Consider the following 243,793-nt stretch of genomic DNA (forward strand, 5'->3'; position numbering starts at 1 on the left):
ATAAATATTAAAGAAGGAAATCAAGACTACATAGTATCATGTGAAAGTGAAAAGTGGTCATCTTTGTTCTACATAGGTTTCAGTTCAGTTCAGTTCAGTCGCTCAGTCATGTCCGACTCTCTGCGACCCTATGAATCGCAGCACGCCAGGCCTCCCTGTCCATCACCAACTCCCGGAGTTCACTCAGACTCACGTCCATCGAGTCAGTGATGCCATCCAGCCATCTCACCCTCTGTTGTCCCCTTCTCCTCCTGCCCCCAATCCCTCCCAGCATCAGAGTCTTTTCCAATGAGTCAACTCTTCGCATGAGGTGGCCAAAGTACTGGAGTTTCAGCTTTAGCATCATTCCTTCCAAAGAACACCCAGGGCTGATCTCCTTCAGAATGGATTGGTTGGATCTCCTTGCAGTCCAAGGGACTCTCAAGAGTCTTCTCCAACACCACAGTTCAAAAGCATCAATTCTTCGGCACTCAGCTTTCTCCACAGTCCAACTCTCACATCCATACCTGACCACTGGAAAAACCATTGCCTTGACTAGATGGACCTTTGTTGGCAAAGTAATGTCTCTGCTTTTCAATATGCTATCTAGGTTGGTCATAACTTTTCTTCCAAGGATTAAGCATCTTTTAATTTCATGGCTGCAGTCACCATCTGCAGTGATTTTGGAGCCCAGAAAAATAAAGTCTGACACTGTTTCCACTGTTTCCCCATCTATTTCCCATGAAGTTTAAGAGTACCTTTATAAGATATTTGAGAATAACAGAAATATCTGTTCTGGGAATTAAACTAAACTATTACTATTGTAATAGTCTATGGTAGTAGACTCATTGACTCATTGGAAAAGACTCTGATGCTGGGAAAGATTGAAGGCAGGAGGAAAAGTGGATGGCAGAAGATGAGATGGTTGGATGGCATCACCGACTTGATGTACGTGAGTTTGAGTAAGCTCCAGGAGTTGGTGATGGACAGGGAGGCCTGGTGTGCTGCAGTCCATGGGGTTGCAAAGAGTCAGACATGACTGAGCAACTGAACAGATGGTAGTAGTAGGGCTTCCCTGGTAGCTCAGCTGGTAAAGAATCCTCCTGAAATGCAGGAGATCTCAGTTTGATCCCTGGGTTGGAAAGATCCCCTGGAGAAGAGACATGCTACCCATCCCAGTATTCTTGGGCCTCCCTGGTGGCTCAGATGAAAAAGAATCTGCCTACAAAGCAGGAGACCTGGGTTAGATCCCTGGGTTGGGAAGATTCCCCTGGAGGAGGGCATGGCAACACACTCCAGTATTCTTGTCTGGAGAATCCCCATGGAGAGAGGAGCCTGATGGGCTACAGTCCATGGGGTCACAAGGAGTCGGACACGACTAAGCGACTAAGCACACACATGGTAGTACTGTCTATAGTAGTACCTCTGGTACTGGGATTATTCTGAAAGAAGGAACAGAGGTTCACTCCAGTGACTGAAGCAAAAGGGTGTGTATAAAAACATCCATGCACTAGAGCAAAACCCATCAGAAAATAAGATGTTGTTTATGACTGGCTTCAATTTTCTAGTGTCCACGTTCTCTCTTAAGTCTCGCTTCTTGTTTTCTTGATTCTGTGCACGTGGGCTCAGTTCCCCTCTAGGTCCTAATTGATCATTCTTTTGTGTATTCTCAGATTCTGGACAGACCCAGTCTTCTTTGCTTAGTTCATTACTATAGTAACTTTGGGCAGAGTCCTTTGTATGAAGAAATCACAGGTTATTGGACAGGCTGCCCAGGACCATTTCACAGGGCCCTGCAGGTCTCTGACTCTATAGCAACAGAGACTCTGGGGCTGCCTGTGGGCCACATCACTGGTCCAGTCAGAGCCCAGGCTTCCAGAAGGAGTAACTGGAGGGCCTGTGACCATGACATTCACTTGAATCTCAGTTGCCATCTAAGTTCTGCTTTAAGGCTCACAGTCTGAAATGGTATAGTAGAGCTTGGCCCTAAAAGCTTAATATAACAATGATGATCTCTTTATTGGTTATTTTTATATCTACTAATTGTATTTCATTTATTTGCAAATTATATTTTCTCTGCCCATGAGCTAGTATATGTAAAACCCAAGCTTGTTAAAAAAAAAACTTCAGATGTACCTTGAGTGCAATTATCTTGACAGCAATTTCTCAATATTTATCTTAACTTGTAAACAGAAAGCCTGATAACAAATATAAAATATGACAGCAAATAGATGGTTAAAAATTGTCAAGTAAATGAGATTTTAAGATGCTGACATTGAAAACTGATGTCTCAGGGTGGGAAGGAGGCACAAGAGGGAGGGGATATATGGATACATAAAATGATTCACTTTGTTATACAGCAGAAACTAACACAACACTGTAAAGCAATGATACTCCAATTAAAAAAAAAAAAACAGAAAGAATTTTGGTCTAGATGAAAATTTCCTATTTCCCTTGCTACGTGGGTGAGACCATGAAGTTGGGTCACGTGATCTGAGGAAAATGAAAAGTTTCCAGCAACAGTATGTGTAACTCTCTGCCCTCCCAGCCCTTTTGACTGAAGAAGGACACATTTATTACTACACCTCAGACAAACGTCCTCCTCACAGCTTCCTGGCTTCATCTGAAGGTAGACAAAGAGTAAAGAGTCTGTCTCCTCAAAAACAAATTCTGAAGGTTCTAATGGTCATCTCAAAAAACTTAATTTATTTTCTAGCAACTTCTTAAAAATCCAAGGGCTATGTGGACCTCAGTGGAAAAAAAAAAAAAAGATGTACAAGCCAAAGCATGGGGATAAAAAATGACAAGAACATTTAGCCATTTAAAAAACCCATACACGATAGTGCTTCTTAGATGTACAAACATCTTACATAAAATCTTCTTGCTTATTGGAAAAGAAAGAGGTGCCAAACCTGAGAAATGGCAGCTTCCCCCAAAATGCGTGAACAGGGAGGAAAGTCGGTTTATTTCTCACTGTCTTTGGGAATCCTGTTTTCACTGGGAAAAGACTGCCCCGTTTTTCTTTTCACTACATACTTAGCAGCTCTGCAGCCAGATTTCTTTCTGAGGAAGGAGGAAGGCTGGTGAGAAGCACTGAACGAGTTTTCCAGCCACTTGGCTGGCACGATGCATTTTAAAATGGGTCATATCACTTTGCATTTCCTAAGAACCCCAAATCATTCCAAAAGGAAGATCAAGGTAGAGCTAACGTGTTTTTTTTTCCTCCCCAAAGGATAACAAGTAGTTGTTTTACATTTTAATCTTGTTCTTTGATAGCTGAACTTTGATCTTAGATGTCCACCTTAAAATTTTTTAAAAACACATGATATAAACTAGGAGTCACATTTTTGTCTCCTTTTCTGCTGGCAAGCATTTTTCTATTTCCCTTAGTTTGGGTGACAGCATATGCCAACTACTAGGCTTCCTTCCTATTTCCTGGTTTTCAGAAGCCTTGTTGATGGACTGCATCTTTAAGCTTCAGTATTGTCTTAAGGGATATAGGGTTGTTGACTGGCAAAAAAAAAGAGAAGCGCCCTCTGCTGGCTGTGTGCTCTCTCTGCAGAAATAAACATCTCAATATCCATTTAGAGGCTGGATTGATTCTTTCATGTCCCAGCCCTGCCAGGAAAGTCTCTCTTACAATGGAGGTAAGGAGGGTCCATGAACCTGAGACCTCGGACAGCTCAACAGGCAAATCATCGACCTGATTTCTCTGAGGATGCTCCATGAAGTTTTACATGCAAAACCTGAGATTCTGGACAGAGTTAAATTTCAACATTTATAACTCTGGAAGGGACAGATGGCAGACCTACCCTGAAATAGCTTTTCTGGAAGAGTAACACATGGTAAATTGCATTAATTGTAATAATTGCTTTTTATGCCTTGATAAAAACTGGCAAAGACCTTCAAAGATCTTTTAATTGTGGCAAATTAATACAGCTCCCCTTAGCAGTGACAGGGCTACAGTGCTCTGGCTTTGGCTTTTGTTTAGAACCTACAGGATTAAAAAGAGCATAGGAACCACTGACTCCGGAAATAGCCACAGCTGAAGTCCTGGATATGCACAAGCTAGAGAAGTAGCTAGTCCCATTGGGAGCTAGACAGTAGGTATTTCTTACAGGTACATATTTGGTTAATTTCATAGTGACGGCACATAAGGATTTAGAAAAGCACCTCCCTCACCACATACTGTGGGTGAAGGTTATGTGTGTATCAGAGCTTCCTTCCTTTCAAACAGAACAGAATAGATGAGGGCAAGCTCTCCTACAACGTTTCTATATTTTTCTTCTATTAACGAACCATGTAACTCAAGAAGAGCTTCTATTACTTAACAAAAGCTTTGCATTTTTTCCTTTTCTCTTTCTTCTATGAAGATTTTATGTCTTTACTTCATTGTCCCTCCTTTAAGTACTCTAAGTCAAACTTTGGCTTTGTGTGTGGAATTTGTCTACAACTGTGGGTTTTTCCTCTTAGTTTAAGCCTCTAGGAATATTTATGTTTTTTTAATCTTCATTCACTCAGTGAGTGCAAGAAATCTTTATGGAAAAAGGACCACATTTCAGGCATCTAACAATGTGGGGCATTTGAATGGCATGTGAGAGACAAAGATGACTTATAGGTGAATGAGCCCTTTTGCAATATCTCATTTAATCCTCATGGCAAGCCTGTGAGATTATATGAACAATAACAATAATATAAACAGTATTCTTCCCATGAGAAACCAGGGAATCTAGACAAATGAAGTAATTTTCTCAAGGTCACACATTTCTTAAGTGGCAGAGCTAAAACCTGATACTAGGCAGTCCACCTCCAGAGCCCAAAGGACTAAGACAAAGATGATGTAGGTGAGCAAATTGGTTAAAAAAGCACACAATTTCAGTTCAAGATGGTAAGAGCCCTGCTATATACATGCAGATGTTTTAGGGCAGGGGTCAGCATACTTTTCCTGCCAAGTGCCAGAGAGTGATTACTTAGGCTTTGCGGGCCATACAGTCCCTGTTGCAATGACTCAATTTTACCATCACAACAAGAAAGCGGCCACTGACAATATGCAAACAAAGGCTGTATTCTAAAAAAACTTTATTTATAAAAAACAGGTGACAGGCTGGATTTGACCCACAGGACTATAGTTTGCCATGTCTGTGCTCTGTATGAGGGGATTATGAAAAATCAGGCATCAACTCTGTCTACAAGAGGTAGACATCTCAAGTAAGTCTTGGCTATTGGGCAACAAAGAAAAATGGCATGTGAAGCAGACAAAAACATGTTTGACAATGAGGAAGATCTGATAGAAAGTGAATACTTGGGAAAGATGTGACATTGTGTCAAGACGTATAAGACGGTGGCAGAAAAGAAGCCTGGAAAGAAGGATTTGTATCTGTGTTAATGAAGAGTTTACTGTGAAATAACTGCTTTCTAAATGTGGTTTATTTATTTCTTGGTGGGTTTTTGCTTTCCTGTGTGAAGAACTTGTTTCTCTCCCCCTGATACAACTTTGATATTTTCCATCTTAATTTGTAGCATGGAACATCTTCATTTGCAATTTTCTCAGCAAAACAGGAAAAAGAAAAATCATAGAGGGTCTACTGTCTACATGGAGATAAACATCGTCAAAGAAACATGGTGTTCTAGAGATGCTGGGCTTAGACATTCTAGGAGAATACTCAGAAGATGAGGACAAATTTTTGTCTTTTGTAAAACCCCGTGGGTGTAATTTTGCCATTAGTCAAGATGGATGTTTCGATGTTGAGACATGAGAAATCGTTGAAACACCAACGGCATAACAAGAAAGCTGCTGGGAAACGAAGTGGATTCCATTCCTTTTCTTGGGCTGTAAGTCAACAAAAGTTGCTTATGACAGCTTGCTGATGAAACATGATTTATAATGTTCACAGACACTTGTCCAAGTTATTAAGTTTATTAGAATTACTGCATAGGTCTGAAAGCTGTTGAGGATGAAGTTGGATTCTCAGCTCTAAAAATCAAATGATCTTCCCAGAAGTGTATCTTGGATAGTTTCTCATGATAGTTGAGTCCCTTTCTGGGAGAGAAAAGGGGGGCTGGAAGATAGATCAGTTTCCCTTGAAGCATGGGTATGTCCTCTCTATGCAGTCAGGGAATTCCCTTGATTTTAAGATTCCCCATCTGGGGGAAAAAAAGTTTCAAATGAATCACTGAGTTAATTAGATAATATTCCTAAGTCAGGTGCTTGGTCAAGATGCAAGTTTTCTCAAAAGAGGAAAAGAAAAAGAGTTACATTTACCTTAAGTTCCTACCCACATCTAAGGAATAAAAGGGGACAAAAGAGAGTGATTATTGTGTTTTAAGCTCCACTTCACCACACTCACCTAAGAGTAGGGTGGCGAGACTATGCCCTGCACTTAAGCCCAGAGGTGCTTCACCTGAAACCCCATGATTAGAATGACGTGGTGGGGCTCAGTGGACGTGTATCTGGTTCCTACCCCTGAAGGGTGGAAAGCAGGATGGTTAGCTGAAGAAAGGATGGCTGAGCTGGGGATCACCCTGCCTAGGAGTATCTGCAAGAGCAAAGGATCCCACGAGGGTCTCCTGGAATTGGAGAAGGATCATGTGGGAGAAAGCCAACAAGTGATGGTCTTAGTCTAGTCTAAGATTGCTACGTGGCCAGTGAAGGGACGTCAGCACAGAGAGGCTGGAGGTGAATGCAGACTCACAGAGGTGGAGGAAGGTGCCATTAGGGACCAGTGGGAAGAGGGGTTCATCTTCCCTCATTAAAGAAACGTAGATAGGGTAGCTCCGAAGATGTCTCCGTAGAAGCAGCTACAAGAAGGAGAAAGTGTTCGACCCTTGCCAGACCCAGAAAGCCTGAAGCCAACACTGAGAGCCCCAGACATGGAAGGATATCCATGCCCACCTTCCACTTTCAATCTGTAGGCTTCTCTCCCCTCTGCTCCAATGGCGGCAGTGTCAGAACCTGCCTTTGGCAACGTGTGGAGGAGGAGATGGCAGAGTAAGGAAACACGTTTACATACGAAACTTTTTCAGTAAAACCATGAGCCAGTGGAGGTCCAATGGATGACTACTGTTTCCAGAATGCTTTCACACTGCTTAATAAACTTTCAAAAAGAAATACATTTGCTGGCACTTAGTAAAATGACAGATTGAGAGCTTTCACAGACAGATCTTTATTATAATCGGGATTCCCCAGTCTAGCCTCGCTATCTAATCTGTTATGTCACACATCTTTGGGTGTCCTTACTCTAGGGCTTCCCGGGTGGCTCAGTAAGTAAAAGAATCCGCCCACCAATGCAGGAGATGCAGGTTTGATCCCTACATATGGAAGATCCCCTGGAGGAGGAAATGGCAACCTACTGCAGTATTCTTACCTGGGAAATCCCATGGACAGAGGAACCTGGTGGGCTACAGTCCGTGGGGTCACAAAGAGTTGGACATGGCTGAGTACACACAGCCATGTCTTCTGTACTAGAAGCTGAGTCGGTTAGGAGGACTCTGAAGAAAAATTCTACCTCCTCCCCTTCCCCTATGATCTTCTCATAGTTTCAATATAAGGTTACTTCACTGGCGTAAATCCACAAAGCCCAGAATTAGCAAGTGCTGGAAGCAAGGTGTTGTCCCCACAGCGTCCTAGTCGTTCAACAATATATTTCATCCATAATAAGACAAGACATTTCAGCAACCCACTCATTTTTGGTCATGCTCATTTTGGCAAATTCTGCTATAAAGTGAAGATACTCTGCCAAAGAGGTAACTTCCTAGACCGTCAAAAAATTTCAACCCTCTTACTCCTTTTACGGCACACTATTTATGGCTTAAATTCCCCCACACATAAAAATATTAAAAGGAAGAGACACTCATGTAGAAAACAAACATATGGTTATCAAGGGGCAAAGGAGGTGAGGGATAAATTGGGAGACTGGAACTGATATATACATACTATTAATACTATATATAAAATGGATAAATAGTAAGGACCTGCTGTATAGCACATGGAGCTCCATTCGATCCTCTGTAATGACCAATATGGGAAAAGAATCTAAAAAAGAGTGGATTCGTGTATGTGTATAACTGATGCATTTTGCTGTACTGCGGAAATGAACACAACATCATATATCAACTATACTCCAATAATTTTTTTTTTAAAGAGAAAGAGACACTCAGGTGCAGGCTCAATAACCCAACAAAAGTGAAGCTGCTGTACCATCTCTTTATTTAACACCCACGTGTGTATTAAAGAGGCAGTCAGTGCCTGGACGGTGGATTAGGGCTCCATATGAGTTCTCGACCTTTCGTAGAGATAAAGCTATCATATAAATGCTGACTCAATCGCTGGACTTAACCAGATGTATCATCCACCAGCGGCCAACGTTAGCATTAGGCAGAGAAGAGGAGAACAATTCAATGCGATCTAATGTCATCTAATTCATAATAGAGGATCAGGACACGCACCTCCTGATGTGCAAACTTTATTTTACCCCGGCTGGCTACGCAGTGCCGCTATGAAGACTCACCCCACCTTCCGCCATTATGGAGATGCCCACAGAGAAGGTGTGTGGTTACATGCCAACAGGCAAGGCAGAGCATTTACCTTTCTGGTTTGTGAAATTCACAATGATGCTGTGTATGGAAACAACAGCAGCAATGGGTTCCAAAGTGAGTCGAATGTACAGAATGCTTCTGTTGACTTCTGACGAATTCTGTGTCTGTAGACAAGCTAAGGCCACCAATGACAAATGAGCAGAGTTCTGAGGTGAACGCGGGTTGATATTTTCGTTTACGTTAATGAGTAGGAAAAAGGTGAAACAACAAAGAAGACATCTGTTGGGATTTCACTCATTTGTCAGTGACATGAACGACTTCCTTGCGGAGTCAGGTAATAATTTTTGAATATGAGAATACTGTCTCCACTTTTTGTGGTATTCTTGGTATAGTAGCTACAAATATAACCAACTTTTAAAGTCCATCTGCATGGTTAACATTTTCTCCTTCATTTAATCTTAAGTGTAGAAAACTAAGAAAACAATAAATCAAGCTCAGACTGGCTGTATTTGTCAGTTTCTGTGGTGCAAACCTTAGCATGTAATCCTCAAATGTTAATCACTAAACTGGGAACTTCCTTGGTGGCCCAGTGCCTAAGACTCTGTGCTCCCAATGAAGAGAGCCTGGGTTCAATCCCTGTTCAGGGAATTAGACCTCACAGGCCACAACTAGGAGTTCACATGCTACAGCTAAGACCCGGCATAGCCAAATAAATAAACATTAAAAAAAAATTCACTAAGCTGGAAGCTTGAGGGCAAATCTTATATGTTTTGCTAAATGCTGTGCCCCCAAGACTTGTATGATTCATGATGCCTGGTAGATGCTCAGGAGATACTTAAAGAATGAGTAAGTCTCTCTACCTGATTGTGAAATAAATAGAAAATAAATCTGTTCACCTTTTGGGAGTTACCTCATAAAAATCCCTTGTTTCACAGAGTTTCTTGTTACTGTTTATTCCAAATTTATGACTGTATACATTACAATACAGTATATAATATATATATATTTATGTATTATATATTGTAAAATACACAATGCATATTATATATAAATTATATATGAACAAATATTATATATAACATATATTATATATATTTATATCACATGATTAGATACATAATCATTATATCGATATCATAATTATATCATATATTATAACATACAATTATACTATATATTATAATACTGTGATATAATTATTAAAGCTATATGTATTTGTACATATGTGTATATGATTTATATTTATAATTAATAATATATTCTATAATACATATTATACATATGTATTACATTATATATGATACATATATTATAACAAATAATTATATATTATAGCATGCCTATTATATACATGTATGTGGAAGTGAGAAATAGATTTAAGGGACTAGATCTGATAGAGTGCCTGATGAACTATGGACAGAGGGTCGTGACATTGTACAAGAGACAGGGATCAAAACCATCCCCATGGAAAAGAAATGCAAAAAAGCAAAATGGCTGTCTGAAGAGGCCTTACAAATAGCTGTGAAAAGAAGAGAAGTGAAAAGCAAAGGAGAAAAGGAAAGATATAAGCATCTGAATGCAGAGTTCCAAAGGATAGCAAGGAGAGAAAAGAAAGCCTTCCTCAGTGATCAATGCAAAGAAATAGAGGAAAACAACAGAATGGGAAAGATTAGAGATGTCTTCAAGAAAATTAGAGATACCAAGGGAACATTTCATGCAAAGATGGGCTCGATGAAAGACAGAAATGGCATGGACCTAACAGAAGCAGAAGATATTAAGAAGAGGTGGCAAGAATACACAGAAGCACTGTACAAAAAACATCTTCATGACCCAGATAATAACCATGGTGTGATCACTCACCTAGAGCCAGACATCCTGGAATGTGAAGTCAAGTGGGCCTTAGAAAGCATCACTATGAACAAAACTAGTGGAGGTGATGGAATTCCAGTTGAGCTATTTCAAATCCTGAAAGATGATGCTGTGAAAGTGCTGCACTCAATATGCCAGCAAATTTGGGAAACTCAGCAGTGGCCAGAGGACTGGAAAAGGTCAGTTTCCATTCCAATCCCAAAGAAAGGCAATGCCAAAAAAGGCTCAAACTACCACACAATTGCACTCATCTCACATGCTAGTAAAGTAATGCTCAAAATTCTCCAAGCCAGGCTTCAGCAAAACATGAACAATGAACTTCCAGATGTTCAAGCTGGTTTTAGAAAAGGCAGAAGAACCAGAGATCAAATTGCCAACATCTTCTGGATCATCGAAAAAGCAAGAGAGTTCCAGAAAAACATCTATTTCTGCTTTATTGACTATGCCAAAGCCTTTGACTGTGTGGATCACAATAAACTGTGGAAAATTCTGAAAGAGATGGGAATACAAGACCACCTGACCTGCCTCTTGAGAAACCTGTATGCAGGTCAGGAAGCAACAGTTAGAACTGGACATGGAACAACAGACTGGTTCCAATTAGGAAAAGGGGTACGTCAAGCCTGTATATTGTCACCCTGCTTATTTAACTTACATGCAGAGTACATCATGAGAAACGCTGGGCTAGATGAAGCACAAGCTGGAATCAAGATTGCCGGGAGAAATATCAATAACCTCAGATATGCAGATAACACCACCCTTATGGCAGAAAGTGAAGAGGAACTAAAAAGCCTCTTGATGAAAGTGAAAGTGGAGAGTGAAAAAGTTGGCTTAAAGCTCAACATTCAGAAAATGAAGATCATGGCATCTGGTCCCATCACTTCATGGGAAATAGATGGGTAAACAGTGGAAACAGTGGCAGACTTTATTTTGGGGGGCTCCAAAATCACTGCAGATGGTGATTGCAGCCATGAAATTAAAAGACGCTTACTCCTTGGAAGAAAAGTTATGACCAACCTAGATAGCATATTGAAAAGCAGAGATACTACCTTCCCAACACAGGTCCGTCTAGTCAAGGCTATGGTTTTTCCTGTGGTCATGTATGGATGTGAGAGTTGGAATGTGAAGAAAGCTGAGCACTGAAGAATTGATGCTTTTGAACTGTGATGTTGGAAAAGACTCTTGAGAGTCCCTTGGACTGCAAGGAGATCCAACCAGTCCACCCTAAAGGAGATCAGTCCTGGGTGTTCATTGGAAGGACTGATGCTAAAGCTGAAACTCCAATACTTTGGCCACCTCATGCAAAGAGTTGACTCACTGGAAAAGACCCTGATGCTGGGAGGGATTGGGGGCAGGAGGAGAAGGGGACAACAGAGGATGAGATGGCTGGATGGCATCACCGATTCGATAGACATGAGTCTGAGTGAACTCCGGGAGCTGGTGATGGACAGGGAGGCCTGGCGTGCTGGGATTCATGGAGTCGCAAAGAGTTGGACACGACTGAGTGATTGAACTGAACTGATGTATATATATATGAATATATACAGACATATAAAATACATATTTGTCTATATGTGCGTATACATATAAACAAGGTTTTAAATAATGTTGAAAGTGAGGAAGTTATTTCTTAGTGGTCGGTTAATTTTTTAAAAATTAGATTTTGAACTTCTCTGTATTGCTTGAGTTTATTTCCATTTTATACACTTTTTTATAGAGAAACATAGTTGTTATGAAGATGAAGGAAGGTGAGGAGAAGAGTAGGAGGAGGGTCAATTGGAAGGGAGGAAGAAAGTCTGACCCAGGGTGGATTACTCCAGGGAATAGCCTGCAGTAAGAGGGTCTTAGCCCGAAAAGAAAGGAAGAAACAGAAAGGGGGGTGCATGAGGGAGTAGCTAGAGATGAGCTGAGGACCAGAGATCCTAGTTACACAGACCTTGCAGGCTGCTTCAGGGACTGAGCCCTTTATCCAACTTTGAAGCAGAGAAATACAATAGAATTTCTATAATAAAAAGACCACTCCTTGAAAAATAAAAATAAAGGACAGAGTAAAAAGAAAAAAAAAAGATCACTTCTTTAAAAATTTACCCAGGTGACTGCTGTTAGTTACTGACGCTTAGTGATAGGAATATAATCACTGTGAGTAAACTTAATTTAAAACGCAACAAAAACAAAAAGACTACTCCATATAAAACAGATAACTAATTGGAACCTACTGTATAGCCAGGGAACTCAGCACTCTGTAATGAGCTCTACGGGAACAGAATCTAAAAAAGGGTAGATATATGCATATGTATAACTGATTCCCTTTACTGTACAGCAGAAAGTAACACAACATATATTCCAATTAAAATTATTACTCCAATAAAAATAACAGAAGATTAAAACAAAAACAAAAACAAACCCTGCCCCCCTCCACCGCCAAGAAGAACACATCAGAGTTTTCACCTGAAACAAGGTGAATTTCTTCTCTCTTACTCAACTCATCTATATAGTCAGCATTTCCACCCCAGCTGGCATCTGGGGCCCCAAAATGCATTCTGGGTTTTGCTTTTAGCTCTATCCCAATCAGGAGATTCTACAGACATAATCAATTGTACGTTTTCCTGCACAACATGAAAATCGGGCTTTGATTAGTTATAAAAGTTGAGTTCGTCCTTTAAGACAGGCAGAGAGAGAGGCGGGGAGAGAAGGAGGGAGGGAGAGAGGAGTGGAAAGAAGACAGAATTGCAAAACAAAGCAGAGCTGAATGAAGCACAAATGGAGCTGAAGGCAGGAAAAAAGAAAGAGGAAAAGAAAAAAAAAAAGGACAGAGGGACGGGCAGGAGGGTGGAGGAAGAAAAGAAACAAAATAAGATTTAAAGAATCAATACCAGCCGAGAAGGGTGGATCCCTTCAGGCCCTTGCCTGCTGTAATTACTTAGCTCAATGGGCTGGGGCACCAGGCCTAGACCCCTGAAGGGCTTGGATCAGACCCAGCACTGTGACCAATTAGCTTCACCCCATTCCCTGCTCTGCCTCAGACACTTTTCACCACCTCAGGTCTTGTACTTCAGTTTTTCAGCTTTTCACACCTCAGATTATTTCTCTATAAAACGGGAGCAGCAATATTTTTTTGATATTTTTTTTTTCTGGCTCACAGATTGCTTTAAAAAATCTGCATAACTTACTTGACGGAAGCCACAGTGTCAATACTGAAAACAGAATTCTCACTTCAGAGCTCACGTTTTTGCTTAGGCCCAGTCTGTCACTAAACAAAGGTTCCCTAAGGGTCAACTTGTGTGTTCAAAACTCTATTCAAAGCGGTGAAGGAGAACAAGCAGGTATTAAAAAGAATCCCTTCTCATCAAAATTCACAACTTCTGGTCTTCGAATGACAGTGTTAAGAAAATGAAAAGGCAAGCCACAGACTGGAGAAAATATCTATATCTAAAAATATAAGGAATAAAAATATAAAATATAAAAAAAATCTTTTACAAGATGAACAACCCCATTTTAAAAAAGGAGCTAAAGATATCAACAGACACTTCACAAGCAGAGATATATGCATGGCCAGTAAGCATATGAAATGATGCTCAACATCATTAGTCATCATCCACAATGAGATTTCACTACACACCCATTAGAATGACCAAAATTAAACAGACTTGACAATACCAAGTGTTGGCAAATATACAGAACAACTGGTGGTGGGAGGATAAAATTGTCCAACCCCTCTTGAAAACAGTTTGACAGTTTCTTATAAAGTTAAATATACACCTAACTACTGCATATTTACCAAGAGAAATAAAAACATATGTTCACACAAAGACTTATTCATGAACGTATAAAGCAACTTCATTTATCATAGCCAAAAAGTGGAAACAAACTGTCCATCATCGAGTGTATGGAGAACGAATACACACATACGCTATCTTCATAGACTAGAATAATAACAAGGCCAAAAAAAAAAAAAAAAGAATGAATTACTGGTATACGCAACAATGTGGGTGAATTTCAAAAGCAGTATGCTGAAAGAAGTCAGACTCAGAATACCACTCTCTGTAAGATTTGATTTATATAAAATTCTAGAAAAGACAAAACCAATCTATAGTGACAGAAAATAGTTTAGCAGTTGCCTAGGGCACGGGAGGAGGGGTAGTTACCTAGAAGAGACAGAAAAGAAGTTTTAGGGTGATGGAAACGTCTCAAACCTTGAGGAGACTGTATACATTTGTCAAAACTTATTGAAATGTGTTCTTAAAATGGGTGCATCTTACTATATATAAAGTATACTTCTAAACATTGATTTACCTTTCTGAAAAATAAAGGAAGAATCTCTGTATCAGAGGACTTTCTGTCTAAGAAGCGTTGTATCCTTGGGGCACGTTATTCCAAATTATATCAATTTGAGGAGGGGGAGAATTTTATAGTAGGGGGATCCTAAAGCCTGTTCTAATATTAACATACTTTCTATATTAATGTGACCATCAATCATATCTCAATCTATAAAGTGACAAAGATGCTAAGTAAATCAAATAGCATACCAACTCCCTCTACTGACATCTTGACTATCCTTTATAATGTCATCTGCCTTCAAACAAATCAAATTTTGTCCTAAGAGGTACTATTCATAATATTTGTGTCATCAGTTTTACATTTACTGTGCTTACTGGTTAATAGCAAGGTTTTTTAAGCTTCAGAGACTTAAGTGACATTTGAAAAATATCCAAGATGAAAAATACAGTAGATGAATAATTTCCTTAATCAGTATAATCTCCAAGAAATTGATTATCACAGTTTATAACTGGTTCATGGGAATAGCTTTAAAGGCTTAGACTACTGTCAAAATAAATGTGTTACAAATGATCATTTATATTATAAAAAGAGAATTAATAATAAAAAGCTACTTTTTCATCTCCCTTCTACTCAAATTATTTCCAATTACTGTCACTCATTCTTTTGTGGAATTTCTTTCCATTACCTTTTCATGACAAGTTTGAGCTCTGGTGTATCCACAGGGAACAAGAATTGTTTCATGACTGCAGAGAGCGCTGGTTACAGTGAAATAACAGACTTCAGTTAGCCAAGAATGACGGCATTCCCCGGCTGCCTTAATCCTTGTGAATGTTCCTAGTCTGGTTCATCCTAAAGTTATTGATTATAAATAACCCTGTCAACCAACATGGAGTGGAAAGATCCCCTTTGGACCCAAGACACAACAGGTTGCAGTCCTGAGACCTTCTTTTCTTTTTCTTTTTCTTTGTAGCTATTAGGGAAATGGATTCACTACAGCAGAGACTCCACCTGATGTGGAAACTACAATTTGGGGTCTGGCATTTCTTCTTGGAACATATTCAGTTATAAGCTTCATTCTTGCTTGATCCACATCTATCCCTTCTTTAAAAAAGAACCAGCAAGTATAAGGTAAATACTGAAGGCAGATACTTTAGAACACTTCAGTGACAAAAGATTTGGTCTATTAAAGAATCTGCGCAATAGCTAAACACTTCCGACCACGAAGTTAATACAGGTACCTACACCTAGTACCAGGCACCATAGAAAGAGTTTTAATTTAATCCTCTGAATCTCTCTACAAAGTAGTCTTTATTGCTACTTTTCCATTTTGCAGAAAAGAAAACTGAGACAGACAGTTATGTAAGTTGCCCAAGGACACACAGTTCACAATCAGAAGAGGTAGGAGTCAAGTGTAATCTGTCTGACTCCAAAGTCACCAAGGCATTCAGCTTTTCTTACTGGGAAACTCAGTGCTTACTTACTGAGACATCAAGGATAATCTCACCACATTTAACAGGAGAGAGATTCTGTAGAGAATAAGCAATAGACTCATACTAAATCTAAAAGTCAACCTGAAATATAATTTTGACCTTGCAATACACTGCAAATATTAAAATAAGAATACTGGTATACATTCACCTTCTCCTAACACTCTACCAATTTTCAACATGGTCGATCCAAATAAATTCATTTAAAAAGGTAATTAGCAAATGCTTTGGAGGAAAGATTGGCATAAATAAAGTTTAGATTATGCATTGTTTGGACTAAGCATTTCCACTTCCAGGATCTGTCCTGCAGGAAATTTGCACAAGTATCCAAACACATATGTCCAAAAACATTCTTTGCAAACATTCTTACACTGGCAAAAACTGAAACAACCCAAGGAGCATCACTGGAGAATGATTTTAAAAGTTTTGCTACATTAAAAAAATAACATTACTATGCAGATTTCCCTGGTGGCTCAGATGGTAAAGCGTCTGTCTACAATGCGGGAGACCCAGGTTCGATCCCTTGGTTGGGAAGATCCCCTGGAGAAGGAAATGGCAACCCACTCCAGTACTATTGCCTGGAAAATCCCATGGACAGAGGAGCCTGGTAGGCTACAGTCCATGGGGTCGCAGAGTCGGACACGACTGAGCAACTTCACTCACTCATGCAGATTTCAAAGAAAGAGATAGATTTACATGATGTGGGAAGTTATCCAAAATGTATTTGGTGGAAACACAGGTTGCACAACAATATGTGTATTATTTTTGTAAGAATAAAAAGATGTATGAAGAAAAAAATCTGAAAGGATACGTGTTAATTGTTTTCTCTTTTTCTGTTTTTGATGTGGCCCATTTTTAAAGTATTTATTGAATTTGTTACAATATTGCTTCTGTGTTATTGTTTTGGCTTTTTTTGGCCACAGGCACGTGGGGTCTTAGCTCTCCAACCAGGGATTGAATCCGCAACCCCTGCCTTGGAAGGCGAAATCTTAACCACTGGATGGCCAGGGAAGTACCTACATTCTAATTGTTCAGTTCAGTTCAGTTGTTCAGTCGTGTCCGACTCTTTGCAACCCCATGAATCGCAGCACGCCAGGCCTCCCTGTCCATCACCAACTCCCGGAGTTCACTCAGACTCACGTCCATCGAGTCAGTGATGACATCCAGCCATCTCATCCTCTGTCGTCCCCTTCTCCTCCTGTCCCCAATCCCTCCCAGCATCAGAGTCTTTTCCAATGAGTCAACTCTTCGCATGAGGTGGCCAAAGTACTGGAGTTTCAGCTTTAGCATCATTCCTTCCAAAGAACACCCAGGGGTGATCTCCTTCAGAATGGATTGGTTGGATCTCCTTGCAGTTCAAGGGACTCTCAAGAGTCTTCTCCAACACCACAGTTCAAAAGCATCAGTTCTTCAGCACTCAGCCTTCTTCACAATCCAACTCTCACATCCATACATGACCACAGGAAAAACCAGAGCCTTGACTAGATGAAACTTTGTTGGCAAAGTAACGTCTCTGCTTTTGAATATCCTGTCTAGGTTGCTCATAACTTTCCGTCCAAGGAGTAAGCGTCTTTTAATTTCATGGCTGCAGTCACATCTGCAGTGATTTTGGAGCCCCCCCCAAAAGTAATGGTAGCTATTAAATTGGTAAAGTATTGTAGTGAAGTATTGATGAGATGAGGAGGGGAAACTTTAGTCATCTTAGGTCTTCATAGACGTTTGCAATGAGAATGTGTCTGTGTGTTTAAATAAAAGCAAAGTATTTGAATTTACATTGCTCTTTACTTTTCACAATATATTCATATATATATATACATACATTGAAATATGAAATATACATGTGAATAGATCAAAATGTAACAATGATTATCTCTGGATGGTGGGACTAAGATTTCCTCTGAATTCTGTGTTGCATAGATCTTTATATTTTATAACTTTCCTTAATGAATATGCATTACTTTTATAATCATCCTAAATTATGTGAATCCCTGGAGAAACATCCTTCTCTCTGGAATTTGGCTCTCTCAGCCATCCCAAATGGGACAGACTGAAGGAATAGGATGTTCTTTTACCTCCTTAGGCAAAACAACACATTCCCAACCTAAAACATTTGGCTTGACCATACACATTGGAGTGTTTGGTTTTGTGAATACACAGAGGCACATTCTTACGTCTCAGATGGCTTGGGCATATTTGTTGGGGAACGTGCTCATCCAATCAAGCAACACAGACTTCTTAGGCTTTTGTTTTGCTCAAGAGGTAAGGTGCTGTGGAGGAATACAGGAACAAGACCTGGCCTTGTCCTTCAGGCCTGGGAAGGCCAGGATCTCACTGAGCGGAGGGATACACATACACGGAATGGGAGACAACACCCAACACAACATCTGAAGAGTCAAAGCGTCTAGTACCGACGCATGAACATTACAGTAGAGTCAGAAGAGGGAAAAGGGCTGGAAAGGGTTCAGGGCATCCTGGCCCACTTGCCTCATTTGACAACGGAAATGCCATCAAGCTTTAGGGAGCACTTTGAAGTTATTCAGCAGTGCTGTTTCTTGTTCCCATTGCTTTTTGTATTGGGTTTGCCATATCAGGTTATGGAAGAATCTGAACGAACTTTTTGGCCAACCCAGTATCTATTCTGCTAGGCTAGATTGGCTTAATCGAGGCACATTTTGTTGTGAAAGGCTGTCCTGCACATGGCAGAATTAGTCTACCAGCATCCCTGGCCTCTCTACATGCAGGTAACATTCTCTGGCCCAGTTGTAACTATCAAAAATGTCATGTCTGATCCTGAGTGACCACAATGATGGGGTAAAAGTAACAGGAATGGGAATGTCAAGGAAGGAAGCCAAGGGACTTCGCTGGTGGTCCAGTGGTTAAGAATCTGCCTGCCAATGCAGGGGACACGGGTTTGATCCCTGGCCTGGGAAGACTCCACATGCCATGGGGCAGCTGAGCCAGTGTACCACAACTATTGAGCTCGTACTCTAGAGCCTGTGAGCCACAACTACTGAAGCCCACATGCTCCCTAAAGAGAAGCCACCACAATGAGAAGCCCACACACCACAAGGAGAGAAAGCAAGTGTGCAATAAGGAAGGCCCAGTGCAGCCAAATATAAGTAAATAAATAAAGGAACGAATAAGAGTATTTGTAAAAAGGAAGCCAATTTTCTTTCATAGATGATTATGAGTTTCTTCATCAACATGTTGAATTTGAGGTCACAATGAGATACCCAAAGAGTAATGACCACCAGGCAATTAGGGCTAAAGACCAGAGTGGTTTAAGATAATCATTCCATATTTACTAGTCCCAGGAGTGGAGATATGACCTCAAAATGGTGAGGCTGAGCTTGTGGTTGGCTGTGCAAAGAACCTGAACTCACAAACTTAAAAACAAAAGCAAAACGTCTATGTGACCCAGACTACAAGGTACAAAGTGTCTCCAATCCTATTAGTTTCTTATTTAGCCATTCCCTGCTGAAGAGTATATAAGATACAGGCTGAGAAGATTATTTCTCTGAGGAGTTCATTTTATGTTTTCAGATATCATCAACATCCAGAGGAATTTATTTATTGCCAAATTAAATTCACGCTATATCAGGTACTGCACAAAGATAACAGCAGAGATGTGGTCCCTGATTCTAGACTCTTACTGATACAAATAGGTAAAGCACTTACAGATAGAATAAAACATTCTAAACAATAAGAAGAGGATAAAGAGAATAAATAAAACATTCTAAATAATAAAACATTCTAACAATACGCTCATCACGTATAAGTTGAAAGTACGGGGGAAGAGAGTCATACTGGGGAGACAATTTCAGGAGTCACAGAAAATGGCACTGAAGATAGAGCAATGTGAAAATGAGGTGGTCAGGGCAATCTCCCTCCCCCTCATGGAATCACTGAACAGTTTTCAGCAACATGGTTCAATTCATGGAGTTTGTATCTCTCCAGCTGTTAAATGCCACGGACATTATCTGTTTGAGGATACATTCATCTATCTACTTATTCAACAAATATTGGATTTTACCTCCATATGCTGTTCCTGGCGTAGATCGAGAAATTCAAAACTGAAAGCAACATAACCCTACCTTTGGATGAGGCTGATGAGCAAACAAACTTTACTGGAGGGCACTGTACCTGTTAGGATGCTCTGGACTATAGGTAACAAAAGATATAAGAGAATGTGGCTTAAATTATGAAAACTAATTTTGATATGAAATTATTATTTCACATCAAAAACTATCTCAAGACAGAGAGTTCCAAAGCTGACTAACTCAGTGTCCCTGTGTCATCACGAAGGACCCAGGTATTTTCTGTCTTTCTACTGACATCTTCAGTGTGCTGGCTTCACGAGTCAAGACAGCTGCTGTAACTCCAGACATCACATCCTGAAGCCACCACAGGTGAGACTGTGAGGCTTACGAGAAATAATGCATATACAAAGCATAGGTCCTAGCACATAGAAATGGCTCAAGGGATGTTAGCTTTTATTCTTTTGTGATATTACGCTAGAACTGCCATAACAAAGTATCACATGCTGGGTGACTCAAACAACAGAAATGTACTGTATCACAGGCGTGATGGCCAGCAGTCCAGGATCAAGGTGTCAGCAGGACCGGTCCCTTCTGAGGGCTGTGAAGGAAGGATCTGTTCTAACTTCTCTTCCCAGCATATAGATGGCCATCTTTTCTCAAAGTCATCAGCCATAGTGGGTTAGGGGTTCATTCTATTGCAGTATGACCTCTTTTCAACTAATTATATCTGTAATGACCCTATTTCCAAAGAAATCCATATTCTGAGGTGTTGAAGATAAGGATTTCAACCTATGAATGTTGGAGTGGGAAAAAATTCAACCTGTTTTAACATTGTTAAGCAATGTGCTTCAATGCAAGTATCTTTATTTTATCAAGACTTCTAAAAGGACCTTTCCAGAGATAGAAAATAGGTGGAAAAGACTTTGGTCAAGTGTTCAGCACACTATAATCTCCCTTATAGGTGACAAGTCCCCTTTATCTGACTATGGGTGGATTTGTGATGCATTTGGATGTGAAAGCCATTATGGGAAATTCTTTATATATCGAGCTCTTTTGGTAAAGGATGATGTTTTCTTCTCCTGGCCTTATTTCCTTTATTCTCTCCCCTCCAATTTCATCGCATCTACTTCCTTGTCCTCTTTAAGAAAAGACCAAAAATACCCTCTTGTATTTGTTTGCATTTCTTCCCTATATGGAGGAGAAAAACAATAGTGAAGAGTCTGGAGTACATTCTTATTTGCTGCTCTCCTTTTCTTCTGGTAGAGACTGTCTGGAACTGGGCCCTGGCTTTTATGTGGCCACAGGAGTAGGGGGCAACAGAGCACGAGATGGTTGGATGGCATCATCAACTCAATGGACATCAGTTAGAGCAAACTCTGGGAGATACAGAAGGACAGGGAAGCCTGGCATGCTGCAGTCCAGTTGCAAAGAGTCAGACATGACTGAGTCGCTGAACAACAGAGTAAAACAAAGCATAATACTTTCCACCAAGTTGCACCGTTCTCCTGGGTGCAGGAAGAGTTTGTAAGTTATTAAAAGTTGAGTGAGTGCTCTGGGCTGCTCAAGACAAACACCAAGACCATCTGGACCGTCAGTCCATCTTTTTCCTGGGGCCACAGTCACTCTGTCCTGGGCCTGGAGGGAAGTCGGATGGAAGAGAGGACTAGGTTTCATTTCTGGAAAGAGAGGGAAGTGCAGAGGGGGCCTGATAGGGATTCTCCTTCCTGTTCCCCAGCAGGACTGCTGGCTTCTTGGTTATTCAAGCTGAGAAGCAGTCTGCTCTCTGCTCCCTCACTTTACCAGCTCCTGTCTCCCCCCACCCTCTTCCCGCAGATTCTCTTTCCACAGGATCCACAAGTGCTGGGGAACTGGAGCTTTTTAACTTTGTAAACCTGGACCTGCCATCCCAGAGCTGCCGCCACTGGCGCACCCTGGCATACTGCCTGTGCCCAGCTGGTGAGATGGAGAACCCAGCACTGCCCTTCCATTCAATTAAGACAATCAGATTTGTTCACTGTGATGACTCGCAGGTTGTATGCACAATTTTTAATTTCAAGCTAAGCTTCCAAAAAAAAAAAAAAACAAATTAAAGACTCTTCTTTTCTCTTTTAATGCTTTACCATTAATATTTTCTAAGGAGAAATGAAAAAAGTTTCAGCATCTCCAACAGTGTGTTCCATGAGTTTCCTGGTGGGAGGTGATAAAGGCATTTTTTTTAACTGACTAAAAATGGTTAGCCACAACACCATGAAAATATCTCAGAATGTTTTAAAATGAAAAAAAAATTTTTCTGTGACATGGAAATAGCCATTTAGAGGGGGGGTCCAGGGGCTGCCGGCAGCTTTGAATGGTTGATTTTAGCCCTCTCTGGACCTCCCTCATGATTTCCACACCAATTTTCATCAACTTCAAAAAAGCAAGCTACCTGAAGTACAGAGAAGGGGAAAAGTATGGGACCATTTGTTATTTTGGACACAGATGATTCCAACTGAGGGAGGACATTAAAATGTTTCAAGAAACAGCCTTTGAAATACAGCAATAGACTCACATCTATAACAGACTCTTCGTAATACAACCCCCCTCCATCAAGCACAGAACCCTTTTGTGCCTCTGTAGGCTTCAGATCCGACCCCTGGGAACCTTTTTAAGTAGTGGAATGTAGCCATAGCTTCTACTGATGCTTAACAACTGCTTGCACCATATACAGATCTAAGCATAAAATTATGGTAGACAACACCATCCTAAAACCTTCCACCATTTTAAACTTTGCTGTCAAAAAGAGAATAGACATGCACTGCTTTGCTACATATTTCTGGAGAAGAATTAATATCATGATATAAAGTGCTGTGTGTCCCTTAAGAGGAGGATTTCGGTTGATATGGCTGCAAAACAAAATTAATTTTACCTAATTTGCATGTCTAAAGTGAAGGTGTACTGAAGACCTAATGATTATCTACTGCTACTGCAAATAGTATTGAATGAAAGTATGAATCCCATCATCCCAGTAGTTAATTACCTCAATTATTCATTGATATGCAGGCCTTTTCCTGACCACCTTTCTGCTAAACTTCCCCACCTTTTCAACCTTATTCTAGTAGTTCTAAGGCTTTTAATGTTCAAGAACTAGCCTACTCAAGGGCCCTCATTTAAACATTTTCTAGATGCTTATTTATTCTGATCACTCCTTATGTTTCGTTTACTCAGCCTCCCTCTTACTTAGGGTGAGCTGCTTAGGAATTGTAACTCTTAAAGGAGATGGAGGATTCTGAGGCCTGGAAGAGAGAGCAGGGGAGGCGAAGTTATGCTTCTTCGCATTTCAATCAGGCTTAATACTTAAGCCATCTAGAGACTGTCATACTGAGTGAAGTAAGTCAGACAGAGAAAGACAAATATCAGATGCTATCACTTATACATGGAATCTAAAAAAATGGTACGAATCAACTTACAAGTCAGAGTTACAAATGTAGAAAACAACCTTACGGTTACTAGGGGGGATGGGGGGAAGGATAATTAGGGAGGTTGAGATTGACACATACATACTACTATATATAAAATAGATAACTAACAAGGACCTACTGTAACACAGGGAAATCTACTGAATACTCTGTAATGACCTACATGGGAAAAGAATCTAAAAAAGGATATATATGCACACACACGTGCATGCGCGCACACACACACACACACGCGTGCACACACACACACACACACACACACACATATATATATATACACTTCCCTCATAGCTTAGTTGGTAAAGAATCTGTTTGCAATGCAGGAGACCCAGGTTTGATTCCTGGGTCAGGAAGATTCCCTGGAGAAGGAAATGGCAACCCACTCCAGTATTCTTGCCTGGAGAATCCCATGACAGAGGAGCCTAGCAGGCTACAGTCCATGGGATCACAAGAGTCGTACATGAGTTAGTGACTAAATCTCTCCACCATATATATGTATATACATATATATACACACACATATATATATGCATATATACATATATATACAAATATATTGCAAAAACCATAGTGCAAAACCCTCAGCCCCACCACCCAATTTGGAGCCAAACACCCAAATCAAGTTTTAGCTGGCTCAAAGGCCACACGGCAGAAGCTCCCACCCACATCTGAAATGGGAGGTAAGAGGATATTTATGTGGATAACCCCAGAGCTTTATCTGTGACCAGGGGAAACACAACCCCAAGCAGCAAAAACAAATACCTTCCGCTAGTTATTTGGGAAAAACAGAGCAAAAATACTTCCAAAGATGAGCATCATTGGAAAAACCTAGAGAAAGATAAAGTACGATCAAAGGCTGGTGAAATGGAATTGGGGGTTTCATCTGCATTTTGAAGAACTACATTTGAGTAAAAAAAATCCTTCTAACCCAATTTAACAGAGACATGGGCTGTCAGTGGGTTTCTCTGGGCCAATCTCTTAGTGTCAGGACTAGATATCCCTCCCAAAGGAACAACGAAGTAAAATGTAAAGGAAAGGAACCATCTCTCATTTTAACTGGCCTCAGAAATGTGCCTGGATTTTGGTGTGTGTTTCACCTACATTTAAATAACCCCAGCATAACATGGTAAGGCTAAACAATAGGTGTGCATATCTCAGTTCACTGCTCTGCTTTCCTGTTCCAAAATGGCTTAAAAAAATTTTTTTTATTGGAGTGTAATCGATTTACAATGCTGTGTTAGTATCTGCTGTACAACAAAGTGAATCAGCTATGTGTGTGTGTGTGTGTATGTGTGTGTGTGTGTGTTTTGTTTCTTATTTGCTAAATACAGGGGTTGGAAGAGATGGTTTCCAAAAACCTTGCCTGAATAAAAGCTCCAGGGTTCCCTGGCATCTTGTTTTCATACCTCAATCTTTAAGGGGAGGGGGAATGTGGATAAAACAGCAATATTTTATTTCCCGAAGCTTTGATTACACAAAATTGGCTGAGTAGGGAACTTACATCTCTCTACTCTCGTCTCCATATATAACGGCGTAAGTTGCTAACTATATGCAAGGAAGCATTCCTTGGGAAAATGTGAAAAATGTAAATGTGGTTAGAACACTTTTATAATGCACACATATGATCACTACTTTATAAAGTTGGTGGGGGACTTCCCTGGCAGTCCAGGGGTTAAGACTGCACTTCCACTGCAGGGGACACGAGTTTGATCCCTGGTCAGGGAACTAAGATCACACATGCCACACAGTGAGACCCAAAACAGAAAGTAGGTGACCTCTGTTCTCTTGCAATCACAAACCATACTGAAAAAAAAACTAAAGAACTGCTGGGAGAGCTGTGTTAGTGGTCTTAAAGAGTAAAACGGTAAATAAAATTATGACCGAAATATTAATTGATTCAGCATGACAATTTGGTGCCATCTTAGTGGCTCAGAGGTTAAAGCGTCTGCCTCAATGTGGGAGACCCGGGTTCAATCCCTGGGTTGGGAAGATCCCCTGGAGAAGGAAATGGTAACCCACTCCAGTATTCTTGTCGCAAAGAGTTGGACACGACTGAGTGACTTCACTCACTTATTCTGATGCCCTTACATGGCAGCCTAAGTTATGACAATCGGCTAAATGATGGTGCAGGGGGGAACTTCATTTGTGCCCATTGCTCTTCATGTGCAAATGAAGCTTATACCTTCTTAAGAAAGTTAGTGGTCAAAATAAATAACCAGATTAAATACCACCTTCTCGGTTTTGGGTGTCCTTCAAAGACTTTTTCAGAATGGACATGCCATTGCCATGGAAGTGAATGGCTACCATTTTGCTATCAGAGGTCAGTGAACTAAATATTATATGGCTAACCTTGGTATCCAAACAGCCAGGCAGCCCGACAAAGGTCATCACCTGGGTGTTACTGCACCCAGGGAGTCTGATACCTGTGTTCTGCAGTTTTCCAAAGTGGTCTTCACCTTAGATGACATGAATTCTCTTCTTCAAATACTTCAGTGGATTCCCTCTGGGCTCACGAGGAAACACAAACTCCATAGATGGCTGAGAAAGCCCTGTGTTTATTGATGTGTTTCTACTGCTGGGACAGTACCAGGCCTGAAGCGGGCACTTGAACACTTGCTAAATGAATGAAAACTCTGTGTGATCTGGGTCCCTGCTCACTTTGCCTTCCTCTTCATTTTCCCCAGCCATTCTGGCCTTTTACAAGTTCAAAAAACACGTCAAGCTTGTGCTCTGGTCAATGTTATGTGGCAGCCTGGATGGGAGGGGAGTTTGGGGGAGAATGGATACATCTGTATGGATGGCTGAGTCCCTTCACTGCTCACCTGAAACCATGACAACATTGTTAACTGGCTATACCCCAATACAAAATAAAAAGTTCAAAAGAAAAATAAATAAAAACTAAAAAAGAATTATATAAAGTAAGCCTGACCTCAGCAACAAAGGCAAAAATAATATAATTTAGCCATCTCAGAAAAAAAAAAATGTTCACATTGCTTCTGTCTTTGTATGTGGCTCTGGATCATAAAATAAACATGAATACAGAATGCTATACAACATCTATAGAGACCAGATTTCTTGAAAGAGGGCACCAAGAAGTTTTTTTCCCTTGAGAGACCATTCCATTTTTTTCCTGCAATGATAGAAGACACCTGATGAAACAGGAATCATTCAGGCTCTTAACTGGAGAATCTGATGCACAGCCAGGGAGGAGGAGAGGCATCTCCCTTAGCCATTCCTGGGACTCACAGCCCAGGCTGATCCACTGGCTCCTACGATGCTGGCCACACAGATTTCTGGGCCCGCCAACAATGGAACAGAAACCACAGACGGTGCTGCTCTGCCATGGCTCTTCTGTTCTGATCAGTGGGGCAGGCACTGATGGCCATGTATTATGTTCTGTGGGCCTCGCTGGCCTGTTCCAGGAGCTGCCGGGGTTTATTCTGAGCTGATTCCAGAGGCTGTATTCATTTCCCAGGGTTGCTGAAGCACAGTCCCACCAACTTAAAACCAAGAGAAATATATTTCTCACAGTTCTGGACGTGAGAAGTTTAAATTCAAGGGGTCAGCTGGGCTCTGCTCTCTCTGAGGGCTCCAGGGAAGGCTCCTTCCTTTCCTTTTCCAGCTTTTGATGTTGCCCAGCAATGCTTGGCACCCCTTAGCTTGGAGCTGCCTTACTCCCATCTCTGCTTCCATTGTCATGTGGCCTCCCCCTGTGTGTGTTCCTCTCATATCACATGGCTTTCTTATAAAGTCACCAGTCCTTGGATTTCAGTTCAGTTGCTCACTTGTGTCCGACTCTTTGCGACCCCATGAACCACAGCATGCCAGGCCTCCCTGTCCATTACCAACTCCCGGAGTCCACCCAAACCCATGTCCATCGAGTTGATGATGCCATCCAACCATCTCATCCTCTGTCGTCCCTTCCTCCTCCTGCCCTAAATCTTTCCCAGCATCAGGGTCTTTTCCAATGAGTAAGCTCTTCGCATCAGGTGGCCAAAGTATTGGAGTTTCAGCTTCAGCATCAGTCCTTCCAATGAACACCCAGGACTTATCTCCCTTAGGATGGACTGGTTGGATCTCCTTGCAGTCCAAGGGACTCTCAAGAGTCTTCTCCAACACCACAGTTCAAAAGCAACAATTCTTCGGTGCTCAGCTTTCTTTATAGTCCAACTCTCACATCCATACATGACTACTGGAAAAACAATAGCCTTGACTAGATGGACATTTGTTGGCAAAGTAATGTCTCCGCTTTTTAATATCCTGTCTAGGTTGGTCATAACTTTCTTTCCAAGGAGTAAGCATCTTTTAATTTCATTGCTGCAATCACCATCTGCAGTGATTTTGGAGCCCGGAAAAATAAAGTCAGCCACTGTTTCCAGTTTCCCCATCTATCTGCCATGAAGTGATGGGACTGGATGCCATGATCTTAGTTTTCTGAATGTTGAGCTTTAAGCCAACTTTTTCACTCTCCTCTTTCACTTTCATCAAGAGGCTCTTTAGTTCTTCACTTTCTGCCATAAGGGTGGTGTCATCTGCATATCTGAGGTTATTGATATTTCTCCCGGCAATCTTGATTCCAGCTTGTGCTTCCTCCAGCCCAGTGTTTCTCATGATGTACTCTGCATATAAGTTAAATAAGCAGGGTGACAATATACAGCCTTGACGTACTCCTTTCCCTATTTGGAACCAGTCTGTTGTTCCATGTCCAGTTCTAACATGTCCTTGGAGTTAAGGCACACCAAATTGAGATCAAACCAATCAATCCTAAAGGAAATCAATCCTGAATATTCATTGGAAGAATTTATGCTAACACTGAAGCTCCAATACTCTGGCCATCTGATGCGAAGACCCGACTGATTGGAAAAGACTCTGATGCTAGGAAAGACTGAAGGCAGGATGAGAAGGAGATGACAGAGGATGATAGTTGGATGGCATCATAGACTCAATAGATATGAGTTTGAGTAAACCCTGGGAGACACTGGAGGACAGAGGAGTGTGGTGAGCTACAGTTCATGGGGTCACAGAGTCAGACATGACTTAACGATTAAACAACAATGAATCCAATATGACTTAATTTTTCTTTAAATAATTACATCTGCAAAGCCTCTATTTCCAAATAAGGTCACATTCCAAAGTCTCAAGGTGGCCATGAACCTTGCAGAGGACACTATTCAACCCAGCCTGGTACCCAAGGAGGACGGATGACCTGTGTCCAAGAACAGCCAAAAGCTGTGTCCATCTGCCCCTCCATCAACAAGGACAGTTCCCTCTGACTGCGGCTTTTTCCTGCATTGTGGAACTTGGGCCTCTTCACACGTGTACTCCACACACCTGCAATTTAGACCATCACTCTCTCATATCATTTGTTTTTAGATCTGGGGTGATTTTTATTGCATTCCATTCAAATCCTTTCCAGCGTGCAGATCCTGATAAACCAGCAACAACAAAGCTCCAGCTCACACTGGAGCTGCTCAATGGTGAGACAATCTCAGAGCTTGGAGCTTGTGTTCAAACAGGGTCTTCCCTCATGGAGACATCAGTCTTGCAGCTGTGTTAAGAAGCAATGCTTTGTTAAAATCCTGGTTGCACGGTGAGAAATGGAGCAGCCCACGAGAGCAGCCAGACCATCCGCCTGGAGCGGCAGGGATATTTTGGGTGGCACATCGGGGGAGTTATGAATGGATCCGCTTCTCTCCCTACTCTCAGCTGTCAAGCCAGCAGTCAGGGCAAGCTGCTTCCTCCTGGGGCAGGAACAAGCTGGTTTTGCTGACAACATCTGTACACAGAAAATGCCAATTTCAGAGCGGGCTGGGTAGCAAAAGTATCAGGAGAACCGTGCCTCCAGAGACCAACTTGATCCTGTGAATATGCAAACTAGAATGCTTTCCAGGGTGTGAGAGATTTTTTTTTTTTTTTTTTGGCTGTGCCTGATCTTATCAGCAGCATGAAGGATCCTTAGTTGTAGTATGTGGAGTCTTTCAGTTGCACCATGTGGAATCTTTAGTTGCAGCATGCAAACTCTTACTTGCAACATGTGAGATCTAGTTCCCTAATCTGGGCCCTCTGCATTGGGGGCGCAGACTCTTAGCCTCTGGACCACCAGGGAAGTCCCACTGGAACAGAATTCTTGACCTCAGGGAGCTGAGTGTACCGTCACCTGTGCGAAAATGGCTTTTTTACTTCTTATGTGAGGGGCTGACACATCCCAGAAGAAGCTGGAGATGGCCGATTTTTCCTAATTAGAGGAAACACTAACGTTTCTGATAACACTGCCTTCTCACCCACTTCTGTTTACTTAGTTCCCAATTCCCAAACCTGCAAACTTTTAGAGGTATTGCCTGATTTTTCAGAAAGTCTCTAAATACCCCATTTGGAGACCTGGCCTCTTCATTAATAAAGTGAGTATAAATACTTAGGTACAATAGCAACAAGACATTAGAAATACACAGTGGAAAGTATTTATTCATCCAACAAGATTTGAATGTCAATATATTCTAGGTACTCTGCCCAGGAGGAGACCAGGGTGCCAGGGTGAATGAGATGGGCTTTCTCTTCGGTCTGTGATCTACTCAAACCAAAATCAGGTGGTCTGCTCCTGCCTGGCCAAAAGTGTTTGAAAATGAAACCCCAAACCACCTGCTGCCTATTTCACAGGGGATTGCTCTTTGCTGGGCAGGTCATGGGAAAGAATACCCTTTGGAGAAAAATATTCCTTTGATAGGACCATCAGGAAAAGGGCAGAGCTGTTCTCAGGAGTTGGGCCCGCTTGCTTCAGTCAGTGCCTCGCTGGCCATCAGAGAGATGCCGTCACCATATCCAACTTGGGGAACAGAGACAGATAGTCAACACCAAGGGCCCAGCACAGACAGAAATGGGATGATGCCTCACTAACCAGGCTGCCATCATGCACCAGCCTTAATGCATTAATAAACTGACCATTTCAAGAGATCATAAACAGAAACTCCAATTTCAGAGATGGAGGGAAGGGAAGGCCCTTTTGGAGAGATTAAGCGAATGATGCTTGACAGCACAGTGGCCATGTGCTACTGAGGAAATGGCTTGAGCTCTAGAACCAAAAGAACCTTCTTTACCATCTCTTCTCTGCCACTCAAAAGCTCTGGGTCCTTAAGAAAGCTCCTTAATCTGAGGTCAAGTTTCCTACAAAATGAAGATAAGCACGGAGTAAGAGCAAAAGAAAACATAACTAAAGGGTCTGAGATATGGAAGTATTTTTTTATTTTATATATATATATTTTTTATTTTATATATTTTCCTTGATAAAAGTATTGCTGTTAGTAATACACAGTGTATTCAGGACAAAGTTAGGCAATGTTAAGCGACTAAATTCTATGATGTGTAAAGCAGCATGAGGTAAGAGGTAATATCACAACATATTTATATGCAGTGTTAATATTAGAGAACCCTGGGTTATTTCTAAAATGCATAGGGATCTTCTCAGGTTATTGATGGAAGGATCAATGACATATATATATATATATATTCATGTATGTGTATATGTACATATATGCATATAGATATGTGATTATACGATTAATACCATACACACAGTAAACGCAGGATGAGATTACAATCATATTCCAGATGGAGACATATACCCAGCAATGATTAATGCCTGATTTGAGGTCACAGAATGTCCAGGTAGAACAGAAACCAATAGTATTAATACTTCAGTTGTTGGTCCTGGCATCTTCATTTTTAAAATATTTATCTGTCTGGCCTTGTCAGGTCTCAGTTGCAGCATGTGGAATCTTTGGTTGCAACACGTGAACTCTTAGCTGTGACACTTGGGATCCAGTTCCCCGACCAGGGACTGAAGCCAGACTCCTGCACTGGAAGCACAGTCTTGGCCATTGGACCACCAGGGAAGTCCCAGTCCTGCCATCTTTACACATCGGTTCTCAGAGAATTATAGTTTGGTAAAGATCCTTTTGAAATTGACTCACACTAACCGGAGCACTTTTGGATCTTTATCTTGGTGGGGGAGCGCCTTCCTATGGAACTTGCAACAGGGAAACTGAGGTGCAGGGCCCTTCAAGTTCAAGCTGCTACAGGAGAAATCCATGCCCCATTCAAAGTCCAGGAGATATAAGAGTTGATGGAAAATAAGCCTAGCCAGCTATTTCTCTTAAGGGCCAGACAGTAGCTGCGTTCAGCTTCGTGGGCCAAAATATGCGACAGTCTCCGTCACAACTAGCCAGCTTGGCTGTGACAGCACAAAAGCAGCCAGACACGCTCTGTAATTGAGCGGGAGTGGCCGTGTTCCAGTGACTTTATTTGCAAAAACAGGCACAGGCTGCGCTTGGCCTGTGGCCCATACTTTGCTGATTCTTATCCTCATGGACCCTACATCCTGGGGGTAGGACAGAGGCAATAAACAAACTACAATTGAAAACAGATTAATCAAGGCAGGCCTGATTGTGAGAGTGATTTTTTTTTTCCTTAACAAAGATTTGAAGTTGGTGAGGGAGTTCTATTTGGGAGAACATTCTAGAAAGGGGACAGAAGGCACAAAAGCTCTCAAGTGGGGAGAATCTGAGGGTTGGAGTGGATCAAGTGGGAAAACCTGGAGGAGGAGGAGGAGGAGGAAGACAGGGGACTTACCTGGTGGCCCAGTGGCTGGGACTCCATGCCCCCCATGCAGGGGCCCCGGGTCCGATCCCTGGTCAGGGAACTAGATCCCACATGCTGCAATTAAGAGTTTGCATAACACTGCTAAAGATCCTGCATGCCATAACTAAGACCCAGTGCAGCCAAATAAATATTTCAAAAATTGATTAAAGAAAAAAAAAGGAAGGCAGAGTACAGGTGACCGTGCAGACCATGGTAACTGGGGCTTTTATCCTGAGCAAAAGCAAAGGTCGGTGAAGATGCCAGAAGTAGGTCCTGATGTCTGTGTTACAAAGATCATTGTTGGACACAGACTATAAGAAAGCTAGAGGGACCACAGGCAGGCCAACTGGAAGAAGCTGCAGTACCCAGGTGAGAAGCAAGGGTGGCTGGAAGATGCTATGAAGTCTGAAATTCTGATTACATTCTGAAGGTAAAGCCTAGAAAATCTTCTCAAGGGTCCAGGTGGGATATCATGACCAGGAAGCTTTGTTAGAAACTTAACTTTGCAACGAACACATAGTTAATACACAGTGTGCGAGAGTAAATAAAAGCAAGAATGTAGGGTCAACTTTGGATGTATACTTCTGGCAACTGATATGTGACACTATGATTTTCAGTTCCTCCCAGATTCACGTGATTTTCGTTCTCTATTTCAAGCGACTGATCTGATCTAAGAGTCGGACACGACTGAGCGACTGATCTGATCTGATTCCAGCTTAACATAGTGAAGATTCACCTACACTAAGTGGTTTCTGAGCAGTTTCTATTCTATAGAATGAATCTGCTGTGACTCTAGGCTACTCTTGATCCTATGGAGAATGTATCTCCATGTGTTTCACAGACTACGAGTGTGGTGTGGTGTACAGGTAACACTGGTTAGTGAAAAAGGGATTCTGTGGTCAGATGGCCCTGCATAATATAGTACCTTTCCCGAGATTTCAAAGGCACATAAAAATGGTAAAGTGTCTGCAGTCTTGAAGAAAAAAAAAAAAACAAACAAAAAACAAAACCCTCCAAACCCACGAAACAAAACAAAAAACGTCCAGGGACCTCCCTAGTGGTCCAGTGGTTAGGACTCTACACTTACACTTCAGGAGGCCTGAGTTCAATCCCTGATTGGGGAACTAAGATCCTGCAAGCTGCGAGGTGCAGTCACACAAAAAAGTACACAAGTCATTTGCATTTTAAACAAAAACCAACCAACCAACAAAATCCAAAAGAACAACTCTTTAACCTGAACCTCTCTCCCCAACCCTAACTTTTACCACTGGCTTCCCCTTGCCTGCTTGCATCTACCTTAACTGGAAAGAAAATCAATACACTCATTAACAGAACACTGAACTTCTAGTAAAGAAGAGAAGCACGCTCCTTAGAGATCTGAGAACTATTAGACAATGTGTGCAATCCTGCCTTGCCAATCTCACAAGGTAGGGCAATGATGGAATGCATTTATCTACACAAGACTAGACTGCCGTAGTCAGCACATGGGCAAGACCAGTCTCCTACAAAAAGTGAAGTCCAAGGAAAGATGTCTCAAACAAGGAATAAAAAGATCATGGGTTCCCACACAGGCTTAGAGCCTTGGAGCAGAGGCTCTCTTGAGAGGCTGCAAGGCAACCCCAGCAACAACCAAACTTTATTTTTGCCATAAAGCTGCGTTTTGGAGAGTGATGTCACAAGATGGTGACACAGGTCTTTCCCAGCTTCATTCCCCTCACGAGAACAACTGAAAGCTCTTCAGGGATGAGAAGCCGCTGAGAAAAATCTAGGAAACAGGGGTAAGGCTGAAGCACCCTCATCATCACAGAGGCCCTGACAGACCACATTAGAAGGACAAGAGGGGCAGCTACACGCTGACCACGTGTCCCTTCCCCAGGTCAGCAAAGCACCGCATTCTGCCCTGAGTCTATGGTTCTCCAACGGGGAAAGGAGAGCTGGGGGGATGTCCACTCTCCCTGCACTGTAGGTGGTTTCCTGGGGATTCCCACTGTGCTCTAACCTCACAGATAACCCAGGGATCTGTGAGGCTCAACCCCTGGGCATGTGAGATCTAATCAAGGAGTTCTGTAAAGCTGCAGGATACAAAACTGACATGCAAAAATCAGAAGCGTTTCTATATAATAATAATAATGAATTATCTGAATAACAAATAAAGAAAATGATCCCATCAATAAAATACATAGACATAAATTTCAGTAAGTGAAAGATCTCTACAATTTAAAAAGATATTAAAAAAAACTGAGGAAGACAAAAATAAATGGAAAGATATCCCATGTTAATGGACTAGAAGGATTAATATTAGTTAGTGTTAGCTGCTCAGTCCTGCCCGACTCTTTGTGACTCCATGGACTGCAGCCCACCAGGCTCTTCTGTCCGTGGGATTTTAATATTAAAGTGTCCATATTAATGAAAGCCATACATAGACTGAAAGCCATCTATATCAAGATTCCAAAGGCATTTTTTTAAACAGACATAGAAAAATAATCATAAAGTTGACATAGAACCACAGAAGACTCCAAACTGCCAAAGCAATCCTGAGAAAGAAGTACAAAGCAGGAGGCATCACGTTTTCTGATTTCAACTTTTATTGTAAAGCTAGAGTAATTAAAGGGCTTCCCTGCTGGCTCAGTGGTATAGAATCTGCCTGCCAGTGTAGGAGACGTGGGTTTGATCACTGGGTCAAGAAGATCCCATGGAGAAGGAAATGGCAACCCACTGTAATATTCTTGCCTGGGAAATCCTATGGACAGAGAAGTCTGGCGGGCTACAGTCCATAGGGTCGCAAAGAGTTGGACACGACTTAGTGACTAAACAACAACATAGTAATTAAGAGTACGGTACTAGCATGAAAACAGACACACGGAACAATGGGACTGAATCAGGAGTTCAGAAATAAACCCACGCATACACAGTCAATTGAAGTTTGACAAGAGGGCCAAGAATACTCAGTGAAGAAAAGACAGGCTCTTCAATGAATGGTGCTGGGAAAACTGATATTCACATGTAAATGAAGCTAGATTCCTAACTTATAACACCCACAAAATTTAACTCAAAATGTATAAACTTATATAAGACCAGAAACTGTAAAACTTCTAGAAAAAAACCACTGAAAAATAGCTCTATGATATAGATCTTCACAATAATTTTTAAGATGATAACAACTAAAGCACAAGCAACAAAAAACAAGTGTCACTACCTCAAACCGAAAAGCTTCTGCACAGCAAAGGAAACCACCCACAAAGCAGAAAGGCAACCTGTGTGTGAAATGGGGAAAAAATGCAAACCATTTGCACGATAAGGGGTTAATATCCAAAAGACAGAATCACACAACTCAATAGCAATCAATCAAATAATTCAATTAAACAACTGACAAAACATCTGAATGGACATTTTTTCAAAGAAGATAGATGAATGACCACAGGTACATGAAAACGTACTCAATATTTTGCTCAGGGAAATGCAAATCAAAATCGAGATCAGCTCACACTGGTTAGAAAGCCTATCATCAAAAAGATAAGGGAAAAGTGCTGGAGAGGATATGGAGAAAAGGGAACCCTGGTGTACTGTTTGTGGGACTCTAATTGGTGCAGCTACTATGGGTAACACTAAAGAAGTTTCACAAAAATTAAAGATAGAACTACCATATGATCCAGCAATTCCACTTCTGGGAATATATCCAAAAGATGAAAATACTATGTCAAAGAGATATTTGCACCCCCACGTCCATAGCAGCATTACTCATAATACCTAAGACATGGAAACGACGTCAGTGTCCATCGATGGATGACTGGATATAGAAACTGCGTGATAGAAATGGAATGTGGTTGGCCATAAAAAGAAGGAAATCCTGCCACTTGTGGCAACATGGATGGACCTGGAGGATATTATGCAAAGTGAGTTAAGTCAGACAAATACTATATGATCTCACTTGTGGATTCGAAAAATTAAAACCAAATCAAAATGATAGGAAAAGAGATCAGGTTTGCAGTTACCAGAGGTGGGGAGAGAGGGTGGAAGAATTAGATGACAATGGTCAAAAGGTATAAAGTGCCAGGTATAAATAAGGACTATGGATATCACGTTAACACTGCTGGATTGCATATTTAAAACTTGTCAAGAGAGCAGAGTTCTCAAAACAAAGAAATAAACTATTTTTCTTTGGGGAGGGCCGTATTAATACGAGATGATAAATGTTAACTAAAATGACTGTACTCATCATTTCACCATATACATAAGTCAATTCATTTATAATGTAAACCTTAAAGTTACACAGTGTTTGGCAAATGTATCACAATAAAACTGGGAGAATGAAGTGCAACCTTTTGAACTGTATTTCGTTAATCCACTTATTGAGTAACCAAAAAAACTGCAGAAGAAGATGTGAAAATGCACTTTGATGATAATAAAAAGAAGAAACAGAAAGCCAATTTGAGATTTTATAGTACGCTTTGTACTTAAATATATGATCACATTTTCTGGGTTGCATAATATACCAGTTCTATTTTGAAAAGATACTCATTTAATATTTTCTGATTATGAAGATACACAGGATTATTACAGAGTATTTAAAGTACAGAATAAATATAAAAAAGATTTAAAACATTTTAATCTACCAAGGAAATAATTTATCAGTCATAAAATTCCAGTCCATTTCCATTTAATTTTTATGTACATACATATTATAAACACATTTCCTTTTTTTCCACAATTGGAACCACACTTCCATAGTTTTTTAAGTCTTTTTTTGTTTTTGTTTCTTAATTAACTGGATAATATAATTATCTCCCTTTGCCCCTAGATATTGTTCAATGATGTTTAATATCTTCATAAAAGTTCATCATGTGGATACACAATTAACTCTCCTTCCATATGTGGGCATTTAGCTTTCACCACATTTCCATTGTGTCTATAAACCTATAGAAGCATTTTTCAAACAGAGCTCTGTGTGTGCATCTCTGACCATTTCCTCAGGATAAATTCCTAGAAATCAAAGTACAGCATCAGAGGACACAATTTGCAAGTTCTGCTACTTATTTTCAGATTTCTACCACTTTCTGGAGAGAAATTTATATTCCCAAGAGCAGTGTATAAAGAATGTTTATCTCCTACTGCTCCTCCAGCACTTAATATTACCTTTAAAAATATATGCACATTTCTCATTGCTACGCGTGTCTTATTTTTGCTTTGATTTGTATTTTTTGGATTACTCTTGAGTCTAGATGTTTTTCCCCCATGTTTCTTGAAGATGATTTTCTCTTTGTGAATTTATGTGTATTGCTCATATTTCTATCTAGAGTGTTTATCTTAAAAAAAAAATTATTCAAGACTATACTGTGATAGTTTTTACTAAGGCTTTGTTGCTAGTTTAATTTTAGATAAAGTCTTTCCAATCAACCATAGTAGAGGTATTGTTCTTCCTGTAATTTCAAGAGCTAAAAAAAAAAAAAAATCAATTAGAAAATTCAGACTGAGGCAAAGATGGTACCTAGAAAAATTATATCAACCAAATTTCCAAACAGGTGATGGCAGCTGAGGATTCCTCTTCCCATGGTCAATGTTTTCTCAGGAAGTTATCCTGAAGCAAGAAGTATACAGACCTTCGGTAGTGACCTCTCTGACTCAAATGCAAAGTCCATCTCAGGATTTTTAGTTGGGTTTTTGTGGGTTCCAGGGGTCCTGGTCTCAGGGTTTCAACTGTAAGATGGAGAGAAGAGGATGCAGGGGTAGAGACAGACAATGCACCTGAGTATGTTACGTCTTCACACACCTTTTGAGACATTTCAGGGTTGGCAGTCTTTTTAGCACAAACGTTCTCCTTGGATCTGTTTCCACTGACATACATATCAACTGTAGGTAAAAACAAAGCTGCCTATCACAGATGTTAAACAATGATTTGTTGAATGATTTTGCCGCTGCAGTTTCTACTCTGGGAGTGGTATTGAGTGTGCACATTTACATGACTCCTTTGGCATCATCAAAGTCACTTAGAAGGATGCTTTCATATGAGCAGATTTTCTGCAGTGACAAGAAACAGACGAGTATTTTTCTCTCTCCGTTTCACAGCTCTCGTCGACCAGCCACTGGCAGAAGTCACCATTCCTTCAGCTAAGAAATGCTGCTTTCCAAAATCCTTTGGCAAAATCTTCCAGAGATTTGTTTTTCTGCTTCTTCCTAATTTAGAAACAGTCTTCAAAGAGAGAAGAAAAAAAAAAACTGACATATCAATGTGAGAAGAAACCAACTCATTTAATTCTGCATTTCTTTCACAGAAAGTTTCAGAATTTATCATCGACGACCAATAAATTGGACGAGATAGATCATTGTGGGGTAAAAGTCAACAAGAAAAGGTATACGCCAAGATTCAATTTTTTTTTAAACTGAAGAAACAACATGCGACACAAATTTAAGATTTTATTAAAATCATTTGTAAACTGACATAATATCTCAGCGGTGAAGGAAAACTTTGAACAAAGCAAAAATAATGAGTTGTGTGAATTAACAGAAGGGTGAACAGTGTTAAGTGTGGCATTTAAATGATTACATGATTTTAATTACTCTTTTCATAATAAGCAACTCTGTGAACATCTATTCAAGAAGTTGAAAGCTCTGCCTTCTATGGAACTTGCAGCTGAATTAAGGCTTTGTTCCTGCCTTGGGTAATTTTAAGAAAACAAATGGAAATGGTTCGAAGAACTTATAAAAAATCCACCACCTACTGAAAGAACTTAAGGTAAGGTGGTAAGCATTAGAAAGAGAAAAATAAAACAAACACATACACACAGAGTATTCATTTGTGAGACAGAAAAGAGAGAACAGAAGTAATGATGAGAGCAGTGACCGGAAGTCCAGTTCAGGCCGACCCCTTATTTATTCTTGGCTGCCAGGGGTTTCCGGCTGATCTTTTTCGATTTGTCATTATTTTTCTTCGGCGGTTCTGGGTTTGCCTGCATGTGTCTGCCGTAGAGGCTGAAAAGAAAGAGAAGGGAAACTGTGAGATCCACCTTGTGAACACAAGATATGCTTCTACTGGCAGATTTTCATCAACAGATTCATCTCCAGGCATATCGAGGGAGGCTACAAACACCACAAGGGCATTTTTGTTTCCTCTGGGTCATATGCTGGATTTACATATGTGCATACACACACACATGCACTCTCTCTCTCTCTCACTCACTCCATCATGCCATGAAGTCCAATTCCGGACCAGTCTCTTGGAATCATACACTCTGTGGGCTAAGGAAGAGAGACCAGGACTAGGAAAAACGTGAGGCTCAGCTTGGCCGCTCCAGACTGAAGCTCCACAGTTCGTGAGTGTTGGAATCAACAGTGACCAAAACTTGGCTGAATTGAAAAGACAGAGTGTCCCCTTAGTGCAAAGTGAGCAGCACACCGGCCCAAGAGCCCTGGGGCTGGGTGATGCGACAGAGAGTGATGGTGTCCGAGCCTGCGCTGGCTGCTCACCCGTGATGGATGGCACTGGGGTGGCGACCACCCATCAATGCCACATTAATAAGCACCGCTGATTAAATGTTGACGAAGTGCCCTATAATCACAGCCACGGCATCCATCGCGGAGCAGAGCTGGCTGTGGCTGAGGGGACTGAACCTGATAGCAGACAGTAATTAATCGGTAATTTATGAATCATTCTGGTTAAACTAAATTAAAAGCCACCCGAAAGTGAAAACAGCTCAACCTTAACTTCCCTTGTTGCTGTAACTGTGTCCCCAAGAGAGGCCAGCGGGTGTGTCAGTGCTTCCCTAAGAGAGGCAATACCTGACCCCACACTGAACAGGGTGGACACAAACACTGACCTTCCTGTACAAGGCGCCCCGTCTTCCAGGACCCACGTGGGTAACTGACACCCTCTCCTGAACTTGGCGTACACTCATGCTCCCGATGACACTGATGCTGCGGTTGATGAGCTGAGGGACAGACCTGGTGCCTGGAGTTGTCCAGTTGGCGGGGCGCTTAGGCAAAGCTGGACTCTGAGTTTTGACAGGTCATACTGCAGTCTGCTTCTCCAGAGGCTTCCGAGCATCTCCTCGGAAGCAGGATCTACCACCAGTGGTCATGAACTTGGGTCTCTGTTCGCAAGAAGTCTAGAATATGGAGTGTGGCAGCAGACAGACTTACAAGCTGAAGAATGTTGAGTCCAGCCAGGTGCTGGGAACATTCTCCAGATAAAGGGGAGCATCAAGGAGGAACTACATGTCCTCAACACATCACATCAGAGCCTGTAAGTTAGCATTTAACTCCTGTAGAAGTTCCCTTAGAGCAGGGGTCCCCAACCTCTCAGACCTCATATCTGATGATCTGAGATGGAGCGGATAGAGTAATAATAATGTGTACCATAAATGTAACATGTTTGACTCATCTGCCAACCACCATTCCCCTTACCCCACCGTCCGTGCAAAAACTGTCTTCCGTGAAACCAATCCCTGGTGCCAAAAAGGTTGGAGACTGCTGATAGAAGACTTCTGAATGGAGTCTAACTGAATGGAGAGGCAGGCCCAGTCCTGCCCAGCATCCACAGCAGAAACACCCCCAAGAGAACTTGCCATCCAGGAAAATGGATCTTTAAACCTACACATGGCCCCTCCCTACACTTTTTAAGAAAACTGGAGTGCCATTGCTTTACATACTGTATTAGTTTCTGCTGTGCAGCAAAGTGAATCAGCTCCATATACATATGTCCCCTCTCTTGGATTTCTTTCCAAAGGTCACCACAGAGCACTGAGTAGAGTTCCCTGTGTTATATAGCAGGTTCCCACTAGCTATCTATTTTACACATGGTAGTGTATGTCAATCCTCATCTCCCAACTCATCCCACCCTCCCTTCCCCGTGTGGTGTCCATTTGTTTGCTCACTCTGTGTCTCTATTTCTGCTTTGCAAATAGGTTCATTTGTACTATTTTTTTAGATTCCACATACATGCATTACCCCTACACTTTAAAAGGAGAAGTTGGTTCCCCTCAAAGTCTATGTTGTAGACATCTGGTAGTCCTGGATCCAGGCAAAGAAATATTGGCTTAGGCAGAAAGGAAGGTTCAGCCAATCCGGCTTTACCACTGTTACCAGTCGCACTCCCAGTGATGCTGCTGCAGCTGCTGCTAAGTCACTTCAGTCGTGTCCGACTTTGTGCAATCCCATAGACGGCAGCCCACCAGGCTCCCCCGTCCCTGGGATTCTCAAGGCAAGAACACTGGAGTGGGTTGCCCTTTCCTTCTCCAATGCATGAAAGTGAAGTCGCTCAGTCGTGTCTGACTCTTAGCGACCCCATGGACTGTAGCCTACCAGGCTCCTCCGTCCGTGGGATTTTCCAGGCAAGAGTACTGGAGTGGGTGCCATTGCCTTCTCTGACTCCCAGTGATGTCCCTGTCCTAATTCCCCAGAACTTGCTGTTGTCACCTTACATGACCAAAGGGACTCTGCAGAGGAAATGGGGTTAAGGACCTTGAGGTGGAAAGATGGTTTTGCATTTTCTAGGGGGTTCCAACTTGTGCACCCCTTCCCCCACCCGATGCACCAGAATAGGGAGAGCAAACTGAGCCAAAGGAGAGCTGTGTGTTACATTCTTCACCTACATCAGACAAGCTGATCCTCCCATAGCGTCTGCCCCTCTCCTCCTCCTCCAGGATGCTGCTTCCTAAAGATTAGCAGCTTAGAGCTACAGCCGGAAGTGCACAAGGGGACCTGGGGGTGGGGGTGGGGCTCTGGTCTCCCAAGCTCCTCCCACCTGGCACGAAGCCAAGGTCTAACTGTTCTGAGCACCCACAAAGGCATCTATGGTCTCAGCATCTTCCACTGTAATCACTTTCTCACAGCTTCAGGGTCTCTCCTTTACTTTCCAAACTCATCACTATATTCATTCTTGCTCGCAGATAACATTCAACTTTAAGGATCACAAAAATCTGTAGATACACAGCTCCCTCGTTTGTGAACCTGGAAACCTGGTAAAGACTCAGGGGCTGGGAAAGTGGTATCAACAGAAATAAAGAGTTCAGAGGAGAGAGAAGAGATGAAAGACTCAATGAGGGCCTGCTACGCACCACATCCTGAACACGCAGGCACGGAAGGCTTCTTGGAAGGAGTGGCGGTGTTGCCAGGCCCTGACAATGGTCACGAAGCAAAGTCATTTCAGCAGGTGTGCCAAAGCTGCCTGGGGCTCAACGAGGCGCCTCTATTCAGGAAGGAACTAGAATGTTCCAACCTTTCATCGCCTGCCTTTTTAGACTCAGACCCCACTGTGTGCCTGGCCTTCCTGGGGCTACACAGCAAGCCACTCACTACAAAGGGTCGAGAGGGAGGCTGAAAAGTCTCAGTCTGCCACTTATGAGCTGTCAGTTTTAGGTACCTGATTAGCAAGCCTCATCCCCACCGTTTCTTCATCTGTTAAAGAAAAAATGATGTTGTTTTCTCATAGGGCGGCTGTAATGCTGAGGTAAGCTGGGCACCAGGGCATGACATGGGGTTAGAGTGATTAAATAAAGATAATTATGTGATTATTTCTCTAGGGCTTTTTCCTCCGAAAAATAACATGGAATTTTCTACAGACACCAAATCTCCAAGCATATATGGAAGAAAGGTTTGGGTCCTCTTTGAAGAAAGCGACTCAGGCTAAAGGCACTGTCCCACTTCCTCCATGAGTCACCAGCGGATGACTCTGCCCTGTGGATCCTCTCCCTGCTCCAGCTGTGTGCCAGATGACAGCGCGTTTCACTCTCATCTGTAGACTGGATCCATCAGAGCAATCATTCCCACCTGCAGACGTGGCTCTGGCCGGGCAGGAAGGACGAGCATCTCGGGGTCCCAAGTCTTGGATTCCCTCAGCTATTCATATTAGCCCTGGGGCCTCTGTTCAGTAAGTGTAGGGGGGCAGAATAATGGCCCCTCAAAATGTCCACATCCTGATCCCAGAGACCTTGGGATCTGTAACCTTATATTGCTAAAGGGACAGTGCAGAGCTGATTAAGGGCTTGAAAACAATTTTTCTTGGAGCTGCTTTAGACTGTTGCGTTAGTTTCTGCCGTACAGCAAAGCTAGTCAGTTACAGGTATTCATATATCCCTCCTTTTTTTGGATTTCCTTCCCATTTAGGTCACCACAGAGCACTGAGTAGAGTTCCTGAGCTCTACAGTAGGTTCTCATTAGCTGTCCATTTTATATGTAGTATCAATAGTGTGTATGTGTCATCCCAATCTCCCAATTCATCCCATCTTTTCTTCCCCCTTTGGTATCCATCTTTGTTCTCTACATCTTTGTCTCTATTTTTGCTTTGCAAACAGGTTCATAGATGGAGAGATGATCCTGGGTTATCTGGGTGGGGCCAACATAATCCCAGGCATCCTCTTAAGAGGGGAGGTGGGGGTACTGGAGGGGCAGTCAGGGATGTGCAGATGCTGGCTTTGATGAAGGAGGAAGGGACTGCCAGTTGAGAACTACAGGCAGGCTCTAGACCCCAGAAAGGCAAGGAAACACATTCTTGCCTAGAGCCTCCAAAAGACGAAACCCTGCTGACACCTAAATTTCAGACTTCTGACTCCCAGAACTGTGACAGAATATATTTGTTCTGTTTTTGGCTGCTAGGTTGGTGTTGATGTTTAGTGGCTGAGTCATGTCTGACTCTTCTGCAACCCCATGTACTACAGCCTGCCAGGCTTCTCTGCCCATGAAATTTCCCCGGCAAGAACGCTGGAGTAGGTTGTCATTTCCTTCTCCAGGGGATCTTCCCGACCCAGGGATCCAACCCGAGCCTCCTGTGTTGGCAGGTGGATTCTTTACCACTGAGTCACCAGGGAAGCCCTTTTTGGCCACTAAGATCATCTTAATTTGTTATCAGCAGCAACAGGGAACCAATACAGTAACTGAATCTCTCTGGGGCTGTCTGTGAGGGATTTTACGTAGTTTTAGCAGGAGAAATTTTCTTCTGGGTTAGCAACTCGCTGACAAGAAAGAAAAGTTAAAAACTAAGTTGCAGAAAGGCCACAGAAGGAGAGTCTCCAAGGAAAAATGGGTGCTGTCTACCAGAAGAGGAGGAGGTGGGCAGGCCAACTATCCCCTCTCTGCTACAGTGAGACAGGATGGGCCCAGCTCCCTCTATGCGCTGAAGCTGATAGTCATGGTCCATGTTTGAAATGCATCTAGAATTTAATTTACGGAGGTGACAGTGACAAGATGGATAGCTCCATGCCTCTGAAAGGAGCTGTATCACGTGCAGTTATGCGCAGGGCCACATGGGGAGGCACCAGGTTGACTGGGAGGCAGAGGAGCCCAGGGGAGAGCAACGCCCAGAGTCTTTACAGGTGCTTTCACAGGAAGGAATGGGTCAAACAGGGTAGGTGAATAATTTGATTAAAATCTCAGAGCCTAGAGCTAAAGAAGTGATCTCCAGTTGCCCAGTGCCTGGATCAGGGGGAATATTGGCTTGGTGCATCAGAGTTAGAGAAAAGAGGTGGTTAAGATTGGGGCTTGGGGTTGGTTGGCTTGGATATGAAAGGCATGCTAAAGGATGAACTGTTCGCTCCTCTGGGAATGAGGAGCATTCTCCCTCGCCAGCATCATTAAATACAGGAAGTGAAAAACAGGACTGATCTATGCAACCTGCAGCCTTCAGGATGGCTTTCTGTCCTCCTGACCTTTCCATACTCTCCTCTTATTATGTAACTTCCACCTCCTTGATCTTCGAAGATTTCAACTAACCTTGGATCCTGGCACAAGATGTTTCTTGATGAGCACATCCCCTCAGCGACCTGTTCAGGTGGTACCCATCATCTGGCCCTATAAGAACCCTGGCTCACCGCATGGGGGATTATGGAGGACAGTCCTGCGGCTTCAAGCATCTGCATTCCTGAACCCTGTTTGCTCCAAAGGACGTGTGACATTAAGCAGGTGACTAACTTGCCACAGTCTGATGTCTTCATCTGCAAAATGATGAAAACTGCTACCTTGAAGGGCTTGTGGGGGGAGATTAAATCAGACACGGACAGGGTCTTGTGTGCAGGCACAGAACAGCTGTTCCAGAGCAACAGCCATCACCTTTAACCTCTCGTGAAGGCCTAGGACCCAGGCTAAGCTGGCCAATTCCTCCTGCTTCCCAGACACGGCCTCTGAGCACAGCCAGGAGTCCAGCTTTGCCATCTTGAGCTCGGGAAGGCTTCTGGGTGCACTGAAATCTGGTCATGCTAGTGGGAGAGCGCTGACAAGGAAGACTGGCTCCCCATCACGGATGGGGCTGCAGCATCGGTCACCAGTGGGTGAGGTGATCAATTCAGAATACGGAGTGAACCTGTGGCACAGAGTCTTGGAAAATCTTCTCTCCTCTGAAAGCTGAGGTCTACAGAGGATGACGGGGAGATGTTCGTGGAAGGAAAAAAACCAACAGAGAACCAGTTAAAGTGACAGGAAAGGATGAATTGTGCTCTGGAGTCTGATGAACAGACTTCTGACGGTGAAGAGAATCCTCAAAGGCGAGATGCCTATGGATGACCTGTGCTGTGGGTGACGAACGAGGCAGCATCACTTAGCTCCTCAGGGCTCGTCTGGTCCCTGTGGGAGCGGACCCTGACCAGAGCAGCTGTCTGTAGAATCCCAGCTGAAGATCGGCTCTGGAGGATTCATCATGAAATGATGCCGTGAACAGTAGAGGTCACCACCCTGGTCACTTGAGAGGCATCGTGTTAAAGCTGTCTGCACACTGGCTGCCGACACTCCGCACAACTCAACACCCCTGCCTGGTGACATCTAAGATGGCACAGCAAACAATTCCAGCCCACGAGAATGAGAATACATTTCTTTCTCAGCAAACATTATACTGAGTAGTAGTATGATATGCATGCTCTTCTATTATTCGTGGGTATATTTATTTAACATGGGCATAGTCATTTTGCGGGAAGAAAATCATTTGAGTTTTACTGTTTCTGTTCAATCCAAGGGTCTCGTGCAGACCCTCACACCCCTTCATGACTGCAGCAATGAACACCACTGGGGACCGCATTTTTCCTTCTTGAAAATTTACCCCCCACTCCCCCGGATCCAATGCACTATCCTTGTTCTTATTTTTTACCTGGACAATTCTATGGTCCTTGTGTTTTTGCTTTTAGCTCATTGTATTCTCTTCCTTAAACTGATCATCTGATTTTGTAGCTTCAATGAGTATCTCTGAGTATGAGCCCTCCGAGTCACTGCCATCTTCAACCCCTGTTACACCAAAACTCCCACTTGTACACTGAACCATTAAACCCAACCAAATGCACACAACAGTTCCCTACCCCAATTCCTCAATGTCCCTCTAATGTCTCCAGACCTCCAGGATCAAAATGATGAAGTCATTCTGGCACCTGCCTCTTTTTTCAGTCACCCTATTAATCAAGTTTGATTACATCCTCCTCTATCTTAGAAATTCTGTCTGTGGCAAGGGAGGATCTGAAGCTCCAAGCAAAGCTATATGCACCTTTTTTTCAGCTGAAAAGTGAACACAGCTTTCATCAGCTTCTCAAAAGGTTCACGACTCAATGGATTAATAAGATGCTTTATGGTACTTATTCTTATACCATCCTATGATTTTATTCATTCTCATTTCCTTCTACCCTAAAATATGGCCATTAGATTAGTGTTAACAGGTTCCTTCTCGGTCTCCATTTTTTGGGCCATGCTGTGCAACTTACAGGATCTCAGATCCCCAACCTGAGATCAAACCCAGGTCCCCGCAGTGAAAACACCAAGTCCCAATCACTGGACCACCAGAGAATTCCCCCTTCCTGATCTCCTTGATAACAATTCCTTCCTTCCTTCAATGTGTCCTACACACATCGGACAGAATTCTCTTTCCTTGGTTTATGCGTGGCAAGCAGCATCCGCTACCCGCAGGGTCAAGTACCCAGCCTGGTATGTGACAGAGTATCCACTGAACATGCCACGTAATGCCTACCCAGCCAGATTTCATCTCTCTCTGTTCACTAGCAGACCAAATGCAGAAACCTGGTCTGGAGGAAGGCAGTGTAGAGTGCAGGAAAGGTAGGCTGAGTGTTAGCTTTGACACCTATCAGCTCAGTAACCTTAGAGTCTGGTATCATTCTGGAATCTCTGTTTATTGAAAACTGGGAATATCTGCATACTGCCTACACCTTGCAGGTGATTTGAAAAAACTTTTGAGTGCTAAACCCATCTAAGGCCTTTGTCAGCCAGGATTCCTTCTGGTCTCAGTTTTTGGCTGATTTGTGTAACTATTGCCTGGAATGCCCACCCTCCTCCTTTCTACAACTCAGATCTCATCCACATATTCAGGCTTTTCACAGCTTTCTCTGCTCTGCCCCCTGTTCAATTTCTGCCTTCACAAAATACTGTGGTGTTTATTGAGATTTCATCGTTAAGTCCTTCAGAATAGACAAAGTAATTTCTGCTCTTGGCTGTTATTTCCAAGGACTAGTAGAGTGCCTTGATCAGGACACATGGTAAATATGGTCACCATGCAGTCAGCATTCACTACCACAACTAGCCAAGAAAGAAGGGCTTTCATTATGTTCATTTTCCAAACGAGGAAACTCAGGATTAGAAAAAGGTTCAGATCACCCCCAGGTAATGACCCCAAAGTTCAAATTCTCTAGGCATTAAGTATATGGGCTTCCCTGGTGGCTCAGTGTAAAGGCTCTGTCTGCAATGCAAGAGACATGGGCTTGCTCCCTGGGTCAGAAAGAGTCCCTGAAGAAGGGAATGGCAACCCACTCCAGTATTCTTGCCTGGGAAATCTCATGGACAAAGGAGCCTGGTGGACTGCAGTCAGTGGGGTTGCCAGAGCTGGACAAGACTTAGCAACTAAACCACCAACCATCACCACCAGCACCATCTTTCTGGATTTCTCAGTTTTGTCCTCTTCATCAGCCTACCATTTCCTCAAGGGTGGGGACAGCAGACTTCACTTCTTTTGTATTCTACATGCGCAAGGCACTGCTGGAAGCACATTGTGTGCTATGTAAATATTATGTTTCAGAATGCCAGGTATATGAGAGGTACAATATGCTGTGCTGAAGTCATTTGCTCCTGTCATATGCCTCCCTCCTGTTGTTTTGGGTGTTTCCATGGAAAGTCCTTATACAGACCAAGAAAAGAACCAATTTGAAAAATCTCAGTATATGGCCAGTGACAATAATGGAGAGAAATCATTTTGTGTCTAATCTGTAATCTTATGGTAGGATGCTAAATTTAAAATCTCTGCAAATAAATCTGTGGACAAAGTGTGAAGCCCAGATTATTAATAAGCATTTGCCATATCTTTATTTATCCTATCTAGCAGCTTCTGAGGGGTTGGTGACAGAACCTTAGCACTTAAACTGCTGAGTCTTAAAGAAAAAAAGGGAACAGTTACCATATTCCCATGAGAAGTCTCATTAATTCAAAAGGCAATGATTTTTTTGAGATCAAACCTCCAAGAGATGGTTCCATGAAATCCACTAGCACCAGGAGGTGTCTTTCACATTCTCCATTAGAACCCTCACTGCTCTCTGCCCCCAACATATAGTGTAAAAAGAAATTATCAACACACATGTGTGCAAACAGCATCTGTATAAATAGCCAAGAAGAATCTGTAGCTGGCTTAGGACAGATATTAAACTCACAAAAAAATACAAAATGTGAGGCAGATTTTAAAAATACCCCATACATTCTAGACTAACTATCTGCCCCACTGGAGGAGAGAAATGAGGATTCTGGCAGAACAAAACTAACAATCTCATGCACAAAAGATGCTCATTAAACTTCATCATCCTGTCTACTCTAATGATGCTTTTACTTAATAAAAATTCCCCAAGCAGTTGCAAGGATATTAGGCAGGGTCTTTGGTTATGTATCAGAGGTCTGAGCTGTCACCAGCAAGCATGCAGTTCGGGGGGTAAGGCTCCCTGGGGAAGGAGCAAATACAGCTTTCACAGAATACATGCAGAGAAAAATCAATAACTGCAACTTGCTTCCCTGCTTAAGCATTTAAGAGAATAGGTAATCCTTTTAAATTAAACTGCAAAGTGCTAAATGTTGCAATTTCCAGAATAAACTAAAAAACAAAGGAAAACAGGAGGAAGAGCATTCTTGTAAGTTTTCTAAGCAAGCTACTTCCTTAATAGACTCCAGACCTGGAGTACTGGAGAATATTTTTTATGAAAAGAATTATTTTGAGATATTATTACGTTGAGGCTGCATAGGTGTCTATGTGTTGGTAATACACAAACCTATTTATAGATACAAGGAAGGAAGTGACAAGCATTTCTTTATTTTGTTGTTGTTTTCTATTTTTTGACTGTGCCACGTGGCATAGCATGTAGGACCTTAGTTCCCTGACCAGTGATCAAACCTCTGAGCCCTGCAATATAAGTCCATTAATCAATGGACTGCCAGGAAGTCCCAAGAAATTATTTCTATTACATGCATGTAATACCACCAAAAATTATTCCTAAGAAAACATTACTATTAAAATTCACAATCTTGATATGCATATGTGTAACTGATTTACCACCTGAAACAGCACTATAAATCAACTACAGTCCAACACAAATTAAAAAAAAATTCACTAACTAGAATCTGGTTCTCAAAAGCTAAACAGTAATTATCTAATAGATCCCTTAACATGGGCAGCTAGATGATAATTCTATATAATCACAAATTATTGCCTCTGTCCACATTATACAACCCATTTTAAATTTCATGTCCAGTCAATACAGAGTTGGCTGGAGAGAGATGAGAGTCGGTGCAAGAATGAGGTATGACCCCAAAACTTAAAGGCAGAAAGGCTGCCCTCTGTGTGTTAAATGATCACGTCAACACAAATGAACCAAAGCAGAACTCAGAAAGTCTTCCCAAGAAACATCAGCACAACTCAGGCCAGCAAGATTTGATTAGAAGCCAGCCAAAGGAATGAACAAAGCTGGAGAGACCCTGTGCATCAGAAGAGCGGTGGTGTCCTTCAGCAACTCCAGCAGTGGAGTAGATGCAGGCAGTGGGCGTCTGTGGGACCCCGCTGGGAGTTCTGTGGGCACCTTGATAATGTCTGTAAGTACAGGAAGAGGAAATAAATATGGTGCCACTGTAACCCTTCCAAGGCTTCAGGGTACAGCTGGGGCCACCTCCCTGCCTTCTGCCATGACCCTCCATGTTCCCAATCTCCAGCACACGGGCAAACAAATTAGGCCTCTGCCCATTTCTGAGGTCCGTACTTCTATTCCCTTTGTTCAGAATGCTTCTCTATCCCTGTTGTAGAGGTTACGGAAAGGACGCAGAGAACTTCAATAACTTTGGTTTCAAAACAATTCAGTCTCAACCCTCTCCCTTTACTCTGGGTGTAGACACTGGTTCGCACATGAGCCTGTGGCCAACCTGGGCCAACCACAGAAAGACCCAAGATCTTACCTCAAGCTATTGGGAAGAAGAGCCCTTTCTTTTGAGTTGAACTAGGAGCCTAGATCTGCTGCTGGCCATGGTGGCATCTGAGAAGAGAGCTTGCCTGGCAAAGAAACCAGCAGGCAAAGCAGAACTGCAAGATGGAGGGAAATGGAGTCCAGAGACATTGAGCCCATGCTCATGCCATGCCTTAAAAAACCTATTTACTGTACTGCTGGATTATTAGTAATATAAATTTCTTCTAACGCTTTGTGTTTGTTGCATTCCAAGAACACTGAGCCCTGAATGACACATCACTCTGATCTACTTCAAATGTGAGACTTTTTTTGCCCGCATTCTCTCTCTTTAACCACATTCGTTTCCTTCATACCACAGTCACAATATAATGATTTTGATTATTATTAATTGTTTGCCACCTCCTTTAATGGAAGATGAACTCCAAGGACAGGCATCCTATCTTCACTAGTATCCCCTCTGACCGGTGCACCACAGGCACATGACGATTGTTTGCCGACTGACTGAAGCACCCATCACTGCACTTAGTAGGGTGCACTGCAACATCCAGCTCCCCGAGTCTCCTACCAGCCGGGTCATTAGTGCCTCTGAGGCAGGAGCTGTCTTAATCCTTTTGTTTCTCCAGTGCTGGCCACACACTAGCCACCAAATAAAAATCTACGAGTGGACTGAAAGAATATATTTTAAAAAAATATTCTCAATTGTAGGATAATTACTTTATAGTGCTGTGATGGTTTCTGCCATACGGCAATATGAACTGCCACAGATGCATGTATGTCCCCTCCCTCTTAAAGCCCCCCTCCCTCCCCATCCCTCCTCTAGGGTTGTCACAGAGCACCAGCGTTGAGCTCCCTGCATCACACAGCAGACTCCCACTGGCTCTCTGTTTTACATATGGCAATGTGTATGTTCCAATGCTAATCTCTCAAATCGTCCCGCCCTCTCCTTCCCCTGCTGTGTCCAAAAATGTGTCGTTTATGTGTGTGTCTCCTTTGCTGCCGTGCAGGCAGGATCATCAGTACTGCCCCGAAAGAGTATCTTAGCTGAGGAACATTTCCTGATTCATCCCTTAATTCCACACTCATCAAGTGACGATAGACATGCTTCCCATGCAGAGGTGTTCACTGTGAAAACAAGTGCTGTGTACGCCAAGGCAAGTCTTTTAGTCTTCAGGGGCAGTTTTCCTCTGTTAACAAAATTCCGGGCCCCCACATAAACTTCTTCTGCTGTTTTCGCAGGTCTCTGAGGCTTGGAGAGCTGAGAGTGGAGGTGCAGTAAATGCATCATGGTGCCATTTTGTGACGCTGCTTGGGAGCCGTCCATTCTTCTCTTGTGGAGATTCTCGTCTTAAAAAAATGTTTAAAAGTTTTTTTTTGCTGTGGACCATTTTTTAAAGCCTTTATTGAATTGTTGTAACACAGCTTCTGTTGTTTATGTTCTGTTTTCTTGGCCATGAGGCATATGGGATCTTAGCTACCCAACCAGGGATTGAACCTGCAGCCCCTGCATTGGAAGGCAAAGTCTTAACCACTGGACCACAAGGGAAGTGCTGGAGGGTCCCTCTCAAAATACTGTGTGACCAGGGGTTTTCATTCAATTTCTTTCCAGCACAGTAGGTTTTATTGAATATTAACCATCATTTGATATTAGCAAGAACTAGCCAAGTACAGGAATAGCTTAACACAGAGGATTAAGTCAAAATGAACAGTATAAAAACGCTGGGGATTTCTTCCTTTCCTTTGGACAAATTAAACATCAGAATAAATTTTTATTATCCTGGAAAGATGGGAGTTTTTTGAGCCACACGTGGTTCCTTCAGGAAAGGCTTGGTGTTCACGAACTTTTAAGTTATTAAGCTAGTGACTGTACCAGCCAAACGCAGCCAGCACACGCTATACACCAGCATTTCCACAGGAAGCTTCTGCGGCATTTTCTGTATTAACTCATTTAAGCCTGAACAAAAGACATCACGGAGGGCTGCACAGCTGTCCTGTGGGTCTAGATATAAATGACGCGCAACTGGAACACCTGTGTCCAAACGGCGAAGCTTCAGCTTTGTCTTTGTTTTTCAGACACAGACCAATGGTGAAGCGTATCTACAGGTATTGTTACTCATCCTCCTCTTCCTCTCGGTGGCTGTTAATGCGGACTCCCTGCTTCCAGGGCCCTCCTCCCCTCTCAGCCCAGGTGATCGGATGATGCGACACTGGCAGGAGACTCAAGGCCAAGTCAACGGAGAGCGAGCCATCTCTAAGTGCTAGTCTATACAGGTTTCAGGGTGCATGGCAGACAATACTGACTCAGGAGGCAGAAGGCTTTGGAATTAATCCACGGACTAAGGTAATTTGTGCTTTCCTAGATAGGAAATGGGGCATTTGGACTTAAACAGGGGTGGGAGTCATCTGGTATATGCACTGCCACCCTCCCGCCCCTCGCCTTGTACACCGACTGGGCATTCACTCAGAATGCACCCAGAACCTACTTAGATCACACCCTATGGGCAATGCCTGGTCACGGTTGGGCATCTGAATGGAACCTGCACGTTGTATGTATGAAACATGTATAGGACTTTGCTTACATTAAAACTCATTTACTCTTAGGAAAAACCACATTCAGTGAAACCTATCTCCAAGGTTCCTCTTATGTTCAGGTTAGATTACAGCATGATGCCTGAGATTTTAAGCAGCCCTGTATTATCTGCCTCTCCTCCATGTCCACTAGATAGTCTGTGAGGTTATGTTCCACTTACACAGCGAAGAGAATAAAAAAAATAATAATAATAACCTTAGAAGTCAAAACCAGAAAGCAAGCATCTACCTACAGATGGATGTAGCCATGAGGCTCTTGCCAGGTGGACTTCAGGAAGCAGCAGCTAAAGTCAATTCTAGTCATTGTCTCTTGTCGCTTCTTCCCTCATCTAAGCTGGGCTCTCTCTGAAGCGCCAAACCCTGCCATCCCTGGAACATGGCATGTCAAGATGACTGTGCTTTCCTTCCATTCCTGATTGCAATATTTTATACTAGTGGCCAGAGGTTGGCAGTAGAGGAGAAGCCAGGCTTTTGCAGCAAAGAAACAAAACAAATTACACGTATTCACACACATATGTGGAATCTAGAAAAATGGTACAGGTGATCTTACTTGCAAAGCAGAAGAAGAGACAGATGTAGGGAACAAACCTATGGATACCAAGGGGAAATGGTGGGTAGGATAAACTGGTAGACTGGAACTGACATATATACACTATGGATATACCATGTATAAAATAGATAACTAGTGAGAACCTACTGCATAGCACAGGGAAGGCTCCTCAATTCTCTGTGGGGACCTAAATGGGAAGGAAATCCAAAACAGAGGGGATATATGTAAACGTAGAGCTGATTCACTTTGCTGTACAGTAGAAACTAACACAACATTGTAAAGCAACCACACTCCAATGAAAACATATCAAAAACTAGACTGGATGTATGTTTATGTATAACTCATTCATTTTGCTGTACACCTAAAACTAATACATCACTATAAATCAACTACATTCCAATAAAATCTTTTTTAAGATATAGAAAATCAACATAACCCCCAAAATGGTGCCTGGGAATTAGCCCAACAACTGGGGAAGAGAATAATGGAGAAAAACATCTATGAGAGCTCAATAATAGAAGAGCCTTTGGATCCCCATCTTCCTTGAGCTTTGAGTTCTACAGCAAAAACATACTCCAAAAAGGAATGGAGGATTAAAAAAGGTAATTGTAGCTTTGACATACTCAGCAGATTTAATACATGTCATCCCGTTCCTCCTGGTTTTGTTTTTTTTTTTTAATCAGATTTTTAAGAGTTTCAGAGAAATTTATAGTCATCAAGTGCAAAAAGGTTAAAAATTAAGATGTCTGTGGCTTCCGCTGGATGTTAAAAATGGTCCACTGGAGAATTCCGTGCACCAGCCATGAATCTGGGTGGGGGTCCTGGGAATGTGGGGGGAGGCGAGGACTCTCCCCATGGGGCTCCAGCTTTAGTTGCCTGATGGCCTTGTTGGGCCCTCAAGTCTCAGAGCAAAACCGTGGCTGTGGGTGGAGAGAGAAGAGCTTGTCACAACAGACCTTTTCATCCAAGAATCGCAAGTGTTTCATCTAGGAATCGCACCCACCAAACACTCCTGGAAGGTGTTAGTGCTAAGCACAGACGGTGGAAGTGAGGCAGAAGTAGAAGCGTGAGGTGGAGGTGCCAGAGGCCGGGGGTTTCTGCAAAACCGGCCTGGTGCTGCTCTTTTGTCACAGCTTCTGGCTCAGGCAGACCCTGCTGTACTGGGCTTCAGAGAAACTGCCTTTTCTATAAACTGAAGATTTGCAGCAACCCCACATACAGCAAGTCTATTAGTGCCCTTTTCCTAATAGCGTTATTTTTTAATTTTTAGTTTTTTTGGCCATGCTGTGTGGCATGTGAGATCTTAGTTCCCCAACCAGGGATTGAACCTACATTGGAAGTGCAGAGACCTAACCTCTGGACTGCCTGGGAAAAGTGAAAGTATTAGTTATGGACTGTAGACCCACCAGGCTCCTTTGTCCATGGGATTCTCCAGCCAAGAATACTGGAGTGGGTTGCCATTCCCTTATCCAAGGGGATCTTCCTGACTCAGGGATCGAACCCAGGTCTCCTGCACTACAGGCGGATTCTTTACTGTCTGAGCCACCAGGGAAGCCTGGACTGCCAGGGAAGTCTCCCCAGATTTAAATAAAGGGGTGCTTGTGTGTGTGTGTGTATACATTTTTTTTTTTAAACCATAATGCTATCACACTCTTTACAATGTCAACATGACTTTTATATGCACTGGGAAACCAAACATCAAGGGACTCACTTTATTCAGATATTTGCTTTATTGTGGGGTGCAGTATGGTCATGATATGGCCACGTGATGATACTTGGGATCACAAAGGGAACATGTACTCAACAGTTATTTCAAATATTAGAAAACAACGTTCTGTTACAAATGACTCGAACTGACCTATCTTCGCATGGAAAAATACTCCCCCCTGAATAGCTGTTAATCAAGAAGATTTCTGCCTGACATGTATTGCCTGGAATGGTAAAAACAAGCCCCTCTTAGTCAGCCTACTGAATACCTACAGTGAGTTCATTTTTCCTCTCATAAATATTTCAGAAAGCTATTTTTAAAGTCTTATTTTTAAACACATATTAGTCCTTCCAATTTGTGGAGACATATTCTCTACTTTCACGTATGTAGAGCATAGCTCGGTACAAAATAGGAGATTCACAAAGGTTAACTTTAAATTTTCTAGGAGCCACATTAAAAAAGGAAAAAGAAATGGATGAAATCAAGTTTAGGAATATATTTAATTTAACCCAATAGATCCAAAATATGATCATTTCAATGGGTAATCTGTATCAACATGGTAAATGATCTATTTTATTCCTAATCTAAGGATAAATGATTTAGTAAGTATACCATATAAATTTAATGATTTCTTTTTTGGTTCTAAGTGTCTTTGAAATCTGGTGAGTATTTGAAAACCCTGATAGCATATCCCAACCAGACAAGCTGTAGTTCAAGGGCTCAAGAGTCACATGTTATTAGCAGCTACCATGCTGCAGAACACAGATAGAGACCATTTGAAAATGGTGCAATCGAGCCAGCTTTGTACTTAGATGAAAGACATTGTGAAAGCTGATGGACCCTTTCTTGACACATGGTTACTTTTAATGTTTTAAGAAAAGTAAGGATGGAAATATGTATATATGTTTTATAAATATACATAAAAGTGTATATATATGTATTTTTAAGAGTTATTCCATTTACCTAGAGGGTGTTCCAATACGTTTGTAGTAGTTGTGGTGAGTATGAGCCTGGAAAGGTCATCAGGCCGACAAATAGAACTCCTAAAGCCTGTGGTCAGTCCGCTTCTTCCCCAATGCAAGAAAACATAAAAACAACTGTAAGGGCCAAAGAAACTCAGCAAGCAGCTGGGGACAGGGCACCAAGTAGACCTTCACTAAAAGGGGCTCAAGCAGCAGCAACAGCTCTAGACCATGTGGGTTCAGGAGTTTTGCTGCATCCCAGGCAAGCCTGACTTCCTCACTGAGCTGTGTTCCATTCACTCATTTATTTGCCACACCACACGGCATGCATGCAGGATCTTAGTTCTCCAACCAGGGATCGAACCTGTTGCCCTGTAGTGGAAGCACAAAGTCCTACCCACTGGTCCACCAGGGAAGTTCAGCTGTGCTCTTTTAACATTTTTTTTCTGCATTAGGGTAAAGCCAATTAACAATGTTGTGACAGTTTCAGGTGAACAGTGAAGGGACTCAGCCATACACATACAAGTATCCATCCTTCCCCAAACTCCTCTCCCATTCAGGCTGCCACTGAACCTTGAGCAGCATTCCCTATGCTACACAGTAGGTCCTTTAACCAGTTAAAATTTTGTTATTCATTTTAAACATAGCTGTGTGTACACGTCTGTCCCTTCACCCCTCACCCTCGCTGCTTTCCCCTCATGACCCCCGGTGGCGAGCTTCTCTAGACCGAGCAGCCCACCCCCGACCCCTTGGCCCACAGGTCGGGGTGGGGCCCAGGAGACAGAGCAGGGTGAAGGGCCAGAGTCTGAATTCAGTATTTGCCCCTGAAAAAAAAAGCGTACCGAGTGGAATAAGTCAGAGAAGGAGAAATATCTTTTGACATCCCTTATATGTGGAATCTAAAAAGAAATGATACATATGAACTTACTTACAAAACAGAAAGAGACTCACAGACTTAGAGAAACAACTTATGGTTGCTGGGGGGAAGGCACAGGGAGTTTGGGATGGACATGTACATGCTGCTATATTTAAAATGGATAACCAAGAGGTTGAGAGAGTCATTTCCTAGGCAGGTTGATAAGGAGTCTAGGGGTCCCCAAAGAGAGAGGGGTCTGGAATTCTCAAGGAGGAAGAAAGGACAAACTTTTTTTCTTTCTCCACATTCCTTAGGATTATATACCAATGATGTATCCTGCCTAAGGACAGTCTTTGGATTCAACCTTCTGTTATCTTAAAATGTTAATTATGGGAGTAGACCTGGTCTTTACAAGGATGTATCTTGCCTGAGGACAGTGTTATCTTAAAATGTAAATTATGGGAGTAGGTCTGATGAGGTCTTTACAACCTCCAGACATTCTTTGGATTCACTGGAGAGTATATAACTTCATTGTTAACACTAGCAAGCGGGTACTCTTTCTGCCCCCTTCTGATGCCTATGTCAGAAGCTTTCTCTATCTCCTTTATACTTTAATAAAACTTTATTACACAAAAGCTCTGAGCGATCAAGCCTCGTCTCTGGCCCCGGATTGAATGCTTCTCCTCCGGGGGCCAAAAATCCCGGTGTATTCACATGATTCAACAACAACCTTTCAAGGTCCTACTGCATACAGCACATGGTGATCAATGTTATCCGACAGCTTGGATGAGAGGGGAGTTTGGGGGAAAATCAATACATGTATACGGATGGCTGAGTCCCACAGCTGTTCACCTGAAACTACCAGAACATTGTTAATCAGCTATACCCCAACACAAACTAAAAATTTTAAAATAGTAAAAAAAAAAAAGAAGGTTAAAAAAATAACTGGTGGCTGGGTAACCTTGGAGAACTTAACTTCTCTGAGCATGCTTTCTTATATAGAAAATGGGATGGATGATAATAAGAGTACATAGCTCACAGGGTCGTTAGGAGGATGAAATAACCCAAAGTGCTTAGCAGGTACCCAACAGGTACTTAATCAATAAGACTTTTACATACAATGTGCTCTGAACTGGGCTTGTCCATTCCAAACTCGGCTGGAGCCACAAAGTTAGAAAATGCCTCATGGCTGCGTGCCCAAGTTTTGCACAAGATGCAATCTCTGTCCAAAGAGATATTTTCTTAAATGTTACAATTTGTATCCCTGAGAAAAAAAAAAAACAAATGGCAGAGAACATAAGCTAGGGGCCTTGGATATAAAACTACCAAAAAAGTTAGTCACTTTCTGAGCCTGGTCCTCATTGAACATTAACACATACCCATGTTATTCAATGACAAAGATGATCATGGAGGCTCTTCCTGGAGAAAGGTGCCATCTCTTTCGTTCTGTCCAGGGTTCTGAATAGGCGGCTCCCCAGCACCAATGGGAAAAATGAACAGGGGTATTGAATACACTTTCAGTCCTCCTCTTGCATCAGCCCTCCCATTCACAGGCTAAGCTGTTCTGGAATCTATTCAGAGGGGAACCACATTACATAAGACTCAATAATCTTAATGGTAACTCTGCAGTGAAAGTGTCATTTGTGGTAATGAACACTGATCATAAGTTAAGCCCTGAGCTACTCTCTCTGTTATTTTTCATTATACTGTTCCTTGCTCTGTTATATTTCAGGAGCACTGAGGGAATTGACTCAACTGTGTGCGCCAGTCAGCGTTTCATTTCTCAGATTAGATTCTGCTAAGAGGCAATGGACCAATGTGCAAACTGATTCTTAAGGAAACACATCAGACGCTGGTTATAGGTTCTCTGCTGGTACCCAGGGGCACCTCCCCTTCCTCTTGGTTATGTATCTCTTTAGTTTACCATTTTTTCTATCTTCCACTCAATCCACAGCATCGTTCTCCAGGCCCCAATCTGAGAGAGGATTAACAATGTGTCTCTGGATACTTGTCCTATAGGAATGACTGTTCAATTCGACCACCAGAATACTGTTTCCAAAATCATCATCATCTCTCATTGAGCTCTTACTTGCAAACACCACTCTGCTTACATGACAATCACTGCCCTACCCGCCTCCCAACCCCCCTGTTGCTTTAAAGGACACTAACTCCAAAAGACACACCAGTGAGGGGAAGCTGGGATTTGTCCAAGTTTTAAAAACCCAATGTGAAAAATTCATCTTGCGTGTTGTATATGAAGCTTGGGCGTATGTGCCTCCATGGGCGTCTGTGCTCTTGGAATTGCTTATAAGTAGGTTGTGAGTCCTTGGAGAGGCCACATCACCACCATACCTCAAAGGTCAACAGCACAAACACTTGGAGACTGCGTGGGTTGGCCCCTGGTCAAGAACACTCGCAGGCTTTACCACTCTTACTGAGTGCATCTCCATCTGACACTGGGCACTATTACTATTCCTCAGACCACAGGTCCCCAACCTCTGGGATCCAGTGCCTCATGATCTGAGGGGAGCTGATCAGTGATAATAGAAAGAAAGTGAACAATAGATGTAATGCACTTGAACGTGCTTGAAAACAGAGGAAGCAGCCCCACTGCCTGCTTTAGTACCCATTATTTTGGCCAGATGCCCCAAGGAAGTAGCTGTGTATTTACTTCCTCTAACACGAGGTGCCAGGCCAGCCTTCTGCCCAGTGAGAGTTGCTCAGTCATGTCCAACTCTTTGCAACCCCATGGACTATACAGTCCATGGAATTCTCCAGGCCAGAATACTGGAGTGGGTAGCCTTTCCCTTCTACAGGGGATCTTCCCAACCCAGGGATCAAACCCAGGTCTCATGCATTGCAGGTGGATTCTTTACCAGCTAAGCCACAAGGGAAGCCCAAGAAAACTGGAGTGCGTAGCCTATCCCTTCTCCAGGGGATCTTTCCGACCCAGGAACTGAACCAGGGTCTCCTGCATTGCAGGCAGATTCTTTACCAACTGAGTTATCGCGGAAGCCCTGGCCTTCTGCCCAAAGACACAGCAAATCCACTCTGAAAGACTGCTGTTCCCAGACATATGGACACTTACACTTGGACATGTGCAGAATATGAACTGTCAACTACAAATTGACATTTGCCATCTACCTTTACAAGATTAATTCATGTGCTGCTGCAACTGCTGATTTTCAACACCCTCAAAGGAGTTCAGGGTGGAGAGCAAAAATGACCCACTCGGTGCTCAGGGAAAAACTGTCAGAACAAATCTTCAGATAGTTATTAGTAAATATGTTCAGGAGCTGATTTTATGAGCCCAATTCTGTATCCTCTTATATCTAGAAAAGCACTAAAATCCTTCAGAGTGATGATTGCTCCCCAGGACTAACAGAAACCTTCTGTAAAAAAAAAAAAAGCAGTACTTGATTGCATGTACTCCCCCTCCACCAAAATCACATATATACCGACCTCCTTTGTCTCTTTGGAGCAACTTCTCAGAGTTATCTAAAATTCTGTCTCCCGGGCTATAGTCCTCATTTGCCTCATATAAAACTTAACTCACAACTCCCACATTGCACTTTTTTAAAGTCGATTGACAATTTCTTAAAATTGTAGAGAAAAAGGAGAAACTCTGGCAGAAATCCAAACTATGTCTTCCTTCATTTTTAGACTTCTACATTTCACTTTTTAAAGAAATAGAAATATATTACAAGCCATTGAGAAATTCAAAAGAGGGTTGAAAAGAAAACTGCCAAGGGTCTCCTACTTAAACACAGTTTCTATTAGTATTTGGGTAAATTTCTCTCAAGTCTTCATCTGAAGTATTTTTAAAATATCAATAATCATAGTATATAATTTTAAAATTAGGTTTAGAATTTTATTTAAAAGTTAAGGCATCAGTATTTGCAACATAATTGCCATATATTAACACGTTATCTTTTAATCCATATAATCGCCATATATTGACATGTAATCTATGAATCCACATAATTGCCATATATCGACAGGTTATCTATGAATTGCAATTCATGTGAACATTTCTTTGCTTGAAGACAGCAGTGTGGCTTTGGGGAAGTCACTTAACCTCTCTAATATTCAGTTTTTCTCATTGGAAAAAAACCATAAAAACCGATGTGATATTAACCAGCATCATTAGACCTTCATGAAAGTTAAGAGATAGTAGACTGAACGGAAGTAGATCTTACAAAAATGAAAGCCTCCACTGATGTGAACAATGGATAACACAGAAAATCATTTCCCACTGGATTGTCTTAAAACAAAGCATATCTGCACATAAGCTGGAAACCCACGAGAAGGGCAGGCAAGATCCAGTCTTTCATTTGAGAACTGATCAACAAGTCTCAGAGAAGGGACTCAGTATACCCTAACCAGGCATCAGGAATGGCCACAGCCACTTCCATTTTGGAAGTAGAGGGGTTTCAGGCATAGGCACAAAAATGCTAAAACAAGATCTCAAACACTGCAGCACCAGGACTTCCCTGGTGGTTCAGAGGTTAGGAGTCTGCCTTCCAGTGCAGGGGACACAGATGTGATCCCTGACCAGGGAACTAAGATTCCACATGCCACGGTCAACTAAGCCTACGCACTGCAACTACTGAGCCTGTGTTCTAGCGGCTGTGCTCCACAGCTAGAGAAGCCCTCACACGCCACAGTGAAGACTCGGCACAGTCAAAAATAAATAAAACAAAATGGACCCCCAAGATAACAAACAACAAAACTGAAGCATATTTTAAATACACACAGTTACTAACCATTTAAGACAGTGACGACAATGGCAGTGAAAGCAAAACAATGACCCACATATAACACAGTGGTCCTTGACCAGGCACCATCCTGCCCTCCCCACGGGGCCCTTGGCAATATCTAGACACAACGTCTTGTCACACCTGGGGTGTGCTACTGGCCTCTAGTGGTTAGAGACCAGGACGGTCTCCAACTACATTGTCATCTGGACCCAAAGGTATCAATTGTATTCAAGTTGAAAAATCATGGTGTAAACAACTCACAAGTAAAATTAAACCTTACTTAATATTAAAGCCAGGGAGATATGGGTCTGTTTCCCTCAATTCCACCTCAGTATCCCCTGCCCCCACACCCCACTCAACCAATATCACATCTCCCCCACGTGACATCTTCCAAAGCTGTGAAATGACTACAGGTGCAGACTTTAGATTTTAATTATTATGCATGTTCTTTCATTGGTTATGATGCCAATCTATTGTTTAAAATATGCTAGGCAGGATCTTTAAAAAGAAATGTAAGAATGTGAATTGATTTAAAGAAAAATATTAAATCTTATAATAACTCCTATCTGGATATGGCAAAATCACTCTTCCAGAAGAGTGTTCTGTGTTTATTTTGATTTTTGTAGGGATACCACTAATATGAAGCCACTGAACAGATTCAGTTTGAAGCTAAGGATGACACGCTGCTGCTGCTAAGTCGCTTCAGTCGTGTCCGACTCTGTGCAACCCCAGAGACAGCAGCCCACCAGGCTCCCCTGTCCCTGGGATTCTCCAGGCAAGAACACTGGAGTGGGTTGCCATTTCCTTCTCCAATGCAGGAAAGTGAAAAGTGAAAGTGAAGTCGCTCAGTCGTGTCAAGGAAGACATGAGGTTAGTAAAATTCTCCAAGTTAACAAAATGTAAAGAAAAAACCCAGATCCACCCAGTCCAAGACTTCTTTTTTTTCAGAAAGAACTCTGCTTGTAGTAATACTCAGGGATTTCAGAACCACAGCATTCCAAAGATGGAAACTGATCAGGACTTTATCAGTAATAGGCAGGGCTCTAGAAAATAGTGAAAAGTTTCTTAGTTGTCTAGGTTTACTGAAAAAGGCTTTTTATAAACTAAGGCTAGAGAGAGTTTACACATATACACACACGTGCAACATGAAGAAAAATTAGCATTCCATTGGAACAGATGTGTAAAGACAGAGTTCAGTGGCTGAGTTTGAGCAAGAAAAGCACATCAAACAGCTCCCTAGGATGAGTCTATATCTAAGAGAATAAGCTCTTATGAATGACCTTGACTCCACTCAAACCTAAGTATTCTTGATCCAGAGCTCTTCTGGGATCATTTGAAGGAAATACTATTCAAGAAAGTCTGACAGTCAAGGCATGGAAGCAATCTAAATGTCCATCAACAGATGAATAGAAAAAGATGTTATATATATACAATGGAATACTACTCAGTCATAAAAATAATGAAATAATGCAACTTGCAGCATCACAGATGGACCCAGAAATTATAATACTGAGTGAGGTAAGTCAAACAAGACAAATGTCATATGACATCGCTTGTATATGGGATCTAAAAAAAAAAAAAACGGTACAAATGAACTTCTTTATAAAGCAGAAACAGATCCACAACACAGAAAACAAATTTATGGCTACCAAAGGGGAAAGGAGGAGAGGGATAAATAAGGAGTCTGGGATTAACTTATACACAGTACCTAATACAAAAGAGATACCAACACAGACCTACTGTATAGCACGGGAACTCTACTCAGTATTTCTGTAATAACCTATACAGGAAAAAAATCTGAAATACATATATATATATACATATATATAAAACTGAATCACTTTGCTGTACACTTGAAATTAACACACTGTAAATCAACTATGTTTCAATTATCAACAATAAAAAAATACAGTCCATGAAGAAGCACAGTGGGCTTCAGACTTCTGGACTCTAGGCTCCTGCATGAGAAGAAGCACAGCCCTCTTTTAGGTGATTTAACACAACTTTCCAATTGCAGATACAACTCAGCAATCTGAGTTTCTGAGTGTGAAATTAAAAGAAGATTGCAAATTGGACTACAATTCGAGATTGGGTTTAAAAAAAAAAAACTGGAAAATTAACAGACTAATCAGGCAAAGTCAAAAGTACATTACAACTTTATCTTCATTTAATCCATTTGTAACTGCTAGTGATTCAAGGAACTAGAATTCAACAGTTAGTAACACCTCAGTGGTGAGACTTAAGAGTGTGAAAACCTGGTTGGAGGTCTTGAGGTGCTTCATCCTAAGCCCCTTGTTCTAAGCCTAACTCATGCTGGAACATACAGCACATTCAGCTTCTTCAAGCAGCACCCCCACCTCCAGCTCAGGGAACCAGGTCCCTGAAGGAAGCCACCTTTGTGTGTTCGAGGAGATGTCAGCAGCGCCAACAGAGGGACACTATGGACACTGTTATCATTGTGCAGCTGGAACCTTTTTGATGGTCCAGTGGTTAGGACTCAGTGCTTTCACAGCTGGGGCCCAGGTTCGATCCCTGGTGGGGGAACTAAGGTCCCGCATGCCACACAGCTCAGATAATAAATAAATAAATAATTGTGCAGCAGCTGGTGGGAGACAGAGCACTGGAGAGCTGAAGTGTCATGCCAGCAAGATGCCCGTTACTTCCTTTTCCTCTGTCTCCGTAGGCTGCCCACAGCCCATCTCCCATTGGAAAGTAGGTCCCTTCTCTTTAGAGCCCAGCTGTAGTCATCCTAACTCTTTCTGCCCATGATGGTCATTTCTTCCTCTGAACTCCCAAACTTCCCAGTCTGTGAAGTGGTCCTCAATCTCCTGTCCACCCCACCATAGCTGGGGACACAATATTCCTCCATCATTCACCCTGGCTGGCTCCCAAGACCCAGCAGATGGGGGGCACCTGGTAAGTCCCCTACATATGAATTTTCAACTTGCAAACTTTCAAAGATGCGAACATGCATTCCATCGACGTCAGGTGTGAGTGAAAGTGCAGCTTGCCCTCCATCTCCTGTTGTTGCCAACCCTTCACTTCTACCATCTCCCACCTCTTCTCCCCCTTCCAGTCAGTAACTCTTCTTGCCTGTTCACTCGATGTCAGCCCCCGTGTGCCAGCTGTTGTGCTGTTCAAGGTACTATACTATAAGATTAAAAATGTTTTATTTTCTGTGTTTTAATGTATCCTTTGTGTGAAAAGTATTATAAACCATTATAGTTCGGTACAATATAGCCAATTGTATTAGCTGGGTACCTAGGCTAACTTTGTTGGACTTACAAACAAATTAGACTTAACGAATGTGCTTTCAGAATGGAACTCGTTCCTATGCAGGGAACTTACTCTTAGTTACAAAGAGCTCCCTTCCCCCTACGCTGCCATCCTCCTCTTAAGCCACCAGTAACTCCCCAGAGCCTGCCTTTATGTCACTGTCCTGAAATCCTGGTTCTCTGGGTCAGTGTGAACACCTCAATTAGGTGGAGGTCCTGAAGGCAAAAAAGAACATCTTATAAATCTCTGTCCACACACCTGGGTCCCAAACACACGAAGTATACTTAGTACCTAATTGCTCATGGGCCGATTGATTAAATCGGCTCAGACTTAACTCCCTTCACAGGTTCGTACGAAGAAATATACCAGGAAACTGAAGGATACAGCTGGCTTCCTAATTAATATTAGTCACTTGGCAGTTCTTAATTAAGAACTCTAAAATAAAGACCCACCTTTCTACTGTGCCAAGTAGGTACCACCTTCATTAGTATGGAAGGGCTGTAACCACAACTTCATTTTTATGTTCTTTTCTCTGCCCCGCCAGATGGGAACACTGGCTGCATAGTATTTATTAATATAATAAACAAAGACAATTGTGGTGGCATGGGGGAAATTCGGGCAGAATTAGTCAACTGCACTTCTTTTGGACCAGCTTTATGTAGAAGATGGAGGAAGCCTTCTCTTGTTCTGAGATAAAGTGGACTGGATTTGACGTAGGAGGTGAGCTGTCCCTCTCAGTCACCATCTGTGGAGGGCTTCTTGACTTGGGACAAAGGGATAAAAACAACTACGTAGCAGGGCTGTTGTGGACCTCAGATAATGTCAGCAAAGCACCTGGACACAGAAGACAGCAAGCGATGGGTTTCCAACTCGCCTCAATAAGCCCTTTTCCTTTTGACATCATACTCCTAAGGGCGGGCCCATAAACCTCACACATGCTCGCATGTGGCAATGCTGGCCCGTATCCATGTGCTGGGGAAGATGGAGCCAGAGGGTTAAATGTAGGATTTTGGAGTTGGATAGCACAGTCTGAATCTCAACTCCACTATCTGGCCACATACGTGACTTTGGGAAAACTACTGATGCTTTCAGTTGGCACATGTGCAAGACAGGGATGAAACACAGTCCCCTTGCCTTGTGGGGTGACAACGACCCTCTGTGGACTTTCTGAAAATCCGTTAGGGTGTCTGTGGTTGTCTTAATGATTGAGGACTCGACTGGTATTTGGTGGCTCAGGGTTCCCTGGTGGCTCAGAGGTTAAAGCGTCTCCCTGAAATGCAGAAGACCCAGGTTCGATCCCTGGGTCGGGAAGATCCCCCGAGAAGGAAATGGCAACTCACTTCAGTACTCTTGCCTGGAAAATCCCATGGAGGGAGGGAGGAGCCTGGTAGGCTACAGTCCATGGGGTTGCAAAGAGTCGGACACGACTGAGCGACTTCACTTACTGGTATTTACTGGATGAAAGTTTTGGAAGACAGGTGTCTTTGGAGAAGCAGGCTAGACCTGCAACATCATGGTCTCCCAGGCTTCATGACCTCCTGGTGTCCACTGGACCTTCATGTAGATGAGACACCCTTTACGTATGAACACAAAGTATACATTTTCTGCCCAGCATCAATGTACACCAGACAGTCCAGCAATGCAATTTTTGTACAAATCAAGGTGGGAATATATCTTTTGTATGTGTTTTGGAGCTTTACCAAGAACTGTGCGCCATCTCGGATAACCCTAATCCCATTTCCCACATGGAGGTGATTTACAGTATGTGAGTAAGCTAGCATGTCACATCTCTATAGGTCTGGAGATTCAGAGAGAATTTCCAGGTAGAGATGCAGACATCTGACTACTGCTTCCTCACCCCCAGTACTCAGGAGCACGTGGTTATACATGGAAGTACTCAATAGTAAGCAATAATAAGATGTATTCCTTGTATTTCTCTATCCTGTTACAGTTGGGGAATTACAATGACTTAACTGCACTACACATGGAACAGGTTATGTTACTAACTAAATCCGGTTCAGGATTTCAGCAGCACTGACAAAGACACTGGTTACAGCAAGGTTCTGAGCAGGTGGAGAAACAGTGTCCATTCTCAGAGCGTCCCAGGGACGATTAAAGGAGGTAACTGGAAAGAGTACTGGGCTCAGAACTCAGCCTATAGTAACTGCTCAGGAAACATTAGTTACTATCAGTCGCATTAACAGTACCACTGCTCATGGCTTAAGTAACTGCTGTTATACACTGTAATTTAATTTCTTGTCTGGTTCTCCAGGTACTTCATCCAGAGGTGAGACAGGCAACAGTGAAGGGCATTCTTCTCTGCATCAGAGGGAGACTAATCAAGTGTGGCAAGATGCCCAGAAGGGAGAGAGATTTTTCCCAATAGCTCTGACACGCACAGAGTACACTTCATTAGCCTGTCTATTACAAAGCACTTAAGACACATATTTATTGACAGCAATCTGCCAATTGATTAAACATCTCAATATATGAAGCTGACTCCACATTAATTAGCAGTTGGGAGAACACGGTCCTCGAAGTTAGTATGGATAGTTTTGGAAATCCTTGCCACACTTCCACTTGCTTTAACCTTCTGTGAAATAGCAACACAGGATCCAAGAGTGAATTGTCGTCCATGTCAGAGCCCAAAGATGTGCCCACACGTGTTAACACGCTCACATCCTAACATTTCACAGATCTGAATCTCATTGTAGTCCATTTATGTTCTGTACATATGCTAATTTTTTTTCAATAGGAAATCTTAAAGACTCCACTGAACACACAATTTCACTCCCTCTTTGCAAGCTAAGATTTGATTTTTACTTGTTAGAACAAACTGAGGGCAAAGAAAAGTTACATTTTTTACTCTATGTTCTACAATATTTTGTGCATTTAAGGAACAGCCGCAGGAGACAGAAAAGGCATTCATTCTGGCATACTGTGTTTTGTTCTTAACAACAATTCTGAGTAATTATTTTATACAACACACATGATTTTTCACTGTGGAGCTGTTTGATAAGAAATGTGAACTTTCAGGTGAAAAAGAGCCCAAGAGCCCTGCAGTTAGCTCAAAAGAAGAACCTTGAGAAGTTCGGTGTTTAAGCTTTTACTTTCTCTCTTTTTATTAATTCTTACTCTTCACTAATTGGACTTGCTTGTTTGCACATCAAAACAATCTGGAATGATTTTTTTCTCAAAGGAAAAGGTCTAGGTCTTCCTCAACTGTATAAAAAGCAAGATCCATGGAAAAAGCTTTTTAACTTTTCAGCTTCTTTTTGTGTTCAGGTCATTTTAGTTTCTTCCGAGTGTCACATTCTTCAGTATCTTATATGTGCGCGTTTCTCCAACACTTCACTCTCGCCCACAGCACCATGAAGGTGGCTATCAGGACTCAACATGTTAGTGTTTTCTTTGCCTAGCAACCCCAGCAATCTGGGAGGCCCACTAACCATGCAAAGCTCCTAAACATCAGCGCACACAGGAGTCACCCAGTAACCTGCTCACGTGCAGAACCTCATTCAGTGGGCTCGGAGTACAGCCCAAGATTATGCATTTCTGACCAGCTACCGTACGACACCGGTGCCCCTGGCTAGGAGGAGATACCCGAGTATCACACAGCCAGAGGATCATTTTAATTAATTATTTTTCTGGCCACACGGTGCAGCATGTGGGATCTTAGTTCCTAGACCAGGGATTGAACTTGCACCCTCTGCAGGGAAAGCATGGAGTCTTAACCACTGGACAACCAGGCAAGTCCCAGGATCATGTTATTTTAATTAGTGAAGCTTTATGAGTAGACCCATCAGCATGAAGATGATCTGGGAACACTGCAGCTCCTGTCCATAGTTAAACAAAGTACTAAATAATGGGAAATAAAAAGAAGGCTCCAAGAGTACATATCTTCAAAGGGATCCCATGAAGAGTTTCAAACTTATCCCGCCCACTATGCACTCAGTGATTATTGAACCTTCCCTGTGGGACATGCCTTGTGGCTATAAATGTAATAAGAACATTAGTCGAGTGGTTCTTTGAACCATATAAAAGACCCAATTCAATCAAATTCCATTTTAATGTTTAGGAGGTGTGAACTTGAAGAGTTACTTAATCTCTGAGTTCTGACGCCCTGATCTGCACAAGGGGTACAGTGTGTACAAGGGTAACAACAGAACCTGCCTCCTAAGTTTATGGTGAAGGTCAAATGGAATCACGTCCATTAATCTGGACATGTCATTACTCAATAAATGGCAGTTGTAATTACTGAAACACTGCAGCTGCACCTTAGGCAGCTCAGATGATATTTCTGAAACTCATCTTGTACAAAACGGATTAAAAAGTTCAGTTGGGTTTTTCTTCTCTATCTTGGTAACAAACATCTACTTCTGCTTTCACTGACTATGCTAAAGCCTTTGACTGTGTTCAGTTCAGTTCAGTTGCTCAGTCGTGTCCGACTCTTTGTGACCCCATGGATTGCAGCACGCCAGGCCTCCCTGCCCATCACCGTCTCCTGGAGTTCACTCAAACTCACGTCCATGGAGTCGTTGACTGTGTGGATCACAACAAACTGTGGAAAATTCTTAAAGAGATGGGAATACCAGACCACCTGACCTGCCTCCTGAGAAATCTGTATGCAGGTCAAAAAGCAATAGTTAGAACAGGACATGGAACAATGGACTGGTTCCAAATTGGGAAGGTAGTACATCAAGGCTGTCTACTGTCACCCTGCTTATTTAAATTTATGCAAAGTACCTCATGCGAAATGCTGGGCTAGATGAAGCACAAGCTGGAATCAAGATTGCCAGGAGAAGTATCAATAACCTCAGATATGTGGATGACACCATCCTTATGGCAGAAAGTGAAGAGGAACTAAAGAGCCTCTTGATGAAAGTGAAAGAGGGGAGTGAAAAAGCTGGCTTAAAACTCATCATTCAAAAAAATAAGATCATGGCATCTGGTCCCATCACTTCATGGCAAATAGATGAGGAAACAATGGAAACAGTGACAGACTTTATTTTCTTAGCCTTCAAAAATCACTGCGGATGGCGACTGCAGCCATGAAATTAAAAGACACTTGCTCCTTTGAAGAAAAGCTATGACCAACTTAGACAGCATATTAAAAAGCAGAGACATCACTTTGCTGACAAAGGTCATAGTCAAAGCTATGATTTTTCCAGGAGTCATGTATGGATGTGAGGGTTTGACCATAAAGAAAACTGAGCACCAAAGAATTGATGCTTTTGAACTGTGATGTTGGAGAAGACTCTTGAGAGTCCCTTGGACTACAAGATCAAACTAGTCAATCCTAAAGGAAACCAGTCCTGAATATTCACTGGAAGGACTGAGGCTGAAACTGAAGCTCCAACACTTTGGCCACCTGATGCAAAGAACTGACTCATTGGAAAAGACCCTGATGCTGGGAAAGATTGAAGGCAGGAGAAGGGGATGACAGAGGATGAGATGGTTGGATGGTATCGCTGACTTGATGGACATGAATTTGAGCAAGCTCTGGGAGTTGGTAATGGACAGGGAAGCCTGGCATGCTGCAGTCCATGGGATTGCAAACATTCAGACACGACTGAACTGAACTGACTTGGTAACAAAATCATTGATTTAAACCTTAAAATGGTTGGGTTGTTACCATTCAAGTAGAAAAGCACAGATTTTCAAAGTGACCTAAACTCACTTTGTTTAAGCATCCTGTTTCTTTTTTTAATCTTAAAAAATCATATGAACACAATACATCTGCACTCAGGAAAACATATAATCACGAATTAAGAAGTTTTCAATAGCCTACAGTCATCCTTATGGAGGCGGAAGGGTCCTATTTAAAATTAGTTAGAAATATTCATTTAATACATTTAACAAACATTTATCTTTGTGCCCCAGATCTAGTTTTTATATAGAAGATCATTGGCTTTAAAAACCTCGCAGTAGAAAGGGAACTTAAAATTCCTAATAGGTCATTAAAAAACTGTATCACAGAGAAAATTCAATTCTGATGTAGTCACAGGCAAATACTTCATGATCCACTACAGTAAAAGCAACTGGTTTCACAGATGAGAAACTGGGACTTGGTTGGGGCAGATGAGTTGGCCACAGCGCCCAGAGATGATCGGCAGCAGAAATGCACTCAAAACTGACTTGAAGCTCCGATCCAGGCTCTCTCCAGATTGACTGCATCACTCCCTGCAGAGTCACCCAGAAGGTGTCAAACCGAACTGACAGAACCCAGAGATGCCTCCCTGATGAAACTGCTGGTGTCAGGATGTGGGGTTTTCTTTTTTTTTTAATATTCAACAAACGAGGAGGGGCGAAGTCCTCATTCTTGTGTCCACTGGAAAAAAAGGACATGTCCTTCCAGCTGGTAAAAAATAACATCCCTTGGGCTGTATGAACTCGGCTCCTATATGCTTTACCTCCGTGGAAACTGCTGGTGTGAGAGGGCATAATGCCATCCAGTTGCTGGAATACACTGCTGGCAAGGGAACCCCTAAGGGCGGGGCCCGTGCTTTCTTCACAGTGATGATGGGATTGTATCTCTATATCCTCTAATACTCAGCAAGTTTCTGTGAACCAGTTAGTGAGTGAAAGAGTGTGCAAAGAAAGAAACACAGAAACTCCTGAACAAATCCTGGTGTTCGTGCTATGGGCTTGGTACCTGCCTTCCTTACTTCTCACAACTGAGCCAAACTGAGCCAGTCTCTCCGTCTGCCAGGCTGAGCTCTGCTCTGCACAGCTTCTGGTGAGCAGAACTAGGACAGACTGGAGACTCTGAGTCTCTTTAAACACTGGGGGCTTTCCTCCCTGGCTCATGAGAGGGAGAAAGAAGATCTCTGAACTGCTGCATGGTGAGAACTAAAATTATGAAGAAGACATAGGAAAAGGCACAGACAAATGAGATTTATTAAGTACAATTCCTTTAAACGTCCTATTCGTCTTAGTTTGCATTTGTACCTTGGAAGCAGGAAAATACATCAGGAAATCCAACCCAAGGTGCAACTGGAGAAAAATGGCAGGGACTTTAAAATTGTCTTCATCACAGACCTGGGTTCTGAACTACACCCTGTTCTTCCATGGAACAAGGCAGTTTCATGCCTCTGTCTCTGCAACCGTGTCAATTTCCCCCTGAGAAATGAAGCCCTGGGAAGAGTAGTTCATGAGGAGGGGCTCGCTGCACTGCTGTAAGCTCAGGTGAAACTGAAAAAGAAGTTTCTATTTCTGCCAGATAATCTTATCTGATGATTAAGGGCTAAGATGTGAAGTGTTTGAAAATTGTTATTTTATATCAGCCATCTAATTTAACAAGAAATTATGAACCATTGAACTTTCCTGGAGGGGAAAAAAATGTATTGAAACTATCTCTGCAATTTCCCAAAAGTATTTATGGGTGTCCACCCCTGTGGTGCTACTGGTAAAGTACCTGTCTGCCAATGCCAGAGATTTAAGAGATGCAGGTTCGATCGCCATGTCAGTAAGATCCCCTGGAGAAGGGCATGGTAACACATATTCTTGCCTGGAGAATCCCATGGACAGAGGAGCTTGGTGTGCTAGAGTCTACAGGGTTGCACAGAGTAGGACATGACTGAAGTGACTAAGCATGCACACATGCACTGTTTACTTATTAAAAATTATTCTAGAGATGTCCCTGGTGGCCCAGTGGTAAGAATCCACACTCCCAATGCAGGGAGCCTGGGGTTTGATCCTTGGTCAGGGAGCTAGATCTCACATGTGGTGGTTCAGTCGGTAAGTCAAGTCCGACTCTTGCAAGCACATGAACTGTAGCCTGCTAGGCTCCTCTGTCCATGGGATTCTCCAGGCAAGAATACTAGAGTGGGTTGCAATTTCCTTCTCCAAGGGATCTTCCTGACCCAGGGATCGAAGCCAGGTCTCCTATACTGCAGGCAGATGTTTTACCAACTGAGCTACGAGGGAAGCCCCAGATCCCACATGTTGCAACTCAGAGTTCGCATTCTACAACTAAAAGATCCTGTGTGCCACAGCTAAGACTTGGCACAGGCAAATAAGTAAAAATAAATTAGTATCTTAAAAAAGATTATTCTAGAATGTGTGCTGGAACACTGCTGGTTATCATATCATAAGCCTTGCTAACAAAAACCAGATCATTCATATACCTATATGAAATTAGTTCTCTATTCTCACTTCTTCTGCTTTTCTGCTTTCCCATTAATACTGGATCCCCTTCCTACCGTTTGGACAATCTTCCAGTAGATTATCACCCTTTCCAAGGATCAAGGGTCTGCTGGCCTCCTTCCTGCTTGTCTCAATGAGAGTCAGAGACAGCAACCACTTCCTTGCATCACACAGCTCCAGGTAGCACCCACCTGCCTTCATCTTGACACCTCATTAAGGTAACCACTGATGGGACAGCAAAATGCTACCCAGAGCGAGTATGAGACAGGCTGACACCCAAGCCGTTCCTTTGTGAGCTGGGCGACTTTGTTCACAACATGACCCCACACCGCAGGGGCCTTTCATGATCTTTTCTCCAATGGTCAGATCTATTTAATTGAAAATGATTCCTCCCAGGTGGAACCCGCTAGAAAGATTTCACAAACCTGGGACACAGCGTGAGGTCAAATTGGATACTCAGATCTCGACCTTCTGGGAACACCTCACCCAATGTCCCTCAGATCTAATCAATGCCAGTTTTTGAAATTGAAATATCCCAACTCAAACCCCTCTCAACCAGAAAGTAACAATTCATTAACCATTTCTTCAATCTCTTTCTGCATAACCAGACTGAGTAGTTTTAGCTCAGATCACAGAGAACTCCATCAAAGTTTTCTGGCCTCATCTGCATCGCATACATTTGTTTCAAAAAAGAAAAAAATTCATATTTTATGGTTTTTCATTTTTACCACCACCAACAAACATCAACAAATTTGGGTCTAAGGCCTGTGAAGGCACCTATCATAATTAGCATCCAACTGTCTGCCAGCAAATGGTTTCTGATAATTAATTCGGCCGTCACAGAGAAAACTGTCATGTTTCATGGGAGAAGATCAGAAGACGAGCCTTTTGCATGAAGCCGCGGTGCCATACTCGGGGGAGATGGTTCAGAGCTCGTCTCCAAGTGGGAGAATTCAGAGCACTGAGGTGATTTAAGCCACGAACAAGCCCAGGGTGCAGCGGTGCTGGGTCCCTCGGGCACCCAGGGAGCACTGTCACCCTTCAAAGAGCCCACTTGCCCAGTGCTCTCCACCATCAGGACCTCAGCCCTGTGTTCCCAGGAGCCTCACAATGAAAGGAAAGTAGGAAAGTGATTTTTTTTTTTTTAAATAAAAGCATGAATAAATAGCACCACCAAAGGAAGATTTCTAAAACACATCAAATTCCACTTGGTCCACCATGACCTAAGCAACAGCTCACTAATTTTAATTTGGCCATTTTCATTCTTTTTAAAGTCTTTATTGAGTTTTGCTACAATATTATTTCTGTTTTATGTTTGGGTGTTTTTGGCCATGTGGCATGTGGAATCTTAGCTCCCTGACCAGGGACTGAACCCATGCCTCCTGCATGGGAAACATGGAATCTTAACCACTGGACTGACAGGGATGTTTCTAGCCATTTTCATTTAAAAAGTCATGCAATGATGGGAGTTCCCCGAGGGCCAGTGGTTAAGACTTCAAGCATCCAGTGCAGGGGATTCACGGCTCAGTCCCTGGTCAGGGAACAAATATTCCACATGTCCCATGGCCAAAAAATAGTAATAACAGTAAACAGTCATGCAATGATCATGCTTACACAAGCCAGAAAAGAGGAGAAAATCATCTGGTGGGGTTTTCCTGAATCCCACAGACCTCCGTTTATACAACTGGTATAAGACACTGTATTATGCCACTGAGTTACAGTCATCATGGGCCTGGGACCCCCTTTTGGTCCCCACTTTCATGCCCCTAAGGAATGAGCACTCTCTGTTTCCATTCTGATACCCCAGATCTGGCATAGACAGTCTCAGCTCTGAGTGGGCACCCCAGAAATATTTACTCCCTCCCTTTCCAAGTGTGGACCGCCTTGAGTCAAAGGACTTAGGGGGGAGTAGGGGGAGCCTGCACTGACACCCCTGGCAGATGTGACAGGGCGTGTGCATCTGGAAGGGATCCAGGAGCACTGGAGCTCATCTAATTAGCTGCTGCCTTGATTGACAAGCATCTTCCCTCAGCATGGGGTCCACCCCACAAAGGATGGAGGAAAATGATGCAGTGCTTATGTCTGTTACACGAACATTACATATCAAAACCTGCGTTGATATGGCTTTCGGCTTCTCCAGACAATGTGAAAAAGAAAACTCACTTGATTTCCTCTCAAAAATGTTTCCCCCTACTACACAAACCAAACCAATGAAACAAACCCCTATCAGACAATAAACAACACACCAGACTTAGAATTCTATGTCAATGACCGAAAACAAATTGCATACTAAAACCGTATGAATAAACTAATGAAAAACCAAAACAAAACAAAGAGCCTTTTAAAACTCTTTATCCTGACTGCTCACTCTTCTCTCTTAATTGGAGGTAACCTATACCTCCCTGCTGCTGCTGCTAAGTTGCTTCAGTCGTGTCTGACTCTGTGCAGCCCCACAGACGAAAGCCTACCATGCTCGCCCGCCCATCCCTGGGATTCTCTAGGCAAGAACACTGGAGTGGGTTGCCATTTCCTTCTCCAATGCACGAAAGGGAAAAGTGAAAGGGAAGTCGCTCAGTTGTGTCCAACTCTTCGCGACCCCATGGACTGCAGCCTACCCGGCTCCTCCGTCTATGGGGTTTTCCAGGCAAGAGTACTGGAGTGGGGTGCCAATACCTCCCTAGGGTATGACAAATAAGTTGGATGTATCTTTAAAAGACCGGGAGGCTTTTAGAAAAATAAGTCCCTACTTAGGATTCTAAGATATCTACCACTGCGTGCAGGAAGTTATAGATTAAAGCAAGCAAACTGCACCACCACCAGCATCACGTGACAACCACATGCCTGACGACTGATTCTCAATAAATTTTCTAAGGTACATTGCTTGGTTGGTTTTACTCTAACTTGCCTGAAAGAACCCTGAAGACAGAAATAAATGCGGAAGCTCTTATACTTATGAAACTGAAAATCTTGAATCTTCTAAATACAAATAAAGCTGTGTGCTAGAGCAAAACATGTCCACTGTGCTGGCCACTGCTGGATGGTGGTACCAATGGTTGGTTGAAACTACTGTTTCCTCTAGACCAGGTTTTTTTGTTTTTTTAATCCCAGGGCAAAGACAGCTAGATCAGATAATGCTTTGTAGTGGGGGGCTGTCCTGAGGACTGTGGGATGTTTAGCAGCATCCCTGGCCTCTACCCATCAGATAACATGTTAAGAAGTTAAAATGGAGATGGTCTTGTTCAGGTTTCAGAAGTAGGGGAGCAGGTCTGTGGGCAACTTCTGACCCTGCCTGGATGACATGCCTGCCTGTGAGCATACCAATGGTTACTAGCAAGTCAAGCAGCACTTTAGATAAGAAAGGGAGTAGATCTTGGAATTTTTTAAGCCCTGGCGACCTGGCCAATGCCCAGGTGGGGCGGAGTGGGGTGATGTCTAAGGAATCTTATGACTCTTTAAAAGGTGAAACAAGCAGCATTGTAGAAGTTGAAAGAAAATCATAGCTGCAGTTGTGCACATAAACTGATGATGATATAAGCTTGTGGCCTAGGATTAAAAGTGGGAGCCCGCAAAGCTGCATCTGAAGTCCACCATGGGGTGGATGCACTGTTCAGGACCCTTTCCCAACTCTTTTCCCAACTGGACTCCAGACTGTGCTGTTCAAGTCGGGATGCAGGTTTCGCCCAAGTTGGTTATATATACACTACATATGATATATACACTATATATGTATATATATAGATATATATGTAAGATATATATGGTGATATATACACTATATATGACTTCTCTCATTTGTTTCTACTTCTTTTCTTTCAATGATTATATGTTGAAATTAAGTTAAATAATCTTCTATTAAAAATTGAAACTGTTTATCTGTGTGCAAGACGTGGTTTCTTTTTGTTATCAAATCTTTAGAACCTAAAACGAAAGTAAAACTTTCGGCAAAACATATCAGCAGCACCCTGACCCTGTATGTGGCAACCACAAGGTCTCTGGACACTGCCAAGTGTCCCCCTGCTGATCAAGACTGTCCTGCTAGAGAATCACCGCTTTAGCATGACAAATAATGGACTTCTGAACAGCTATAAAGACTATAAACCCAATGTGACAAAGAAATCATCTCTATCGATCAGTATCAAGATCCATCAAGGCCACTTAGGACACAACGGTCTCCAGCTAAGGAAAAAATTGCTTATTTGTGTTCCTACAGATCACCAAGAAAGGACAGAAATAAAATACATATGGTGCCTGTGACCCATCCACTCCTGGGGAGAGAAATAAAGCAACCAGAGAGAGGCACCACCCCACGCTGGCTGGGAGTTTACTTCTGTTTTTAGATTTTCTCCTTGAGTGGTGGAGGTCACTGGCTGACTTGGTGAAGTTTTACCAGAGGGAATGGTCTGAAAACACGTGTGTTTTACACTGAATGTGCCGAGGAGGTGAGTCCCAGGTCACTGCAGGTGACCGAGGCAGAGGGCAAGTGACCACAGACCAGGGTCTGACCAGGAATGCTGCAGAAGGAACTCCACATGGGATAAGCATCTGGACTAACTGACCTCTAACATTCAGCTCCAATGTGCCATGAGCCTATGAGCCTTTCAGTGATCAGCTCCTCACAGTCCCTTCTGAGAAAGCTGTGAGAAGCAAAGGCATTTGTCCTGCCCTGAGTGGGTCAGAATCTCACAACCCTGGGACCCTAAGCAGGGTCCAGGGTGATGCTGGGCACCAACTGGACATCTCTCTACCTTCCCCACTGATCACAGATGAGTCAAGGATCCCCACCTGGTTCCGAGCTACCTCCAACTGGTTTTCTCCTCCCCGCTCCTAAATCTCATTAACCCAGAAGACAAATTATACAAATATGTGATCTCACACTGATGTTCAATCTGTCTTTTCTAGCATCCTCTATTTATCAGACGGCTTCAACCTGGTGGACCGTGACTCCTCAGTCATTGCCAAAGTCTACCCTTCCTCATGCATTGCTGAAGTATGGGGACAGGCGGCCAGGAAGTCACAGACGGAGATTAGCATCAACACACATTTCAGTTCACTGACAGATGACATCTACCGCAAGATGGCAGTGGGGCTCCCAGGGTCTGAAGGAAACAAATTTTCTCTGGTCTCGGCTGGAGGGAGCTCAGGTGAATAGAACACTCACTCAGTAGTTTTGCCAAGTAACAGAAGCCAGTGTTTTGCTGTTCTAGCTTCAAAGCAAGCCACAGCCATCCACACAGTGGATTTCTAAGCAGTTTTTTTGGTTTGTTTGCATCTCCCAGAATTTGTTCTGATTCAAACAGAACAGGCGACGTCCCTGGTGGTCCAGTGGCTGGGTCTCTGTACTTCCAGTGTAGGGGACACAGGTTCAATCTTTGGTTGGGGAACTAAGATCCCACAAGCCACACAGTGCAGCCAGTAAATAAAATAAATTACTTTAAAAAAACAGCAATGGGAGCTATTCATAGGTATACAATTTTCTACATTAAAGTCTGAGTGGAAGCCTACATCACCTTACGTTTTCCCTTAAAGAGCAGGTGATTTTCCCACCCATCTATGTGCCTCACAAAAGACGCATCCGTTTGCCTCTGCACACCTTATGTTCTAGGTTTTCTTCCCATGTCCAGTACATTAAATACTGCTCTGCTCCCACAGAATAAAAATTTGCAGTGATGTGGCTTTCTGTCTATTACCATGGAGTTGAATTTCACCAAAATTCACAGAATGTGGGATCTGGAAGGGGCCTTGTAGATTACCTAGTTTATTTCCCCCATGTAGCTTCTGGGGAAATTGGGTCCACAGAAGTTCAGGAATGTTCCTGAAATTAACTAATAACTAAGCCTATCACCTTGCACTTTCCATTAATTACAGCTTCTTTTCTACCAAAAGGTGAAGCATTTGCCTGGTTACTTTAGCAGAACCACTTAGAAAACTGGCAGTTTCTTACAGAATTAAATATATATATATTCTACGACCCAGTGATTCTGCTTCTAGGAATTTACCCATGGGAAATGAAAACATATGTCTTTAAAGTGACTTGAAAAAGAATGTTCACAGCAGTTATATTCACAATAGCCCCAAAGTGGAGATGACATTAATGTCCCATAGCATATTAATGAATAAATAAATGGTAGTATATTTCTACAGTGGAACAGTGGTTATTTCTGCAGATACCCTGAGCAAATTCTCCTGGTATAAGAAGAAGGAAAAAGAGAAAGTTCTGGGACTTCCCTGGTGATCCAGTGGTTAGGATGCCACACTTCTGCTACAAGGGGAACAGGTTCAACCCCTGGTTGGGGAACTGAGATCCTGTATATCAAGGGGGTGATCAAAAAAATTTTTTAAATGTAAAAGAAATAAACATGAAAAAAAAACACCACACAGGAAAAAGCTGAATTCTCTTGGATTAGCACTAGGAGCCGTCTGTACTCCTGACTATCCTAGTTCATTTTTTTCTTTCTCCTAGACAACTACTTTAGACCTTTTTTCCTCTCTCAAACCTCTAATACTGTAATATTTCCTCCTTCAGCCCCCCTCCTGGCTGATAACCTTGCTCCCTATTTAGCTGAGAAAATGCAAACACTCTAAAGAGAAGCTCCATCCAGTCCCAACACGGGTTTACCAACCTACCCACTGCTTGTACCAAATGCTCTGCCTTTCCTCTGGCCACTGTGGAGGAACTGCCCCAGACCCCTACCCAAGGCTGACCCCGCCCCACCCCGGATCCCTGTCCCCTGTTGTAATAAACAAGGACATTACTGGCAGCTGACCCCTCTTCTACCTCATCTCTTCCCCTCACCCTGCTAGTCATTCCCATCATCATAAAACATGCTGCATATCTTAAAACACCAGCTCTTTTCATAATGAATTATAGCTGATTTACAATGTTGTGCTAATTTCTGCTGTACAGCAAAGTGACTCAGTTATACACACATATACATTCTTTTTAATATTCTTTTCCATTACGATTTATCCCAGGAGATTGAATACAGTTCCCCATGCTAAACAGTGGGACCTTGTTTACCCATCCTATATATAATATTTTACATCTGCCAACCCCAAACCCCCAGTCAATCCTTCCCCCTCCCCCTTGGCAACCACCAATCTTTTCTCTCCGTCTGGGAGTCTGTTTCTGTTTCACAGACAGGTTCATCTGTATTGTACTTTAGATTCCACATATAAGTGATAAGTATGGTATTTAAGATCTCCACCATGTTAAGCAAAGAGATGCAGTTATATAAATACATATATTCATTCTTCAGATTCTTTTCTCATCTAGGTTATCCCAGAATGTTGAGTAGCGTTCTCTGTGCTGCATAGTAAGTAGTCCTTCCTGGTTATCTATCTTATATATAGTAGAGTGTATATGTTCATCCCAAGCTCCGATTCATCCCTCCCTCCCTACTTTTCCCCTTTGATAACCATAAGTTTGTCCCTCCCCTCAGGTTTTTTTTTTTTTAAAGCTTAGACCAAGCTGGAAAAGTTGAAAGTGGAAAACAGAGGGATCATACAGATAATTATCAATCTGCATTAATATAAAGAAAAGTGATTCTAGGTGTAATTAATAAGCGACAGTGAACATTTGTAAAACAGTACAAACACAATTGGTAAAACCACTTGAATGAACACTCGGATCAGCCACAGATTAACGATTCCCTTTCTCTCTTTTTCAATATTTACTTATTTAGTTGGCTGTGTTGGGTCTCATTTGCGGCTCACGCAGTCTTAGTTGCGAGGCCCAGATTCTCTAGCTGTGGAAAGCGGGCTCAGTAGCTGTGGCACTTAGGCCTAGCTGCCCCAGGCGTGTGGCATCTTAGTTCCTTGCCCAGGAATAGAACCTGAGTGCCCTGCACAGCAAGGTGGTTAAGGAGTCTTAACCACTGGACCACCCGGAAAGTCCCTAATGATTCATTTTCTGTAACTTGTAATATGGGCCCTCAAACAAAGAAGAGATTTTCCCAGCACAAAGGAAAGTGGAGTAGGAAGAAAAAAGGATTCAGAGAGATCACCAGAATCCAAACAATGAAAGATTCAATCATGTCATGTCTCTGAGCCCTCTACTTACAGTAAGATCAAAGGAGAAAAATAATCATAATCTGTTACATGTTTCTGGTCCTTTATGGCTTGAAATGCATAGGAACATGCATTATTTCTTCTACATTGAGAAAATTTGTGTCATGGCCAGAACAGTGTAACTGTACACTTTGAATAGGTTTTATGTATTTTTATTTGTCTATTTTATAGAGAAAGAACATGGAGGGAAAACACGCTTCCAAAGAGGGTCCTCTGGTCAACAAAGTTTGAGAAATGCTACACTATGTCTGGCCTGGCAGGACACCAGAGATCAATATGTGCATATCAGAGAACAGTTTTCCCAAGGTTCTCAAGTTTGTCTGAACATAAAACATTCTTTTTTGGCTTACAGGCTATTAATATCTTTGCATCTTAGACAGATCCCTCTAGTCTGAAGCTTCTTCAGCATCACTTCCTGGCCTCAAAAGACTTTCCAGAACTGAAGCCCCGGGTGGGTTTATGCTTTGACATGAAATCTTCATGAAAATGACAAGTCTAAACTAGCCCCGTGCCTGCTGTCCAGTCAGTGAGCCTGAGCTTCCTGGCTTCTGTGAAAGGACAAGGGCCCGGGGTGTTCTCACGGGAACCCTGGGCAAGGTTAGTTACGGATGCTGTCTCTGAAATAGCCATGGACGCCCAGAGGTGAGAATGCCCAGGAGCTTGGCAAAACCTGAGCTGCAGTGTGATGCACATGCCATTAAAATACACACAGCTCAATCAAGTCCAGATAACAGCTTGCGACATGCCCTGAGGTCTGGCGGGATAGGTGGGGGTGCCTGTGGAGGGGGGCTGAGCAGAAAATGCTACAGCAGAGCATGAATTCAGATTTCACAACTGGAAGAATAGATGCAGACACCTTGCTGGTTGATTCATGCTTATTTTAAACATGTGTGAAGTTATTGTGATTCATAAATGACTCGGCGAAACCCAGATGTGGGCTCCACTGACACAACACGATGCGGTGTAAAATGATCTCATTATTAAAAGCATCCTTTGATGCAAAAGGATCTTGGACAGATAGTTGGATGTGACCCTGAAGGGTTCTGTTCCTCTTGATGAGCGCTAATGTACGGGTAAATTTATTTCTTTGGTGTTGGGTGAATGGACGTTCTGAACTCATTATGAATAAATTATTAAGTTATAAAACACCACTGCTAATAAAACTGGGGCTATAGTAAGAAATGTGATTAAAAATCACACGTGGCTGTGACCTATTTAACAATAATGCATTAATTCATAAAGCTTACCCAGTTACTATAATTAAAATATGCTTCATCACTAATTGCCTCACCAATCCTTAAATTTCCCCAAAACTGTTATGCGATTGATGGCCAAACAGTGGCTCTGGCGATGCTAAGTCTTCTGATCCTGGTCACTACGACAAAAACCTTTGTAATTAAAAAAACACTTTATCACTGTCCTAATGCAATCCTGTGGATGAGACACAGATTTTCAGCTGGCAAATATTTTGGTAAAGTTAATGTCTAAAGGCAGAAAAAAAATCCATGTGCAGAAATTGAAGGGAATAACAATGTTTCCCATATTTCTGCCAACATATTAACAAATACGGCAAAAAAGAGCCTTGATATGTCATTTGCTGACGGATGAGAGTGGGGTGAAGACTCAAGCACGGGAATTTTATTGCTGGAGACATTTTCATCTGCAGCCAAATCACCAGGGAAACACTTTGTCAAACAACTTCATTCTGCAGGGGGACATGGTGACAATATTGGCATCCTAAGAATTTGTTCAGGTTTTTCCGATTGCATCTACCTGTCTGTGCCCGGAAATATTTACAGCAACACCGCAATTCATGCAGACATGCGGCTTAGTGCCTGGAAGCCACCTAGCCGGCTCGTGTTTCATCTCACCAGCGAGTTCAAAATAAGTGCTCTCGAGTCGTATGCTTTTCATATAAATGAGACAATATATTTTAGGAAGGGTTCGTATCAACCCCTTGTTTCATATTAATCGGAACTGATGTAGCATCTGGTACCTACAAAGTTATGGATTGAAGTATCTTCACAAGCACCCAAGCTTTCTGCCTGAGTTCCACCAGCAAGTTAGGAAAATTATGAGAGAAGAAGAGAGAAAGAGAGGGGGGTGGGAAGAGGCAGGGAAGGAGGACAGGAGTGAAAAAGAGAGGTGTGGGGGAGAGAGGAGGAAGGGGAGGGCAGAACACAGGGCCTGTTGGATTCTGGTTATAAATGGCAACCCACTCCAGTACTATTGCCTAGAAAATCCCATGGACAGAGGAGCCTGGCAGGCTACAGTCCATGGGGTCGTAAAGAGTCGGACATGACTGAGCGACTTCACTTATCTATTTTTGACTTAACTTTTTATTTTATACTGGAGTATATAGTTTACAATAATGTGTTTCAAAAAAAAAATAATGTGTTTCAGGTGTACAGCAAAGTGATTCAGTTATACATATACAGCTACTTTCAATTTTTATTTTTTTAAGAGTTTTTTTTTTTTTAATTTAAAAAAAATTAAATGGATCAATTTTAAAGACTTTATTGAATTTGTTACAATATTCCTTCTGTTTTACGTTGTGGTTTTCTGGCCATGAGGCATGTGGGATCTTAGTTACTCAACCAGGAATCAAACCCACATCCCCTGCATTGGAAGACAAAGTCTTAACCACTGAACCGCCACAGAAGGCCTTCAATTTTAGATCCTGTATTTATTTTGCCTGCTGTGGGAGCGTATCCCCCAAATAACCCTTGACACTTCACTTGCCCTCCTGTCAAACTTTCACAGAAGCACTGCCAAGTTCTCAGCCCTGAGTCACTTTCTCAACCTCTCCATCACTTCCCTGGTTCAGGCTACGTACCCGGGCCCCCAAGACAGCCCAGCTATGGGTCTCTCCACTTCCACTGGCTCCTCTCCTCTGTTCTATACATGGAATCTAAAGTGATCTTTTTCCAACATGATTCTAATCACACCATTGGCCTTTCACACTTGGCATTTCCCTTTGCTCTGGCATAAAAATCCTCAAAGTGGGCTAGCAGGTGGCATGAGGTGGTCCCCCCGTTTAGCATTCTGACTTCACCTGGGACTCCTCTCCCTGCTCCAAGCACAGTCAACTTCTTCAATGGGCCATGCTCTCTGTGGCCAAAAGACCTTTGCATGTGTGGCCTTCAGACACATCTTTCCAGGCGCCCCCTGGACACCCTTCACCCTTCTCATTCATCCCTTCACATGGTTAGCGCTGTGGTTCAGCCATCGGGGAGTCCTGTACAAGCCCACCCAGCATGGTGTGCTCTTCCTTCCCCACACTCACTGAGGTGTATGATACACGTCTGCTGATGACCCCATGTGCTCCAGGTGTGGTTCCCTTACTGCACTGTGCAGGTCACGTGGGCAGGGGACACAGCTAACTTTAGGCACCTCTGAATCCCTTGGCTGATGGCTGTCATGAACATAAAACAGGGGCTCCAGCAATACAGGCGCAGGAATGGACCTCAACAACGGGTCCTCTCACTGTGTTAACACTAGGCGAGAAGACGTCATCAGCATCTGTACCACGAAGTCTAGGCTCTGCAGGGCCACGTGAGGAAGCACTTCACAGGACGACCTGCTATAGCTGATGGTTTATGTTATCAGGTTTTAATCCCCTCTCAAAACAGAGAGTAGAATCTAAAAAGGAATTTTAAAAGGTCACGCATAAACAGATACTCCTAAACAAGGTAGTGCTTGTTGTAATCACATCTTTAAAAAAAAATTATTTTTTTTGATGTGGATCATTTTTAAAGTCTTTATTGATTTTGTTACAATATTGCTTCTGCTTTATGTTTTGGCTGTTTGACTCTGAGGAGTATGAGACCTTAGTTCTCCGACCAGGGCTCAAACCCATACCGTCTGCGTTGGAAGGTGAAGTCTTAACCACTGGGCCACCAGGGAAGTCCCAGTAACCACAACTTTATTAGAATAATCACAGAGTGAGAACTTGGGTCTGCCTGTGAGTAGACCTGGCTTTTACGGGAGAGACCACAAACCTGCTCCGACGGCAAAGGGCCAGATGGTCTCCAGCCCAGCAGAGATGGCTTCCTGTAAGGTTCACAAGAGTCCTGGGTAATTTCTTTCATCTCTAACAGTCTAAGACACAGCTCACTTTTGCAAACTTGGCATTCTGTGTTTATCAGAATGGAGCAATAACATCCTGCTCTGGAGTTCTCATGGACATGGAAGAGGGATGGATGTCAGACTGACTGGAGTCTCATTTTGACTTCCTCTGTCACCTAACACATGACCTGATGATAGAGAAGAACACTAACGTATTCACTTTCTCTAATATCATTACTGGGACCCAATTAGATGGGATGGGCAAAGGCAGGGAGGTAGGAGATGTGGGGAAGAAGCAAGGGACAAGATCATATGTGGTCTGGAAAACCCAAGCCTGAATAATCCAGAAAAGCTGTAAAATAACAAAGCACTGGGACGTCCCTGGTGGCCCAGTGGCTAAGACTCCACGCTCCCAGTGCAGGGGGTCCCAGTCTGATCCCTGGTGAGGAAACTAGATCCTGTATGCCACAACCAAGGCCTGGGGCCGCCAAAATAAATAAAGTAATTAATTAAAAAGAAAACAAACAAAACCACAAAGCACTGCTCTGGGGAGAGGCACAGAGGGCATCTTACAGGTAAACCTGCACCAAAGCCAGCCTTTGACTCTGGGCTCCGGTAAGCAACAGAAACCTACCACCAGCTGTAAAATCTGGGATTCTAACTTTTTTCCAACAAGGATTTTTCACAGAGTATCTGCTGCATGCTGACAGTGAGCCACTTTCCTTTGTCTTAAATTTTCTGGCCATTAATTACATCCAGGATGGCATGTTTTCATATGGTGAGTAAACAAAGAGACATCATTCTTGGCTTTGGAGGAATATCAGTGTTATGTAAAATCAGACCATTATTCTTGAAATCTATAACATTCTTTTCTCTTCATACAAATATTCTCTAAAAGGATCCTGAAATAATTTATTATGTAAAAGCCGTCATCTTAAACCTATTTCCAAAAGACTTGTCGTTTAGAACAAAATCCTTGTGGATTCTCTATTTCGAATTTATATATGATTCTTTGCTAGCCTCCAGATTTCAAATATTTATGCTTTTCTGTGCTTGTTAAAAGTCAGGTTTACCAGGATATAATTTACACAATGGAAAATTTCATGCTCGCTCTGCAAACAATAAGCCCAAATAAAAATGTATCAATGCTTTAAAATCAAAACACTAATCCTAAGAGGTAAAATCATAAAAAGAACTTTTGATCAGTGCATGTGCTTACTGCTTAATTAACTCAGGAGACAAAAACCAGTGATTAGTATTTTCATTACGAAGGGATTTAAAAACAGGATGGCTATTCAAAGGTACAACCATGGAGGACAGTTAAGGATCGAGATACAGCATGAGAAGTGAGTCCAATAATGCCTGACCATGTGTCCAGATTTGTCTGGACAATGTCAAATGCGTAATGATGATTTACAGAAAACAATAACAGGTGTGATCTGTTACTGAGAACAGAAATACCATGAGTGCCTTAAAAATGATGGCTACCTTTTACTTCAGAGCGGTTTTCTAGTGGACACTTGAAGGTATGAAGATTATTTTCAGTATGTGAATAAAGCTCATTTATGAAGGAATTCATTCAATAAGCTAGTTCAGCATTTTATGGACCAATGCTACACGCATGATAATAAAAGAACAACTTAAAATATACAAGTTTTATATCTATATAAAAATATTAGGCTTAGTCACAAGTATATGGTGAATTCTTGTTACCTTATTCCATCTCCTTCCAAGAATTATAACAAACTTCTTTATCTAAATTCATTCCCATCCAAATAATATAAAAGTGTGCGTGCGTGCTCAGTCACTAAGTCATGTTTGACTCTTTGCAACCCCATGGACTGTAGCCCACCAGGTTCCTCTGTCCACAGGATTTCCCAGGCAAGAATACTGGAGTGGGTTGCCATTTCCTACTCCAGGGGATCGTCCCGACCCAGGAATTGAACTTGTGTCTCCTGTGTCAGCAGGCGGATTATTTACCATTGAGCCATTAGTTCAGTTCAGTTGCTCAGTTGTGTCCGACTCTTTGTACCCCATGAACAAGCCACTAGGGAAGCCAATATAAACGTGATCAATATATTAATATAAATTGACCTATAGTTATTTTTTTTTGACCCATAGTTACTGATCCTTGGGCCAGATGTATTAACTGTGTGACTTTGGAAAACTTCCCTAACGTCTCTGTGTCTCAGTTTCTAAACCTAGTCACAGGGATAATAAGAGCAACTGCCTTCCATAGCTGTCCACCAGCTAAGCTAGAAAATACAAACCCAGTTCTCTCCTTCTGCCCCCATCTGAGCCTGGCACAGCCCAGCCTTCAATAAACACAAGCTGCAGGGATTATTACCAATAACTTACCCACTACACACTCAAATGCGGATGACTGACAAATCATATAGGAAGTTCATGCTTTCAGAGTGAGTTATCACCACAATCAAAATGTTCCCTGATAGGCTGAGGGATCTGAATTTAAACACACTTCCTTCCCACTAAGAAGATTGAACCACAAAGACAGTAACTGTAGGCACCAGGACTGGTGTGTCCCACGTGTCAGGGGCTCTGCTCTGTGCGTTTCACATGCTCTCTTCTCTATCCTCACAGCAGCCCTGGAATGCATGGAGATGTACGGATTTTACATGCTACCAAAAAGATAAAAGAGAAGTTAAAGAACAACTCAAGGTCATACACCTAAAAAATGGTGATGCTAGAATCAAAACCAGACTCTATGTCTCCGAGCAGAATGAGCTGCCACGCAGAGTGTAAAGTTGCCATTTTTGCATGCTAAGTGGGTCTGTCAAAAAAAGAAAAGGAATATTTATGGTGAACTGCAGAGTAATATCCAAAGTACTAGGAATGAAATTTTTCCCAATGTTATTAATAAAAGTGACTTTTAAAGCCAAGAATACATATTGTGATAGGTTAAATTCATTTAAGAAAACATGGGTGCAAATAACTGAGCTTTAATTATTTCATGGCATCCTTGCAACAGCCTTTTTTTTTTTTTTTTATGAAAGCCTTTCAGAAAACCCTTTGTTCCTGATCTAGTCTTACCTAGACGAAAAGAAAATCAAAACAATTTTAATAGCTCTGATTTCTTAGGACCCTCTTTTTTGAGGGGAAAAAACCCCAAATCAGTGATGTTGGAAAGGCTCCAGAAGTTTCAAGGTACAAATCTCTTTTTCCTTAAGCCATCAGGTGTCATAACTAATGAGCAAAATCAGTTTATATGGTTTTTGAGAATAACCTGTCCAAGTTGCAAATTCACTACAGGCAGACCTCATTTCAGTGTACTCTCCTGTACTGCATGTGGCAGATATTGCATTTTTTACAAATAGAAAGTTTGTGGTAACCCTGCATTGTCAGATGATGCTCAACATTTCTTAACAATAAAGGATTTTTAAATGAAGTTATATACTTTCTTTTAGACAAAATGCTACTGCACATTTACTAGACTACGTATAGTGTAAACGTTAACTTTTATTTGCACTGGGAAACCAAAAAACTCGTGGGGCTTGCTTTATTGTGGTATTTGCTTTACTGCGGTTGTCTGGAACTGAACCTGCACTACTCCAAGGTGTGCCTGTAAACATGAAGGATTTGAGCCAATCAAGGATGCAGTAAGTCACTTACATTGTACAGTGTTTAAGGACAATCTGAGAAAGTCTTTAAGAGGCAGCCTTTTTCTAAGTGAGGTAGGTATAGTACGGAGAGTGGTTCTACTTGCATGCTTCACAGAAGTGATCTTTTTACCAAAATCATCATAAAAGCTATCAGAAAAAGAAAGAACACTGAAAGCAAATAAACAAACGAAACCATCTGAAAGTTCAAACACTGAATCACAGACAAAAGGTACTGTATTTCTGAAAGGTACTGTCCTTCATCTTTGCTAAGGACCAAGAGAAGTCATTTCATATGTGGTAAAGTGAAGATGACAAATCACATTCTTTTTCCAAAGGGAATTTTTTCCCCCCAGATATCAACTTGGCACTAAAAGGGATTCTCATGTGCACTCCACAATAACAACAATAACAACAAAAGCACTCCTTGGACCAAATGGGCACAGCTCTTGTTCAGCTGCTTTGTGGCATCTGGCCCTGTCTTATTTGTTATGAGAAAGTCCTTTCCCCAATAAGGAGGGTGGTCATAAGGAACAAGATGCCACAAGGAGTGTTGTGTTGAACCTTGGCCTAAAACACCTAAAATGTCAAGAATAAAGGCCCACACTGGACAATGACTGCTCTTAGCATATTCAGGAACCAAGTCTCTCCATCCTTACTCCCCACTTTTGGTTCAATGCCTAAAACCTAATTGTTCACCAGAAATCAACACCATCTCTATGACTTTTTTTTCTGGGATCAATAGCAGAATTGAACCCTTCCTCCCAAGTATCCCTGCTCTCTGTCCACACTTCCTTCCAACATATTTCCCCAAAGACTGATGTTTTTTCCTTCCTTCTACCCTGTATGGCAGGAGGCAGGTCTCCAGGCTATTTCCAGCTTCAGGGCTCAGTACAGACACGACACATGTTAGTAAATGGGTAGCAATCATCAGTTTGTAAGATGATGTAACCAATATTAAAGCCAGAGAATAAGCACATAAAAGGACGCTCGGTGTCACAGCCATTAGGGAAATGCAAATTAAAGCCACAATGAGCTGATACTTCATACACACCAGGACAGCTAGGATGGGTATCATCAGATAGATAACAACATGTGTTGACCAGGATATGGCAACACTGACATCCTCAGACATCACTGGTGGGAATAAAATAGGGTGCAGCAGCTTGGAGGACAGTCTTGTGGTTAAAAGCAATTCCATTCCCAGGTATACACCCAAGAGAACTGAAAATACGTCTGCACAGAAACATGTACACAAGTGTTCACAGCAGTAAAATTCACAGCCAAAAAGTGAAAACAACATAAACACCTACCCACTGATGGATGGTTCAACAAAACGGGGCTGAACCACACAAGGGGATATTATTTAGCCATAAAAAGGGAATGATCCCCCAATAACACAACAGGGAGCATGAATCATGAAAACATTATGTTGAAGTGAAAGAAGCTAATCACGAAGGATAAATGACTCCATTTTTATCAAATGTCCAGAGTGGGGAAATGTCTAGAGATAGATTAGTGGCTGCCAAAGCTGAAGACAGGAGTGAGTGTGATGCTAAGATGTGTGACTTTTGTTTTCTTTTTCTTTCTTAATTTTTACTGGAGTATAGTTGCTTTACAATATTGTGTTAAGTTTCTGCTGTACAGGAACACGTATCTGCTGTACAGATACAAAGTAAATCAGCTATACATATACTTACATTCCCTCTTGCTTAGACTTCCTTCCCATTTAGGTCACCATAGAGCATTGAGTAGAGTTCGCTGTGTTATATATAGAAAAGTGAAGTGAAGGTTCTAGTTGTTTATTTTATACATAGTATCAATAGTGTATATATGTCAATCCCAATCTTCCAATTCCTCCCTCTCCTTCCTCCCCCTTGGTACCCATACATTTGTTCTCTACACAAGAGGTGTGAGTCTTGAGGTGATAAAAATATTATTCTTGTGATGATGGATGCAATCTCTGCGAATATATTACAAGTCACTGAATTATACAGTCTGAACGGGTGAATTGTATGGCAGGTGAATTTTATCTCAATTAAAACCAATTTAAAAAAACCAATAATACGTAGGGTCATTGGACTATTCTTTAGGGCTGGACTAGTCACTAAACTATGTAGTGATATCAGAATGAAGTCTCTCTGAATCACTTTTTTCTTTAGTCTCCCAAGACTGATCATTTTGGGGAATCTAAAGAAAGCTGAGCACCGAAGAACTGATGCTTTTGAACTGGTGTTGGAGAAGACTCTTGAGAGTCCCTCGGACTGCAAGGAGATCCAACCAGTCAATCCTAAAGGAAATGAATCCTGAATATTCATTGGAAGGACTGATGCTGAAGCTGAAACTCCAATACTTTGGCCACCTGATGCGAAGAACTGACTCATTGGAAAAGACCCTGATGCTGGGAAATATTGAGGGCAAGAGGAGAAGGGGATGACAGACGATGAGATGGTTGGATGGCATCACCAACTCAATGGACATGAATTTGAGTAAACTCCGGGAGTTGGTGATGGACAGGGAGGCCTGGTGTGCTGCAGGCCATGGGGTTGCAAAGAGTTGGACATGACTGAGCGACTGAACTGAAGGCAGTTCAAAGACTATCAAGTCAATCAAGGTCAGCTACTCTGACATCTCAGAAGCTCACTGATTTGATGACTTTCTGGATAGACTGCTTATTACTCTTCTTTTTCCTGTTGCCGCTAAAGATATGTCAAACCTTGTTACAAGCCTCCAAATTAGAGACACCCACAGGAGTCAAAGATGACCAATTAGTTAAATTTATAATTTGTGTGAAGAAGCAAGAAAGAAACAATACCAAGGGGGAAAGTTATCCAGATGGCTAAAACAAACAAAAAAATTTTTTTGTGTGTGTGTGAAATGAAGTAGGAAATTCAATGATTGGCTCTCATATCTCAAAGTAATGACTTACAAAGAATTAAATATATTTGGAATATATACAGACGATTCAGAACAAGTTTCCATAATTCACACTCTACTGCTGAAAAGCAAGATACTGTTTTTTAATTGCAAACTTCACTTAACTATTTAAAAACTATTTAAATTTGCCCAAGTCACAAAGTATGAAAGCATTAGTTATAGCAGATGATATTTAGATTTATTTACAAAGAAAGACTTTCCTGTTGTATATTCATTTTCCACTTTCCACTAAGAATCCTATAAAATGAGATTCTGTTCTGAGACTTTTCAAATAGTTAACGGAAATCCATTTAAACATTTCTCCAAAAAATACCGTGAGAACCTGATGAACTTGCTTCATCAAAGATTTAAACAATCTCATCTTTATTTATATTTTTGAGCCATCCATGTAGCTTTAACTTAAAAAGGTTTTCATCAAATTTATTCATAAGACAAATATCCTAACAAAATGCAGATTATAACCGGCCCCTGTGAATCACAAAGACACAGTTTTCAGCATGTGTAAAAACTGGGAATTAAATTACTCTCCTTCTAGGAGATATCCATCTTCTTTTTTCAATATCCAAACAAATGGGATAACTGATTTATCCAAATCAATTAACAAAATTAAAAAGGATGAAAACATTCAAAGGAGAGAATCTTATCAGTATTTAAAAAGAAATATTGAACCTGAAAGAATCTCAACATAGCTCTGCAAATCTTAAGAGCGACTTAAAATCAGAGCCAATAAAAGAAGAAAAAATAAATTAAAAAATTTTAACTTTCTTATGTGGGAGAGGCACAAAAAGAAAGAAAATGGAATCAAAGGCTTTGTAACCGCTATTGTGCAGATCAAGACAGGGGAAAATGCCAAAAAGAATGATCACCTTCTGTCTTCCTTATGAAGTTCTTTATAGGCAAGCTAGGGCAGTTGAACAAACTAAATTCTCTGCTGAATTCAGTATGAGAATCCTCTGCAGAAAAGGAATGCAACTACTATCTTCAAAAATCATTAACATTTGACTGACATCTCAAGTTCACTGGCTATCACTCCTTACTCTTGATTGAGATGAAATTTTAAGACACATAAGCACATTTACTGGAAACAAACAAACCCATTTTAATACAGTATAAAGTAAATTCTCAACTCCCCACCATCATCACTTTTATAGTATATAACACTATTTTCGGACTTCCGTTGAAAAAAACAAACGAAACGGATCTTTGCCATTGAAAACTTCAAATTCCACTCTCTCCAAAGGATGAATTAGGACCAGGCACCTCTCATTACAGAATAACATACTTGTAGACGGTTTTTCAAAATTATACATATGCAATTATCTCATTAATTTTAACAATAATTAATTTTCTCCTTCCCTCAGGCTCAATCCATAATAATGGAGTAACGCTAATACAAAACTAAATTAAAACATCCAGGCATGTCCAGTCTGCAAAAGCAGAGACTGTCTCTTTAGCTCATTGTGGTTATTTTTAAAATTCCCTATATTTGCAGACACATCACAAGACTGACAGGGAACTAAATAAGCTCATAGTTTCATTAATCATCTTTCTGTTACAGTAGAGGTTTAAATGAAGATGACACAGGAGCACCACTAAGCAGGACTGTAACACTTTTCTTCCTACACAAAATACTACTGACCTACTGTCAATGTTTACCAAACGTGGCACACAGCTGGTGCTTCTGAAGTATTTATTACTGTTACTGATAAAGACAATGATAAAGGTATCTTTTGAGAAGAGACTCATAGGTAGAAAGATACATATAAGAAAGAGGCACAATGGTTAAGAACTGAGTTTAAATTATCAATAAGGAGTCCTGAAAAACTTTTTATGGTTTTATCTGAAAAGAGAGCACAGTGAATTTTTCATAACATATATTTCATTCATGTGTTTAATATTTACAACCGACACATACAATTTACTAACAAAAATGTGGACTCTGGAATTTATTTAGATTTGATTTACTCTAACCATCTTTATTAGATAAATTAATTTTTTATTGTCCCATATTCAAGATGATCTTCTCCACATGAATTTTTACTACAAACAGTTTAAAAATTTAAATGTTATATGCATCAAAGTTTTTACTACTGAGCTATCATGTTTCCTTTTATGTACTTATAAAACTTATTTTTCAAGTTTATGTCAAACAAGGCCTATATGATTGAATCCATGATCTGAAATAATCTCTTCTTCTCTTTCTAGATTAAAAGATGCTCTGTGTTTAATGATGAAATGTTCATTTATTTGGCCAACTTTTCATCCAAAATTTATCGAGGAAAAGCCAGCTCAAATTTACATTATTTGAAGGGAAAATGCCAAATGCTCACCCTTCAATATTATTTTTTTTTACCTTCCTTTAGCATAAGCACATAAATTCTCAGTGTCACTGCTGCTGAGTTTCCCTGCTATTTTTATTTTCTACTGACAGAATATTCAAAGCTGACAAATGCTGGAGAACAGACATAGTTATTAAAAGCTTCAATTTACAGCAAATAGTGACAGTTTGCTTTTGCTGCTCATAAAGTAAAATCAAAGAGGTGTAAATACACAAGGAAGGTGGAACAGACATACTTCAGATACTTTTTTTTAAAAACAGTTCCGATAAGCAATGCTCATTTGAAATACTATTCAAAAGATACTAGTTCAGGTATGAACTCACAGAGTAAAATCAGAATGATGGCTGGCAACTTTCAACAGTACTTTAAAAACTTCCCTTATGAGTATCTCTTATATCTAAGGAAGGCTTTAAAAAAAAAATGACAAAGAGTTGACTTAAAATAGAAGATGGAGAGTTTCAAACTAACCAAGAACCATTTATTTGCAAGAAAAAAAGAAAAAAGAATAAAATAAACAAGATATGTCCACTGCACAAGAATGGTTGGCATGGCAATGAGATGGATTTCCTCCCACTGACAATAACCCAGACTTTTACTACATCTGACTCAATTTTTTGAGGAGGAGAAAGCATTTATGTACACAAACACTACATAAATTCTGAGTGATGTCCAGGGTCAGATAACAGTAAGATAAATTTCAGAGGCAACACTAAAACACTTCTGATGTGGAACCCTTCATAACCTTTAAATGACCTTTTTTGTGAGGTTGACTCACAGTGCTGCTAAACCATAAAATATATCGCCAGAATCCATTAGAAATGGGAAGAGAGACATTAAAAAAAAAAAAAAAGAAAAGAAACAAAGGAAAATTCATACCAAAAAAGCAAGCGAACTTTCTCCTGCTCAAAAACCTTGTCATCAGCAAAAAGGGCTAATTCAGAAATTCTGCCCTGAAGCCATGGGAGGACCTCTGACAACATGAAGAGGTGATTCACACACCTTCAGGCAAGAAAACCTAGTAAGAAATCTGGAGAAGTGCACCACATCCAAAAGTAGATAAATTTTTGCCAAACTTTTCAGGGGGACGGGAATTTTCTATATCTTGACTGGGGAGCTGATTACAGGAATAGATTCATTTGTCAAAACTCAAGGAACTACAGGGACTTCCCTGGTGGTCCAGTGGTTAAGAATTTGCTTTGCAATGCAGAAGATGTGGGTTCAGTACCTGGTTGGGAAACTAAGATCCCACATGCCACGGAGCAACTAAGCCCACATGCCACAACTAGAGCCCATACATCACACGACTGAATCCACGTGCTACAGCTAGAGTGCATGTGCCAAAACAAAAGATCTGAGGGACCTAACAAAGATCATGCCGCAAGTAAGACCCACTGCAGCCAAATAAATAAAACACAGAACACCCAAACACAAAGCAATTCGAGAATACAAATTTCCTAATCAAAAAGAAAAAACAAAACTCAGGGAACTATGAACCCCCACTCAGGGTCTGTGCAGTATATGTTCGTAAATTACACCACAACTAAAAAAAAACCACAGATGTGTGCTAAGCATAATGCTTATTTAAATGCATTAGATAAAAAATTAAGTCTTTTGTTAATAATTTTTTAGAAAATTTGGGGAGTTCATGATGGGAAACACATGTATACCCATGGCGGATGCATGTTGATGTATGGCAAAACCAGTACAATATTGTAAAGTAAAAAAAAAAAAAAAAAAAAATTAAAAATAAATAAATAAATAAAAAGAAAAAAATCTTAAAAAAATAAAAAGAAAAAGAAAAAAAAGGGGAGAGCTAAGGAAATCAGGGGAAAAAATAAGAGCGGAGCAGAGAAACAAAACACTGAACTTAGTCACCAACAGGAAAAAAAAAATCTTTTCAAAGTCTCAAGTAGTGTTCCTGGAAGAAGTGAAAACAGGAAGGAATAAAGCCGTATATTTGCATAACAATATATTACGTACATTTAAGAGACAAGTTATGTTATAGTAGGCTTATAACAATACCCCATTTTATTTATTTAAAACATTAAATAACATTATTAAACATTAAATAACATTATTATTAAATAACATTATTATTTATTTTATTTATTTAAAACATTTTTAACACATATCAAAATTCACTTATTTTTTTTGGAGGATAACTGCTTTACAATGTTGTGTTAGTTTCTGCTGTGCAGCAAAGTGAATCAGCTACACATATACATATATCCCCTCCTTCTGGAGCCTCCTGCCCTGATGCCACCGCTCTAGGTCATCACAGAGCACCGAGCTGAGCTCCCTGTGCTATGCAGCAGCTTCCCACTAGCTCTCTGTTCTACACATGGTAGTGCAATACCCTCATTCTCAAGTTGATGAAATATACAAATTAGTTCAGTGATGTGCCCAAGGATACACAATTAGAAAAGAGCCAGGATACAAATAGATCTCTCAGACTCCTACACACAATTCATCTCACAAAACAATACTCTGTGTGCATAGTGTGTGTGTGGTATATAAAACATAAAAAGAAAAGCCACTGTTAGCTTCATATAGTTAGTGATGAGGCTGCCCGCATCGCCTCCACACAGCATGGATGAGTACAAATGTGCTGGAAACCAACTAAACTCATGAACTAAAACAACCAAGAATTTTTCTCTCTTAAATATTCATCCATTCATAGGTTTAAAAATCTGCAACAAGGTACTCTTGGGTATGCTACATTCTTACAACCGACAGGGCTCTCTGACTAGAAAGAAACATTAAGTATAATTTTAATATTTTAGTACAATTTTCATTATGATTTGGTTGAAGTTAGTTGTACTTGATATCATAAGTGAAGTGAAGTCGCTCAGTCGTGTCCGACTGTTTGCGACCCCCTGGACTGTAGCCTACCAGCCTCCTCTCTCCATGGGATTCTACAGCCAAGAGCACTGGAGTGGGCTGCCTTCTCCAGGGGATCTTCCCACTTGAAAGATAATGCCACGAGGTTGAATTATCTGTGCATTAACTACTGCAATGTGCTTTTCAAAAATCTTATAAAAAGTGAGGGAGAATGGTAATCTCAAAGGGGTTTCAAAGAAGTTCACAGAGGCCCAAATGTGACTCCAGAGTTAATGGAAGCTTTGGCTGGTCCTGGAAGCGGTATTCTCTATTCTCACTTACAGCCCTAAATGTGTTAGTAAGATTCTACATCAAAAGTGCTTTTCATCCCCCCCAGAAACACTTCAGTCACTCCAGCTGTCTAGCCTTAGAGGCTCAGCATGACCTCGAAGCACAAATCACCATCTTGGGCTCACTGGACTTACTCCCAAGTTAAAACACACACCCTCCTCCACGCACAAATCAAGGAAATGAGTTAGTGTGTATGTCAAAAATCACAAATCACTGTAGCAACCCAAATATACCTTTTGCTTTCCTAAACAGAAAAATTCATTTTACATTATTTAATAAGATATGCAAAATGCAATCAAATGCTAAGTCAGTGGACATTTAGGGATGTAATACAGCTGTGAACCACCTGTTTCAATTCAATTGTGACAATCCTTCAAATTTTCTCTCAATCGAAATTTTATCTTCTTCCACAATGAGAAATACAGAGCAGAAATAGGGCAATAAATGCAAAACCAGAGAGAATATATAACCACCAAAAAAGTACAGTAAAGTGTAGGGTATGGGCTCAAAAATCACAGACAATCCAACCATGTGAGAAAATTATATTCATATTTGAGGTGTATCTTTTAAAGCTTTGTGGACCACAGGTATATAGTTTGCTTTTTAAATGTGTAACATATTACAAAAATTCTCCAAAGTCATTAATCTTCTACAACACAACTTTCAATGGTTGCCTAGCATTTGGCTGTATGGCTCCATGATTATTTACTGATCATGTGTCATATACTTCTTATTTCCAATCATTACTATTATAAATGAAGTTAAGTTTTTGTTTCCTTGTTTATTTGTTAAGAGGATTATTAGTTCATGTACAACATAAAATGAACACTAGCTCAAGAATGCCATTTTCTTTAAGGTTTTAATCAGGGGGTTGTAAGGTGGGGTCTTTATGAAATCAATGGATTTAAACAAGTGATTTCATGATAACTTCACAATTCCTTTCCATCACGAATCCATGAGCAACCAAGTATACAAAAGATATACTCAATCATACTTGAATTAACAGAGTTTAAAACTGGAATGACTTATTTCACCTACAAAACTGCCTTACTGTGGACTTCATCAATAGTTTATGTAAAATACAAAAAAAAGAAAAGTAGCTTTAACCAAAGGCAGAAATTTCACTCTGGGTTTTAAATAAAAATTTTGCAAATACGTTGGTGAATACAAGGAAAAATTTCCTTATTTCTTGTACTACTGAATCAACAAAATGAGCAATCAGCAGAAACACAATGAGAGACAGACATCTTAGGAGCTGTCAATAATGTTTCCCCATATCATAGAAACAGGAAAAAAAAAACCCAACAAATAAATAACATTTCAAGGAAAAGCACCCTTTGCTTTAAATCCTGAAAATATGCAAATACAAGAGAGCTTCGTAGGCTCGGAAAACTGGTTCTTTATTCTGCAGAGATTTTTCTGTCAGTGTAACAAGCTGAAAACAAAATATGAGTGACAAGTGCACATACTTAGCTGACGAGGAACACAGAACCCAGCAGTAACCACATTAATCTCTCGTCGAGGTTATGTGACTTCCAGGCAGAAATATTGATTCAGACCTGGTCTCCTGCCACAAAGCTGGACACAGATTCAAATCTGAGCTGGGAAACTTCTACAAAAGTTAACTCCTAACACTTCTTTCAGCTTATCTTGCAAATCAAGGAACTGACTTAACTGGATTAATTCAAACATTAGAAATTTTTAATAAACAGGCTGCTGAACAATAACAGTATGGATGTACACCTCAACAGATACTGAAAAAACTAGTCCAAATCATCCACATAATTATTCTAGGTTAGATTTTTAGCTTTGTGGGGTTTGCATGCCATCTTAAAATATCACCATAAATCTTTATCATATGCAACAGAAAGAACAATCCTAGGTTAGATTTTTATTCTTCTTAGACGTCTATGTTTGCTTGCATCAAAGGGGAGTTTAGAAAATGCTCTGTATTTTCCCATTCCCACAATTTTCTTCAACTGCTCCTGAAGTTACCCCTACAGACAGTCTTGTATCACGGTCATCAGGTTCTGCATTTCTTCGCCACGCACTGCTCTATGACAAGGTGTGACCTGATCTTCTAAGATAATTTGGTGCTTAATTACAACAGGGAAGCCTGGCCTGCTGCAATCCATGGGGTCGCTAAGAGTTGGACGCAACTGAGCAACTGAACTGAACTGACTGAAGAAAAACACACAGTAATGTTTTTGTTAATTTTTTTTTCCCCTTGTGTTTGATACAATGGAAGAAAAATTAAACCCAACTAGTCTGCCTGGGTCTTTGAGTGAAATGAGATTCTATAGATCCCCCATGGTATCTAAATATGTATTTATTTATGTTGCTTGGAAATCAGTGCTTTCTCTCTAGTAGACGATTCCAATTTTGCAACATTCTGGGAAAATTCTGTCTTTATACCTTAAACAAAGTGCCCCTCTACTGTTGGGAAATAACTCCCCATAGGATGCTGACTGCTTCCACATGTTTTGTGAGCAGAGGCACTGGCAGCTTTGGTTCTGGGATAACTTTTCCAGGTATCAGCATAGTGAACAACCTTAAAACATAAAGTTGTCCCCTAGAGCAGAAGGTAGCTTTGTTTATTGGCCTGGGAGACTACAGATGTTGTCTTTCTCCTTGGCAAACTGATGGTGGGCTTCTAGTCCATTTTAAAAGAGGAGAGTGCCTAAGCTCAAGTGTCTTTGTGTGTAATTCACCCAGGGTCCAGTGAGGCATCACCCCCATGCGACTTGAAGAGTTTCACTATTTTAGTATTCTGGATCCAGATTGACATATATGAGAGCTTTACATTCTCAGAATCACTCCTACTTCTTGACTCTCATCACTATTTTTCCACTTCCTCTGTTTCACGTTAGGTAATTTCTTCATGATCTTCCTGTCAATTATCTCATCAAATGTGTATAATCCTCCTTTCACCTATCTACCGGGTTTTTAACTGCAATGATTATATATTTTTCTCTCGTGTAATTCTACTTGGTTCCTTTCCAAATCTTGCTGATCATTTTTGATGGCATCTTATTTCTTGCTCAATGTTTTTTCTTTATATACTTCACATGCATTTGTTTTAGATGCAGTTTTGAGCTCCCTGGTATCATGAGACACAGGGAAATCTAAACCTGTTTGTTTACTATCTCAGATGACTCCGGTGTTTTGTTATTTCCTGTTGGGTAATGTTTGGATTGCTTTGTTGAGTGTTGGGTATGTTTTATGGTATCTTCATATAAGCTGCATCTGTAGAAATTCTGAGGGCGATAGATTGCTACCTCTTTCTGCTAGAGACAGTTCATGCTTATATCTAACAAGGGCTGCAGGGATCCTCCAATTTGGAAATACATTGCTTTTCTAGGTTAAGGTTTCCATGACCCTGTAAAAACTATAAATCTATAACTTAAATTCATCTGAAAATAAGCTTAAAAAACTAAAACTAGAAACTCCCCCCAAATAAGCTTATAGCAGCAAATTCTTAGGGGAGATGATGATTTCAATGATCACTGGTTTTCCTCCACTTAGAGTAACAGTAGAAATGGAGAGATTTCCTTACCTGTTCCCTTTCCTGGTGAGCTAATTTGTTTTTCGGCTCTGACTTTCAGTAAAGGCGTAGCCTAGCTTTAAGAAAGTGTTTCACATTTGGCCCTCCAGCTTTACTCAGACCCCAGGTCCAATCACTTCCTTTCCATCCATGGTCTCTAAGTTGTTGAATTCCTTACCCTGGCACTGCCACGGGGGCAGTCTTGGTCTCCTTTCCACACCCCTCTGGTTTCAAATTACTTTTTGTAATTGGAAAATTCAGACTTTTTGTCCCTTGGAGAATCTCCCTGATTCTCTTACAAGTTCAATAGTACATCTAAGAAATACGTTTCTCTGATTTATGTTGCATCCAGTCTTTCCTGGTGAGAAGGCTTTCAGGAAACCTGGTTCCTCCCATAAATTACCATTTCTACATTTTTCCCCTTGTATTACACCCCCTGCCAAATGGGTATCTTTTCCTTTTTTGTAAGTGTCTTTTAGAGATGGTTAAAATTAGTTGACCCTACAAGTAAGCAGGAGAAATTTTTGAAATAACAGCTTTGCTGTATATTATAAAATTTAGACCAAAAGCAGTCTGCAATACTGATACAGCTGGTATCATTCAACATATTTCTCAGACTGACATTCTCATTTTCACAAGTGTAAGAAAAAGCATTTTGCTGACCACTGCATATTACACTCCCATGGGGTCTACAGGTAGCAAACATTTCTCTTTGTGAAACATGGGAGAGTTCTTTGAATGCATATCTGATAAAAGAAAAGACTAGAAATCCTTGTGAACCAATATTTATTTACGAGGCATCATACAATTACTACTACAGGTACTTCCCTTGGTGGTCCAGTGGCTAAGACTCGGTGCTCCCAATGCAGGGGTCCAGTTTCAATCCCTGGTCAGGGAACTAGATCCCACAGCAGGCAACTAAGAGTTTCCATGCACAACTAAAGACCCCACACACTGCAACTAAGACCCAGCACAGATAAACAAATAAATGCTTTTAAAAATTACTACTACATGCTTCTAAGAGAAGTTTCCTTTTATTTTTTTATTTTCAATATGATCACATTTGTATCTCTTTTTTAAAGTTTTATTTTATTTTATTGGCCATGCCACACAGCATGTGGGACCCAAGCTCCCTGACTAAGGATCGAACCCACTTCCTACAGTGGAAGTATGGAATCTTAACCACTGGATCACCAGGGAAGTCTTTCTCCTTTTATTTTTGTTAAATATACAATGTAGCTTCTCACTGATCCCAAGAAGATTTCTCTCTGCTCAGTTTCCTAAGAAAATGACTCCATCCTTTGTGTATTCATTCTAGCCTGTGTTAACTCTTAATAGACTCTTATGCATCCTAATTTTGGCAAGTTTTGATCAAAGCTTTAGAAGTATATTTTTGATGACTTGAAACACATTTCAAAAATAATCTCAGAATACAGGAAAGACAAATTCAGAAATGAAAACACTGTTGAAATTCTGTGTGTCTTTAAACCAGGGCAGCTCCCAGACTCCCAATCAATTAAACATTCTCTGATAGTTCATACATTAATACAGATTTATTCTGATTTAAAAAAAAATGAAAACAATTTTTTTCTGCCATTGAAAAATAAAAGACAAAATTATCAAAGAAATCAGGCAAAAGATGACTATTCTATGAAATTAAAGATTAAATTTGACTATAATCTGTGACTATGACTTCAGCTGTGGTGATGGTAATAATTTGGGGGTCATCCCTTAGCAATCCTTAACAAAAGCCTCTAAGTTTCAAAGAATGAAAGTGTACTTGTTCAAGTATAAAGGAGCCAGAAATCACAATGGAGAGAAAAGTCCATTCATGCTCCTCAGTCTGCTGCTCTCATGTCACATGGCCTGCTGCTGCTGCTGCTAAGTCCCTTCAGTCGTGTCCAACTCTGTGTGACCCCAGAGACGGCAGCCCACCAGGCTCCCCCATCCCTGGGATTCTCCAGGCAAGAACATTGGAGTGGGTCCACATGGCCTACATACCTTTAAATCTTCAGGCAGATTTTGTATGTGCCTGGCCAGTCTGGCAGACACATTCAATCTCAGGCTGAAAAACTTATCCAGGATGGTCCACTCAAAGCCACCTTGTTCTAAGACTCACGGACACAGAGATCAGACTCTGTAGTTGCCAAGAGGGTAAGGGAAAGGAGAGGGATGGACTGGGAGTCTGAGGTTGGCAGCGGCAAACTATTACATATAGGATGGACAAATAACAAGGTCCTACTGTATAGCACAGGGAACCATATCAAACCTCCTGGGATAAATCACAATGGAAAAGAATGTTAGAAAAGAATGTTAAAAAAAATGTGTATACATATAAAACTGAGTCACTTCGCTATACAACAGAGAGACTGGCACAACATTATAAATCAACTATACTTCCATAAAAACAAACAAAAATCAACACGCTTCAACAAAGTCATCCTGCTCTACATAAGGCATGCTCCATGTTCACGGACACCAGAAGAAGAATCATTTCTGTAAGACTCGCTAGCTGGTTCTGCCCTTTTTCATACTCTGAGACAGAGGAGTCCTTATCCTGGAAATTAAAGGAATGGAAAATAAAGACGGATTACTATTTAAGGCCGTGATTGGCTTATTTGGGTATCCTGGTTCTTTAATGGCAAGAGTTGCACCCATACTCTTTGAACATTTCCTCTGGATGCTTTTGATAATGGGATAAAAATACTCTTCAATCAAGGCTCAGTGCTGCTCTGCGGAACAAGGCCGGAACCAATGGCTCCCCCAGGTGCAGGAGGCTAGCTGGATGGGAGGTGACAACCAGAAAGGTCCCCAAAACTGCCACTCACAAAGCAGGACGAGTCCGTGCATCATGAGTGGGTCAAGGTCACCCATTGGTCTTTCTTAGTCTCACACGTGGTCTCCACAGAAACAAAGAAGGACTCCCCTTGGCACATGCCCTGGACTAGTGTTATGACAGTCTCTTCACTTTAACCTCAAATACAAAACTGTAGCCAAACCCACAGGGAAAACTCCTAAGCCCATGCTATGTAACAGAGGTGAAATCACTTCTTTTTCCTCTTTTTTAAACAGCTCATGCATCTCAATATAAAAAACAAACAATTCAAAAAAAAAAAAAAAAATAGGCAGAAGACATAAACAGACATTTCTCCAAAGAAGACAGAGGCCCAAGTGGCACAGGAAGGGATGCTCAACATCACTAATTGTTAGAGAAATGCAAATCAAAACTACACTGAGATATCACCTGACAACAGTCAGAATGGCCATCATCAAAAAATCTAAAAACGATAAATGCTGGAGAGGGTGTGAAATCACTTCTTTCCATTCTCTTCTTTGGTGAAAGAATGGCCCCACAACTCAGGTAGTTAGTACCTCTATAGAACAGAATGCTCAGGTGGTTGTGGTGGCAGTGGGGGGGGGGGGTTCTTTTTGGGGAGGTGACAGGTAACGGGGCACTATCCAAGGAAAGCAGCCCAATTATAATATACTCTGGGAATCACAAGAGGGCCTGGGTTTAAATACACCTAGGAGAACACTGTTTATGGTGCAAACACTGACCTTTCCTTTACTGAGAATTTTATGGAACTCACTAAAATCTACGGCTCAGAAGCATCTAATGCATCCCCTTTCACTCTTGACTCTCTTTTGTAAGAAAGAAAGGCTTCTTTTAATATTAGAAGCTTATGAGATCTCAGGGGCAATTCTAGACAACTCAGTGGGCAATCTCTTTTCTGTATCCCCAGCATGGTCACAGTGACCACCCCACGGAGGCTGGCACAGACAGCTGCTCACATTCACTGAGACTGGAGATGCTCTAGTACAGTCGGTCATTTTCTGCATGACTCTTGGGGATATGAAAAAATACTTACAGGCGCTACCCTGGTGGCTCTGTGGCGAAGAATCCACCTGCCAATGCAGAAGAAACAGGTTCGATCCCTGATCCGGGAAGATCCCATATGCTGCGGAACAACTAAGCCCATGACCACAACTACTGAGCCTGTGCTCTAGGGCCCACGAGCCACAACTACTGACACCTGCATGCCCAAGAGCCCATGCTCTGCGATAAAAGAAGCCACTGCAACGAAAAGTATGGGCTCCGCAACTACAGAGTAGCTTCCCCTCACTGCAACTAGAGAAAAGCCCGAGCAGCAACGGAGACCCAGCACAGCCAAAAATAAATAAATAATTCATTTTTTAAAAGGGAAAAGATACTCTTAGAGGATAAATAATCAGGAGGATAACAAACCAAGAGGAGCAGGAAGTGTTATATACTAGGTATCACACACTTCTTAGGTCCTATAAATGACCACATCTAGGAGAGATTCAGTGACTATTTCCTTTTGATTAAACCAGATGAATCTCTGGGGCATCCTTCACCATTTGGGGGGCATTTTCCACCCACCCTTAAAGATAGCACATTAAACTAGATTATCTGGGGTTTCTTTGAACTATAGTATATGATCATTAGGGCTTCCTGATGGCTTAGACAGTAAAGAATCTGCCTGCAATTCAGGAGACTGGGTTTGATCCCTGGGTTGGAGGGGTCCCCTGATATGACCAGTAACAGCCAAGTTTGAAAAGTAACATCTAGGGGCTTCCCTGGCAGTCCAGTGGTTGGGATTTGGCCTTCCAGGGTACCGGGTGTGTGTTCAACCCCAACTGGGGAGTTAAGATCCCACATGCCTCATGGCCAAAAATCCAAAACATAAAACTAAAGCAATACAGTAGCAAATTCAATAAAGACTTTATAAATGGTTCACATCAAGAAACCTAAAAAAAAAAAAAAAACGTTGCATGTATGCTTCTTTCTTATTATCTAAGTTTTTATCAGCTTAGACATCTGTTGTGAAAGTCACTCAGTCATGTGCGACTCTTTGCGACCTCATGGACTATACAGTCCATGGAATTCTCCAGGCCAGAATACTGGAGTGGGTAGCCTTTCCCTTCTTCAGGGGATCTTCCAAACCCAGGGATCAAACCCAGGTCTCCAGCATTGCAGATGGATTCTTTACCAGCTGAGCCACGAGGGAAGCCCAGAGAATACTACTGGAGATTAAAATCTCTTTGTCATACATTTTCGCTAAAACTCTAGCCCACACTTTCTGTGGCATTCTATGATGTACTATTAAGACTTACAGCACCTGACATTTACTAAGTGTTTATTATGTGCCTGATCTAGTGGTAAGCACCCTAGGTGGATTATTTCACAGACTCTTCTCTAACAACCCTATAGCCATTATCATTGTTCAATTTTACAATGAGATCACTGATGCTGAAAAACTTAAACAAGATAATAAGCAGCAGACTGAGGTTATGAACTGAACTCTAGAACTCAGCATACTGACCACACTATTATGGCCACAGCAAGGTGCTACATATCTAAACAAACCCAGCAACACCTAAACAAACACGGTTCTCCATGAACTCCAAATGACAACAACTCCAAATAACAGAACTTGGACTGTTCTATTATTCCAAAGAATTCACACTGTGTCCAAATTTGTAGGTAGCTGGAATATTTTGATACCTAAATATTAATGATATTATAGTAACTTTTCCTACTGAATAAAGATTTTTGTCTAAAATTTATCCCCCCCCCAAAAAAAAACATCCTGCAAATTTTCTATAGAGATAGATGATTTCTTCTAACCTATCTGAAAGATTATATCAGGCAAAATGGAAATGATGAAATATGTATTTAGGAGATGCTGATACTGAAAATATTCCATGGATCACTCTAAAATTTAGACAAATTCCTATTACCGTGCCATGATAAAATGGACAAGATAATATATTGGATCAAGAAACAAGAACTCAACAGTTCATCTAGGCAGCTCCGCAGTTATGAATAATTTTAATAAATATGCAAAGCTGGTATTCGGCCACATAAAAAAGCTAGTCAATTGTGAACCTGAAACATATTTTTGGAATATAATGTGTCTGTCCTTGGAATTAAATAATTAATGTTCACTTTCATGAATACTACGATTTTTGATTCTATGGTACCTGTCTTTCATTTTGTGCTTTTTTAGGATTAATTTTGATCTCTTCACTGTTTTATCTGTGGCTTTTTTTAATAGATTAATTTTATAGCTCAATTTTTATTCTATGGCTAGGTTCTGAACAGTATTAATAGAATACACTGCCAATCACTTGCCACATGCATCTCTATACTCCAGAGATAACACTGCTGAACTGACTTCAAGGACATGATTGGAAATAATAAATCCTATCGGTGAGTATGTGCTTGGTTGTTCAGTCATGTCTGACTCTTTGTGACCCTATGGACTATAGCCCGCCAGGCTCCTCTATTCTTAGGATTCCCTAGGCAAGAATACTGGAGTGGTTTGCAATTTCCTTCTGCAGATCTTCCTGACGCAGGGATCAAACCTGTGTCTCCTGCATTAACAAGGAGATTCCTTACCTCTGAGTCACCAGGGAAGCCCAATAAATCCTATATGCAGCCTGGCAAATAGAGACAGGAAGACATGGAATACATGTAGAAATAAATGGATCTAGAGAACCCAAGGAAAGCTAAGGAAGCGACCACTCAGCTTCTGTAACTGAACAGGGACATGATAACTACCTGCTATAGCCTTAACTAGTGGGCCTTGCTCAAGAGGCTCGTTCAGAAGTTACGTGTTAACTAGGACTGGATTCTAAAGTCTCCAGATCTGTCTCGGTCTCCAGGATGAAACCAACACTTACCAAGAATGAAACTTAACACCCTTGTGGCCTAGCTAGGTAAGAAATCAGGTTTGGAATGCAATATATTTTCCAAGACTGAATTTTATAATTACATTCATTATAAATACAAAAAGAAGATAAGAATAAAAGTGAAGAGAAGAGCAGTAAACACTCAATTTCAGATCCTGTCTGGTGGTTTTAAGGTACCTCTGCTGCTGCTGCTGCTAAGTCACTTCAGTCGTGTCCGACTCTGTGCGACCCCAGAGACGGCAGCCCACCAGGCTCCCCCGTCCCTGGGATTCTCCAGGCAAGAACACTGGAGTGGGTTGCCATTTCCTTCTCCAATGCATGAAAGTGAAAAGTGAAAGTGAAGTCGCTCAGTCATGTCCGACTCCTAGCGACTCCATGGACTGCAGCCCACCAGGCTCCTCCGTCCATGGGATTTGCCAGGCGAGAGTACTGGAGTGGGGTGCCATTGCTTTCTCCAAGGTACCTCTAAGCCTGTTTAAATTACAGCCCAACAGTTACAGAGTACTTACCAAGTGATGTGAACTAGTTAGCACTTAATGTGTATTTTCTCACTGAGTTCTCTTAACAATGCAGTTATAATATAGCACCATACCCAACTGTCCTACAGCATGGTACAATTCGACTGATAACATAAAATGAATTATTATTAACTCCATTTCACATACTAAAAAATATATGTAAGGCCAGCTAGTTGTGAGGTGCTTAGGATCTAAGCAAATGGGTAAATCAAAAGGTGCTGATCTGAGCCTTCCTATAGGTTACAATCTCATAGGAAAAATGCATTACATCATCACACAAATAAATGTAACCTTACAGGAGCAGTAAGTGCTGAGAGAGGTATGAGGTATCCTGATACCAAGTAGCTGGTAGAATAATGTGGTGAACTGGATGGAGCTCAAACTTTGCAGTGAGACTGCCTACGTCTGAATTCTGTTTCTATCCCATTATCAATCATAACCCTGAGCAAGTTATTTAATCCCCTTGGAGAGATTTCCCTGGTGGTCTAGTGGCTAGGACTTGGTGCTCCCAATGCAGGGGACCTAGGTTCGATCCCTGGTTGGAAAACTAGATCCCACATGCTGCAATGAAGATGGAAGATCCCGTGTGCCATAATTAAGACAAAGCACAGTCAAATAAACAAATATAAAAAAAGTAATTCTCTTTGGAGCAGTGTCTTCTTCCATAAAAATCTAGATAAACAGCACCTATATCATACAGTTGTTACAAAAGTGAAGTGTTCAACAAACAGTTGTGGTTGTCCTCTGCTATTACAGTGATTTGACCTTGATGGTCAAATCAGAACAGCAGGGATTAATCAGGCAATAGATGAGGACAGGTGTGTGGTAGGAGCGATATTTAGACAGAGGCAAAAACACATGAAAAGATTGGATGAGCAATAGACCATATTAACTAGTTAGGTTATCTTAGATCTTTTAATCACTCTGGGATTCAATTTCTCCATCTGAAAAATAAGGAGGGGCATTAGATTATCCCACTGGTTTCGCAATAAATCCTCTGAAACAGACTTTCATTGAACATTTTTTTCTTTTTTTTTTTGCGGCATGCAAAACCTTAGTTGCAGCCTGCGGCATCTAGCTCCCTGACCAGAGATAGAATCCATGTACCCTGCATTGGGAGGTCAGCGTCTCAGCCACTGGACCACCAGGAAAGACCCTTTAACTGAACCCATTTGACTCCTTTGCCTGGTTCTAAATGCAACTGATCCTCAAATGTAAAGTTTAAGAACATCTCCATTTTATCTCCTTTCTGATCCCCTTCGTCTCATCTCTCTTATTATTAACTTTGCCATACCTCTAAATAAAAAGAATCACACCTGCAGTGACCTCATTTTTTCTTTCTTTGAAGGTGGTTCCCATTTTTCCAGCTGTCACGTCAATTTTCTGCTTCAGGAACATCATCCACGGACATGATTCCAGGTAGCTATGTCCTATTGAAGGGTGTGCCGTGTACAAATATGGTGGGAAATGTGTTGAAATTTACCAAACGACTGATATATAACATCAGACGTATTTACAGCCATAAGAGATGTTAATTCAATGCACAGTAGTGGGCTCTTCCATCCACACTGGTTTGTACTGCTTTCTACAGGAGTTCAAGTGTCATTATGTCAATCTAGTCTGTTAGAAGTATTTGCAAATTTCAGCTGCCTAAGTACAAACTTCAGAATATGCAATGTCAGTGCAATTAGAGGTTATTTTCAATAACTAAATATTAGACCAGGTGACTCAAGAGTAAAACCCATAACCCTGTAGCCCTTAATTCATTACCCAAGTCAAATAAGTTCAGAGCATTTAAATAATATACTCAGGATAATACACCTACCCAAATGTCAGAGCTGTGATTCAAACCCACCTTTCAGCTCAGTTCAGTCGCTCAGTCATGTCCGACTCTTTGCGACCCCAAGAATCGCAGCACACCAGGCCTCCCTGTCCATCACCAACTCCTGGAGTTCATGCAGACTCACGTCCATCAAGTCAGTGATGCCATCCAGCCATCTCATCCTCTGTCGTCCCCTTCTCCTCCTGCCCCCAATCCCTCCCAGCATCAGAGTCTTCTCCAATGAGTCAACCCTTCACATGAGGCGGCCAAAGTACTGGAGTTTCAGCTTTAGCATCATTCCCTCCAAATAAATCCCAGGGCTGATCTGCTTCAGAATGGACTGGTTGGATCTCCTTGCAGTCCAAGGGACTCTCAAGAGTCTTCTCCAACATCACAGTTCAAAAGCATCAACTCTTCGGTGCTCAGCCTTCTTCACAGTCCAACTCTCACATCCATACGTGACCACAGGAAAAACCATAGCCTTCACCCTAAAAAGACCATGCAAGTTCTCTTGTAGTGTCTTCTTGAAATTAACCTTCCTTCCTCTCTTCCTTCCTTTTCAAATTACTATTTTGCTTTTTATCTGTTATTCATCAACTTACAATTTGGAATTTCCTAAAGGTGCTGAATCTTTCAGTGGTTGGCACTGTTTTACTCATTCTATGGAAAGCTGATGTCTATTTCTCAGATCAGAAACAAGCCTCCCTCTAATGGTGACACTGTATTCATAAAAGCAGCCATCATCTCATCTCCTCCTCCTCATTCTTGCTTGTCCTCCTCCTCCTCATTCTTGCTTGTCCTCCTCCTCCTCATTCTTGCTTGTCCTCCTCCTCCTCATTCTTGCTTGTCCACCAGGAGTCTGAACAAGGCAGAAGTGCTGGTATTTAATAGTACTGTCTGTTTTAGCACACAGACTGAGAGAGGTCCTCAGAAAGTGGAGCTTGATCACAAATGGCTTCTAAGTCAAAATACTAAATTATAAAACTAGGGCCCAGATAAAGCAGTTCCTATTCAGGCTTATGTAATATGAGTCAAGTCAATAAACTGTTTTCTAAAGCTGACCAAGTGAACATTTGCTTCTCATTGCTTAAGTAAGGATGGAAATTTTGATGTATTTTAAATTACAGAGGAGAGCATAGGGACTAGCAGATTTGGCCTGGCACCTAAAAGGGGGGGAAACAGAGTTCATTCAATGATTCCCATGTGTGCTACACAACTGTACATGCCAAGGACTCATCTTTATTCCACAACAAGATACAGAGTATAGGCAGTCCACCTCTGACAAATTCCTTAAATCAGCCAGCAATGGCTACATATGGACATAAATTGATAAGTGGATCCTACCTCTTCACAGCAAAAAGTCCACCAATTAGAATAATCTGTTGCTGCCAAGTCTTAAGAGGGGTTGACAGGTTGGTGACTGGTCAGGGCAGAGGCCCAGAAAAGACTTACTCAGAAAGAACTCTTCCCTCTAGACTAAATTGGCCTTTTGAATGCTAGCACATAAAACCTCTTCCCTATTATATATCTCTCCACTTAGGGGTATCTAGAAGTCTCAAATTCAGTATTTTTGTAAGACCAAATTCATCTTTCATGCCCTCTTGCCTTGTGTCCTCCCTTTCTTTCAGCATTCCATTGGTCAGCACCATGGATAGCTCCATAGGAACCACTGGCTCCAATTAAGACTGGAGTGAAAGAATCTTTTTATAGTTTCTTTCACTACAGAAAGAAACTATAGTAGGGGGAAACCTGAGGTGGAATGAATGGAATCTGAACTATGTTTCTTTCTTTTTTAAGGTCAAGTAGTGTGATAAAAACTATACCATCCTCACAATTTTATGATACTGGCATTAATAATTCTTATATCATATTTAAAATTGTTTTAACTTTCTTTGGGAAAATACTACCCATACACTAAAGTCAAGAGAATAACCAAAGTCATTAGGGACCCACCATCAGCTTCAAAAATAATCTACTAGAATCATGTCTTGTTTCATTAATTTTCACTTCTGTCTCTCTCCCCCGGCTCCACTATTTAGATTCTTTTGAAGCAAAATCTCAGAAGTTACATTGGTTCATCATTCATTAAAGTATATAACCACAAACTATTATCACATAAAAATTAGTGATTCTTTAATATAATCGAATACCCAGTATATAAATTTCCTAATAAGCTCAAAATATCTTTAATACCTGGCTTGTTTGAATGAGATTTTTAAAAAGCATGTTGGAGATGCTGTAGTTATTCTTCTTGTTGATATTCAAACCATCCTATTTTTGGCCAATGGGAGTCCCTATGTTGTATCCTGGGTTCTTCTGACACAGTCTTTGACAGCTTCCTTGCTTTCTGAATAGAAAAGATATTTCAGGCTCTTAACAGAGGCCTGGAATTAGCCATTGTTCTAAGGATCACAGAATTCTGTTAGTGATAAATGGTATTTAGGAAAAAGATCCAGGAACTTGAGGGTGTTTGTTGCTACTATGTCAGTCATTTTTTTCTGGGCTTATTCAATGGACAGAAAAAGAAAAAGAAAAAAAAAAACTTTTTAAAGTAAAAAAAAAAAAAATTCATCATGGAATCTCACTATATTTCCAAATCAAATTTAGGACTCTAAGATAATTAACTTCTTTCATTTTCTATCTCTTTTCTCTTTGGGTAAAAATCCTAGTCCCCCAATATCAACATAATATAATTCATATAATTATAAAAAACACAAGGGAATGAAGCTAAAAGAGGCATTAAAATCAAACTGCTCAAAATCAGCGATAAAGAGAAAATCTTAAAAACAGCCAAGCTTGGGAAAAGGTTACAAACAAAGGAACAAAGATAAAGATACAGCAGATTTCTTGTCAGAAACAATGCAAGGGAGAAGATAATAGGAAAAAACTTTTAATGTCCTGAAAGACATAACTAAGATTCTATACCCAGTGAAAGTATCTTTCAAAAATGGAAGGTGAATTAGAGAGTATTGCAGATATATAAAATCTGAAAGAATTAATACATGGCAGACCTAAGAGATAAAAAAAGTTAAAGGAAGTCTTTAAGGTAGAAAAAAAATTATACTAAACAGAAATATGGATTTACACAAAGGAATGAAAAGCACTAAAAATACAAAATATGCAGCTAACCATATAAAATGCTTTATCTTTATTCATATCTCTATAAAAGAGAGTTTACTGTTAAAGATAATAAAAATACAATTATGTAAAGTTTAAAAATAAAATAAAATTTTTAAAAAAGATAATAAAAATAAAATGTGGAGTTTATAACTTTAATAGAAGTAAAACATATGACAACAAAAACATAAAGCCTGGGAGATGGGAAATGAAAGTTCACTATTTTACGGTTCCTAAAATGTATGTGAAGTGGTATAATGTCATTGTGAAATATCACAGATGTAAACTGTAACCCCTAAAGCATATACTAAGATTGCAGAATGAAAGATTATAGTTAAAAAGCCAACAAAGGAGATAAAACAGTGTCTTAAAAAATACAACAGTCCAAAAGACACAAAAGAAGGGTGGGAGGAAGATGAAACAAAGAGGAAAAAGGGGGAGAGATTCAAACTCACCTGTGGAACAAATCATATTAGGTCTAACTGATCAAATTATCTGAATTAAAAGGCAAAGATTGTCAGCTAAGATGAAAAAGAACTATATGCGGTCTGTAAAAAATTCACTTCAAATATAGCGATAAATAGGTTAAGAGGAAAAGAATGGAGAATTATTTACCATTCTAACATGAATCAAAATAAAGATAAGGTGGCTTCACTGACAGCTGACTAAGTAGATTTCTGGCCAAATAATATAACTAAGACTAGAGAAGTTCACTGCATAATGAAAAAAGAATCAATTCATTAAGAGGACATAATTCAAAACATTTATAAATCTAATTACAGAGCTTCCAAATATATGAAGTGAAAACTGACAGAACTGAAAAGAAATAAATCTGTAATTACAGTCTAAGATTTCAATACTCCTGTCTCAATAACTGCTAGAACAATTAGAAAAATCAGTGAAGATATAAAGAATTAACACAATCAACACTGTACAAAAACAACTGATATCCACATGCAAATATATGAACTTCGATCCATACCTCACACCATATACAAAGATTAACTAAAAACGCATTGTAGATCTAAATGCAAAACCTACAATTATAAAGCCTGTGAACTAAAACAAAGGAGAAAATTACGCTAACTTGCATTAGGCAAAGAACACTCAGCTGCTGCTGCTGCTGCTGCTAAGTCGCTTCAGTCATGTCCGACTCTGTGCGACCCCATAGACGGCAGCCCACCAGGCTCCCCCGTCCCTGAGATTCTCCAGGCAAGAACACTGGAGTGGGTTGCCATTTCCTTCTCCAATGCATGGAAGTGAAAAGTGAAAGTCAAGTCGCTCAGTCACGTGGGACTCTTAGCGACCCCATGGACTGCAGCCTACCAGGCTCCTCCGTCCAACGGGATTTTCCAGGCAAGAGTACTGGAGTGGGGTGCCATTGCCTTCTCCGAGAACACTCAGACATGACACCAAAAGTACAATCCAGAAAAGAACAAGCTAATACACTGAAATCAACACAATGTAAAAGTTTTATTTTTCAAAAGACACTGCTAGGAGAATGAAAAGGCAAACACAGAAATGGAGAAAAGCTTTGATAAGCATATACCTGATAGAGGATTCATATCTAGAACCTCAAAACAATAAGAAAAACTATTCCATTTCAAAAAATAGATTTGAATAAACATTTCATGAAGTAAATGAATCACAAAAGCTCAACACCATTATTCATCAGATAAATGTAATTGAAAACCATAATGAGAACCCACTGGAAAAAATAAAATTGAAAAAAAGATCATACCAAGTGTGAAGGAGGATGTGGAAGAGCTGGAACACTAAGACATTGCTGGTCAGTATATAAAAAGACACCATCACTTTGAAAATGGTTTGGCAGGTACTGAAAAAACTAAATCTGTACCTGCCATATTAAACCCAGTGAAAAGTGAAAGTCACTTAGTCGAGTCCAACTCTTTCTGACTCCATGGACTATACAGTCCACAGCATTCTCCAGGCCTGAACACTGGAGTGGGTACACTTTCCCTTCTCCTAGGGATCTGCCCCAACCCAGGGATCAAACCCAGGTGTCCCGCATTGCAGGTGGATTCTTTACCAGCTGAGCCACAAGGAAAGCCTGACAGCATATTAAAACACAGAGGCAATGCTTTACTGACAAAGGTCCATAGTCAAAGCTATGGTTTTTCCAGTTATCATGCATGGATATGAGAGTTGTACCATAAAGAAAGCTGAGTGCTGAAGAATTGATGCTTTTGAACCATGGTGTTGGAGAAGACTCTTGAGAGTCCCTTGAACTTCAAGGAGATCAAACCAGTCAATCCTAAGGAAATCAGTCCTGAGTATTCACTGGAAGAACAGATGCTGAAGCTCCAATACTTTGGTCACCTGATGTGAAGAACTGACTCATTGGAAAAGACCCTGATGCTAGGAAGGATTGAAGGCAGGAGGAGAAGGGGACAACAGAGGACGAGATGGTTAGATGGCATCAGACTCGATGGACTTGAGTTTGAGCAAGCTCCGGGAGTTGGTGATGGGACAGGGAAGCCTGGCATTCTGCAGTCCATGGGATTGCAAAGAGTTGGAAATGACTGAGCAACTGAACTGAACTGATACTGCCATAAGGACCACCCATTCTACTCTGAGGGATTACAGGGACAGAACTTGTTCCGTCAAAAACTTGTACACATATCTCTTTCAATTCTGGTTTCCTCAGTGTGTATGCCCAGCAGTGGGATTGCTGGGTCATAAGGCAGTTCTATTTCCAGTTTTTTAAGAAAGAGACATGTGTACCCCAGTGTTCATCGCAGCACTGTTTATAATAGCCAGGACATGGAAGCAACCTAGATGTCCATCAGCAGATGAATGGATAAGAAAGCTGTGGTACATATACACAATGGAGTATTACTCAGCCATTAAAAAGAATACATTTGAATCAGTTCTAATGAGGTGGATGAAACTGGAGCCAATTATACAGAGTGAAGTAAGCCAGAAAGAAAACACCAATACAGTGTGCTAACGCATATATATGGAATTTAGAAAGATGATAACAATAACCCTGCATATGAGACAACAAAAGAGACACTGATGTATAGATCAGTCTTATGGACTCTGTGGGAGAGGGAGAGGGTGGGATGATTTGGAAGAATGGCATTGAAACATGTATAATATCATATATGAAACGAGTTGCCAGTCCAGGTTTCGATGCACGATACTGGATGCTTGGGTCTGGTGCACTGGGATGACCCAGAGGGATGGTACGGGGAGAGAGGAGGGAGGAGGGTTCAGGATGGGGAACACGTGTATACCTGTGGCAGATTCATGTTGATATATGGCAAAACCAATGATATTTGGCAAAACTAATACAATATTGTAAAGTTTTAAAAATAAAATAAAATTTACAACCAAAAAAAAAAATAAAATAAAATAAAAATAAAAATAAAAAACTTGTACACTAAAGCTGATGGAAGCTTTATTTTCCCCAAACTGGAAACAACCCAAATATCCATCAACAGTCAACTTGATAAGTCATATCCACTCAATGGATTACTATTCAAAAATAAAAGAAACGAATGACTGAAACATACAACGATTCTCAAGATTAATTATGTTGAATGTAAGGAACTTAAAAAAAAAAAGAGTACACATGTGAAAGTTGCTCAGTAGTGTCCAACTCTTCGTGATCCCCATGAACTATACAGTCCATGAGATTCCCCAGGCCAGAACACTGGAGTGGGTAGCCTTTTCCTTCTCCAGGGGATCTTCCCAACCCAGGGACTGAACCCAGGTCTCCTGCATTACAGGCAGATTCTCTACCAGCTGAGTCACAAGGAAAGCCCTTGTGTATGTATGTTACATACATATATACACACACACATATATACTGAGTTGGCCAAAAAGTTCATTCTAGTTTTTCCACATCATCTTACAGAAAAACCTGAATGAACTTTTTGGCCAACCCAATAAATAAAAAACCCTCTACAAAATGCAAACCAAGGTATAGTTAGAAAGTAGGTCAGTGGTTGTCTGAGGATTGGGGGAAAGATGGGGAAGGGCAGGAGGGAGGGACCTGGAACACAGGAAAACTTGGGCTTCACTATCCTGATTGTGGTGACAGTCCCTGGGCAACCTGTGGTTCTCTTTTGTAAAGGAGGCAGCTACGTTTATTTTCGAAAGCAGAGATTTTGGCATAATGTAAACAGAGCAGCGATGCTCTCTCTCTCTCTGCGTGTGTACGTGTGTTCAGTCGCTCAGTCATGTCTGACTCTTTTGAGACCCCATGGACTATATAGCCCGCCAGGCTCCTCTGTCCACAAGATTCTCCAGGCAAGAACACTGGAGTGGGCTGCCATTTCCTCCTGCACTGACTGTATGTGGATTCTTTACCACTGAGCCACAGGAGAAACCCCTCTCTCTCAGTGCACATAATCAAAACTCATTCACAGGACTTCCGCATCTTAGGAAAAATACCTCAAATGTCTTCTTTTGTCATTAACACTTAATTAACAATGAACATCTCACCAGGATTTTGTTAGAAATAGAGAACATTAATACAACCTGTGAGAAAATTTAGTTTTGAATTTGGAATTGGTGTCCTGACAGGATCCTTCTGTGTGTAGTTGCTTAGTTGCTCAGTCGTGTCTGACACTTGTGACCTCATGGACTGTAGCCCACCAGGCTCCTCTGTCCATGGGATTCTCCAGGCAAGAATACTGGAGTGGGTTGCCGTTTCTTTCTCCAAGGATCCTTCTGACCCAGGAATCAAATCTGCATCTCCTGCATTGGCAGGTGGATTCTCTATGGTAGAGGAGCCCAGTATTTCCCCAAGCACACCCACACCTCCACGTCACTCCTCCTCCCTCTGTTGGGCATCTCCTAAGTCTGACTGCTCCTCAAATGCCACAGGCAGGGGGATAAGTAATGACACACCACCTGCTGCAGGCGAGGGCTCCTTCTCAATGCAGCTGAACGGGAGTCCTCTGGTTCCTTGAGTGATGTCAAAGGGATTCCTTCTGGCCTTTCACATCTAGGTTTTTAGGTTCAGAGTTGTTTTTCTGACTTGTCAACAAAACATATTTTGAAGGCTGGGAGGAGAGGCTGTCTCCCTCTCTTGTCCTCTTTTCTTTGATGTTTATTCTTTAGTAATTACTATGGTTCAAAGCCTGCCAAGTCACCTTCAATAGACTCTTTCACAATATCCTGATGGAGGATAAAGCAACACCTGTGTTCTAAGGTAAAGCAGCCAAAAGCTAAGTCCTCCATGCACAGGTGTATGGTAAAGGATGGCGGGGTGGCTGATGCAAAAACAAAACCAAGCTCATGGGCAGAGTCCAGGGCAACTAACCACTTGCAGCTCTGGGATTTTCCCCCACTATCACCTCCTAAACTTCCATGTGTGGAGTTTCTTTCAAAGTCCAGCTAAGGGCTTCCCTGGTGATTCAATGGTAAAGAATCTGCCTGCCAATGCAGGAAACATTGGTTTGATCTCTGGTCTGGGAAGATTCCACATGCCAAGGAGTAACTCTGCCCAGGGACCATGGCTACTGAGCCCACGTGCCACAACTACTGAAGCCCGTGTGCCCCAGAGCCTGTGCTCCACAACAAGAGAAGCCCCTGCAACGAGAAGCCCACGCACCACAACTACAGAGCAGCACCCACTCACTGCAACTGGAGAAAAGTCTGTGCAGCAATGAAGACTCAGCAAGGCCAAAATAAATAATTATATATGTATCAGAAAACACAAAACCAAAGCCCAGCTGCAAAGATCTGGTAGATGAGGTGAGAAGTAGCTGGCTGGGGAAGGCTGCAGCCTTGGCAACATCACAAACTCTTGGGTGATGGAAGCGGCTCTAATAATATCATGAAGTCGAAGCAATTCAGACGTAAGAGGAAAAGGGAAATGTGAAAAACGTGTAACGGCTGTGCAACGTGCAGTTTAAAGACAATTTCCTCCAGCAGAAATGTCTACACGGCAGGCTACAGTGTACAGCTGAAAGAACAATTCCCATTCATCAAGTCTTCTGAGGGCCGACCAGGTGCCAGGTGCCATCAGAGGCTCCTGGGGACACAGCAGTGCTCTCAACTACGGCCCTGCTCTTACAGGAACCTCCCGTCTAGGAGGAGGCAGAAAAAATAAAGTTAGGGGCAGGGTGCGTAATGGGGTCTGTTTTAGGCAGAATGACATGGAAAGTGCTTTGGTGACAAGGTGCTGATTTTGAATGAGAAGGAGGGGTAGCCGAAGGCCACTGAGAAACTGAATACAAGGGTAAAGCTGTTTGTGTTAAAAGACAAATATTAGTGTCTAAGAAAATAAACAGGGAACAGACGAAACCTCAGAAGGTCGCAAAGGCATACCTTGTTTTATCTCGCTTTCACAAATGACATTTGTCACAAACTGAAGGTCTGTGGCAGCCCCACATGGAGCAAGTCGATGGGCGCCATCTTCCCAACAGCATTTGCTCACTTCCTGTCTCCGGGTCACATTTTGCTAATTCTCACAGAATTTCAAGCTTTTTCATTATTATCATATTTGTTATGGTGATCTGTAATCAGCACTCTTTGGTGTTACTGTTAAAACCTGCTGAAGGCTCAGAGGATGGTTAGCATTTTTTAGCAATGAAATACTTTTTTAACTTTTTATTTTATCTTGGAGTATAAGATGATGAACACTCTGTAACAGTTTCAGGAGGACAGCAAAGGGACTCAGTCATACATATGCATGTTGCCATTCTCCCCCAAACTCTTCTCCCATCCAGGCTGCCACATAACATTGAGCAGTTTCCTATACTATACAGTAGGATGGAGCCTGTTGGTTATCCATGTTAAATATAGCAGTGTGTACATGCCGATTCTATAGTGCCTAACTACTCCTTCCCTCATTCTTCCACCCTGGCAAACATAAGTTCATTCTTTAAGTCTGAGAGTCTGTATCTGTTTTGTAAATAAGTGCATTTGCATCATTTCTTTTGGGGCTTCCCAGGTGGCTCAGTGGTAAAGAATATAGCTGCCAAAGAGCAGACGCAGATTAGGGATTAACCGGTAATCCTAAAGGCAATCAGTTCCGAATATTCATTGGAAGGACTGATGCTGAAGCTCCAATACTTTGGCCACCTGACACGAAGAAATGACTTACTGGAAAAGACCTTGATGCTGGGAAAGACTGAAGGTGGGAGGAGAAAGGGACGACAGAGGATGAGATGGTTGGATGGCATCAGTGACTCAATGGACATTGAGTTTGAGCAAGCTCTGGGCCTTGGTGATGGACAGGAAAGCCTGATTTGCTGCAGTCCATAGGGTCGCAAAGAGTCGGACGCAACTGAGCAACTGAACTGAATCAAATCAGCCACCTGTAAAACCAGGTCCCCGTCCTGTATTCCCTACAGGGGTCCTGAAGCAGTGTCTTTTTCCCCCAGCTATTCAGTTCCTGAAAGACTGTTTTCTGTATCACCTCTGATTCCCCTTATGTGGATGGTTCCAGAATGACAAATACAAATCTACATTCCTGCCAGTAACCTGGATGGTCTGGTCAGTGTGTATTCATCCACTGAAGGCCGCACATTTATGCTGTTTTACAGTTAGACTTCAGTTAATGTGCTTTTGAGGCTATGACCTTTCTCTCCCATAGCTGTACATACAGAATCCAAATTGGGAAAAGAGCACGTCAAGGCTGTATATTGTCACCCTGCTTATATAACTTATATGCAGAGTACATCATGTAAAATGCCAGGCTGGATAAAGCACAAGCTAGAATCAAGATAGTCAGGAGAAATATCAATAACCTCAGATATGCAGATGACACCACCCTTATGCCAGAGAGTGAAGAAGAACTAAAGAGCCTCTTAATGAAAGTGAAAGAGGAGTGTGAAAAAGCTGGCTTAAAACTCAACATTCAGAAAACTAAGATCATGGCATCTGGTTCCATCACTTCAAGGCAAATAGATGGGGAAACAATGGAAACAGTGATAGACTTTATTTTCTTGGGCTCCCAAATAACTGCAGATGGTGACTGCAGCTGAAGTTCGAAGATGCTTGCTCCTTGGAAGAAAAGCTATGACCAACCTAGAGAGCATATTAAAAGCAGACATTACTTTGCCAACAAAGGTCCAGCTAGTCAAAGCTATGGTTTTTCCAGTAGTCATGTATGGATGTGAGAGTTGGACCATAAAGAAAGCTGAACACCAAAGAATTGATGTTTTTGAACTGTGGTGTTGGAGAAGACTCTTGAGAGTCCCTTGAACTGCAAGGAGATCAAACCAGTCAGTCCTGAGGAAATCAGTCCTGAATATTCATTGGAAGACCAGATGCTGAAGGTAAAATGCCAATACTTTGGCCATCTGATACGAAGAACTGACTCACTGGAAAAGACCCTGATGCCTTTTGGAAAGGAAAGATTGAAGGCAAGAGGAGAAGGGGACAACAGAGGATAAGATAGTTGGATGGCATCACTGACTCGATGGACATGAGTTTGAACAAGCTCCAAGAGTTGGTGATGGACAGGGAAGCCTGGTGTGCTATTGTCCAAGGGGTCACAAAGAGTCAGACACAACTGAGTGGACTGAACTGAACATACAGGATTATCCACAGGTTTATTACATGGCTCGTGATCTCACATTGGCGGGTCTTCATCTTCTTGTCTGACTCACTCTGCCTGCAAGGAACCTAGCAGGATTTGATTCAAGAACTAGAAAAGTTGAATGATCATGAATGAATTGCTAAGCCTCATATACTGACTTCTCTTTGAGAGTTCAACATAAACTTAGCATTTCCTCCCTTTCTTTCCTGATGTTACCCAAAAAGCAACAAGGTGAATATGAGACATTGTTCTTTTTTTTAATTTTTATTTTACATTGGAGTCCTGCTGATTAACAATGTTAAGTCTGTTTCAGGCGCACAGCTAAGTGATGCACGCACCTATTCTTTTTCAAATGTTTCTTCCGTATGTCATTGCGGAATATTTAACAGAGTTCTCTATGCCATAAAGTAGGTCCTTGTTGGCTTTCTACTCTAAATAAAGCAGTGTGTACATGTCAATATATTTTGATTTCTGGCTCTACGACTTGGGTAAACTATTGGCCCTTTTACATTACTAACCGGAGGCCTTCACTCATCTGAAAGCCGGGCAAACACCCACATCTATCTCATGGAATCAAGAGATCCTCGTAGATGAAGCCTGCAACGAACCTACCAGGGCCTGGAACACTGCAGGAAGTCAATGGAAGTGAATTCTCTCTTAGTGTAACTGAGGCAACTTCTGTCACTACTCACTGATCCAGCTGGATGTTAGTATACGAATACAAAAAAAAAAAAAAAAAAGGATACTGAAAGTATCTGACTCTATCATGCATCTGAATTTTTCTTAGTAAAAGTTGCTTAAGATTCTTAGTATTTCAGCCACAGTAAAACCAACACTCATGTATTGCAGAATGCACTCGTGTAGGTGTGTTAGTCACTCAGACACGTCTCTTTGTGACCCCATGGACTGTAGGCTGCCCAAGTTCCTCTGTCCATGAGATTCTACAAGCAAGAATATTAGAGTAGGTTACCATTCTTTTTTCCAGGGGATCTTCATAACCCAGGGATTGAACCCTGGTCTCACGCATTTCTTTACCATCTGGGCACCAGGGGAGCCCTCATATAGTGGTCTCACAGCCTTAATTCTCCGACCAGGGTCAAACTCACGTGCCCTGCAGTCGAAGGTGGATTCTTAACCACTTGACCACCAGGAAAGCCCCTCACATGGTGGTCTTGAAGGAACCTTTTCCCCACACACCATTATTTCTTTTTCTAACCATGCTTCAGTACAAAATTAGTGAAGGATATTTTTATTCAATCAGCTTGATGACCAGTATCTTTCTTGTCGCCCTGTCTTATTAAATACACTTGCAAAAATGAAGCAGAAGGTGGTCTCAGAAAACTTACAATATTACAGTTTCAAGATTTTAAGTATTTCAAAATAAAAACTTTTATTGACAAAATTTACATCCCTTAGGAATTATCTAGAATTTAGCACCAAAAGAAATTTCCTAGTTGCAAGACACATTCTATTAAAAGATCACCACTCACGCAGTTTCTATTGAGAATGCACAAAAACAGATTAAAGATGCTCCTAATCTCACATAAACAGTCTGAAACACACACGTCATCTTTGCTTACAGCCAAAAAAACTAAACATGAGAGAAGAATTAAAACAAAAAAAATCCATGCCTCATATATGGGAATCTGAGGCTCAGTTTCTTCCTCTAATATAATCAGTTTTTACAAGATCCATTCTTCCATATTTCAAATCCTCTTGTGACCTTAAAAATATCTTTTCTAAAAGCTTACCTTTCAATCCCTTAAAATCTAAGGTGGGAAAATATCCCAATATAAAGAAACTCAAAGAAGAAGTAAGTCTTGTTTTTTTTTTTATTTTCCTTTGTCTCTTTTGCTATGTCTTTGTGATGACCTCCTTTCCCCATGTCACACTGGGACCTGCAGGAAAACTGGATTGTTACAGATTCCTTCAAGGATATAGGAAAATCTGATGCAATCTGAGAGGTGTTAGAAACAAAGCAAGATTTCACAATGCTTAAGCCAAGAACAGGGAGGGTGGATGTGTGAAGTGAGAGATCTTCTCTCGAGCTCTCACTTAAAAGTCTCTTTCCAAGACTCAGTATACATATTTGTGAGGTGATGTGACCCTGAAGGTTTCGACTGTACCTCGATTTAGAAAGACCAATCAGAATGGATGATTCCACTCAATCTAGACAGATAAATGGAAAGGGGGCATACAATAAACACAACCAATTACACAGTTACATTCTTTGTGGTTTCTTCCTTCGTAACTTCATGGGCTGTGTAGGTTAATTTTTTTTTTTTTATTTTGCCGGAGCAGCATGCAGGATCCCCAACCAGGGATCGAACTCGAGGCCCCTGCATTTAAAGTGCAGTCTTAATCACTGAACCCCAGGGAAGGACCCCCTGCTTTTTTTCTCCTGCAAGTTACATTTTTTAAAAAATAACCTATTCAACAATGAATACATGTAGAAAATGGAACATTCAATAGGTACCAAAGGGTGAAGTATGAAAAGAATGTGACCTCCCTCCCTGTCTCAGGCATCAAGCTTCCCCCACTTGGGATAACCACCTGTCCTGGTTTGCTCTGTGTTCCTCAGCAACATCCCCAACATTCACAATCAAAACCACACACTCCACAGGCCCGGTAAAACACTCCCTTGATGGACAAAGAGAAGACACAGATCCACAGATTCACAGAGAGGAAGGTCTCCCTTTCAGATATAACTCCTTCATTTCTGAAGTTAAGCAACGGTTTCATTTCCAATATGAGAAGCGTGGGCAACAAGATCGACACAAACAATGCAAAACCACTGTGAAGACGGCATCTTCACTTAGTATGTTGAGGATGCATTTTAATGTCTTGAGGCTTGTTTATTCTGTGCTGGCAAAAACCGAGAATGACAACTTGGTTTCTTCTCAATGTCAGATTGGCTTTTTCCTTTCAGACACTGGGGTGACCTGTCAGGGGCTCTTCTGCATGAGACGGTGGGTCATTCATGTAAGACACTGAGGGTGCCAGGTGCTCTCAATGTGCCCTCAGACATGAGGGAATCTGCAATAGTGCTTCCAAAACCATTAGCTGTTTTTTTTTTTTTTTTTAAAGATTTTGTTTTTATCTGATGAAGACCATTTGTTTTTAAGTCTTTACTGAATTTGTTACCATATTGTTTCTGATTTATGTTTTGGTGTTTGGCCACGAGGCATCTGAGATCTTAGCTCCCTGACCAGGGATCAAACCTGCATCTCCTTCATTGAAAGGCGAAGTCTTAACCACTGGACCAACAGGGAATTCCCCAAAATTAATTTCTTAAAGGAGAGAAAACATGCACTTTTAACTCTTCTTCCCAAATATTGGTAGTATTCACAGAAATATTGAGTTAAAAACTGCTGAAAGCATGCTAAGTCACCTCAGTTGTGTCCAACTCTTTGCGATCCTGTGGACTATAGCCCACCAGGCTCCTCTGTCCATGAGATTCTCCAGGCGATAAAACTGGAGTGGGGTGCCATTCCTTTCTCCAGGGGGTCTTCCCAACCCAGGGATCAAACCCACATCTCTTCTGTAACCTGCACTGGCAGGCAGGTTCTTTACCACTAGCGCCACCTGGGATAATGAGCTTAGCACAATGTCTGTCACATGGTAAATAGTCACTGTTCATAATTACTACTACTATTATTAAAACTAGCAATTGAATATTAAAATTGCTATCAAGCAAAAAGATTCAGAAGAAAGATGATAAAAGGAACCTAGATTAAATGGGCAGTAGGGAAACCCTTCAGAGAAGGCAATGGCACCCCACTCTAGTACTCTTGCCTGGAAAATCCCATGGATGGAGGAGCCCGGCAGGCCGCAGTCCATGGGGTCGCTAGAGTTGGACACAACTGAGAGACTTCACTTTCACTTTTCACTTTCATGCATTGGAGAAGGAAATGGCAACCCACTCCAGTGTTCTTGCCTGGAGAATCCCAGGGACAGGGAAGCTTGATGGGCTGCCGTCTATGGGGTCGCACAGAGTCAGACACGACTGAAGCAACTTAGCAGCAGTAGCAGCAGCAGGGAAACCCTTGGAAAGAAAGGTTTCTGAAGAAGCAATATTTAACATGATTCTTGAAGAATAACTGGACATTCAGCAGGTAATATGAGGAAGGAACATTCCAGGCAGAGAAAACAGCACTGATGGCGAATTGAGGTAGAAAGGTAGATTGTATTTTTAATGGAAAGTAACCCAGCCTTGTGGTTCTGGGTTCATCCCCAGTGGATCTCCATCAGGGCTCTTCTGTGGCAGCCCAGCTCCTATTTCAGAGAAGGTGATGGCACCCCAGTCCAGTACTCTTGTCTGGAAAATCCCATGGACAAAGAAGCCTGGTAGGCTGCAGTCCATGGGTTCGCTAAGAGTCAGACGCGACTGAGCGACTACACTTTGACTTTTCACTTTCATGCACTGGAGAAGGAAATGGCAACCCATTCCAGTGTTCCTGCTTGGAGAATCCCAGGGACAGAGGAGCCTAGTGGGCTGCCATCTATGGGGTCGCACAGAGTCCGACACGACTGAAGCGACTTAGCAGCAGCAGCAGCTCCTATTTGGTCACTACCAAGGTCTTTCTGTCCCACAGGATAGTGAGATTCTGGGACACTCTCAACAGGGCTAGAGTGATAGAAAAACTCCCCTCCAAGCAGCTCATCTCACAGAACAAAGACCCAAGTCTTTGATTATATCATCGGAATCATTCTATCAAGACAGTGCCAGGAACACGGGAGACAGAGCTTGCATCTCGTATTTGCCAGGAGGTGCACATGGAGCCCTAGCCATAGCAAAGGCAATCTGTCGACTGCTACTTCCACACGCCATTTCACAGAGCTCAAGTCTAGCCATTTTGTCCCAAAGGAAAGGACTGAGACTTGATGTCTTAAGGCTGGATGACAACTGTAATGAAATTCCGAAGAAAATGTAGATACTGTTTTCAAAGAAAAGCGATAAGCTTAACCCTGGAACCTGATGTTTCCTACCTTCTGTATATATTGTGCTTCTCAGTCTTACAGTCAGACCACACACAATATTCTACTGGAGAAAAATAAAGAGAAAAGGTTTTACCTAAGAAGATGACTTGCACCCTGCTGGGTTGGTGCATGAAATTATGAGTAAGCGCGCTGATACTGGCTGTAAATATAACACATAACCGACAAAAAAGCACATTCTTAAACGATCCTTTACATGCCACTTTTTCTACCCTATTAAGATGCTCGTTGTTTCTTTGATTTATCTGATAATAAATTTTTGATGACTGGTAAGTCTCATAAAATTGCTCTGGTGCTGACTACACTGATTAATAAGTCTGAAGAATCGAAAGTGTCAGGAATTCATGTGTATGAATAAGTTACTGCCAAACATATATTAGGGATTCCATAAAATATAGAATAAAAAAGGTTGATCTGGTCATTTTAGCTTGTATCTGTTTTCCTGTAACAATTTACATTCAGAGTCATCATCATCTTCCATGGCCTTAAAAGAAAAAAAAAATCAATAGAGTAAAATCCACATGGGGGCAAAATCAAGAATAAAACTAAAATAAAAAAATAATGAATTGTTACAGACAATCAAACATGTTTCCCAGAAAAACAGAGAATTGAGAATTAGAACTCATTGCTGAGGTGACTCTTAGAGATGACCCAGTTTGAATCTCTTTCCTTTAAAATGGCAAAGCTGAAAATGGGTGTGATGAAGTTATCTGCCCCTGACCAAAGTGGGATTGGGAGCCACCTTTAAGATCAATGCTCCAAGAACAGACTTTTTTTTCCCTCTGTCTCCTCGCAGGTCCCAGCAAAGTCCATCACTGGCTATTTACGCCAGGGTGCATTATCTGAAAACATGCTCTCCATGTCTGATCTGCCCTGCACTGCAGAAGCTAACCAGCTTTAGTTACATGAGAAGGGAATTCAGTGCCCTGGCCTTAGTAGTCTCAACCATGTCCAGTTAAGACCCCAGAAATCTCCTGAGACAAGGTTGCAAGATGGGATAAAAGGGCTCCAAATGTGGTTACTGAAACCCCAAGATAGAAGAAGAAATCCCTGATTTCTTCACATCGTACAGGGCAAAACACCAGTAGCCACCAGGCAGGACCACAAAGCAGAGAGAAAGACGATTCCACATCTACCACTCAGGGCCCCAGAGCAAGAAGCCACCAGGAGCACAGAGGCACCCCCACCCCTGTGCTGCATCTTCTAGCCACAGATTCCTGCGAAAGGTAACAAGGCAAGGTCCGATGGTGGGTGCTCTGTGGAACTCTCCCTTCTTCAACTGTCTAGCTGAATTCAACAAAGTAGAACATTCTGTAAGCTGCCCTTCACTCCCAAGGGATCTTCAGATTCTAACCAGCTTCTGTTTCAACACAGTCTGTTCTTAAAGAATGATTACAAATAAAAACACTGACCCCTCTGCCAAAACAGAACCTAACCTTGGTGTCCCTAAAAGGAAACAATGGTGAATCCTTGTGTTTTGAAAGAAGCTTTTAAGTCTGAAAGCCAAATGCCTAAGAAAGGCATTGTGGCCGGCCATCGGGGAGGGGTGGATTAGACCTCCCAGAGGCATTTAAACACAGATCAGATCAGAGATCAGATCAGTCGCTCAGTCATGTCCGACTCTTTGCAACCCCATGAATCGCAGCACGCCAGGCCTCCCTGTCCATCACCAACTCCCAGAGTTCACTCAGACTCATGTCCATCGAGTCAGTGATGCCATCCAGCCATCTCATCCTCCGTCGTCCCCTTCTCCTCTTGCCTCCAATCCCTCCCAGCATCAGAGTCTTTTCCAATGACTCAACTCTCGCATGAGGTGGCCAAAGTACTGGAGTTTCAGCTTTAGCATCATTCCTTCCAAAGAAATCCCAGGGCTGATCTCCTTTAGAATGGACTGTTTGGATCTCCTTGCAGTCCAAGGGCCTCTCAAGAGTCTTCTCCAACACCACAGTTCAAAAGCATCAATTCTTCCACGCTCAGCCTTCTTCCAACTCTCACATCCATGCATTTAAACACATTTACTGATAAAGAGAATGTGCCTACAGGGAGGCTGTGGGGGCTACAAGAGAAGAAAGACAGGGTGAAACTACAGAGAACTGAATACAGTGGAGTCACAACAGTGTTAGGGGCTGGACTGTGTGGTTACTCTGAATGTGACCATATTTGAAGACTGCAGGGTCTTTATGGGGTAATCAGATTAAACCTTAGAAAAAAACAACCTTGTTCATACCTTGATCTTGAGACTTCTAGAGCTGTTAAGATAATAAATTTCTGCTCAGTGGCTAAAACAGCCAAAATTAGGTAGCAGCAGGAAAAAAAAAAATAAAAGAAGGCAGGGTGCTTACTCAGTAACCCTGCTAAGTAAAATAACCAAAACCTCAATAACAATTTATGTATTTTCTAAACACACACAGTGTCACGGGATGGAGAAAAAAAAAGGATACACATTTTGAAGGTGATGAAACTGTATGGGTTCCAAATGAGACTGTTTGAAAACTACGACAGTAGAACACAACATTGTCTTGACCACAAACTTTTTACATTATGAGTCTTAAAAAATACATATGAAATGATATAGTCAAACACAAGAGAACAAAATCTAGAGGGTTCTTTCCTTAATAGATGATGACTAAATTGGATATCAGTATACGTCAGTGGACATAAAACTCGTATTTATACTTTCTATCTGATTAAGTTGACAAAAATGCCTTTCATAAGATTACTCACTCTAAATCACAGTATCTAACATTATAGGAGAACACTATATTGTCAAAAATTACAAAAAACAAAACCCCAACAATGCCTGAACAGAATAAGAGATCAAAGCTCAATAAAAAATCAGCATGTAATAAAATAAGATATTACCATGTAGAGAATAGAAATTAGACAGTTTTGTTTGATTATAAAGTGCCACTTATTAATTTATCTCTCCAATAAAAACAGCAAAGGCAGGCAATAACTCATCTTAGCTGGACAGAAAGCATCCAGCATTGAACTTGAAGACTGCTGAGAGTTAATAAAGGTTATCAATATGTAGGGTGGACCACGTCTTTGAGTAGGTCAATATTTCATAGTTCGATATGATCATTTCAAGTGAGTATCATTGAAAAATGGAACTCAAAATAGTTATTTTGGAAGAGGAAGTAACCTGACAGATTTCCTTTTTGGAGTGTAGATGGAGCCTAGACTATGTTGATTTTCCTTCTGTCAAGAGGAACAAATTATCTGTATTCTATTTACCTTAAATTGATACTGTAATACATCATATTGTACATTACAGCTGCACAAGACAGGTTGAAGGCAGGCTTGAGAGTCAATATACAAGGAAGGAGGAGATGCACAGTGAAGAGGAGAGACAGACATGATTGTTTTGCTCTTTAAAATCACGCATAAAAGTCTCTTGTGGCATAAGGATCAGAGTAAACATCACTCTTCTTGCCTTGATGGAGCAGTTATGTTTTTTCTCATTTGCCCCTCTAAATTTATTCGCGACTCTTTTCATGGTAACTGCCCTAGTCATGAAATAAAGTGCAAAAAGACCGACAGAGCCTCAGCTCATTGGTTAAACGTGATCCCACAGTGCTCACCCAGCACAAAGTGGCTAGGAGTGACTGCCTCCCAGGACCAGAGAGTGAACGTGCAGACTTGAGGGAGCCTTTTCCGAAGTCTGTACTTGCATCTAAGGCACGTCAGAGTGAAAGACATTTCAGCACACCTATCAAATGGGGTTTCCTGGACACTTTCAGAAATTCCAACTTAGCCTCCTGAAGCTCGTTTCCAAACCCTGGCAGAGTTCACCTTTGACCTTTACAGCTTAAGGGGATGGAGGTTCCCTCTCAAGCTCCAGGTCCACTGGACATGTCAAATGGGCAGCACTGTCCACTTAAAAAACTGAACTGTTTCGCATAAGCTATAAAATTATAGGAAAGCTTCAAAAGGCATGTACATACTTTATACATTGAAGAAATGGACATGCACGAAGAAAAAGGAAAAATACTAACGATCCCTGACGTACATCTGAATAACAGTGCTAAACAACTTAAAAAGAAGAAAAGTTACACTCCTTTTAAATGTAAATTACAGTAAGCAATCTATCAAAAATGGAAGAGAAAAAGAACTGTCCTGCACTCTACCTCACGTAATCTGTTTTCTTCCTTTAGAGGGGAGAGATAAATTTACCAGGGTAATTAATAGCTCATGGCTACACAAAGAAAAGAGATGATGGACCAAGTCAAAGACCAAGGGTGATGTTATGTCCTGTCCTGACCTAACTCAGTAGAATTAACATTTGTCAACTCCTTATACTGGTAACATACTAGCTGGAGAAAAAGGAATTATATGTAATTCTCATCACTGAAAGTTAACATGAGCCCGTGGCGGATTCATGTTGATGTGTGGCAGAACCAATACAATATTGTAAAGTAAAAAAAATTTAAAAATTAAAAAAAAAGAAAGTTAACATGAAATAAGGGACGAGACATGGTACCATCCAAAACACAACATATTTTATGGGTTTCCTTTTTCTCTTTGGTATTTTTTAGCAAGGTTTGTTAAATGAACACATTTGCATGCAAATAGGTCCAGAAATGTCAAAAATTTGAATCATTTTTTGTATTATGGAGGAAATGTGAGAATCCATTTATTAACTTAAAGAAAGAACCACGATCACACATGTAGCATCTATAAAGGAAATATAAATTACCAGGAGCATGATACACAGTCAGCTTTTAAAAACAATCTTTACGTCTGAAGGCTTTAGTTAGGAAAAATTGGTTCTTCTTTTTCATGTCTAATGTAAAGAAACACTGTGCTTCTCTGGCTTAGGTAGAGCTATTTTCAGATACAGTAATAAAAGAGAAAAGTCTCTGTCTTCTTGCGTATCTATTGTCACTACATAAAAGAAGTCCACTAACTGCTAGCAAGGTCCTGGCAGATTAACCCTCTCCTCCAGCCTTCTGTGATATTTATAAAACCATCTGCTTGTTCAGTGCATCCATTTTTACACTTCACCCGACAAATAATGTTTGGAGAGTTTTATTAGAGAGGATTTCCTTCTGCAAAGGGCTGTCTTAAATCAATGGAATCACCTATTAGGTTCAAAATTTTTTAGCCTTTTGGTAGACCAGCTGTATCTATTATGTAAGGACCTTCTAAGTCAGAAGTCATTACAGGATATAGTAGTCAAGAAAGCCCAGGTATGGCTATTCTCAGACAGTAAAGAATTTGCCTGCCAGTGTACAACACACCAGTTTGTGGGTTTGATCCCTGGGTCAGGAAGATCCCCTGGAGAAGGAAATGGCCACACACTCCAGGATTCTTGCCTGGGAAATCCAATGGACAGAGGAGCCTGGCAGGCTACAGTCCATGGGGTTGAAAAGAGTCGGACACGACTGAGCGACTAAACAGTAACAACATGGTCACTCCAGCCTCTAACAGGTTTGCCCAAGGTGCAGAACAAAGGAAGACATTGCCTTAATTGTACAAGTAAAACAGCTTGAGAAACAATATGAAGCAGAATCAAAGTCCTTATTCCTCCTTACGAACTACACAGGATGATTTATTTTGCCAGATTTCCAAGGGAAGAGCAATTTGCCTGCATTTTCCCATCAATGCCCACCACTCCCCAAGCACTGCTTGGTTAAAATGCTTCCATTAAGTAACCTGAATAACAGTATGAATGTCTTTGTATGGGACTGAAAACAGAAAAGCAAGTGTGTGTGGCACCTTTCGATGGACAGCAAAGAAAGTCACAAGATGGGAAGAATGACGGGGAAGGAGCTTTTGAGTTATGCCAACCTGGAAATGAGGCTTTAGGACTGCCAGGCATTACAAATTGCAGCCTTCATGAGAATGCCTGTTTTCCAAATGTCGCTTTCAACCGACACCGTTTCCGCTTAACATTTGTCAAACCTCTTCTTTTGTTAAGAGTTAACATGTCAGCTTTTAAAATGGCTTGCAGTTTCCATCCACCTTCCTTGATGGAAATGTGAAAAGTGTGAGTTACTCCCTTTCACAAAGAATCTTGTCAAAGATCCTGACTCCAATCTGACTTCTCTCGGCGACCAAAAAAAAAAAAATCTGCCTCCTGGAAGCTTAACAAGCGGTGACGATCTGATCATAACTCTGCACAGAAACAGAAGTTACTCGACAATAGCCCGAAAACGCTAACATGCTTGTAGGGTTTGAGCGTCGACATCCAGAAGGAGCCAATTCCTTTGACAGAGGGAATAAGTGACAACGAGCGGGCAACACAATGACACCAGCCAATATGTTCCCTTTGCTGAAAGTAGGATAAATGAACAAAGAGGGAGCTCGTCTGAGGAATCATCAGGATGCGATGAATGCCCCAAATGTACCCCAAAACAACCTCCTGAAGAGTCGCCTCTCAGCACTCTCCCAGCCCACACCTGCCCACATCCCCTCCTGTTCCATCCTCATCCACTTAAATCCCTGCCAAGTATTTTAATTCCTCCTAAACACTGACTTCCCTGTTTTGTTTCAAACATCCATGTCACCTCTTGGAGTCTGTTAAGAGTCTGGAAATGAGATAATTCATCTTCCCTGGACTGTCGCTGCTCGAGACTCTCGGAAGGCCTCTTAGGATGTGCTGGGAACAGGAAGGTCACCTTGAACCTCAACCAGGGACACGAAGGGAAATGAGATGAGCTGGTGAGTTCTTAATGCTCTCATTTAGGTAATGGGTCGATTGGTTAGAAAGGGGAGGAAAAAAAAGGAGATTCATTGGTATTTTAAGTGCCAGAATAAAAAATTAAAATGTGCTTTTATGACAGGCTGAAGATCAATATGTTAAAAAAAGGATTTTTTAATTGGAAGGGGTGTATGTGACTTATATAAAAAGAGATGAGGAAGTGAAGATTAGAAACTACAGGTTTTAGAATAAAGGATCTAAGACTAAGGTACCAAATGAGACATGTGCCTTGTTTAAAAAAATATCAGTGTAACATATAAACTGCCTCCATGCAAGTCATCACATGTACAGCTTTACAAAAGTAGCCAAATATCTGCTAATTAGATTAATTTTTTCAGAGAGTTGAGAAATCCTACAAGTCCTCTAATTATGAAGTGACTACTTAAAAAAAAAAGAATCAAGTTTGATTTCTAGTTATATGAGGATATACAAACATATACTTATTGTTCTAAAAGAGGACCTTAAATTATAAAAATCAGTAAAACATAGTGATGGCATTTTTGCACAAGTATATTTTTTTAAAAAACAGACTGAGCGCTTGAGGCAGTGTCTTACTTGGTTCACAGTCCCTGTTTCTGGCTGGTATGTTGATCAAGGAATGAAGGTCACTGCTCCACTAGGAGAACAGGAGGGCAGAAAGCTGGGATACAGAAAGTGGTTAACATTCTTCTCTTTCCCAAGGAGGAGAGAAGGGGAGAACTCTAAGAGAATTCACTTTAGGGAGGTCCCTGCTCCCAGGAGTTTAATGTCAAGGGCATTCTCCCAGCAGAGGCGCACATACTCTTTTCAAATCAGTGAACAGAGTACTGGCTGGCACCCCTACAAAAAAGGGGACAATGGCTCTCCCATGCTTCTCTAAGCTGTTTCATGGTGATTTAACTGGACAAAAGATAACAGAATTCTCCAAGAGGAAATCATGTAAAATATAAGCCAGTGGGCAAATTGCTTAGATGACTCTGATCCTCCAATATCAAATGCTATTGAAACAGACAAGAATATATACTCCAAACATGTCATGGACTAAGTGGATCACAGATTCCCTTTCAAATAAAGTATCAATAAACTCAGTCAACACCTCTCCTTTATCCAGAATCCTAATGACGTTCAAATAAACAGAAACTGCCTGTAATAGCACATAATTGTGATTCATTGCCTAATGACTCTAATGTACTCAAAATCCATACATTCACAATGTAATCTCTTAAAAATGAAATGAAAATTAGAAGCACTTTCTTATGCACTGTATTCTAATTCTCTGTAAATTCTAAATTAGTGTACTAGTATAAATTCTAAATTAGAGTAGATTTAAAAAGTCATTAACCAGAATAAACAACAGAGTATTCCCCCCAATTCTGGAATAATAGTAGCTTAGTTTTCTGTAGTTATTATGTACAATGTTTTTCTAACAGTACACCACCCTACAAACCAAAGCACTGCATAACCTTCCATTCACTAATGAAACATTAGAGGTTAATCTAAAATTGACGTTAGCAACAATTAAGAATTTAAGAGAAACCAAACGAATAAACAGCTAATTTGCAATTATACTTTCACACATTTTCATGATGAACTAGACAAATTTCCAACCCTGAGCTATGTTCATTTAAAAAAAAAAAACTATGTATAATAATTTCTCATATCTATGTGGTTCATGAAACAATAACACACCCCCTACACATCTTTCATTTTACTCTTTAGTAAGTCTTATGACATAAGATAAATACTAAGATGTCAAAAAAAAATGTTAAGGTATCATCTTAAAAGAAACCTAAACCAGGCCTTCAAGTTGCATTCGTATACAAGGATATGCATCATTTTGGCAATTTCAGTTTATTCTGCTTGAGTATCATTGTTCTTTCACAGTTTACCTTCTCTGTGATTCTGTCTGCTGGAAATATACCAAAAGGAGTCCCAGATGTGTAACCAGGAACATGGCAGCAGGAGGACTCGTACTACCAGGACCACCACTGACCATTCATGGGCCAGGACTCTGCCCTGCCAGTTAAATCTGACCCACTGTTCCAACACAGATTCGGAGAAAGCCGTGTTGAGCTGGGGGGCAGGGGATAGCGCTGATACCCATAGAAAAAAAGGGAGACTCCAAACTGACTTCAGCCTTTAATGATCCCCGAGGTCTTCTCTAAGAGTTGGGATGTTAAAATTCTCACAAGTTGGTACTGGACACAAAAACAGATTCAACTTGACTATGAATTGTTTCAAGTCTTTTGCAGTTGCTTAAAACTAGAGGTGGCTAGGTTTCAGCATTAGACGGTCACTGAAGCACTGAGAGAAATGACCACTTCAATTTGGGGGTGGTGAGCCGGAGGAGCAGAAAATAGTAACAGAAGACACAGTAACAACAGAGCAGGTGGAGGGGGCAGAATTCCTTCTCACCTGAACATACTGAGGAAAAGAGAGGCGGGAATACTTAGGTTTTAATGCTGGACCCCCCAGGGGTGCCCTGGACCAGAGGGAAGGACTTGAAAGATTTTGATGCTGTGACTTAAGCCAGCTGATCCCTCCTCGTTTTCTGTCTTATCTTTTCTCTTAAAGAAGAGAACGATGCTTTCTTAGTACGCTCTACTGATTTTATAAATAAACCACTTAACAATTTCGTTCACAACATTTGTTATTCTCTGCATTCAAAGGAGAAAAGAATATGTTCTGATCTTAATGTGTCTGGTGAATTTCCTTAGTGCCATGAATATTCAGCCAGTTTAATACCTTAAAAGATTTCTAAACAAAACTAGTATAAGTTTCCTTTGACAATGTGAATGAAAAATAGTCTATAAATAAAGACAATTACTATGTCTGGTTGTTAAGCTGGCATAATTATAAATACCATAAAACCAGTCGATTTCAGAAAATCATTGTCTACTTACTATTTGTACGTCTCGGAGCGGATGTATTCAAAAACATGGGACACGCCAAGCTGGAACTGGTCAGCGATAGGGGTAACCCAGGGATTGTTCTCTGCTTTGAATATCTGCTTCTGACCAGTTAAATCCAAGTTTCCTAAAAAGACGGAGAGAAAAAAAAATGAAGGTCATCTAACCAACAGAAATCAAATTCAAGAAGTAATTCATGCCCAGTAACCACAGCACAACCTTAAGCATCTTCTGAGTCATTTGTTTTAAAAATATTTAGCCCAAGTCACTGCTAGTCTACAAGCCATGTCAGTGATTGAATACTGACACAAGAGATTAGGAAGGAAGGGAAGGCGATGAGGAGAGAGGGCAGAGGGAGTAGAAGAGGTAAGAAGGAAGTAAACTTGGAAGGAATTCACACAAATGTAGCATTTGCTTCATTTTTTCCAGTATTTGCTAAACGAACAAAAACGGCCTTCCAGGATTGAGAGAACCCTTAATATCAGGACATCCCCCAATTTCACCTTGACAGTGTGCATCACCATCTGTCCAGTAAGACTGAAACCTGATCCAATCAACACCGCTTTTCATCAAAGCAGGACACAAGTGAAGAAAAATGAGAACACTGCCCATGTAAAACTACTACTGCCTCACTCGGGTACCATAAGCACATCTCAGAATCAGCACTAAACGCATCTCAGTAACATGGTTAAGGGTAGAGATGCACACATATATATCCTACCTATTCACAAATTACCTGTAAAAAGCATTTCCTCCTTTGATTCTCCAGCAGTCCCTAAAGTCAGTAATTGACATCACTTTACAGGTAAGAAAAAACACAGAAACTTGGGGAAATTAAGTAATATCTCTAAGAACAGACAATGTAAGAGTAGGGATTTGAATCTAAGCCTCTGACTCCAAATCTCTTATACATTTCTACAGTGTTTGGTGACGCTAACAGGTTACATGTCAACCTAGATCAACCAAACATGAGCTAATGAAGGTAGCCAGCATCTGGGTACCACGTGTTGCTGAATCAGTTGATTATGTATGTTTTTCTGTTTGGCATATTTGAAAATGGAAAAGGGAAGTGTGAGAAAGAGCTTCAAAGAACATGCCTGCCTATGAGAGAGACAGACAGAGATGTTACACAGTAGAGCTGCATGTGGTTTAAATGGCAGTCAGCTGGTTCACCAACTTCATTGCCCTCAAAGTCCTACGGAAGACGTCCATTTTCAGACCCCTGGTCTACAGTTCTAAGGTTTTTGAACACAGACACCTAGCAATTATTCTTTACAGGACACAATCCAAGTACCATTTCTGTCCTGTTCCGAGGCTCCAACTGCCAATTTTGTCATAACAAATAACTTCAGGATATGGGAAACATATTCTAAGGATGCAAGCACTGCACAAAGCACAGCATTTCCCACCTAATCTGAACTTCAGAAATGAGAAGATAACGTTTACTAGCACAGTGATGCAGTATTTCTTCTTAAAACAGAAGAAACGATGATACTCTGAATCTGCCTTCTTTTTGTTATATTGACAGACCTTGTTGTATCAACACTTCACTTTATTGTGCTCTGCACATACTAATTACATTTTTTATAAAGTAAAGGTTGTGGCCACCTCACATCCAGCAAGTGTGTCGGTGCCATTCTTCCAACATCACTTGCTTACTTTTGTATCTCTGGGTCACATTTCAGTAATTCTTCTCATATTTTAAGGCTTTTTAACGTTATTATTTATGTTATGGTGATCTGTGATCAGTGATTTTTGATGTGACTACTACATGTCACTGAAGGCTCAGATGATGGTCAGCAGTTTTTATCAGTAAGAAAATTTTTAATATTTGTTTATTTTTGGCTGCACTGGGTCTTGGTTGCTGCGCATGGGCTTTCTCTAGCAGCAGTGAGTGGGGTCTACTCTCTAGATGAGGTGTGCAGGCTTCTGATTGCAGTGGCTTCTCTCGTTGCCAAGCACAGGCTCCAGAGCTCATGGGTTTCAGTACCTGTGGGTCGGGGGCGCTAGAGCTCGGGCTCAGCAGTTGTGGCGAATGGGTTAAGCTGTGGCATGTGGGATCTTCCCAGACCAGGGATGGACCCGGCAATGGCAGGTGGATTCTTGAACAATGAACCACCAGGGAAGCCCGTCAGTAAGACATTTTTAACTAGGTATGTACATTTTGGGGCTTCCCGGGTAGATCAGCTGGTAAAGGATCCACCTGCAATATAGACAGACCCCAGTTCTATTCCTGGGTCAGGCAGATCCCCTGGAGAAGAGATAGGCTACCCACTCCAGTATTCTTGGCCTTCCCTGGTGGCTCACACAGTAAAGAATCCGCCTACAATGCGGAAGACCTGGGTTTGATCCCTGGGTTGGGAAGAACCCCTGGAGGAGGGCATGGCAACCCACTCCAGTATTCCTGCCTGGAGAATCCCATGGACAGAGGAGCCTGGCAGGCTACAGTCCATGGGGTCACAAAGAATCAGACACAACTGAGCAACTAAGCACAGACACAGCACATGTACATTTTTAGACGTGACGCTGTTGCACAATTAACAGACTACAGTATAGTATAAATAAAATTTTTATATGCAGTGGGAAACCAACAAACTTGAGTAATCTGCTTTATTGTGGTATTTGCTTTATTGTGATGGTCTGAAATGCAAACTACAGTTATCTCAGAGGGGTGCCTGAATGAACGTGAAGCTATTCGGAATAACAGAGGAAAAAGAGACCAATGGAAAAGTGATCCCTATTTCATAAAATGCTTTTAAAGAAAACCGATATTATGAAATAGTAAGAGAGTAATCCATCATGATATTTCCAAAGCTATTTAAAATCTGCTGGTTAAGTACAAAAATAAGCAGATACATTTCTCTCCAAGATTATCAATATTGTCAATTTCCTCATCTTAATGGTTAAACATCATTAGTCAGATATTAAATCACTTGGGAAATTAACGGGCTTTATTCTCTGCACCATGAGTCAGAAAACTGCTTGGGATAAGTGGAAATGCAAATGTTGCACATACTGGGTTTAGCCAAGTACCCTACAAAGGTGTAACACGGCTGGCAGTGGACTGCTGTTCATATATTTTGCTTTTATCTTTACTTGGACACGAGACAAGTTTTTCAGCTTCCCAAGAATCGAACTGATTGCTTGTTTAAATTCTGCTATAATGCTCATTTCCTCATTTGCTATACCCTATGTCCTCCTGTCCATATCATTGTCTCATTACTTCTTTTTCTCCAATTTCCACACTCCTAAAAATGAACAGAACAGAAGTTTCTGGGGAAAGTCTTAAATTTACAAACAAGTCTGTATTTCTGAAGTGTCATGTTTAAGTTTTTAAACTATTTTTCGGCTGTGCCACTCGGCATGTGGGACCTTAGTTCCCTGACCAGGGACTGAACATGTGCCCCCCTGCACTGGAAGCTCAGAGTCCTAATCGCTGGCCCACCAGGCAAGTTCCTGACATGTCGTGTTTTAAATGCACGGTATATTATGTTGTGCAGTATAGACAGCACATCCTTAGACAGCACGGTCACTGAGGGAAGGGCCGAGTGACCAGGTAATAGTAACGACAGGGCAGAAATTCACTAAAAAGTTGGGGGGTTACTAGAGGTAAAAGCCTCTTTCTTAAAACATTCACCTAATTGACAGCCTACACTTACTCAATATCCTCCTCCTGCCTCCGAGCCCTGCCCACTTACATTATCAGGGAATCAACTGTGAAAAGAAATAATCAATGAGACCTTTGGAAAAAATACGTCTTCTAAAATGGGTAACCAAAAAAAAGAAAAAAAAAAAGCCATGAAAAGCATAAATTACATAAAGATGTGAACTAATTCCTAAGCAAAGGAGATTTCCCTGATAGAGGTGTTTCTGCTCTAAATATCTTTCTTCCTCATCCCCCCAAATTGGTTAGTCTAACAAAAAATCCAGTCTAACTTTCCCATGGGTAGAGTGTATCTGATGAACAAGCTTCCTGGACTCTGTCATTCACACACATTACCATGAACTAACTTAACTGGACTGCTTTCCTATTTAACCTCTGGTTCAGATGGGTATCACAGGAAAATGACTTAAAAAAAAAAAAAAAAAACTCTGGGGAAGGAGGAGGGTCAAAAGAGGAGAAGTAGCTGTGTCTGGAGCACAGAGGATTTCTTGGCTTGCTGTATTTTCAAGGCTCTGGGTCAGTGTGAGAGCAATGTGGACCAGGGAAAGTTTCAGAAGGACCCCACAGACAGGCCTGTTTTTCCAAATTTGCCCAGGAGAGCAGGAGAGGAAGACTACTCTCTTCTTTCCCAGCCTGCATCACCAGCTCCCTCCCACCCAGGTGCAGGGTTTGCCTGAGACAGACTGGCTTCTGGGGCCACTTGCTGCAAGGCCTCCACCTAGACATCTCTCCTGGAGGAATGAAATACAAAGAAACTATATGGGACTAAAAGTAAGTTTGCGCAAGCACAGCTGGGGCAAACATGGACGAAAGATACAAAAAGACCAAAAAAGCCCTTTCGCCACTTCTAAAGAGCCTGGAGCAAAAACTAGGTGTTGGCAACTGCAAAAGCAGGGTACTGTGCTCCCTACCCTGCCCTCAATACCACCTAAGTGGTGGGCAAACCACCTAAGCCACCCCTCCAGCCCGATCCTTGGACACACTCCTGTCTTCACCCCATATAAAGAACCAGGTCCCTCACCCTTGGGGACTGAGCAAGGGAATCTATTACTTGTTCTCACTCCTCCCTGCTGCAACAGGAGCCCCGATAAAGCCTTGCCTGAATTTGGCCTCTAGTCAGTTTCTACTGATTGGGGAAGGACACGAACCCTCATTGGCAGACATGCCCACTAATCCAAAACTACAGGTATGTTATGAACCGGTTTTAATGGATCATCCTTGAAATCAACATACAGGTACAGGAAAGAACAGCCTGTACTCTCCTACCAGCAACCTACAAACCTGCTTTCCAATGTACCTCGTCTCATGTTCACTTAGTAACAGCCTCTGACTAAGCCTGTAGTCTTTTTAATGGTAATCCTCTAAAAATAATGTACTTAAGTTCGATGCTCCCTGGTTGCCACATATGGAAAACAGACCTGGGGGAATAACGTCAAGAAAGGAGGTCAGCTCTGTACCCTGGACCCTCTTGTCTGAGACCTCGAACCCTCCAGAGAGCTGTCAGTCCCTAGCTATGTCTCTATTTAAGCACTATCAATGGAGACACAAGAGGCAGAGGATGACGCTAATTACGCCTGCTAACTGGAGCACGCAGGACCTGCGGGATGCAAGCTGGACGTGGTTGATTCGGGGAAGAGGAATCTTATGCTGATGAAAGTTGGAGTACAAAGAACGGACCAGAGGCTGCTTGTGAGCATTTTTATTTCTATCACTTCAAACTCATCTGTGCACTCTAGCTGGAGGAGGGGGATGCTAGAGGGATGGAGTTACCCTCCCCCACTCCCATTTATTTACCTTAGTGTCAAACAATCCTCACTCAGATTTAATACCAAACTTCAGATTCACGGGTGCTTCATGGAATACTGGAACTGGGAAGCCTAGCAGAAAAGCATGATTCATGTTCACTGACATGGGGTGTGTGTGTTGGGGGGAGGTGTGAAAAGACCACACAGTAGCTTTGTGGTGGATGCTATGCTTTTTTCTTAACAAAGAACCACGAAACCCATGCTTCAGGTCCACAGCGCACCTTAAAGCAGGCAACTATTACAGATGACAGAGATGGAAACCGCACGAGCCAGAGCCTGCGCCAGCACCGACTCTACGAGCTGTAAGCAGACTCAGTGGAAGGGGACATGCCTGTTTTATTTTCTGAGTTAATGTCACTGGTGAAGGATGCAGTACCTGCTTCGGTGCAGCTGCGATCCTCCCAGCTGGCTTGGTGTCTCTCGCTTTCTCACCTCCCTCTGAACGAACGCAGCAATTTCAGAAGAGGGTTAAGATAATTAGAAGAAAGCTCGGCCATCATCCCATGTGAAAAGCTGACACCTGGCTCCTGGGGGCCCGGCAACAAGTTCCTCCGACCTCAGCCAAGCTCATCCATCAGCTGTCTGAGGCGGGTTCCCTCTGCAGTAATAACATGCAGGGAGCATCTCAGCGTCCCGTCAGTCAGGCTTCGGGAGCCCTAACTTGCCGCACGCTTGGCTGGCTCCAGTTAGGAGTCCTTGCCCATCTCCTTTATTAGAAGCCTGAGCAGCGCTCCGGTGCTGTTCTAACAAGGATCAGGCAGCAGGATTAAGCACTGTGACAAAGAGGATCTAATAAGCTAGAAAGGGGTGCACCCACGGACATGCTGGCTGCCTCCCAGACACACATTCCCTCTGCTCGCTCTCCGGTGGGGAGGCCCGGGCCATGTGGGGAGCCAGCCCGCACCGTGATGAGCGGTGACCCTCTGACCGGCACTGCCCTTAAGATCCATCTGTCACTCACAGGCTGCTTCTGAAATTGCAAATTGGATTTTCCATTTTATTACCTGCAAAGGCACCACATGTACTTCATTCCAGAGCCTCGAGTACAGCAGCTCTGCCATGCGACTGTATTTTGTAAAGGCTAAAGAAAGCATGGAAAACAAGCATTCCCCTGGCTAGTGATACATGTGACCGGATGGAACGGGCCTTGTGGCCCCACTGATAAGCAGACTTGTTTGCATGTATAGAAATGGGTTGTCTTCATAATCCTACTGATAAGAATTCTTCCTGAATACTCCAAATCCTGAAACGTGTGGCCAGGAACATCATTTATTGCATATTAAGCAATCAAGGCAACCTGGGCAAATTTTTCATGTCATTGAGGCATCATTCCCTCCCTCCCTAATTCCAAAATCTGCGGAGCACTTTTTAAATGAGTGCATCCTAACAGCCAGGCTCCCTTGCTCATGAAACTCTAAGGCCATCGTCTAACAAGGTAAAACTAGCAAACCGTGGCTGATGGGGTACTCTATCATCAGTATACTGGATTTGCCCAAACTCAGGAAACTGATTCGCTGCTGAAGGGGTCTAGATGGGACATTATGACAGCTGAGAGATCACCTCTGCTCTGCAGTGAATCCACACACAGGAGCTAACCACAAGCAACTCCAGCACAAAATAAAAGCGACATTCAGGGCTGCTCCAAATATAAACAGATATTCTACATGTAAATCCCTAAGCTTATTACTATGTAAGAGGCTTCTAATTACAGAAGTGCATGATGACAGCTGGAGATGGAAAGCTTCTATCTTTTTCACTTCTTCAGCAACAAACTTTACTGAATGGAAAACGAGCATAAGGCTTATAAAATCATGCTCACATTGGAATAATAAATGTTTGCTATAATAAAACACTGGAAACAACCAGAATGTTCAATAGGTGAGAAGCAGAATAACATGGCTACTCAATGAAGTGTTATCAGGTTATTAGAACAAATGACAAAGACTTGTATGTTTTGATTTAGGAAGAGATCTACACCCTAATTTTTAAAAATTCGGGGTATACTAAGTTTGTTATGATTTCATTTTTGAAAAAAAAGGTATAGAAGAAAGAAATCTCATATTAGGTATATGAGGAAATGTTTAAGTGAAAAAGAGAAGAGAAGGACACATATCAAATTGTTAATATGGGTTTTCTCAAAGAGGGGAAATGAAGGTGGGGAAGGGATTTGAACTCACAGAATAAAAGGTAAATTATTTATTTCCTTTCTCAAGAACTCCATGTGATTACAAGTATGAATTATTTTTACAATTAAATAAGAATAAGGTGAATGAAAAGGATATCATCAGAAGTAATTCAAAATATAAGACGGATGCTAATTGGTACAAAGGCAGTGCCTTTGATTTAAAATGGCATCATCCCACTGCAGGAACAGCCTGATGGTCTGCTAAGCCCTAACTGGATTGAGAAGCAGGGTCTGAGGCTGCTGCTTTTTCTGGGCATCATCGATGCAGTCCAAGTAGGCTGGAATGTCTCATGACAGCTCTCAAATTTATTCTGTGGGGAATTCGAGGCCACACTGTCATTCTGGCAATTGTCTGCTTAGCCTTCTGGGAACACATTTTTAAAACAGGCATTTAGCTCTCTTAATACATATGATGCACTGCTGCTTTGTGAAACATACTAAAACTGTGACTCTTCCGATCTAGTCAAGGGAAGCATACAATTTAAATGAAAGAGATTTTGTAAAAAGCTCAACACCCTGCCAAATGGCTTCAACTACAGCGGCCTCTGACTTACGCATGTATTGTGCGGAGGAGTCCAGAAGCCCTTTTAAAGAATGAAGAAAAATATCACTTTACAGTTTTCCCCAGTGCCCTTCTTGGCCATGTGACATCTGTGTTCCAGGTTAAGATGGACTAGAAAAGGGTCTCTCAGTCGCTGGTAAATACAATTCCCCATCAACAGAGCCATGGTCATCCTGAGGGCTCACCACCATCGCTGCTTTATTCAGCAAGTCCCTGTCCATGGAGGTCCAATGAATAACTCATGTGGTAAACCTGGCCTTTGTGTAGGATTTCCCCATTATTCTTCTAAAGGTGGGAGGAAAAAACCTTACTTTTGCTTAACAGATGTCCCTTTTATTGTTTATATAACATCAAGAAGCATATTCTTTTTTTAAAAAAATATTTATTTATATATTTAGCTGTGCTAGGTCTTACGTTGCATCATGTAGGATCTAGAGTTCCCTGAGCAGGGATTGAACTCGGGCCCCGGCATTGGGAACACTGGATCCTAGCCCCTGGACCACCAGGGAAGTCCGCAGGAAGTGTATTCTACAGCCCAGTGGGTGTGGCTCTGGAAGCCACACACCATTCACTGGCTTTCTGACCAAATGACCTTGGGTAAATCCCTGTGTTTTCTGAGCTTCAGTTTCCTCATCTGCCAAGTGGGGTTAATGGTACCAATTGACAGGATTGTGGACAGGAGCCCAAAGGTGTATAAAGTCATTCTCTACCCTGGAAAGCACTACATCAATATAAAATGCTCTTCATTATTATGCTAAGCGAAATCTGCAAAGGAGAGAAAAATGTATACTGGAAAACAATTTGCCTAAAACAGAGATTCACTCAGGGAATTCATCTCCTGAAAGTTAAAGTCGCCCAGTCGTGTCTGACTCTTTGCAACCCCATGGACTATACAGTCCATGGAACTCTCTAGGCCGGAATACTGGAGTGGGTAACCTTTCCCATCTCCGGGGGATCTTTCCAACCCAGGGATTGAACCCAGGTCTCCCACATTGCAGGCGGATTCTTTACCAGCTGAGCCACAAGGAAGCCCAAGAATACTGGAGTGGGTAGCCTATCCCTTCTCCAGCAGATCTTCCCGACCCGGGAATTGAACTGGGGTCTCCTGCATTATATCTCCTGAAATAGAATGCAAAATAAACATACATTTGCCTGGTAGTACCCTTTCAAGGAAAAGGCCCCCAAGTTCATAAACTTCTCAAAGGTCTGTGATCAACAGTAGGGCCATGGGGCTTCCCTGGTGGCTCAGTGCTAAAGAACTGCCTGCCAATGCAGGAGACATAGGTTCAATCCTTGATCCAGGAAGATCCCACGTGCCATGAAGCCAACTAACCCCGCACATCACAAATACTGAGCCTGGGAGCCGCAACTACTGAAGTGTCTGTACCCTAGAGCCTGTGCTCTGCAACAAGAGAGGCCGCCACAATGAGAAGCCCGTGCACCAAAACTAGAGAACAGCCCCTGCTTGCTGCAACTAGAGAAAAGCCCATGCAGCAAAGACGGCCCAGCACAGCTGTAAATAAAATAAAAATAAGCGAAAATAAAAACAAAAAGCAGGGCCAATAAGAAATTTAGGAATGCTGATTTCATTCCCTAGAAGACTGAAGGGTGGCAGTCTGCAGCACCCCACGAGGGTCGGGTCCCAGAGCGCATTAGGTCATTCAGCGTCCTCCCAGGCCTCACTGTCCTTTCACTGAAGTCCCCCAGTTCAAGAACAATGTTCTGACTGCCTGGGAAGTTGGAAATGTAAGCACCAATGAGAAAGCCCCAGTTACCCCAGAGATCCCAAGGAGACATCCCTGAATATCAACAACATAAACTAGATAAATGGATGTTCAAGGAATAAGTTCCAGCACTCACAACTTCTTATAAGATCAATAAAGGTATCACACCCTTCGGTCATCTATTCCAAGTACAGATGTGTAAGAATTCTGAAACTGAAACCAACTATCTTATTTGATGAAGAGCAACATGATGTGAGTGGAGGAAAGACCTGACTGCAAAAGAAGTCAGCACATATGTGGAATCTAGAATAATGGTACAGATGAACTTATCTACCAAACAGAAACAGACACAGAGGTATGGAGAACAAATTTATGGACACCAAGGATGGAAGAGAAGTGGGATAAATTGGGAGACTGGGATTGACACATATACACTGCTATGTATGAAACAGATAAACTAATGACAACCTCCTGTACAGCACAGAGAACTCAGTACTGTGGTGACAAGTGGGAAGGAAATCCAAAAGAGAGGTAATGTATGTATCATACAGCGATTCGCTTTGTTGTACAGCAGAAACCAACACAATGTGGTAAAGCAACTACATTCCAATCAAAATTAATAAAAAATATTAAAAAAGTCAGCACATTTGGGTTCAACTCTTACGTCTCTCATTAACTACTCATATATCTGGTTTCCTCATCTGTGAAGAATGATATCGGGACTGATAAGTTCTAAGATTCCTTCCCAGTGTAAAACTCAACTAAATTTTTTTAAAGGAATTCTCAACATTCAAAAAAGCATTTGCATTTGTATCAAAGGATGGATGTTAACTAAACATATCGTGGTAATCATTTATAAAATATGTAAATCAAATCAGTATGTTGTATACTTTACACAGTGCTGTATGTCTATTTTATCTCAGTTAGAAAAAAAAGAAAAAATTATGCTAAGGATACATGGATATTCACAGTGATTTATGAATACAAATTTTCATTTATGCTGCTAGTGCTCCTACAGAACATCTGCAAACAACTCAAATAACTCAAGGGTTGGTTAATATATCACGAGACGCTCTTAGGATGGCAGAGTATGTCATCATACGGTTAAAAATGATTTCAAATAAAATGTAATTACATGGGATAATGGTCATGACACAACACTGAAGGTTGAAATGTAGGCTATAAAACCCACATCAGATGATCCTATGTTTCAAAAAAGTTTATATACATATGTGTAGGAAAAAGACTAGAAGAACATTCACACGTGCATACACAACAAGAGAAAAGACTTCTTTCTTCTTAATAGTGGTTATTTCTGAAGGGGAGAATCACCCTTTACTGTGCTTCCCAGTTATTCTAAAGCAGTGATTTTCAGACTTGAATGGGCATCAACATTTCCTGGAGGCCTTTGGAAAACCTCCAGGGTTTTTTACTTAGGCGCACCTGGATAAAACCCAGAGCTTACATTTCTAACAAGTCCTTAGGCTTCCCCGGTAGCTCAAACTGTAAAGAATCTGCCTGCAATGCAGAGGACTCAGGTTCAATCCCTGGATTGGGAAGATCTCCTGGAGGAGGGAATGACAACCCAACTTCAGTATTCTTGCCTGGAGAATGCCATGGACAGAGGAGCCTGGCGGGCTACATTCCATAGGGACCCAAAGAACTGGACAGGAATGAGCAACTAACACTTTCACTTTAGGGGATGATGATGTCTGCTCTAGGGACCATACTTAGAAAAAGTTTCCGTTTATTTATAATAATAAAAAAAAAGTAAGCAATCAAATGTTTTTAAAAGCTTAAATAAAGCAGCCCCCAAATATTAAATCTATTTAGAGTACTAAAAAAAAAAAAATCTGAATTTTCAGATACTACTACCAGTTCTATTAAGATGTTAAAAAAAAACACAAAAGCTTCCATAAAGTTGTGAATGCTAACATTAGTATCATCTGCATCATAATTATAATAGCAATTAACTGCGGACCACATATTATGCACCAGGTGCTGCTTCAGGAGCTCCACATTCTTTCAAGGGGTAACAACAACTGTGCCCGGAAAGTATCACTATTATCTCATTTAAAGAAGAAGAGACAACTAACATTCAGGGAGGCTGAGCCCCATATTCACGGTGGGATTCAAAGGCCAGGTTATCCGACTCTTTAAAAGCCATTGGTGTTCCCAGTACAGGACACTTAAAACATTTTCCTCTTTCTGCAAAAATGTACTGAGGTGTTGCTGGAAAAGTCAACATTATGACATGGTTTAAAGAACACCGAGGGACAGAAACAGAAAAACATCCTTTACCTCTCTCACAGGGTCCAGAATCCTATCATCAGAACCACAATCTAGAATCATCACTGTTACCTCTAGGAATTTTGTGTCTAAATTAAGATACCTGGGCAGAGGAATGTGTTTGGCTGATACGCTTTCATTAATATGACAGTCAATATTTTCAACAGACCCTGTTAATATAGAGCATGCACTTCCCTATTTAAGAGTCAGAAACAAGGCCAAGGGTTTTGGGTTTTTTTTTTTTTGTTTTTTTTTTGCTTAAATTGATCGTGTATTTTTTTAATTAATTTATAAAGGAGTATAACTGCTTTACAATGTCGTGTTAGTTTCAGGTGTGCAGCAAAGTGAACGAGTTATACGTATATGTGTACCTACTCTGTTTTAGATTCTTTTCCTGTACAAGTCATTACAGAGCATGGAGTAGACTTCTCTGTGCTATAAAGTAGGTCCTTATTAGTTATCTATTTTATATTTAGGACTGTGTATATGTCAACCCCACTCTCCCAATTTATTCCTCCCCTCTTCTCCCTTGGTAACCATAAGTTTGTTTTCTACATCAGTGACTCTATTTTGTAAATAGGTTCATCTGTACCATTTTTAAGATTCCACATGTAAGTAATATCATATGGTATTTGTTTTTAAAAAGAATAAAATCTTGTGTAATTACACACTGAACAAATCACTGTTTTAAAAATAATAACATTTGATTAAGTCAGAATTGTTGAGGAAAATCACTACATGCTTCAGAGAACTGAAATTATCCTGGGAAACTCTTATCAGAGAAAAAGGATGAACAGGTTTGAATCTGGGTGAGGAATCCCAGACAAGGCGACCGGGGCAGATCACAGGTGGTGTGTACCAGGGCCAGGGAGTGGATACTGGTATATTTCAATCGCCCTTTTTTTTTTTTTTTTTTCCTGGCAAGGCTTTCTTGGGGCCCCTGCTGCAACTGGGGACAGTGAGAACAATCAACAGATTCCCTTGCTTGTTGGCTCCCCAAGGGGTGGGGCAAGCTTGTTCCTTACATGAGCTGAGGGTAAGGGTGTGTCCAGGGCTAGAGGTGTGACTTAGGTGTTTTGCCCACCTCAGGTGGTTTTGAGTGCAGGGGGCATGCATAGTACCCTGCTTTTGCTCCAGGCTTCTCAAAAGTGGCAGTTGGATTTTTGGTCTCTTTGGATCTTTATCATTTAAAAGGAAATATCTATACTACTACAAAGAAATAGCCATGACTCATTTTATAATCGTCAGGGCTGAGTCAAAGTACTTCTGAGGGTCTCATGTGTCTCCAACAGTTTCAAAAGGCTGCCCTCTAGGGAAGGAAGGGGGTGGGAGGCAAGGAGATTATACCCCGTCTCTCCGATCTCTCACCACTTCCTGAACACCATAATATCTGCACCAAATGACAACACTGGATCCGGGTGGCCCCCAGATCTGAGGCTCCTCCCTTTTCACCCAACATCTGTAACTGCACTTGGGAGACTCCATATGTACAGATATGCTCACTAACTGACATAAAGAATCTGACCACACTCTGGTGATCCAGTGGCTAAGACTCTGTGCTCCCAATGCAGGGGGCCCGGTTTGATCCCTAGTCAGGGAACTAGATCCCACATGCTGCACAGGAATAAATATTAAATAATTAAGTAACAAATGTTAAAAAAGAATCCGACCACAATCCAGTTCTATGTTCTCCACATACAACTGGACACACATTAATGGAAGTTTGCAGGGTATGAGGGGTTGATGGAGATAAGAGTCTTAAACACATCTAGATGTGTACCAAATTTTCATTTCCAAATTACGTAAGAAGTGGAAATGACTTTAGTTCACAGGAGATAAAAGGTCAAATACACCCTGATTCAATCAGTACAAATATGATCACCTAATCTTAATAATTACCATCTTAATCACCTTCCCAAATGGCAACAATTTAAGAGTTTTAATTTAAACTTAAAAACAGTTGTTTAAAAAGCAGAGCGATTTTTCAGCCAATAGGACTGATGCTGAAGTTTAAATGTCACTGAAATACATGCCTAGGCATTTGCTCCTATGGAAGTATGAAATGAAATTAACTTTATTTTTTATTTATATATAAATACCCTTGAATCCAATTTTATTAAAGGTTAAGTAAGGGATCAGCCTACTACACAGAACCTAAACTTAAGTTATATGTAAAAATGGCTTGTTTCAGCTTTGCTTCTCACTCCGGAGCTTATATTTTTATTACTTTGGTGCCATGTGTTACACTCTCTGCAGAGGCTGTAGATGGTAAGAGTGCAGATATTATGCCACATAAAATAGGTACTAAGATAATTAAGAACTATGAGTGACACAAATGCTAAATCTACATGAATAAAACTGCAACAACTGTAACTTAATTTCCAGTGAATTCAAAATTATTCATGTTAAAGAAAAGGCAAGTGTGTTTCAGGTTATACATTAACAATCCATTTTAATCTGTTTTGATGAAACTTATTTTCCCATAAGTGTAGCAACTGTAACTCAGAAGAAAGATGCAATGGGGGAAAAAAAAAAAAAAACCCACAACTATGCAAAAGCAGTATTTCCGTGTGTGCAAATACATACATACACATGCATGCACATATACACACATTCACCTACTTGAGGACTTCAGAAACACGATAAAAGCAAAAACTACATATTATAGTGGAAAAGACATAGTAGAATATAAAGTAGAAAAAAACCTGATGATTCTACTTTGTTTTTAGTGTTATTCTTTTTTTTTAATTGGGGTACAGTTGCTTTATAATGTTTTATTAGTTTTGCTGTTTCTAACTTTTATAACTACTTTTTTTCAGTATAAGTGATAAAAGGCAAGTAAGTATCCCAAACTACTATCAACAAGAGTACTTTCTAGTCTGGTGCTAATCCAGAGTCAAGCCCAGGCCACAGACATAAACTAATGTAATTTAAAACTTTAACATTAAAGTTTAAGAAAAATCAAAGCAAAATAACTGTATAACTCAAGAGATAAAAGTACCAGCCTCCTAAGGATCTTAGACAATTTACCAGACTTGGTACATTTCACGTGTGAAAAAGCATTAACTATAAATAACAGAGAGAAAACGGAGTTTTGCCACAATTTGGGATTTGGGTGAGCATGATGACATCATGAATTGGTTTCCAGTATTTTTGGAAAGCCAACTGTCTTGGGTTAAAAATATGAAATACTGTCACAGTTAAACAATAAAAAAGGAACGAACGTACTATAATACTCTAACTCAAGGGAAAAAAACAATCCACAAATACAAAATCGTTTTTTAACATGTGAAGCTGTTACAGTGACTCAACTTGTTTACAAGAAAATAGAGCTCAAATGAGCTAATCCAGGCATTGGCACTTCTAAACAACTTCTCTCATTGCTACTGGTTTACAAAGTGTTGTTAATCCCAAGATCCCAGCTTGCTGTCAAATTACAGAGTATCCTGATATTCCTCATCATTATCATCATAAAAAAATTGTGAGAAAAAGGAGAAATAGAATTAATATATTTTCAAATGCAAAAGTTGTTTTAAAGATTAACGACATCCTTATGGAGTAAACAAATTTATATGTGCCTTTTCATACATTACTAATTTTTTTTAAGATTTTTTTTGTTGTTATTGATGTGGACCATTTTTAGAGTCTTTATTGAATTTGTTACATTATTGCTTCTGTTGTATGTTTTGGCTTCTTGCCCATGAGGCATGTGGGATCTCAGCTCCCCAACTAGGGTGTGAACCCACACTTCCTGCACTGGAAGGCAAAGCCTTAACCATTGGACAACCAGGGAAGTCCCCACACTTATCCTTTCACTTAATCTTCACGATCTGGAGACTTAAAGAGTTGTTCAAAAAGGAAAAAGGTTTTGTTTGGCCATAATTTGACATCAGCATATAAGAACAAATGGTGACTTACTGCTTAATCAACAGCCAGGTCCCCCTAGCTGACGATGTAAACGTGAAACAGTAAATGGTGATGTCTAGCATAAATACCGGAGAAGGCGATGATGGCACCCCACCCCAGTACTCTTGCCTGGAAAATCCCATGGACGGAGGAGCCTGGTAGGCTACAGTCCATGGGGTCTCTACGAGTCCGACACGACTGAGAGACTTCACTTTCACTTTTCACTTTCATGCATTGGAGAAGGAAATGGCAACCCACTCCAGTGTTCTTGTCTGGAGAATCCCAGGGACGGGGCAGCCTGGTGGGCTGCCGTCTATGGGGTCGCACAGAGTCGGACACAACTGAAGCGACTTAGCAGCAGCAGCTGCATAAATACACTAGGCTTGCACAGTGCTCAGAAGTATGGCCTTAAAATTTTAAACAACTGAACTTTAAAAACAGTATCACACAAATCACTCACAGGACATCTAGAAGTACTTTCCATCAAACAATGTGTGACTTACTTGCAACGATCCAAACATACTCTGTTCTTGCTTCTGCACCTACGTAAACGCCTTCTCCCCTGTGCTTCCTGGTAAAATGCAATGTGTTCAGTATCACCTCTTCAGAGAAGCCTGCCTGGATTCCTCCACTGAAAAGTTGATCCCTATGATTTTTCACTGTCACAGCACCTGTTTGCTTGTTCTGCAGTGCTTATTACAGTTTATAATTATCTCTTTGGCCAAACTGTTTCCATTTCAGTAACCCCCATTACACAGGATGGGAATTTTGTCTTACTCATTTTGCTTTCTTGGGTGTCTTATTCAGGGTAGGGGTGTCCTTCTCAAACAGGATAAGGCTCCATATCCTTCTTAGGTGTCTATCCTATGACCAAAAGGGAAAGGGCTTTAAAAGCAACTGCACACTTGTTGATCTACATCTCACCCAGCCCCGACCACCGATACTGATAACCCACCCACCCCCGCCCCCCGGTAGGGCAGTAATGACACGCATTAGAGATGTGACTGAGCTGGACATGGAACTGATGCTTGGGAGGGGCAGAGAGCAAAGACTGAAAGCACTGGAGCCAGCACCCAAAGGCAGTCAACCTGGAAGCCTGTTGGTGGTTATCTTCAGAAAGCACAATTCAATTTCACCCTCTCAGAAAAATAAAAGGGAAAAGATTGGGAACTTCCCTGGTGCTCCAGTGGTTAAGAATCCATCTTGCAATCCAGGGGACATGGGTTCCACCCCTGGTTGGGGAACTAAGATCCCGCAAGCCACTGAGCAGCTAAGCCTGCATGCCACAACTAGAGAGTCTGTATGCTATAACAAAAGATCCCACGTGACACACCACCTGATGAAGCCAAATAAATAAAAATTTTTAAAAAAGAAAAACGTTCAGCTTAAGTAATAAACTACTAACTGGGAAATGCTGGTTTTGCAAGTATGGACCACAGACTAGATGCTCTTATGCGTGTGCTCATAAAGGAACATGTAAACTGAGAAGGTGCCCAACACTTAAGGAAACTGAGGTTCAGAGAACATGCCACTCTTTCCTGAAGGCCACAGAGCCAGACAATGGTAGCACTGAGATTCAAACCAAGCTCTGCTCCTTCCTACATGCCATGGGCAACAGTAAGAAAGGACCTGTTTGTTTGCTCATTTCTTTCCTCTCAATTCCTCCTCATTCTTCATTCTTCCCTTTTAAAGAAAAAGGACAGTAATGATGATAAATGTACTCTGGTGTGCACTGGCATCAGGGCCACTGGCTGGTTATGCCTAAAAGAGCACATACCCATGATAATTATATAAAACATACAGTTTATCATACAAAATTTCCTATATGCACACAAGCTGCACATAGCAAACTGGCTTCTGGGAGTCATTTCACTTGCTACTGCATTAGTCTGCCAGGGCTGCCATAATCCTACATCACAGACTGGGCAGCTTAACAGAAATCAGTATTCTCCCAGTTCTAGAAGCTGGAAGCCTGAGACCCAGGTGTCAGCAGATGTGGTTTATCCTGAGGCTCCTCTCCTCAGCTCAAAGACTGTGGCTTCTCGCTATGTCCTCACACGGCCTTTCCTCCTGGGAGCACGACCCTCTGTATCTAAACTTGCTCTTCTGATAAGGACATCAGTCAAATTAGATTAGGACCCTCCCTAAGGGCCTTGTTTTAACTTAATCACCTCTTTAAAGGCCCTGAAGAGAAGTGAAGTGAAAGTCATTCAGTCGTGTCCAACTCTTTGCGATCTCATGGATTACACAGTTCATGGAATTCTCCAGGCCAGAATACTGGAGTGGGTAGCCTTTCCCTCTCCAGGGAATCTTCCCAACCCAGGGATCAAACCCACATCTCCCGCACTGCAGATGGATTCTTTACCGGTTGAGCCACAAAGGAAGCCCCAAAACACTGGAATGGGTAGCCTATCCCTTCTACAGCGGATCTTCCTGACCCAGGAATCGAACCGAGGTCTCCTGCATTGCAGGCAGATTCTTTACCAACTGAGGTATCAGGGATATCTCTAACTGTATTATCTCTAAGGCCCTATCTCTAACCAAAGTCATGCTCTAAGGTACTGGGTTTAGGGCTTTAAAAGATGAGTTTTTAGTTAGGACCCAATTCAGCCCAAAGCAGCCACTATCTTCACTTTCTTAACAGCTGAGTAATTGGAGCAACACAAAGTTTGCCCTACATATCTGTTTCTGATTAATCATAAATCCCCTGGTGGTTCAGATGGTAAAGAATCTGCCTGCAGGAGACCTGGGTTCGATCCCTGGGTTGGGAAGATTCCCCTGGAGAATGGCTACACACTCCAGTATTTCTGCCTGGAGAATTCCACGGACAGAGGAAGCCACAAAGAGTCACAGAGTTGGACACGACTGAGTGACTAACTCACTTTTCACTTTCGTGCATTGGAGAAGGAAATGGCAACCCACCCCAGTGTTCTTGCCTGGAGAATCCCAGAGACGGGGCAGCCTGCTGGGCTGCCGCCTATGGGGTCTCACAGAGTCGGACACGACTGAAGTGACTCAGCAGCAGCAGAGTGACTAACACTTTCACTTTCAAACGTTTACAGAAGAGCCAAATAGACAAAATTATAGACAACAGAAGTTAGAGGAAATTAAGGTCTCAAGCAAGAGTACATGACTTATACATAACTCAAAGTACTGTATACTTATATATATAATTTACTATAGTAGTTGACATAATCTGAGTTAGGGGAGTAAAATGCATGGCAATCTGACTCTATCATTCTTTGCATTTCAACTACAGGTACCATATTGATAGATCAGAAAGAGAAGGAGATAATCAAAGAGAAAAGTTTCTCTTTAATTATATAATACCCAGTATTCTTTCATCCTTTAGATAAAATAGTTTGTCAAAAATGCTGGTGTTACTTTAAATCTTCAAACTGTGTAAACTTTTTATGAGAACACTAGGAATATTAGAGGATAATTTAGGAAGATAATATTTTTTTATTATTTTTTACAGTTTTTAAAAAATTCATTTATTTGGCCGCATTGGGTCTTAGCTGTAGCCTGTGAACTCCTGGATGCAGCACGCATAATCTAGTGTCCTGACCAGGGATGGGACCTGGGCCCCCTGCACTGAAAACCTGAAGTCTGAGCATGGAAGTCCCTTTGTATACTCTTTAAGGAAGGATCTTTTCTTCCTTAGGGCTCAGTCTTCAGGTGTCATGTTGGCACCAAATCAGACATCACAGAACAAAGGGCACCTTCCTCAAGCTCAGGGATGCAGAGAAGCGGGGGTTCTGATGGCGGGTTTCAGATGCTTTTTGATGATCAACGATAACATTAAGTTCCTGCCTGAAGGCAGCATCCAATAATTCTCCATTCCCTGGTATTAAAAACCTATAAGAGAACATTAAGCTAGCCTCATACCACCATGGACCCCCCTGATTAAAGCACTCTTCTGAGATTACCAGCTTCAAAGAAGCGAGGGTGGTGGTTATCAGGGCTAAAGCAGGACACAGGAGAGACCAACCTGCAACAAGACGGACACGCAGGTGCAGACCTGGTGCTGGAGGCGGGGGCGGATGGGGCAGAATGGCACCAAAAGGAAGCTGAAAGTCAGCCCACTGTACTCCCGTTGCAGCAAACATCTCCCGTCAGCCTTAGATTTTAAAAGTGCTTACTCGTAAGGTCACTGTTGAGACACTCAGCTAAGCAGGATAGAGTTGAAGCATTTCTGTGTGTTCCCCTTCCTTAAAATCCACTGGGATATTTAAAATACATGACTAATGAGAACCTACTGTATAGCTCAGGGAACGCTGCTCAATGCTCTGTGGTGACCTAAATGGGAAGAAAATCCAAAAGAGAGGGGATACATGTATACATATAGCTGATTCACCTTGCTGTACTGCAGAAACTAACCCAATATTGTAAAGCAACTATACTCCAATAAAAATTAATTTTAAAAAACCCACTGGGAGAAGGGAAAGAACAATTTCTTACATGAAACAAGTGAAACATCACAATCTCATATCATGAACTCTGATGAAAAGCAGCTGGTTTCAGGGAAATTTAGTAGCAAAAGAGGAGGAACACGGATAGTTGACACATAGCTTCTCAGAATTCCAACGCGATACAGGTTTTTCTAACCATCCTAAAAGTCCCAAGTGAGCCTATGTTGAAGTGCTCATATCTAAGCATGAGTGTTTGCTGGGAGCAAAGGAAACCAGTGAATATGCCAAGAGAAACTCGATGTCACCTCAAACCAATGAGGGGCTGAAGGGTAAGCATCTTTACTACGTGAGCAGGGATGTGAGGAGAGGGAGAGGACACACAGGGGCCACATCAGCACCCAGCGGGTCTCTAATTCCACCACTGGCCCCGACGCGGAGGGTGTGAAAAGGGAGAGGGGTTTTGTCTCAGCAAATACATAACTCAAATGAAAAATGGGCTGAAGCTAGATAATTCACAAAACAGGAGGAATAAAAATGAATGAAATATAGCTACATGCAACAATATGGATCAATCTCAAGTAATGTCAAGGGAAAGAAATGAGAATACATACTGAATAACTCCATTTATACAAAATTCAAACCCAGCAAAACTAAGTGATAACACTAGCAGTGAATACACCGCTTACCTTCCAGGCAGAAAGGAAAGCTTAAGGGTTGACTGGAAGGAGGCCTGGGGCTGCGGGGAGGGTAGGGGTGGGGCGACTCGGAGACTCTGGTGGTCTTCTATTCCCTGACCTGTGAGTTTCTGCAGGATGATAATTCACTGAGCCAGAGGCCTATGTTGTATGAACTTTTATCTTTGTGTGTTATGCTTTGATAAATACACTGGGGAGGGAGAGAGAAAATAAGTAATCTGATAGGCATCCTAGTAGAAAAAGAAGTCACCAAATAAGTGGAAGACCGGGCTGGCCTCTGATGTCTCTCTAGTAACGTTCAATGTCAACAGACAAGTTCTACAAAGTTCTAGAAAAGAAAAGGTTATTCACGATTTTTATACCCAAACTATTAAACAAGAAAAGGCAGACATTCTCAAGTAGGAAAGAACTCAGAATCTGAAAAAAGCCTCTTAGAAGAAGAACTACTTGACAATGAAATCCAGGAAAAATTAAGCAAAAACCAAAAAGCCATCAACCTATTTTGAAAAAATACGGTTTTAAATACACCAGGAGTTTCCTGGTGGCCAAGTGGTTAGGATTCTGGGTTTTCATTGATGTGGCCCTGTGTTCAATCCCTGACTAGTGAACCAAGATCCCACAAGCCCATGGTAGAGTCAACAAAAAAATAAAAATATAGTTATATATATTCATATATAAAACATATGTATATCTATCTATAAAATGCCTCAATGTTGCCCATAATTTTAATTTTTACATAGGGAGATTTTTAGGAATTATTACCTTAAACTTCTGTAATTTCTTTGATTTTCCTTTCTCAGGTTCAAATACAATTTAATATTAAAAAAATACTATGTTCTTTACTTATCAATATGGTTGCCTTTCTATCTCCTGACCCACACTTTTGTCTATATCAGAATCATATCTCGAATGATAGTCATTAAAACTTAGTAACCGTTATTTCAAGTTAGTGAAATTTTGAGTGAATGTTTTGAGGTTTCTGAATTTTTAGTTTCTTAAGATAATGAACATAAAGAACATAAATTACTGTATAAAAGCAACACAGTATTTTTTTTTCAAAGTGAATTAGTTGGGGCCAAAAAATGGAGCCCCTTCCTTTTGTCCACCACACTCCCTATCACATCAAGAAAAAAAAAAGTGCAAAATTTAAGGTACCTAAAGCATAGACCTTGTTCTCTATGATCTGTACTCATTGGGTGAAGTGAGCCTCAAGGTTCAGGGAAGATTAGCTGTCTTATGGACAAAACAAACAAAAATAGGATCCCCTGAGAGGGAAGAAACTACATGTGATGTGACTTTTTATAAACAGGATGACATACTCTGATGATTAAACTTGTTTTCCTATTATCAAAACCAACACTCTGAACTACAGATCATTTTCTCTAACAACGTGCCTGGAGTTAATGAGGGTAGAGTTTCAAGCAACTAATTAATGCACATCCCTTCCAGCACAAGCTGCCAGTTGGTGATTTCTGCCAAGATGCCCACCAGTGAAGAAGCAGGTTGCCACCCTCTCACCTGCAGGGACAGAGGCCACCGCCTTCAGAGTCGACTCACCTGGGTGGGCAGAGTCAAGATGTTCCACCTGGCTGCATCTTTTGTAACAATTACATGGAGTGGATAACCGGAACGGAGACAAATGATAACAAACCTTCCCAGAGCACCCAATTCAATTTCCATATTAAACAAAAACAAACTCTCCCTCTTCTGAGATAAATAAGTGTTTCTGGCAAATTCACGATCACAACGAAGACCAATTAAAATTCAAACAGAATCCAGTAAGAATCTGGGAGCTCATTTTCCTAAGATACAGCAGAAGGCTGTTCAATGGTGGATCACAGCTACAAACAGATTAAGTATTAATGATCAGGCAGGGTCATTGTGGAGCTGAGATTTCAAAGTTCTCCTCTTTCAAAATACACAAAGTTAATGAGAACTTACTACATAGCTCAGGCAGCTCTACTCAGGGCTCTGTGGTGACCAAAATGGGAAGGAAATCCAAAAAAGAGGGGATATATGCATACGCATAGCTGACTCACTTTGCTGTACAGCAGAAACTAACACAAATGTAAAGCAACTATATGCCAATAAAATTAGTTTAAAAAAAAAACAGCAAAATACACAGAGTGCCTAACTCAGGCCACTGTCTTAAGCACCAGTTTCAGGAGACTCTCAAGAAGAACTTTCTGCCTTCTTCATTCCAGATCCATACTGTGCGCGAGGCCCTAAAATTTCCAGTGATGAAACGAGTAAACATTAACAGTAAAGTGATAAAAATAAGAAAGAAGTTAAAACAGTATTCAAGACACCACTAGCCAAACGGCGTCGTGCTAATGACTTCTACTTTTGGATGACAAGTTGTGCTATTTAAACAACCAAATTTCACTGCAGACATCCTTCAGAAACAGGTACCAAGGCAACCACACTGATGCCAGGCTGTGGGGCGCCATGGGGAACTGGAGGAGGAAAAACACACTTGATATACTGATAAGGATCCAGAACACCACACAGACTTAAAAAATTATCTGAAGAGGAGCTGAAAACTGGACTTAATTCAACATCCATCTGGCATCTCGGAAAAAGAACGAACTCAGGACTCCGTGTCTTTACAAAAGTTGGTATTTCATAACTGCAAGTAAAGGAAGATTCGAGTCCTCTGAATGGGATTATTTTAAAGAGATTTTGTGGCTGACATTTTAGTGATATTTCTGGACACGCCATCTTGGGTTGATTACTCAGGTATGAAATATTAAACTGAACTAGTTGTGCCCATAACTTACTCCGGTTACAGCAGCTAAAAGCATGCCATGACTGCTGTCAAAGTACGTCACCAAAGACTCCTATTTCAAAATAGTTTTGTGTCAAAAACTATTAATCATAATATCAATATATAGAATGAGGGAGGAGAGCAATACGAACTTCATGTCTCCCCGAAATGAATAATGAAAATGAAATCATACACACACCTACACCCTTCATCAAATGCAGACCCAAAGCCCGATAGAATTAGGATCCTGAAGTCAAGAGGGACCACGCAGACCAACCAGCTGGCACGACTCTGGGGGATGAGAGGTGAAAGAAATGACTTTCACGAATGTTACTGCATTATGAAGCTCATGTGTCCGGTCCTATGCGTGATAGGATGAGTAATGGCTCCCAAATATATTCCATGTCTCAATCTCGGAACTTGTGAATGTCAGCTTGTATCTGTTAAAGAGGACTTTACAGATGTGATTAAGTTCGGGATCCTGAGGTGGGGGGAGTGTCTGAGTGGGCCTGATGTCATCACATAGGTCCTTCTGTGAAGGATGGAGGAGCAGCAGCGGGACAGAAGGCAGAGATGAGGGAAGCAGAGATGGATGGAAGCATTTTGGGAGACGGAGGACCACAGACAACCACTAGAAACTGAAAAAAGGCAAGGAAACTGGATTCTCCCACAAAACCTCCTTCAGGAACCAACTCTGCCTTCCCCTTTATTTTAACTCAGTGGAAATGACTTCAGACATCTGACTTCCAGATAGCATGAGAATAAATTGTTGCGTGAAGGCAGCGAGTTTGCGGCAATCTGCTACAGCACTAACAGGAAATGAACACACTATGCAAAGAAACGCTGGTGCTGAATGAAATACACTGGCCCTTTGAGCTGGAGACAGTATCACCTTCTTCCACTTAGTAAACTTTTCAAGGCCTCAAGGTACTGTTCATAAAATGTCTAAAGTGAAGTGAAAGTTTTAGTTGCTCAGTTGTATCTAGCTGTTTGCGACCCCATGGACTGTAGCCTGCCAGACTCCTCTGTCAATGGAATTCTCCAGGCAAGAATACTGGAGTAGTCCTTTCTTCAGGGGATCTTCTCCACCGAACCCAGATCTGCCTGCAGAATTGCAGGCAGATTCTTTACCATCTGAGCTACAAGGGAAGCCCTTAAAATGTCTAAGTTGTTACCTCCTGTTACAAAGTACAACATAACATGTTTTGACCCTGGCACAGAAAGTCTGCAAATTAAGTATATTTTTAAAGAAACTATAAAACATTATTAGTGATAGTACAAAAACAAATACTTATACTTCCGTATCAGACCTGTAAAATGGGTATTCTTCTGTGAAACTTGTATTGGGTTGGCCAAAAAGTTCCTTGGGCTTTTTCATAACATCTTATAAATGAACTTTTTGGCCAATCCAATATTAATCTCCATGACGTTCCCCTTCTCCTGCTGTCTTCTGTGCGTGGTTTCAAAGAGGACGAAAAATGAATGGATAAGGCCAAGCTCCTGGTAACTCAGACTGGGGATGGGGGTGGAGGTGGGATGCGGTGGGGTGATGAAAGCCAGAAAACCAGAGGAAAATTAACTGTTATCTGCTCTGGACATCACTGTCACAAAAGAATGAAAAGATAAGGAGACCATTAAAGTGATTAAAACAAATAGACTATGACTTCTCCCAGGCTATAAAGTCAGAGGTTAGGCATGGAGTTTCTTCTAACTTTTTAAATGGCATTTATTTCACTGTTCATGTCTAAGAGTGTCTGCAAAAATGGCTCTAATAATCCCCCTCCCTGTAACCAGGCCCTTTGATCCTTTGCAGACTGTCTCTGGGCTTAGTCATGGGGCTTGCTTTGGCCAATGGGTCATTAGCAAGTGTGAACCAAGAAGAAACTTGCAAAGTGCTTGTGCATCCAGGCACTGCAGAGCTTTGACTGCCAGCCTGCCAGCCCCAGGCAGGTGAGAGAGACCAGCCCAGATCACCAGCCATCAACCAAGCCCCAGGTGATCCCAGAGAGCAGAGTTAAAAGTGTCAGTTAACACAGTTCTGACCAACAGAAAAGTGAACACATCAGGACTTCCCTGGAGGTCCAGTGGTTAAGGCTCCATACTTCCACCGCAGGGGTGCAAGTTCTATTCCTGGTTGGGGAACTAGATCCTGCATGCCTCAGGGCATGGCCAAAAAAGACTATTTTTTGAGCAAATAAAATGGCTCTGTTTTACTCCACCAGGTTTTAGGGTAGTTTATCATTATGTTATTCAGTAAAAACTAACATGTTACAATTTATAAAGCTAACACAAATGCACTGTAGAAATTTTGAAAAATTAAAGACAAAATAAAGACAGAAAAATAAAAATTACCTAGAATTCCAAAGGCATTCGTCAATAACTTTTGATTAACTCATTTCTGTGTAGCTATGTAAAAATCCTCTGTAATTAGACTTACACTGTGAATTCAACTGCCTACTGTGCTGTAAGCATTTCTCATAATCTACCACAGTTTATTTATGGGTTCTTACTCAATGGATTTTAAAGTGGCTTTAAATACCTTATTTAGGATTAAATATCTTATTTAGGAGAGATAAGCACTCATAAAAGGTAGCTATTCATATCATTATCTCACTGACACATTTTCAACCTTACTCTTTTATAAAAACTGATCAATTTAAGATGATCAAAGGAAAAGTTACAAAAATCCGATTAACACAGAAAATTCAACATTATTCAAAGTGGTACTGGCTGCTGTTCAAGTAGTCATCCTGGGGTTACCATTTGACTGTGCAAAATACGATAGTCCACAGAAAAAGAAAGGTGTGATAAACTGAGGCTCAAAGTTCTGTTATGAAGGATTCAAACACAGATTTTTATTAAAGAAGTCAGTGAAGAGCTAAAACTTAAAAATTATACTAAGCGAGCAAAAGTTCTGGAAGATTAAAAGAATGAATGAAAAGAACAAGCTTGTATATATGTATACATATGGTTGATCCACTTTGCTGTACAGCAGGAACTAACACTGTAAAGCAATTACACTCCAATTAAAAAAAAAAAAAAAAGAACAGGCTTCATCTTTTGCTCACTGCCTAGGAACATAGTAAGCTAAGAAATAACACACTCCAAAGATACTATAAAAAGTTGGACAACTAACTTTTCTGCATTCTCATACAGCAAATTACAGCTAGCGAAGTCTTTTGGATAGCAATTGCTTTCACTTGGGTCAACCGAAATGACCAAACAATGAACCCTGAACACCAACCATTGATCTTGCTAATTGCACCTGCCACTATATTTGCTTCTTTCGTTTCCAGGCAGCTCTCTCTTCTAACACTATGCCAATTGTTAAATGGTCAGACACACAAAGTGACAGATTTAGTGTTTCACCAGTAATTTATGTGACTGACTGCAATGCTGCTGTTGTAGTGAATCATGATTTGTCTCACACTGTAGCATATAACCCTTTAAATGCAACGGGTAAAAAGCCAAGACCTCTTTAAAGTTTATGTAGAACCATCTCCCACTATATCCTATGAACTAGATTTGAAGGAGAACCAATCAAATGAGTGATGGATTTCTTTTCTGTCTGTAGTTATCACTTCATGCACAAGCCACTCATGCATCTTGGGTTCAGGCACTGTTCTTTACTTGCATGTGATTCAGAAGGAAATGTGGGAGATACACATAAATGACATCTGTACCCATCAGCTAACAGAACCTAGATTACAGGGTTAGGAGTATTTGAGTGAGAATCCAACACTGAAGGGTCCATGCACGTATCTGGGAGCATCTTAAAATTCTCTGAATTACAGGTCAAAGTTCATATGTGAAAAAATACATTTTGGATAGAGTAACTGTACAGGTTTCACTGTTTTCATAAAGGAGTCAGGGATTCTTACAAAGATTAAATACAAAGGCTTACAGGAACATGATTTATGTTGCAAGGTAAAATAAGTGAAGGCAGAAATAAGCATGTAAACAATGAGACAATATCAAGAGACATCATGTTTTACACCAAGGCTTATAAACAAAGAGATGAGAGAAACTGGTGGTGAAAGGGCTGAATTGTGTCCAATCCCCCAACTTCATGTTGCAGTCCTAACTCCCAGTACCTCAGAATGTGACTATTAGGAGACTGAGTCTTTACAAAGGCTATTTAATTAAAATAAGGAATGGGCTCTAATGGGTTTCCCAAGTGACTCAGAGGTAAAGAATCTGCCTGCAATGCAGGAGACACACAAGAGACTGGTGTTCGATCCCTAGGCCAGGAAGACCTCCTGGAGAAGGAAATGATAACGCACTCCAGTATTCTTGCCTGGAGAATCCCACGGATAGAGAAGCCCATGGATAGAGGAGCCCGTGGGGTCACGAAGTGTTGGACACAATTGGGCGATGAAGCACACATGGGCTCTAATCCAATATGGCCTGTGTACTTCTGCAGTAGGAACGGAAATTGTGGACACACAGAGAGATACCCAATGTGTATGCTTACACAAAGCGACAGCCATAAAGACAAGGGGAGAGGGACCTCCCTGGTGGTCCAGTGGCTGAGTCTTCATGCCCCCAATGCGGGGGGCCCAGGTTAAATCCCCAGTCAGGGAACTAGGTCCCACATGCCACAACTAAGAGTTCATATGCTGCAACCAAGACTCAGTGCAGCCAAATAAATACATAAAAAAAAAAAAAAGATATGGGAAGAAGGCAGCAATCAACAATCCAAGGAGAAAGATCAGGAATAGACCTTTCCCTATGGTCCTCAGAAGAAATCACTTCTACTGATACAAGGATCTGGGACTTCCAGTGTTCACAACTGTGAGAAAATAAATTTCTGTTGTTTAAGCCATCCACTTTGTAATGGCAGGCAAAGCAAACTTATATAGTTGGTCTCAGCTACAGCAGTGGATTAAGAAGATAACTCAAAAGGCAATGAAGACCAAGAGATTCTAGGGATTAGTGAAGTGAAAGTCACTCAGTTGTGTCCAACTCTTTGTGACCCCATGGACTTCCATATAGTTCATGAAATTATATGGAAGTTATATAATATATATGGAAGCTATATAATATATATGGAATTATTCTCCAGGCCAGAATACTGGAGTGGCTAGCCTTTTCCTTCTCCAGGGGATCTTCCCAACCCAAGGATCAAACCCAGTTCTCCCACATTGCAGACGGATTCTTTACCAACTGAGCCACAAGGGGTTAAAAACTTGGTACATACCAGAAACGAAGGAGAAAATGAGCTAAATGAATATCTGTAGTAATGTGGAAGATTATACACATGGAATTCTCTGACACATTTATAGACACTGGAGGGCACACAGTCTTTCCCAAGTAAAAAATGGAAAAAAAAAAAAAAATGACAAAGGTCATACACAAAAAACTCAGAAAACCTAATATTCATTAGGGAAAGACTGAATACTTTCTCCCTAGGATCAGGAATAAGACCAGGATGTTTGCTCTTCCCACTTTTGTACCAGAGACTGTAGCCAAAGTAATTACACAAGAAAATTAAATGTACCCAAATTGGAAAGCAGGAAGTAAAACTGTTTCAAGTTGCAAATGACATGATCATGTATGGAAAAAATTCTAGGAATTGCCTAAAAAGAACAATGAGAATAAATGAGTTCAGCAACACTATAAGATCAAAACAAAAATCTACTGTATTTTTATATACTAGCAATAACAAATCAAAAGTAAGTCCACTAAACAATTTCACTTATAATAGTATCAAAAAGGACAAAACGCTTAGGAATAAATATAATAAAGGAAGTGTGGGTATTAGCTGTAATTTCCATTTTGTCACTTTCAAGTCTTTGTGTACTTGTTTTTCCAAAGATTCCCTTGAAGAGGGCAAGGATTAGGCCTATTTCATTTATTGCTGTTCTCCAAACCCAACAGATTACTGCCTATGGGACCAGAGATCAGAATCTGATAACAGAAGCTAGGTAGAGGCTGTCTAGGTAGAAGAGCCATTCTTCTTAAAACAGCAAGCATGAAAGACAACAGGGAGAGTACTGTGGTCTGTAAATACACTAAGGAGGAGCATGGGCTTGTTACCAATAGGAGCACGCAGGCTACTGCTCCAAACTTTACAGAAGCATCAACAGCACTGTCAGGCGCTTTCCTTAGCAGGCCGTCCACTTACGAAAGTATGAGTTGAAAACATGAACAATTCTAAAGAGGTCTAAATAAATACAAGTAAGAAAGGCTAACCCTCACACTGGTCAGAATGGCCATCATCAGAAAATCTACAAACAGTAAGTGCTAGAGAAGGTGTGGAGCAAAGGGAACTTTACACTGTTGGTGGGAATGTAAATTGGTGCAGACACCACGGAGAATAGAAGTTCTCTGGAGAATGAAAGTTCCTAAAAAACTAAAAAGAGAATTACCATATGATCCTGCAATCCCACTCCTGGGCATATATCCAGAGAAAGCCATAGTTTGAAATAATACATGCACCCCAATATTCATTGCAGCACTATTTACAATAGCCAGGACATGGAAGCAATGTAATATCCATTGACAGAGGAATGAATAAAGAAGATGTGGTACATATATACACTGGACTATTAGCCATAAAAAAATATATATATAATGCCATTTGCAGCAAACTGGATGGACTTAGAAATTGTCTTACTATGTGAGGTAAAGTCAGACAAAGACAATTATCATATGTCACCTATATGTGGAACCTAAAAAAATGGTAAAAATGAACTTACTTACAAAGCAGAAATAGAGCCACAGATGTAGAAAACAAACTTATGGTTACAGGGGTGAAGGAAGCGGGATGTGGGGTAAATTGGGAGACTGGGATTAATACTATGCATAAAATTAATAAGGACCTACTGTATAGCGCAGGGAACTTTACTCAATACTCAGTAATGACTTATATGGGAAAAGACTCTTTAAAAAACGGATATAAGTAGAGGTATAGCTGATTCACTTTGTTGTACAGCAGAAATACAACACTGTAAATCAATCATACTCCAATAAAAATTTCTAAAGAAAAGAAAGGCTAACTCATGATGAGTAGTGATAAGGTACAGTTTTAGGGTTATCACTACACTGCTGGTGCTGACAAGATGCAAGACATCCTCCTCCACTCTCATCCCTAACTCTCCAGCACTACGCTGAGAAACTCACATTCCCACACATAATACCACTCAGGTCTAGTTCAGCAGAACATGACTTATTTTTTTTATGTGGGCTAATATATAGGAGATGCTTTTAGGGAGATGCTACATAAACGTAAGATATTATATATGTATTCAGGTGATAGGAACTGTATTTACAGATAAGCTTCTGGAATAAAAAAAAAAAAAATTAAATCTGGAAGCTCAGCACTGCCAGCATTTCTCCCAGGGCAGGAATACATTTAGTATCCTATTAAATCAAAGGCTGGTCCACTGGAAACACTGGCTTGCTTCACTAGCTGGTGTTAACACAGATTGATGCCCATGCTCAATCATACCCAACCTGACACTGGGCTTCCTGAAATTTATAATATGAAATGGAAACGTTTTATGTGTTGCAACTTCCCACCCCCTTTAAAGCAGTAACTCACCAGGCAGAAATATAATTCACTTAGCATTTTTAAAATCTACACTTAAAGCATTTTCCAGGGCTAAAGATGCATTGGAACAGAACATATAAAACAGAACTTGTTAAAAAATATCATGTAGGAAGACCTCGTGGGAGTCATTTTTTATGATCAACTAAGACCATGGGAATCAAAGAATAGGCTATCTTACTTTTTGTGAAGTATGACAAAAGGAATATTAACACAGAAATAAAATGTAAGCGCATGTAACGTAATTCAAGGCAAAACTTCAAAGTCGCATTTTCTTTATTTTCCAAAGAATAAAATTCTTGGAAATTTATTTGGAACCACAGGTTTGGAACCACTGCTGTCATCTAATGATAAATGATACCTTTCTACAGACTCAGTATTGATACACTTATGGATACACTGTTGGGAAGAATATTTACTGTTGAAGGTCAAGAGATCAGAACTGAAAATCTGATGTTGTCAATAACGTGCTATGTCCACAATACAAGCTTTGGGCAAGTCACAACCTCCCTATACATCTTAGTTTTGCCAACTTTAAAGTGACTGAAAAGCTCTTCTGTCTACAATACATAAGTGAGATAAAAGTCCATGAAACCATTTTGTAAATATGGTATTGTTTAAAAAAAAAAAAAAAGTATTTCTGTAAACCTATCTGGCATAAAAGTAACTTCAAAAATGTTCGTGGTTGACTGACAAAGTCAATTTTGTACAAGTGACAGTTACTAGTTCTGTAGGAAAGTACTTGCCACTCACTGCTTTATTAAGCAAACATATCATCACCTGTGGCAACCACTTCACAGGCTAACAGCTTGTCTTCTGAGGTATGCATTGTTATTATTATCTAATCCATAGTGACTTTTTCCCATAAAAATGCTATTTCTTTTTCCTAAGATTTTTTTGATGGGGACAATTTTAAAGTCTTCAAATGGATTTCTAAGAATATTGCTTCTGTTAAATGTATTGGTTTTTTGGCCATAAGGCAAGTGGGATCTTAGTTACCCGACCAGGGAACTCTGCCCTCTGCATTGGAAGGTGAAGTCTTAACCACTGGACTGCCAGGGAAGTCCCAAAACGCTATTTCTTGATATAGGCTATATTTCTCTTTGTCCTAGAATGGGCACAAAACAAAAGCAGCCAATGGTCCTACCCTCAGTGGACGTGGAAAGTTATTTCAGATCATGGCAGTTCTACGTCTGGCTCCCAGTCTATCTGGCTACGTGACCCACAGCAAGTTACTATAGCTTCATGTCTCCATCTGCAAAACGGGGAGAAAGCCTCCAATCTCTCAAAGCTTTTGTGAGATTTACGTGACAAACTATATACAAAATGCCTAATGGAAAAGTTTACCTAATGGAAAAGTTTACATGCTCAGTAAGTTAAAACTTACTTACCTTCTTTTTAATTCCTTTTCTGCTTCTGTGGATCAACACAGAAACGGTACAATACTAAAAACAAAATAATTAACTATGTAACCCGAGGGATGCTGAACATACCAAGAGATGCTTCTCCATCTCTGAGCTTCCTCCCCCTCCCTGGCTCCTCTCCACAGACCTCCAGCATCACCTTGGTCCCTGCTGAACACAAGCCCTGCGCCAGGCTGCTTGATATCACACAGGGCTTTAGGGTGACTTCCCCGAAGGTTCCCAAGGGAGTGTCTCAGAGCCACAATCAGTCATCTCTTCTAAAGGACACAGAGACAAGAGTCTAGAGCTTTACTGACCAGGATGATGAGGTAAGTTACACCAAAGGCAGATGCTTATAGAGCCAGCCAGGCAAATGCACCCTGCATGCATTCACTGACTCCTGTGTGTGATCAGCATTTGTCACACGAAAAGACTGGGTCCAGGGACTTCCCTGGTGGTCCAGTGGCTAAGACTTACGCTCCCAGTGCAGGGGACCCTGGTTCCATCCCTGGTCAGGGATCTAAATCTCACAGACATGTGTGCCGCAACTAAGACCCAGCACGCCCAAATAAATAAAAACAACTTTTTTTTTGGTGTTTAAAAAAAAAAATTAAGGGGCACAATAAAAGATAGGAATATTAAAAAAAAAAAAAAAAAATGTCTGAGTCCAGAAGTAAATCCAGGCTTTGCATACTCCAGTATCTACAGGGGCCAGTGAAATCAATGAAGGAAGAAAAGCAGAAGAAACAATAACGCAAATGAGGGGACTAGCGCTTCCAAAAAACGTCTCAAATTTTGGACATTTTCCCACCGAGTTTGAAATGAGACTGTTTATCATGTAATTTAAAACTTGTGCACACACCTGCAGCATTCTGAACTAAATTTTATAAATCCTAAGTGATATTGTGTTATATTTTTGTAACTTGTGAATTTGAAAACAAAAATATACAAATCATTGTATAACTCTGTTATGTAATTTCCTCATTTCTGTTTAGTGAGGGATCTTCAGAGGCTCAGGTGAGGGTCCTGGTGAACTAGAAAGTGTAACCCAGTTGGAAAAAAGCCAGGTGCTATGAGTTATGGCCACTGAGTAATATGCAGGTAAGTGATTTGTTCAAGGTCATCTGCCTTGTGAGACCAGACGGTGGGTGATCCAGGCCAGTGGATACCCCTACCACACTCTCAACTATGCTGTCCCATGTCTTGATTTTGTTCATAAGTTTTAAAATGAATACGTCAAACAAAACCAAGAATAGAAGTAGAAAAGAGGGTCAATTCAAAGGACTGCTTCTCAGCCTAATCAGACAAACCATAACCCTTTCCCACCTTTCACAATTAACAGGATTTAGGCAGAGAAAAGCAGCTCTGATAACAATCTAAAGTTGCTTTGGGTCAGGGCAGATAATTCTCCAGAACAGAGAATCTAGACTAAAAGAAAAAATGTTTAATGTATTATGTCTTTGGTATCTGCTTATTCTGGAGATGGCTAATAACTGGCATTACATCTTTTCTCAAGAAAAGAGTTAACAGATTTCACATGATAGCTAAACTATTAATAGCTTGCCTAGCTTGAAAACAGTCCAACTTTATGCTCTAGGATCTTTAATGCTTTTAATTTATAACAAAATAATAAAGACTTAGCGTACTTCAAACATGCATTACTAACATGTAGACAAGTGACCAAAGGATTACAGTGTATGCACACATCAGTAATATTAAAAAGTGAAGACAAGAAAAGAAGAAAAAAAGGGAGAAGAAAAAAATCATCAATGAAATGCAGAGTGTCACAAAAGGCAACCCAAGACAGTAAGAAATTAAGTGAAAAAACAAGGTATCTCTTGCAGGGAGGTAGTTTAAGATCTTACCATGGGATGAAGAAATGAGTTAGATCAAGTGCTATTAAGAATTCAATACTTCTGGACAAGTTCATAGTCTCATATAGGATGTCACAAAGTCAGGAAGTGAATGAATGAACGAGTGAATGAAGCAACCAAGCAATGAACTAACCACAAAGAAGAACCAGGTGACTTGCTCCCAGTCTCAATTACACAACTCACAAAAAGGGCTGAGCTGAAAATCACTTGTGAAATCAAACATGTATCAGGAACACAATGATGGGATTGAAGAGATGGCAATGAAACCCTTCCTCCAGACCTTCTCTGTCCACTGTGCCTGTTTGCCACATGGGGCCCTCACCTTATCCTCCCCACTTCTCTTCCCTGAAAGTCCCTTTGGAAATCCCCTTGCACTTCCTCACCTTCCTCATCCGAGGCTAAGTCTCAGCCTTTCTTTCATCCAGCCAATCACAATGTGTTAGACTCCTGCTCACCAGGCACTCAGTCTCCAAACAGTGAACGTTTAATAGTATAAAAATCCACTGTGTGTATATTATTATTTTAATCTTCACAACAGTACTACTACCCTCATTCTGCAGGAAGCATAGAAAATAACCTGCCTATTATCACAGAACAAGGAATTGGGAGACTAAGATAGGAACAGAAGTGTAGTGACAAAGAGTAAGCCTCTATAACCTACTACATACATTAAAACATATTTTACCCTTTAGGATAAGATAACTGGCAACAATAATGTGAAGTTGTAAGACATTTTTAATCAGGGACTTAACTGACCAACAAGAGAATACCATATCTCCTTCTCTTCTGTGTTAAGAGAGAAAGTTTTTTCTTTAGCATCTCAACACTATTAAGAAAAGGATTAAGAGGTGTAACTGGAAGGATTTGAGGTGTATATACTCCACTTTATTTTAACAAAAAAAAAATTTGGCCGTGCTGGGTCTTGGTTACAATACCCAAGACCTTTCATCTTTAGATGTAGCATGAGAACTCCTTGTTGCAGCGTGTGAGCTCTAGTTCCCTGACCAGGGATTGAACCCAGGCCTCCTGCACTGGAATTGCAGGGAAGTCGTCCACTCTCTTCTTAACTCTGTTCATCCTGGAGAATACAATTGGAGGAAAGCTCACAATTCATGACACCACTTACTCTCTGAAGGGGGTTAATATTTGTTTCCACTCTTCACAAATATGCTAGAAAGAATACAAAAGCATCTCATATTTCTGTAATAAAAACTGTGATTGGTGGCGTGTAGAGCAGTATACGAAGCCAGCGAGGCCTAGTATACGTAGCAATGCAAGCATCCTTCCCACAGGCCGTGTAAATGGGTGTTGATACCTGACATCTAAAAACACTGCTTTGTTGCGTGCCTGGCTGACCAATGCGACTTCCTTCTCCAGAAGCAATTACTGGGGTGACAAATGCAGAGGGGTGACCGTCCAGAAGCCAAGATAACAGAAACGATTCCACCAAGTGCAAATACCTGGAAACTTAGGAAGGAGGCCATGTAAAACCACACAGGTCACATCTTTAGCTCTTATGGCTCATAAATCTCATGTGTGAGGCAGAAAATGCAAAATCAGAACAGAGTCTACTGCTCACAGGGCCACCAGCTCTGAAACCACTGTTAGGCTGTTGACTCAGGGGCTTCATCTGTTCTGAAGATTGGTCTGGATGTCTGTCTCCTCCTCATCCCCCACTAACACAGGTCTTATCTCCACTGCATTAATTAATTCTTCTGCTAATTAAAAGGGGGTGAAATCTTAGTCACGTTGCTGCTTTTTTGAAGGACAGATAGGCTGGTAGCTGAATTGTTGTTCAGTCGCTGAGTTGTATCTGACTCTTTGCCACCCCATGGACTGCAGCACACCAGCCTCCTCTATCCTCCACATCTCTTGGAGTTTGCTCAAATTCATGTCCACTGAATCAATGATGCTATCTAACCATCTCATTTTCTGCTGCCGCCTTCTCCTTTTGCCTTCAATCTCTCCTAGCATCAGGGTCTTTTCCAATGAGTGAGCTCTTCGCAACAGCATCCATCCTTCCAATGAATATTCAGGGTTGATTTCCTTTAGGACTAATTGGTTTGATCTCTTTGCAGTCCAAGGGACTCTCAACAGTCTTCTCCAGCTGGGTAGCTCGATATACTGTTCCAAAAGATACTCTTGGATTCAGGTAGGCTCAAGAGAAGATGTCAACCATGTCTATTTCATCCCTTCGCTGGCAGAGTTAGCTTCACATGTCAGGAAAAACAGTGTCCCTACAAAGACAAAGCATTCTCACTGCAGTAACAGTGAGGGCTGATCATGAGGCCACAGAGAGGAGGTTACAGCCCCTGACTTGGTCAGAGAGAGCTGCCCAAGAGCCAACCCAACCCTTAAAGGTCCCTGATCCTTCTGGCTTCAGGGTTTAGGAACTACGGAGTTTCACGGCTTTATCTTCTACCTCTCTGATCACATCCAAGAGACCTCATCCAATCTGTGGCCTTACGTTTATGTTGATGATACAATTGTATGTGCAGCCCAGACCTATCTTCTAAACTCCAGATTCTAATATCAGCTGCCTTCTCGACTTGACACCCAAAAAGCATTTCAAACTTAAAAGACTCCAAAGTCAGCTTGTAACCAGCTCCTCTCCTCCTCCTTCACCTGCCCTTCCCACTATCTTCCCCATCCTTTTCATTCCCTGACACTTCAGTCATTCTTCGCTCTCTCCCCCCTCATCTAATCACCACTAATTCCTATTAATTTTACCTCTGAAACAGACCCAGACTCTAACCATTATGACCACCTGGAAAAGCACAGAAAGCCTGCATTCCTTCTGGAGGCTTCAGGGGAAATCCTCGTCCTTGCTTCCGCATCCTCTGGAAGCGTCCACATTCCTCGGCCTGTGGTCCCTTCCATGCCTGACTCCAGCCTCTTGATTCTGTCATCCCATCTTCTACTGCTGTCCCTGTCTCCCCTATCTCCCTCTTTGTAGGAACCTCACAATTACACTGGGCTCAGTGTGCTAATCCAGGATAACCTCCCATCTCAAGCTGTGACACTGCATCAGCAAAATCCCTTCATCATGCAAAGTAGTCTATTCCTAGATTTCAGTAATTAGGAGGGGGCAACATGGGGGGCGGGGGGGGAAGGGCATTATTCAGCATCTCATTTACAGTAAAAGCCAGAGTCCTTGCAATGTCCTCAGGGCATAAGTCCCCAGGTGATCCAGTCCCTACTTGCTACCTAAACCCATCTCTTCCAGCCCTCACCTCCCCTCACTGGGCTCCAGCCACACTAGTCTTCCGGCTGTTCCAGCATACACAAGCCCATCTCAGGCCTTCAGCACCTGCCTTTCCCTCTGCCAGGAAAGATCCCACCCTCACTTAGGTTTCAGGCTAAATGACACCAGCTTCTGATGAGGCTTTCTTTGTTCAGTTCAGTCGCTCAGTCGTGTCCGACTCTTTGCAACCCCATGCACTGTAGAACGTCAGGCTTCCCTGTCCATCACCAACTCCCAGAGTTTACTCAAACTCATGTCCATTGAGTCTGTGATGCTATCCAACCATTTCATCCTCTGTCATCCCCTTCTCCTCCTGCCTTCAATCTTTCCCAGCATCAGGGTCTTTTCCAATGAGTCAGCTCTTCGCATCAGGTGGACAAAGTATTGGAGTTTCAGCTTCAGCATCAATCCTTCCAATGAATATTCAGGACTGATTTCCTTTAGGATGGACTGGTTTGATCTCCTTGCAATCCAAGAGATTCTCAAGAGTCTTCTCCAACACCACAGTTCAAAAGCATCGATTCTTCGGTGCTCAGCTTTCTTTAGAGTCCAACTCTCACATCTATACATGATCACAGGAAAAACCATAGCCTTGACTAGATGGACCTTTGTTGGCAAAGTAATGTCTCTGCTTTTTAATATACTGTCTAGATTGGTCATAACTTTTCTTCCAAGGACCAAGCATCTTTTAATTTCATGGATAGAGTCACCATCTGCAGTGATTTTGGAGCCCAGAAAAATAAAATCTGACACTGTTTCCACTGTTTCTCCATCTATTTGCCATGAAGTGATGGGACCAGATGCCATGATCTTAGTTTCTCTGTTAACACCGTAGAACAGAAACACCACCCCTTCATTTAAACACTCTCTTCCATTTTCATTTTTCCCCAGGGCATTTAGCATGATCTGTTATGCTTTCTATCCATCCATCCATTCATCTATCCTCTCTCCCCAACTAAAATGTCATAAAGGGTATTTTTGTCTCTTTTTGTTGTATCTTCCAGAAATAAAACACGGAGCAAAGACTCAGTAAACGGTTGTTGAATATGTGAATTCTACATTACTAGAAAAGTCAGTTCCTTAAAAACAAAACCTGGTCTAAAGTAGGAACTTGATGTTTGAACGAATGATGAAATGGAAGAGTAGGAGCAGAGGTGAATTGGGAGACTGGAATTAATAATATCTACACTATTGATGGCTGTTGTTTTTTATTCACTACCTTGGGTCCAACTCTTTTGCGACCCCGTGGACTGTAGCCCGACAGACTCCTCCATCCGTGAGGATTCTCCAGGCAAAAATACTGGAGGGGGTTGCCATTTCCTTCTCCAGGGGATCTTCCTGACCCAGGGATCAAACCCATGTCTCTTGCATTGGCAAGTGGATTCTTTACCACCGAGGCATCAGGAAAGCCCACACTATTGATACTACATATGCTATGCTAACGACTTCAGTCGCGTCCGACTCTGTGCGACCCCATAGACGGCAGCCCACCAGGCTGTCCCGTCCCTGGGATTCTCCAGGCAAGAACACTGGAGCCGGCTGCCATTTCCTTCTCCAATGCATGAAAGTGAAAAGTGAAAGTGAAGTCGCTCAGTCGTGTCTGACTCTTAGCGACCCCATGGATTGCAGCCTAACAGGCTCCTCCGTCCATGGGATTTTCCAAGCGAGAGTACTGGAGTGGGGTGCCATTGCCTTCTCCGGATACTACATGTGAGACACATAGATAATGAGAACCTACTGTTCAGCACAGGGAACTCTACTCAATGCTCTGTGGTGACCTAAATGGGAAGGAAATCCAAAAAAGAGGGAAGATTATACACACACACACACACACACATATATATGTGACTTTATATGTGATTTTTTACATATATGTGACTTTATATGTGATTATATATATATATGTGTGACTAACTTTGTTTTATAGTAGAAATTAAGAACACTGTAAAGCAATTATACTCTATTAAAAATTTGTTTAAAAAGACAGGCCTGCCTTACATCCAATTTTATACAAATAAACTGATTAACATAAAAGCAAGCGCTTTACTATTTGGGAACCAGACATAACAGTTAAAGTTATTCAGGTGTGCACAGCAAAAGGAAAGTAATACATTTACGTATTAAAACTTCAGTCCACTTGGTCATGGTGTACGATCTTTTTAATGTGTTGTTGGATTCTGATTGCTAGAATTTTGTTAAGGATTTTTGCATCTATGTTCATCAGTGATATTGGCCTGTAGTTTTCTTTTTTTGTGGGATCTTTGTCAGGTTTTGGTATTAGAGTGATGGTGGCCTCATAGAATGAGTTTGGAAGTTTACCTTCCTCTGCAATTTTCTGGAAGAGTTTGAGCAGGATAGGTGTTAGCTCTTCTCTAAATTTTTGGTAGAATTCAGCTGTGAAGCCGTCTGGACCTGGGCTTTTGTTTGCTGGAAGATTTTTGATTACAGTTTCAATTTCCATGCTTGTGATGGGTCTGTTAAGATTTTCTATTTCTTCCTGGTCCAGTTTTGGAAAGTTGTACTTTTCTAAGAATTTGTCCATTTCTTCCAAGTTGTCCATTTTACTGGCATATAATTGTTGATAGTAGTCTCTTATGATCCTTTGTATTTCTGTGTTGTCTGTTGTGATCTCTCCATTTTCATTTCTAATTTTATTGATTTGATTTTTCTCCCTTTGTTTCTTGATGAGTCTGGCTAATGGTTTGTCAATTTTATTTATCCTTTCAAAGAACCAGCTTTTGGTTTTGTTGATTTTTGCTATGGTCTCTTTTGTTTCTTTTGCATTTATTTCTGCTCTAATTTTTAAGATTTCTTTCCTTCTACTAACCCTGGAGTTCTTCATTTCTTCCTTTTCTAGTTGCTTCAGGTATAGAGTTAGGTTATTTATTTGACTTTTTTCTTGTTTCTTGAGGTGTGCCTGTATTGCTATGAACTTTCCCCTTAGGACTGCTTTTACTGTGTCCCACAGGTTTTGGGTTGTTGTGTTTTCATTTTCATTCGTTTTATCCCAGGGATGCAAGGATTCTTCAATATCCGCAAATCAATCAATGTAATACACCACATTAACAAATTGAAAAATAAAAACCATATGATTATCTCAATAGATGCAGAGAAAGCCTTTGACAAAATTCAACACCCATTTATGATAAAAACTCTCCAGAAAGCAGGAACAGAAGGAACATACCTCAACATAATAAAAGCTATATATGACAAACCCACAGCAAACATTATCCTCAATGGTGAAAAATTGAAAGCATTTCCTCTAAAGTCAGGAACAAGACAAGGGTGCCCACTTTCACCATTACTATTCAACATAGTTTTGGAAGTTTTGGCCACAGCAATCAGAGCAGAAAAAGAAATAAAAGGAATCCAAATTGGAAAAGAAGAAGTAAAACTCTCACCATTTGCAGATGACATGATCCTCTACATAGAAAACCCTAAAGATTCCACCAGAAAATTACTAGAACTAATCAATGACTATAGTAAAGTTGCAGGATATAAAATCAACACACAGAAATCCCTTGCATTCCTATACAATAATAATGAGAAAACAGAAAGAGAAATTAAGGAAACAATTCCATTCACCATTGCAACGGAAAGAATAAAATACTTAGGAATATATCTACCTAAAGAAACTAAAGACCTATATATAGAAAACTATAAAACACTGGTGAAAGAAATCAAAGAAGACACTAATAGATGGAGAAATATACCGTGTTCATGGATTGGAAGAATCAACATAGTGAAAATGAGTATACTACCCAAAGCAATTTATAGATTCAATGCAATCCCTATCAAGCTACCAACAGTATTCTTCACAGAGCTAGAGCAAATAATTTCACAATTTGTATGGAAATACAAAAAACCTCGAATAGCCAAAGCAACCTTGAGAAAGAAGAATGGAACTGGAGGAATCAACCTACCTGACTTCAGGCTCTACTACAAAGCCACAGTTATCAAGACAGTATGGTACTGGCACAAAGACAGAAATATAGATCAATGGAACAAAATAGAAAGCCCAGAGATAAATCCACGCACATATGGACACCTTATCTTTGACAAAGGAGGCAAGAATATACAATGGATTAAAGACAATCTCTTTAACAAGTGGTGCTGGGAAAACTGGTCAACCACTTGTAAAAGAATGAAACTAGAGCACTTTCTAACACCATACACAAAAATAAACTCAAAATGGATTAAAGATCTAAACATAAGACCAGAAACTATAAAACTCCTAGAGGAGAACATAGGCAAAACACTCTCTGACATACATCACAGCAGGATCCTCTATGACCCACCTCCCAGAATATCGGAAATAAAAGCAAAAATAAACAAATGGGACCTAATTAACCTTAAAAGCTTCTGCACATCAAAGGAAACTATTAGCAAGGTGAAAAGACAGCCTTCAGAATGGGAGAAAATAATAGCAAATGAAGCAACTGACAAACAACTAATCTCAAAAATATACAAGCAACTCCTACAGCTCAACTCCAGAAAAATAAATGACCCAATCAAAAAATGGGCCAAAGAACTAAATAGACATTTCTCCAAAGAAGACATACAGATGGCTAACAAACACATGAAAAGATGCTCAACATCACTCATTATCAGAGAAATGCAAATCAAGACCACTATGAGGTACCATTTCACACCAGTCAGAATGGCTGCGATCCAAAAGTCTACAAATAATAAATGTTGGAGAGGGTGTGGAGAAAAGGGAACCCTCTTACACTGTTGGTGGGAATGCAAACTAGTACAGCCACTATGGAGAACAGTGTGGAGATTCCTTAAAAAACTGGAAATAGAACTGCCTTATGATCCAGCAATCTCACTGTTGGGCATACACACTGAGGAAACCAGAAGGGAAAGAGACACGTGTACCCCAGTGTTCATCGCAGCACTGTTTATAATAGCCAGGACATGGAAGCAACCTAGATGTCCATCAGCAGATGAATGGATAAGAAAGCTGTGGTACATATACACAATGGAGTATTACTCAGCCATTAAAAAGAATTCATTTGAATCAGTTCTAATGAGGTGGATGAAACTGGAGCCTATTATACAGAGTGAAGTAAGCCAGAAGGAAAAACACCAATACAGTATACTAACGCATATATATGGAATTTAGAAAGATGAGAACACTAACCCTGTGTACGAGACAGCAAAAGAGACACTGATGTATGGAACAGTCTTATGGACTCTGTGGGAGAGGGAGAGGGTGCGAAAATTTGGGAGAATGGCATTGAAACATGTAAAATATCATGTATGAAACAAGATGCCAGTCCAGGTTCAATGCACAATACTGGATGCTTGGGGCTAGTGCACTGGGACGACCCAGAGGGATGGTATGGGGAGGGAGGAGGGAGGAGGTTTCAGGATGGGGAGCACATGTATACCTGTGATGGATTCATTTTGATATTTGATAAAACTAATACAATTATGTAAAGTTTAAAAATAAAATAAAATTTAAAAAAAAGAAAAAAAAATAAAGATACTTATATGTAAACAAACAAACAAAAAAAAACTTCAGTCCAGTCCTTGACTTTATGTGGCAGTGTCCCTGCATGTTCTTAGGCCCAACAAGTCAGAATTCATCCGCATTCCCTTGCTTCCTTCAAAGGCTCTTACCGATGAGGCTTCCAGTTAATAAACTCCAATTTTATTTTTAAAAGAAATTCCACAGAAGTCTTGAAAGCCTTTACCTTGTTTATTCAGATGTATAAAAAGTAAATACATAGGGGAAGAGAGATCATTATCTGCCCTACACACGCTGAAGCAGTCCTGCAGCTACGGGATGCTGAAGGATGGACCGAGAGCAGCTTCGAGTCCACAGTCCCCAGGGCTGCTCAGCCACCAGCCAGGGCAGCTGCAGACAACAGCCTTGGGTACCAGGTACACAAACAGAAGACATCTCCACTGTGGCTGGGTGGCTCCCCCATGCGGGGTGGAGGGATTGGTGGGGGGAGAACCAGAACAACTGTGCAAACGGCTTCGCATGAAGAGCAGACCTGCAACACTTTCATTTTGCCAAGTGTGACTCCAGTCCTGCTGCTCAGACCCGCACAGCCGGCCAGGGCACTCACCGCAGCGAACCTCCCCTCCTTCTGCTGCCATTTGGGGAAGCAAGCAGGTGCTGTGTTTTGTTCACACTTGGAATCAGCTTTCTAGGAATCCTCTCAGTGGCACATAGATGGGCAGGAGTGCGCCCCAGCGGTTAGGAACGTGGGCCTGCACAACGAGCTGCCAGAGCTTAAACCTTGCCTCTGAGACTCTGTGTCCCTACGGATAAGGCACCAACCCTCTCTAAGACTCCGTTTCCTCATCTCTAAACAGTCCGCTTACTATTCTTAGATAATGCAGGAAAAGCATCTAATGTAGTGCCTTGCCACCAAGACCTTAATACATATTATAATAACTTATTATAATACTAGCTATTACCGTATTCTTGACTTTAAAAAAATCACTGGGATTTCTCAGGTGGTGTAGCAGTTAGGACTCCAGTCTCCCAATGCAGGGAGCACAGGTTTGATTCCTGGTCAGAGAACCAAGATTTTACAGGCTGCACGGCATACCCCCCCCCAAAAAAAAAAATCACTGTTCAAAACTAATCACCTGTCTTCCTCTTGAGTTTAGACAGGGGTTTACCATTTATTTCCAGCTAAGTGTCTGCCTGCAGTTTGGGAAAACTGCCACTAGGCAGATGCTGAGACCAAGTTTTTCCAGGTATGGCTAGAAAATATAAACTCATTTAAAGACTTTCTCCTCAACCCTAGCCCTGAATAAAAAATATATATTATTTGGTATTGGGGAGCATAACAGAAATGTTAGGCAAATGTGACTATGTGCAGTATTTAAATAGGAAGATCATGTGACATTTTAAAATATACAGGTAGGCAGGTATGTGTGGGTTTAACTAGGAATTTTTCTACCAAATTTTTAGCTGATAGAAATCACTGATTAGTCCAATACCCTATATTGCCTCAGTGCTTAAAAAATGAAATAAAACCTTTTTTTTTTTTTTTTATTTCTCCTTGTCACACTAATCAAGGACAGACTTTAGAAGCACTAAGTGAATTTTACCAAATTATACAAGAGTTAGTCTCACAGGTGGAGATTTGGATCAGTACTTTGGGGAGGGAGCAGGTATTTGTATGCTGCAAAAGCTCCCCATGAATCCCTAACACCAATATCTATGGTTGGCAAATACCTGTCCAGAATCTTCCTTTTGGCAAGAAGATTTTTTGCCTTAAAAACCCTGTTAACATCTCTTGATCTTGGAGCCTGCTCCTTAAGCAGGCCCTGGCAACTCAAATTCCAGCAAAGAGGCAGTGCCAAGTTACTCCACAGCCCTTAAAATCAGTACAAATTGGACTTCCCTGGTGGTCCAGTGGTTAAGAATCCGCCTGCCATGCAGGGGACACAGGTTCGATTCCTGGTCTGGGAAGATCGCACGTGCTGAGGAGCAACTAAGCCTGTGTGCCACAGCTACTGAGCTCAAGCCCCAGAGCCCGTGCTCTGCAACAAGACAGGCGACCTCTGTGAGAAGCCCAAGTCCTGCAACTAGAGTAGCCCCCGCTCGCCACAACTAGAGCCAGCAGCAATGCACGCACCAATGAAGACCCAGTACAGCCAAAAATAAAATAAATGAAATCAGTACAAATTCCTCAAGACCTTGAACAGCAAAAAAGAAGCTGCAGAAGATGGGGAAGCTGGGGTGAAACTGTGTATTTGTTCAGTGGAACCAAGGAAATGCTTTTCCTTTAGACTAACACTGCCCAATGGAGCTTTCTGCCCATGGTAACATTCTGTATCTGCATCTTCCCATAAAGGAGTCACATGAACATCTGAAGTGTGGCTCACGGCTTCTCCTGGACAGCACAGTTCTGGACAGAAGCCGGACTCAGCCCGCTTGTAGCCTTCCCAACCAATACCTTGCTATCTGAGGTCTTCGTATCATTACCTCATTCAGTACTTATCTCTCGAGAAGTTACCTTGTTCCCAGCATGTGGGAGGCACTGGGGACAGAGCAGGAACACATATATACCCTGTTTCTCATGGTGCTCACATTCTCATTAATAACAACTGGCCTCATAACTACCACTCATTTGAGATACTTCCTCAAAGAATTGCTGGGTCAAGTGTGTTTTTTAAAGTTGTGTTATTCTGCAGACATAGAGAACATAATTGTGGTTGCCAAGAGAGGCAGGTAGGAGAGGCATGGAGTGGGAGTTTGGGGTTAGCAGATGCAAACTATTATATATAGGATGGATAAACAAGGTCCCACTATATAGCACAGGGGACTATACTCAATACCCTGTGATAAACCATAATGGAAAAGAATATGAAAAAGAATATATATATACATATATGCATGACTGAATCACTTTCTGTACAGGAGAAATTAACACAACATTGTGAATCAATTATATTTCAATAAAATGCAATAAATAAACAAGTAAATAAAATCGTGCTATTTTGGAGCAAAAAAGCAAACAGTCATAGTTTGAGAAACAATACAGTTCAACGTATTGAAGAAATGAGAGGACATCCACAGTCTCCACAAGCAAGACAGGAGAACTCATGAAACTTTTCTAGAAGAGCAACATAACCTCAATAACAGAGGAACCTGTGCGGATGTTATTTCCAAGGAAGGTCGTTAAGGTCACCTAGGGCCATCTGAATGACCAGCAGCCTAGTAAGACACAGGGGCCGCGGCAGGAGGACTGAGGAATTCCCAATGAGAACACATGTTAACCGTTCCCACTGAAGATGGCATCAGGAGACAACCAAATTCATGTTTGGAAATGTAGTAGTTTTAAGCAACTGTCATAAATACTGTAACTATTTGATAAAAAGTTTTCAAGGGATTAAGATAGAAAACTAAATGATCAAAAAAATGAGTGATAGGTTCCTTTCAAAAAAGCCATCATCACCAACGGTAAAGGAGGAGCCCCAGGTAAGACCATTATTCCTCATGCCAGGCTCTTCCCACGGCTCCAGGCAGGCAGCCAGGCCTGGTCATCTGCCATCAGCAGTGTCGAGATGCTCGGAGTTGCAGGTGCTCAACGGAGCCTCAGGGCAGGTCAAACCCAGAGCAGCTCAACTCTGGTCAATGACAAATGCTACTAGGAAGCTTGAGAACTGGGTGCCCGGGTGGAGGGTTCTCGCCGAGAAGAGGAGAGAGGAGTTTGCAGAGCTTCTGCACTGGGATCATTATTAATAATTAAAGCCAGAACTCGGCTCATTCATCAGCCACCTTACCTAGTTCTGGGGGCAGAACGGTCAGGCGGTTCCCTTGAATGTGGAGCTCCTTAAGCTGAGTAAGCTCCCCGATTTCCTTAGGCAGCGAGATCAGGTCGTTATCCCTAAGGCTGAGCTAAATAGAAGAGAAACAAGGGGGTGTCAAAACAATTTTCACATAAAGAGGCGCTCGGCAGAGGCCCTCGTCCTCGCCCTTGCCCTCTCTTCCTCGAAGGCTCAATCCTTCCAATTTATTTACAAGAGTCCGCAGACAGGCAACGAATGGTCTCACAGAGCAGTGGCTTTTATTCCTGCAAAACAAACCATACTCTGGCTCAAATTGCCTTGATTCTACTCCTACAAGGGCTGTAGGAGTGAATTGATTTTCTAAGAATTTAGATAAATTACTTACTATCTGCAACTTTGTGAGTTTCCCGATATCTGGCGGCAGGATCTCAAAATCGTTGTCACTTAGATAGAGTGCACGCAGGGTGGCTGCAAATTAAACAGCAATATATAAACAGGGTGGCATGGAACCCAACCATTTGAGGTCTGATCAATACGTGGGAGTCAGCTTTGATTAATAACCCTGGTGTGGTGAAAAGCCTGTGACATACCTAGGGCTCGCGATAATAACCAGCAGGTCAAACTTAGATTTACTGGCTTATTGTGTAGCTGGTGTGTTCAGGAAAATATCTATATCCAAGAGGACTGATATAATTAACAACTCGTGGGCACTGGCAGCTGCTGGCACAGAGTTTCAATTCACTTTCAGAAAAGATAGCTATTTTTCTTCAATTACTTCTGATTCACCTGTATGGCTCAATTTGCATCCAGAGTGAAACCAAGAAAGCCACTGTGTCATTTATATCAATGCTCAGGGCAAAAGAGCTTGGTTGTATAAAGAGAACTAGGTCAAAAAATAAAGAACCAAAAGGCTTTCTCGTGATGGAGGTCAGAATCATAGTTCATTGTTTTCATCATCAGACTAATATTACTTGTTCCCATAGCCTTAACCACAAAAATAAATGAAGATGAAGGAGTTAAAATAGTGCAGTGGAATTTAAAAACAGAGAAAACCCTAATTTAGGCAGAAATCTGTTTACAATATTATACAAGGATATCAGTCCCTAAACCACTGAAGGGTAAAACCCTAAGGCATCATTTCATCCTTAACCAAAAGGAAGGAGTATAATTAGATGTAGTTTTATTTGTTTACATGTATTCAACTACATTCTAATGTCTTAAAATTCAACAGAATTGTATGTTAATAGACGTAAGAAAAGCAGTTTCTCCCATGGTCCAAGAAAACATGCTAAAGTTGGTTTCATGGGCCTGACAAAGTCTGGAATAAAGAATACATGCTGTGCTTAGTCTCTCAGTTGTGTTTGACTCTTTGTGACCCCACAGACTGTAGCCCACCAGGCTCCTTTGTCCATGGGGATTCTCTAGGCAAGAAAACTGGAGTGGGTTGCCATGTCCTCCTCCAGGGGATCTTCCCAACCCAGGGATCGAACCCAGGTCTCCCGAATTGCAGGTGATTCTTTACCGTCTGAGCCACCAGGGAAGCCCAGGAATACTGGAGTGGGTAGCCTATCCCTTCTCTGGGGGATCTTCCAGACCCAGGAATCGGACTGGGGTCTCCTGCATTGCAGGCAGATTCTTTACCAGCTGAGTTACCAGGGAAGCCCTGATAAAGTATATATGGAAGGTTAAAAAAAAAAAAAAAGAAACTTTATAGAGACTAACTCAGAAAAATCAGAATCTCTGGAGGCCAGCTATGTCACTATTTGGAAAAACAGAACATTCACCTAAAGACAACAACTCTCTCCTAAATATTTTATGAGTTCTCAGAAAATCACTTTTTCCTATTTTTCACAAGCATCTGCAGCAAGAAATGTGTTTACATATAAGAGGATAAAGTGTGTTCATCTATGACTGGTGATTTCTTAGTGTCTGATGACATGCTGTAGACGAAACAGATTATATCAATAAGAATACTTTTTAAAAGTCTTATAACAAGAATCTTGGCTAGAAATGTTTAAAATTCTGCTAGTGGTTTATTAATGTATATTTTTATAAGTAACTCATTGGAATATCTTTGGGCAAAAAGCCTTCAAATCATTAATAGCAACACATGAGAAAGTCACATACTATACATATACATATATATATATATATAATTTTTTTTTGCATGTTCTTTAAAAAGACAGTCAAGCTCTCTAGCTAAATGTGAGATGATCTCATTTAGGCAAAAATTTCTATCATAAAGTTAATATGACATTACCAAGTCCACTTGAGTGCAATGGTGTTAGATCATAATTTATCAAATATACATACTGCTGAGCTATGAGGGAACATTCAAAGGAATGTGAAGTAAAAAAAATATATATATGTCCAATAATTTCTCTTGGAGTTTGGGACCTGGCAAATAAATTTCCCTTTTAGAATGCAGAGGACCATTTTAAGGAGATTTATAGGATTAAAAGTTTCTTACTCAGATAGAAGAAGTTTCCAGGAAGAGAATTTTCATTTAAGTTGTTATAAGTCAAATCAAGGACCTCCAGAGCCGGAAGCGATCCAAATCCTCGAGGCAGAGTGTTTAGTCTATTCATGCTGTTGTTGGGGGTAAAAATATAAAATGTCACACACAAAACATGTATGTATATGGACTACTCAGATCACCTCTGTGTGCCGAGTCTCAGAGTCACCTGTGAGGGGCTCAAAGCTGAAAACCCAACCGTAATCCCATTCACTTTATGTTATTTTTACCAGCCTAGTAATTCTAGCCAGGTGATTTCCAAGTCCATGAAACATTTGAAAATGCCTTAGCTGTCACTTTCTCCAATGGTGGTGCTCCGACACTGTTTTACACAGAAAATAAACACATCACAAAATATCTTTCCTTCTAGAGAAAAACTTCTTTATAAGTGTAGCAATGATAAGACCTCAGAAGATACATGTGAAGTCTCATAGTTTTCAGACTTCTGCTTTATTTGATTTTGCTTATTCCTCCCAATGGGAGACAAAAAAAAAATCACTTTATTTTGTTTTGTTTTGCAACTATTGATAGTAGTTCAGTACCATCTCCAATTAGAATCAAGTTTGCCAGGGACCGGGGATGGGGAGGGAGGAGGGGAATGGGGAGTTTTTAATGGGTATAGAGTTTTAGTATGGCAAGATGAGAAACTTCTAGAGATAGGCTGCAAAACAATGGGAATACATGTAATGCTTCTGAATCACAGAAACATAAATACGGTATACTTATGTTATCCGTACTTTACATCACAATTGAAAAATTTTTAATATATATATAAAAAGCGAAAGTGTTAGTTGTTCAGTCACGTCTGACTGTTTGTGACTCCATGGCTGAGGCTCCTCTGTCTCTGGGATTCTCTAAGCAAGAATTCTGGAGTGGGTTGCCATTCCCTTCTCCAGGGGATCTTCCCGACCCGGAGATGGAACCTGGGTCTCTCGCATCACAGGTGGATTCTTTACCATCTGAGCTACCAGGGAAGCAAGCCCTTAAACACATACACATACACACCTCCAATGAAAGCTAAGGAAAGCTAAGAAAAATATTTTTCTATTATGTTCCACTTGTAAGACTCTTATTTTTTTTAATGTTATTCTCTTTGAATACACTTAAAATATGATTTCAAAAAAATTTTTAATAATATAGACTGACAAATACTGAAAGTGTGGGGGGGTGCTGTGATGCCAAACATAATTCTAGACCCCAATCCTTCTCACATGACACACAATCCTATTCAAACCCACCAAACAGGCTTCACAGGAAACAGCTGAGAGCAGAGAGAAACTAGAAAAGAAGCGATGCCCACCTCTTGATGGGTGTGAAATCTTAGGTTAACTTTACAGTTAGCAAGTTAACCTCCAGCACAATTTGTTGAACTGCTGCTGCTGCTGTGCTGTGCTCAGTTGTGCCCAACTCTTTGCAATCCCATGGACTGCCCAGCAGGCTCCTCTGTCTATGGGATTTTACAGAGATTACTGGAGTGGGTTGCCATTTCCTTCTCCAGGGGATCTTCCCAACCCAGGGATTGAATCTGCATCTCTTACATCTCCTGCATTGGCAGGTGGGTTTTTGTTTTCGTTTTTTTCCCCTACTGTGCCACCTGGGAAGCCCTAATAACTGATACTTTCTGTGAATTCACAATTTGTGAAGCACATCTTTGTCAAGTGTTTCACGGGGTCTCCAAAACTGAAATGCAGGCGGAACAGTACTTATAATGATCTCTGGAACATGGCAATGGAGTGTCAGGTTAACACAGGTTCAGCACCAAGGACCTCTGACTCTCCTGATGAGAATGACAGGTATGTAAGAGCCCCCGGCACTCCTGGAGGCCAAGGCACCCCTGATTCCTGGACCCCCACGTGAGGATGCTGAGTAAACTGAAGGAAAGAAATCAGAGACAGTGAGAAAGGCACGGAAGTACACAGCAAGTGCTTCCTTCCTTAAATCTTTCTCTGAGTTACCCATTTTTGAAAATGACCAAAAAAGTTTTTCTTTCCAAACCCAGAAGTACACTTTTGAAACATAAGATGCAAGAAATCCACTTTCAGACTTTCTTAGTGGGAAGAAGCGTCTCACCAAAAAGACAGATCTTGTCCACTCTCCAGCCTAGAGCAAGCCCGAGCCTATCCACCTGTGCATGTCAAGAATCTACTAAACTGAAGCTTCTTTTTATTCCCTGAGCAAGAAACCAATTCCACTCCCCTCTCCTCCAAGGTGTCAGGGACTCAGCAGAGGCCCCTGCAGTCGGCAGCGGGGACAGCACTGGGCCTGCTAATCCACAGGGCAGAAAGAAAGCCCTAACAATGCATCAGGAAGGTCTCAAAGCAGGGTCGACTCAGCTACCACTGGACCTGTACCTCTGGACACCGCACACAAAGGGTGACTCCCTGGCTCCCTGGCACTGACGGGTGGCATGTGCTGCCTTCCCCTGCAGGGGTCATCTACATCTCCATCTACACATGGGAGCTGCCTCTTTTCAGGGCGTCCTCCGAGAGCTCCAGCACTCAAGGATGCCCAGAGAGGACAGAACAGAGCTAGGGTGGAGGTCTAGCTCCAGCGCTCGCTGACCAGGTGGCCTTGGGTAACTCAGCTTCTCTGAGACCCGATTTCCTCAACTGTAAGATGAATGCTGTAACTGATCCTGAACCTGAAACTCCAACACTGTGGCCACCAGATGCAAAGAGCTGACTCACTGGAAAAGACCCTGATCCTGGGAAAAACTGAAGGCAGGAGGAGAAGGGGACGACAGAGGATAAGATGGTTGGATGGCATCACTGACTCGATGGACATGAGTTTGAGTAAACTCTGGGAGTTGGTGATGAACAGGGTGGCCTGGTTGCCGCAGTCCATGTGCTCGCAAACAGTTGGACACGAGTTTTGAGCGACTGAACTGAAGATGAGGCTAGCGATACCTTCCCAGAAGGACCACTAGAAAGTGGAGAGAGAAGACATGGGAAGCCCCTAAAACAATTTCTGGCTCCCAGGTAGGTTCTCAAGAAATGATGGCTGTAACTACAACTGCTTTTCATGAAGCTGGAAAGAGAATCTGAGTCAGCCTCAAAGAGACGAGCTTGCCTAAGGAGACCGTTGTGGAGTCTGAACCATCAAGGATGGCTTCCCCATCTGCTTACTCTCCAACCAATTCAGGTGTTAGAAGATAAAGCTCCTGATGACTCAACCATGCCCAATGGTTTAAGTTCTGTTTGCAGGTGAACGTTTTTCAAATGCATATGGAAATGGGAAGATGCCCGCATATGATGGAGAACTTGACAAAACCAGAGTCAAAGGATGTCTGGCACTTTTCCCCTTTTTCCTCTTCAAAAGCTAAAGGAAGGCCCATTTGAACACTTCTCTTTTGGAACACTGATCTCCAGAGGTCCTCTGGGGTGATTCCTGATTCAATAAAACCTTCTTGCCTGAAAGGCAGATTTTTTCCTCACCTCCACAGTGACCTGCTCACACACTTAGCAAAACAAAACAAATACCAAAACCATGAACACTCAACACTGTGCTCAGTGAAAACTTCTAAATCTTCGTAAGATAAGCTCCTTCATCTAACTAGGTCAAAAGGTCAAAAGTTATTCCAGGGACTTCCCTGGTGGTCCAGTGGTTAAGACTCCATGCTTCCAAAAGAAGGGGGCTGGGGCTCGATTTCTGGTCAGGAAACTAAGATCCCACATGCCAAGAAACATAGCAAAAAACAAGATATCCCAGAATAGTTGGCATGATGCTCTTGGCCATGAGGTTATACCCAAAATAATTACCACCTTGTAACCTATGTGACTTTACACTTTTTTAATAAAATAAAAATAACTCTGCATAATGAATGACACAATGGAAGAATGAAGAGCATCATCCTTCTGTTTATTCAGATGGCCTACAATCCTCTCTGGTTTGGGGATCATCAGAATAAATAGAAAATTGGATATAAAACTTCAAAATCAACATCTGGCTGAACATGAAGCTTGGATTACATGTGGCCTAACTGCTCTGCTGCACTTTTTTTTTTTTAAATTGTCTGTTTATTCTGAGTCCTCCTCCATGCCTTGCCTTAAACAGGGCTGCACAGATAAAATTCTTCATGCCATTTGAGGAAAAAAGTACCATTTACAGAAACCTATCTTAATCCCTCTCCCAGAGAACTAGGAATTGGGTTCAAACTCTGACAACCCCATCCATACAGCTAGGTAATTAAATCCAGAGAGTGTTATACAATCAATAAATCAGCAAGAGCCAAAAATGCAAACAGCTTCAAAGTCGACAAAGAGGCAATTCAAAAGTGTTCGATTAAAAAGGAAAGTTTACAACTCTGTCCTGAAGCACCTTGAACTCAACCGAACAAAACCTAGGCCCCTTCCGTCCTCCCCAAAGCTGCTTCTATACATCTATTTCAGCTCCATCGTCCCATCCGTACCGCCTCATGAATTTTACCACTTGTATCTGCTTTTCATATAAAATCCCTCCCCACCTTCACTGTTCCTACCCTGGTTCACCAGAAACGCTAACTTGGTGGGTTTCATCCAACTTCTCCTCCACGTGATCTTTCATACCAGTATCATCTTACCCGCCACTTCCCGGTGACAACTCCCCAGTGGTCAGCAGGTTAAGACCAGAGCTCCTTTATCTGACACAAGGCCCTCCATTAGCACTCAACTCCCTGCCACAATGGACATTTACTTATTTCCAGGCTGTTTCCCCAACTGTGATATAGGATCCCTGAGGGCCGGATGGCCAGCACCTGAACAGAGAGCTCCAGAAACACTCATCGAATGCACAGATGAGTGCTTCTCTGCCTGGCCTCATCTCCTGCCTCACCTCCTCCCGCCTTACACTTTACACTCAGGACACCACGAGACTTGCAACGCCTGGAACAGGCGGTGCTCTGAGCTTTTTATCTTTTCTCAGTTTATTGTAATTGGAGGATAACTGCCTTACAATGTTGTGCTGGTTTCTGCCATACATCAACACAAACCAGTCATAACTATATATATGTCCCCTCCCTCTTGAGCCTCCGTCCACCCCAAGTCCCATCCCACCCCTCTGGATCATCACAGGGCGTGGGGCTGAGCTCCCTGTGTTATACAGCAGCTTCCCACTAGCTACCTGTCTCACATGTGGTGGTGTTTATCTGTCAAAGCTACTTTCTCGATTCGTCTGCCCTCTCCTTCCCCTGTTGGGTCCACAAGTCCATTTCTATGCTGGTGTCTCTATTCTTCCTCTGAAAATAGGTTCATCAGTACCATTTTGCTAAATTCCACATATATGTTAATACGTATTTTTCTCTGACTTATAACAAACAGGCTCTACGTTCATCCACCTCAGCACAACTGATTCACATTTGTTCCTTTTTATGGCTGAGTAATATTCCACTGTATGTACATACTGAGCTTTTAAATAAGTCCTTTTCACAATCAGAGATGTCGTCCATCTACCTGTCAGTCCTCTCAGTATCGGAGTCTCAGCTCTACTGCTACAGCTTGTAGGAATCCTTCCACCAATCTCACCTATATGCTAACACGCTCCTGGGCCCTTTCCCCACTGTTACCTGACCACCTCCTGCTGGTCAGCGATCCAGCTGCACACTTCCCTGCTCGCTGACAGCTGCTCTGCCCCCATCCTTAAGGCTGCAACATTCATCACTGATCTTCAAACGAGCAAGGCTCTCATGTAGAAAAGGCACTTACATAGTCCCAAGATAAATGAATCTATAAATAAAACAATGATGATGATGAATGTGCCAGGTACTATTCCTAGCACCATTTTTTAGGTGAAAGAATGTTTATTCAGACAGACATACACTCCACAGACAAGAGTGTGGCCATCCCTCTCAGAAGTCAAGAGGCACCAGGGTATGGGGTTACCAGTTTTTATTGGCGTGGGTAATTTCATACACCAGTGAATGGGAGGATTATCCCAACTATTTTGGGTAAGGGGCATGATTTCCAGAAATTGGGCCACCACCCACTTTTTGACCTTTTATGGTCCACCTAGGAACTACCATGGCAACTATGGGTGTGTCATTTATACAGTATGTTAAAATGAGCACTTACTGAGGCTTGAGGTCTAATGAAAGTCAACTTGTCCACCATCTCGGACCTAGGTGGTTCTCTTGTACTTTATATATATCAACTCCCTCAGTAAACGATGAAGAATTTAATAGTAAGAAGACCAGTCCAGGTTTGATGCACAATACTGGATGCTTGGGGCTGGTGCACTGGGACAACCCAGAGGGATGGTATGGGGAGGGAGGAGGGTTCAGGATGGGGAACACATGTATACCTGTGGTGGATTCAGTTTGATATTTGGCAAAACTAATACAATTATGTAAAGTTTAAAAATAAAATAAAATTAATTAAAAAAAAAAAAAGAATACATGTCTAGTATTGGGTTGGCAAAAAAGTTCATTTGGGCCAACCCATTACATATGTCTTGTTTTAGCTTCCTTCTTAAATGCAAATGAAATATTAGGACTTAATCTTTCAAAACAGAGATATAAACAGAGGAGCCTTTCTTTTCTGGTTTGCCAGATGAGTACAGTCTCCGTATATGTCAGAGAAAGCTGTCTCATATCAGGTGACTTTCCCCTTCTTCTAAACCCTACTTCCTCTCAGACATTATGAGAAAAGAATGCTCACAGTTCTTACAAAGACTGTCTCTCAACCGGAGTGAATAGCAAATGAAGAGCGTCTAACCAGACTCCCAGTGGAAAAACATGAACTAAAAATCAATCCATGAATGATTTTTGTTTTTCACAATTGCTTCCTAGTAAATTGACAAATACCTGGCCAGCTCCTATAGCCACTCCATGCAAATCACTAACTGAATCAGTGTTTATGACTAAAATTTAATGATATATTACTTTACATGGAGGATGAGGCTTGGAGCAGACAGTATCCTTTAAGAGCTCAACAATGAAGCTGGAATTCAGAAGTCCAAGTTTTGGGGGGCGCGTATAGTATCTGATGGACAGTGGGATTCTCTGTCTGCTCAGCCACTAACCTGAGGACCAATCAGGAGCAAGCCACTTAACCTCTTGAAAAAGGCTTGGCTTCCTTCCACACAATGAAATCCGTAATGCCTGCCCTTCCCCAGTCCCAATTGTTAAGAGGGTCAAACACTGGTATGAGGACTCTAAAAACTGTAAAGCAACAAAAGAACACAAGGTATTACTATTAATTCACTGCACCTGGTTCTGTAACCTCAGCTGAATCAAAACTCCTCTCTTCACCTTTGTATAAAGACAGATACAGGATTGATAACTTCTCAAATATAAAAAGGAAAAATTGTTAAGAATCAATGTAGTGTTAGAAAACATATCCTTCCCTCCATAGAAGGAAGGTGCTTTAGACACTATTTCTACTCAATATGGAGAAAAAAAAAAGCAACCATATTACAACTGGCCTGTACAGTTCAAGCTAGCTATGCAAATAGGTTCCTTCTTAGGCAACATAACGGAAATAAAATTTTATTGGAAACAAAATACAGTAAAAATAAACTCCCTTATTACACCAACAATTAGCTTCTCAATTAGCACACAGCTTTGCGCTAATATAGGCCATTGAAAGGATGTATTAAAACAATAAAACTTTTTTAAAAACCTAAAACATGGGGAAAAAATTAGAGATCTGCTGCTCCTGAAAATGGCAAACCCCTCCCTCGCTCCCACCGGCATCCCGGCTTCCAGCTCCTCCTCCTCTTGTTCCCCTCTCCCTCCAGGAGACTCACCCCAGGTTCAGGTGTTTGAGTTTCTGCAGACTGCTGATCTGCGTGGGCAGCTCCTCAATCTGGTTATTAAAAAAGTTAAGTACTTCCAGATTCTTCAGTTCTGCTATGTTTGGTGGCACAGCTGTGGAAACAGAAACGCTGAGTGTGAATGCAGGAACCTCGCCCCTGGCAGCGAATGCCAGCGACACATTCTGCTTTCCTTTCAAATGAGAGAAAGATGAAACTCCAGCGCAATCACCTTATTCACATATATATCTCTCTTACATAATTTCTGTAGGGAGTTTCTTAGGTAGTAGCTCACCACCGGCTTCACATGGAAATGTTTCCTCAAAGGGCAGAAGAGAAAATCTGTGCCATGAACAGTCTCTAAGCAAACATTACAGAACATTCTATACTTCTTTCTTTTTTTAAAAATTTTTCCCACCAGTTTTATTGAGATATAATCAACATACAGCTCTATGTAAGTTTCAGGTGTAAACCCTAAGTATTTGACTTACATCATGATTATCACAATAAGGTTAGTGAACATCTATCATCTCATAAAAATACAAAAGAAATGTTTTTCCTTGTGATAAGAACTCTTAGGATTTACTCTCCTAGATGTAAAATTGTATTTTTTAAAATCATGTAACATCTACTGAGTCCAGTTGTTTTCTTCCTTCTACTTCCCTCACATCTCCAAAAGAAAGTCAGCAAACTCCAAAATCCCTTCCCGAGTTGTGTATCATCAAGCTGTTTAAATAATCTGCTATCTGAAGAGCTGTTCTCTTAACACTTGACTAAATCACGATGATGTTTAAATTCAATCTTCAGTGATAAAACAATCAACCTACCAAGTTTCTGATTTTTGCCTTTGCATCTCAATCCACACACACACACATACACCCTTGTATCAGATTAGCAACTGATCACCACATTGTTATTATTCGGGCATATGAAAAACCAGTTCAGTAGCAAGAAGGGAACGCGAGTGTGCATATCAAAGGTTAAAGAAAGCGACTGGAGAGCTGAAAGCACTCCCCTTCCCTACAGTATATACTTGCAAATACAAATTTAAAAGCCAAAGGCATCTTTATCTCAAAAATACTAAGTCTCACTTCAATATATTGCACTTCATGTATCCCATCTGCTGATTCAGTCTCTCACAAACGTCACTGGCCACCATTCATGGTTCGTGTAAGCTCTTAATACCAAAACATTCAGGTAACTGAAACTATGGACAAGGGTCTTGGGTACCACAGAAGGAACTGTTAGGTCTTACGTTAGTACATTTTCTTCCCATCTCAACATCCTCCTCCAGGGGTGCCCCAGAAAACTGGAGAAACCTGGGGACAACGTTGCTGAAAGCCAAGGCCCAGGTGTGTGTAACATTCCAGACACCTCAGGTTTTTTGTTTGTTTGATTTCCTAATTTATTTGTCTGCATTAGGTCTTAGTTGCAACATGCAGGATCTTTAGTTGTAGCTTGTGGGATCTAGTCCCTCCCCCAGGGATCAAACCTGGGAAACCTGCATTGGGACTGTGGAGTCTTAGCTACTGGACTGCCAGGGAAGTTCCCAGAAACCTGAGATATATAAGAAGACAGCCATACCAAGAACCCCAGTGGATAACTCCCAGGGGAACAGAAGGAAGGTGGCAGGCACAGCGCTCATTACAGCTGAGTCATCATTTTCAGCTTTATAAAATGTCTCAGGTATCGATGACTTGATTACTTTTAGACGCTTGGTACAAGTTCAGAGACACACGTTTGCTAGAGGAAGGGATTGTGGAGACGAGGAATTAGTCTGAACGAAGACAGGGGAAGAGGCAGTGGTCCAGATGGAAAATGAGCAAGGCGTGGATGAGCTGACTGAAGAGGCTGGTTGTGGGGATGGAGATAAAAAGGTAGGCTTGAAGGGGATCACTGAGGCAACTAGGAATTCCTCCAGCACCTCACTCCCCAGTACCAAGAGGAATGCAGACAAGCCCGACCTGTAGGATCTGGCTACAAAAGCACATGTTTAGGTGTGCCCTCCATAACATACTTTTTCAGGAATGGATCGTATTCACTTTGCATAAATGACCACAAGGAAATTCATCAGACTGTGCCTGCTGGATTTAGAGGTGTTCATGGGTTCTCTCTACCTGGACCCCTGGAGTATGTCAAGAGCGAATCGACAGAGGACTACAGCCCTGCTCAGACCTCACTCTCTCCCTGTTCACCCTCCAGCTACCACTAAGCTTCTCTCCCCACATTCATCTGATTAGCTTGAAGAGCAATAAAGAAAGTTAGGGCAACCAGGAGAAAATGATGATCTCAATTTAACCACAAACCAAGAATAATGCAGCCAGAATTACTGCCGCTTTCCCGAAGTTACTTTGCCAATGCAATTAAATGCTGGTCTGAAGGTATCGCCTTTTTTGACAGGATGAGAGATTATTTCACTCTCCTTGCTAAATCAGTCCAATTTAAAACCACACGTTATGCTAAATGTGATTTAGGGCTTTGTTCTGTGGACACAAACAATAACCCCACATTCAATTTACCCAGCCTTTCCCAGATTTTTGGTGTGCATGTGAATCGTTTACTAAAGACTCCATTCAAACAAGAAGAGGAAAAAAATTTTTACAGCTAATATTCTTCCTAGACTACAGAATCCTCCCCCTCACCACCCCCACCGTAGTTAAAAGCAAAGGAAATTAACCTTCAGACCTGTCTGGATGGGATGACATTCATGCTTTCAACCAGCATCTAGAGAATGCTTATTTTGTGCACAGAAGCATAAACTTATAGCACTGAACATTTCAATACTTTTGGGATAAAGTAAGAGAGGCAGACTACTTAAAGAAAGTAAGTCACGGGACCTCTCTGGTGGTCCAATGGTTAAGAATCTGCCTTGCAATGCAGGGGATGCAGGTTTGATCCCTGGACAGGGAACTAAGATCTCACATGCCATCCACGTGCTGCAACTAGAGAGTCCATGAGCTGCAACCAAAAAAGATCTCACATGATGCAACAAAGATCCTAGGCAGATAGATAAATACTTTAAAAAAAAGAGAGAAAAAAAATTTTTTAATTTAAAAAATTAAAAAGTTACAAAAAGGTGGGTTATCAGAGTCAATCACCAGAGACAGGTCTGGTGGCTGGAAAGCAAACTGATCCCAACAAAACTGTCCATTAAAAAAAAAAAAACAAAAAAAAACAGTTAACAATATGAGTAACAGTTGTGCAGTGGCTAAATCATATACATAGATCCATGAACAATTTGTGAAAATCTATTATGAAAAGGGAGCAGCAACGTGTCACAGGTCAGAATATTCTTTTGGAATTTTCAGAACAGCTACATGACACACCAGCAAGAAGCAGCATTTTAAAATATAAGTAAGCAGTGAGCATCAATACATTTCTTATTATGCATCTGAGATGTCCCTTCTTCATCCATCTGTCCAGTTTCCGAGCCCTCTCCACCCCCACCAGTGGTACACACCGAGTCAACAGACAAGGAGCCGAGTCCACAGAAGAAACTGAGAGGCTGTGATGCGAGAACCCAGGAGGCCTGGCTCACTCGTCTTGGGCTAGTTCTGCACTTTCCTGACCAGCTCTGAACTCACTGTGTGTCCTTAACTCACAACCTCTCTGAGCCTCTACTCCCTTCAGTTTAAATTAGGAAGGCTGGATTATGACCATTTTTCCATTCCCTTCCACCCAGCTTTAGTATTCTGTGATTCTGAGAAGAAGTGATTGCAAAAATCAATGATATGGATTTAAATAATGCAAGAAATGGGGCCCTCAATTAGGAAGCTCAGTCATGTAGAACTTTGCCTGTGACAGAGAATTTAGTATCGTTTGCTGTCTAACTAATATCGTTGGCTGCCTCAATTCTGAGGCTTCAGTTGCTAGAGAAACTCACAGGGGTGCCCAGGCTCCTGCATGCCACGATTAGCTCTGGTTGCAGGAACAGAGAATGCTGGGGGTGCTCTCGGCCCAGAGCTTCTGCTGTGTTTTGGAAAAGGAGACAAAGATGGGGTCATGTCATCCCAGGAACTCTGCCCAGAGACTGATCTCGGAGCATCTTCTGGCATTTCTAATTATTCAAGCTAACAAGCTCAGGAAGACCCTCTTTTCCTTTGAATCCTCTTCAATCTATGAACTAAAAATTGTTCCAGAGGTTTTTAAGCCACCAGCCTCTGGATGGTTCTAAGACTAGAAACCAAAAGTGCCTAGGGACACTCAAGAGGGGAGCAAGACAAAAAGGGTCTCGCCTGATTTCCATGAACATCTCTTTACAAAGCTCCCTAGGGCAGGAAGCACTGGACGGACAGCTCCAACTCTAAGAACCCCTGGCCAGCTTCAGTTCTGAATGACAGCCTGACTCCTAACAGGACATGTATCTGTCCACGTAAGTTACACATACAACAGGCATAGCCACCAGCACTGCACAGATGATGAAACATGTTCACAAAACCAGGGTTACACTCAGGAACATGCTTTCCCCACTAGCTAACAACAGCTTACCCTCTCTCCAACATCAGACCCTAAATCAACTACTGTTGTAGCAACTGGAACTTCACTCTAAGAGCAATTTTCTTCCAGGATAAAATTAACCATTGCACAATCAATAACTTATTTTCTTGAAGGCTTTCAGGAGTTTATTCACACAATAATAAATGGCAGGAGATGCTGTGGGGCTGGGAGGGTGAGTATGCAGTCACTAGCTACCCGTGGCTCCTTAAGTCTAGAGAGGGAATGTAAGATGGTGCAACCTCTACAGAAAAATGTGGCAGTTCCTCAAGAAATTACAAATAGAACTACCATATGACCCAGCAGTTCCACTTCTAGGCATTTAATTGAAGGAAACAAAGTCATTACCCTCAAGGTCACAGCAGCATTATTCACAACAGCCAAGATATGGAAACAGCTTAGGTGTCTGTTGACAGATGAATAAAGAAAATGTGATACATACACACTCACTGTCTCTCTCTCTCACACACACACAAATACAATTTGGCCATAAAAAAAGAAGGAAATCCTGTCATTTGCAACAACATAGATGGACCTCGAGGGAATCATGCTAAGTGAAGAGAGTCACACAGAGACAAATACTGTATGATCTCATTTATAGTGAAATCTATTAATATTAAAAAAAAAAAAACCACACACCAAACATAACAACACAACACACCAAAAAAACGTATTGAAAAAGAGATCAGCTATGTTGCCACCAGAGGTCTGGAGGTGGTGGGGTGGGAAGTGAGGGAACGGGATGAGGGTATCACAGAGGAGCCTGGTGGGCTACCGTCCACGGGGCCGCAAAGAGTAGAAAGACTGAAGCAACTTAGCACGCATGCACACTAAAAAAGACAGAAAAATAGTAAGTAATAAATTTAAGTTGCGATTAGCTGACATGAAATACAATTAGTAATTCAGTTGCCTGGTCACAGTAGCCACATTTAGAGACCTTGACAGTCACTTGCAGCTGCCATGCTGGACAGCAAGAACATAGAATATTCCAATCTCTGCACCAAGGTCTATGCTAAAGCATTTGGCCTCCGATACCTAATTTGAAAAAAGAAAGAAAGAAATGAATTTATTTACAAAACAGAAACACAGATATCGAAAGCAAGCTTATGATCACCAAAGAGGAAAGGGGAGATAAATCAGGAACTTGGGATGAGAACACATACATACACACGACTACATATAAGACAGGCAACCGACAAGGACCCACTGTACAGCGCAGGGAACCTTACTCAAGATTATGTAATGACCTCTATGAGAAAGGAATCTCAAACAACGCACATATGTACACGTGTAACTGAATCACTTTGCTGTACACCCGAAACTAACACATTGTAAATCAACTACAATAAAATTTGAAAACAAAGAAACAAATCAGTGAGCCTCAAAGCCTCAAGTATATCAGAATTCCAGGAGGGCTTGTTAAAATACAGATTTGGGGGCATACCCTAGAGTTTCTGATTCAGTACTTTGGGGTGGGGCCCAGGAATCTGCCTTTCCAGCAAGTTCCCAAAAGTCAGTGATGCTGCTGGTCTGGGGGCCCTTATTTTGGTTCAGAAAACATTCTTTTTTTAAGTTTTTTTTTTTTCTTAATGTGGACCATTTCATGAATTTGTTACAACATTGCTTCTGTTTTATGTCTTCTTTTTTTCTTTTTTGGCCATGAGGCATGTGGGATCTTAGTTCCCTGACCAGGAGTTGAATCTGCACACCCAGCACTGGAAGGTAAAGTCTTAACCACTGGACCACCAGGGAAGTCCCCCAGAAAACTTGTAAGTCAGTGGTGATGTGAAAATCACGAGTCCAATACATATGTCCTTGGCTGCACCCAATCATGTGGAACAAGATCATAACAATCAATCTGATCCAAATTAGGACTTCTCTGCCAGCCCAGTGGGCTACTGACATTAGGGGCAGATGAAATGGGAAAAGTGAAAGTGTTAGTTGCTCAGTCGTGTCCAACTCTTTGCAATCCCACGAACTGTAGCCCAGCAGGCTCCTCTTTCCATGGGATTCACCAGGCAAGAATACTGGAGTGGGTAGCCACTTCCTTCTCCAGGGGATTTTCCCAACCCAGGGATAGAACCTGGGTCTCCTGCAGGGCAGGCGAATTCTTTACCACCTGAGCCACCAGGGAAGCCCAAAACGAAAGGCATTTTCGATGGAGAAAGCACAGAAACTGGGGGTTGCATCCGCTTCTCCACTTAGATCACTCCCGGGAAATCAGCCCTGGGGAGGATGACGACAACCAGGGAAAAGAGCACCAAACCCCCTTGTCCACAGAACCTTGTTGCGTGGCAGCAACTTCATGGTGCCCCAGGGTGGTCATGTGACAAGGTGTCACTGTCCTTCTGGCCTGAAGGTCACTGTAGGGTACCGGGCGGCAGTGATGGCAGAGCAGCCCAGCTGGGGCACAGCTGATCCGGGGGCTTTTCAAGCAAGAGCATTTTGTAGCCCCTGAGCCAAAGAAACAAAACTGCGAAGGGTGACAGGCTCTGGGTGCAGCAGGCACCGCGCAAAACATAAGGACGGGCGCTCGCCTGTGCGCAGCCCACGGAAGGGCCGGGGAGGTGGGGTCACACATTGGTCTTTAGAACCATCTGGTTGGCGCTGAAAACAGGGTCCCCTTCAGCTACAAAAGGGGCGGAAGAGACCAGGCATCAGCGGCTGCCGGGAGCCGGAAACGGCTGGACCACACGGAGTTTCTCTCGTCAGCATGGACGGGAAGTCTACCCACCAAACTCCCCCTTCTGGCTCTTCCTGCAGCATCATCCATACTGCTTTCGGCTTTGGTGATTCCTGCAAAGCAGAAGCACAAGGGCCAGGGCTTGAAAACCAGGGGTCCCTGCCCCACATGCCTCCCTGAAGCCCCAACATAGGGGCTGAGCCATTGCCACCTTTATGGGGAACCACTGATGGGCTGCCAGCTACCCCAAGTGCAAGAAGAGGGAGCCTCAGAGCGAGGACTCAATGGGAGCCAACAGTGAGGCCGAGACCAGGACACGACCCAGAGGCGGGCACACACCCTGCGATGCGAGGGGTGAAACACTACTGTCTTAGGCCCATTTCCAGGGACACCCCTGACCAGACAAAGCCCAAAGATCCCACAGGGAATAAGGTAAAGCAAAATAAATCAAATAGCACTGCTTCCCCAAACCTGACACGTTTATACTAAAAATGGGAGATTTCCGTCTGTTGTAATAACAAATAGAAATGCCCGGGGTAATTTTTTAGACGCTTCTGCTGCTGTATAAAATTCAAAATGGATTAAAGATCTAAACGTAAGACCAGAAACTGTAAAACTCCTAGAGGAGAACACAGGCAAAACACTCTCTGACATACATCACAGCAGGATCCTCTATGACCCACCTCCCAGAATATTGGAAATAAAAGCAAAAATAAACAAATGGGACCTAATTAAACTTAAAAGCTTCTGCACAACAAAGGAAACTATAAGCAAGGTGAAAAGACAGCCTTCAGAATGGGAGAAAATAATAGCAAATGAAGCAACTGACAAACAACTAATCTCAAAAATATACAAGCAACTCCTACAGCTCAACTCCAGAAAAATAAATGACCCAATCAAAAAATGGGCCAAAGAACTAAATAGACATTTCTCCAAAGAAGACATACAGATGGCTAACAAACACATGAAAAGATGCTCAACATCACTCATTATCAGAGAAATGCAAATCAAGACCACAATGAGGTACCATTTCACACCAGTCAGAACAGCTGCGATCCAAAAGTCTACAAGCAATAAATGCTGGAGAGGGTGTGGAGAAAAGGGAACCCTCTTACACTGTTGGTGGGAATGCAAACTAGTACAGCCACTATGGAGAACGGTGTGGAGATGCCTTAAAAAACTGGAAATAGCTGCCTTATGACCCAGCAATCCCACTGCTGGGCATACACAACGAGGAAACCAGAATTAAAAGAGACACGTGTACCCCAATGTTCATTGCAGCACTGTTTATAATAGCCAGGACATGGAAGCAACCTAGATGTCCATCAGCAGATGAATGGATAAGAAAGCTGTGGTACACAACAGAGTATTACTCAGCCATTAAAAAGAATACATTTGAATCAGTTCTAATGAGGTGGATGAAACTGGAGCCTATTATACAGAGTGAAGTAAGCCAGAAAGAAAAACACCAATACAGTATACTAACGCATATCTATGGAATTTAGAAAGATGGTAACAATAACCCTGTATGCTGCTGCTGCTAAGTCACCTCAGTCGTGTCCGACTCTGTGGGACCCCATAGACGGCAGCCCACCAGGCTGCCCCGTCCCTGGGATTCTCCAGGCAAGAACACTGGAGTGGGTTGCCATTTCCTTCTCCAGTGCCTGAAAGTGAAAAGTGAAAGTGAAGTCGCTCAGTCGTGTCCGACTCTTAGCGGCCCCATGGACTGTAGCCTACCAGGCTCCTCGAGACAGCAAAAGAGACACAGATGTATAGAACAGTCTTTTGGACTCTGTGGGGGGGGGGGATGATTTGGGAGAATGGCATTGAAACATGTATAATATCATATATGAAACGAATCGCCAGTCCAAGTTCAATTCAGGATACAGGATGCTTGGGAATGGTGCACTGGGACGACCCAGAGGGATGGTACGGGGAGGGAGGAGGGAGGGGGATTCGGGTTGGGGAACACGTGTACACCCGTGGCAGATTCATGTTGATGTATGGCAAAACCAATACAATATTGTAAAGTAATTAACCTCCAATTAAAATAAATAAATTTATATTTAAAAAATAAATAAAATTTCTTTATTAGAGAAGATTAAGGGACGGTAGAGGATTTTCAAATGAAGCCAGGTATGCTGATTTTTTTTTAAATATGATTTTTTACAAGTTTTATTTATGTTTAAAAAGTTTTTGGCAGGTGGGGTCTTAGTTCTCAGGGATTGGACCTGTGACCCTACAGTGGAAGGCAGAGTCTGAACCACTGGACCATCAAGGAAGTCTCTGCTGATTCTTAAGTTACACTCCTGCAATGAAGTTATCAGAAAAAATGACCAAAAATATCCAAATACATGAAAATGAGTGAGATTATTTGTTATTCAGTCACTGGGGGGAGAAAGACCATTTGAGAAGAAATCATGAAAGCAAACACTGCTTTGTCCCAATATTTGACGAGTATAATACTGAACAACCACCATCCCTCTTCACCCTGGTGGGAAGATGCCCAAGTAACAGAAGCCATATGAAATACCAAACTATAAGAAATATGAATCAGTGCATTCTTGGTCAGAGTGAAAGGAAAGTCCTTTTAATCCTTAGCTACAACAGCTAGAAGGCATTAGTCTATTCATGGCGCAGAGGTGATGTCCAGACTAATTATATAGATGTCAATTCTATCAGCAAATGAGGAATCTTTGTTCTGAAAGCCATTCTAATGATCACATGTAAAGAAGAATTTCCTCACTCTGGCAAATAATTATGCTCTTCAGAATTTTATATTGAGGGGGGAAATAAAAAGGTCATTTGTACCTATAGTGATTAATGACTTTTGTTTTCTGGTCAAAAGCAGGAGGTGGATAATGAACTAATCATCATAGCATAAGAACTTGAAGTTCAAAAGTATACTGATGATAACCAGTTTTCCAGATTTTATGAGATTTCCCCCAAAGCAGCAATTAAAACAGTGAATTACAGTAGTTACAGGTTATTTAAAAACATAAAAGTTTATGGAACAGCAGAGCAAATTCTCATTTAACAGGATCTACAAGTTCCTCAAGGTAAAAATCAAAGAGCAAAAGAGCTAAGTAGCCACCTGACAAAGGCCAAGGTCCCCCAAATATCGTTAGCCTTGTAAGTGACAAGAGCAATGCTGCTTGCAGTTAATCAGCGGTACTCACTGACCACCCACACCTAGAAGGAGAGACTTAGTGCATCCTATCGCGGGCTTCCTTAAGATTCTGCAGCTCACAGTGGCAAAGAATCTGCCTGCCAATGCAGGAGACACGGGTTCCGTTCCTGGGCCGTGAGGATACCACGTGCCGTGGAGCAACTGAGACGTGCGCTACAACTTTTGAGCCCAGAAGTAGCAACTACTGAAACCAGAGAGCCTAGGGCCTGTGCTCCTCAACGAGAGACGCAACCGCGATGAGGAGCCCACACACCACAACTAGGGAGCAGCCCCCTCACTTCAACTGGAAAAAACCCTGGCAGCAACAAAGACCCAGCACAGCCATAAAAAAAAAAGAATAAAAGAAGTTCTCATCACAAGAAAACAATTTTTTTTTTAAATCTGCAGCTTAAGTCATTTTACTAACCAAAGACATTCCTCGCGTAATTTACTGCAAAGAAAAAAAAAAATGGTTCAACTCTTTCAGCAACAATGAGAATAATCAATTACCCAAAAATTAGGCGAAGTTACAAGCAAGCTGTAAGTCAGCTTTTATAGTGTAAAGTCTAACATGCAAAAATATCTGTCCCTGGGGTACGAAAAGTGTGTACGCACAGTCAAACAAATGTTCTAAGAAGCTGACAAGCATGGATTTCTGCTCCTCTGAGGACGCCAAACTTAGTTATGTCTGAATCTCCAATCAACTTCCCAGAAGGAACCAAACAAGGTCCACGTGGTCTTAGTCCTTCCAGACCCAGAATTGTTTTAGTAACACACCCTGGAAATCACACTTCAGTGAGCAAAGAATACAGCGTCCACCAGCAGGGCATCCACAAATAGCTTTTGTCTGAGAGGCGCGTCAGAGCAGAGACACTAAGGGGAAAGGCAGGGACCTTCCATCACCTGGGAGGAAGTGACATTAGTGAAGGACAAGAAAAGGATGGGGAGCCCTTCCTCCAGGAAAGATGCCCAAGAAGTCTGGAAGGAAACACGGCAAAGAACGAGAGAGAAAAGAACACTGAATACATTTCAATCAATCAACGTAGAAAGCATGCTCAGCTCAGTGAAAACGAGCTATTTAGGCTCTCAAATTTTTAAAAAGTACCATTATAATGGGTACACACACACTCAATCCAAGATTATTAAGAGGGAGACAATGGACGAATACAATTCACAGACACACACACATCACGCTTCGCCGACAGCTCCTGTCTTCTTTTATAGTGATATATATACACTATCATGTGTAAAAAAGATAGCCAATGGGGAGCTGCTGTATAAGCACAGGGAGCTCAGCCTGGTGCTCTGTGATGACTTAAAGGGGTGGGAAGCCGGCGGTGGGGGCGTGGTGGCAGGATGCTCAACCAAGAAGGAGGGGATATATGTACACATGAAGGCTGATTCTCATTGCTGTCCAGCAGAAACCAACACAACATCGTAAAGCAACCATCCTCCAAAAAAAAAAAATAAATAATAAAGGTACTTCTGGGAAAAAAAAGAATTACTCCAGCAAATGGATAAACAAGGTCCTACTGTATAGCCCATATTGAACTATGTTTAATATCCTGTGATAAACCATAATGGGAAGAAAAGAAAATGAAAAAGATTTTTACATACGTTATGTAGAACTTTGTTGTACAGGAAAAATTAACAAAACGTTGTAAATCAACCGTACTCCAATTAAAAAGAAAAAGAATGACTTCAGCAAGACATCATCCACGCGAAGTTGCTTCTCTACCTTCCCTGTCTCATGTCTTGGTGCTGATGATGGAGTACATGAAGCAGGGGGAAGGGGGTGGAGGAAAATGCCCAGTGCTAGAAAAATCCACCCTGGACCTTGTTAACTCCTCTTCTAATGATAACAACTATGCCTTCAACCTTAGGGATGCTCCCTGCTCATCCATTTGAAAAAGTGAAGATGCAGGGCCAATGTCTGGTCCACCGAGCTCCGGGACTCCCTGGAGCAGGGCGTTACCTGTACACGGACACCGACAGAGGAGGCAGCAGGGGAAAGGGGAACACAGGCTCAAAGCCATGCGAAGCCCCCAGCTCCGGCTCCACGTCCTCAGCCATGTGAAGCCTGCTTCTTGCCCCAGACACAGAGCAGGGCATCCAAAGCCACCCTTGCCTCTTGCACTCAGGTCACGGTTTCTGGGAGGTCTGGTCCTTCAAGGCTAAAAAGCTGTGAATAACCTCACCCTTTATCTTCTACATAGTTGGCTGCAAAGGAGGGCTTCGAGGAGAAAGGTAAGAATTCATCTCCCCTTTTGGAAGGATGAGCAAGATAGAGAGAGAAGGGCAGGCATTTCCACTAAGCATCAGGTGCCTGGAGTAAACGCTACACAGGCAGGAAAAAACTGCTTAAGAAACAGCAAGAGGTTAGACGAGATGGGGACTTTCCCGGTGGTCCAGTGGTTAAGACTTCGCCTTCCAATGCAGGGTATACAGGTTCGATCCCTGGTCAGGGAGCTAAGACCCGACATGTCTTGGGGCCAAAAACCAAAACATAAAACAGAATCAATATTGTAACATGTTCAATAAAGACTTTAAAAATGGTCCACACCAAAAAAATACCTAAAAACAATAGCTATCATAAAAAGAATGAGCTTCACGTTAACTTAAAAAAAAAAAAAAAAAACCTTATCAAAGTTTTGTACATATTTCCAGGAAACATCATCAGTGTATCCACACTGCAAATATACTGTTATCTTTCTCCAACTCCAAGGTTTCTAAATCTGAGCTGCATGTGCCCCTAAAAAATTTATGAATGGTTTAAACAGGATCTACAAACCTATTGAAATTTTAAGGATTATGTGTAGTTTTCTAGGAATCATGGACACAGCTTTCACTCTGTTCTTAAAAAAGGTCAGTGAGTTATGAAATGTTAAGCACTACTCTAAAAGAGTGTCTATTCCCAAGCATCGCATCTTTTAGAATCTCTCCTCCTCCCCTGCATGACACACATGTATACATGCACTATCTATGTGAGAGTCAACAGATGATTTACACAGAAATTTTTGCTAGTAGATCAATTCCATTTGAGGGTTCCGTTGTAAATGGTAAATGATAGCCAAGACATAGAAGCAATGTAAACATCCATCAGCAGAGAAATGGATAGAGAAGATGTGGTACATACATACAATGCAACATTACTCGGCCACTAAAAAAATAATGAAATAACGCCATTTGCAGCAACACAGATGAACCTCGTGGCTTCCCAGGCAGTTCAGCTGGTAAAGAATCTACCTGCAATGTGGGAGACCCTCGCTCAATTCCTGGGTTGGGAAGATCCCCAGGAGAAGGGATAGGCTACCCACTCCAGTGTTCTTGGGCTTCCCTAGTGGCTCACACGGTAAAGAATTAACCTGCAATGTGGGTGGCCTGGGTTCAATCGCTGGGTTGGGAAGATCCTCTGGAGAAGGGCACGGCAACCCACTCCAGTATTCTTCCCTGGAGAATCCCATGGACACAGGAGTCAGGCAGGCTACCATCAATGGGGTTACAAAGAGTCAGATACAACTGAGCGATTAAGCACAGCACAGATGAACCTAGAGATTGTTACACTTAGTGAAGTCAGTCAGAGAAGGACAAAGGTATATCACTTACATGTGCAATCTAAAAAAAAAAATCATATAAATGAATTATTTACAAAACAAAAATAGAGTCACAGATGTAGAGTACAAACTATGGTTACCAGGGAGAATGGAGGTGGGGATAAATTGGGAGATTTGAACTGACACATACACACTACTATATATAAAACAGATAAAGTAGATAACTAATAAAAACCTACTATACAGCACAGGGAACTCTGCTCAATACTCTGTGATGACGTACATGGGAAAAGAATGTAGAAAAAGAATGGACATATACATATGTATAACTGGTTCACTTCACTGTACACCTGAAACTAACAGAATACGGCTAATCAACTATACGCCAATAAAATTTAAAAAAATAAAAAAGTTTTAAAAAACAGTAAAAGAAACCCTATCCAAGATGAACTCCCCACAGTGGGCGGTGTGGAAAGTGACAGGTTCAATCTGCCCACACATGAGGATCGCCACAGCCTGCCATCTTTCTGAAATTCCCATAAGTGAAGTCACTCCTTTTAAAAACATACTGTGGAAAAATTAACACCTACCCTTATTTCGCTTCCTCTGGGCACAGGAAAATACTCCAAGAAGAGAGATTCTAGAGTAGGTGCGTTCAGGATGGAAGGGCTGACATGAAAGGGATCGAGGACGACAAGTATCTGAGCAGAGGACACAAGTGTATCAAAACCACTTCTCCAACTTCACATGTTAGCCTTGGGATGTGCTGGCTCTGGACTATCGGATCAATAGATGCTTCCATGCGACAATCCCACATGCTTCCTTAACTAAAACCGCCAAAAAACAAACTCCCAACTATAGGCAATTTTGTAAATGGTACCTAACCAGTGGTACTATTGGAAAGACACTGTTCAATTAATAGCTGTCTGACTCACAATTATGTACACATTTTTTCAAATCCAATCTTTCAAATGATGGCACAGGAACAAATTGATGAATGTGCACTAATTAGAAAAATAAGCTATTGATCAAAGCCTCTGGTTTATAAATACATTCATACTCTGTTAAAATGCAAACAGCAAGTTGTTTTGATATTGTCACAAGATAAATTCATGACACAGAGACAATTTATTTTGCATATTCTCCCCTCATAGTTTAATTTTGTACAAGCCATGCACTAGAACTTTTGCATAAGGCATGACAAGTAATCTATGAAAGAGGAAATAACTAGAGACTTGGCAACAGAAAGGTGTTGGAAGACTGGTGAAGGTCATTCTTACAAGTTGGGACAGTTAATTTTTCTCATTCATCTCAACAATCAATTATGTCTCTAGAAAAGGGTTTCCATTTATTATGCTTTTTAAAAAACTGCTTAATTTTCTTTATTATAATTGGGCCTGCATATTATGAGATTGTAATATTTTCATGCAAAACATCCTCCTTAATTCCTTTACAATAACACTTTCAGTAGAGAGCCTATCAATATATACATCTGCATAAAATCTTTAAACATTACATTTGTTTTAATGTTTTGACCAAAGAAATTATTGAAATCACTAAAGCAAATATCCTGGCATTTACTTGTTCACTATAATTTTGAATTCATATATAAGTTAAAACTAGTAAGAAATAGTCTGTTAAGAAAAAGAAACAAGTTTTGCTATAACACTTATGTTTACTGCTTGTCTAGTCATTTCTGACACATTAGATGACAAGAAATGGTCCCAGTTAAGGCTTGAAACGGCCAGCAAAGCTGCTAATATCTCAAGAAAACGTTTTACATGACACTTAAAAGTTTCAAGTGTAAAACTAAGTAATCACATACCGAGACTCACACTTATGAAAGATTTATATAGAACCTGCTGATCAATGTTTGTACACAGCAAAAAGACATTCTTTGCATTTCTTGCAGAAAATGATCAGGCTTTAGTCCTTATCATGCACAGGTCACAAAATGGAAAATACTGTTGTCATATTTGAAGTACTGGGTTTTGCTATTTCTTTTTAAAATTAAGAAAAGCATCATGTTAAAAAATTAATACTTAGATTGCTTTATCATTTATGCAAAATGTGAGTCATTTCATAATGCATAGTATTCCTCCTTACATGACGGCATTCAGTAAAAGAACCAATATAAACGGGCACAAAATCATATTTTCCTAAGTATTACACTTTTTTTTTAAATTAAAATCGGGTTCCATACATATATATTTTAAACTTTCTTCCAAGGGAGAAAAAAATTTTATGTATACTCCATACAAAAAAAATACATAAAAGGCAAGAGAATTCTCTCACTTTAAAGAGATTGGAAGGAAAGTTTCTAACATGAGAAAGAAACCATAATAAACACTAAACATGACACGTGAAACTGAACGTGTACTTTAAATTTGGGAGTCAAAAGAAAAATAACATACCTCCTTATGGAAGGATCAACATTAATTGTGGCAAAACTGGCCTATGTAAATGGCAGCAACATCATACCCTGAGAGAAGCTTGCAAAAAAATTTCGTCCTCTAACAACACCAATTTGGTTTTTAATCTTTTAGCATGAGATGAGGAGGAAGGGGGGAAAAAAGTATCCCAACAGTGACCTCTAGTGGACAAGTTTTAAAACGATTCTCTCAGAAATTCCTCTTTAAGACTGAAAAGTAGAAAAACATTTACAAAGCTAATACTCCCAAGACCATAAGAACCAGGGATTAGATAAGATGCAGACTGCAAAAGACCCAGCTAACACTGGCTTATAAGGGAGGGTCACCACAAAGGCAGGCAGGCAGAGACACAGAAAGACCATCTTTGAAATAAATGTTGTATCCCCTTCTTAGAGACCCTGACAGCAAGCAAGCGCTGAGTCTATCATCGCAGACAGCTGGGACTCACCACCACTCATGACCTACCAACCCATTTATCAACTGGCATTAACTCAAGGGTCTGCTTCATGTTCGGCCTGCTTTGGGCACTTTTGTGGGGTGGTATGTACAATACCTAAGCATACGACAGCGTTCCTAATTTCAAGAAACATAACCTACAATTAACTGTTTAAAAATATTAGTAAATCATTTGGGATCTTAAATACATGAAACAGAGCTTCCCAGGTGCCACCAGTGGTAAAGAACCAATCTGTCAATGCAGGAGACATAAGAGACTTGGGTTTGACCCCCGGGTTGGGAAGATCCCCTGGAGGAGGGCATGGCAACCCACTCCAGTATTCTTGCCTGGAGAATTCCATGGACAGAGGAGCCTGGTGGGCTACAGTCTGAAAGGCTGCAGAGGTGGACACAACTGAAGTGACTTAGCACGCACACATGCATACATAAAGCTAAGTGAACGGGTAACAAGAGGGCCAATCCAGGAGACCTAGAATAGTAGGAGGTCTTCATTTCCTTGTGGAGAAGTCAACTCAGCTGAGCCCACCAGGTCTGCCCCAAGGCTGGTCACGACCCCAGCTTTCCAATTGTGTATCCTGGGGTGTCCCTGAGGAGCCAGACACACCGCAGAGACAATGCAAGTTTGGTTTCAGACCACCCACCACAACAAAGCAACTACTGCAATAAACTGAGTCACACAAACTTTTTGGCTACTCAGTGCCTGTAGGAGTTGCGTTTACACTCTACAGCTGTCTATTAAGTGTGCAAAGTACTATGTCCAAAAAATGTACATATCTTATTAAAAAACACAAAGCTTAAAAAAAAAATGCTAACCATCCTCTGAGCCTTCAACCAGTTGTCACCTTTTTGCTGGTGGAGGGTTTGAAATATTGTGAGAATTACCAAAGTGACACAGAGACACGAGGTGAGCAAATGCTGTTGGAAAAATGGTCCAGTAGCTTTGCTCAACTCAGCGTCGCCACAGACCTTCAATTTCCGCCAATTCAATTCCCGCCAAGCTCAATAAAGTGAGGCCTGCCTGTACCATGTTAGTACATCATTCCTTCCCTGTGAAAGGGCCACGTAAAGGGGAAAGACAGCAACTCCTAGGATATAAGGCTCTGTTTCTCACTGCTCAGCACATTTGAAAGGAAACTACAAGCAGTTAAGGAACAGAAGTGTGCAGTGGTTACATTCACTCAGACCCGCACACTGACTGATCCTGAAGAAACTGTCAGGTTCCTCCACTGACCACTTCACCCAGACCCCCTGCTTCCCACCCTGGTCCTGCCATTACTGCCTTTACATGAGGGCTTCCTGGGAAACCATTCTGAGCTCAGCAACGGGCAGTAAAGAGGAATACAAGATGGTCTCCGCCTTCAACAAAGCTTACCACCGCCCTTAAGATAAAGGTACACCCTCAGAAGCTGTAATTCTGGATCATAGTAATGTAGCTACGTACCCCGGACCACTGAAGGTCAAAAGACAATACTTGGGGTGACCTAGGAGGCTTGAACAAATACTTTAAAGGAATTCTCTAGGACCACACCCCCTCTACTTTGGCTTTTTGGATGAAGCACAGGCCTTTGTGCTGTCCTCCAGGCAGTGTCACAGTCGAGAGCATCAGTACTGGATCACTCCTTAGACACTGATCAGCTGGGGAAAGAGTTCACTGGCAAAAGGGTCCTCCCAAGAATGGTCTGCATCAAGCAGGGAGGACATGTCGCTCAAGGGAGAAGGGGAACTCTCATAGCTACAGTCACTGTAAGCATCCAGCAGGCAGGAGAGGACGGAACAGGAAGTGACAGGACAAGGAAGAGCCATGCTGGTGCCAAGAGTCTCTGAATATGAGACTTCCCTGGCGGTCCAGTGGTTAAGACTCCACCTTCCAATGCAGGAGTACAGGTTCGATTCCTAGTTAGGTAACTAAGATCCCACATGTCTTGTGACCAGAAAACCAAACATAAAACAAGCAATATTGTAACAAATTCAATAAAGACTTTTAAAAATGGTCCACATCAAAAAAATAAATAAATAAAAGTCTCTGAACAATAGGATTTGGGGGAGAGATATCTCCAGTTTGCAGGGGGGCCAAGAGGAAGACGCGCGGGGGGTGGGGCAGGCAGGGGAGGAAGGGAGGAGCAGGAAAGCCTGGCGGAAGAGCCTCATCTTTACTCTGCAAACATTCCCCCTGGGCAAGCAAGCACCTCCATCCGGGGCCCAGAGAGTCACCTGTCCAATCACAGCAAAAAAATAATGTTCCCTCGCTACTGCACCTCCCACCTCCTTTAATCCACTGCAGACATTGTATGGACTGAAGGAGTTGTTACCCGCAGAGTCACCCCCAGTGACTGCACCAAAACCCACCAGCTCCACCCCACTCCCCCAGATTTACACGTCAATCATGTCACTGTAACAATGAGGAATCTCTGACAGTGATCAGACGGACAATTCTGAAAGACCCTGACAAATTCTCATGTCAAAAACTTTAAGAATTCCTGCTCACAAAATCTTGGGAATTTGAGGGTCATCAGCTTGCTCTCCCCTTTCTCATGGCCTCACTTGTACTATGTTGAGGGGACCTGCTGATCTGTCAAAACCACCAGCAGGAAGAGAGGGCCAGCTCAGTGCCACGCTCTTCCAACAGCTCCAAGATACTGACTCCAGTCCTCAGAGTTGAGAGCTGTCCCCAGACCAAGTCCCAACGTGAGTAAGCTGGTGATTCGTCCCCCAGGTATACAAGAGGACACATCAGAAGTGTAATTGGCACACGAGCATGCAAGATAAAAGGAGTGCTGAGGGGTTTATCTTTTGAGTCCCATCAGTTTGAATGTGGTGCTGTCAGCTAGTCCCCATTAAAAAGCACGGGAAGTGAAAGACACTGATTACAATGAAAAGTGACAGGAGGCCGGACTCACCCACCTCCACGTAATGCATATTTATCTTTCCATCAGATGGACATATTTACTATAAACACCGGAAAAACCATAGCGAAGCCATTCATTTAAATGCCAGAAAAATAGTAAAAGATGCTAATTTGACCTTAGTGAAACAGATCGGGCGTCACTGACACCACTCACAATGGCTTGAAACAGAATTTACCAAGACGATTAATTAGAGCTTATTGGATTAGGTCAAGAGTGTCTCAAATGGGAAAAAAGGGGGGGAAAGGGGGAAGGGGGGGAGAAAGAGGAGAAAAAGTTTGGATCCACAGCAAACCTCTTTAATAGCAGACACAACTTACCTCTGTTTATGCCTCCCTAAATTAATCTCATCCTGCACGTCTAGAAAGAGAAACTAACACCCTGATCCTGGAGATTTCGTTATGGACATATAAAAAGAAAAACTATGACTGTCCATAAGACTTTTTAAGGAACCAATCAATTAATGGTATAATGGGAACACAACAGGTTTGGCTTCCTTTTTCAGTGGAAACTGTTTTTCCCTCTGATGATGATGCAGGATTGAACACCAGTGGTCAACTTGGCAATTAGGAAATATTTTCATGAACTACACGACAGAGAGAGCACCAGAAATTTCTGCTCACCAAATCTGGGGGAATTTAGGGATCGTGCAGTCCACCTTCAAAACACACTTCAAATCCCCTCAGAACTGGGATTAGGGTCTCAGCGGAGAGAGAACAGGACCATTCGCTACAAAAACAATGAAAGCAGCAGCGTATTACCCGTTACAGCAGTGATCACACGTGACTTGTCACCCTCACTGTCAGCTGCCGGGGCTCCAATACCCAAACGTGACCGTGGTGTCACTCTGCCCTCGCTTCTGGCTAAAAACGAACTGATCTGCCTGTCTCCTGCTCACGAGGGGCCCTCACTGCCACTCTTAATTCTCCATAATCAACAGCTCTGTGACATTGCTTCAAGCTGTATATAATGCAACACACACATAAATTCATGACACAAGTCCCTCAACATCACATTCTGCTCTGTTTCGCCGAACTCACACAAATTCTTGCCACAGGATCAGAAAAGCATTCAAGTCTGCAGGAAATACAGCAAGCACAAAGACACACAATCAGACATGAGACAGGACAGCGGGCCCCATCATTAACACCTTTTAAGCCACAGCTCTAAGAATAAAACGGCCCACGTTAGTCACACAAGATTACGCTTTACCAAGAGGTGTGAAACCTTCTATACATTAACTGTACCACTCCCAATGCCTGGGACAATTTTCCCTGGAAATCAGACTCAAGAACTTAAAAAACGCAGATGTAAATTTCTATCACTTCTACAATTTTATGCTCCCCACCCGCCGCCATCAAGCAGGGAAAGAAAGTATATCAATAATGACATTTTCCCCTTTCGAGGAGAAAGTAGAAATGAAAGCTAACAATGTTTTGCTCTGAAAAAATTCAACTTTAAAACAAGATTTTCTTTTTGTTGTGGATCACTTTTTAAAAAGTCTTTACTGAATTTTTTACAATATTATTTATTTTATGGTTTGGTTTTTTGGCCATGAGACAAGTGGGATCTGGCTCCCGACCAGGGGTCAATCCCACACCCCCTGCATTGGAAGATGAAGTGTTAATCACTGAACCACCAAGGAAGTCCTCCAACAGTTTTTTGATAAGCTTCTCTTTTCCCATAAAATAATAACGGAAGTCTCAGCATTTCAGGTCACTGCAGCAGTTTGCATGCCCAAAGGGGACCATTATCAGAGGAACAATGTCCTGTCTGCCTTCAATTTACATACATGAAAAATTGAGGAAAAATCCTCAAAACAGAGAAAACTACAAAATACAGGAAGACAGTACGCTCAGATATCTTAGTGCCATCTCAGTACCCTTTCACTTTGCCCAAAAAATCATTTGTCATTACTGTCGAGGAAAACAGAAGAATTAGCAGTTCTGCCACGTTACCTACAAGTCAGAAATTGTGAACAGAGGACAGCAATGGTTGACTCACTTGTTAGCTTGTTGTGGCTGAGGACCAGCTGTGTGATGTGGGACAGGGTGACTGGAAAAGAAAAGAGAAAAACACAGTTAATGTACCCAAATTACACTCACGTTCCTGCAAGGTGACCTGCTAAGTTCTTTTGACAGGTTGGAGTGTTACCACTCACAAAAATAGACGCAGGGATTCACAGAAGGCTGTCTGTTTAATGTCAAACCGCATGAGGAAAAGCCACACAATAAATGGTGCAATTAGAACAGCGAGTTAGCGCTAATGGAATTTTAGCACTAACGGCATTAACGTCACAGGAACAAACAGGACAAGGGCCAGTGAGCTCTGCCCGGCGACCTGGAGCGCTGGTCCAGCCTCAACAATCCATCTCACTAAGGGAACCATCAGGAGATCTGGGAGGAACAACCTTCCCCAGCCCATGCTTAGAAAACCAGCCCGTCAACACAGACGGACCACTGCTTCCCGAGTCACTGTCAACCCCGAAATGTTCCTACATGCTCTCGATGACCAGAGGAAAAGCCCTCCACATGTTCCTCTCAAGTGTGGTTGACATTTCAAAGAAGCAGCAGATGGCTCACCAGTTTCAAATATGATCATGGAAGCTTAAACTGCTGAAAAAGACTAGATTTGCCTTTAAAAAAGAAAAGAAAAAGGGTTTTCCAAGTACCAACAAAGAAAATATGTATACAAATTCACCAAAAAAAGAAAAAAGCCAGTGGGAGTTAAAAAGTGACCTCAACTTTGGGTTCTAAAACTTCACTTTGTCGTCAGCAAGCTCTCTCTCTCTGTATATATATATATATGTGTGTGTGTGTGTGTGTGTGGGTGGGTGGGTGGGTGGGTGTATATATATACTTACTGACATAATATGTATACACCCATATATTTATTATTTGTTAAATTTACATTTATATGTAAATTATATACATTTACCTTTTATTATTTATACATATTAAATTGTATATTTATATGTATAAATCTAAATGATTATATACTATTTATACTAATTAGTGTACTTAATATATATTAAAGTTTTAAATGTGAAATATATATTTGTAAAGAAACATATTAGAAATTTTTCCAGTATTCTTTTTATATGAACCTTATTTTAATGCGACAGTTTTTTTCCCTTCAAGAAACGATAAGACAAATATTTTTTCTCAAGAACAGTCTCAGGATTGGAACCCAGTACATGTATGGATGTGAGAGTTGGACTGTGAAGAAAGCTGAGCGCCGAAGAATTGATGCTTTTGAAGTGTGGTGTTGGAGAAGACTCTTGAGAGTCCCTTGGACTGCAAGGAGATCCAACCAGTCCATTCTGAAGGAGATCAGCCCTGGGATTTCTTTGGAAGGAATGATGCTAAAGCTGAAACTCCAGTACTTTGGCCACCTCATGCAAAGAGTTGACTCATTGGAAAAGATTCTGATGCTGGGAGGGATTGGGGGCAGGAGGAGAAGGGGACGACAGAGGATGAGATGGCTGGATGGCATCACTGACTCGATGGACATGAGTCTGAGTGAACTCCGGGAGTTGGTGATGGACAGGGAGGCCTGGCGTGCTGCGATTCATGGGGTCGCAAAGAGTCAGACACAACGGAGAGACTGATCTGATCTGATCTGATCCTTGAAAAAAATATGCATCACCCCGACTGCAACTTCTAAGCATTTTTCTTTTGTTCAAACTATCACAAAGTTACAGAAAAGTTCAAAGTACAATACAAAGACCCATTTCTCTGTCCTGACTCATAAACTTTATGTCCAATAAAATTTAGGGTATTCCTACAAAGATATTCCCCTGCACAGTACATCATTATCATCTGATCCTCAGCCCTCAGCCACCCCAGTTTCACCAAATGTCCCAAACAGTTCTTTAACAGAGATGGATCCAGTTTAGAATCCACAATGTACGTAGCTGCCAGGCCTCGTCAAGTCACCTCTTAGCCTGGATCACGGTTTCCTTGACTTTCAAGACCACAGAGATTGTGAAGCACACAGGCCAAGGTATTTTGTATTATGTCTTGCGTGTGGTTTTGTCCTTTAATTTTCAGTGGAGTCTAGCTGCTTTACAGTGTCGTGTTAGTTTCTGCTGTACAACAAAGTGAATCAGCTGTACATACACGTGTCTCCTCTTCTTCGGATTTACTTTCATTTGAGTCACCACAGAGCACTGTGACCTTTGTGTATTCCTGATTAGCTCACGTTTGCACCATCAGCAGGAATCCTGGGGAAATGCCGTCGTCTTCTCACTGCATCCTATCAGCTGGCACAGATTTCAATCCGTTCCATTACCGTGACCTTCCCTCGATCACCTGAGTCTGCCAGGCTTCTCCACTGTAAAGTTACCCTTTGCCCTTGTAATTAGCATTTTCTAAGGGGAGTAGGAGCAAGGATACCTAAACTACGTAACAATCCTGTCCCACATGTGTTCCGTGGTCCCCAACTGGGGCAATTTTGATCCTCGTGGAGCATTAGGCCATGTCTGGAGGCTCTTTTGATTCTACCAACTATGACCACTAGAAACTCTAAACCTTCCTATGTGACACACCTTGTATTTCTGTTGCGTTAGTGTTAGTTGCTCAGTTGTGTCCAGCTCTTGGTGACCCCATGGACTGCACCCACCAGGCTCTTCTGTCCATGGAATTCTCTGGGCAAGAATACTGGAATGGGTTGTCATTTCCTTCTCCAGGGGAATCTTCCCAACTCAGGGATCGAACCCAGGTCTCCTGCATGGCAGGCGAATTCTTTACCATCTGAGGCACCACTGGTGCTGAACACTGATCTAAGCAGTGGCGTCTAGGGCCCAGGGATGCTGCTGAACATCCTACAAATGCACCAGGCAGCCCACCCAAGAAAGAATCATCCAGTCTAACATCCATGAGGCTGCTGTGGAGAAATCACAAATTCATTTTACTTCCATTTGTATGGCTTTGTGGTTTCCCATCTCAGTCAACGGGTTACCATCATTTGTTCAGATTACGATGGTCGCTGATGTGGCTGGTGTGAATCCCCCATCCAAGCTGGCTGCCTGGTCCTTCTGACACGTCCCCCTCACTTGCTGAGTACTTCTACTCTTTGGCATGAGACAGTCAAACTCATCTTGCACTTTTACTGTCACAGGCCTGGAATCCATCAGCATTTCTCCAGTGAGCTTTGCTTCTTTTTTGTGTGCAGAAAATGGTACTTAGAAGCCAAAATCTGGGCCCTAGATGTGCTCATTGTTATTTGAGGTCTCAGTATTCTCAGGTGATGGAATTAGAGAATACACACACATCTCTGCAGATTTCACTATATTATTGAAAATCCCAAGTTCACACCAATAGATCAATTTCAATACAACCCTGCATGGTTCATTCTAGTGTTCTCCCTTTCCTGTTTGTAGTTCCCTAACAGTGAGAACTCTGGCTTCCCTTATCTTTAAGCTACTTACGTATGCAGTCAGTACCCCTACATGTAACTGCACGAAGCGCAGTTATCTCACATCTGGGTGTGAACAGCTCTATGCTGACCTGCAGGGACACTGAGTCAAGGTCAAGATGAGTAGGCAAGCTCGAGATGTGTCATGTTCTGTTCAAAGCAGCAGAGACCTTGGAGGCTCTAGGACCAGCTTGTTCACACATCCAGGGATATGCAGGTCATTGGCTTACACTTGGCTGCAGATGGCTGACCAGTCGCACACAAAAGACCATGCTAGAGATTTCAGTCCAAGCATTCTCAACACCCGGACTACTCAGATATGTCTAGAAAGTTCACATCTGGAGACAAAGTATGTCCTAAGCAACTAAGAAACGCCCCTGAGGCAGGGAAGGGTGGTGGACTGCGCCAGTAAGCCCCTGGGGCCCCTATGGTCACCTGTGCTTTCTTATCCCTGCTAAGCTATGTCCTGTGCCTTTATAAACTCCCTGGGTGAGTGGGCTCTGCGGAACCTTCTGGGTTCTTTCAACTATGCAACCTATGTATTAATGTAGTAATCCATCACCCCACGCCCTTTCTTCCTAGCTGGACACCTGTCCAACTCAACCTCCTCACCTGCTCGCCTACCTACCTCAACCTGATCCCAATCGGGCTCAGACCCCTCAAGCCAGGCTCCCTACCCTGCACAGATGCTCTCCTCACCGCACTCGTGGTTCCATACCCGGCTCTGGACCACCATGCCCACCGCCACCCTCCTACCCCCAAAGCTTGAATGTGTCTCTTTTTCTGTTGCACTTACTGACTTTAGGATTGAATCTTTAGAGAATGAAGAAGAGACAGGCAAAGAAAAGGAGCAATTTTACAATTTTAAAAGCATTACCATGATCACTTCTAACATGTGAAGCTAGATTTTAGACACTGCATAGCATCTTGCACACATCTATAAGAGTTAAGATTGTTCCTGTCCACTAGATATAGCATTCCTTTATCTCTGAGGCATATAGTCTGATATGAAAACAAAAAATCTCCAAGAGCAGCATTCACATAAAACCAGAAAAAATAGATCGAAAGATATGTAAGTTGAGACAATAGCCAGAGTCATATGAGAACAAACTGGAAATAACAGGAGTTACACCAGAGTTTCTCTCACTTATACATGGGTAGTACAGAGTTTCTGGTTTCTTGCTGCCCAGCCATTCCCAATGCGTGAATCCCACCTCACAGTCCAAAGGGGCTGCCTAAGCTTAGCCATCATGTCTATATTCCCCTTAGGAAGATGGAAAGGGGAAAAAAACCCTTCCAAGAAATTGCACTTCCACTTATAATACAGTGATGCCTAAATGCAAAAGAGGTGAATTACAAGTGACCACATGCAAGATAAAATTAGGGATTTTAAAACCAACAAAGATGGTGCAAACCAAAACTGGCAGACACTCACACTAAGCAAATACTTTGTCTGAGTGTCACAGAAATAATTCTGCTTGCCAAAAAAAGACCCTGATAATCCAATATCCTGCCTTAATTTTTCCTAAAATATCACAACTACCTTAATTAAGAAGAAAAAAACTTTGCTCTTCTCCCAGCTAACATTCATAATGAAAGATTTAATAAGAGAAAGTTGGGTTTTTTCAACCCTTTCATTGTCTTTTCTATTATACAAGCATTTAGCAGGAGAGAAAATGAAGTTTGAAAGTTCTTTTTTTTTAATAGAGAAATGTATGTGTTGTTTCACCTGATCACATTACTATTAATAGATGTATTTGTCTTTCTCATTATTGCTACAGGGCTACATATTAAATAAGAAGGAGAAAAATAAGAATAGAAAAGGCAAAGTTAATAAAAGACCTTTGAGGAAATATTTAGGGCAACAAAAGACTCTGGGCTGGGTCTGCTGGGAGGGCTGTTAAGTTGGACAGAATTGAAATCTCAGAATCAATCACAAAGCCTGTGACAGGCAAAGACCAAAGAGCCAGACATATATTCAAGCAGCTGCCACTCCCCTCCACTTGGCCATGCAGAGTCTATTGTGGATCTTATACTGACACTGCACTGGTTAAAAAGAAGGGAGAAAAGGTCTATCAAAATAGAATGGGTTATTTAAAAGTACAAAAGCCACCCTAGTCAATCACGTGGGCAAAATGGAATCAGGTCTCCCCACTGACCTGCCCTGCTACTTACTCACACACTAGGAAATCCTCCAGGGCAGGAGTAGCCTAGCTTCAGGCCCTGCTAGTCATACACTGTCCGGAAGCAGTGGCAGCAGAACAGTGACGACAAACTGTTATTAAAGGTCCTAAAGCAATACTGAGCCCTGTTTTGCCCAGGCATTTTCAAAGTAGAATAGACTTCCAAAAGTCAACTAAATAACTGAGAAAATGTGCTGGCATACAGTTAACGCTGCCATGCCCTGGCTCTCATTCTGTCTCTAGCCTTTAGAAATGGTATGTGGGTAGGAAAGGAATATACTGGGGGACTGGGACTGATTATATACATACTACTACTATAAAATGACAACTAATAAGGACCTACTATATAGCACAGGGAACTCTATTCAATACTCTGTAATGACCTATATGGGAAAAGGATCCAAATAAGAGCGGAGGGCTATATATATGTATAACTGAACCACTTTGCTGTACACCTGAAACTCACACCTTTGTAAATCAACTCCAATATACGCCAATATAAAACAGAAACAAACAAGAGCAAATTAAAAACAAAAAAAAAGAAATGGTATGTGGGTGAACACTGTCTCAGGCCAAAATGAACGTGTGGGGAAGAAAATCGTGGGTAGAGGGCTGTCTGAAGGTGAAGGGGGTGGAGAAGGGTGAGATAGCTGGTGCTGTGTGCGTGACTGATGATGGTTTATTCTCCGGCCAAGGATGGAATCAGCCAGCAAGTGCTAAATGATTAAAGAAAAACTGGCTGTTTCAGTAACTTCCATCAGAGACCCATTCAGGCACTCACGGACTGGACATTCACCAGGCACGTTCAGCATGGCAATGGTGTCTTCCCTGGAGATCTCCGAGAAGTAATGTCAGATGTAGAGAACGCACGTATGGACACCAAGGGGGAGAGGCAGGGTGGAATGAATGGGAGATTAGGATTGACGTGCATTCGCTATTATGTACAAAACAGACAACTGTTTCATACATAGTATACCGTTTTATACACAGTATACTATTTTATACATGGTACATAGCTCAGGGAACTGTACTCAGTGCTCTGTGTTGATCTAAATGGAAAGAAAAATAAAATAAAAAAAGAGGGGATATATGTATACATATAGCTGATTCACTTTGCTGTACAGTAGAAACTAATACAATACTATAAAGCAACTATACCACAATAAAAATTTTTTAAATAAAAAGAAATAAGCAAAAGAAATAAAACATAAAAAGCAGCAGCAATGTCAAGCATGCATCCTCATTAGACTGGGACAGTCCTGGATTATACCCAGTGTCCCTCTCAAAACTGTCCTGGTTTGAATGATAAGCCACACAGCCCCTCAATTTAGGCAATAGAGAATATAGAACTGGACTTGGAAGACAGACAGAAGTTGGAGCTTACGGAAGCAGTTCTAGCCTTATCTGAGCACAGAAATGAAAAACCGGGAAGGTCCAGGACTGGGTGGGCCAGCCAGCATTATAATGGACTACATTCAGAACCATCAAAGGACTAGCCAACACTCCTAGAAAAGAATCATCATGTCTGGATAATGCATGGAAGCAGATATTATTTCAAATAGGTTCAGCTTTTTTCCCTTCATCATCCGGTAGACAGCATAAGAGAAATGTAAGCAGGATGAAATCCACAGCACCAGATGACGACATGGCAGACCTGCTTTCAAAACAATCCAACAAATCACAGAGATGAGCCACACCGGAAACTGCCTCTCCAGCTTTCAGTCTGGCAAATCAGAAGCAAATTATTCCTCTGGTGGCACTTCAGAAAGGTTTAAAAAGTTCCAGCTTCACAGAATGACATTTACATCCAGAGGAAAAAACACAGCCTAACGGGAATACTTGGAAACGCACGCAGTGACTCGGGACTTGCAAGTTTCTGCCACCCTGTCGAAGGCCAGAACTGGGCCTCTCGGTAGCTGAGCTGGTAACGAATCCACCTGCAGTGTGGAAGACCCTGGTTCGATTCCTGGGTCAGGAAGAGCCGCTGGAGAAGGGATAGGCTACCCATTCCAGTATTCTTAGAGGGCTTCCGTGGTGGCTCAGTTGGTAAAGAATTCGACCCCAACACGGGAGATCTGGGTTCAATCCCTGGGTTGGGAAGATCCCCTGGTGAAGGGGAACGGCTACCCACTCCAGTATTTTGGCGTGGAGAAATCCATGGACTGTATAGTTCATGGGGTCGCAAAGAGTCAGGCACAACTGAGCAGCCTTCACTGGCTGGTTCCCAATGAACAATTCTGGAACACTGGTCACCAAAAATTGGACTGTAACTATCAGCTCATTTCACCGGCTGCATTCCCCATGGAAGCAATCAGAAAAATACAGCTACCATCAGAAGACAAATAGTCTACCCCTTTGCGACGACTCTTGAGGGATCGAATACTGCACTGGGAGAACAGCTGTACCCTCCCTGAGATGCTCAGAGAGGGTCACTTTTGACTTGTTTTACAATTCCAGGGGGACACCCTTCAAATTCAGTGCAACTCTGTAGATTACACTGCAAACAGGACGCTCTATTCATTCAATTCCTCCCAAAGTGGTTGACGGAAAAGAAGAATTCATTTGAACTGAAAATACAGGATGGTCCAAAAGGCTGTTCTGACCACTTTGGGTCCCAAGTCTCCACAATGTGTGATTAAAACACCTGTCCGTGTCACATGCTAACGTTATTTCACCCCTGGCAGAAGGATGCAGGTTCAGATCCTCTTAAATATGCAGCTTCTGATGATATATTTAAGTGAAGACAGACAATAAAATATTTGATACCAAGATATAGTATAAATATCATATTCATCCACACGCCCAGAATCCTAAGAAGTATTCCTTTGAATTTTGTTCATAATTTAAAACTTCAGGAAAAAAAAAAAAATCCATGGTATAAAAGCTTTCCTTGACTTCACAACTAAATACTGTGGCGAGGTAGAAGTGTTTTTGTAGCAAGTTTTCAAAACTGGTTTCATGACTGAGTCCTATTTACAGATAAAGGGTCCCTCAACCACAATGACTTGCTTTTTCACTCAACAGAAAGCAATTTATCTGATGATTTTTAAAACGTGACATCTCGTTCTATACATAAATAAGAGCAGAGAATTCACATGTTCTGAGAATCCCCATAAGATGGTCACTGACTGAGGCTTCAGTGTCTACAGGGACATTAAGTCAAAAGATGCTAGACCCAGAGCACTGTGATACTGACAAGGCAGAGCCAACAGCCTTCCCATCCAAACACATCACCTTACAGTCTCTCCTTCAGGAACAAAGAAAAACTTTAAATTCAAAAATGCCCAGGAGAATTAAAGACGAAAATACAAGTACACAGATATTTATTGCTCTCAGGGGATGTATAGGGTGATAGGAATAAATGCTCTATGAATTACAAACTGTTTGCAAGGCACTGTATTAGGTTGGTGTTGACAGAGATGGAAAATGCGTGAAGACATAGTTACTGTCCTCAAGGAGTTTACTCTATAATAGGAAAAGTGAAAGTGAAGTCGCTCAGTCGTGTCCAACTCTTTGCAACCCCACAGACTGTAGCCCACCAGGCTCCTCCGTCCATGGGATTTTCCAGGCAAGAGTACTGGAGTGGGTTGCCATTTCCTTCTCCAGAGGATCTTCCCGACCCAGGGATCGAACGCGGGTCTCCCGCATTGCGGGCAGACGCTTCACCGTCTGAGCCACCAGGGAGGTCTATAATAAGGGGAGGTAACAAAAACCTATGACACATTGTGTATACACGCCGCATCTTTATCCATTCTTCCACGGATGGACATTTAGGTTGTTCCGCCGTGTATTAGCCATAGGAAGGAATGCAAGTGGCTCATCTGTAGCGATGTGAATGGACCTAGAGATTGTCATACAGAGTGAGGTGAGTCACAAAGAGAGAAACAAACGCATGGACAGCAAGGGGAAGCAGGGTGGGAGGAACTGGGAGAGTGGGACCGACACGCACACACTACTGACACTATGTAAACACGAGACATCGAATGAGAACCTACCGTGTAGCACAGGGAGCCCTACTCAGGGCTCTGTGGTGACTGGAATGGGAAGGGAGTCCTACAGGGAGGGGATGTATGTATACACACAGCTGATTCACTTTGCTACACTGCAGAAACTAACACATCACGGTAAAGTAACTGTACTCCAACAAATATTTTAAAATTTTAAAAATAAATAAAATAAATTTCCTTTGTTCATCTCAAAAAAACAAAAACCTGTGATACAGGCAGATTAGCAGCACCTTAAGGAGGTAAGCTGATTACAAACTCCCATTAAAAAGGCAATGTTGGAAGGTTTTCCTCAGGCTTCTCAGTCCATTGGATTCTCCAGGCAAGAACACTGGAGTGGGTTGCCATTTCTTTCTCCAGGGGATCTTCCCGACCCAGGGATCGAATCTGGTTCTCCTGCATTACAAGCAGATCCTTTCTCTGACTGAGCCACCATACTTCCTATATCAATATGTTATGCTGGGCACTGAATCACCACTTATAAGAATCAAAAATGTTAAAATAAAGTAGTCATGACAAGAATGTTTATCAAATATATGTGCTGCCATGGTTCTAAGAATTTTATTACCTCATTTATTCATCACAGTAGGAATAGGGCTTCCCTGGTGGCTTAGAGGGTAAAGCGTCTGTCTGCAATGTGGGAGATCCCTGTGTCGGGAAGACCCCCTGGAGAAGGAAATGGCAACCCACTCCAGTATTCTTGCCTGGAAAATCCCATGGACAGAGGAGCCTGGTAGGCTGCAGTCCATGGGGTCACAAAGAGTCAGACACGACTGACTTCACTTCGACTTTTCACTTTCATTCCTCATAGTAACCCTAACAGATATAACACTATTATTCTCTGCCTCCCTCCCAATATTTTGGGTGACGGAAATGAGATCCAGAGAAGTCAGACAGCCTGCTCACAGTTTCAGCTCTAGGAAATAGACTCTTTACAAGCCGTCTCCAAACAAGAATCTGATTAATTCTGACTGTACTTTACTACAAGCCAAACAAATCCAGCAAATAGCCACAAACAGAAGACTGTATATCATTTTAAGATGTTCAAAAGATAACACCTGGACTTGAAGTAAAAAAAAAAAAAAATCTTTCCAGCATCTAGAAAAAAAAGACATAAGAAAATAAAATCAGATCATCAGACTTCTTGACAGCAAGGCTTTACACCAAGAAAAACAGGATAACACACTAACAATACTCCAAGAAATAAATTATAAGTCTTCAGTTAAGGCTGACTTTCAAGTAAAAGGGCCCCAACTTTACTGTCAATAAGCACAACTCTGGTGATTAGGCTTCCCTGGTGGCTCAAATGGTAAAGACCTCACCTGCAATGCTGGAGACCCTGGTTCAATCCCTGGGTTGGGAAGATCCCCTGGAGAAAGAAATGGCTACCCACTCCAGTATTCTTGCCTGGAGAATCCCATGGACAGAAGAACCCAGTGGGCTACAGTCCGTGGGACTGCAAAGAGTTGGACACGACTGGATGACTAACATTTTCACTGGTGATATTATCCTCTTGAGCTCTGGAGCAATCTACCAGAGTACATGTTTCAGACATTCAAAATGATTAGAGATACTGACCTGAGGGCTGTATCTGATGAGCATGAAAGATGAGCATGAAAGACATAAGTTCCTGGGTGGTGGATTCTTACCAAGGGAACCTGAATGGAAGCGACACATGTCCCTTCCAGACCAAGACCCTCAGGGCAGTGGATTTGCTAAGACCTCTGAGTGCTGGCTGCCCAGCTCTGAGCCAGCAGATGAGGACAATGCCCTGTGTGGCACGGAGAAAGGAATAGAAGGAAGTGGACATCCTTGAAGGCCACCAGGGGCAGAGATGCATACTCATCCTAAGCTGTGCTGTGAAGGAGAAAAACTTTTTAGATTCTTTAAGCCAGGAGTCCCCAATCCTCAGACCATGAACCAGTACAGGTACGCTGTACTTGGCCTGTGGAATTTCCTAAGTGACAGACCAAGGAAGCTTTGTTATGTTAATGAGATGACTTCTGGAGGCTGCTAGCCAGGGCAGCCAGACCTGTGACTGGAACCACCCTCGCAAATCAATTCTTTCTAACTTGATCTTAAGAGTCAGTGCGACCAACCCCAAGGAAAATCACAGCACATTTATTTTATGAATGTCAACAAGCTAATCCTAAAAGGGATAATGGAAAGGCAAAAGGCTCCAAGTAGCCAATCAGATCAAATCAGTCACTCAGTCGTGTCCAACTCTTTGCGACCCCATGAATCACAGCACGCCAGGCCTCCCTGTCCATCACCAACTCCCGGAGTTCACTCAGACTCACGAGTCCATCGAGTCAGTGATGCCATCCAGCCATCTCATCCTCTGTCGTCCCCTTCTCTCGCCCCCAATCCCTCCCAGCATCAGAGTCTTTTCCAATGAGTCAACTCTTTGCATGACGTGGCCAAAGTACTGGAGTTTCAGCTTTAGCATCATTCCTTCCAAAGAAATCCCAGGGCTGATCTCCTTCAGAATGGACTGGTTGGATCTCCTTGCAGTCCAAGGGACTCTCAACAGTCTTCTCCAACACCACACTTCAAAAGCATCAATTCTTCGGCACTCAGCCTTCTTCACAGTCCAACTCTCACATCCATACATGACCACAGGAAAAACCAGAGCCTTGACTAGACAGACCTTTGTTGGCAAAGTAATGTCTCTGCTTTTGAATATGCTATCTAGGTTGGTCATAATTTCCTTCCAAGGAGTAAGCATCTTTTAATTTCATGGCTGCAGTTACCATCTGCAGTGATTTTGGAGCCCCCCAAAATAAAGTCTGACACTGTTTCCACTGTTTCCCCATCTATTTCCATTGAAGTGATGGGACCAGATGCCATGATCTTCGTTTTCTGAATGTTGAGCTTTAAGCCAACTTTTTCACTCTCCACTTTCACTTTCATCAAGAGGCTTTTGAGTTCCTCTTCACTTTCTGCCATAAGGGTGGTGTCATCTGCATATCTGAGGTTATTGATATTTCTCCCGGCAATCTTGATTCCAGCTTGTGTTTCTTCCAGCCCAGCGTTTCTCATGATGTACTCTGCATATAAGTTAAATAAACAGGGTGACAATACACAGCCTTGATATACTCCTTTTCCTATTTGGAACCAGTCTGTTGTTCCATGTCCAGTTCTAACTGTTGCTTCCTGACCTGCATACAAATTTCTCAAGAGGCAGATCAGGTGGTCTGGTACTCCCATCTCTTTCAGAATTTTCCACAGTTTATTGTGATCCACACAATCAAAGGTTTTGTCATAGTCAATAAAGCAGAAATAGATGTTTTTCTGGAACTCTTATTTTTTCCATGATCCAGTGGATGTCAGCAATTTGATCTCTGGTTCCTCTGCCTTTTCTAAAACCAGCTTGAACATCAGGAAGTTCACGGTTCACGTATTGCTGAAGCCTGGTCTGGAGAATTTTGAGCACTGCTTTACTAGCGTGTGAGATGAGTGCAATTGTGCGGTAGTTTGAGTGTTCTTTGGCATTGCCTTTCTTTGGCATTGCAATGAAAACTGACCTTTTCCAGTCCTGTGGCCACTGCTGAGTTTTCCAAATTTGCTGGCATACTGAGTGCAGCACTTTCACAGCATCATCCTTCAGGATTTGGAATAGCTCAACTGGAATTCTATCACCTCCACTAGCTTTGTTCGTAGTGATGCTTTCTAAGGCCCACTTGACTTCACATTCCAGGATGTCCGGCTCTAGGTCAGTGATCACAGCATCGTGATTATCTGGGTCATGAACATCTTTTTTGTACAGTTCTTCTGTGTATTCTTGCCATCTCTTCTTAATATCTTCTGCTTCTGTTAGGTCCATACCATTTCTGTCCTTTATCGAGCCCATTTTTGCATGAAATGTTCCTTTGGTATCTCTGATTTTCTTGAAGAGATCTCTAGTCTTTCCCATTCTGTTGTTTTCCTCTATTTCTTTGCATTGATCGCTGAGGAAGGCTTTCTTATCTCTTCTTGCTATTCTTTGGAGCTCTGCATTCAGATGTTTATATCTTTCCTTTTTATCCTTTGCTTTTCACTTCTCTTCTTTTCACAGCTATTTAAAATACTGAAAAAGAAAAACTCAGAAAGTTGTCACGTCCCAACACAAAACTTACTGTATATAGCCACAGCCAACAATGGATGAGAAAACATAAACCAATGAAACATCAGAGAACCAAGAAGCAGACTCACACAGATACAATCAACTGGTCTCTGGCAAGGGAGCAAAGGCAATTCAATGGGAAAAGGACAATGTTTTCAACCAATGGTGCTGGAACTTGACGTCTATATAAGGAGAAAAAAAGAAGAAAGAACCTAGACACAACACTTGTAACTTCGAGAAATATTAACTCAAAGTGGTTCACTCTCTTAAATGTAAAATGTAAAAGCGTAACGTTCTAGAGGGAAAATCTAGGCAGTCCTTGACCTGGTAATGATGTCTTAGATACAACACTAAAAGCATTATCAGGAAAAAGAAAAAAAAGAAAAAAGGTGTGTCAACTGGCTGAGAATTCATTAAAAACACTTCTCCTCTGTAAAAGACAATGTTAATAAAATGGAAAGGAGAGCCACAGACTGAGACAAAAGTTTTTGCAAAACATGAATCTGATATAGGACATCTTTGTAAAATACATAAAGAAATTTTAAATTCAACAATATGAAAGCAAGATCAGTTCAGATCAGTCGCTCAGTCGTGTCCGACTCCTTGCAACCCCATGAATCACAGCACACCAGGCCTCCCTGTCCATCACCAACTCCCAGAGTTCACTCAGACTCATGTCCATCGAGTCAGTGATGCCATCCAGCCATCTCATCCTCTGTCATCCCCTTCTCCTCCTGCCCCCAATCCCTCCCAGCTTCAGAATCTTTTCCAATGAGTCAACTCTTCGCATGAGGTGGCTAAAGTACTGGAGTTTCAGCTTTAGCATCACTCCTTCCAAAGAAATCCCAGGGCTGATCTCCTTCAGAAGGGACTGGTTGGATCTCCTTGTAGTCCAAGGGACTCGCAAGAGTCTTTTCCAACACCACACTTCAAAAGCATCAATTCTTTGGCACTCAGCCTTCTTCACAGTCCAACTCTCACATCCATACATGATCACAGGAAAAACCAGAGCCTTGACTAGACGAACCTTTGTTGGCAAAGTAATGTCTCTGCTTTTGAATATGCTATCTAGGTTGGTCATAACTTTCCTTCCAAGGAGTAAGTATCTTTTAATTTCATGGCTGTAGTCACCATCTGCAGTCATTTTTGGGCCTAGAAAAATAAAGTCTGACACTGTTTCCCCATCTATCTGCAAGTGATGGGACCGGATGCCATGATCTTCGTTTTCTGAATGTTGAGCTTTAAGCCAACTTTTTCACTCTCCACTTTCACTTTCATCAAGAGGCTTTTGAGTTCCTCTTCACTTTCTGCCATAAGGGTGGTTTCATCTGCATATCTGAGGTTATTGATATTTCTCCCGGCAATCTTGATTTCAGCTTGTGTTTCTTCCAGTCCAGCGTTTTTCATGATGTACTCTGCATATAAGTTAAATTAAAAAATGGGCCACGATTCATACTATATGCAAGTATCAAGTCACAGAGCACTACACCTGAAACAACTACTGTACATCAACTACGTTTCAATAAAAAATAATAATTTAAAGCATAACAGAAAAGAAAACCTACACAAAATAGACCTCACTTAAAAAAAAAAAAAAAAAATAGGCCAAAGACCTTAATAGACACCACAAGGAAGATAAGCAGATGGCAAACAAATATACGAAAAAATTTTCCACATCACCTGCCATGAGAGAACTGCACACTCAAACAATGAGGTTCAGAGAGTCAATGCCTAGGGATTGATAAGAAGTCCAGGGTCCCCAAGGAGGAGAAAGGGGTCTGGGGCTCTCCAAGTGGAGACAGGGGTCTGGAATTCTCAAGGAGGAGAAAGGGACAAATTTTTTTTTCCTCTACATTCTTTAGTCTTAGTCAATTACACAACTCAGTTTAAACTCTGTACTAGGGATTATACAACAACAATGTATCCTGCTGAAGGACAGTGTCTCCTTCCTGAAAACCCTCTGACTAATCCTGATATCTTAGAATGTATATTATGGGAGTGGGTCTGGTAGGATCTTTCTATTGTTAAATTCTCATCTTGTTATCCTAAAATGTAAATTGTGGGAGTGGGTCTGGTAAAATTTTCACAAACTTGAGACATTCTTTTCATTCACTGTAATAACTAATTAAAAAGTATATAACTCCCTTGCTAACACTAGAGGGGGGGCACTCTCCATCCCCCTTCTGATGTCTGTGTCAGATGCTTTCTCTATCTCTTTTACACTTTAATAAAACTTTATTACACAAAACCTCTGAGTGATCAAGCCTCGTCTCTGGCCCCGGATTGAATTCTTCTCTTCCAGAGGCCAAGAATCCCGGCATCTCTCGTGGTTCAGCAGCAACCTTTCAAGATACTGCTACAAGTCTATTAGGATGGCCAAAATCAAGAACACTGAGAACACCAAATATTGAGAAGGATGTGGAGCAACAGGAACTCTTATTCATGGCTGGGGGACATATGAAATGGCTCAGCTACTTGGCAGTCCGTGTGTTGGTTTCTTAGGACACCAAGCATATTCTTACCCTACAATCCAGCAGTCGTGCTCCTTCGCATTTACCGAAAGGAGTCAAAGAACACGTTCACACAAAAATCTGCACATGCATGTTTACAGCAGCTTTACTCAGACAAAACTGGAAAGCAGCCAAGATGTCCTTCAATAGGTGAAAGGATAAACGAAGCGTGGTGCATCCAGACAACGGAATTTTAGTCAATAATAAAAACATACAAGCCAGCAAGCCAAGAAAAGACACAGAAGAACCTGAAACGAGTATGACTAAGTCAAAGAAGTCTTTCTTTAAAGGTTACGTGCTATATGGCTTCAACTATGTCACGTTCTAGAAAATGCAAAACTACAGAGACATAAAATTTCAGTGATTGCCTGGGGTTCGGTGTCAGGTAAGTAGAAAGAGAACGGGGGAAAAGAAACCACAAAGGGTATGCAGGGCAGTGAAACTACTCTGTAAGACCCTGAATCTGTTAAAAGCCATGAAGTGTCTATGTTTCTGCTTTGCAAATAGATTCATTTATTCAATTTTTCTAGATTCCACACATATGCAGTAATAAACGACGTTTGTTTCTCTCTTTCTGGCTTATTTCACTCCATCTCTAGGTCCATCCACATCTCTGCAAATGGCACGATTTCATTCTTTTTATGGCTGAATAATATTCCATTGCATATATGTACCACATCTTCATCTATTCCTCTGCTGATGGACACTTAGGTTGCTTCCATGTCCTGGGTATTGTAAGCAATGTTGCAATGAACACTGGGGTGCACGTATCTTTTGGATTATGTTTTCTCCAGGTATATACCCAGGAATAGGATTGCTGGATCATATAGATGATTCACTTTGCTGTACAGCAGAAACACCACACTGTAAAGCAACTATACTTGAATAAATTTTTTAAAGCTATCATGTGTTACAACACAGAGAGCAGACAACAATGTAAACTCTGAATTTTAGTTAGTAAATCAATGCTGCTTCATCAACTGTAACAAAAGTTACCACAAAAGTGGTAACAAAAGTACCACTCCAATGCCAGATTTTAACAACAGGGGAAACTGGAGGCTTAATAACAGGGAAAACTGTTGTAAAAAATGAAGTATGATTTTTTTTTTTTTTAAAAAGGAGGAGAATGGGGAGAGAACATGCACGAAACAACTGTTTCCAGCAATATCTTGGTGGAAATATCAGCATTGTTAATTGTGTGTAAGGTAAAAAACGTAACTGTGAGATAGTCTTACATCATTAGCATCCTTGAGAATCAGGATTCTCCGAGTGGAAGAAAAGTAGAGACACAGCATTGAAGAAGTTCACTAAAAGCCTTGCAGTGTCGTATTTGAATTGGAGCCACCAGAAAAGTCTTTAGGTATTTTAATTTTTACATAGCAGACACAGGGGTGGGGAAGGACAGGGTGGGATGAATTGAGAGAGTGGCCTTGACATATAATACACTACCATGTGTAGAACAGATAGCTGGTGGGAAGCTCCTGTACGCCACAGGGGACTCAGCTTGGTGCTCTGTGGGTGACCTAGAGGGGTGGGACGGGATATATATATATATATATATATATATATACACACACACACACACACACACACGTACAAATATGGCTGATTCGTTTCTGAGAAACCAACACAACATTATAAAGCAATTACACTCCAATAAAAAAGGAATGTTATTAAGCCTTTGCCAGTCATTTATGTTTCAAATATTTCCCCCATATTTGGGACTCTTGCTTACAGTTTAAAGAGTGTCCAAGGGCACACCCCATGACCCGGTAAGTCCACCCCTAACCTGTAACCAACAGAAAGTAACATGTGTGCTGACATGGCCACAGCAGCAGTACTGGTGCCAGCCCTAGCCTGGGAGCCACCCAAACATCCATCATCAGCAGCACAGATGTGGGAACTTAGGCTGTCACACTCTGGATCTGTTAACCAGCATCATGACACAAACGAACCTCATGAATAAGATGCCAAGCATGAGAACCAAAGACCGGAGATCGTACTGTAAGCCCTCCTTCCTTTGAATGATGCCGATCAACTGGCAAAGGAAATCTACACTGTCAAGAGTCAGGACCCTGTCTTGACTCTCAAGAGTCAGGAGGTGCCGATCGCCTTCAGTTTCTTGGTTTAAAGATCTGTCAGGCTGTACGGTCAGGTGTGCAATTACCTACAGGAACACTCCGATAAAGGCATTTTGAAATGGACCTTTTTAAAAAACAATGTGTATGTGTCTGGGGAAGAAGTAGATTGCTGTTTCCTGAGCCCAGTCAGCTGGAGTGTGGGAAGGTCAGATCCCTGAATACATTCCTCGATGGATACGGAATCAGTAGCCCATACAGGTAGGGGAGGCGGCTTCCGGAGCCAGCAGGCACTCAGTGGACGCTTGCCGAATTAGTGGTTTCATCTTTGTATGTGCACCTGACTCTCGAAAATGTTAGTGACATCAGAGAGGCAAGAAAGCATGAGCTACAGCACAGCTTCGGAAGTCTGACTGCCTGGCTTCAAGTCTACTACTCATTAGTGTACTAATACTTAAACACTTATTAGTGTACTGAAGCTCTGGGAATCTCTGGGTCCTCAGCTGCAAACTAGATAGTGAGAACAATGACGATGATGACAACAATCCTAATGGAGCTGTGGGGTTTAAGAGAAATAATCCAGGGACTTCCTGGTGATCCAGTGACTAAGACTCTTCTCTCCCAGTGCAGGCAGCCTGGGTATGATCCCTAGTCAGGGAATGAGATCCCACATGCTGCAACTAAGATCAAAGATCCTGTGTGTCTGGCAAAGACTCGGCATAGCCAAATAATATTAAAAAAAAAAAAAGAAATAATCTATATGCAGAGCTGCACACAATGCCCGGCATGTGGTAAGCAGTGTGTGCGTGTATGGATTAATACTCTCATGTATATAGCTTCAGTTACCTATTATTTTTATCCTTCTAGTAAAGAGTGTACAACTTGAAGAATACATAATAGGCTGCATAGGCATCTTTCACAAAGCCTGAAGATGGAAATATTCACAGCTGTAAAAAATCAACTGTCTTGTCTATGCAAACATTTGCCCAACAACCATTTGGATACTGAGGTTGCAAACTGTGTCACCAATTTCTGCACTGTGCTCTGAAAAACCAAGCGTCCAAGACCCCCTCCAGTTCACTACCTGCTCTGAGGTGTGCCTCTCATTAGCCCACTTTACGCTTAAGAACTGTTCTGAGTCTGGAGGCACCATTAACGCATACGCACAGAAACATATTAAGTGAAAAGGCTCTTGATGAATAACAGGTAAACTGCAACTACAGTTACCGTTTCATGCAACTCAGGTTTATTCTACTGTGATATATGAAGACAGAAAAAATGAATTAGCACATAGTAACAAAAAAACAACAACAACTCATATGTGACTGTTAAGTCCAATTAAGAATAATAGCTTTTCACTAAAGCCTTAAGAAACTAGGAGGTTCAGAATTAACCCTGACCAGACAGAGACGAAGTTGCTTCTACCGTTTTGTTCGACAGTTCAAGTCCTGCAGCAATATGATAAACCTCAGTTTCCAAGCCGGAGGGTTGCAAGAATGATGCATTTTCTTGGCCTAGCACAGTGTTTGTTTTTTTTAATTGGAGGCTAACTGCCTTACAGTGTTGTGTTTCTGCTATACAACAAAGTGAATCAGCTCTAAGTACACGTATATCCCCTCTCTCGATGCTTTTTGTTTCTTAACGCCACAATCTATTTCTGGACTCTCTATTCCACTGGTCTACATGTCTGTTCTTATACCAATACGGTCCCTAGGTCAGTGTTTTTAAAGAATTCTGAAACTGACTGGCATGAGGTGAGCCCCGCCAGTCCAGCTTAACCCTGGAAGCCATCATTCCTTAAGGCCTGAGCCACACAGCACAAGATTACAGAACACAGCTGTTAGACACACCCAGGTGTGTGTAACGTGTGAGGCTGGGATTTTCTCAACCTTCTGTCTGCTCGCGTGTGAAACACATCTGCACCAGAGGTTGATGTGAGAAGCACTCACGTGTGCACCACTCAGAACTTCCGATGCAGACGTGATGGGCTGATGGTGGCCCTTCCAAGTCCTCTGGTGAAGCCCTGACCCCAGGGATCTCAGAGTGAGACTGTATTTGGAGTCAGAACTTTCAAAGTGTGATGAAGTAATGAAGCCACTAAGGCAGGCCGTAATCCAAGTTGAATGGCATCATCTTGGGCACAGGAAGTGGACACAGAGAGGGTCCAGGAACCCATGTCAGCAGAAGCCACGTGACACAAGACCGAAGGTGGCTGTCTGCAAAGGAGAAAGGCCTCAGAAGAAACCAACCCTGCCGACACTACCATCTGAGACTTCCGGCCTCCAAAACTATGAACCATCACCGTCTGTTGCTGAAGCTCCTTGGTCCACGGTGTGCTATATGGTAGCCCTGTTGTTGCTGTTCTGTCGTGTTCAACTCTCTGTGACCCCATGGACTACAGCACACCGGGCTTCCCGGTCCTTCACTATCTCCCAGAGCTTGCTCAGACTCATGTCCATCGAGTCAGTGATGCCATCCAACCATCTCGTCCTCTGTCAGCCCCTCCTCCTCCTGCCTTCAATCGTTCCCAGCATCACGGTCTTTTCCAGTGAGCCAGCTCTTCGCATCAGGTGGCCAAAGTGTCCCTATGGTAGTCCTAGCAGACTAATAAGGCAGACGATGTTATGCCAACATTTATCTTTTGGGCTTTATCAATGCCTCAAATCCAAAACACTGTTTTACACTGTTTAGCATCACACACCGATGAAATCTGCCCAAAGGGGACCCGGCAAATTCCATTTCACCCCCATCTTTCACTGGGAAACATGCTGACTGATCAGCAGCTCTCTGTCCAAAAGACTCTGTGCTGTCCGAGGAGACTCCAGGTCCACAAGGCAGTTCACAAGCCAGCATCAACGATGCTCTGGGCCAGACAGTTCATAACAAACTGTCTGGAGGTTTTTCAAACCGTGAGCTTCACAGATCAAGTGACATAAACGAAGGTATCTCCTGACCTGAAGAAAGAGACGTGATGAGGAGGGAGGAAGAGAGTGCCAGGTGGCAGTGGACACTGGGGCAGGAGAGGCTGTATTTAGTCTTCTGAGGGACCGGGAGCAAAATGCAGAGGCTCGGCACTGCCCCCTACTGGCCAGGCATGTGCTCTACATGGACTGCTCTTGCAACATTTTTATGCTCTTTGGCTGAAACAAATAAACCAACCTGTGCGGACTTGCTATTCAAAGAAGCAAGAACCTTTACCCAATGTAAAAATATCATCTCTAGCTTCTGCTCTATGATAGTGGATTTTGTTATATTTAGACTAGGTTTTCTTTAAACCAGGCTCATGTACATTTAGGGAAGGGAGAGACGGGGTCTGGTTTTCAAGTACTATTCTTATCAATTCTAGCACTGGTTTTCACAATTAAGAGCTGGCTAGAAAGGCAAAGCAGTGGACATTATGGTTTCTTATGGTGACAATCTACTTCAGATCTATTAAATAGCCTTTAGTTTTCTTAGAAGAGCACATATTAATTCATCACTGGATAATTTAGAGCATCAGTAAGGAAGAAAAGTCCCAGAGAGACTCAATTTACATACTGTCCATCATGGAAAGAAAATACACTCAATACTGGATGGCAAATAATATTTTAATTATTAACTGAAAAACTGCCAATGGTTTTGATATCCACCTCTTAGGCTCAACAGACCCAAGCCCATCACCATCAAAATCCTGTGAAACGCCCTGCTGCCCCCTCAGCGACCCTTCAGTGCCTGTGGCCCTGCACTTGGCCGTGTGTGGTCACTTATTTCGCTGCCGACTTGTCACGCTCTGTGACAAGTCATCTCTACCTCGCCTTTCCCAGGATTTGTGACAGTGAGACTAGCTGGGCAAGGCCCCCACTGAGAATCTCAGAAACTAAAGAGATATTGTTTTGCAGTTTTTACACCATCATAGATAAAATACATTTTTAAATACTAATAATAGAATCCCCCGGTAGTGCAGTGGTTAGGACTCCATGCTTCCACGGCCGGGGGCAGAGGTTCAATCCCAAGTCAGGGAACTAAGACCTGTATGCCAATGTATCAGACAAAATGTAAAAGTAAAAAATAAATAAAATTTAAATAGTCCTATCATGATGAAAATCCCCAACAGGCACCACATTCCTGGGTTAACAACTCCTTCAGATAACCAAGCCAGGATTACATCTGTTGATTCTTTTGTAGACTCCTTTAGAAAAACAATTCCCAAACAGGTGGTTGAAGTTTTTCTTTTAAAATTTATCTGAGAGATATTTAAGTCCTAGCTGGGGTGGAAAAAAAAAAAAAAAAACTTGATAAAAGTTTGACACCCAGAGCTCAATAAATGTGAAGAGATTAAAAAGTCACAAAAGTCTTAAAAGAAATGAAAAACAGTCTGTCTGGCTCCTGAGACTTCCAGAAAGCTGATTACAGAGCCCTTCAAGAGTAACTTTATCATCTGGGTGAAGAGTTGCTGCATGGGAGAGAGTTTCCTCATGAAATCTCTTTAATAAAAAGTACAAAATTATACCATTCCTCCTGGAAGCTTTAAGAAGAACGTGTGTGATTACATGCCATGTAGAAAAAAAAAAAAGGAAAAGAAATAAAATGAGGGACTCCCCTGGTAGTTAAGACTCTGTACTTCCACTGCAGGGGCTGAAGGTTCAATCCCTGGTCAGGCAACTAAGATCCCACATGCCACGTGGTGTGGCCATAAAAATAAAAGGTTTAAAAAAAAAAAAAGAAAATGAGGGATCATTTCAGAGAAACAGTATATGGAAATCCCTGAAAATCCCTCCCAAAGGGCTAAAACACACCAGATTCCATTAAGCTGCACAGAAAACATCAAGACATAACCCACACAGATGGCTTACCTTGTCTACCTAACCCGGCTATTGCTGGTTCAGACCATCGACTGTGCTGGGACTGGTTATATCTGAGGCTTACACACTCTCTCTGGACATTCGTACGAACAGTTAACAGCCACTGTGTACTCAGAACTGGGCTCGGTGCTAAGCACTTGACATGAAGCCATGCACTCAGGTCTAAACCAGTGCCACGTGGGGACTTGTGCTGTACTGTGCTAAGTCCCTTCAGTCGTGTCCAACTCCTTGCGACCCTATGAACTGTAGCCCCCCAGGCTCCTCTGTCCATGGGGATTCCCCAGGCAAGAATACTGGAGTGGGTGGCCATGCCCTCCTCCAGGGGGTCTTCTGACCTAGGGATCGAACCCTCATCTCTTACATCTCCTGCTCTGGCAGGCAGGTTCCTTACCACTAGCGCCACCTGTACTTATGTTTCCATCTAATGAGGAGGCACTCGAGGCTCAGAAAGGTTAAGTCGTTTCTCTAAACTAACACACTAGTAAGATGGACAATCTGAACCCAGTCTATTTGGCTCCAAGGCCCCACCTGTAAGCACTGGACCATGTCTGCCTCTCAGGGTCAGATCTGACCATCCCCAGAACCCGGCTGGACTGACAGAAAACTCTAAAACCTGGCTGATGTCTGTCTCCAGCCTAGGAAGTTTTCTTACCAGAAAGCTTTTGGTACCTCAATTCCAAAGTTGCATCTTTGAAAGGCAACTTACTGCCTTGGGGTCAGATCTGACCATCCCCAGAACCCAGCTGGACTGACAGAAAACTCTAAAACCTGGCTGATGTCTGTCTCCAGCCGAGGAAGTTTTCTTACCAGAAAGCTTTTGGTACCTCAACTCCAAAGTTGCATCTTTGAAAGGCAACTTACTGCCTTGGAGCAAGGGAAGTGCTGCGTTTATAAGACACAACTTTCCAAGCAGAAACAAAGCCTATTTCCTATGCTTAGAATAAGTACACAACAGCCACTCTTAGATTCAAAGCTTAATTCCTGCCCTTAGAGAAACTAAAAGTAAAGATGACAAAGAGAGGGACTTCCCTGGTGGTCCAGTGGCTAAGACTCTGCACTTCCACTGCAGGGGGCATGGATTCGATTCATCAGGAAACTAAGATCACCTATGCCACACAGTATGGCAAAAATAAATAAATAAAAACAATAACTAAAAAAAGATAATGAAGGGAAAGCTTGAGATACAATAACCATTCTCTGTCCATGGAAATAACCTGTTCCCTGGGTTCAATCTTGATACTAGCACATAAAACCCTGGGGACCTCCCCGGCAGTTCAGTGGTTAGGACTTGGCACTTTCACAGCTGTGCCTGGGTTGAATCCCTGGTCGGGGAAGTAAGATCCCACAAGCTGAACAGACAAAATAAATTAAAAAAAATAATAAGCAAAAACCTCATGATAAGCAAAAGACTATGGGAATCCTTATAGTACAGCTAACGTGATCATGCTGAATATTTTAATATCTAAGACATTAAAGTACATGGAGTAAGCATTCTGTACACTATTGACCACTGAGCCCCAGTGGAGGGTGGGGTCCTGAAGGCATCCTGGGACCCTCCAGACTCCAGAAGTCAGGGAGTTTTTTGCAGAAAGCAGTCACTTCTTAGGTCTAGCCCACTCCAGAGGATGGAGGCGAAGTGTCCAAATTCACTGCCACTAAACTCCCCAAGAAGCACTCCTGCTCTTCCTGAAGTGACTTCTCCAGGAAAATGTTAACAATGACCTTGCTTTTCAGCACTTCATACTACACCGGAAGCAGCTTTTTCAGGAAGCAAGTGGCTATCTTTTCTTCTTCAATACAAGCCAAGGCTTCAAAGAGATAAAACAACTGAACTGGAATAGCTCCACCACTCTCCTGACTTACAAATATAACATAGAGAACCCTCTTCAAAGCTGAGGAGTACAAAGTTCCTCTAGTGAGAGCAACCTTTTTTCAAGCCCATGAGAAAGACATCCTGAGGAGCAGAGAGCCGTGAGGCCAAGGGCACAGCTGAGCCAGGCCTCCTGCTTGCGCCTCAGCATCTTTTTCTGATGCAGCCGTGTGCCCAATGACCACTGTGACCCTGCAGGGCAGGGGCAGTGACGGGAAACATCGATGTTCCCAACCATCAGTTCAGCACCTGAGACCCCTGCTCTGTTGCTGTCACCAAGAAGCCACCACCACTGAGAAGTCAACACATTACAGGAGGCTGAGATGCTAACCTTCATGGCAGGTGTCTTCTGAAGGACTATCGAGTGTCAGTCACCTACAGTTTTCCATTCCCTGGCCTTCTGTAGAGATATATCAATGACACCAACCCTGATCTCTGTCCAAGGCACAAACCTGAAGCCATCTGAGACTGCAATCCCTGGTTTAAAGGAGAGAGTTGCAATAAAATGCCTGTTACAGGAAAATAACACTGAAAGCAATACAGTGTTTAAAGTACAGGGGCAGTTAGAGGGAAGGATGGGGAAAGAGATAGTTGGGGAGCCTGAGATTGGCCTGAATACTCTGCTATATTTAAAATGGGTAACCAAAAAGGACCTACTGTATAGCACAGGGAACTCTGCTCAATGTTACCTGGCAGCCTGGATGGGAGAGGAGTTTGGGGGAGAATGGATACATGTAAATGTATCATTGAGTCCCTTTGCTGTCCACCTGAAACTATCACAACATTATTAATCGGCTATGCTTCTTACAAAAGAAAAACTTAAGGGCAGTACAAGGGCAGTCAAAGTGGAGGTGAGAGGAGCATTAGGAAGACAGCACAACAGCAGGAAGAAGAAACAGAAGCCTGAACTAAGTCAGAAGGAAAAAAAACGGAAAAAGATAATGAGTCAAGAAATGCTTAACTTATCATGTAACTTTCATGTGGAAAAAGAATGGAAAATGATTCAGAAATAATTTCCCATTAAAAAACCAAGTGACACATGAAAAGATGCCCAATATCACTAATTATTAGAGAAATGCAAACCAAAACCACAATGAGGTATCACCTCACACTGATCAGAATGGCCATCATCAAAATGTCTAGAAACAAACAATAAATGCTGAAGAGGGTGTAGAGAAAAGGGAACCCTCCTACACGGCTAGTGGGAATGTAAATTGACAGAGGCACTACAGAGAACAGTATGGAGGGTCCTTAAAAAGCTAAAAATTGAGCTACCATATGATCCAGCAATCCCACTCCTGGGCTTGTAACCGGAGAAAAACATGTTTCAAAAGGATACAATGTTCAGCACTGTGTATAACAGCCAGCACATGGAAGCAACCTAAATGTCCAATGACAGATGAATGGATAAAGATGTGATACAGATATACAATGGAATACTACTCTGCCGTGAAAGAGAATGAAATAATGTAATTTGTGGTGACATGGATAGACACTGAGTGAAGTCAGAGAAAGACAATTATCATCTGATATCAATTTTATGCGGAATCTAAAAAAAAAAAAACGATACAAATGAACCTATTTACAAAACAGAGTCACAGATGTAGAAAACTTCCCTAAGGGGGAAGAGGAGGAAAACTGGGAAATTGGGTTTGACATATACTCACTACTATATATAAGACAACTAATAAGGACCTACTGTATAGCACAGAGAACTCTATTTAGTACTCTATAATGACTTACATGGGAACCGAATCTAAAAAAGGGTGGATGTATGTATCTGTATAACTGAATCACTTTGCGTACAGCAGAAACCAGCACATTATAAATCAGCTATGCTCCAATAAAAATTATTTAAAAAAAAAACACCAAGTGGCTATTTAGTAAACTGTGGAAAATCCACCCAAAAAACATCAATCAGCATGGACGAATGATGAGATCCAGCAGCTACAAGTTCGTGTAATTCTTAACCTTGCTCTCGTGCCTGTTTTCCAGCTGAGAGAACAAATCTGAGTGCAAGCTTTCTGAGCTAAGCCCTAGACAAATGCCCTGTACAAGCACCAGGTGGGGTGGAAACCATCAGAATGTCTCGAACTGCCACCAGCAGTTACTTGTTAAACTGATAAACCCACCCTCTCCGAGAGGAAGGCCCTCCGGAGAACTTACACAGGCCGTTGATGTCCAGCATGTTAGAGATGCCTCGGTCACTCATGTCCACTTCCGGCTGGTTCTTCTCCCGGCTCTCTTCCACCAACTTTTTCAGAGACTTGGACATGACCTGTACCAAACAATAACAAAGCACGTGGGCGACGGCCAGAAGGGTGCAAGGAGAGAAATGAGCGAGCCCCCAGCTGACACTCTCCAGTTTTCCCCAGGTGCTGGGAAGTGGGCAGCGGCGGGAAGGGTCTGGGAACAAGGATGGGGGTTGGGGAGCGAGGGACAGAGAAGTGGGGAGGGTCCAGCACCATTCCCGCCGCGGAGAGAAGCAAACACAACTGCAACCACACACACACTCACTGCGGAGGGCTGCACTTAACAGGCAGAAACTACAGACTTCTGCAGCGAGAGATGCGCTCGGTCGGTGCAAGACGAGCACCCAAACGAGGAACACGCCCTGTCCCGGCACTCCGCGCAGGCGCACAACGGACCGCTAACAACTCCAGGCCCCGCCCGCTTCAGGCCCTTCCCTAATTAGGAGAACTGCTTACTAGACGTGGCTCAGGGCGAGGCTCCGCCCATAAAAGAATGCGTGCCCTGCGGCTAGCCAATCATGTATGCTGTTCGGCCTGGAGACTCCGCCCCACCCGTGGTTAGTGCCCCGCCCCCCCAGATTAGGCTTCGGATCGGAGAGAAGCCGCCCGGTGCGCAGGCTCAATTTGTAAATGGAAGCCAGAGTGCTGTGGGCGGAACCAGGGAAGTTTGGGCCGGGGTTCAGGCTGTGTCAGGGACAAGTGAC

General features: G+C 41.8%; 1 protein-coding gene and 1 long non-coding RNA gene across 3 annotated transcripts; both read right to left on the minus strand.

Moving 5' to 3' along the window:
- Window positions 1-38,665: 38,665 nt before the first annotated feature.
- Window positions 38,666-243,510, minus strand: RSU1 (Ras suppressor protein 1). Of its 2 annotated transcripts, XM_019973108.2 has the most exons (9): window positions 243,355-243,510; window positions 243,004-243,115; window positions 215,833-215,883; window positions 194,132-194,252; window positions 186,368-186,486; window positions 184,283-184,365; window positions 183,892-184,006; window positions 136,543-136,675; window positions 38,666-39,237 (listed from the first exon to the last, which is right to left on the minus strand). In XM_019973108.2, the coding sequence occupies exons 2-9, from the start codon at window positions 243,110-243,112 to the stop codon at window positions 39,135-39,137; spliced, it is 834 nt and encodes a 277-aa protein (XP_019828667.1). In that variant the 5' UTR covers window positions 243,113-243,115; window positions 243,355-243,510; the 3' UTR covers window positions 38,666-39,134. The 2 variants fall into 2 exon arrangements, with proteins under 2 accessions (XP_019828667.1, XP_019828668.1); XM_019973109.2 differs by lacking the exon at window positions 215,833-215,883.
- On the minus strand, window positions 102,341-136,533 carry LOC139186467 (uncharacterized). Its single transcript, XR_011570023.1, has 2 exons — window positions 111,168-136,533; window positions 102,341-111,092 (listed from the first exon to the last, which is right to left on the minus strand). It is a non-coding gene; the product is annotated as an uncharacterized lncRNA (long non-coding RNA).
- Window positions 243,511-243,793: the final 283 nt, after the last annotated feature.

The sequence above is a fragment of the Bos indicus genome, chromosome 13 (assembly GCF_029378745.1).
Source record: "Bos indicus isolate NIAB-ARS_2022 breed Sahiwal x Tharparkar chromosome 13, NIAB-ARS_B.indTharparkar_mat_pri_1.0, whole genome shotgun sequence".
NCBI classification, from domain to species: Eukaryota; Metazoa; Chordata; class Mammalia; order Artiodactyla; family Bovidae; genus Bos; species Bos indicus.

Bases quoted from the DNA above. Each gene is read 5' to 3' on its own strand.
- RSU1 (XM_019973108.2), bottom strand. From the start codon at position 243,112: ATGTCCAAGTCTCTGAAAAAGTTGGTGGAAGAGAGCCGGGAGAAGAAC. The intron at 184,366-186,367 runs GTAAGAAACTTT...TTTAATTTGCAG, and splicing joins TGGAAACTTCTTCTATCTGA to CCACCCTGCGTGCACTCTAT. The intron at 39,238-136,542 runs GTAAGTAGACAA...CTTTCTTTTCAG, and splicing joins CGCTCCGAGACGTACAAATA to CCTCTACGGCAGACACATGC.